The following is a 288358-nucleotide window of genomic DNA, read 5'->3' on the forward strand; positions in this document are numbered from 1 at the left end:
GACTCCACAGATGATAAATTATAAGCAAAAGAGGTTGGCTGATATGAATCCACTTGTAGGAAAAAAGCTGGCTGGGCCTAAAGAAATCCAGTCACATCACAATGAAGCTGGTTGTTAAGCATATGTCAGGCACCCACATCATAAAGGGGTGTATACACATACTATGACATGTGGCATTCAAAAGGAGGCTCCCATAGAGCATATTGGCATAAACATGCAGGTCCCAGAGTCTGAGATCAAGAGCATGTGGCAAGAAACTGGAACCGCCACAAACTGTTTCTGTACGCTGACATGGGTATGTGATTTCACAGTCCCCCAATCGCAGGGATGCAGAGCCTTAAGCAAAGGATGGAAGGAGCACAGTGTAACAAGCCAAAAAGCCCAATGAGGTAAATTGCCAGCAAGGATTCAGCAAGCGACAGATGACAGGCAAGCCATGCAAGGATTCATAGTTACCATCCCATGTGCGTAGATGGATCCAGATGCTAAAGCGTGGGTATGGAGTGGCTCACTGGATTATGCCCAGGGGAGATAGCTGCCAGTATGCCTTACATGTTTCGCCGCACTAGCGGCCTTTTCAAAGGCAGGCAGCAGAAGAAAGCATCACCTCTGAACGCCGGAATGGCGTTTTTGAAAGCCGCTGCGGCCGCGCACACCCCGCCCACTTCCGCCCACATTGAGCCAAAGCTCATGGGACATGTGGGCGGCGACCCGCTGGAGCGCAAATGCGCTCCTGCGCGTCCAAACAGGAAGCGACTCATCGCATCCCTGTGTGACTGAGAGCGGGACGCCTGGCACAGCCCAAAGGCGGGCGGAAGTTAGGGGAGGGGGGGCGACGGCCCCTGGCGACAATCTGGGGAAATGTATAACTTTATTTGTCAAAAAAGACAAACAAGCCAGTTACCCAAACAAACCAACACAAAAACAAAAAGGTAAATTGATATTACTTTTAGAAAAATGGACACATAGTGTGACCTCAAAAAACATATAGATACTAACATATAAATATGGGTACCATTCACGAGAGACACCAGGGGTGGCACGGCTGCGCCACTAAAGCACCCAAGGGCGCAAAAGGGATCGTAAGGTGGAATTGGAGCCAAAATCCACCCCAGGTGACTCACATGAAGCCAATCAGGCAATGGACCCACAATAAGATTAAATCAAATTAAATTCAAGTTGAGGAGTAATATCAATTTACCTTTTTGTTTTTGTGTTGGTTTGTTTGGGTAACTGGCTTGTTTGTCTTTTTTGACAAATAAAGTTATACATTTCCCCAGATTGTCGCCAGGGGCCGTCGCCCCCCCTCCCCTAACTTCCGCCCGCCTTTGGGCTGTGCCAGGCGTCCCGCTCTCAGTCACACAGGGATGCGATGAGTCGCTTCCTGTTTGGACGCGCAGGAGCGCATTTGCGCTCCAGCGGGTCGCCGCCCACATGTCCCATGAGCTTTGGCTCAATGTGGGCGGAAGTGGGCGGGGTGTGCGCGGCCGCAGCGGCTTTCAAAAACGCCATTCCGGCGTTCAGAGGTGATGCTTTCTTCTGCTGCCTGCCTTTGAAAAGGCCGCTAGTGCGGCGAAACATGTAAGGCATACTGGCAGCTATCTCCCCTGGGCATAATCCAGTGAGCCACTCCATACCCACGCTTCAGCATCTGGATCCATCTACGCACATGGGATGGTAACTATGAATCCTTGCATGGCTTGCCTGTCATCTGTCGCTTGCTGAATCCTTGCTGGCAATTTACCTCATTGGGCTTTTTGGCTTGTTACACTGTGCTCCTTCCATCCTTTGCTTAAGGCTCTGCATCCCTGCGATTGGGGGACTGTGAAATCACATACCCATGTCAGCGTACAGAAACAGTTTGTGGCGGTTCCAGTTTCTTGCCACATGCTCTTGATCTCAGACTCTGGGACCTGCATGTTTATGCCGATATGCTCTATGGGAGCCTCCTTTTGAATGCCACATGTCATAGTATGTGTATACACCCCTTTATGATGTGGGTGCCTGACATATGCTTAACAACCAGCTTCATTGTGATGTGACTGGATTTCTTTAGGCCCAGCCAGCTTTTTTCCTACAAGTGGATTCATATCAGCCAACCTCTTTTGCTTATAATTTATCATCTGTGGAGTCTTTGTGGAGTGGAACTCTTTTTTCTTGCGGGGTACTGTGAGGACTGCAGCCTGACTATACCAAATATTTTGCCCAGTGGGATTTTTTCACTGTTTTTAAAGGGGATTCTAGTTATATACATATTTATTCATTTTGTGTGTTATTATACATGTAAAAATAATAAAGACTGTTTTATAATTTCTTATGCACCCAAGAGCCAATTCTCTTTCTTTGTTAGTATATACCGTATTTCGCGCCGTATAAGACGCTCCGGAATATAAGACGCACCCAGGTTTAGAGGGCAAAAACCAGGGAAAAAAAAATACTAAACCTGGTGCGTCCATATTCCAGGAGCGTCTTGTACATGTCCTTCTGTGTGTCCTCATGTGTGCTCCTGTGCCCCCCATATCCCTATGTGTCCTTCTGTGTGTCCCCCTGTGCCCCCATGTGTCCTCCTGTGCCCCCATATGTCCTTCTGTGCCTCCCATGTGTCCTCCTGTGCCCCCCATGTGTTCTCCTGTGTGTCCTTCTGTGCCCCCCATGTGTCCTCCTGTGCCCCCCATGTGTTCTCCTGTGTGTCCTTCTGTGCCCCCCATGTGTCCTCATGTGCCCCCCATGGGTTCTCCTGTGTGTCCTCATCTGCCCCCATGTGTCCTGTGCCCCCCATGTGTCCTCCTGTGCCCCCCATGTGTTCTCCTGTGTGTCCTTCTGTGCCCCCCATGTGTCCTCCTGTGCCCCCCATGTGTCCTCCTGTGCCCCCCATGTGTTCTCCTGTGTGTCCTTCTGTGCCCCCCATGTGTCCTCCTGTGCCCCCATGTGTTCTCCTGTGTCCTCATGTGCCCTTATGTGCCCCCCATGGGTTCTCCTGTGTGTCCTCATCTGCCCCCATGTGTCCTGTGCCCCCCATGTGTCCTCCTGTGCCCCCATGTGTCCTCATGTGCCCCCCATGTGTGCTCCTGTGCCCCCCCATGTGTCCTCCTGTGCCCCCATGTGTTTTTCTGGTGCCTCCTCATGTGTGCTCCGGTGCCCCCATGTGCCCTCATTTGCCTGCCTGCCTTCCTCCCTCCCACCTGCCCGAGTCTCCTGGCCCCCCGGATGGAGAGTTAATAGCGGCAACAACTTACCTTTGCCAGGCTCCCGCGCTGATCCTAGATCATTGCGCTGCCCCCCGCTAGCCTCCTCTGCCTACCCCCTCTGTATCTGGCCCCCCCCCCCCCCCGGGTGAAGGAATAAGTATCGGCAGCTTACCTCCGCAGTGCGCCCGCGATGACTGCAGACGTCCGTGTTCCAGGCACTTCTCGCTCTAGTGGCCGGCTTGAACTGATGACGCGTAGTTCAAAGCCGGCCACTAGAGCGAGAAGTGCCTGGAAGACGGACGTCTGCAGTCATCGCGGGCGCACTGCGGAGGTAAGCTGCCGATACTTATTCCTTCACCCGGGGGGGCCAGATACAGAGGGGGGAGGCAGAGGAGGCTAGCGGGGGGCAGCGCAATGATCTAGGATCAGCGCGGGAGCCTGGCAAAGGTAAGTTGCCGCCACTATTAACACTCCATCCGGGGGCCAGGAGACGCAGGCGGGCACAGAAAGGCAGGCACAGAAAGGCAGGGAATCCTCAACGTGGCGGCGGGTCGGCGGTTCGGATCGGCGGGCGTTATTAAGTTGGGGATTCCCTGCCTTTGCCGTATAAGACGCAGGGACTTTTTCTCCCCATTTTTGGGGGAGAAAAAGTGCGTCTTATACGGCGACAAATACGGTATATTTCGTTGGCATGATGCATAAGAAAATAATTATTAAGATAATATTATTATAACAACCAATTGTTATCTCATTTGACCACCCTCCACATGAAATAGAGTCATTTTAGTTCATATGCTTTTTTTAATTGCACAGATATCTTGATGGAGAACATAGCTGTGGGTTGTTTTTTTCCAACTCGTGCAAAACATTCCCAGAACTGAAAAGGGTCAGAGATGCCAAATACAGGCATCCATTCTGCATAAGTATTATCAGGATTTGGATTCATGACAGATTCTGGATTTAGTTATGAACTCATTTAAAACTAATTATCCATTTTCAGATGGGAAGATTTTCCTTCAAAATTATATTACCTCCACAGCCCTGATCCAGCAAACGGAAGTTGCCTTACTAATTTTCAAAATACACAAAGAGAGCAAAAGGAGAGAGTAACAGTAATCACTGCTGTCTCCTCTGCTGTTATAATAATAATAATAATAATCCAAACATTTGTAAAGCGATTTACTATTGTACTTAAAGCACTCAAGAGCTGCAGCCACTGGGATGCGCTCAAGAGGCCACCCTGCAGCGATAGGAAGTCTTGCCTCTCATTACTGAATATGTTCTGACCCTAGCCAGGTTTTGAACCCTGGTTTCCCATGTCAAAGGCAGAGCCCTTAACCAGTACACTATCCAGCCACTGTTATGTGGATTAACCAGTTCAGCACCGCTGGACAGTGTTTATATGCCCCTGTGGACTTCACTTCAGCACCAGGGGCGTCGATACACGTATCCTGTGGTTTCTATCTGTACGTCCCCGTGCACCTTCCCCCCCACGCTCACAGTGCCAGTAGCAACACAGCTCTTCACTACTTCCTGTGTACTGTTCAGTACACAGGATAGTATTGGAACATCTAGCGGCCAAAAGTAAAAATACACCGACAAATGTTTAAATAAAATAAAAAAATCCCAAATGTTAACCCCTTATTTTCCTCTCCTAACTATATAACTATAGTTGCCTTGTTTAAAAAAAAAAAAAAAAAAAGTGACAGCATAAAACAAAAAATCATAAATAGTTACCTTAGGGGCTCAGCTTTTTTAATATGTATGTCATTATGGTATATAACTATTAATTTTGCAAATTAGGCTTGCATTTATTGATCTAGTATAAAGTGATGCAAATGGAAAAATACACTTTTAGGCCTCTTTCACAGTGCGACGTTAAAGTCGCACGTTAGAAAATGTTCCAATGCAGACTAACGCACAGCAATGCAAAGTCTGTGCGACATTCACAGTGCACACGTTGCATTATGTGTAACGTGTAGCAATATTTAGAAAGTGCTGCATGCTGTGCGTTTAGCAATACATTTGCTGCGTTATGTGTGTTGCACATGCTCAGTAATGTTTTCGTTTTTTTTAAATGTAACGTATGCTCCGTTTTCGTTCCATCAGTATGCAACGAAAATGGCGCACCAAGAGACACATAACGTAGTACAAAATAATGTCCAATTTTATAACCTACATTCGCTGCGTTAGGGGCACATTGTGCGACTTTAACATTGCATCAAACGCAACGTCCCACTGTGAAAGAGGCATTATTTCCAAAGAAAATATTGTTGTGATACATTGTACTATGGACACAATTTAAACGTTGTAATAAACAGGACAAATTGACCAATTAAACATGTGGGTTTTATTGATCTTAGCACATTTTATTTGAAAACTATAATGGCTGAAAACTGAGAAATAAAGATTTTTTTCCTTATTATTCCCTTCAAAATGCAGCTAAAATAAAATAATTCTTAGCAAAAAGCACAACCCAAAGAAAGCGTAATTTGTGGCGAAAAAAGATGTATAGATCATTTTTGTGTCATAAGTGGCGATAAAGTTACTGGCGTATGAATGGGAGGAGCGTGATGTGTGAAAATTGCTTTGTTTTTTAATGGGAAATAACCGGTGGTGGGGAAGTGGTTAAAGCTGGACAGCATACTGGTTAAACCGGTTGCCTTCTACGTAGGATTTGAACCTTTGACCAGGGTTTGAATCCTGGCTCATGCCAATATGTAAACCAGTAAAGAGTCTTTGGGCAAGGATCCCTAATAGTTCTGTTTGCACGTGGAGTGCGCCCTAAATGGCGACAGCCCTGAAATGCTTTGAGTCCACCAGGAGAAAAGCAGAATATAAATGTTATGTGTCTTGTCTAAAGTGCAACTAAATCCAGAACCGCACAAATTTAAATAGCGATTGGGTCGATAACTGAATATAAACAGTACATACAGTACAAGCAAAGAAATGGACAGAATACCCTTTCCATAACTATGCTTACCAAACTTCATTATTTTTCTAATCCACTGTGACGATGTGGTACACAAAGTAGTAAGAACAGTATATGCCGGACTACAATTCCCAGCGCCCCTGCATTACAGTAGAAGCTGGTGTCAGAGTGTATATGAGAGCAATGTCAGATATACTTACCGGGGGTGTAACTACATTGTGCTGAGCCTTCCCACAGAGATCTGTTGGCCACAACACTTCAGCTCAGATTTAAACAATAAAAGTCGTCTAAGCAAGCATGGCAAAAGTCATTGGGACTAGACTATTCAACGTTTGTGCACAATCTATCTATGCATTTGCAACAAAATGCAACCAAGGCCTTATAAACAGCATATGAAAAAGACAAGTAACAGGACAGAGAGGTTAGGGGATGCTGAAAGTGCAGAACTGAAGCACACCAGTGAATAAACACTGTAGTCTCCCCTGTCCAATAAGGAACTCGTTGCACATTGATGTTCCTCTCTTGGCCAGTCAAAATGGAGTTCTGCAGATGACTGGGGGATATTTAGGTACTTATACAACCAGTCCATATATAAAAGATACTGTATATTTAATGCTGTTTAATAAACTAATACATGTAATATTTACTTAATGTATGCCTGCAGCTCCACTTTGAATACTATGCCAAACTGATAATTTAGTTGAGAAGTAACTGAACAGAGAACTAGAGCAGTTCAGTAGCAGGCAGGCTGTACAGTAACTGAACATTTTCAGATGATACTCTTCGTTGTTTTCTGTAGGTGCTGTTTATACATCCTCATTGTAAATATGGCCTTGGCTGTATTCCATTGCCAATGGATAGACAACAACTTGAGTGCACAAGCTAGATAAAAGGTTATGTGTTTTACAGAGGGGAAATAAACCATTCTCAGAAATGGTTGTCTGGCTAAGAACACAGCTAATGAAACCTTGAATTACCAATTTTGTGTCATCTTCTCCTACATCATCTGGAACTATTCCATGGATGTGCGATCTTTCATGTAACTATTAGTTCACGATATTCCCACTTAGCCTGCCACCTTCTATCTTAAGAGCATGACCCTTTCTTCTAACACTTTTATTCCTTTTTTCATAGACTTCTATCTTGTACTCTTAGTCCTTTGATCTCTTTGAACATTTCTTACATATTTTTACTCTCCACTGACTCTTTTAAGTTAATAGAACTTAGGGAAGGGAGTTCACATTTGTGTTATCATAGACCTTTCTGTGTGCTGTACTGCAGGGCCATAGAGAATGCTCCTAGCCGGCTAACATCATTTCTTGCAATACTGCAAATGGCATACATTGTTTATCACAGATCATAAACAGTTGACAATATGTAGCAAGATTAGCACAACGTGATAGAATAACATTATGCTAATGAATTAAACATAAATCAGATTCGCATTGCCTTTCATGCTAATAGCGGAGAGAATTATGGTTACTGTGTCTGTTTCTGCTACCGTGGTCATAACATCTATATCAAGTATATTAAGAATCTGTTTCAAACAGGCACTCATATAAAATGAACTACTTACTGGAGAAAAGCTTGGGGATTTCTACAGACTTTAATCATGGCTGCTAGGAGTGATCCTTCAGCCACTAACTATAGGGATATAGGGCTGAATACAGAAAGAATCAGCAAATGCGGTACAGCAATAAACTATTGATTTTACCATTTTGTCAACAGTCAATTCACTGAGGAAGGGGACACGTTTGTCTTTCAGTTTTTTGTGCACATTTTTCTGCACACACTTTCTGCACTCCTAGAGGTCGATTCACTAAGAACAATAGCACGAGTAACCTCCTGTTACTTGCGCTATTCAATCTGTGCACCTTAATTTTGACTCTCTGCACGCTACACACGCTAATGGCAGCATAGCTTGCGTAATGAACTTTGGTTAGAGGAGAGGTCGCTATGCTGTGCACAGCAAGCGCTAGTAACTTAAACCTGCTACTTCCCAATAACGGGCACTCCACTCATCCTGCCCTGAGCCCCTTCAGGTCCAGTGACTTCAAAGGACGAGATCCCTGCAGGCAGCCTATTGGGCCGATCAAAGCGCAGGGATCTCGTTAACATTAAGGCATGCAGATTAAATAGCATGAGTAATGGGAGTTTACTTGCGCTATTGTTCTTAGTGAATCAACCCAAATGTGTGTTTTTATGCACACATTTGGCAGCTAATGTAATTAATAGAGACAGATTTTCAACCGATATAACCTAAAATGGCAATATGATCAAGTGACTGCTGTTTCCTTGGAAAATGTTATAGTGTCTTGAAGTTCACAATATTTTGCTTTAGAATGGTGGTACAGGGTTCTGAAATACACTTTTACTTATAACAAGGCTGCAGGAAAAAAAAAGTCATAGATGGAGTCAAAAGCTCAAGCCAGCAGTTGGTAGCTTGGTACATAATGTGCACCATTGCTGACATCAGGTTCTGCCACTGAGGTTCTCAGTATCTAGCAGACAAGCCACCACTTAGTTAGGTGTGTCAGCTAGATCTTCTACCACAATTAGTGAGTGAATTATTTTATTAATTATACAAACATGAAAAAAACTGAACGGGGAGAAATTGGAAGCAATCCTAATCAGGCTGCACCTGAAATGACTACCAACATAGGTGCAGCCTATCAATTTCTCCCTGTTTCCCCCCAAAATGTGTAAACTATTTTATTGCCAGCTGCCCCAGGTTCACAAAATGTTTTTTGTTAATTAGTGGTTAGGGTCTCTTCCATGAGGATACCTCACCTCGGTGGAAGAGTGTAGTACGGAACACTCTGCGTGCAAACTATTTTTGGAAGCCAACATCCTCCTTTTTGTTTAATTTGTTTTAAATGCAAGTTGTGTATCCTCCCTTAATTTAGGCTCTGCACATCCAGTTGGTCATTAAGATGCAGCCTGCCTTGTGAAGTGCAGCCACCTCCTCCTGCTATATGAAAAAAAACTGAGCCAAAAAAATCAGTAAATAACAATCAGTTAATTATCCAGGTTTAATTGGCTGGACTTAATCCCTTCCCTTGGTCAGCAGAGAAAGGCAGAATGTTTTGTCATCACATTTAGTTTGCCATTACGATAGCATGTTACTTTAGTGAACAGTCTGTCATGGTCTTGGAGTGCTCGGGCTTTTACCTGGCTTTCTAATACAACAGCTCTTGCTTAAATACAGGAGTTAACCTTCACAGAATTATGTTTTTTAAAAAATGTTTTCTGCCCGTCTTGTGATTTCCAGAATGGCATTGGCTTTTCTTTAGGTCGACCACCTAGTTTTCAGCTGAGAAAGGAAACCTGTGGGATGCATTTTTTGTTGTCTGAAGTCTGCAGCGTAAGACAGATTATTCTCTGTTTAGTATTGTGAACAGATGAGCTGGCATACATTTGCCTATTGGCATGTGATCATCGAGGCAGTCTGTCACATCGTCTTATTTAGGATGTTGGAACTGCCATGACATGTTAGTTGTACATGCCAAGGAACAGCTGGCACAAAAAATTAATAATCCTTGTTTATCCTTTCCTTAATGTAGTACTTTACAGCCTAATTAACCCGCCATAAGTAACACTCAGCAGATCTAAACTGCCAGATTCCACCTAAATCCTAAAGTTCAAGCACAATACTATATTTAAATCTTTATAACTACAGTATTCGTCGAACACTAACTGTGTGTCTCCATTTTGTTTGCAGTCTGGACAAAACTATATGTATTCCTAAAGCATTTGCTCCTCCGGTTATTGATTTACATTATTACGTAACCACGCAGGTTTCATTGTACTGGTTATCACAGGAAATAAAACAAAAGGTATTTAAAGGGAGATTTTGTCTTTGTTTATGTAGTCTTTATAATTAGAAAATACAACAATGCATGAAAAGTACCATGCAGCTATCACAATGGCCAACTCATCAGTCAAAAGTAGAATTTTAGTGTAACAATGAAACAGATGGTCTTGACGGGAATAGTCTTTTTACCTAAGCTTAAAAATATGCTTAGATACAGAAGACAAAAAAACAGCATTGTTATGCCACCATTCCCAAGTAACTACCGAGAATGGGGAATTGTAACCATGGTAACAGTGACTTGCTTAGATTACTGAATTTAGGCAAATGAAGTTTAGACTACTGGGTAGCAGTATGCCCTAGGATAGAAATAAAACAAAGACACTTGGATATTTTCCACAAGCTATTAAAAATAAAATCACTAAATCTCCAAGATATTTCTGGTTTGTGTGAATACATACATCTAATTTACCTTTTGCAAAGGAACAGAATTAACTTGAAATGTGTTTTCCAGAATTAGCTGGAAACGTGTGTTTACCTATTTTAAACCAATAAAGAGCAGAGCCATAATGAACGCGTGTGTGTATTTTTCAAAAGGGTGAATTATACTTTCACGCATAATTAAATTATAATTGCTCACCAACATTTTGATCGAACATACTGTGTGCACAGACTATCAGCACTAAAGTAAACATTGCTAGGAACAGAAAACAGGGTGATAATTACATGATGAATGGAATATGGTATGCAGGCAAATGTCCACAATGCGCATTTCACAGTTAGGTAAATGTGTAAAGCAGCATATGTAATTGTTACTGGGGACACAGTTCACATCCACAGCCAAAATAACTTGGAAAGCCATTCACATGTATGCTTTAGCTCACTGGGCTGAGAAAACGGATAGTTATCAAAGACATAACTGCACAATATTCACAGCAATCAGCGTACAGCAATATACTCTATGTATTCCATTGTGGATCGATGGAGAAATAATAGAATCTTTCCTTTCAAACCAGTATCCCAAGGGACCAGAGAATGTGGATTTAATTAAATGTGTGGTTATCATAGTGATGACGAGAACCATGCTTTCTAGGCTCTTTATGGTCAGTACTGTTAATGAGAGTCAATAAAAGGAAGCGCAAAAGTAGGAAAAAAAACAGCACATACAGGGCCTGAAGGAAACTAAATAGCAGCCTGATGTTAAGTAGATTTACCAGCTTATATTTCTGTACATTAATGATCATATAATAATTAATAACATGACTTAATTGTGTTGTAAATGACTATGTTCCATAGCAAATTATAGGGTGCACTGGCTTACCTCCCATTTGATTCCAAAACATGCTCAGCCTCATTTTTTTTCAGTAACCCCCACACAAAGACCTGTACCATTGGAAACTAGTAAGACATGTTAAATAATATTTTTGTCAGTCTGATTTGTCAATCTTTCTAAATTATATACTTTTTATCCAATTAAATCAAATGCTGTTAGGCCCTGTTAACGTTTTTTTTTTCTTCTCCATAGAAGTGCTTAGTGAAAAAGATTTCAGTTAAAACGCATTAAAGAGAAACTCCGATCTAGAATTGAACTTTATCCCAATCAGTAGCTGATACTCACTTTTACATGATAAATCTATTCCTTTTCACAAACAGACCATCAGGGGGAGCTATATGACTGATATTGTGGTGAAACCCCTCCCACAAGAAACTCTGAGTACCTACTCCTGGCAGTTTCCTGTCTGTCAACCTTGCTGCATTGTGGGAAATAGCTGTTTACAACTGCCCAAAAAACATGCAGCAGCTACATCACCTGCCAACAGTAAAAATGTCACCAGGTAATAAATGTCAGAATGTAAATCAGGGATTTAAAAGATTTTACAATGGACAAACACTGACTAAATCATTTATACATAATTATTGTAAAAATGAAGCACTTCTTTATTACATTATTTTCACTGGCGTTCCTCTTTAAAGGGAACCTGTACTGAGTAAAATTATTTAAAATAAACACATGAGGTAACTTCAAATGAACATTACATAGTTACCTTGCCATCAGTTCCTCTCAGAAGCTCACCATTTTCATCTGACAATGATCCATTCCAGTTTTGACAACATTTTGTCAGAATTGAAATATATCACTTGCTGTCAGTTACAGCTGAGAGGAGAACTGATGTGTCTATGTTTCCCTATGACTCAAGTGGGCGATGTTACAGTTTAACTGTGTGCTGACCAGAAAGCTGTTATGGTGTAATGGCCATTTTCAAAATGGAGGACAGAGAATTCCATTGATCACAGTGGACAAACAGGACGCATGAGAGGAAAAAGAGATTGAGGAGTAGACTACACAGGAGGTAAGTATGACTTGTGTATGTTTATTTTGAGTTTTAATTTTCAGTTTAAGTTTTCTTTAAGTGTGAACTGTGCCATAGGAAAACATGGGTATTACTTTGAAAATCAGTTGTTGTTTCAGTTATCATTGAGAGCAACTGATTAAGTGTAAACGGGGCCTAAGGGTCCTTTTGCACAGTTTCTGTCAGTGATAACTGAAAGGACAACTGATTTTCAAAGTAATGTCCATGTTTCCTTATGGCTCAGTTCCTGCTGCTATACGTGTTTTAACTGATAGCTTTTTCACAATGCACTGCTATGGAAAAAATGCATACCAATGCGTACTAATGCACACTAACACACACAAACGCATACCAGCACATTTAGTGTAAAAGGGCCCTAACTGCCTTAACAGAAGGCCTTGTAGCAATCTTGATGATTCCTTCTTTTAGGGGGGTAGGAAACCTCCCTGCTTGCAAGGAACAGTTAACTATTTAATGAAATGCAGGTCCAAACATGTCAAGTCATTTCAACTTAAAGGACTACTGTAGCGATAAGTATATAAAGGGGCCATATTTATAAAAGTATTAGAGACAGAGGATCAGCAGGATAGCCAGGCAACTGGTATTGCACAAAAGGAAAAAAAAACATGGCCTCCCAACAAGTTGTCCTTTAATTGCGTTGGACCAGGGTTCAGGTCACAGGAAGTGTAGCAGAGGTTATGGAAGATGTTTGAGACCTCTTCTTCACTAACTTTCTAAAAAGGCTGCAGCAACTGTCAGCTGTCCAGCATTGTTGAGCTGGCTTGTTGGTGGCCATTGTAATCTCCTGTGATAAAAAGAGGACTTTTTGGTAATCACTTCTTGGTAGTTTTTCAGATCCAAGATTAGGGTGTGTTTCTCTTTTGAGGATTGAAATTTGCACCATTGTCTTTCCAGCACGCATGATGTAGTGGTGTAAACAATTCAATGTATAATGGAGTAATGAAGTTAAAGCAGGCAGCGTACAGGCCTATATCCTATTTAATTTTTCACCTGAGTTTTCTCCAAGGAGATTTTTTTGATCCAATAAAATACCTTTAAAGCTCCAAGCATGCAAGAAAATATTCAAAATAAGTTAGATATTACTTTTTACCTACTTTTTAGTACTTTTTCAATTGCTAGGCATTGAAAAGTTATTTTTATATAGATGAGAAATTGAGAAAATTCAGGAGAAAATTGTATAAGGCCTGTAGTGGTTATATTTAAGAACCATGGAGATAAGGTCTAAGCCGTGATCAGTCGATTAAGACTGAGGATGTTCTGAATGTGTTGGGTTGATAGAGCTTTCAATGAACGCTATGTACGTAGAGTGGCTGGAGAGTGTACTGGTTAAGGGCACTGCCTTTGACATGGGAAACCAGATTCAAATCCAGGCAAGGATCATTACCTACTATTCAGTAAGGAGTTCAAGGCAAAGCTCCCTAACACTGCAGGGTGGCCTCTTGAGCGTGTCTCAGTGGCTGCAGCTCTTGAGCGCTTTGAGTCCGACAGGAGAAAAGCACTATACAAGTGATCAGATTATTATTATTATGTTATAAGTCATTTTACTTGTTTTACACCTGGTGCTATAAAGGAGAAGTGGGTGGCAGAATGGTCTGACCAAACCACTAGGTTAATTTTCATATTTGATATTAAAAGTCCTGATTGAAATATGAGATCCATAATGGGGCCTTTCATGTGGTTAGAATGTTCGACAGCTTGAGAGAAACCCAGTTCATTCATAATTATAATAATAATAAGTAGTTCTCTTCCTAACTGTAAAGTTTGGTCATCTATGCATTCACAATATAAAGAGCAAATCAGCGCCCTCAATACATCACTATAAATAAAGCTGCTGAGAATAGACTGGTCTAAAGTCCACATATTAAATGTTCAAAAGATCAGCACTTAAAACATATATATATATGTATATAGATCTTCTATGGCATATCACCCAGTGTCTGGAAGCCTTCAGTAACCAATCACCAACATTAATAAAAATTGAGGCTTACCAGCCCAAATCACAAGGCTGCAAATGGTTTCAAAGGAAATCCTCAGGAGCGATCTCACATCCATGGTATACTATACGGTCAGATTTCCAATAAGGCCCCACTAGACTCTCTGCCAGAAGTAGTCACACCAAATTTTGTCACTATGTGGTATGTAAAATAAATCAAAACAAAAAACAGTCTAAGTGTAGACATACTTTATATATAAAAACTTTTTTTTGTACTGCTGGTAAAATCGATAAAAGAAACAAAAAAATGTAACTTATGATACACCCGGGGCCCTATAAAATAGCGAACCCCAAGATCAAGATGCACTTTATGTAATACAACTCGGAAGGGAAGAGAAAATGCTGGAGATAAGCATTGGAAAGTGTTAAAACCAGGCAATTTCCCAACCACATAAAATTTTCACTTGGATGAATATCAGCTCACCCAGTGTGAGAAAGAACTCATTTGCACACTTATTTTCTTAATATACCGGTTAGTTCTTTCCCTCTGATTCAGTTACTTGTTTTAGTGTAGAGATGAGGTTTCATGGCAAAAATTAGAACAGATAAGTGAGAAACTTATCACCTGTTTTATCCAGGTGAAAAGTCATATAGCTCATCTCAGAATTGTGCTTTGTGCACTTTTTCTGTATTTTTACTTTTTTTTTTTTTTAATTACCTTTAATACAAGAAGAGTGGGAAGGTTTAAAACATATGGAGTAAATAAAGAGAGCAGAAAACATTTTAGCAGTTGTGGTAATACTTCACAGGAGAACAGTGAGCAAATCGTGTGAAACAGAAATGGATGACCATTCAAGATGTATCAGTATTGGTGCAACACAAGTCAAAATAAATTGTACTTAGAGAGATGTATATAGGCTTCTATACAAACGTTAAACAAATGGAGTCTGCTTTCTCATGCTTAACTTTCCTTTTTTTACCTTATACTTAACTCAGGAGTAACACAGCTGTCAGAAGTCTATATACAGTTCGGTCCATAAATATTTGGACAGAGACAACTAAGGGGCATTCAAAATTAGGCTGCAAGCACTCTTTGGCACTGAAATTGGCCTGAGAAAGTGAGCACAAAATCATAAAACAGTTGCCAGTGCATGATACAGTTCATGTTTTTTATGAATTTTGTCTTCATTGAGGTAAGGCACCTCAACCTTTTTCTCAATTAATTGATTTTAACACAGTTTTATCATATCCTCAGGCGCCTCTTCTCCTCCCTTTTAAGCTTGGTCACCCTCCTTTGGAGGGGTGCCCCATGGTCCTTTGGGGCTCTTCCATCATCAAGACCAGTGGTTGTTTTTATATGTGGAGTGCGACAGCATCCAGTTTTTCTTGAAGTGGAGTCGGGTTACACATCTCCACCTGATTCTAGTGGTTGGTTGCTACTCTTGCAAGCTCCCTTTGTGAGTGCCATTTTTCCTTACATTGCTAATTTAGACCCTTGTGTGACATATTGCACGACTGGGGCTCCTGTTGTCTCTGTGTTTTCTCTTTACATGGTGTCTACTCAACCTCCCTTTCTGCACTTCATTTCAGGGGCTCAAAAGTAATTGGACAATTTGGATAACTGGAAATAACATTTTTATTTCTAAATCTTTGTTGAAAACCCTTTGCTGGCAATGACAGCCTGAAGTCTTGAACATATGGACATCACCAGATGCTCGGTTTCCTCCTTTTTAATGCTCTTTCAGGACTTTACTGCAGTGGCTTTCAGTTGCTGTGTGTTTGTGGGCCTTTCTGTCCAAAGTTTAATCTTCAACAAGTGAAATGCATACTTAATTGGGTTGAATTTTCCACGTCTTTGCTTTAATAAACTTCTGGGTTGCGATGACTGTATGTTTTGGGTCATTGTCCATCTGTATCATGAAACGTCGCCCAACCAATTTGCATTTAGCTGGATTTGAGCAGACAGTATGTCTCTGAACACCTCAGAATAAATTTGGCTGCTTCTTTCCTGTGTCATACCATCAATAAACACTACCGTGTTTTACAGATAATGTGGTATGCTTTGGATAATGAGCTGTTCCATGCCTTCTCCATACTTTTTTCTTGCTGTCATTCTGGTAGAAGTTGATCTTGGTTTCTTCTGTTTTTCCAGAACTGAGCTGGCTTTTTTAGATGTTCTTTGGTGAAGTCTAATCTAGCCTTTCTATTCTTGAGGCCTATGAGTTGCTTGTGCCTTGCAGTATTTACCTTCATGCAGTCAGGGCCGTATCTATTAAGAGGCACCCGTGGGCCGGTGCCATGGGCGGGTCCTCGGGGGGGGGGCGGCCACTCATAGTTCATTTATTTATATTTTTTTCTTTAATTTTTTTTTTCTTTTAATTTTTTTTTTATTAAACAACTTTTATTTATTTTTTTTCGAAGGGGGGGAGGGGGGGGGGGGGTAAGCGCAGAGAGCGTATGCACACATGGAGGGGAACTCGCTCCCCCCTCTCCCTCCAGCAGAGTGGCAGCGGCCGGCAAGCCTGTGAGCCTTCTGCTTCTTCCTGTATTGGATGTGGGGCCCCGCCCCCTTCCTGTCCCGGCCATATAGCGGCAGTTTCAATGTGTCTCTGAGACACAACACAATCTGGTAACCAGATTCTGGTTACACTATGGATCTTACGAGTTCCCCCTGGCCAGAGGAGATCTGTGGTGGAGCAGAAGCAGAAGCAGCATGGCGAGTGAAGGGGCCAGAGATCCGTGCAGCAGCAGCATGGTGAGTGGAAGGAAATGATTTCTGGCTAGCAGGGAGAGGTAGCAGGCTGGTGTGCACAGTGCTTCACTCTCCAGTTTACATAAGTCAGCTGTCATTATTGCCTGTATCACTGGCTGCTGTGACACAGAGTGCCCTGCACTATTGATTCATTATTCTGATCAGAATAATGAATCAATAATGCAGGTCAGTCTGGATTTGCAGTGGCCAGTGATACAGGTAATAATGACAGCAGACTTCTGTAGTACCAGGAGCAGCACTGTGTAAGCTGGGGCAGTTTAGGATATGCCTCTGAACTCTCCTCTTCCAGTGTCTCTTCCCAGCCCCCCTCCCCCTCTGCATTTATCAGCATGTCCTGTCAAACGGGACAAGTGAAGGCTAAAGTCCTGGTGAGATCTCCCTGGCCCTGCTGTTCCTTTTACCCCAGACTTTTTGACTGTCTTTATCTCCTCTCTTATGCTTCCACCTCTTTCTTATATTTCTCTCTTCTCTTTCCCACATTCTCTTCCTTTTACCACAATCATTCATGTGTCCTCTTTCCCCCACACTCCCTACTCTGTATTCTCTTCCCTGTCTCTTTTACTTGCTCTCTTTCCTACCATCTCCTTCCTATTCTGTTTATTGCAGTTTTATACACCCTCCTTAAAGGGAAGGTTCAGCTCAGGGACTATGAAAAAAAAAATCCTTATCCACTTACCTGGGGCTTCCTCCAGCCCATGGCAGGCAGGAGGTGCCCTCGGCGCCGCTCCGCAGGCTCCCGGTTGTCTCCGGTGGCCGACCCGACCTGGCCAGGCCGGCGGCCAGGTCGGGCCTCTTCTGCGCGCCATTGTGCGTTCCACGCCGCTGCGCTGACGTCATCGGACGTCTTCCGGGCTGTACTGCGCAGGCTCAGTGATGACGTCAGCGTGCTGGCGTGGAACGCACAATGGAGCGCAGAAGAGGCCCGACCTGGCCAGGTCGGGTCGGCCACCGGAGACCACCGGGAGCCTGCGGAGCGGCGCCGAGGGCACCTTCTGCCTGCCACGGGCTGGAGGAAGCCCCAGGTAAGTGGATAAGGATTTTTTTTTCATAGTCCCTGAACCTTCCCTTTAACCTCCTTGCCGGTCTAAAAAATCCGGCAAGGAGGCAGCGCCGCACTTTTTTTAAATTCTTTTTTTTTTAAATCATGTAGCGAGCCCAGATCTCGCTACATGATAGCCGCTAAGCGGCGGCATCCCCCCACCCACTCCGATCGCCTTGAGAACGGGATTTCCTTCAGGGCTTCCCCGAACTCTGATCCGCCCCTTAGCGCTGCCTGGCACTGATTGGCCAGGCTGCGCAGGGGTCTGGGGCGGGGGCGGCGCGGCGGGTAGCGGCGAATCGGCGGCGATCGCGACCTACACGCAGCTAGCAAAGTGCTAGCTGCGTGTAGGGAAAAAAAAATTATGCAAATCGGCCCAGCGGGGCCTGAGAAATCCTCCTCCGCAGGTTACCCCGAGCTGAGCTCGGGATAACCGGCAAGGAGGTTAAAGGACTTCCGGAGCCAAGTGTAAAAAAAAAAAAAGTGAAATACTTGCATCACATGTGTAGGCACTGTGGATGCCGTCCGCGTCCTCCGTGCCGTTCCGCCGGGCTCACGCCGCTCAATAGCCCCCAGGGCTGGCTCCCGACCGCACGGCCTGGGTTGGGCTCTCCTGCTTCCACTAACATGGCCGCGGCTGCACAGGCTTTTTCCTGTAGCCTGGTTCGGGGGTTGGCCCTAGAGCTGCGCAGCCGCACTCGCGGCTATGTGGACTGCGCAGCCGCGCCCAGCTCATGTGGCCGTGTTAGTGGAGGCAGGAGAGCCCGGGCCGTGCGGTCGGGAGCCGGACCGGGGGGATATTAAGCGGCGGGGACCCGGCGGATCGGCACGGATGGCGTCCTCCATGCCTACACATGTGATGCAGGTATTTCACATTTTTTTACACTTGGCCTCGGAAGTCCTTTAAAGAGAGTCTGAAGCCTACAAAATTACATCTTTTTTTTTAGGCAGTCCTCTTTAGCATTAATGGCATAACTGAAACACCGCTATCCTGCATCAAAACGAGTCCTTAATCACCCCAACTACCGGGGCAAAAATCTGTGACTTTCTAGGATGTGGATATTGCTGCCCGGAGAGGCAGAGCTTAGCGCTGTAGCTCTGTCTCCAATCGCATCAATCTCCACGGATCACCACCTCTCCCCGCCTTCACGCTGCTGTGTGTGCCTGCTCCGCTCTATCTTCTCTGCTTAAATGATGCCCACTGTACGATTATCTTCTGGTGTTATGCTGCCCACATTGCGATTATTCTCTGCTGAAATATTGCATTCATTGCGATTATTCTCTGCTTAAATGCTGCCAACGTTGCGATTATTTTCTGGTGAAATGTTGCCTACATTGCGATTATTCTCTGCTGAAATGCTGCCAACATTGCGATTATTTTCTGGTGAAAATTGCTGCTTTACGATTATTTTATGGTGGAACGCTGCCCCATTACAATTATTTTATAGTGAAAAGCTGCCCCATTATGATTATTTGGCACCTATGGGGGGCCCCATCTAAATTTTTTGCAAGGGGACTCAGTGATTTCTAGTTACGCCCCTGACTACTACCTAAACTGGGGATACCTATAGACCTGGCTATCTATACTGGGAACACCTATAGTATGTCTGCATTGGGGAAACCTATAGACCTGGCTACTTTATACTGTACTTATTATTTATATAGCGCCAACATATTATGTAGCGCTGTACAGAGTATGTATTGTCTTGTCACTAACTGTCCCACAGAGGGGCTCACAATCTAATCCTTACCATAGTTATGTGTGTATGTATCGTAGTCTAGGGCCAATTTATAGGGGGAAGACAATTAACTTATCTGTATCGTATGCTATTGGGATGTGGGAGGAAACCAGAGTGTCTGAAGGAAACCCACACAGGGAGAACATACAAACTCCTTGCAGATGTTGACCTGGCTAGGATTCGAACCGGGAACCCAGCGCTGCAAGGCGAGAGCGCTAACCACTACGCCACCATACTACTGTACTATATTGTACTGCCATCTTCAGCAGTACTTCAGAGTACATAGTCATGTCACTGACTACGAGGAGCTTACAATCTAATCCTGCCATAGTCTAATGTCCTACCATATTATGTATTTATATAGCACTGGCATATTCTGCAGCACTTTCCAGAGAACAGTCATGTTACTGACTTTTCTCAGGGGAGCACACAATCTAATACCTACCACTATTTTGTGCGAGAGAACACTGGCTAATGTGTGTTGTTGGTTTTTTGTTTTTTTTTTGGGGGGGGGGGGGGGGGAATATTTCCTACTTGCTTTTTTAGGGTCACTTTACTCATACCCGGGGAGAAAACACGGCCCCACCGACTTTGGGCTGCACTCTTAGTAGGAGATTTTAATTGACCACACCTACTGTATGTTACGGACACGCCCACTGCATTATGTGGCCACGCCCATTTTTCGCCGCGCCAACGCCCACCTACCGGGGGGGGGGGGGGCGCCATAAGTTTGGAGTGCCTAGGGGAGCCCAAAACCTAAATACAGCCCTGCATGCAGTCTTCTCTTTATGTTAGACTAGGATATCGATATGCCTATCCTCTGGAGAGTTGCTATGCTAGCTGTTGCTATGCTAGCAATTGATCCATAGCTATAAATCCATTCCTCAAAACACTTTTTTTTGTAAGCCATCACCAATTGAAGTGCTGACTGACATATCAGCTGATCACCAAATAGAATTCATCACTTTCCCATTGGTGTCAGTGGAGCAGGATGGTGAACAATAGAGATGGCCCGAACGGTTTGCCGGCGAACGGTTCCTGGCGAACTTCCATGGTTCACGATCGCGGAGAACCGCAAACTTTTCTGGGAGTTCGGTTTGCCCCCATAGTGCATCATGAGGGTCAACTTTGACCCTCTACATCACAGTCAGCAGGCACATTGTAGCCAATCAGGCTACACTCCTTCCTGGAGCCCCCCCCCCCTTATAAAAGGCAGGCAGCATCAGGCTTTTCACTCACTCGTGTGCCTGCAGTAATTAGAGAAGGGAGAGCTGCTGCGCAGAGACCTATAGGGAAAGCTTAGTTAGGCTCTTGTAGGCTTGTTAGCTTGCTCCTTGCTGATTCTTATTGTTAAAAAAGCACCCCTCAACAGCTCTTTTGAGAGCTAATCTTGTTCTTGTGATCTACTTGTGTGTGTGTGTGTGTGTGTGTGTGTGTGTGTGTGTCCCACAGACACTAGTGTTGCATAGAAAACCTTGGTAATTCCTACTGTGTGTGCCACTGCCAGGCCCAGCACATTCAGTGACTACCTGTGTGTGTGTGACAGGTGCACATTGTAATACCCATCACTGCATATACCTACCTGTTGTTCACTTCAGTGCACCCACCTACCTACGTGAGCGCACGCAATGTCACTGTGCCTGTCCAGAACCTGTCTGTGTGTGACAGGTGCACATTGTAATACCCATCACTGCATATACCTACCTGTTGTTTACTTCAGTGCACCCACCTACCTACGTGAGCGCACACAGTGTGATATTCAATACCACCAGTCACTGTACCTGTTCACGGTACGTGTGTGTGACAGGTGCACATTTGTAATACCCATCACTGCATATACCTACCTGTTGTGTTCAGTGCACCCACCTACCTATGTGAGTGCACGCAGTGTGATATACCGCTCCGTGCATCCCTGTTAACTGCACCTGTGTGACTGCACATTGTATTAGTCTAGTCAGTGCATATCTTTCACTTCATCCCCCCCAATATGGACAAAACAAAAGGCAGAGGCAGGCCACCTGGCAGGTCTGTTTGAGGTTGCGCTGTCGTGATTTCGTGTGACCCTCGACCAAAGTATAGTGTTCAGAAGAAGGCACGTGCTATCAACCCCCAATATTGTCAGGACGTAGTTGACGATTTAACGCAGAACACCTCATGTTTCTCAGCTTCCACACGGAAGCGTGACATATCTTCCTCCTCCTGCTCTGATTCTGACACCCCACTTAACACTCAGTCCGCCTCCACCACCAAGGTGTAATCACCCCAGGGCTCAGCGGTGTGGAAATTTTTTTGTGTGTCTGCCTCAGATGAGAGCAATGCCATCTGTACTCTCTGCCACTGAAAATTGAGCCGTGGAAAGACCAAGACCTGTGTAGGAACAACTATCTTATGAAGGCACATGATTACAAAGCACAAACTGCAATGGAATGACCACCTGAGGAAAAGCAGCACACAAAAGCAAAGCCACACACCACAGTGGAAGATACCAGGCCGCAATTTTTTCTCACAAAAAGGTGATACCTAAACTGTACCATGATGTTGAAAGGCAAGTGGTGAAATCTCTGGCACGCAGCGTTAGGTCAAGGGTCCATCTGACCACGGATGCCTGGTCTGCAAAGCACGCTCAGGCCTGCCCGAAGACTAAGTCAGTCCCCACACACAGCATCTCTGCCTGCACGCTGTGTGACTGCCTGCCCCCAAGACTAAGTCGCTCCCCACACAGCATCTCTGCCCGCAGGCCGGTTGACTGCCTTCTCCGCCACCACCAACAGGGTCCAGGACTCCAGGTAGATTCCTGAATTTTTAGCTATACTAATTTTTCTGGTGCGTGTACCTGCCTGCCTAATTTTTCTGGCTTGTACATGTGCCAATTCCCCTTTGTGATCATTACCTTGCCGCGGTGAAGGGGCTTGTGTATCACAATGAAGCAATGACCGACGGCTATATGAGTGTCGGGGGGGGGGGGGGCACACCCAAGATAATAAGGTCGTTGCTTCATTGTGGACAGACCACATTTGATCAGCTGGACAGTCACTGTTGTTCTATCATTGAGCTACCACAGCCCGGCGGCCATATGGGCTTGAAAACCGCCACGGCCTGCACTCCATTGTGCGCGCCAGTCCAGCACGGCCGTCACTACACAAACAGCTGTTTGTGGTGCGTTACACAGTGAGTTTGGTGTGTCAGTGTGAAGCAGTACTCTAATTACACTCCCTGATTGATGTATACACATGCAAGATGTTTTAAAGCACTTTAGGCCTGCAATTTAGCATTCAGTGTGATTTCTGCCCTTAAAACGCTGCTTTGCGTCAAATCCAGATTTTTCCCCAGGACTTTTGTCATCTATCCCACTCATCCATGCAAAAACTCAGATGTTAGACCCCTTGAAACATCTTTTCCATCACTTTTCTGGCCACCATAAGTGTTTCTAGTTTTCAAAGTTCGCCTCCCCATTGAAGTCTATTGCAGTTCGCGCAAAACGAACTTTTGCGGAAGTTCGCGTTCTCGGTTCGCCAACTGAAAATCGGAGGTTCGGACATCTCTAGTGAACAAGACATTTTTGCTGCACCACTTTTACTTTATAAAGTGACAGTCCATGATTACCCGATGCCCGACACTATCCTGGACCTCAGGATAAGTTTCCCTAATTTGTGGCCTAGTTCTGTCCTTGAAGGGAAGACCGCACATTGTTTTGCTGCAACTACAATGAAGTTCAATGTCTGGCAGCCTAGACAGACTATTTAGCTGAGAGGTGGCCTCCCCAGTAAAAAAAAAACAGCTCTTAGATGCTCAGCAGAGAATTGTGCTGGAGACACTTTGTTTACGGGCTGCATGCTTCACAGATGTAACTAGACCAGGGATGAACAAACTACAGATTTAATCTGGCCAGCCAATGCAGGACCAGATGGCATGTGTCCCCCAGGAGGTGAACTGGCTTGCGGCATCTAATAGACGCTGTGCCAGTTCACTGGCCACAGCCCAAAGCTCACCTCCAGCCTGAGGAGGTTTGTGGGTTCCAGCAGGCAGAACTGGGCTATGTGAAAATGGCGTCCGAAGCCCTGCACTGGTGACTATTTGTGTCTTCAGTACAAGGCTGGACTTCGGGCACCATTTTCCTGTAGCCCTGCTCTGCCTTGTCAGTGTGGGAATTTGAATTTTGCTGCCAGTTGTGCTGCACAGAAGATGATCAGGGAGCTACATTGGAGGCCTGGAGAGGAGTCTTATGCCAGGTGAGTAAATGTTTTTTCTTTACAGGTGCACCACTAGCACCAGGGCTATTAGGGGCACTAATGGGGGGAGAAACATTACGTGTATTTTCTAGTAAAACGCTGCCCGCTTACATGTATTTTCTGGTGAAACGCTGCTGCATTACATGTCTTGCTGTTTGAGAGGGTCTGCCTGCTGTCCCTGGGCCTTTGTTGTTTGTGGGTTAGGGGAACGTTGTCTAATTACCTTTAGGGTTATTTGCCTGTGTTTTGGGAGAAGACTTGGGCCCACTGTCTATGCGTTACACTGTTACATTACAGTTAGCTCGCCCCACATCCTGTGTACTCATGTTCTGTTCCTGCTCACATCCTGTCATGGACACACCCATTTTTGTGCTGCACTGTGTGAAGTTCTAGTCCGGCCCCTGGTCAAACTTGAGAACCCAATGTGGCCCTCAAGTCAAAAAGTTTGCCAACCCCTAATCATGACCAAGTTGCAAATTTGATCTGAGGCTCTATTCAAGTGAAATATCTGAATAATCAAATCACACCATGAATACAACAATACAACTTAACTTAACACATACATTACCAGATTTTCCAATGACTGCTTAAGTGACCGGTCGATCTAAAGTCGATCAACTAGTAGCCCACACACATTGCAAGTGAGAGTCTATGCAATTTACCTTCACTAATCGAGCTGAACAATATTGTGCCTTCATGCTCTGAAACCAAAAATCAATTCTGTGTAGATCTAAATCATGTGAACAGAAGCAGTTTCCTTTACAATCGACCAATGTTTTCCATCCTGCCTGATCATGTAAATTTGTCAATTCGACCAGATATCGTCCAATTTCCATTGAACGAGCAGCATGAAACATAATCGATTCTTCCCTGATTCGATAAAATAATCAAATTTAATGGTTGATTGAACAGGAAAATTGAGCATCTTTACAGCGGAGACCTGACAGTATATATGTTACGGCCAGAACCCGAAGTTTGGCCAGAACTAGAAGTGGCCGGCCACTTCGGGTTCTGGCCGGCCAATGCGCGAACTGGCCGCTGCGCTGCGGCCAATGTGAGAAATGAAACAATTCCTGTAAGGTTTAATGTGATGTTGTGGCCGCAGCGCAGCGGGGGGCAAAAAATGTATCACACATCTTTACTTTATTCAATGGCATTAAGCCGCCCGGCTTTTTCCTCTGCCTCTCTCTCCTCCCCCCCCCCCGCCTCTCTCTCCCCCCTTCTCTTATGGGCACAGCCGGGCGGGGACACGCGTGTCCAGGAGAGTCGTTCCTCGCGGCAGGAGAGCAGAGCGGGGGAGGCTGCAGACATTGCTTCTGCCAGCACCCGCTCTGCAAGAACGGCAGGATTCCCCTGCCGCGACGAACGACTCCGGAGGGACACGCGTGTCCCCGCCCGGCTGTGCCCATAAAGAGAAGGAGAGAGAGAGGCGGGGGGGGGGGGGGGAGGAGAGAGAGGCAGAGGAAAAAGCCGGGCGGCTTAATGCCATTGAATAAAGTAAAGATGTGTGATACATTTTTTGCCCCCCGCTGCGCTGCGGCCACAACATCACATTAAACCTTACAGGAATTGTTTCATTTCTCACATTGGCCGCAGCGCAGCGGCCAGTTCGCGCATTGGCCGGCCAGAACCCGAAGTGGCCGGCCACTTCTAGTTCTGGCCAAACTTCGGGTTCTGGCCGTAACATATATAAGTAATAACTGTTTATGACATTGCTACTTATTTTTTCTTTCCTTAAATAAGCCCCCTATGGATTCAAAACGGTTTCATTTTAAAATGTAAGACATTGAACACTGTTACACTAGGATATTGCTGAACACAAGGCTGCTTTCTTAATTTTACTTTGGTTTTACTTTTAGAATTATAGTTCTGCTGTGACAGTCCTTTGCTGCCAAACTGCCATAAAATACTGTAAGTGCACTGCATTTATGTCTGGGTGGTAGAGAAACTCCCTTGTAGCAATAATACAATTCCATAAATCTACCCTATAATGCTTATGCCTCCCAATCACCCTCACTGCTAAAAATAGATATAACAATACAAGACTCTATAGTTCTGTAGCCTAGCATCCACTGCATACAAATAGAATTGCCTGCATCAGAAAGCTACCATAACATGAACACAAGCGTTTTCTCAGTGATGTATGTTTCAGATGAGTGCATACTAGACAACCTAGAGATATCATTACAGTTTCCTATGCTGGCTGTCTGTGTACTGTTTATCCATGCAACACTGAAAAAAATAAACATTAATGAAAAAAATGTTCCTACTGCTAAAAAGACAGATGGGTTTTATCAGCAATGCTCTCTATAAATAACATACGAAGCCGCAAACCACATTTCATTTTGTCTACATGAAACCAGAATTGAAAAGAATGAAGGTACTGGCATCATAAAGGGAGCCCAAGGTAAGGGACATATGGAGGCTGACAATTTCCTTTTTAAAAATGCACATTGCCTGGCTGTCTTGCTGATCTACTGCCTGTAACGCTTTTAGCCATAGACCCTGAACAAGCATGCAGATGACATGTTTCTGCCAAACATCTGACAAGAATAGTTGCATGTTTGTATCAGGTGTGTGATTCAGACACTACTGACCAAAAAGATCAGCAGGACTGCTAGGCAACTGGTATTGTTTAAAAAGTAATACATTTGGCAGCCTCCATATGTCTCTCACTTTGGGTTCCTTTTAACAGAGAGGGACAGATGACGTTTGAATGACACATAATATTAATAATATTAGCTGTTTGCACTTACATTTTTTCCTCAGTCTTGATAAAACCAACTGAGAACCCATCTAGGGGGCTGATGTATAAAATTAGAGCTAAATTAGAGGTCTCCCAATCTGTCGTACTCTCTCTTAATTCTACCCCTCCAACCATCCTTTACATTCTTTGCCCACCCATCTATTTTCCAATAGCCAGTATCTGCCTGCCCTACCCACCAGCATATATTTGCTAGTACAGACAAAAACAAACTCTGTGACTGGATGCCTACACTGGTACAATAAAATGTTTCCATATGGAGTGGATCTTTGAAGCAATTCTATCTATAGATATCAGTTTAGTAGGCACTCCACAAAGAGGTATATCTCCTCACTATGAAAGTTTATAATTATGGTGGAGAGAGAGATAGTATGAACATGAGACTTTGGCTTACACTATATCAGGAACAGGCAGGAGACAATGACTGGCCGGTACAATCAAAGCATGGCGATTGAGTTTTCTCCTAAAATTTGTCAAGTGAAAACACCTGACATGGCTACAGTGTTTCCATAGGCAGTGGTTTAACAACAGCCCTGCAATAGCCTGCTCCTCCTCCCACCCCCAGCCCTTGAGCAGAGTAACAACAGGGAGTGCTGTTATATTTACATAATACCTGCTGCAGCTGGTCTTCTCCTCCTCTGGGCATCTGCACACTCTATGCCAACATCATCTATTGGCTTCCAATGGGGTTGATTCACAAAGGTTTCTTACTTTTTACCTTAACCGTAAGGAGTGCTAATGCATGAGATAAACAAATAATGAGAGATAATTCATGAGATAAATAGATAAGGAGAGCTAAACCATGAGTTATGTCAAATACAGAGAGCTAAACCATGAGTTACGTCAAATATGGAGAGCTAATCCATGAGTTATGTCAAATAAGGAGAGCTAAATCATGAGTTATGTCAAATAAGGAGAGCTAAATCATGAGTTACGTTAGATAAGGAAAGCTAAACCATCAGTTAAGTTAGATAAGGAGAGGTAAATCATGAGTTAAGTAATTTAAAGAGAGATAAATTGTGAGTTAATAAATAAGGTGAGATAATTTAACACAAAACTTTTGTGAATCAGGCCCAATGTGTCATAAGGAGCCTCAGGGTGGCAGCATAGAGCGGGCAGATGCCCAGAGGAAGAGGAGACCCTATGCAGAGCCGTGGACTAAGTAAATATAACAGTGCTCTCTGCTTAAGAGGGGTGAGGGGGAGGAACATCTGTCCCTCCATGATGGAAGGGTGGGTCTGACCATGATGTAGAGAGGGGAGTGCTGCAATAATGTTGCTGGGAGGTCCGGGCTGCTGATATTACACCCCTGCCCATGGGACACAATGAATTAATCGTTTTTCAAGCAACAAAGGAATATTTCTGAGCAGCTTAGCTTTTTCAGAAATCCATTAATCAGCCAGTTGGGCATCTTTCCATTGGGTACAGAGGTATCAATAATATCCTGGCAGATGTTGTAAGCCTTTCCTGATCTATTCAGTGCTAAGAACACTTTGGCTGGAGTTCCACTTTAATACAGTTATTATGCAAATTACAGCTCAGCTCAAACTCACTAGGATTGGGAAGTGGGTTGTTATTCTTAAACTTGTCATTCCTTTCTGAGCACGGTGAGAAATTCCTTCTTGCTCAAAGTAGGGTTGTTGTTTTTTTTCCTGCAAATATGTTATCCAATGAAAAACAAACAAATATTTTTAGCGAAATAACTGCAGTAATGTATGAGAAATATGTTGACGTTTCGAGGTCTGCACCTCTTAGCCAGGACAAGCAATCAAATCTCTCCCTATCAGGAAGGTAACCAGCTCCCGTAATTGCTTCTTTTCGCTATTATTGAAATTTTAAACACACATTGATCATTTTGACATATTTTCTATTTGAGTGTGGTGAGGCTCATTTTGTTTTGGATGCAACTCAATTTGTAATATGTATTATATCATAATTTATGGATGGTTGGATATTTTGGATTTTAATAGTATTGCAGACTACGGTAATACCACTGGGAAAATATTCCAAGCCTGCAACTAGAGAAAGCCTGTGCAGAGTCTGTGTGCATTTCTGTTTGATAAGGGGAAATCATTTTTTTCAGCTTCAGTCTCTTGTCCTAATTAGTTCCTTAAAAATAATAATAAACCGTTCACTGGTTATTTATTGTTTCCATTTTGCTGAAACCTGTATTTAAAATAATATTTACCAATGCTTTAAACACGATGGAAGAAAATGCAGGGGTTTTTTGGGGGGACATAATAGGAATCTTTTATCAGTGTCTGAAGAAAAAATATTGTGTTGTCCACAGCGACCTATTATGTTCTTTTTCATTATTCCATTCTGTCAGGAAAGATCAAAAATACAATTTGGATCCAGTATCCACTACTGAATGTTTCGACATTAGTTGGCGGCACTTTGAAGCCAAAGAAATGGGTACCTTGAATTGTGTAGTACAGGGCTTTAAAGTCTATTTTAGCTACAACAAAAATCAGTCCACTGGAAGGCCATATGGTTCCGATGATTTGAAAAATAGGACTTACTTCCTGATTTGCCTGCTTTGCGTGGCAACAGCGTGTCTCAGGAGCATAACTACAAATCAAGGCCCACCTCCCTCAGCAAAGCTTTGATGCTTCCCGCCCCAATGATCACACACTTTCCCTTGCCTAACCTTGGTGACTCTCACAGTCAGGGGGCCCATCTTGCAAGGGTCATACAACAAGTGTGGATATCATAATCGTCACACACATAACAAGTGTAACCACAAAAATTCCTGATCTGAAGGATGGATCCCCTTTATTGGAGGGAGTGAAGTTGTAGTTGGGGCCCCATTACACCTCCTGCCCCCTTTCCCTTCCACACACACCCCGTCTCCAAATCAAGTGTCAGGCTCCTCCAGTAGGAAGTCTGAAGAGTGCTGCTGCAGCTCTCCGCCTCTTTCTCCGCCAGGAGAAAAGCGTAATATAAAAGTTCTGTGTCTTGTGTTTATGTCTGCCATATGTAGACCTAAGGCATGGCACCTGCATTGCTCTGGTACATTTCCTGTATTGCATGAGGTTTACTGCTCCACCCCCTGGAACTGTAATCTTGTGCTTGGATATCGTACACTGTCATTCTGATTAAGCTGGCCATACACTGGCCCGATTTGCGCCTGTTTCGACAGCAGATTCGATCACTGGGATCGAATCTGCTGCCAATCGTTCACGCTACACGCCGAATTTCGATCTATTTCGTCCGATCCCGTCGATCGCGCCGTGCGGAAAATAACCGTCGATCGCCCGTGGGTAAAGAGCGCATCGCTAGCGGCGTTCGAGTGCCCGACGACCGACGCAATAGAGCCCGCATACATTACCTGCTCCGCCGGCGCGACTCCAGTCCCCCGGTCACCGCTGCTCTGTCTGCGCTCTGGTCTCCAGGTCCGGCATGCCTCACTTCTTCTAGCCCGGCAGGAAGTTTAAACAGTAGAGCGCCCTCTACTGTTTAAACTTCCTGCCGGGCTAGAAGAAGTGAGGCATGCCGGACCTGGAGACCAGAGCGCAGACAGAGCAGCGGTGGCCGGGGGACTGGAGTCGCGCCGGCGGAGCAGGTAATGTATGCGGGAGCGCGGGGGCAGCAGCAGCAGCACCACCACAACAGATTGTGAACGGTTTCAGGCTGAAATCGGTTCACAATCTGTTTGCTGTAAAGGTAGCCATACGATCCCTCTCTGATCAGATTCGATCAGAGAGGGATCTATGTGTTGGTCGAATCTGATGGCAAATCGACCAGTGTATGGCCACCTTTACTTACTTCTTCCATGCATTCATTTCCGTACAACACCATGTTGTTTATCTACCACACCTCCCTCATTACATACACCTCCCTGCTGTCATAATGAGAGGACTGACACGCCTGCTGCATGACATGAGACATATTGCTCCACTACTTAACCGCTCAATACTACAGTACAAATCCATCTCCTTCCAAGACACAGCATCATTACATTCACATTATGTGCATTTTAATGTAATTGATAAGAAGCTTAAAGAGAACCCGAGGTGTGTTTAAAGAATGTTATCTGCATACAGAGGCTGGATCTGCCTATACAGCCCAGCCTCTGTTGCTATCCCAAACCCCACTAAGGTCCCCCTGCACTCTGCAATCCCTCATAAATCACAGCCGTGCTGTGAGGCTGTGTTTACATCTGTAGTGTCAGTCTCAGCTGCTCCCCCGCCTCCTGCATAGCTCCGGTCCCTGCCCCGTCCCTTCCCTCCAATCAGCAGGGAGGGAAGGGATGCAGGCGTGGACCGGAGTTCTGCAGGAGGCGGGGAGAGCAGCAGACTGACACTATAGAGATCAACACAGCCAGCTCTGACAAGCTGTTTGTCAGCAGCGTGGCTGTGATTTATGAGGGATTGCAGAGTGCAGGGGGACCTTAGGGGGGTTTGGGATAGCAACAGAGGATGGGCTGTATAGGCAGATCCAGCCTCTGTATGCAGATAATATTCTTCAAACCCACCTCGGGTTCTCTTTAAAACTGGAACAGTCAAATGCAATTGCAGTTGATTTTGAAATTCTAAGCTGGATACAAATTGCAATCAAAGTTGATCTCTGATGCTTTCTAAATGGAAACAATTAATTATAGTCCTTTTGCCTATGAGCTAGAATTCCAGGACAGAGCTCTTTTTACCTTTACCAAAGGCTCAAGGCATGTCCTTCAAAACTAACAAAATTGGGGATGCAATACAAACAAACAAACACTGTGTTACAGGACTAGGGCATTACCTATTTAAAAGTTACTAAACTGAAGAAAACATACATAAAGCCATACAGTGGTGCTACCATGCTCCTTAAACTACATGGCCTTTCAGGTTTGCTGGCATCCTCTCCATCTTGGTTTTGTGCCCCATGTTCAAACCTCCGACTGAACCCAGTTGGAGCAAAGGTAGGTGCATGCTCATGTCCTCATCATGGGATCTGTTTGATTATGCTCGCAAATGCCTGTGCACAGCAGCCATGGTCGAGTGTATTCTGGGCATGTGTAGTTAGGAAACATTTTTAACCATGAATGCCCAGGACATTCCCTGCCTAGGGTTCCTGCAAAGAGCTCTGCAAGTGGCCAAATATGCACCCTTCAGGGAAGAACAGGGGGGTGAGGGCAAAGCTGCAAGATTAAGAGAATGCTGGCAAAGCTCAGGGGCCACAGGGTTTATTACCGCATGGAAGAAGCTTCTTGTAAGACCACCTCATGTTTGTTTGTTTTTTCAGTTCAGGTGTTTTTTTTTTAACACATGGAGATTTTGAACCACTTATAATTTGGAGCAGGCTAAAAAAGAACTAAAAAGCTCCTGTACTGAAAAAAATATACCAAAAACAATTGTATCTTCTTAGAACACAAGCATTTTCAAAGAACTCTGATTTACATAAGCTGGAAAATAAGACGGAAGATACCTCCATAATACATTCCGGGTGAGCATGCAAATGATTGGCCCCTCTTCAAAAATAAAAATGGTTCTGGTTTTCTTTGACATCAGTGTGTACTCTGTAGCACCTCCCATTAGTAGCGGTCTTCACAATTAGAAGCAAAACAAATGTGAGTAATAGGGATGTCATGTGTGTACTGTACATACGCTGTCACATCATACAAATCTATTACTTCTCACATTCCACTGACCATTCAGTGCAAGTTTTGATTTCTAAATTTGGAATATATGGAATAGATGGATAGATGGATAGATAGATAGATAGATAGATAGATAGATAGATAGATAGATCCAACAGGCAAATTCAAGATCTTCATTTAAACTGGGACAAATATAGTACATGCTTTTAGTTAGTACATTCAATAAGATTAAAATTAGAGAATTTGGCTTCCCTGTGGCAAAGAAGAAAAATGGCTCACCCTGCTCCTGCAAAAGACCCAGCAGCGTTAATAACGATTCCCCCTCCAGGCTGCCGTGGACTCAAGGGTAAGATGCAATTCGGCTGTCAGTCACTGCTGGGGGCCGAATTATACTGTTTTTATAGTCATTTGGGCTCCATCTTTTGACAGCGCCCAAATTAATGTCGAAGCGTCGCTATGGCCGTAATTTACATTACAGTCTACGGCGGTTCATGGTGCATCCAAATTTCCCCAGAGTACCTATGTTATGTATATGATCAAGAACAAAAAAAAACCTCAATTCAACTACAAGGCGTATATAGACAAGGATTCACTGCACCCAGTCAAAGTATGTGCTAGGGCCTAAAGAACATATGCAAATTGCAAGGCAGATTGTAACGATTGTGGAACTTCCTCCGTGATCAGCGCACAAGTGTGCGCTGATACGGCGGAAATCCTCCACAAGCGTATGATTGCAGGAACCCAGCAAAAGGTGCTACGCACCCGTAGAGGGAAATTCCTGTCGGCAGATGGCGTTGTGGAGTGCAGAGGAACCAATCCTCTGTACCTCCACAAATGCCAGACAGGAATTGTACGAAGCGAAGAACGCAATCGCAAGAGAAGCGATTGCGAATGAGAACGAGCAAAGGGACAGGTTGTATGTGTGTGCACCAAACTAGTCGTCAACCCGCGACGGTGCACACACCACAGCAGATAAGAAGTAGGAACGCGATCGCGAGAGGTGCGATCGCCAGACGTGACACAAGGTTATAGCAAGGCAGAGCACGAGAGTAGCAAAGGCACAGCAAATCATACCATGAGGAGATACGGAAAATAACAAACGCTAGCTAAACGCGAACACTGCACTCATTCGCAACAGTGAAGGCGTTTAAGCGCGGTCTCCATGTGATAAGCACAATAGAGACAAGCACGCCTAACTAACCATCGACAGACAAACATGAAACGCAAACGCTTGCTTAACAGTTACCTCACCGAGCCTACAGCAAGCGTTCGTAGCAGACAAGACAGACACACGAAAACAGGGACAAGCGAGAGATAGGATCCACAGCACTAGCGAAAGTGGCTAACGCGATCCAGGAAGACAGAACAGAAGGATCCACAGCACTAGCGCAGGATGCCAGTGCGATCCAGGTAGACAGAACAGAAGGATCCACAGCACTAGCGCGAAGCGAGTGCGATCCAGGCAGACAGAACAGAGTAGCAGACCAGAAGGATCCACAGCACTAGCGCAAGGCGAGTGCGATCCAGGAAGGCAGAACAGAAGGATCCACAGCACTAGCACAAGGCGAGTGCGATCCAGGAAGACAGAACAGAAGGGATAGCTGGTAGCAACCGCTGCACCAGCTATACTCCAAGAACAGAGATCAGAACGATTTCCTGTCGACCACCGCTGGGACAGGACAATCGCAACAGAACAAACAAAACAGATAAGCAATCCTAACTGCACTAGAGAAACCTGCCTAGCGCAGTTTCAGGAATTACTCTAAGCTGATCTTCAAACAAAGAGTAAGGCTGACACTCCTCCAGGAGTGTTTCACAGGAAGGAATCCTTATGACCAGCCAAGCATTGTGGGAAACACATAGTACTTATAGTACACGCCTCCAATGAATGTGGCCAGGCAATTTGCATGACAACGTATGCAAATTCCTCAGCAAGCACAAGCTGCAAAACTGACAGAAGCTCTCCTTTCCAGAGTCCTGCAGCATGCAAACCTAAACAATGGTCAAAAAGCTGCCTGCCTGCACAGGCAGCTGAACAAATCATTACAGTACCCCCCACCCCTCCAGGGTCGAATTCCAGACGACCCTCAAAACTGCTATTAGCAAAAGACTCCAACCGAAGACTTATGAAGGTCGGGACAGCCCGACAAGGTCCAATTCCAGAGTCAGTCCACCCGAAACCGACCTAATCGGAAAGAGAAGCCACCGAAACATGCCCATCAGCACTATAAGTCTCAGCGTAACACCCATCAGGACTGTGGATACCAGAGAAGAAGCCATCGACACCCTCCAGACAATACCCACCACCTTCCAAGGAGCGTCCGAAAATACCAAATCTGCCACAAAACCTGTTCGAAGTGTCTCTTTCAAAACAAAAGCCGCTGTTGATCGTATTCAGGGTACCAAGCAAAACTTCTCTCGGAATCTCCCAGAACGCCTTGAAGCTCCGCAGAGATTCCAAGAAGCCAGAACGCTCACCAGGCTCACATGGAGAGCTACCAAGCACCCCCATGGAACCTATGACAGTTCCAGATTCAGAATTAGCAGGACACCCCTCAAGATCAGGACCTTCAGGGACCACTTCTGGGCATGCAAGCAGACAGACTAAATCAGAACAGGTCTCCACCGAGGAAGCATCTGAGTACGCTGGTAACCGAGGCACACTTGGGCTTTCTGGGTCACGGAGCACACTGGGGTACACCAGCACAGGAGAAGCCTCAGGACATGTCGGGGAACTGCCAACCTCAGAGTCCGGCACGACCAGACCAAAACCAGGACCGGGCAGAAAATCATCACGAGTAGAGGTCACAGGTACGGGTATTTCAAAAGAAGACTCAGCCTCAGGCTTAGAGATCTCAATGACTGTAATGGTATCTGACAGAAATTCATCATTGACTACCCATGACTGAAGCTCCACCAGAGCTGAAAAGGTAGCCAGCAAGGCAGCAATGCCCACGGCAGAGGGCAACACCTCAGAAGGACTTGGGGGGCAGGAGACATCTCCTACAAGTTCTGCACCCTTTGGGAGGAACTCAGAGACCTCCAGAACATCAAATAAGACCTCAGAAACATCATTTTCCAGGTTTTCTAAGAAGGATTCTGAACTATCCATGTTACAGGGCTGAACATTAAATACCTCCTGCAGGCAGGGCAGATGTCCCAGAAATGGTTCCACCATAACCTGAGACTGAACTTCATCATAATTAGCGGGATGTACAGGATTATTTACTGGAACACACACTGACTCCCTAACTTCATTCTCACTGTACCCAGAATTCTGTGTGGCAGTCAAACTAGCTTGTAACTCCAAAACTGCATAAAAACAGGTGAGTATAGTGGCAATACCTAGACGAGCCTCTAGGGACACTGCAGAGGATTCTAAGCAAGGCCACATTGACTCATCCAGAGTACAGGGTGCAGAATCCGCACTTCTTTCAGAGCAAGAAAGGGGCTCACAAACGTCAGCGTGAAAGGAAAACATGTTTTCATTCATGGTACAGGGCAGGTTCAGAGAAAGCGTCTCTGAACAAGGCAAAGAAGGTTCAGCATCAGATTCGCAAAACCGAAGCGCTGTCTCACTCTTAGATTCGGCTAACAATGTCGAATCCGAGGAATCAGAACGCAAAACCTGCGAATCGAAAATCACTTTAGGTTGTGAAACTGACGCTTCCATAGCGCAAACCTCCGCGATCTGCGGAGCAGACTGCAAGGCATCTAGGACCGAAACACTGGAGCAACTGTCATCAGGCAACGAGCCCCTACAGGTGTGAACAGGGTGAGACAGAGACTCATTTGCAGAAGAAATAGCGACATCAACAGGATAAACTTTATTAGGCATATTAATTTTACTTTTGACGTTGCATAGTCGAGAAATCTTCCCCAAAGCAGGGTCACAGACGGAAGATCTCAAAGATCTGTTTCTAAATGAAAAAGGATCCCACACATCCTTTAGGAAACCGGCAGACTCATGCCGATCACAATCTGCAGGAACATCCGAGGAACAGGCATCAGATCGCACAGATTCAAACTGCACACTGTCAGGAGAGAATCCTTCAGGATTCGCACACGAATCAACCACAGCGGCACACTCATTCATTTCAGATTGCACAAAGTCAAGACTCTCATGCTTTACCCCAGAAAGGTCGGAACAATCATCCGACAACGATGTCTCTTTATTGGAATCAATTGGTTGGTGTGTGTGCAACTCATCCAAAATCGTCTGCCACACATAAATCACCAGATCCACATCACCCTCGTCACATTCATCAGACTCCATCAAAAGGTACATAGAATCGAGACAATCATTCAAGACATCCTCGCTTTTTGCGATGTAAAAATCGCAAAAGGCTTTCCAATCAAAATCGAATTCCTCCAGCAAGGCCCCAACATCCCAGGAAGCAAATGGTAGTTCAAACAGGCCAGTATCCAGATAATCTCCATATGGGTCGAGTTCAGGAATAAGAACAGATTTTTTAACTGCTTTAATATAGTGTGCGATCCTACCTATAGTAGGATCCACATAAGCTTTGGATTGGGGCACAAAACCTGGAAACTGATCAGCAGATGCATACTCAACAAAATCGTACAAATCGGAAATTCCGTCTACACTGGGGTTTTGGGTTGGGCTGGTCATACTGTAACGATTGTGGAACTTCCTCCGTGATCAGCGCACAACGTGTGCGCTGATACAGCGGAAATCCTCCACAAGCGTATGATTGCAGGAACCCAGCAAAAGGTGCTACGCACCCGTAGAGGGAAATTCCTGTCGGCAGATGGCGTTGTGGAGTGCAGAGGAACCAATCCTCTGTACCTCCACAAATGCCAGACAGGAATTGTACGAAGCGAAGAACGCAATCGCAAGAGAAGCGATTGCGAATGAGAACGAGCAAAGGGACAGGTTGTATGTGTATGCACCAAACTAGTCGTCAACCCGCGACGGTGCACACACCACAGCAGATAAGAAGTAGGAACGCGATCGCGAGAGGTGCGATCGCCAGACGTGACACAAGGTTATAGCAAGGCAGAGCACGAGAGTAGCAAAGGCACAGCAAATCATACCATGAGGAGATACGGAAAAAATAACAAACACTAGCTAAACGCGAACACCGCACTCATTCGCAACAGTGCACACGTTTATGCGCGGTCTCCACGTGATAAGCACAATAGAGACAAGCACGCCTAACTAACCATCGACAGACAAACATGAAACAGAGGACGCGAACGCTTGCTTAACGGTTACCTCACCGAGCCTCCAGCAAGCGTTCGTAGCAGACAAGACAGACACACGAAAACTGGGACAAGCGAGAGATAGGATCCACAGCACTAGCGAAAGTGGCTAGCGCGATCCAGGAAGACAGAACAGAAGGATCCACAGCACTAGCGCAGGATGCCAGTGCGATCCAGGTAGACAGAACAGAAGGATCCACAGCACTAGCGCGAAGCGAGTGCGATCCAGGCAGACAGAACAGAGTAGCAGACCAGAAGGATCCACAGCACTAGCACAAGGCGAGTGCGATCCAGGAAGACAGAACAGAAGGGATAGCTGGTAGCAACCGCTGCACCAGCTATACTCCAAGAACAGAGATCAGAATGATTTCCTGTCGACCACCGCTGGGACAGGGCAGTCGCAACAGAACAAACAAAACAGATAAGCAATCCTAACTGCACTAAAGAAACCTGCCTAGTGCAGTTTCAGGAATTACTCTAAGCTGATCTTCAAACAAAGAGTAAGGCTGACACTCCTCCAGGAGTGTTTCACAGGAAGGAATCCTTATGACCAGCCAAGCATTGTGGGAAGCACATAGTACTTATAGTACACGCCTCCAATGAATGTGGCCAGGCAATTTGCATGACAACGTATGCAAATTCCTCAGCAAGCACAAGCTGCAAAACTGACAGAAGCTCTCCTTTCCAGAGTCCTGCAGCATGCAAACCTAAACAATGGTCAAAAAGCTGCCTGCCTGCACAGGCAGCTGAGCAAATCATTACACAGATACTGTATCATTCCACAGTCCAATACAAACAAACAGGTTTTTTTTTAAACAGAGTTCTCTTTATTTCTTCAATATAATCCTTCAGAAAGCAGGTGATAAGCGTAGATAAAACATCAGACCTTCACTTCAAAAAACAATGCCTGACACGTGTTTCACGGCCATAAGCCGCTTCCTCAGAGGCACATCATACAAACATCCAAGTCTAGGACGTAAAAACACCAGCGCAATCTGGAATAAGTAAAGAGAAACACCTTCCATGCCGATCCCAATAGGAGAGGGCTGGTTTCTTGCAGCCCTCTCCTATTGGGATCGGCGTGGAAGGTGTTTCTCTTTATTTATTCCAGATTGCGCTGGTGTTTTTACGTCCTAGACTTGGATGTTTGTATGATGTGCCTCTGAGGAAGCGGCTTATGGCCGTGAAACACGTGTCAGGCATTGTTTTTTGAAGTGAAAGTCTGATGTTTTATCTACGCTTATCACCTGCTTTCTGAAGGATTATATTGAAGAAATAAAGAGAACTCTGGTTAAAAAAAAACCTCGTTTGTTTGTATTGGACTGTGGAATTAAATATATAGGGGTGGAACCACACTACTATTTTTATCTTGACACAGATACTATATCAGCCCATAAAGCAGCACTATTCTTATTGATAAACAAAGTCATCACATTTTATTCCAATATAGATACACTATCAAAAGATCATAAAAACAATTAAAATCGGTATCTCCAAAACCAATAAATTCCACAATGCATCTTATCATGCACCAAATAACACATCTCCCATAAGCAGCTGCCTAATATACTGTATGTATATATGTATATATTCCCTCAGGGTGCTCATGAACTGAGCTACCATAGGGTATAGAACCCGGGTTCTCAATATTGATCAACATACATTATAGCACATAAATATAGAACCATCATCATCATAGTGAAGAAAAAGTGGCAAAGTGCTGTGCACATAGGCGACTATGATCCCAGGAATGAGAATGGTGTGCACAAAAAGAGCAATACTATACCCAGACAATATTCAAAATCATGCAGTCAGCCAAGGGAGGATGAATGTGGAGAGGAGGAGGAAGGAGATGCAGAGGAGACTCCTGTGTCTAATAGCGCTAGATGCCAGTTTAATAGTGAAAGGAGGAGACCACGTGAGCGCTTTGCTACTCTCGAGACTCATTCAGGATAGACGTCACCTGAGGGCAGTAGAGGGCTTCCTCTCCACCATAGCCATGGTTGTGGAGATACTGATTTTAATTGTTATGATCTTTTGATAGTGTATCTATATTGGAATAAAATTTGATTACTTTGTTTATCAATAAATGTAGTGCTGCTTTATGGGCTGATGTAGTCTCCGCTTTACAATTTTCAACTACAAAGCACAATTGCCAACATCAACTAATTACATATATTTTGAATAGATATTTTGCACCGCAACACTTCCATCCCCAAATGACTGAGGCAACTGTATCAAATTGATTCTGTTTAATAAATTCCGCCCAAGCTTGTTAGATGCCTGAATGTCCTCCAGCCTTAAAGTGAACCTCTGGACTAAAAATCTATTCAGCAGAACTGAAAAGGCTTGGTGTTTCTTTAACAGTTTCACAGCATCAGAACTTTGTTTTTCTTACCAAAGCATCATTTTTAGCTGCATTTTTAGCTAAGCTCCACCCATCAAAGAAAACTGCCCAGGCTTTTTTTCCCTGATGCTGTGCAACGCATGATGGAATTTCCTATGTTGTTATTCACGTTGTCTAGCAACTGGGAGAGGTGCTCAGGACACAGGACAGTTGGAACTGTGTCTCATGCTCCCTGTCATCTCCTTTCAACCAAAACATGACTGCCCTCATGAAATCAAACATTTGCCTGTTATTTTAAAACAGGGTGGTTAAGAGATTATATTACCTATCTATTTTAATTAACATAACTAATGTAACTTAATGACAGTATGTTTGTTTAGGCTGAAGTCCCTCTTTAAGCTAAGTACACAAATGCAATTATTGTTGCCTACCGGGGATCTGGAAATAATCTCCTAGGAAACAAAACGGGGGCAGGTGCATTGTTAGCCTGGAGCTATGGAGGGGGGGGGGGCGCAAAGGGTTGATGATTGGCAGAAGAAAGAGCAGGCATATGGAGTGAAAATAACATTGAGATCGGCCATAGTTAGGCATCGGGGGTCATTAAGGATCCAACAGGCCATTTGCGAATGATCCAGATTATAAGTGAAAGGAGAAGGTATGAAAAGTAAATCTGACAAAATATATATAAATATACACCTGGTGCTTCCTCCTGCCCCCTTCAGGCTGATCACTCCTTTGCTGTCCTCCTCAGCCACCTGAATCTTTCGCAATTGGCCCTGGAAAGTCCTCTGGTCTGGGGCGTTCTGCACATGCATGGCCTGGCCGTGTGTGCGCCCTTACAATCCCGGTGACAGGAGCGCGACAGGGTAGTACGTGCGGCTGAACTGGGCCGACTGGCCCATGACTGGAGGACTTTTCGGGGACAATTGTGGACAATCCAGGTGGCGGCGGAGGACGCCGAAGGAGAGTTCAGCCTGGAGGGGGCTGGAGGAAGCCCCAGGTACGTTTTTTTTTCCAATCTCAGGTACACTTTAAGAATTAATTGCAGTAATTCATACAACTTTGAGATACTTTTATTGAATGTATCATTGAACTCTCCTTTATTAAGGATTTTTTGGGAACAACTTTGGCAAGTCAGGGATCATTCATTGGAACTGGAAGAATAGGGCTATATTAATTCTATTAAGCTGATGTATGAATTTTTGTAAGTCTTATTTTAGTTGTTATTAGCAATAAATTGTGCATACACATTATAAACACTGGTTTCTTGCAGTTTTGCAAATGCTTTCCCCTGATTCAAATGTTATACAAAATGTCAGTATAGTGTGCTGCTTCTATCAGAACATAACTACGTGGGTAGATGCTTCTATTCCTGGATACTCTTGTGAGGGTCCCTGACCTCTAATTAGCAAGCATACCACCATCACCACAAATGAGTTCCACTTTGGCTGCTGAACAAAGGAACCTGGGAAGGAAGTGAAGTCAGAGATAGCATTTTCTTCAAAGGCACAAAGTCAATCAAATGCAAAATACTGAATGTTTGATTAATTGTGGGGAAAATACATAATGAAAAGCCATGTATATGGATTGCTGTCTGAGAAAAGACTTAAATAATTAGCAATTTCCACACAGCCAACTCATTTTAGGCCTAACTAAATGACATATGCTAGAGGACAGTGTCAGAAAACAGTAAAGCACTAAGTACTCTACTGTTAAATGTAAGACAAGCAAATTACTTAAAGGTGGCGAGGAGCACAGTGCTCTGCTGTCCATTCTATTCAAAAAAATGTCAGATTGTACTTGCTTTTCAAGAAAGACATATTTTAACCTGCTGGGCAGTCTGGACGAGCTCAGCTTGTCCAGTACCGCCGGAGCCTGCCGCTCAGGCCCTGCTGGGCCGATTTGGCTCAAATAAAAAGCAGCACACGCAGCCGGCACTTTGCCAGCTGCGTGTGCTGCCTGATCGCCGCCGCTCTGCGGCGATCCGCCGCGAGCAGCGGCAAAAGAGGGTCCCCCCAGCCGCCTGAGCCCAGCGTAGCTGGAACAAAAAGTTCCGGCCAGCGCTAAGGGCTGGATCGGAGGCGGCTGACGTCAGGACGTCGGCTGACGTCGATGACGTCACTCCGCTCGTCGCTATGGCGACGATGTAAGCAAAACAAGGAAGGCTGCTCATTGCGGCCTTCCTTGTTTATTCTGGGCGCCGGAGGCGATCGGAAGAACGCCTCCGGAGCGCCCTCTAGTGGGCTTTCATGCAGCCAACTTTCAGTTGGCTGCATGAAATAGTTTTTTTTTTTATTAAAAAAAAACCCTCCCGCAGCCTCCCTGGCGATCTTAATAGAACGCCAGGCAGGTTAAAATAGCTAATCAATTGCTGGTTAACAAAGAGGAGTGTTGAAGGAATGATTCTACCCATAAAACAGAAAACAGGCCGCACATGTCCATCAGTTGCTTTGTTGTAACAATATTTACTAGTGTCCTCATAAGCTGAATTCTCACATGATGACGCTGGAAGATGGAACCCATCGACGTCTCCAATGACAAGCATTCCCCGACCCATCTTCCTGCTGGCGGATACACACGACGGGGGCGAACAGGAGTTCAAACGATCGTGGCACTTTGCGCGGGAGACATTGGGTGTAGTTGGGGATTTGAAAGATCCCATCCGCCATAGCGGTTACAAGAAGAAGCCGGCACCATCCGATTGTAATATGCTCTTTTATTTACTTTAACATCGGACTGTCACAGTTATACAATGTTTCCGAGCATGGACTAGCTCCTTTCTCAAGTTGTGTCAGACTGTTGTAATCGGCGCACCTTGCCAAATGTTCTTCGGGTAATTGTGCACCTGTACCCACGTCGCAAGATCACTGAAACGATCGCTCATCCATCAAAGAAAAAACTCGCTGGTCAAAAGAAAAATGATTGTGAAAATCATGTAGTGGGTACAGGCCTTTAATGTGAACACACATACACACACACACGAGACAAGACAAGTGAAATAACATTTATATTGCGCTTTTCTCCTGGCGGACTCAAAGCACCAGAGCTGAATCCACTAGGATACGCTCTATAGGCAGTAGCAGTGTTAGGGAGTCTTGCCCAAGGTCTCCTCACTGAATAGGTGCAGGCTTACTGAACAGCTGAGATTCAAAACCTGGTCCCCTGTGTCAGAGGCAGAGCCTCAGGGTTCCATGAGGACTCTGCAGGGGTTCCTTGGCATTTCCCCCCATCGTGAGGTAAGTATAATAGAGCACATCCAAAATAGGGGGTACTGTAAAAAGAAGCCCTAAATTGGGGGTCAGAATAATTATGAACACAGTGTAATGAGGGGCAGTGTAATAGGAGTTAGTGAAATTAACAGCTTCATCTACTTTTAAAGACCATGCCTCCGGAAAAATAAATACAGGGGTTACTCAAGATCAAAAAATTGTTTGCAGGGGTTCCTTGAGATTCAGACGTTATTTGCAGGGTTCCTCCAGGGTAAAAAGGTTGAGAAAGGCTGCCTTAACCAGTACACTATCCAGCCGCTCACTGTGACAAAATAATAAAGAACCTTCTTATGCAAAATATATATTGAAGCCCAAAATGAAAAAAAAAAATCACAAAGTATTAGACCAACTGCTTTTATGAAGATTAGGAAATGCTGAAGTGATTTATGTCATTCAGTTCTACTTTACTGTAAAGTGTACTTTGTTCCTTCCAGTCAGAAATTAATTTAGACAAAGTGGCCCCAATATGCTCAGAGCTGTATTGTTGATAGAGAGCAATATCATAAATAAATGTGGTGCCATCTTAACCACTTAAATACCAAGCGTGATATATATCCAGTTTTCAAGGAACAGCACAACAATTGCCACCTTGAACTACTGTACATGTCATGTCTGCAGCATTCAAATTGTATGATTATAGATATAGAATTCTGACTTTGGCCTTGATTCATAAATCATGCGTTATCACCCAAGCAGTAAATTACTGCATGGTATGCTGTTGATAGTGGATTCATAAAATGTAACACATGTTTTACCGCATGCGGTAGTGCGATAACAGTGCGATAACAGTGCGGTAATGAAAACGTTGTTTGTGTTGGTAAACTGAATGAAGTGTATTCATAAAAAAAGAAGGGGGAGTAAGGAAGCGATAAATAACAGGTTGTTATCGCCAACAAAGACCTGGCGAGTTTGCTCTACACAGTAGCATTTAAGGTGACAAATGGAGCCCTTTGAACTTAATGTTATGGAATTTTTAACCACTTCACCCCCCCAGTGCTAAATTTCTCCGTCCCTCTGCGCACCGCTTCACCCCCAGGGACGGAGAAAGGCGCACTTGTTTGTTTACTGGCTGGGAGTGGGCGGGGACCTCGCGCGCACACTCCAGCCAGCCAGCACAGCAGGTGACTAATTGGATGTTAGGAACAAGCGTTCCTAAATCCAATTAGACGCGCCGATTGCGGACACAATGGAGACTGCTTCAAACAGAAGCAATCTCCATTGATAACAATAAAATGTAAACAAACGTGCAGCGTGCGATCGCGCGCCCCCGCGACCCGCGCGCGCACGCACACACCCCCGCTCTGCAGTGCAATGATTGGTTATGGGGACCCCAGTCCCCAATAACCAATCATATCACTGAAAAAAATCAATAGAAGCAGCGCTGCAAAGTACAAATCGCGCTGGTGCTTCAGGGGTGAAACCCCTCCGTTGTGAAGTGGTTAAGGATACAGAGGAGGAAGGTGGTTGTAATATCACCCAGGTTTTTAGAAATCGCACAGAGTTACAGTAGATAATTTATAAGAATTATATATATATATATATATATATATATATATATACACACACATATATATATATATATATATATATATATATATATGTGTGTGTGTGTGTGTGTGTGTGTGTATGTATATTCATAATAATATTATATATATATATATATATATATATATATATATATATATATATATATATATTCATAATAATGTTATATATATATATTAATTTATAATTTATAATAAATAAGTCACATGTGTCTAAAACTGCCCACTTCTACCCAGCATGCACCTTGTCATTAGGAATTCATCGGTAAACTACCGCACTCAGCAAATTATACCGACAGCTTTCCGCACCACACCGCACACTTATCGACTGCTATCGCAATCACCTTGCACTCTGGATTTTTATTAATGAATTCACTGCAAAAACCCTCATTTACTGCTAGCGGTAATTTCCCACCCTTCTCTGAACTACTGCACTCACTTTTATGAATCGAAGCCTTTGGCTGCAACTCAGCTGCACATACTGTATCTTGAGGATCCATTCTGCCTGCTTGCTCACCCTTGGAACTTATACCTATGGATATGACCTTGAATTGCAAAAGTTATGCCAGCATAAAGAGAGGAGACACTTTTTGGTATGGCCGTATCTTCATTTGACAATAGCTGATCAACGTAATCTTTCGGACATGTGTCAGTCATGTGAGCAAAAAGTAATTTGCTTATATCTAGCATAATATACAGTATATTCTGATTTCATTGTGGAGGAGGAGTTGGGGAGAAGGGCCAATGTGACTTCACATGGCAAGAACAAAGCTATTGGCCACCACTCGGCCGAATGATGGACCTGGCAGATTGCTGACCGTGCAGCGGAAGCGGTCGTTATCGGCCACCTAAGCCGATTTTAATCTAGAATGTGTATAGGCTTTTAGGGCTTGGCCGACCCTTGTTTGTTAGTTTTCTGTGCACGTTTTTCTGCATGTGTTTTATGCACACCATGTGTGGCTGGATAGTGTACTGGTTAAGGGTTACGCCTTTGACATGGGAGACCAGGGTTCGAATCCTGGCTAGGTCAAGTACCTATTCAGTAAGGAGTTCAAGGCAAGACTCCCTAACACTGCAGGGTGGCCTCCTGAGCGCGTCCCAGTGGCTGCAGCTCTTGAGCGCTTTGAGTCCGACAGGAGAAAAGCGCTATACAAATGTTCGGATTATTATTATTATTATGTGTGTCTGTATGAGCAAAAATGCACATATTATTTCACAGAAGCTAATGTAATTAGGTTAAATAGCAAAAATGTGCGCAGTTCTTCACTGCTTTCATTTTTTCTTCTGCATGGGGAAAAAAAAGCTTTCGAGTGTGTACTAGCCTGTTTTTTTAATGCTGGTACTCAGTTTTTCTGTGTGGTTAATGCACACAAAAACAGATAAGTGTGCTCCCAGCCTAATACTTGTCTTAGCATACAGCCAGTGCACTTCTCACAGCTCAGGCTGTGCTATGCTGGGTTGATTGGGATTTTATTTCTCCCCAGAACAATCCAGTCAGGAAAAAAAGAAGACAGATCCTGGTGTGGATCTCTTTGCTCATATGAGCACACATCTCTGGAATGATACAAAATATCAGAGAAGATCAAAATTGCTAAGCAGATGAGAGGAATCAGGGACATACGTGTGCACCGTCTAGTACTTTCCCACACTTCCTCCTACCTAACCCAATCCCCCACGGAGGCCAAAGCTTTCAGAAGCACCATCCTGAAGAAAAGTAGTCATATTTATCTGCATACCAGCAATATCACTAGAACCACAAGCTTCAGCTGAGTCTCCTAGTATTATAATTGCACAGTATAATGTTTCATGATTAAACCTTGCTTTGCTTATTAATCTGAATGAACTATTCTAGAAGTAACCAACAATGTCTTAAAGCCACACTTACAAACTTGGGTTACTGTCTACAGTAGTTAGCATTATCTAGCATTCATATCCTTTAAAAAAATGTTATTCTACTTTGTAAAATTAATTAGATTTATCCGCCAAGTAGAAATTAATTACATTTATCCACCATGCTCTTCATTTCATTTTCCCCCTCAGGGTCCTCCCAACCACATATAATAGAGCTGTCTGAATGTGCAGTCATGTGCCCTCTGTCTGCTCTCCCTCCCAAAGAGATACACAATTTTACAAAGCTAGCTCATAATTATTTTTTATAATTTTGTATTTATATAGCGTTGACATCTTCCACAGCACGTTACAGTCCTATCAACAACTATCCCTCAGAGGAACTCTTCATCTAATCCTTACCATAATCATAGTCTAATTTCCCTATCATAACCTAAAGGTAAATGTGGGGACCAATTAATTTCACAGTATGTTTTTGGGTAAGAGAGATGCCAAAGTGCCCAAAGGAAACTCATGGAAACATGGGGAGAGCACACAAACTCCAGATTGGCTTCAGTTCTTTAAACAGGAACAGTTGCAAAAAGGGGGGAGGGGGGATAAAGAAATATAATACATACAATATAATAGAAGGAAGATCAAGAAAAACGAAAGTATTCTGGAAAATAAGACAGTGAAGAAAAAAATTTTCCCCCAATTTCACAACATTATGTAGTAACTAGAAATGGTTAATAAGATACTAATGGTTTTGAGCGGACACACATTTTATGTTAATTGTATGCACTTCGAACTTGCATTTTACTGGTCAGTATATAAAAATGCTATCTACGTCACATCTTTTTGCAATTTTCCATGCACTGCAATAATCCATCAGATAGCAAATTAAATATTGGATGATTCCTTAACCACTTGAGGACCCACCCTTTACCCCCCCTTAAGGACCAGCGCTGTTTGTTGTGATCTGTGCTGGGTGGGCTCTGCAGCCCCCAGCACAGATCAGCGGGCACGCAGAGCGATCAGATCGCCCCCCTTTTTTCCCCCCTATGGGGATGATGTGCAGGGGGGGTCTGATCGCTCCTGCCTGCAGGCATGTTGCGGGGGGGGGCACCTCAAAGCCCCCCTCCGCGGCAAAATTCTCCCCTCCCTCTCCTACCTGTCATGCCCAGTGATCCGGGCTGCACAGGACGCTATCCGTCCTGTGCAGCCAGTGACAGGACGTCCCCTGTCACATGGCGGCGATCCCCGGCCGCTGATTGGCCGGGGATCGCCGATCTGCCTTAAGGCGCTGCTGCGCAGCAGCGCCGTACAATGTAAACAAAGCGGATTATTTCCGCTTGTGTTTACATTTAGCCTGCGAGCCGCCATCGGCGGCCCGCAGGCTATTCACGGAGCCCCCCGCCGTGAATTGACAGGAAGCAGCCGCTCGCGCGAGTGGCTGCTTCCTGATTAATCATCCTGCAGCTGGCGACGCAGTACTGCGTCGCTGGTCCTGCAGCTGCCACTTTGCCGACGCACGGTATAAGCGTGCGGTCGGCAAGTGGTTAAAATACCAAATTAAATACTTCATAAGGTAAAAATCTTAAAGAATGGTCATGCAGTTTTTCTGTAAATTACCAAACTAATTATCTTAGTGGATTTGGGGAAAAAAAGTCTAAAACACCATGGGCCATATGCAATTATTTTTATATTTCCCCTAGGAAAAAACCTTTACAATAAAATGCTTTTTGAAGTCACGAGCAAGCAAGAAAATACTCAGAATAATTTTCACAGAACTCTTTCAGCTACTTTAGGATCTTTTTCAAGAGTAGAGTTCTAAAAAGTTATTTTAAATAGAAGCTAAAAAAATATCTTCTAGGAGAAAACTTAGGAGAAAATGTGAATTGCATATGGCCCAAATGCAGTATTTTATGGACCTTTTTTTTTTTGCCTAAATGAATTGAAGCCCTAGTGTATTTCTAGTGTTACAGGCTATAGTGCATGTGACAAGTACTGCTATTTACAAAACAAGCATTATGTAGTTTGTATTAACACCCGGTAAAACCTAATGCTGGGATTACACTGTGCGTTTCCGCGGCTCGATTTTGCCACCAGATCGATTCCCCGCTCGACCCCGCAGGCGATTCTCTTATCTTCTGCTCATTTTCCTTATCTTTTTCCATTGTCCCCCATGAGGTATTGAGCGCGGAATCATTCGGACATGTCGGAAATTATTAATCGAGCCATCTAAATGGCTCAATCCCGTGGTACAAACGTACCGTGTATTCCCAGCATTATGATAAGTACACACCATACAATTTTCTGTTATATTTACCTGCCAGATAGATAATTTCCAACATGTTGATAATGATCTATGTAACTATCTACCTGCCTAGCAATTAGGCATTGTTCTACTCACAGTCTCTACAGAAAATAATCTAACAGAAAATCTAACAGAAAATTGTATGGTGAAATCTAACATAAATTGTATGGTGTGTACTAGGCATTAGGTATGCACATAAAATTTAGTGAATATACCCCAGTGTGCTTTGTAGCAAAAATAATGTGCCTGACCATTGTTAAGTACAGTAAAGGATTATACAGCAGACTGAGAGTGCAGTTGTTGAAGGTTTTGCTTGAAATTTTCAGGAAAAAAAAACCCATTCAAACACTTGCAGGGAATGTAAACTAAATCTTAATCAACTCATTATGTGTCACCTCGCAGCAAAAAACAAAAAACAAAACATGCATTATTGAATAATGGCTACTGCCTTTCCCTTTCTCAATACCTAGCATCTTCTCTTATAAATTGAGGGCAAAGCAATGGAAAAAACAAAACAAATACACTGCATTATATAGGGTGAAAGAAGACTAAGGCCCATACACACGTCGGACTTTTGCGAACGACGGGTCGTTTGAGCGTCCCGTCGTTCAGTCGTCCGCACGCGACATCGGGCGTGTGTACAGACTGTCGTTCGGGTGATAAAGGCCCATACACACGTCAGATTTTTGCGAACGACGGGTCATTTGAACGTCCCGTCGTTCAGTCGTCCGCACTCGACATCGGGCGTGTGTACAGACTGTCGTTCGGGTGATAAAGGCCCATACACACGTCAGATTTTTGCGAACGACGGGTCGTTTGAACGTCCCTTCGTTCAGTCGTCCGCACGCGAAATCGGGCGTGTGTACAGACTGTCGTTCGGGTGATAAGACCCCTCGTTCGCAAAAGTCCGTTGTGTGTATGGGCCTTAAGTAATTACTGACTGATAGAGTTATCAGTATATGATATCAACCTTTGCAATGAGACTTGGAAACACTCCATTGGTTAATTGAACTAATGCCAGGTGCAAACATCCAAAAACAGTTGCTTAGTTTATCCCTATTGCCCATATGCGATTTCATTGAATTGTGCCAAATCATTTTTTTTTTGCATGTTAATACACCTCATATTTGATCAAATGCATTTCAGCCCTCAAAAGAAAAAAACACATTTGCTTCACAATAAGCTGGATTCAATTAAAATTTTCTTACCTACTTTTCAGTAGTCTTTCACTTGCCAGGCACTAAAACTGTATCCAGTGAGAAAACTTAGGGGAAAAAAAAAATCAGAGCCCATTACTCCTATTACATTGACTTTTCTTCCACATTTTCTTACTGGGGATTTTTTTTTTTACACCTTATTAACCCTCTATGAGCCAATTTATTTAGAGGCTTGCAAGTGCTCCAGGCCAATTTATTTTAGCACATTTTTTAATTATTTTTTGTTACATATCCTTGCTACTAATCAGTACTGCTATAACGTGTATGTATGGCCACTTGTCACTAGGGGGCAGTGTGGAACAATAACAGAGGACTTCAGCTTTCAATTATTAATTTCCTCTGCTAGCAGAGAGACATCAATGCATTTTAAGAATTTACAGCACAATATTATCTGCTGGCTGAGGTCAAAAGCAGTGCACTTATCTCAAACAAGATAATTTCTTTGAAGCTGCTAATGAGTTAAACCCTCTTTTAAGAGTTCAGCAAGCAAATGAATACTCAAAATAAGTTTGAAATAATTTTTTAATTTACTTTTCTAATTGTTCAATTGTCAAGTGCTAGGAATAAAATTAAATAAGATGAAAAATTTGAAAAATTATCTCATGGGGAAAGGCTCAGGAGGAAAGCTTGAGTAGGGGGCTCATGTTTGTAATTTGATATATTTTAGAAATTACATCAAGTAGGAATTTTGCTGAGAGTTTAAATGAATTTGTGGCAATAAAGTTATTATCTGCAGTGGTTTTGTACATTTCTCAAACTCTCTAGCCAACACTGACTGCTGTCCAATTACTTAGTCCCACAGATAGTGAAAAGAAAGTTTCTATATTTGCCACACAGCAGCTATTGATTCTCTTGCAAATGGCTAGGGTTGCACTCATATTTTAATTGGCTTAATTTCGGCTTAGCTCCTCATCATACATTACAGTGAGATGAATGAAATAGCGCCTTCTTACTTAAAGCGTAATGTAATGATCCTCAGGTCAAGCTTGCTTTGAGTACGTGTTTGGCATTTCAGGATGGAAGGCTCTATATTCCACATATTTAGAAAATTGATATAAATTGTATTTAATTTGCTGTGAGCTCCAGTAAGTTGCAAAATATATTGCCCTACATATAAAACAATTGTTAATCTACAGCCACTACAGTGATTATGCAGTATTCATTAGTGTAACCCAGTGCACAAGATTATACAAGAAAACAGATGGTGCCTCCAAGGGGGAATTAGGAGAGTGTGCTCTCAATATGTTTTCTGCTCATTGGAATTACACCATTGGACAAAAAGTTTCTCTTCTCTGTTTTGCAGAAACCACATGTGCTGGTCAAAAAAAACTGCATTCATAAAAAAACATGACATATTGTATCACGGTCTTAAATAAGCCATTAAAAAGCTTTACCATGTAAATATACAGTAAAAAAAATAAAAATAAGACAAATCTTAAGAGGCTTTTTTTGCTCTCTATATATGAATTATTACTAGAGTGCGTGTGTGTGTGTGTGTGTGTGTGTGTGTGTGTGTGTGTGTGTGTGTGTGTGTGTGTGTGTGTGTGTGTGTGTGTGTGTGTGTGTGTGTGTGTATTGCTCCCTTGGACTGCCTGGTAAAATTAAAGAGAAAGAGAAGAACTGATTGCCACAAATGTCTACACTCACTATTTAGAGGTGTACCAGTGCTATAATTAGCATTAGATCCTTAACCACCTTGTCATTCTGACTAGTTCTGGATTTTGGGGTGTAAATGTGGTGCTATTTTTTTCTGCTTTTACACCCTAAATTTTAGAACTAATTACTAATTACATACCAGAGAACCCCCCTTCCCCCACTTCAGGCAGCCCCTGCACAGAACTCCCATCTCCCCATGATCCTTGCTGCACTTCTTCCTCCTGTCTTTCAGGGAGTGCTCTATCTCTATGGTATTGCCCTCTGTCGTCATGTGAGAGACAGTGATCTCACTTGAGGGATTGAGAGCCTCAGAGGACACAGAGAATAATGTCCAGATCCTTAAAGTGTTACATGCCACTCTGCTATACAGAATACCCTTCATGGGCCACGTATGCTTCCCAAACTCCAATACAGCTTTCTTCCTTTCCTGTCTGGAGGGCAAGGCACTCAGGACTGACAATGCAGTAATCAAGTAGCAAAAACATCAAAGTACATTTCTCAGCATCCTTGCTGTAATGTAGAAAATGCAGGCTCTATGAAAGCATACAGGCTTGCAGTTCAGAAGAAGAAAGTGTTCAGCAAATGTAATACTATTATTTGCATACAGGAACAAAGGTAGAAATAATCGAGAGCCTGTGATAGTGTAGTAAATTGGTACCAAACAATCTATGTAATAAAACAAAAGAGTATTACTTACAAAGGTGGGTTACTACTAAGTTGCTCTCTGTAGATAGGACAGGAAAGAATGGGGTAACACCCTTCCACCAACGGTGGAATAAAACATGTGATTAATCTTTGAACAGAGGCGCTAGAAATAGGGTCTTGAGAGGATGTTAGCTTATTTATAACAAACAGATAAGACCAATTGTTTACTCACTCCTCACATAACACCCAGGGCCATATGCAATTCATTTTTTCACCTGAGTTTTCTCCTAGGAGATAATTCTTCACCTTCTGTTTAAAACAACTTTTCAGCACTCTGTATTTGAAATAATACCAAAAGTAGACGAAAAAGTACTGCCAAAATTATTCTGAGTATTTTCTCACATGCTGGTGGCTTAAAAGGCATTTTATTAACAGGTTTAAAAATTTCACCTAGGAGAAAAAGTGAATTGCATATGGGCCCCAGACTTGTACAGAGGAATCATAAATTCTGAGTTCAAGAGTCAGCTACAAAAAGAATGGATGAAGTTTGTCTAAGTTGAAAAAGAATTATGACATTAAATACCATCAACCTCAGACCAATGTAAGAAAGTGGTATCTTTGTTCAATATTTTATCTACAGATTTAAACCAATGTATACATTTTGTTTCTGCTATAAGTCTCTCTTTCTGTGATGTAAAGCCACCTTCCAGGGCAGTAACCCGAAGATCAGTTAAGCTGTGTCCATGGGAACAAAAGTGTGTAAGGACTGGGAGATCAGGATGAGAATCATCAATTGTGTACCTGTGTCCGGTTATATATTTATGCAGTGTTTGTCCAGTTTCACCCACGTAAATTCCTTTGGGGCATTTTGCACACGTGATCAGATATACCAGAGTAATAGACTTACAGGAAAAGGAGCCTTGTACTCTGTATTCCTGTACGCCATTTAAATCACTTTTATTTTTTTTGCTTTTCTCTTTGATATAAGAACGGCAAAGAGATCAGCTGTTTTACAAGCCTGTCACACTTAGCCACTGGCAATAAAGGCTAATTATAGAATATTCCTATGCAATACTTCATATAGAGCTGTGTGGATTTAAACAAAATGGTAGTTTTGACTGAACTCCATAAGTATGAAAACTATAGTCAAATGATGTGCTCACTACTAAACAATATCACACATAATCCTCCCATTTATAGTATTTAATATGAATGATTTCTGTTGTAATATCCAATTATCCATACCGTAATGTCTTGAATGAATAATGTCACCAAGGACACTCCATAGGCAGTCTGTGTTCTCACAGTAAATCTGCTTTCTACGAATGAAATGTGTCAAGTATTTTAGCTGATACAGCAAAATGCTACGAAATATGAAATATTTATTAAAGGCCATCTTTGTTTTATATCCTGTCATTTAAGTTATTCAACATGTAATCTGTATACTGACAACCAGAATGAGAAACTGGAACACATTTATAATGTTTCCTGAAGCCAGCATACAGTGCCAAGAATACTGTGTAATACATACGTGTAATATAAGCTAATAAGGCTCTGGATGTCCTTGCTTCGCCCAGTTTGCATCCTCAACACTTTTGGTACTTCGCATGAGGAACTAAGGAAGGCATTGACTAACTGACATAACCGCTTCACAATCCAGCAACAGCCAGCCAACAGACGTGTGCCAAGGCAAGAATTTATTTGATGTGGACTCTCGATTGTTGGTAAATGAGGCTTGTCCATTATAGCTTAGCTATGCTGGTGTCTTGTGCTGATAAAGTAAAGAGTATTGTTTGTTTGGATTTTTTTTTTCATGATTCATTGTTGATATTGTTCTATTCGTTTCTAAACTGTACAACACTGACTGCAAAAGTTATAGTGTTCTTTGTTTAGGTAAAATATGTTCATACAAAGGTAAATGTAAAATAAAAGTATCTGTTTAATTTTGACACCGTTTTCTGTTCCACCTGGTTGATTTCAACCAGGGTGAAGTTATTTGCAGTGTCCTGGATGTACAGTATGTCCTTATAACCTGCCCTAACAAAGCCTCCCAACAAGTGACAGTGCTTGCTATGTTGCCTGCTCAGCCTAAGCTAGTGGGTTCAGAATTTTCTAGACCCAGTTTTGTGACTGCGTATTAAAATGCAATACCAGGTATGTGGCCAACTGGTTACTCTGCTATTCCAAAGGGACAATAGTACATCCTTCAGATGCTGGTTTTGCAAATTTACAGTTCATTCTTTCCTAACTCAAATGTTTCTTCATGTACTGACACCTGACAACATAACAGGGACGGTAAAGGTAGAATTGTGGTTGATGTTAGTCTGGCTAACAATGCTTGTTCTTACTTATATGGGTGTCCCAGGCAAAGTGAGTCTTTTTGGCAGGAGACACCCTTATGTGTTTGGCATAAAGATTACATGGTTATCAAAACTGGTAGCTACACAAGTGGTGACCCCAAATGCAGTAGGAAATAAAAGTCTAAGAACCATAAATGCAGGCCAAACGAACATTGTGTACAAATAAATTGCATCTCACCATGAAAATTACCACATACAGCACATTTTGCATGAGCGTCTGAAAAGTAGGGTCTTCCTACGTAAAGGGAACCAGAGGAAAGAGACATATGGAGACTAACATATTTATTTCCTTTTAAACAATGCACATCGCCTGACTGTCCTGCTGATCCACTGCTTCTAATACTTTTAGCCATAGACCCTGATCAAGCATGCCGATCAGATGTTTCTGACAAGATAAGCTGCATGCTTGTTTCAGGGGTGTGATTCAGACACTACCGACTAGAAAGATCAGCTGGACTGCCAGGCAACTGGTATTGCTTAAAAGGAAATAAATATGACAGCCTCCATATGGCTTTTACATCGGGTTCCTTTTAAACAAACTCTCCTGTGCCACTACAGTTTTCAATACTCCTAGCTGCAATTGGAAAGTAATGTAGTCTGCTAACAGTATGCTCTGAGATATCCAAAGACAAGTCCATTAGGGCGGCAACAGGAAATATCTAGATTAAGTACAGAATTGAGACGTGCAAGATTTAGATGAATTTGGATAAGAACAACAAAGCTGGCACTACAATGACAGACCATAAGAGATGAGCATGTAGTGTATTTCCACCATGGGAAGGGTAATTACCATGCTTTGGGTTGTAACTAATACACAGTTTGCCTTGAAACAATCCAAAAAGTGATCCCAGCTCTACTGACGAAATTGCTCTTTACTTTTTTTTTCTAGTGCTGAACATCCAACTTACGTGTCTTCATAGACAAGGATTAATCTGAAACATACCAGTGTGGCAAGCTGACAGAGGGTGGTAGGTGAGGGGTAGCATGACTTTCGTTTCACGCGGTCTTGCGCTTTTTCTGAAGGGTTTAGATGAATGGGACCTTTTTTTCCTCTAAGAAAAGGGGTGGTTCAAAGATTTGCTAAATTCAAAATATTCTGGCAGGGTTAGGCCTCGTTCACATTGCGTGCAATCAGAAACGTATTTAAAGGCATGATAATAAAACACATGCACTGACGCGCGTGTCATAATGCGCTTCAGTGCTGTGCGCTTTTTTTAAGCTGACCCATGGGTTTACATGCACTTAAATGATTTTTGTTCAGCATGTTTTGCTTATTTGAGGTTGAGGTTGTTGATAAATATTTGTTTTCATCTGAAAATGTTTTTTTTTAATTAGGGGTAAAAAAGGCATTTCCAATGTGCATTGCTATGCACTTCTATGCACTTAAAAAGCACACCCATTCACTTGCATTGCTGTGCGCTTTACAGCGCAGCGCACAGAAATGCATGCAACACTACGTTTCTTAAATGTGAACTTATTACACTAGAATCAATGGAAAAAGCTGTACCTAGCACAGCTATAGCACAATATGAAAAGGGTACAGCAACATCCCTAGTGTGAAAGAGGCCTAAAACATACTAAACAATGCATTTTCTGTAGCTAGAGCACAGCACTAGCAGAAGTACACTTGGGCCTGGTTCACATTATAAATCGCCAGCGCTATGGCAAGCTAATTAGTTTGTCTTCAGTTTTCATTTAATTCCACAATTTTGTTCACAAGTATAGCTAGCTCTAGCAATAAGTGTCTACACAAAGCTAGGAAAACATTAGTGCCTGTGGTGAGGCTTAACACAGTGTTGATAGCAATAAATTCACTTTTTTGTTTCCTTATGATTTTAAATTTGAAATGTAAATAGCTCTGAGCTAGAAAGCCTTACCATTTGCATCAATTAAAGTTTTCTTTCTGCTCTTTTGCTGTTAGCATTGTACAGATCAATTTGACAGCACTATTAGTAGTCCATGACACAATTCATGCAAGTCAATGCTGCGTCAGAATGTTTACACTTGGTTAAGTTGCTGCTTGGAAGAAAGGGAATGTCAAACTGTTTTGGCTACAGGTCCGTACACACGCCGGACTGGAGGCAACGACGGGTCCGTCGTCACCTCCCGCTGGGTGGGCGTTCCAACGACAGTCCGGCGTGTGTACGCACTGTCGGCGGACTGATACGGCTGTTTCTGAGCGATCCGCCCTTTGCCTCCAGTCCGGCGTGTGTACGGACCTTACTTGTGCCTGAGAATAGATTATAAAATGATGTGTGTGTGCTTGCCTGCCTATCTTTCCAAAACCAAAGATAGTGTTTATTTACGGTACCAAAAGGAGTATTTGAGGGTAATTTGAGACCATCTGTCATATCAGATGACTGAAGCTAAACATGACAAGAACCTCAATTCACTAAGGGGCTATTCAATAAACAATAGGCGTGCCTATGAATCCGCTGCCAAGAGATTTGGGCACAGGATAAAACAGATAAATGGCTTATCCTGCCCCTGCACGGTAAGTCCCAGCGGCGTTACTTACTATTCCCCCTTCAGGCCGCCATGGATAGTCGGTGAAAGATGTAGTTTGGCTTCCAGTTATTACTGGCGGACGAATTATAGTGTTTTGGTAGTAATTTGTACTCCGTCTTTTGACGGTGCCCCTTAAATTACTCACTAAGCGCCACTATAGCCGTAACTCCTATAAAGGCCAATGGAGGCGTCGGCTGCGCCCCAATCTCCTGTGTTGTTTTTACAGCACTCGAAAAATAGGTTGTTAAAATACTACTTTTGGCATTTTAGACTTTTTTTTTCAGAATTCACTAACTTTCCACAAATACGGTGCGATTTTAAATGTGAACAAAGCCTAAAAGTTATCCCTGGCATCCCTTTAGATGCACTTGCATGCCACTAGAGGGCCCTCTTCTTTATATCAGTCTATAGATCTGCACATCTAAAAGGATACAAGAAAGCCTCTGAATGTGCCCTGCTCTAGCAACTCATGTTATTTTTTTTAACCACTTCCCGACCGCCTTAAGCCGATGGCGGCGGGCGTGGTTATGCGGCGATCTCATCATTTGTGACGCGATCAGCCGCCGGCGACAGGCTCCGTACCCTCGCGCTGTAACCCGCCGGCCGTTCGGAAGCGCCGGCGGGTTACTAGCACCCGGATCGCCGCTGAAACAACGTATAATAGGCTTTGTAATGTATACAAAGCCTATTATGCAGGCTGCCTCCTGCCCTGGTGGTCCCAGTGTCCGAGGGACCACCAGGGCAGGCTGCAGCCACCCTATGTCGCACCCAAGTACACTGATTTCCCCCCCTGCCCCCTGATCGCCCACAGCACCCATCAGACCCCCCTCTGCCCACCCCCCTGTTTACACTCAACCACCCCCCTAATCACCCATCAATCACTCCCTGTCACTCTCTGTTAACGCTATTTTTTTTAACCCTAAACTGCCAGGGGGCACCCCCCACCCCTCAGATTCTCCCCAGACCCCCCCCCCCCCCCAGACCCCACTCCCCTGTGTACTGTATGCCTCTATCCCCCCTGTAATAACCCACTGATCACCTGTCAATCACCCATCAATCACCCCCTGTCACTGCCACCCATCAATCAGCCCCTAACCTGCCCCTTGCGGGCAATCTGATCACCCACCCACACCAATAGATCGCCCAAAGATCCGACATCAGATCACCTCCCAAGTGCAGTGTTTACATCTGTTCTCTCCTCTAAACACCCACTAATTACCCATTAATCACACCCTATCACCACCTGTCACTGTTACCCATCAGATCAGACCCTAATCTGCCCCTTGCGGGCACCCAATCACCCGCCCACACGCTCAGATTGCCCACAGCACCCCCCTTTATCAATTCACCAGTGCATTATTTACATCTGTTCTTCCCTGTAATAACCCACTGATCACCTGTCAATCACCTATCAATCACCCATCAATCACCCCCTGTCACTGCCACCCATCAATCACCCCCTGTCACTGCCACCCATCAATCAGTCCCTAACCTGCCCCTTGCGGGCAATCTGATCACCCACCCACACCAATAGATCGCCCGCAGATCCGACATCAGATCACCTCCCAAGTGCAGTGTTTACTGTACATCTGTTATCTCCTCTAAACACCCACTAATTACCCATCAATCACCCCCTATCACCACCTGTCACTGTTACCCATCAGATTAGACCCTAATCTGCCCCTTGCGGGCACCCAATCACCCGCCCACACGCTCAGATTGCCCTCAGACCCCCCCCCCTTATCAATTCGCCAGTGCATTATTTACACCTGTTCTTCCCTGTAATAACCCACTGATCACCTGTCAATCACCTATCAATCACCCATCAATCACCCACTGTCACTGCCACCCATCAATCACCCCCTGTCACTGCCACCCATCAATCAGCCCCTAACCTGCCCCTTGCGGGCAATCTGATCACCCACCCGCACCATCAGATTGCCCCAGACCTACCCTCAGATCACCTCCAAAGTGCATTGTTTACATCTGTTCTGCCATCTAATCACCCATCAATCAGCCCCTGTCACTGATACCCATCAGATTAGACCCCTGTCTGCCCCCAATCACCCGCCCACACCCTCAGAACGCCCTCAGACCCCAGCCCTGATCACCTCGCCAGTGCATTGCTTGCATCTATTTCCCCCCTCTAATCACACCTTGAGACACTCATCAATCACCTCCTGTCACCCCCCTAGCACTCCTATCCATCAGATCAGGCCCAATACAACCTGTCATCTAAGAGGCCACCCTGCTTATGACCGGTTCCACAAACTTTTCCCCCTCATAGACCACCTGTCATCAAAATTTGCAGATGCTTATACCCCTGAACAGTCATTTTGAGAAATTTGGTTTCCAGACTACACACGGTTTTGGGCCCGTAAAATGCCAGGGCAATATAGGAACCCCACAAGTGACCCCATTTAAGAAAAAAGACACCCCAAGGTATTCCGTTAGGTGTATGATGAGTACATAGAAGATTTTATTTTTTGTCAAAAGTTTGTGGAAAAAAATAATAAAAGTCAATTTCCGCTAAGTGTCATTTTCCACTAACTTGTGACAAAAAATTAAATCTTCTATGAACTCACCATACACCTAACGGAATACCTTGGGGTGTCTTCTTTCTAAAATGGGGTCACTTGTGGCGTTCCTATACTGCCCTGGCATTTTAGGGGCCCTAAACCGTGAGGAGTAGTCTAGAAAACAAATGCCTCAAAATGACCTGTGAATAGGACGATGGGCCCCTTAGCGCACCTAGGCTGCAAAAAAGTGTCACACGTGGTATCGCCGTACTCAGGATATTTCTCCCACCCAGCATGGTTATATGTAAAAATACACCACAAAACACATTATACTACTTCTCCTGAGTACGGCAATACCACATGTGTGACACTTTTTTGCAGCCTAACTGCGCTAAGGGGCCCAAAGTCCAATGAGTACCTTTAGGATTTCACAGGTCATTTTGAGACATTTGGGTTCAAGACTACTCCTCACGGTTTAGGGCCCCTAAAATGCCAGGGCAGTATAGGAACCCCACAAATCACCCAATTTTAGAAAGAAGACACCCCAAGGTATTCCGTTAGGAGTATAGTGAGTTCATAGAAGATTTTTTTTTTTTGTCACAAGTTAGGGGAAATTGATTTTAATTGTTTTTTTTTCACAAAGTGCCATTTTCCGCTAACTTGTGACAAAAAATAAAATCTTCTATGAACTCACCATACTCCTAACGGAATACCCAGCATGGGTATGTGTAAAAATACATCCCAAAACACATTATACTACTTCTCCTGAGTACGGCAATACCACGTGTTGCACTTTTTGCAGCCTAACTGCGCTAAGGGGCCCGAAGTCCAATGAGCATCATTAGGCTTTACAAGGGTGCTTACAAGTAGGCACCCCCCAAAATGCCAGGACAGTGAACACACCCCACAAATTACCCCATTTTGGAAAGTAGACACTTCAAGGTATTCAGAGAGGAGCATAGTGAGTCCGTGGCAGATTTCATTTTTTTTTTGTCGCAAGTTAGAAGAAATGGAAACTTTTTTTTTTGTCACAAAGTGTCATTTTCCGCTAACTTGTGACAAAAAATATCTTCTATGAACTCACCATGCCTCTCACTGAATACTTTGGGATGTCTTCTTTCCAAAATGGGGTCATTTGGGGGGTATTTATACTATCCTGGAATTTTAGCACCTCATGAAACATGACAGGTGGTCAGAAAAATCAGAGATGCTTCAAAATGGGAAAATTCACTTTTGGCACCATAGTTTGTAAACGCTATAACTTTCACCCAATCCAATAAATATACACTGGTTTTTTTTAATCAAAGACATGTAGCAGAATAACTTTCGCGCTCAAATGTATAGGAAATTTTACTTTATTTGAAAAATGTCAGCACAGAAATTTAAAAAAAATCATTTTTTTTTACAAAATTCATGTCTTTTTTGATGAATATAATAAAAACTAAAACTCGCAGCAGCAATCAAATAGCACCAAAAGAAAGCTGTATTAGTGACAAGAAAATTAGGTAAAATTCATTCAGGTGGTAGGTTGTATGACCGAGCAATAAACCGTGAAAGCTGCAGTGGTCTGAATGGAGAAAAAGGCTCTGGTCCTTAAGGGGCGAAAAGACTGTGGTCCTCAAGTGGTTAACTTTCTAATGTCCCACCCGGCAGTGCATTGGATCAAATGAAGTGAGTAGTAGGACAGAGTGGCTCTTCTTATTGGCAGTCTCCTTTGTTTGTCCATTTTCCTGAATGCTGATGGTTAGTTACCGACAGCTTCAGGCTGGTCTTAAAATACTGAACATCTCACTTGCTTTACCGAATGCTCTAATCTTTGTGAATTTACATTTATTGGGGTATTACCTAGCAAGTCATCAATTTACCTCACTGGTAGGTAATTTAACTTTTAACATGTGTTAACAGTGTTAGTGAATTGGCATTTAAAAGCTGCACAGTAAAATCAGGTGTTTTCTGCATCACTGAATGCAGTAATGCTTAGATAATTGAGCCCAATAACCCTTAAAGGGACTCCGAGCACCTCTCATGGGTATGCCTTTAAGCCAGACGACTTCCAACAAGGTTGTGCTATGACCCTTTGGAGGAGCCTCTTGCAATGGCCATGTGTGACACTTCCTCTTACTGCTTCATTCAGTGATGCACTTCTCTAACAGAGAAGACAGGGGTGACCCAGAAGATATAACATAGCAAAGATGGCAGCCGCAATTTTTTTTGAAATTGAACGAAAACTATTTGGTGTAAAATGGCGTCGGTGTGATTCAGGCATAAAATGAAAGAGAGCACAAGCTACAGAAAGGTATGCATTTAAAGAGAGTCTGAAGCGAGAATAAATCTCGCTTCAGACCTCATAGATAGCAGGGGCATGTGTGCCCCTGCTAAAACGCCGCGATCCCGCGGCTTAGCGGGGGTCCCTTCACCCCCAAATCCCCTCCGGGGAGCGCTTCCGCATTGGGGCAGGGCTAACCGCCGCAGCCCTGCCTCATGCGCGTCTATCAGACGCGTACCTCCGCCTCTCCCCCGCCCCTCTCAGTCTTCCTTCACTGAGAGGGGCGGGGGAAAGGCGGCGATGCGCGTCTGATAGACTTGCTGAGAGGCAGGGCTGCAGCCGTTAGCCCTGCCTCCAGGAAGAGAAAATGTTCCGACCAAGTTTACGACCAAGGTTTGCGGGGGTGGGTTTGGGGGTGAAGGGACCCCCATTTAGCCGCGGGATAGCAGCGTTTTAGCAGGGGCACACATGCCTATGCTAACTATGAGCTCTGAAGCGAGATTTATTCTCGTTTCAGACTCTCTTTAAGTACTTTGCAGCACTGGTCGGAGTCTTTTTAAATGCATACCCCCCATGAGAGGAGCTCAGAGTCCCTTTAACATTTCAGAAAATCCACCAAGGATTGGCAGTCACTTCAGTTTTCCACCACATCCAAAATAAATACAGCTAAGTTAACTGGCAGCCTCCAAAACTGGGCTTCAGCCTCATACACACGTGTGAGGAATGTCGCCCAGCAGGGATTGGGACTTGGTTCTTTGAGCAACATTGCAAGGCCAAGGCTGTCCAGATGCTGGCCAAGGCATCAGAAGGGAGGGTTTAATTGGGGGCTGCTTAGCACATGCTAGATTTTTGGCAGAGGCAGTTATCAGATGACTCGGCCAAGTTTCATCTAGCATGTATGCATGCAGCTTTATGGTAGATACACACCATACAATTTTCTGGCAGATTTACCTGCCAGATCGATTATTTACAACATGTCCAATCTGAAGTTCGATAAATTTTCCAACCGTTTTCTATGAAAAACGATCGAAAAAAACAATCGAAAAATCGATCGGAATTTAGATCAGACATGTTAGAAATAATTGATCTGGCAGGTAAATCTGCCAGAAAATTGTATGGTGTGTACTAAGCATTAGGGTTCATACACACATCTAATTTTGATTGGCCAATGGTTGGTCAATTTTACCAAATCCATGTAGTATGAGAGTTTGCTTACACATCTTTCCAGGATTCAAAATCTGTTGGTCTTTATACTATTCAAGGAAGTGGCATATACCAGTCATAATTAGATGTGTGTATGCATCATAAATATTTAGAAGGTTCAATTTTAACCACTTCAGCCTACAGTGTCGTCTCACCTTGTGCATCCGAGCAACTTTCACCTCCCATTCATTCGCCAATAACTTTATCACTACTTACCACAGTTAACTGATCTATATCTTGTTTTTTCCGCCACCAATTAGGCTTTCTTTGGGTGGTCCATTTCGCTAAGAATTATTTTTTTCTAAATGCATTTTAACGGGAATATAAAAAAAATGTTTTTTTCAGCCATTATAGCTTTAAAATAATACATGCTACCATAATTAAAACCCACGTATTCTATTTGCCCATTTGTCCCGGTTGTTACAGCATTTAAATTATGTCCCTGTAACAATGTATGGCATCAATATTTTATTTAGAAATAAAGGTGCATTTTTTCAATCCATCACTATTTACAAGCTTATAATCTAAAAAAAAATATAGTAATATACTCGCTTGACATGCTGTAACGATTGCAGAATTATTTCCGTGGTCAGCGCACAAGATGTGCGCTGACACTGCGGAAATCCTCCACAAGCGTATGAGACAACAGAACCCAGCTTAGGTGTAATGTTCTTGTAGAGGGAAATTCCCACCGGCAGATGGAGCTGAGGGGTGCAGAGGAACAACCCCTCTGCACTGCCACAGATGCCAGGTGGGAATTGTACGAATTGCAACAATGCAGGGCAAGATAGCCCTCAGAGAGAGAGAGTGAGCACAGAGACAGAATGTATGTGTGTCCACCAATCTAGTCACCACCCGGCGACGGTGAACACACAACAGCGGAAACCAAGTGGAAACGCAATCGCAAGAGTGGCGATTGCCAACAGTGGCACAAGACCGAGTAAGACAGAGCACAAGTGTAGCAAGAAAGACACAGCAAATAACAATGATCAGAACGCCAAAGGAAAACAACAAACGCACTCGCTAAGCACGATCGCTGCACGAAAAGCGCAACAGCGACAAAGCAGGCTAATGGCGCGGTCTCCGCATGAAAAGCACAACAGAGACAAAGCATGCCAACCCTAACTAACCAATGTAACACGAAAACGAATAGAGAACGCGAACGCTTGCTAAATGGTTACCTCACCGAGCCTACAGCAAGCGTTCGTTCCAGACAAGACAGACAGAAGGAGTAGCCAGTAGCAACCGCAGCTCTGGCCTACACTCCCAGACAGAGTACAGAAGGAACCACCGCCACTACCGCTAGGGCGGATGCGATCCAGACAGACAGAGCAACCAGTAGCAACCGCTGCTCTGGCTTGCACCCCTAAGACAGAGTACAGAAGGAACCACCGCCACTACTGCTAGGGCGAATGCGATCCAGACAGACAGACAGATGGAGCAACCAGTAGCAACCACTGCTCTGGCTTGCACCCCTAAGACGGAGTACAGAAGGAACCACCGCCACTACCGTTAGGGCGAATGCGATCCCAACAGACAGAACGATTTCCTGTCGACCACCGCTGACGACAAGACAATCACAACAGATAGATAGTACAAGGCAATACAGATAATACAACAACCTGACTACGCTAGAAGGAATGCCTAGTTCACTCCCAAGGAATTACTCTGAGATAATCTTAACAAACAATTAGCAAAGGCTGAGACTCTAGGTAAGTTAGCAGGAACAAACCATCATGACCAGCAAGGAATTCTGGGAAGAAATGGTTTTTATACGGCAAGCCATCAGAGGAAGCAGCTAAGCAATTTGCATGACAAGTGGATGCAAATTCCTCCCCAGAACAGCAACTCTGCAGCTTGCAGAGTAGAGACAGGTCTTTTTTCCAGGGACCTGCAGCACTCAGACCTAACAAATGGTCAAACAGCTGTCTGCCTGTGCAGACAGCAGAGCAGATCATTACACATGCATATTAAAAAAAGTGCAGACCCTTAGTTAACTATTTATGTTGTTTTTTTTATTGTAATTTTTTTATTTAAAAATTTTATTTGGGGTTTTTCAGAGTGGGGAGGTAAACCAATAATTTTAAATATATCGGTAATTGATTGTGTATATTTTTTAAAAATATGTATGTAGATGTAGTTTTACTATTTGGCCACGATGATTTTTTTATTTTTCATCCTGTAAGCGAGAGATCTCGCTTACAGGAACTGAAGGGGTGACGTGGGACATAGAAAAATCGCACTTTTCAGAGAAAGATGTCGGTTTTTCTTGGGGGGACATAGATCAATGAATGGGATCTGTATTCCCATTCATTAATCTCAGGGGCAGCAGAAGGCGGCGGGAGCACACGTGGCACCGCAGCAGCAGTGCAGGCTATCTGGGCGGATATAACCGTCCAGATCGACCTCAGTTGTTAAGTTTCCCATAGGGCCAGTTAGTGATATGCTCTGTAAAGCACTAAAGAAGATGTCAGTGGCTTATAAATACACAATAACAATGAAATGGGAAGAAAAAAAATTGACAGGGTGTACTTTTTATATAAAAATAAAAGGGAGACACAGAGAGCCCAGTAAAGTGTAGTATGTACTGGAAATATGGATGTGAAAATGTAAGCACAATTGAATACTCACAAACCAGGGTTACCATCCAGGCAACCATTGAAAGGACAGGTGTGGAGAATTAGACCTGTCCCCACTCAGGATTAAGAAGTCACTCTCTGTAGATCGGAAGAAAGGAGCCAAGTCCCCTCCACCAAGGGTGGACTCAATAGCTATGCAGTTGTATAGAGGCGCCAGAAGAGTAAAAGCAGTTGGTTGGTTAAAACGTTTAAAATGAAGTAGGCAGTGGTGGACCTACCCCTTCAGTGTAGACACAAAAAAAGTTGCTGGTTTTGACAACAAAAATAGTTTATTTACAAACTTCAGAGGGGTGCCACGTATTTTGTGGGTATATCCCACTTCCTCAGGCAATACACAGGAGCATATAACTTATGCAGTCTGTTTCCTAGCTTAGCGCCTCAGGGGCATTTTTTGCATATACAATAGTGATGACCTTTCTGTAAAAACAGTTTAACTGATTGCATTAAAGGACACCCGAGGTGAAAATACTGTAAACTAATCAATTTAACAATTGTATATATCCTCCTCCTCTTAAAAATGACTTTTTAAGATATCCCAGTTTTATTTTATACTTAAATCTGCTTTTTAAGTTTTTACTGGTCAGTTTTTGCTCAAAGACACATTCATTGAAGTATGCCAGAGCTAAAATCTATGAACTATTGACCCTTTTTATGTTTTTAAGTTGTATGAGCCTTTAGGCAGCAGCTATTGCCACACTAAGATCACTGCTGATGTTAAATACACTCTTGAGCGCTCCAGACCAGGAAACTGACAAAACTCCTGCTTTTATAGTGGTGGTCACATTTCCTGTTGATGAATTCAATGTATGCATTTGATGAATAGGAGGAACTAGTTACTACCTACCCTCTTAATTCCCATGCACTTTGTTTTTCATGCACTGCTTATGAATTTCAAGTTAATCTTTATTAAATAAATCATGATACATTGTCATATATCTTTGTGTTTACCTAATTTTAAGACATGTTATTGACCTGATATTTATATTATGCAAAACCTTAGAACTAAGGAAGGAAGCAAGAAAAATATTCAATCTGATCACTCTACCAAACCCAGTTGAACGTTTACCACATATAAAAGTCATATATTATATTATATATATATATATATATATATATATATATATATATATATATATATAATATACAATATTTTTTAACCCACTCATTAAAAACACTTTGCAATAAATTGAAATGGCATGACTTGTTTTACATAAAAGTTACACTCCTTAAACACTTGTGATAATGAAGATTAGTTGCTTATATTTGAACATACAATTACTAAACACAATACCTGCTTGTTTATCTTTAATCAAAGTACAAAACCGTACTAAATCTACATTAAAGCGTGAGAATCGTTTTTTCACCACAGCTGAAGTAAAAATTCAGTCCACTGTTAAAACCTGTTTGTGACAGACAGGTCTTTATTCCCTGATAGAGATGTAACTTCCTCCAAATTGTTAGACAGATTCCATCTTTTATAATGGCTGTGGAATTGTAAAGAAAGAAAACCTTTTCAGGGCTTCTGTTCCATTTTATTTAGCCTGTCAGTCACATGATTTTCCCAATTTAGACATCAAATTGTGAAATTGCAGAACCTTCTAAAGCAAATGGCACAACAACAAATATATAGTGCACAATGAAACTGGATAAGATCTGTCGCTCTGTACACAGCAGTAGAGCCTCTAAGGCGTATATTACAGTAAAATGGAGGAACCTTGATTTTTTTTTTTTTAAGCCCAGATGTTACATGACCAATTGTTAAAAGCAATTTAAGCTGGAAATGTTTTCTTTTTACCAAAATACACCAAAATTTAATATATTTTACTTCAACCAGAAGCATCATTCACAAAGCAATTTCTGACAGCTCACTAGTCAATGTTGGAAACCTAAGAATATAACTAGGTCGACGTAGTTTCAAAGTAGAATTATCAAGAATCTATAGCAGTGCCAAAGGCCTTGGGCACAAGGAAATTCAAATGTTCTGTGCATGCGTTTGAACTATAGAGCATGGCATATACCATGCGGAGAAGTACATTTGAATTTCTAGAGAAAGGGTTTCTTTCCATGAAGAAAGGCCTGAGCAAAAGAAAATAACACCACTGACACAGCTAACTTGGAGAAGTTAAAGCACATCTGAATTCAGAGGAATATGGAGGTTGGCATATTTATTTCCTTTTAAAGAGAGTCTGAAGGGAAATGTAAAACTAAAACCAGATACTTACCTAAGGAAAGGGAAGGCTTTGAGTCCAATAGAGCCATCCCCTTCTCCTCCCAACCCCCAAGTTCCCGTTAGCAGTCTATGATCCATGGGTCCTTGACAGCTCTCTTCCCGGTTGGGTTGGCTTCAGCAGTGTTCGAAAGCCCTCGGGCTTACGAAGACGGGCTGCTCCGTACTGCGCGAGCGCCCTCTCTCATGCGTATGCAGTACAGAGTTGCCCATCTTCAGTAGCCCAAGTGCTTTTGAAAACTGCTGAAGTCTCCTGCAAAGGGAGATTTAAGTTGAGAGACCGGGAGAACAGGCCGGCTCTATAGGACCCAGAGCCTTCCCTCTCCTCAGGCAAGTATCTGTTTTTTGGTTTACTCTTTTGATTCACTTTAAACAATACCAGTTGCCTGACTGTCCTGCTCATCCTCTTCCTCAAATACTCTTAGCCATAGACCCTGAACAAGCATGCAGATTAGATATGGCAGCCACCACATACCTTTCACTTCAGGTGTACTTCAATTTTACAACAAGTTGGGAAAAAAAAAAGTAAACAACTCATTTAACCTCCCTGGCGTTCTGATTCCCCAGGATTTCCGTGCAAAAAGTGGCTCAATTAATTTCCAATAATTTTCAACCTTTTTTTTTTTGCAATTTTTTTTAAAATATTGAATTCAATACAGGTTATTGTATTGAATTCAACTTAAAAAAAAAATGTTTGCAGTGAGATGTTTATGACGCTGTGTGAACCTGGTGTCAACGCCAATCGGCAGGGGACATGTCATCACTGAGGGAGAAGCAAAATCCGTACACGGACATGGAAGACGGCACCGGGGAAGCCATCAGAGGTACGCGACGAGGGATCAGCACGCCAATGGTGAGTATAAGACCCAGATGTGAAGGCAGGTGTATAGGGAACCACATGTAGCCAGATGTCAGGGTAGCCAGGAGTGTAGCCAGATGTCAGGGTAGCCAGGAGTGTAGCCAGATGTCAGAGTAGCCAGGAGTGTAGCCAGATGTCAGGGTAGCCAGGAGTGTAGCCAGATGTCAAGGTAGCCAGTTATGGGTAGCCAAGTATGTAGCCAGGTATATAGGGTGCCAGGAGTAGCCAGTTATAGGGAGGTAGGTGTAGCCAGTTATAGGGTGCCAGGTGTAGCCAGGTATATAGGGTGCCAGGTGTAGCCAGGTATAGGGAGGTAGGTGTAGCCAGGTATATAGGGGAGCCAGGTATATAGGGTGCCAGGTGTAGCCAGGAGTATAGGGTGCCAGATGTCCCCTCCCTCCCGATCTCCCCCCCCCCCTCGATTCTCACTTTTGGTATGGGGGATCCCCCTTCTGTGCGGCGGTATTTTGGGCTGGGGAATCCCCCTCTGCGGGTGGGGGGGATCCCCCTTCTGTGCGGCAGTATTTTGGGATGGGGGATCCCCCTCTGCGGGTGGGGGGATCCCCCTTCTGTGCGGCAGTATTTTGGGATGGGGGATCCCCCTCTGCGGGTGGGGGGATCCCCCTTCTGTGCGGCGTGCGGGTGGCCTCTACCCCTCCCCCCCATCCTCACTTCCCCCCCTTCCCTGTCTAAGCCCTTTGAGCAAATAGAACAACTCACCCAGGGGCCCTCTCCAGCGCAGCACTTCTTCCTCCATCGCAAAGTCCCGTCTCTTTACAGTTACATTACGAGACTTGGTGACGTCACCAAGTCTCGTAATGTAACTGTAAAGAGACGGGACTTTGCGATGGAGGAAGAAGTGCTGCGCTGGAGAGGGCCCCTGGGTGAGTTGTTCTATTTGCTCAAAGGGCTTAGACGGGGAAGGGGGGGGAAGCGAGGATGGGGGGGGAGGGATAGAGGCCACCCGCACGCCGCACAGAAGGGGGATCCCCCCACCCGCAGAGGGGGATCCCCCAGCCCAAAATACCGCCGCACAGAAGGGGGATCCCCCCACCCGCAGAGGGGGATCCCCCATCCCAAAATACCGCCGCACAGAAGGGGGATCCCCCCACCCGCAGAGGGGGATCCCCCAGCCCAAAATACAGCCGCACAGGAGGGGGATCCCCCAGCCCAAAATACCGCTGCACAGAAGGGGGATCCCCCCACCCGCAGAGGGGGATCCCCCAGCCCAAAATACCGCCGCACAGAAGGGGGATCCCCCGCTTGCCCTAGCACATTCTCTCCCTAGGGATTCCCTAGGGAGAAGCATGCAGCAGCCTGCAGAGGCTGCTGCAGTGCTGCTGATCACAGCGTGAGAGGGGAAAGTGCAGGACGAGCTGAGCTCGTCCAGAACATTTCCAGCAAGTTTTCTTTGGACGACCTCAGCTCGTCCAGAACGCTAGGCAGGTTAAAACAGCCAGTTTCTAAGGCATTGTAACATTCCCTATATTATTACAAATGACTAATGGCCTTTTAGCAGCTCACACAGGTTACATGCAAACTAGTCTGAGAAGGTCAGTTCATAAAACAAGTAAAGCTGTTATTTACAGTACTTCTAAAATAATAGCACATTGGGAGGTTTACTTTATAGCCCAAATACTGTGAAAACTTCTTTGATAGATTTGGGTTAGAAACCATACACCAGGGGTCTCAAACTCAATTTACCTGGGGGCCGCAGGAGGCAAAGTCAGGATGAGGCTGGGCCGCATAAGAAATTTCACAATCACGGCGCATCGCCGCCTCTGCCCGCCCCTCTCACTCTTCCTTCACAGAGAGGGGCGGTGATCTGTGCGGCGATTGACGTCAGGAGGGGCAGAGCTGAAAGCTCTGCCCCTTCCAGGAAATGGCGGCGGATTGCCCCCCGGGCGATTTGGGGGCTCTGCAGCCCTCGTTTAGCGGCGGGGATGCGGCGGATTACTTGGGAGCACTGAAGCTAACTATAAGGAATCTTTTGCTGGTGAGGGCCACAAAATATTGTATCGAGGGCCGCAAATGGCCCGCGGGCCGTGAGTTTGAGACCCCTGCCATACACCAATATGTCATTACTAGCTATGTACCTACTGTGGAAATGAACCATAACTTCCTTTAATTTGTGACACCCACAAAAGGGACAGGGATTGAGACCACTACAATTAACAGTAGCGATCTTAAGTGCTCCAGCAAACCTGGACTAAATGAATTGAAAATAGTCTATTATGTGGTAAAACATATGCAACGTCTACCTGAATCATATTAGAGCTCAGTGATAAATGCAAATAGTGGGTGTATGTTGCAGTCACTTGCACTGTAAACTTTTTCTAAAACCAGAACAAACTGCATATATGCATGTTCACATCCACAAGTACATGACTTGTGGATGCGAACATGTCATGTTCACATCCACAAAATAGCAAAAGGTTTTTGATGAACATATATAACTCTGTTGTATATTATTTAAGCTACAATATAATATGTCTGTTTAGTGGATTTTGTCAGAAAATAATTGTAAACCGCTAGTGAAGCAAGCAGTGTGTTAAAACCATATTTAGAAATGGTTAGTGCACATTTATTTCATGACCTTTAAAATACAGAAATATGTTCAATAATAAATGAGGTATGTGCAAAGTTTGGACATTTTAGTAAATCAATATTTGCTAGCACTCCTGTCGGCACAAATCAAAGCTTGTAAATTCGTTTTGCATCCAGCCGAGTCAGTCGATTCTTATTGCAAGAATCTTTGCCACATTTCCTTGCAGATCATTCCCAATGCTGAGCTTTCTTGTACACACTGTAGAGCAGGATTGAGATCTACCCAAAGATTTACAGAAAATATTTCAATCAAGGTAATGACAGGTCTATTCAAAAACCTTGAATTTGCTTTTCTTCAAGTAGCTCAAGGTGGATTTTGATATATATTTAATAGTGAATTGTAGAAACCATGCTTTTCAGCTTCTTGGTTGACTGTTTAAAGAGACTACACAACAGGGTAAAATTTACTAAACTACACCCAGTATCATGTAGCATTAGGACTGTATATACTTATAGACAATGCTATCTGTGTCCTCCTCCGCGTTATAGAGAATTATTTTCCAGTACCAAGTTCTGTGAAAGAATTCACCAATTTTGGCACAGTGCTTTGATACACTTTGATGCCGCAGCGCTTAGTGAGTAATTTGGCTGCCTGTGAGAGCCGGAGCTAAAGTTAAAAGGGGAGAAAAAAAAAAAAATTATACAGTGGCTGACCATCGGTCCCACTTTGACCACAACTGATGGTCACTATGTGTAAAAACCGGTCAGTAACATAGCAGTAACACACCCCTTAATCACTCTCAGTCCTCCAATAACCCACATGAGCATTACAAGAGAAACAAACAGCACTGTGAATAGTGACCCTAAGGGTGAATACACACATTTAAATTTGATTGACTTTACTGGCCAATTTTACCACCTCAATGTAATGAGGGCCAACAGATTTTGAATTCTATGAAAAGATTATGTAGGTACCCAGTGGCAAAATTGGTCAAACATTGGCCAATGAAAATTTGGATGTCTTTACACACCCACGGGCATCTTTCCTTCTCTTGGCTATTATGCTATCCCTTTTCCAATGTTTCAAAGCTGCAGTGATACCTACATGGATGATAAAACATATATAAGAAGGTTGGACACAGTCAGGGCCAGTTCTAGACTTTTTGCTACCCCCCACCCCCCTTCCCCCAAAATTGGAATGATCGCACGGCACTAGTTCGCACTGCATGTTAATTAGGAAGTCAGGGTAAAGGTACCCCCAGTATAGGTAGAAAAGTATAGGTGGCCCGAGTGTAGTCAGGTACAGGTGCCCCCAGTATAGGTTAGCCAGGTATAAGTGCCCCCAGTATAGTATAGCGGTGGCTCCCTCCTTCTGCAGCTTTGAGCCTCACCTATGAAAGGATGCTCACTCACCAGCTCCATGCATTCCAGAGCTGACGACACTCTTCAGAAGCGTCGCCAGCATCCTCTCCATGATTACAGTGCTCACATGCTGAGTGAAGCACTGTAACCATGGAGAGGACACTGGGGGTGCTGCTGAAGAGTGATGTCGGCGCTGGACAGCATGGAGCTGGTGAGCATCCTCTCATAGGTGCTGCTCATCGCTGCAGAAATGAATGGAGGGAGAGAAAGGGGCACTTTGGTCAGCCAGTGAGCTGTCTGCTGTCCGCAGCCTGAGGCACGCCCATCACCTTGCATCATCTTAGAACTGCCCCTGGACACAGCACATTCAAGAGGGAAATATGAAAGAAGGCCAAGTAATTCCTTGACGTGAAAAGATTGACCTTTCAATAACAATAGTAAAATTACCATTTGAGTGAGAAGATATATTAAAAATCTTGCCGATCTCCATGTCGTCTTTATTTGATGCTACATTTAGATTCATTTGAGTGGAGCATAAAATAAAAATGAATGTGCCAACAATTAGTACATGATTATCTGACTGCCTTGCAGGAAGATACTTGGTAAGCACAGCGCCGGGCTTGCAGCACCAACAGGGATGACAGTTATGTCAAAGGGACTAATGACCCTTTGACATTACTGAGGCACACATAACCAAGGCCAAGGAAATGGGAGAGAGGTTCAGGGAAAGTCATGCACAGAATAATGAGGACTTGGGCTTTTGCTGGAGCTGACTGACTAAGTTGTTTCTTGGTTCCAAGGGATTGGGGGTGGATTTCTGGTACCAACTGGCATGGTTTGTTGTTCTAGTAATTTATATTGTATACCAGTGTATCTCCACAAGATTTCCGCTCTACTCCAAGAGCAGCCACAGAGCAGGGGGCTGAGCCATGGAAAATATAACCCTGCCACCTGGCATTATTATGGATGGAGGCATTGACCTCTCTATGCCATATAAGGCAAAGGAGAGAGGGTGATTAACCCCCTTGGCGGTATGAAAAATACCGCCAGGGGGCAGCGCAGCAGTTTTTTTTAATTTTTTTTTTTAAATCATGTAGCGAGCCGAGGGCTCGCTACATGATAGCCGCTGCTCAGCGGCATCCCCCCCAGCTCCGGCGATAGGCGATCAGGAAATCCCGTTCAAAGAACGGGATTTCCTGGAGGGCTTCCCCCGTCGCCATGGCAACGGGGCGGAATGACGTCACCGACGTCATTGGGAGACCCGATCCACCCCTTGGCGCTGCCTGGCACTGATTGGCCAGGCAGTGCAGGGGTCTGGGGGGGGGGGGGGGCCCGCGCGCCGCACCGGATAGCGGCGATCGGGCGCGCGGCGGCGGTGATCGGGGTGCTGGCGCAGCTAGCAAAGTGCTAGCTGCGTCCAGCAAAAAAAAAATTATGTAAATCGGCCCAGCAGGGCCTGAGCGGCACCCTCCGGCGGCTTACCCCGTGTCACACACGGGGTTACCGCCAAAGAGGTTAAGCAATATCCTAATGCATTATAGCATATAAAGATAGTGTCCCTGCTACTGGTGTTACAATACACTTGAGGTCCACTTTAAAGTGGGATTACAATCAAAATTAAATGTTTGCCCTACTGTTTTAAAGAGAACCCGAGGTGTGTTTAAAGAATGTTATCTGCATACAGAGGCTGGATCTGCCTATACAGCCCAGCCTCTGTTGCTATCCCAAACACCACTAAGGTCCCCCTGCACTCTGCAATCCCTCATAAATCACAGCCATGCTGTGAGGCTGTGTTTACATCTGTAGTGTCAGTCTCAGCTGCTCCCCCGCCTCCTGCATAGCTCCGGTCCCTGCCCCCGTCCCTTCCCTCCAATCAGCAGGGAGGGAAGGGATGCAGGCGGGGACTGGAGTTCTGCAGGAGGCGGGGAGAGCAGCAGACTGACACTATAGAGATAAACACAGCCAGCTCTGACAAGCTGTTTGTCAGCAGCGTGGCTGTGATTTATGAGGGATTGCAGAGTGCAGGGGGACCTTAGGGGGGTTTGGGATAGCAACAGAGGCTGGGCTGTATAGGCAGATCCTGCCTCTGTATGCAGATAATATTCTTCAAACCCACCTCGGGTTCTCTTTAAAAGCAGTCAAAAAATAATATGGAACACTTCAAGACTGCTCTGATGTCATTTTAATGTAGATTTACACTTCACTGAAGATAACGGATTCATTACCAACCGCAGGACAGAGTAAGAGATTTAGGGTCAGTTCACACTTGTTTAAAAAACATATCCGTGGCTCCTCTTTTTGCCCCGAATCAAAACCAGAGCCACGGATACCAATGTTTAAATTGCGTCCGTCTTTACAAACTTTAAAAAATGGTTTTGAAAAACTGAACGGAGTCCGGATTTGCAGGTTTTTCACGGACCCCGGATACATGGAGGGGTAGTTAAAGGCTACACAAAAATGGATCTTCCTCTACACAGAGAACTTTTGCACACAAAGAGGCAAAAACAGATTGCCTACTGCCTGCTCCTTCTCTCAACATCATCTCTTATCCAACAGAAACACACATGAAGGAAGGACATACGTTTACATGAACTAGAAACGTATGCTACAAAAGGACAACATTTTGAAAAACTGATCCGTTTGAAACGGATCCGATCTGAAACTGGACAAGTGTGGACCAAGCCTGACTCCTAATTAATTAGTGAGCAAAGGAGAGAAGGTTATCTGCTTCCCCACTGGACACTGCAGGAACTTTTCTACCTTGTTTACACAGCGTATACACTTTTACAGCACAATCTGATAATGCTGGTCAGCATATCAATTAGCAGCTGAGGATTTATCCAGCTAAATGTTTTAAAGAGACTCTGTAACAAAAATTTCATCCCGTTTTCTACCATCCTACAAGTTCCTAAACCTATTCTAATGTGCTCTGGCTTGCTGCAGCACTTTCTACTATCACCATCTCTGTAATAAATCAGCGTATCTTTCCCTTCAGACTTGTCGCCCTGTGTCTGGAAGGCTTCCAAGTTCTTCAGTATTGTGTTTCTGTTATGGACACCCCTCTCCAGGCACCTCTATGCACACTGCCTGTGTTTTATTTAGATTAGGGCAGCTTCTCTCTGCTCTCTTATCTTTTACAAGCTGGATATATCCTCTTCTGTTGTGAAAGGAATTACAGACAAGGGGCAGAGCTGTCTGCAGGAAGAAACAGCCTGTAACTTTTCAGTGGCTAACTTAGAGATGGATAAACAGTGAGCTTTCGACTTATAAAAAGCCTTCGTCGGACTGGTTCCTGACCAAAACTGAAAAACACAGCTTATATACACTGACATACAGAGGAGAAACATTCTTTAGCAAACATAGATGTAATTAGATGCCTTAACTGTTACTGAGGAGGCTTTCCCAGGCATCCTATCTAAATTGATAAGATCAATAGAATCCTCAACATGACATAAAGCAGACTCTGGTGATGGGGAGACATCGAAAATTCCCAATTTAAATGGTAACTGGCCTGGTTACATGCACCATTAATTCCAAGCTTAATGGCCCATACTCACGGGCAGCAAAAGTGGCCTGTCGCCAGCACACGTGAGCATGTGGGCGACAGCTCCTCGCCAGGTCCCTCCGCGGACACACGCAAAAGAGGGCCCAGCGGCGCGACGGAAGCTGTCGCCGACGTTTCTCCTCCCCCCTGCCGGAAGCTCCGCATACCTCAATGGAGGTTGCTGTCGCTAGTCCGCGGACTAGCGACAGTTGCGGCGGAGGTGCGGCGGCGACTGTCGCCAGGCGATTGAAAGTTTCAATCGCCTGGCGACATCAGCGACGGGCGACAGTTCGGGGGGTGTTCGCCCGTGCGACGGCCCATACTCACGGGCGACCTATCTCCGCAACACGCGCGCGGCGCGTGTTGCGGCGACAATTGTAGCCCATGAGTATGGGCCATTAGAGAATTGTGGCATTTAAAGCCAGCACCTGAAAGCAAATAAAATGAATAGTGACAGTGAATTCCATCTTACACAGCATATGGCACAAAAATGAATGAAAAGATAGAAAAATTAAAAGAATTGTGGCATTTAAAACCCATCGTACCAGCACAAGAAGTTAGAGTCCTTGTTCAAACCATGTTCTACAGTTTTGAACCAATGTATAAACTTAGTTTCTTGTGTTAGTCTCATGTTTCCCGATTTGAAGCCACCCATTAATACAGTGACGCGAAAATCGCTTAAACTGTGTCCAGGTAAACAAAAGTGTGTTGGTATTGGGAGATCAGTATATTTTGTAATATCCTTTTTCCTGCTGTTAATAGTGGATCTGTGGTGTGTCATGCGATCACGCAGTGGTTGACTTGTTTCTCCCACATAAATTCCTTTGGGGCATTTTGCACACATGATCATGTATACCACATTAGATGAGTCGCAGGAAAAGGTGCCTTGTACTTTGTATTCCTGTTGTATACCTGGTATTAGTATCCTGTCAGTGGAATGGATATTACAAAATATACTGATCTCCCAATACCAACACACTTTTGTTTACCTGGACACAGTTTAAGCGATTTTCGCGTCACTGTATTAATGGGTGGCTTCAAATCGGGAAACATGAGACTAACACAAGAAACTAGGTTTATACATTGGTTCAAAACTGTAGAAGATGGTTTGAACAAGGACTCTAACTTCTTGTGCTGGTACGATGGGTTTTAAATGCCACAATTCTTTTAATTGTTCTATCTTTTCATTCATTTTTGTGCCATATGCTGTGTAAGATGGAATTCACTGTCACTATTCATTTTATTTGCTTTCAGGTGCTGGCTTTAAATGCCACAATTCTCTTAAGCTTAGAATTAATGGTGCATGTAACCAGGCCAGTTACCATTTAAATTCGGAATTTACGATGTCTCCCCATCACCAGAGTCTGCTTTATGTCATGTTGAGGATTCTATTGATCTTATCAATTTAGATAGGATGCCTGGGAAAGCCTCCTCAGTAACAGTTAAGGCATCTAATTACATTTATGTTTGCTAAAGAATGTTTCTCCTCTGTATGTCAGTGTATATAAGCTGTGTTTTTCAGTTTTGGTCAGGAACCAGTCCGACGAAGGCTTTTTTGAGTCGAAAGCTCACTGTTTATCCGGTTCAGCACCGCAGTCCAAAAATCTCATGCATCCGAGCAACGTTCACCTCCCATTCATTCGCCTATAACTTTATTGCTACTTATCACAATGAATTGATCTATATCTTGTTTTTTCCGCCACTAATTAGGCTTTCTTTGGGTAGTACATTTTGCTAAGAATTATTTTTTTCTAAATCTATTTTAACAGGAAGATTAAGAAAGAAATGAAAAAAATTCATTATTTCTCAGTTTTTGGCCATTATAGTTTGAAATTAATATACGCTACCGTAATTAAAACTCATGTATTTTATTTGTCCATCTGTCCCGGTTATTACACCGTTTAAACGATGTCCCTATCACAATTTATGGTGCAGACATTTCATTTAGAAATAAAGGTGCATTTTTTCAATTTGTGTCCATCACTATTTATAAGCTTATAATTTTAAATAATATAATAACAGATTCTCTTGACATGCATATTTAAAAAGTTCAGACCCTTGGGTAACTATTTATGTGGTTTTTGTTTTTTTTTTATTGTATTTTTTATTTTAATAAAAAAAAAAGTGTATGTGGGTAATTTTTGGTGTGGGAGGGAAACTGCTAATTTTAAATGTAAAATAATATTTTTTTTATTAAAATTGTATGTTGGTGCAGTTTACTATTTGGTCACAAGATGGCCACAGTGAAAAAAGTCCTGGATGCGAACGATCTCGCATCCAGGAACTAAAATGCTGGGGAGATGTTTCCTGGGGGCAGAAATATCACGCTCACTGGAGAGAAAGCGTCGGTATTTCTGCGGGGAAGGTAGATCGGTGAATGGGAATTCTATTCCCATTCACTGATCGGGGGGCTAGCGGCGGGCACGCGCCCGATCGCGCACACCAGCCGGCGGCAGCAGCAGTGCCTATAGGCCGAACTGGTTATCCATCTCTAAGTTAGCCAATAAATGGTATCATCCTGATTCAAAACTTCTTGCTTTTACTCATGGCTAACACGGTACAACACTTTACTGCTTCTACTTTTCAGTGGGTGAGAGCTGCAGGGGATAGAAGGTAAACACACAAATGATCTCTTGAGATTCAAAAGGAAGGCTGTATACAACCTGCTTGTGTATGGATGTATTTTCTATGTGTGGACATACTGTACATCAACCTACTTCCTGTTTTGGTGGCCATTTTGTTTGTTTAAACAAACGTTTTAAAACTGTTTTTGACTACTTTTAATGCGGCGGGGAGCGGCAAAATTGTGACAGAGGGGAATAGGAGATGTCCCCTAATGCACTGGTATGTTTACTTTTGTGCGATTTTAACAATACAGGTTCTTTTTAACCCTTCCAGTACCTTACAAACATAGATGGTTTTAGCTGTTAATTTTGTGCTGTGTTTAAATTTGAGTGTAATACCACTTTAGTGGACAGGAGTTTGTAGTTGTCGCTTCTATGGTGGATGGAAGACAAGATGTCAAGTAATGGTGCTTCATTCAGTGCAACAGAAACATCAGTTACCTTGCAAAAAAAGCTTTGTTTTTACTTTTACTTTGAACCATTTGTGAGCTTTATGATATTGAGAGATCTGCATTAAATTATTACAATACATATTAGAGGCATTATAGTCACTTTTCCAAGCACTATGTGGAAGCCAAGAAGGTAAGAGTGAATGCGGATCTAAAAGACAGTTTTTTTTGCTAAATATTTGTGCTTATCCGGCCTACAAATGTGTTCTTGTAAAAGTAATGATTCTGCACAATTTATTTTTACAATAGCTGTATTTTAGAACGGTTTTTAAAAGGCTGTGCAAAGGTCTTTTAATAGAGCTACAAGAGATGCATACAGCTTTCGAGAAAGTATGTGTTGGGACACAGTTCAGATGAATTTATTGAAGTGCTATTACTAACAACACAATGGATTGCAAACCCGCCCCCCCCCCCCAAATCTGGGACTCCACCTTGATTTTATAGGATACCCACAGTCTAAAGGGTTTTAACCCCATAAAACCTAAATGGAGCGTCAGATTTCTTGCGTTTTCATTTGATTTAGCCATTTATTTATTAGCCATAAGTGTCTTTTTTGCAGTGCTTCCAATTTGAATGAGCATCTAGCCAGTTATACTATCAAAAACAGTTATTGCATCAAACAAACTGTTTAAGTCTTGGCAAATGAAATACATGGTGCCAAAACAAATCATGTCCAGAAAAAGCATTGCAATTCGAAGATTTCTTTTAAGGGGCTGTGGTCATAAAAATGTAACAGATTCATGTTAAAGTGAACCAATATGCTCAGTGATTACAAAAGTAGCCATTCTTCAAAAGAGAGTAAATACTGTGAGTTACTGATGCAGTAAGATCTTAAGTTGGATGGTAAGATGGTTGGTTGGATTCCACTCTGCGTTAACTAGCTGAAGGCCTTAGCAGCAGAACTGCATGGAGAAATTCTTCCAGGAAGAATGATTTGCATATGCAACTGCCTCAGTCATCCGTCGTCATGGTCATCATGAAAGCCAGGCAATTTGCATCAGCCAAAATGTGTTTGTTGTTTAGTTATTACAGGTAGACTAGCATTGACAAAATAACAAAAATTAAGATATCCCATGTAGGTCTGTGGAATACCTGTTAGCCTTTACACATATTAGTACTTGGATCAACTAATTGAAAGAAAACCTCTGGACAGAAATATTTATTTCTCCACAAATTTAAAAGACCAGAATAGTTTTTACATACTAAAATATTTATTTCCATGAATCAAAAATAGCAGGAATGTTGACTTTTTGCATTGCTGAGTTGCATGGAAAACTAAACACATATTGAAATCATGATTATCTCTAAATATGATGAATTGTCAATACAGGCCAACGGATAGCTACCTTTTCTTAACACTTTTCATACAAAGTGAAAAAAAAACATTCAAATTCAGTCATGTACAGTACATTGAATTTCAATGACATTTTAAGTAGTTCTACAACTGTGCTACCTTATTGCATTCATTCTAACTAAAAGAAACAGTTATAGTTTCTTATTCTACAAAATCTATTGTGCAAATTACTTGAAAGTACAATTTGCTATGAGAGACTGACTTTGTTAAACAGTACCTCACTCAAATCGATTTTCTATGACAAAATTCCTTTTTTTGAAACAATTGTGTACTATGGTCAACATAGTCTCCTAAACATTTCTTATTGATCTTCTAGACCAAGATAAGACCGTAACGCAGGGTGGACTGCTTTTCTTTAAGCATATAAACATTATTTTCCAGTATACCTTAGACCAGATGCAAGGTTTATATTGAAGACTCAATGCATTATCCATAAGGATACTTGTCTACTTTAGGGGGTGCATAGGAATCCACTTCCTGTTAAAAGATGCAGGACCAAGACCAGGAGTAGTTTTTTTTTTTTCAAAGCAGTGATGGCAGTTCCACATTATGTCCTTCACTGCATGGAATAGGGAGCGCTTCAAAATTTAATTATGAAGCAATACAATGGCTCGGAGCCCATTCCTAAATAAGTGTTGGCATTGAAAGTTTTATTTCTTATACAGTGCACATATTAAGGAATAAGGAACATTTCTCAGAAATGGTTTAATAAATAAAGGACAGTTGATTCTTTTGACTGCAATGTCAACATATTAAGGAGTATGGTGGACAAAAAAAATTACAAATATCTTTTCCATTCTCTGAGCATGGTAAGCATGGTCTCCCATGCACACCTGTTTTGCTGTGGACAGGTCCAAATATGCCAGAGAAAAAAAACTCATGAAAAACAACTATTTCACATGGCAGTACAGTACATAAATTGCAACGTCAGCTTTGGTATGGGAAGAAAACAATAGTTTGCTGGTGAGGTCAGAGAGTCACATAAGACTCTCAAGGAGATGTGCAAAGCTGTACTGTAAAATATTTAGATTTTCATGAGAAGTCTTGCATTACCAACAGAAAAAAGTAATGCTTACAAATGAAAATGATCCTAATGCATATGTTTCAGATGCATGCTTTTTATGATTATTCACACATGACTATCTACAAAAACTAAGGTCCACACAGACAAATGGCAGTCACTGTTTGTAAACAGATTAGGCAAAATGTAACCTCTGCAGAGCAATCATCTACAGGCAACTCTGCTGTGCACAACAAATTTTCTCTCCCACATTCTCCTGCTGTGGGTAGTCTAAAAGTGAATACACATGTCTAATTTTGATTTGGCCAATCACTGACCAATTTTACCACAAAATTGTTGTAGGGTCAACAGATTGCAAATACTATGAACAGACTTACTCTGTTCATACTACATCAAAGTCGTAAAATTGGCCAATCAAAAGGACGTGTGTACTAGGCTTAAGCCTGTTTCCTACATTTCACACTCCCTACGAAGTATGAGCATGCTCAGCCAGGCTTGTGTGTCTGTACAGTAGTCACTAGTTAGCGTGAAAGATCATGCATGATATACAAATTTGATCTGTCTAATATGCGACAGGCTTGAGTCCACATCAGGAATAACATATGTAAAACAGACACGCATATCTTGAATGTTGGACTGACATCAAGAACTTTTCACATTTATTCTCTAGCTCATTTTTCCTTTACGTTTAAGTTGGCTTAACTCTTAAAAAGTGACTACATTTGGTATACCAGGTAACAAACTATATTACATAACCGGGTACAATGCCATGTATCAAATTCATTTGCTAGATATGAAAATTAAAAAGGTCAAAGTCTCATACCACTGAATTATTACACAATGCCTTACAGCCTATAATAAACAAAATGGATACTTTTATATGACTGTGTTCAACTTCAAAAGATTTACTGATATTTCTTAAAAGTAACCTGTTCTAGGCTGGTATGTAGTTTGCCAGATCTCTAAGGCCCGGTTCACATTAGCTTTTGCCAACAGAACCGGCCGTACGGATCCATGGTCCATTCCGCAGAACAAAAAAAAAATGCTGCAGGACCCAATTTTCCGGACCGTTTTGCTCAGCGGAATCGAACCAGAATGTTTTGCAGCATATAGGAACCAATGAAAATGGACGTTTTACAACACACTGGTTGTAAAATGGACCGTTTTCACCGGATCCAGCTGGCCTGATCCGTATGTCCGGTTCCGTAAAATAATGCTACTGTGAACCGGGCCTAAGCAACACAAAGAAAAGTAGTAACATTTGAATATTAAAACACTGCAAAGCCTAAAAGAACAAATACTAAGTTTACACAAATGTTTTCAAAGTCACAAGAATGAAATTCATCAATAAATCATGATAAATTACAGCAACAGTAAATTATTATTATTATTAATAGATATTTTTCTTCATAATGCAAAAATGCTTTAAATTGGATTACAGCTAACAAGTGAAATAAATAAAACAAGAAACACCACAAAGATTAAAAAAAAAAAAAAAAAAAAAAAAAAAGACAAGCATTAGCCAATTAAACCCTGCTTGGGTTTTCATCATCTTCTTCATGTGAATCCTCAATACCTCGTGCAAATATTCTAATCAGTTGTCCATGAACTCTGGAAACAAATAGAAAAAAGGGGGTTATCACAAAAAAGTATTTGCATGTAATTAAAAAAACAAACAAAAGTGCTTAGTCTTTCCAAAAGTTCTATCGGATTATAAAAACATGTAGCCCATCACCATGATGAGACAATTGTTTGCTTTAAAAAGCCTCTGTGGACTAACTTGTCAAATTGTGAATGGGCGAATAGGAATTTGAACAACATTTAATGAAAGGGTCCCAATTTTTTGAAAAACAAACAATAGCTAAGGCTTGGGGCAGCATCACTTAACGAGTTCAATCACTACTGCTCCTGGTCTCTGCTTTCATGTTTTTCCCTGGATGTATGCAAAAGAAAAATGACTTCTAACCCTCCTTATCACACTGTATCAATAGACCTTGGTCTCTCTTTGAAAGTTTCCAATACATAGCTCTAGCCAAGCCAGAAATAGGAAAATCTATTTTCCATATTTCGGCAAGGACATTCATAAATGTACTTAGGGTGAGGAAGCTTTATAATCCGCCCTCTTCAACTGTGAGTTTAAAATGGCAGGGCTCTTTCTGTCGGTGTGTCCCCGTGCTACTTTGTAGTGTGTGCATATCTTTCACCTCTATGCACAGTTTACAAGCTGAGCTGTTCATTTGTGTATTTTCTGTATTCTTATTTATCATGCAACTGTATGCACTGTGTGCTTCCTGCTGTACAGCACCATGATATTAGCACGACACTAATTTATAGAAATACAGTAACTAGTATTTACTGCTGTTTATACTGCCTATGTTCACATCTAGAAATTGGATGAGACCCATGTACAAGGCAGGACCTCCTGCGTGTATTCAGGAAGTGGTGTGGCAGGCCTATGCGGTAACAGGGACAAAGTTTTAGGAAAGTGACAGTGGCACCTGTCACCTTTGGATTAAAAACTGGCACCACATTTCTTTTTAAATTTTGCTTTGAGTTATGCACTACTACAAGCACCATGACAAATGTTTTTAAATGCAGGACAGTATGAATCCATTAGCTACGTGCTTGTACCTCATTTCAATGGCAGTCTGTTCAAGACTTTCCCCATCACAATTCCAGATGCTGTTCACTTGGCTGCACCCACAAGATGGGTGGTCTGTGCAGATCTGAGCAAAGTTCTTTTTGCCAACATTTCCCAAGTCAGTACTTTCAGTATCATCCTCTTCAAAATGTTTGGGTGTAAAGTGAAATGTTTTTACTCGATACACATCAACGAATGGAAAGTCAAACTAGAGAGACATATAAACAAGTTTACTTGGAGGATCCTTTTACTGTCTAATGCTGGATACACACCATGCGTTTCCGCGTTCGATGCGGCCGTCGATACGCGTCGATTCGATTATTTCCGACATGTCCGATTCAAGCTTTGATGGATCGTCAGGTCGATTTGCCATACTTTACATGGCAATCGACCTAAAAATCATCGAAATTCGTTCGGAAATGGTCGGAAATAATCGAATCGACGCGTATCGACGGACGCATTCGACGCGGAAACTCATGGTGTGTATCCAGCATTAATAAGATTAACAATCAGATGCAAATACAAAACAATACAATACACTTAGAATCAAATCTGCTCTTCGTGTAATGTGAACATCAAAGCACAGGAAAACATCTTACAGCAGACAATGAGGTTCAGTCAAAAAGCAGGATTATGCTGTAATGCATGGATTTATACATATTGTTTTACATGAGCAAAAGTTTCCATGCATAATGGCTTACAGCTCAATGCTTAACTCCATTTAACTATAAAATGAATGAAATACCAGGTGAGTAAGCAGATAACACATGCAATGGTTGTGCCGAAAAACTTTTACTTGTGTAAAATATAAAAACATACATCCATGTGTTACAATGCTTTGCTGCTTTGTGGGTCAACCCCACTGGTTTTCACAAGAAGCTTTAAAGTGACCCTAAAAAGCTTGTAAAATCTTATTTTATTTTTTAGTGTTTCTGCAAATTTTGAAGCAAGAATTACTGAATCAGGATCATACCATTTATTGGTTAACTTAGAGATTAATAAACAGTAAGCTTCTTGATTCAAAACTTGCTTTTACTGATGGCTAACACAGTACAACACGCTACTGCAAATTTTGAAATAAAACATGATCAGTTTTTCTTAAAAGAAACATCTGAGGTACAAAAAAAAATTAGATCTACTTACCTGGGGCTTCCCCCAGCCCCTGGAAGCCGATATGTCCCTCTCGCCGCAGCTCTGAAGTCCCTCAGATGCTTCCTTTAAGGCCTAGTTTCAGTGCTCAGTTACGTTGCAGAATAATTCTGCATGTCAACTCACTGCCATTATAACTCTATGGCCCTGTTCACATTTCTGCATTGTAACGTATAGTGTTATTCTAACTTGCTGCATGCAGGCTATGTATTTAAGTCTATGTCCAGTCTCAATTGCCGTTCACACACATTACAATGCATGCGTTATGCAACGGATCACTATGAACCCAGCCTAAACCTAAATAAAAACTAAAGAAATCTAATGCTTCCAGTGACTAATTATCTGCTACAGCATAATAAAAGTCCTGCAGACTACTTTGGAAGCATTTTAGCCCATGTCTCCTTACACAATAGGTGTACCTGAGGCATAATGGTGGGCTTCCATGCATTAGCTGCCTGCTTTGAATCTTCCCCTGTATCTATGCAATTAGGCCTTGTTCCTACTGCATGTGATCTGATTCAATTTGACAGTGCGTGCATTTTGCCAATCACAAAAAGACACCAATTTTGCAATGTAAACAAGAGTACCCAGTTCCCAGTAACCTGATGCGATTCTCTGGCACATCACAAATGCACTGAATGGTGTGATTATGGATGTCTCATTCAGTACAATTGAATTGAGCAGCAAAAGCTCATTAAAGAAGGCATAGTAAGTCCACATAAAACATGCCTGTGTTTTTCCTGCTCATTTTACGTTTTGCAGTACAAACAAGGTCTTGGGGTCAGGACTTTGTTTCAACCATTTTAAAACTACTAACTCAGCATCAACCATTCTTTTGGTAAACCAAGTATTATCTAGTTTCAGACAAACTGAAAGAATAACAAACAATTTATAGTGTTAAACGTTTACAGGCCATTTAAAGTGGAACTAAACTCAGAACTTCCTCTCTGCACTAAAAGATTAGCCACAGATGGTAAACCTTTTAGGAAAAATACATTTCTTCACTACAATTTATAGAAATCTAAAAAACAACTTATGTTTATTTATTGCATTTATAAAATGTTCTCACTTGGTTTCACATTCCTGGGAGCACAGAAAGGGTTAAGCTTTCATGTTTACATATGAGCAGAGAGCTGAAGCAGAGCTCACAGTTCTGATTCACAGCTGCTGCTAAGGTCTAATTTGACATTTTTATCTGGCTAACCAAACAGCAGCTATATGCGGAATAAGGACTTATTGTGTACTGTATAATAATTTGGGTCATCCTTAAACAGTATCTTGAGATAAGTAGCATGGATGTCACTGCAATCTCACACCAGGTCTCTTATGGTATTCTGCTAGAAAAATTGGGCCAGGCTATGATGTTTGAACATTGCACAAATGCTAAGTAGAGGGGTTCTGACATTGTTGGCTTCAGGATCAGTAATATGCTGAGTTGGATTCCAACTGCTACATAGCTTTCCTGCTACAGTGGTGTCCAACTCAGGAACCACACACAGTCGGCGCCAAAACCACCTGTTTTGCTCCCCTTCCCCAGAGCAGAACAACCATGTCTGCACAGTAATTAGTTATCTGTCTTCCAAAGCGATCACAATCACTTTGGGTGATAATAATCTAGTGTCTGTACATATCTTATAATATCAACAGCTTCAAAGATCACCCACTAAACTTAATTTCGAAGCCTATACCTGGTCACTGTTGCTGGTTGTATGTCTAATAAGGTGCATTAGGAAATTTAGCCTTGAGCATTTTCGGACTAAAATGAGATCTGCTGTCCCATCTGCCAAGTGAGCTGCTGGTGACAGGCCTTTAGGACTGCGTGGACAAGCACAACTCATGTTAGCTGCATTAATTGCCATGAATTTTCCTTTGATAGTTGTCCAGTCATCTTCATTCTCTAGAAAAGTAAACCAAATATTAAATCAAGATTTTTCACGTCATCGACAACACAGTAGTAGACTAATTTGTGTAATTTAAATAATAATATCTAAACACACAACCTAAAGCTGCCAGGATTTTATGCAGTGGAAACTAAAGGCAGCAAAAACAAACAAACAAAAAACAAAGCAGCACACTGGTTTTCTTAAAGAGACTCTGTAACAACAAAAACCTCCCCTGGGGGGTACTCACCTCGGGTGGGGGAAGCCTCCGGATCCTAATGAGGCTTCCCACGCCGTCCTCTGTCCCACGGGGGTCTCGCCGCAGCCCTCCGAACAGCCGGCGACTGTGCCGACTGTCAGTTCAATATTTACCTTTGCTGGCTCCAGCGGGGGCGCTGTGGCGACTTTCGGCACGGAAATAGACGGAAATACCCGATCTCCGTCGGGTCCGCTCTACTGCGCAGGCGCCGGAAACTTGCGCCTGCGCAGTAGAGCAGACCCGACGGCGATTGGGTATTTCCGCCTACTTCGGCGCCGAGAGGCATCAGAGCGCCTGCGCAGGAGCCAGGAAGGTAAATATTGCGTCACGGCTGTACGGAGGGCTACAGCGAGACCCCCGAGGGACGCAGGACGGCGTGGGAAGCCTCATTAGGATCCTGAGGCTTCCCCTACCCGAGGTGAGTACCCCCCAGGGGCCGTTTTGTCGTTACAGTTCCTCTTTAAACAGAAAGCTACTAGATGAGATTATTTAGCCTGGTCTGACTTGCAACACTCATAATGCTTCATCTGATCAAGCTTCTAGCTCTTGCATAACAAAACTCCCTTTAGTATGGCTCTTCTCCGTACACTTAACCATCCTGGCAGTATGGACGAGCTCAGCTCGTTCATTACCGCCGGAGGCTGCCGCTCAGGCCCTGCTGGGCCGATTTGTCTCAAATAAAAAGCAGCACACGCAGCCGGCACTTTGCCAGCCGCATGTGCTACCTGATCGCCGCCGCTCTGCGGCGATCCGCAGCGAGCAGTGGCGAAAGAGGGTCCCCCCAGCCGCCCGAGCCCTGCGCAGCCGGAACAAAAAGTTCCGGCCAGCGCTAAGGGCTGGATCGGAGGCGGCTGACGTCAGGACGTCGGCTGACGTCACTCCGCTCATCGCCATGGCGACGAGGTAAGCAAATCACGGAAGGCCGCTCATTGTGGCCTTCCGTGTTACTTCTGGCCGCCGGAGGCGATCAGATGAACGCATCCGGAGCGCCCTCTAGTGGGCTTTCATGCAGCCAACTTTCAGTTGGCTGCATGAAATAGTTTTTTCTTAATTAAAAAAAAAACCCTCCCGCAGCCGCCCTGGCGATTTTAATAGAACGCCAGGGTGGTTAAGCCATTTTTCAGATACCACCGAAAACGCCCTAACTAAAACCAATGATCTTTAATCATTCATACATTCATTGAAGTTACATCTTGCATTACAGGAGTTCTCACAAGCTGCTCTGCTCCTCTGGAATGAATCTCTGTTTGATACTTCCTAACCTTGGACACTGGACATAATTCACATCTTTTGGTCAGTGCCAGCATTTTCCTTGGATTGTAAGTTCATATGACAGTTTTTAGATATCGCTGTATATAATTTGCTGGGCACCAAAGCAAATTGAGCACAGCAATAATACAATAGAAATCCATGTTCGTGGACCAAATAAACACTAAAATAATAAACAGAAGTCCACAATGAACCGAAATATAGCTATATATATATATATATATATATATATATATATATATATATATATATATATATATATAAAAATCAAGGGTAAGAAGGGCAACCTCTCAATGCAGATATATAAATGGAAATGTATGTCACAACGATACAGCAAATGGCTAACAATCACGCAAGGTATCAAACTACTATGCAGACTTCCGTCAAAGGACGGAAGTCCGATACGCGTCAGATAGTTTGAGCCTCCCTGAGCGGACATCACTGATTCCAGGGTAAGTGGAGACCTTGCAGATATTACTGCATAGTAGTTTGATACCTTGCGTGATTGTTAGCCATTTGCTGTATCATTGTGACATACATCTCCATTTATATATGCAGCCCTTTCGGGTCTGCATTGAGAGGTTGTCCTTCTTACCCTTGATTTATATATATTTATATATGCATATGGAATATTTATATTAGTCACTTGTCCGCACGGTGTGGTGCTTAGTTCTGTAACAACTTTTTAATTGGTTTTATGTGGTTTTGTGTGTCATTCCTTAATAAAGTTAAGCATTATTTCAACATGGAGTTGGATGCATTTTTTGCTATATTCTGGTTCATTGTGGACTTCTGTTTATTATTTTAGTATATAATTTGCTGTGCTACCTTCCTGGCCAAATAAACTGTATATTATTTTGTTCTACAGGAGTACTAAAGCTGATGTTACTACAAGTAAAAACAGAAAGTTTCACAGAGATGGATTTTCAAACGAAATCAATCTCTTTCTTAGTATCTGAACAAATCTTCTGCTCCTAACATCTGGAAAATATTAGTGTTTAATACCTAAAGCATTGTGCAAACCAATGTGTAAGAAAAGTAGGCCGTTATAACATTGTATACTGTCTACTTTAAGTTATATCAGAGACACTGCAAGCACTTTAATGTAGGCTTCTACTGCACCAACATCTACACTGCCTGTACGGTAATTAACTTCCTTATTGAAGCACTGAATCAAAGTAATCACTACAGTGAAAAAATAGGTTCCTGGTTACTTTCTGCTTAGCTAAAACAAAAAGATAATGAGAGAAAAAAAAGTCAGTCAGGCAAAAGAATGACATTCACAGCTGATTGAATCCTTATTCACAGCTGATTTGGTGGGCTGAAAAGTAGAGATCCATGTCTATCTCGTGAAAAGGTACTACATTCATGTATACCCTCAGGTTAGTGAAAACGTGTTACTGTTCAAACATGTGTTTCCAGAATTTCTGTTATTGAGAACCAAAAGAAGGGTATAAGCCATTTGGTTGCCGATGTCCTTCGAGATAAAAAAAACATTCAACTTACGATCTATGGACTTCTTTTTACATTTAGAGAATGAAAACACTGGAAATCCTATAAAGCATGCACATTTTCTCAGATTCCAGAGTTATTGTAAAATGCTGTACTGACACAGAGCTCATAAGAGGCAGCTGTCAATAGCAGCTCTTGCATGCAGAGACCACAAGCAATAGATTCTAGGAGCACACATTAGGGTGGCAGCAAGAGAGCTGCCGGCACGTCGAAAACTCAGTTCCTTTTCAAGATGATAATTATTTCACAGTCAAGGCAATTACATTAGTTGTTCTTCAATGTGTTATTGCTCAACTTTTCATTTGTGTTACCCTCTAAATGGGATTTAGATATGAGCAGTCAATAGGAGTGGGACATGCAAGACATACCAGTTACATGGGTTTTCATACAGTTTGACTTAAAAAAAAAAAAAAAAGGTTCCTCCTGTACGATAGACATTAACCACTTCAGCTCCGAGCAATTTTCACATATCAGCGCTGCACCCATTAATTTGCCAATACTTCATTACTACTTCTCACACCTAAATGATCCATAGATTTTTTTCCAGGTCAAATTAGGCTAAACAGTGCTAATTATAAGTTAAATCAACAAATTTTATTTGCTTATCCTATCCTGGTTATAACGTTTAGATTATTTTCCCAGTACAATGTATGGTGACAATATTGTATTTTTGCTTTCTCATTGTAAACCATCAATGATTACAAGACCTTATTTGCAAAAATAGTAATACAGCCAAATGTTTAGTTTGTCTTTTGTAAGGTAATCCTAAAAAGAAAAGGTGTTCTGAATCTGGGTGCTGCTGCTGCTCCTTGCTGAATACTCCCATTCTCTCTTCTGCAGAGGAGCCATGCTCTGCAGGTACCAGTACACAGGTGGGTGTGGTGCAAGTATTACATCCAGTTACATGGTTATTGCTTATGAAATGCCAGTATATACCACAATAATGCAATTTAATATAGTTATTAAACTCAGGCACTTTAGCAGGACTGCCTCTTTCAATGCTTGTACTCAAATGAGCATGATCTTACCAACACAGAGAATGTACCTCAAAATAAACCTATAGGATGTGAAATTAGTAAGCAGCAGGACAAATGGTTTACCAGCTTTTATTTTATGTGTATAGAAAGCAGAGAAGCTCTCGCTAGAACTAAAAATGAGTAATAGAGCAAGAGAGAATGTGAGAAAGTGGGAAATAGGGAGCGAAAGAGGGTGAGAGGGGGGACAGAGAGAGGGATGAAGAGAGGTGGGGGAAGGTGAGGTAGAGAGGGACAGAGGGAGAGGGGGAAGAGTAATTTTCTCTAAATAACATCAGGCAAAATAATAGTAATGCTGCACATACAAAGAAGAATTTAATTAAAGGTAAAGCAAAGTAAGATTGATATGGAGGCTGCCCTATTTATTTACTTTTACACAATGCAAGTTGCCTGGCAGTTCTCCTTATCCTGTGTCTCAGCATGCAGTTCAGGTAGTCTGACTGGATTAGCCACATGCTTGTTTCAGGGTTGTGACTTAGATACTACTGATGCCAGAACAACAGGACTGCCAGGCAATTGGTATGGTGTAAAAGGAAATAAATGTGGCAGCCTCCATATAACTCTCACCTCAGGTTCACTTTAAAACAAACTAATGGTTGTCTCAGTTCACAACTAATTGATAAAGTTCTGAGTAAAGCTGATAAGGTGATGCTGCTTGTTCTGAACCCTTCAAAAAGAGCATTCCTCATCCTGATTAAGCTTTGCACATTTAATAGAGCTTCTCAGCTAAGTCAGCCTCTCTGCCAAAAACATGGTGTGTGTAAAGTGGTCCCCGATCCCCCTTGATGTGCTGGCGAGCGAATTTAAATGGCAGATAGTCTGAACAGAGTGCAGGCTGAGAGAATATTTCTTCTACACTCCCCGCCTACTCTGTGCCACTCTACCTTGCCCCACGCTGTCAGCTCTCTTCCGCCCCTCAATAACAGAACATTTCACTAGCCTACAAGCTAGTGATGCATTTGTACAGGTTGGTCCCCAAGCCCCAAAAACTGCCAGCACTAGTCTTTTAGATGAAATATATTAATCTATATTAAAAAAAAAAAAAAAACACTTGTTTATTCAAATGAGCATTATCTTATCAACACAGAGGATGTACCTCTAAGGCAGTCCGGCCACACAAACTCACCTGGCATATTCCCACGCCCGAAAACGGTCTACACAGGACGCTCCTGGCGACGGGGCATTTGTGCACAGCTAAGCCAAGCATGCGCACTACGCCCTGAGTTGCTGAATTACCGGGAGCCATAGTGGAGTATACAGGAGGTGGAAGAGGGTGGGGGGGGGGGACCGATCAGCCTGAAGGGGGCTGGAGGAAGCCCCACGTATGTATACATTTCTTGTTTTTATGCATCTCAGGTTCACTTTAACCACTTAAGGACTGCAGTCTTAAAACCCCTTAACCACTTAAACCCCTTAACCACTTAAGGATTCTGTGCTGCGTGGGCTCTCCGGCCCACAGCACAGATCGGGAACCACGCAGGGCGACCAGACTTCCCCCCCCCTTTTTTTCCCCACTAGAGGGATGACCTGCTGGGGGGGTCTGATCGCCGCCGCTGTGTGGCCGAGCGGGGGGGACACTCCTCAAAGACCCCCTACGCAGCGATTTTCTGCCTCGCTCCCTTACCCCCTCTCCCCTCCTTGCTGTGGGCGGCACAAGACAGCTATTCGTCATGCGCCGCCTCTGATAGGCTTCAGCCTATTAAACTGCGGCGTTCTCCGGCCAATCAGAGGCCGGGGATCGCCGATCTCCTTACGGCGCTACAGCGCCATATGATGTAAACAGCAGGGATTTCTTCCCCGCGTGTTTACAATTAGCCTGCGAGCCGCGATCGGAGGCTCGCAGGTTGTTCACAGAGAAACCCTCCGTGAACTGACATGGAGCGCCTGTTGCCATGTAAAACCACTAGCGACCTGCCGACGCCTATCGGCGTTAGGCGGTCGTTAAAGAGAATCTGTATTGTTAAAAATCGCACAAAAGTAAACATACCAGTGCGTTAGGGGACATCTCCTATTACCCTCTGACACAATTTCGCTGCTCCCCGCCACATTAAAAGTGGTTAAAAACAGTTTTAAAAAGTTTGTTTATAAACAAACAAAATGGCCACCAAAACAGGAAGTAGGTTGATGTACAGTATGTCCACACATAGAAAATACATCCATACACAAGCAGGCTGTATACAGCCTTCCTTTTTAATCTCAAGAGATCATTTGTGTATTTCTTTCCCCCTTCAGCTCTCATCCACTGAAGTGTCAGGCTGTTTCTTCCTGCAGAGTGCAGACAGCTCTGCCTGTATGTAATTCCTCAGTATGTGCAAGAAGTTTTAAATCAGGATGATACCATTTATTGGCTAACTACAAATGAATAAGAATGAACAAGCTTTCGGCCTTGCAGCCTCCGTCAGGTTTACATCCTGTTAGTTTGCAAGCTGGTGGTACAGACAGCTTATATACATGCAACATCAAAAGGGAAAACAGATATTTTTTTTCAAGCATAAATACATCATGAAGATGCCTTAATACAAACAGACCATCTAAATGGGGTAAGATAAGGATCCTTGTTTACTTTATTGCTCACAGACCTGGTATTAGGATTGACCCAGAGGTATCGTAAATTCTTAGTTCACAAGTTCAGCTAGGGTGGCTGAGACAGTTCATATATCATCAATCTCATACCAATATAGAAAGTTGTTCTTATTCAAACCCTTCTGCACAGCTTTGAAACAATTTATAAATTTTGTTTCTGCTATTAATCGGTCATTTGACGTTTTGAAGCCGCCCTTCAGGGCAGTGACACGAAGATCATCCATGCTGTGTCCGTTGGACCGAAAGTGTGTAGCAACTGGGAGTCCAGATTTGGTATCATTAATAGTGTGCCTGTGTCCATTCATACGTTTGCGCAGAGTTTGTCCAGTTTCTCCCACGTACATAACATTGGGGCATTTAGCACACATGATCAGATATACCAGATTGGTGGACCCACAAGAAAATTTACCTTGTACTCTGTACTCCTGTTGTGAACCTGGTATCGTTACCCTGTCAGTGGAGCAAATGTGTCTGCAGGTCCCACATATTTTTTGTCGGCAGGGTGATGTTCCGTTTTGTTGAGGCCTATTCAAAGAGCTCCTGACAATCATCTGTTTTAGATTGTGTGGTTGCCGATATGACAAGAGTGGAGGTTTAGGGAATATCGTTTTCAGTCTGTGATCCTTGTGTAAAATGGGATAAAGTTCCTTAGCAATCCTCAAGATTTCCAGGTGTGGGTTGTAGGTGACAACCAAAGGGACACGTTCCTCTTTCTGGTTTTGCTTATATTTCAGGAGTTCAGTCCTGGGGATGTTGCTGGCTTTCCTGATTTGGGCCTCAGCCATGGGAGGACTGTAACCTTGTTTAATGAAAGTGTTCTTAAGGTGATCCAGGTGCTGGTCTCTGTCCATCCTGTCAGAACAAATCCGGTTGTACCTTATAGCTTGGCTGTAAATTATAGAGTTCTTAATGTGCTTGGGATGAAAACTGTCATATCTTAGGTATGTGGGACGGTCTGTAGGTTTGCGATACACAGAGGTTTGTATGTTGTTACCCCTGATGTATATGGTGGTGTCCAGAAAGTTAATCTCTGTGTGAGAGTAGGTAAGTTTCAATTTGATTGTAGGATGGCAGGCATTGAAGTTCCTGTGGAACTGGAGAAGATCATCCTCACTTGCGGACCAGATGATTAAAATATCATCAATGAAGCGGAAGTAGGCCAAGGGTTTTATGCCACATGCATTGAGGTATTCCTCTTCGATTTTGGCCATGAATAGATTTGCATACTGTGGAGCGAATCGCGAACCCATTGCCACGCCCATCTGCTGTAAATAGAGGTCCTGTCCAAAAGTGAAATAATTATGAGCGAGAATGAATTTGATCAGTCCAGTAATAGGCTTTACAGGTATGCCCTGACCCTGAAGATATTTACGGCAGGCCGCAATACCATCATCATGGGGAATGTTCGTGTACAGGGACTCCACGTCCATCGTGGCCAGTATGGTTCCCTCAGGTACTGGGCCGATGGCTGACAGTTTGTTCAGGAGGTGGGTGGTATCCTGTAAGTAGCTGGGTCTTTTACAGACAAGAGGTTTCAAGATGTTTTCCAGCCACCCTGAGATGTTCTCTGTAAGAGTTCCGCTCCCTGAGATTATGGGCCTGCCTGGGTTTCCCTCTTTGTGGATCTTGGGAAGCATGTAAAAGCAGGCTGTTCTAGGCTCTTCAGGGATAAGGGTCCTTACATGTATTTTGATGTTTGCAGGCAATCTGTTAACCATCCTATTAAGTGCCATCCTGTAGCCTTTTGTGGGGTCCCCCTGTAATTTGGCATAGTGAGCGGTATTGGATAATTGTCTTTGTGCCTCCTGGATGTAGTCACTGGTGTTCATTATGACTATGGCACCACCTTTATCCGCTGGTTTAATAATAATGTCCTTATTCTCCTTAAGGGATCTGATGGCCTGTCGCTCCTGTGGTGTTACGTTCTGGGCCAGTGTCTTTCTTTTACTCAGGATCCTGTCAGAGATTCTGCGTCTGAATTTGTTGATGTATTTATACAGGGCCGGGTTTTTTCCTTCTTTGGGGGTCCATCTTTTTTTCTTTTTTTTCTTTTTAGATCTGGTGCGTTTTGGTCCATTATCCATTGTATCACAGGCTTCCTTATCATGGTAGTGTTCCTTGAGTCGCAGCTTTCTGAAAAATTCCTCCATATCTCCACAGAGTGCAATCCTGTCTATGGGTCTCGCAGGGCAGAATGACAGGCCTGGAGAGTACTGACATTTCAGCTTCAGTAGCCTGATAAGAGGAAAGATTCATTACACCTGTGGGTTGCTCTTTTTCTGCTGCTTGTGCATCCAGGCGTCCACTCTTAATTCTAAGTCTCTGAAGTTTTTTCTTTTTGTTGTTAATTAGGAATCTCTGTAGTTTCCCATAGAAGGTCTGTAGTTGATCCCATGTATATCCAGTGTGGTCATCATTCAGAGACAGTTTCAGGCTCTGTATCTCATCCTTTGTAATCCTCTTACGGTTATAGCAGACTCTTAAAAGGTTATTCCGTATTCTCTCCGAGCTCCTCCTGCAGATTTCTTCTGCAAACCTGCTATTGTATGTATGCAGGGTGGGATTCTGTATCCTTAGTCCTTGAGGTATAAGTTTTTCCTTTTTGCATGTAGTCAAGAAAAAGATGTCGCTGTCCAGTTGTGCAAGTTTCTTCAGGTCTTTCTTTAGTTCCAGGAAAGTGCGGTACATTGCGGTATCTTCAAGCATAGTAGTAGCAGTAGGGTATTGTACCGTGTTAGCCATCAGTAAAAGCAAGAAGTTTTAAATCAGGATCCTCAGTATGTGAAAGCCCAGCCAGCTCAGAGGAGGATGTATCCAGCTTGTAAAAGATAGAGCAGAGAGAAGCTGCACTAATCTAAATAACACACAGGCAGTGTGCAGAGAGGGGCCTGGAGGGGGGAGATGCATCACAGAACCACAACACTGAAGAACTTGGCAGCCTTCCAGACACAGGCCGACAAGTCTGACAGGAGAGAGATAAGTTGATTTATTACAGAGATGGTGATAGTAGAACGTGCTGCAGTAAGCCAAAACACATTAGAATAGATTTTGGAACGTGTAGGATGGAAGAAAACCGGATGAAATTTTTGTTACGGAGTCTGTTTAAGTGGTTAAGGACCAGACACTGTTTTCCATTCAGACCACTGCAGCTTTAACAGTTTATTGCTCGGTCTTAAAACCTACCACCTAAATGAATTTTACCTCCTTTTCTTGTCACTAATTTCTTTTGGTGCCATTTGATTGCTGCTGTGATTTTTAGTTGTTATATTCATCAAAAAAGACATTAATTTTGTCAAAAAAAAATCATTTTTTTAACTTTGTGATAAGATTTTTCAAATAAAGTAAAATTTCTATATACATTGTTGTCCGAATTTATTGTGCTACATGTCTGATAAAAAAAAATCCAATAAGTGTATATTTATTGGTTTGGGTAAAAGTTATAGCGTTTACAAACTATGGTGCAAAAAGTGAATTTTCCCAGTTTGAAGCATCTCTGACTTTTCTGAGCACCTGTCATGTTTCATGAGGTGCTAGAATTCCAGGATAGTATAAATACCCCCCAAACGACCCCATTTTGGAAAGAAGACATCCCAAAGTATTCACTAAGAGGCATGGTGAGTTCATAGAAGATTTTTTTTTTTTGTCACAAGTTAGCGGAAAATGACACTTTGTGACAAAAAAAAATAAAAATAAAAAAAGTTTCCATTTCTGCTAACTTGTGACAAAAAAAATGAAATCTGCCACGGACTCACCATGCCCCTCTCTGAATACTTTGGGGTGTCTACTTTCCAAAATGGGGTCATTTGTGGGGTGTGTTTACGGTCCTGGCATTTTGGGGGGTGCTAAATTGTAAGCACCCCTGTAAAGCCTAAAGGTGCTCATAGGACTTTGGGCCCCTTAGCGCACCTAGGCTGCAAAAAAGTGTCACACGTGGTATTCGCCATACTGGGTGGAAGAATTATCTCTGTAAATTAGATTTTTTTGATTTTTTTTTTTACACACAATTGTCCATTTACAGCGATATTTCTCCCACCCAGCATGGGTATGTGTAAAAATACACCCCAAAATACATTACACTACTTCTCCAATGTTGGGTACCCGGAGTCGGAGTCGTGGTTTCAGAAACTGAGGAGTCGGAATCGGAGTTGGAAGATTTTTGTACAGACTCCACAGCCCTGATAGGAACCCCACAAGTAACCCCCATTTTAGAAAGAAGACACCCCAAGGTATTCCGTTAGGCGTATGGTGAGTTCATAGATTTTATTTTTTGTCACAAGTTAGCGGAAATTGACTTATTGTTTTTTGTCACAAAGTGTCATTTCCACTAACTTGTGACAAAAAATAAAATCTTCTATGAACTCATCATACTCCTAACAGAATACCTTGGGGTGTCTTCTTTCTAAAATGGGGGTCACTTGTGGGCTTCCTATACTGCCCTGGCATTTTAGGGGGCCAAAACCATGAGGAGTAGTCTGGAAACCAAATGCCTCAAAACGACTGTTCAGGGGTATAAGCATCTGCAAATTTTGATGACAGGTGGTCTATCAGGGGCCAAATTTTGTGGAACCGGTCACAAGCAGGATGGCCTTTTAGATGACAGGTTGTATTGGCACTGAAGTGCAGGAAGCTCAAAATGTTTTCAAATCGTGACCTGGACATGGCAGCAGAGAACATGGGCATGTGATGTATTGGGTGCGTAGACCAATAAGACCGCAATACATTCTTTTTGAGTAGACCGATGTTAAGGAGAAGGCCCCCAAAAAAATTACATTCGGAAACTTGGAGTGGTTTCCACCGAAAAATCTGGACATGGTAGCTTCTTGGATTGGCAGTTGCGTATTGTGTGGCATAACGGTTGGTCTCAGCCACAATTAAGTTGTAGAGACGGTCATGATATAGTAGATTGTTATGATGTTGGGATAATAAAGAAACAATATTTTTACATTTTCTGTCTGCTGTGTATTAGGTCAGATGTGTATGTATGTTAGAGCACAGAGTATGGAATCACACACCACAATCGAGGTGCTGAACCAGTATTGTAATCACAACAAATTTCCAGTGGGTCCGCACACTCTTAACCTCCCTGGCGGTTAATTTTTTTTTGTTTTTGTTTTTGTTTCATGTAAAGCTACCAGAGTGGTAGCTACATGAAACACCACTAGAGGGCGCATGTGTCCCGCTAGTGCGATCGTCGCCGGCATCAATAGCAAACAGGGGAACGCGTATATAACGCTCCCCTGTTTGGCTTCTCCTGTCGCCATGGCGACGATCGGAATGACGTCATGGACGTCCTGACGTCAGACACCTCCGATCCAGCCCATAGCGCTGCCCGGAACTCATTGGTCCGGGCAGCGCAGGGCTCTGGCGGGGGGGGGCCCTCTTGCGCCGCTGCGTGCGGGCGATCGCCGCAGAGCATAGCATAGTGCTAGCTGCACGTACAGCATTTTAAACTGAGCAAATCGCCCCGTCAGGGGCTGAGATATCTTCCTGCGCGGCATAGCCCGAGCTCAGCTCGGGCTTACCGCCAGGAAGGTTAAATACCAAGTCCTGTTTATTTAAATACGTGACACAACCATTCCAAGAACCAACAAATCGTTTCGGGGCCCCTAGGGGTCCCCTTTGTCAAGGCAACAGTACATAATGGTCTCAGAGGGACTGTCCACTGAAGTTCCAGGCCAGCAGTGTCTGCTTCGGAACCTGTCACTGAGGGCCTAGGAGCCTTTTAGTTTGCAGCCTCCCTGGCATGTGTGACGGGCAGCACTGAGCTCTCTGGGGCTGTTCGATTTGACAGCAGCCTGGAAGAGCTCAGGGGTCTGGCCAGCAGGTCACCAGCTGGGAAAGGCAGGCTGAGAGGGTTCTGGGAAGTTATTCCCTCGGAGCCGTCCAAAGTGGAGGAGGCAGACCGGCAGATCATCGTTCCCCAAAGGGACAGAGAGATAGCTCGTTTCACTATAGAGAAAGTGTGTGTAGTGTCTGTCGGAACCCCTCCCCAGCTGCAGCACTGTCTCTATGGTCGCGAATTCGCGGGCGTCCCTGCCCTCATCCCCCTGGTTGGGTACGTCAAGTTGCCGGGGGCAACGACACATTGCAGCAACCTGGCCTAGCTTCCAGTCATGTAGCTTGGAGCTAACTGCCAGGTGGGGAACCGTCATGAGAATGCTAAGGAGTTACCCCACCAGGCCTTCAGTGTAGGAATCGTCTGCCATACGCCATCTTCAAGAGGGGAGGTGTCATGATATAGCAGATAGTTATGATGTTGGGATAATACAGAGCCATATTTTCACATTTTCTGTCTGCTGTGTATTAGGTCGGATGTGTATGCATTCCATTCTGGCAGCTGGCTTCATGGAAGCTGCGAATGTGATTGTATGTATGGCAGTGTGAAGTACATTAGCATTCAGTTCCTCTGGAAGCAGGGAGCTGCTAATTAGCAGCCAGGATAGTCTGTGTGTGTATGGCTTTTGAACTCTGTGTATATGCAGACAGCCCCATTGTCCCAATATACAAATCAGGACTGATTGAGTCTGGGAACTTCAAAGGCTAACAGGACACTCTGGAATTTGCATATCATAGCCAACAAGGATGTGCTGTCACACCTGAGGAAACTGGATTATTCCTGGATCTGGACATTTTAGTGGCCCCGGGCCACAAATTTTGCTATAAAACATTAGCTAGGAGGATTTATAGTTGTAGTTCCCTGGAGATAGCAACGATGCTAGAACTGCCCTGACTACTGGTCAGACTGCGTTCTCCCGCAAACAGCGTTCAACCGTCATGCTGGTAACATTCCCATTTTATTTTTATGCAAACTGTCTTGTGTGTATCTTGGTTTCTTGTACTTTATAATTTTTACTTTGTTTTTGTAAATCCTTTTGTATATATTCTTGTCTGCACTGTTCCACTTTTTGGAATATTGAATATTTATTTAACCTGCCTAGCGTTCTGGACGAGCTGAGGTCGTCCAAAGAAAACTTGCTAGAAATGTTCTGGACGAGCTCAGCTCGTCCTGCACTTTCCCCTCACGCTGTGATCTGCAGCACTGCAGCAGCCTCTGCAGGCTGCTGCATGCTTCTCCCTAGGGAATCCCCAGGGAGAGAGAGAGAATGTGCTAGGGCGGGCAGGTGGGGGTATCCCCCTTCTGTGCAGCTGTATTTTGGGCTGGGGGATCCCCCTCTGCGGGTGGGGGTATCCCCCTTCTGTGCGGAGATATCTCGGGCTGGGGGATCCCCCTCTGCCAGCGGGGGGATCCCCCTTCTGTGCGGAGGTAGCTCGGGCTGGAGGATCCCCCTCTGCCAGCGGGGGGATTCCCCTTCTGTGCGGAGGTATCTCGGGCTGGGGGATCCCCCTCTGCCAGCGGGGGGATCCCCCTTCTGTGCGGAGGCATTTCTGGCCGGGGGATCCCCCTCTGTGAGCGGGGGATCCCCCTTCTGTGCAGCGTGCAGGTGGCCTCTACCCCTCACCCCATCCTCGCTTCCCCCCATCCCCCCCTTCCCTGTCTAAGCCCTTGAGCAAATCGAAGTACTCACCCAGGGGCCCTCTCCAGCGCAGCACTTCTTTCTCCATCGCAAAGTCCCGTCTCTTTACAGTTACATTACGAGACTTGGTGACGTCACCAAGTCTCGTAATGTAACTGTAAAGAGACGGGACTTTGCGATGGAGGAAGAAGGGCTGCGCTGGAGAGGGCCCCTGGGTGAGTAGTTCGATTTGCTCAAGGGCTTAGACAGGGAAAGGGGGGGGGGGGGGCGGGGATGGGGGGGAAGCGAGGATGGGGGGAGGGGTAGAGGCCACCCGCACGCCGCACAGAAGGGGGATCCCCCGCTCACAGAGGGGGATCCCCCAGCCAGAAATACCTCCGCACAGAAGGAGGAACCCCCCGCTGGCAGAGGGCAATCCCCCAGCCCGAGATACCTCCGCACAGAAGGGGGATCCCCCCGCTCACAGAGGGGGATCCCCCCGCCCTAAATACCTCCGCACAGAATGGGGATACCCCCACCCGCAGAGGGGGATCCCCCAGCCCAAAAGTGAGGGGGGGGGGATCGGGAGGGAGGGGACACCTGGCACCCTATACTCCTGGCTACACCTGGCACCCTATACTCCTGGCTACACACTTGGCTACCCATAACTGGCTACACTCCTGGCTACCCTGACATCTGGCTACCCTGACATCTGGCTACACTCCTGGCTACCCTGACATCTGGCTACACTCCTGGCTACTCTGACATCTGGCTACACTCCTGGCTACCCTGACATCTGGCTACCCTGACATCTGGCTACCCTGACATCTGGCTACACTCCTGGCTACCCTGACATCTGGCTACACTCCTGGCTACCCTGACATCTGGCTACACTCCTGGCTACCCTGACATCTGGCTACACTCCTGGCTACCCTGACATCTGGCTACACTCCTGGCTACACTCCTGGCTACACTCCTGGCTACTCTGACATCTGGCTACACTCCTGGCTACCCTGACATCTGGCTACACTCCTGGCTACCCTGACATCTGGCTACACTCCTGGCTACCCTGACATCTGGCTACACTCCTGGCTACCCTGACATCTGGCTACACTCCTGGCTACCCTGACATCTGGCTACACTCCTGGCTACCCTGACATCTGGCTACATGTGGCTCCCTATACACCTGGCTTCACATCTGGGTCTTATACTTACCATTGGCGTGCTGATCCCTCGTCGCGTACCTCTGATTGCTTCCCCAGTGCCGTCTTCCATGTCCATGTACGGATTTTTCTTCTCCCTCAGCGATGACATGTCCCCCACCGATCGACGTTGATGACACCAGGGTCACACAGTGTCATCAACATCTCACTGCAAACATTTTTTTTCCAGTTGAATTCAGTACAATAACCTGTATTGAATTCAATATTTAAAAAAAAAATTATTGCAAAAAAAAAAAAAAAAAAAGGTTGCAAATTATTGGAAATTAATTGAACCACTTTTTGCACGGAAATCCTGGGGAATCAGAACGCCAGGGAGGTTAATAAGTTTGACTTCTGCTGTCATAGCCTAGAGAGAGTCTGCAGTGTAACTTGCGTTACAAGTTCAGTGCCTGATTGTGCCTTGCTACTGTGTGTGTGCGTGGCGTTCCCGTATTTGGCCTAAAGCGCAAAGCTGACCAAAATACGAAAACGCGGACTGCGTGCAGGTCACTCGAAAGCAGAGTGAGAATTGTTGAAGTGTCTAGCAGCAGCTAGTGGTGGCAGTGAGAGGCGTTTTGAGGGGTTACAGCCTTGTGGTAACTCGAATAAGGCTGCTTCCCCTCTCGATCTGGTCAAATCCGCAGTCGGGAACTGTATCTGCAGGTGTGCCGCGGGGCCAGTTCCTGACAGAGACCAGCAGTGATCAGAAAAAAAATTCTGTCACTGCGGTGGGGCGGTTGAGGGTTTGGCCGGGTGATCAGAAGCCCGCAGGGGGCAGATTAGGGCCTGATCTGATGGGTAGGTGTGCTAGGGGTGACAGGTGGTGACTGGAGGTGATTGATGGGTGTCTCAGGGTGTGATTAGAGGGGGGGGGGGGGGGGAATAGATGCAAACAATGCACTGGGTAGGTGATTAGGGGGGGGGGGGGGGGGGGTCTGAGGGTGATCTGAGGGTGTGGGCGGGTAATTGGGTACCTGCAAGGGGCAGATTAGGGTCTGATCTGATGGGTAGCAGTGACAGGTGGTGACGGGGTGATTGATAGGTGATCAGGGTGTGATTAGAGGGGAGAATAGATGCAAGCAATTCACTGGCGAGGTGATCGGGGCGGGTGGGGGGGTGGGGTGGGGTCTGAGGGCGAACTGATGGTGTAGGTGGGTAATTGGGTGCACGCAAGAGGCAGATTAGGGTCTGATCTGATGGGTAGCAGTAACAGGGGGCGATTGATGGGTGATCAATCGGTGCGGGCAGCACGGTGGCGTAGTGGTTAGCTCTCTTGCCTTGCAGCGCTAGGTCCCTGGTTCGAATCCCAGCCAGGGCACTATCTGCAAAGAGTTTGTATGTTCTCTCCGTGTCTGCGTGGGTTTCCTCCGGGCACTCTGGTTTCCTCCCACATTCCAAAAACAAACGGATAAGTTAATTGGCTCCCCCTAAAAAAAAAAAAAATTGGCTACAGTACTTACACTACATAATATAGACATATGGCAATGGTAGGGATTAGATTGTGAGCTCCTTTGAGGGACAGTTAGTGACAAGATATATATATACACTGTACAGCGCTGCGTAATATGTCGGCGCTATATAAATACTTGATTAGAGGGGAGAACAGATGTAAACAATGCACTTGGGAAGTGATCTGTGGGCGGTCTGTGGGCGATCTGTGGGTGTGGGCAGGTGATTAGGTGCCCGCAAGGGGCAGGTTAGGGTCTGATCTGATGGGTGGCAGTGACAGGTGGTGATTAATAGGTGCTCAGTGGGTGATTACAGGGGAGAATAGATGTATACAGTACCTGGGGGGGGGGGGGGTCATCAGGAGCCCCCAGAGGACAGTTTAGGACCTAAAATCTAAAATACAGAGTTGACAGATAGTGACAGGGGTGATTGTTGGGTGATTGTGTGCAAATAGTGGTCTGAGCGGGTGATCGGGGGGGTCTGAGGGGTGCTGTGGGTGATCAGGGGGGCAGGATCAGTGTGTGTATGCTTTCACATACACAGCTGCCTCCTACCCTGGTGGTCCCTCTATCACTGGGACCACCAGGGTAGGAGGCAGCCTGTATAATACACTTTGTATACATTACAAAGTGTATTATACAGATCGAGGGTTAACAACACGCCGGCGCTGCTAATTGGCCGGCGGGTTGATGTCGCGGGTGGGGGGAGCCTAATGCCAGCGGATGCGCGCGATCCCCGGCTAATCAGTCACCCAGGTGCCGCCGCCGATCGGCGTTAGGCGGTCCCACTTTGCCGACGCCCATAGGTAGTGGGCAGTCGGCAAGTGGTTAAAGTGAAACTTAAGTTAAAACAAAGTGATGAGATAAACAATTGTATTTATGCTCCTACTTTTAAAAATCACTTTTAAATATCCTACTGTTTAATGTTATGTTTAAGAACTTGAAAACGCATATTTATTGTTTTGTCTCAGCTCAATGAAACCCTGTGTCTCAGAGTGCTCAAATATATGAACTAGTGAACTTGTTTTTATCTATCTTCTCCTGACAGAGAACTGGGCTTCTGAGAGCAAAGCGTTTTATGGCTGTCATTCCCTATCAGGGATGGACTCTATAGTCCTCTGGGTTCCAACTGAAGAAAAAACCACCAGTTGCATAGCGGAATATTAACTCTCATGAAGAGAAAGAAGAAAAGCAACCCAGCATATTGATTTGCATGCTTGGCACTGTACATACACAAGTCAATATCATCATGTCACATGCCACTTAGGCTTCTCTTTAATTTGTATTTTCTCATGTACTTCTCCTAGTACCTTCCAGAATGTGATTACATGACTATCTTTGAATATTGTTTTGTTTAAGAATAAATGTAGATTGTTGTTCATGGTAAAATAAGACATCCCCTGTATATTCGCCCTAACATATCTTTTAGGGCAAAAGTGAATATAAGAACCGGTCTTATTTTCAAGGAAGCATGGTAGATTACAAACTCCAGCATGTGTAGGTTTTTTACTGTACAGTATACAGAAATACTGCCTGCTGAAGACTGAAAAAGCTGCAACTAAAAATGAGTCAACAATAGATATATAGCTTCCCAGTTCAAACAGAACACTTCTGCTTGCTTTCAAACTATATCCCTATTAGTAGTTGTATTACTTTTAGGTTACTGCTGGCACAGCTTTCCTATATTTAAAGAGACACTTTAGCGGAAAAAAAATATATATGATATAATGAATTGGTTGTGTACTATGAATAATTACTAGAAGATTAGCAGCAAAGAAAATATTCTCATATTTTTATTTTCAGGTATATAGTGTGTTTTCTAACATTGCATCATTCTCTAATATGTGCAGATTACACAACACTCTGCATTCAAAATGATTCTTTCAGAGCAGTCTGGCAGATAAAAAGAAAACTGTTCACTTACAGTTGAGATAATAAAAGTCAGAAGACAGCCCTCTCCACGACTTTGAAAGTCGTAGAGATGAATGGCTTTTTTGCATAGAGATAACAACTGGAGTTTCTTAACTCTTCCTGTACTGGAAACAATTACACTGATGTATCTGATCTTAATGTTTAATTTCTTAGCTGTGCTACACATACAAATCATAATAATCATAATTTTTTTTTCGCTTCAGTGTCTCTTTAAGAGGAACAAAGTGCATGCATACACTTCCATGTAAACATACATTTTTAATTCACAGCTTACCACTTAATACATTTCCCTACGACTGAATAATTATTAATATCTGTGAACAACAGCCTTAAAGCCCACAATTGATTTAACTCCTCTATAAGAGAAGTATGCATTTTGATTTCATTAGTAAAACTTGTTTTCGCCTCGATAAACTTATCTAAAGAGGTTATATTTTAAAGAGACCCTGTAACAAAATGTTCAGCCTTATTTCTTCTATCCTATAAGTTCCTATACCTGTTCTAATGTGGTCTGTCTTATTGCAGCCTTTCCTAGTTGCACAGTGGCTGTATTATCTTGTTATATAATCTAATCTTTCCTTTGTCAGCTCAGGCAGGAATGTGCTGCTCTGCTGTGATAGGTAGAAGTTATACACACCCTCTCCACGCCCCCTCCAGGCTCTGTATGAGTCACAGACTGAGCTTCTCTCAGCCTATCACATGCTGGTTAGCAGCTATGTTTTTTGTTTGTAAACACTGCCTAAAACTGGCAATTACAAGCCAGGATTGCAGCAGGGAGTGACAGAAACAGCAAAGAGGGGCCCAGAAGAACATAATGAATAGAATGGCTTGCTTTTTATTGTAAGATTTTTAGAGTACAGATTCTCTTTAAAGAGACACTGAAGTGGAAAAAAAAAGTATGATATAATGAATTGGTTGTGTAGTACAGCTAAGAAATAAAGCATTAGGAGCAGAGACATAAGTCTAATATTTGTTTCCAGTACAGGAAGAGCTAAAGGTAGCCATACGCTGGTCGATTTGCCATCAGATCCAAACAACAGATAGATCCCTCTCTGATCGAATCTGATCAGAGAGGGATCGTATGGCTGCCTTTACTGCAAAGAAATTGTGAATCGATTTCAGCATGAAAAAGATCCGTGAAGCTGCTTAAGCCGCCCCCCCCCGGCATACATTACCTGCTCCGGCCGCCACGTGTCCCCCGGTCTCTGCTGTCTACTTCTCCGTGATTGGCTCCTCCAGCTTCCTGTTGCAGAAAACAGTTCAGGACAGTTCAAAAATGTACTGCCTGTTCTGCAGAATGCTGATTAATGTGTAAACTGCAAGTATTAGAGAATGATGCAATGTTATATATAAAAAAAAATAATAATAAAAAAAAAAATAATCATAAAAAAAAGCTGTAAAACTGAAAAAAAATATGAGAATATTTTTTTTTTGCTACCAATGTTCTAGTAATTACCCCTACTAAACAACCAATTCATGATATTTTTTTTTTTGCTTCAGTGTCTCTTTAAAGACAGAGATCACGTTGCAAAGTACTAGATAAACTAAAAATAAATGCTAGCATTATAACTAACAAAAAAGTTACACCTCATTCAGTTGATTGCTGACTCTGCTTGAGAGTACACCTCTCATTTGTTATTTTTCTCAACTATGTCTTTGTAATTAGCTGTGCGGTTTCTCTATAATGCACCTTGCACCCTAGCACTTTATTTATTTATGCCCTGACGACGGCTCTATTGTTTATGAGCCGAAACATGTTGGTTTAGGTGGAGGGTTTCTTATATCTCAGTAGAATCCAATCAGCATTTGTATATATTTTTGCCTTGCGGTGGGCAGAAACCTCAGCTGACCAATTATAGTATATTGGCCCAGTTTGAGGGGCAAATACAGTTAGACTGCCCAGCAAAGTATTAGAAAGTAATTAAAAGAGGAAAAAGAATAAAATTAAGCAAATGTAATAAAGAATTCAGTATCAAACTGATGTTTTATAAGAGATGAATTAAAAGTTATATTTTACTGTATTATAGTCTCAGACAGGATCATAAATTTGTGTTCATAGTAAAAATCAGATGTGTGTGTTTTTTAAAAAAGTTACACCAGCAGTTTTAATCTATGCTTATAACACAAATGTGATTATTTAATGTGGCAAAGCTATAAAAAATGGCTAGGATGGTGCTGGTAAATATGGGTACTGTACTATGAAAATATGCAGGGTCCAAAACTTTCTAGAAGTAAACCAAGCAAATCCAGGTTTAAAAGGAGTGCAGACACACACTCACACTAAATACAAAGTCAAACAGTGTTGATTTTGGTTGATTTTGGTTGATATTCATATTGGCCTTATTATCGGCAAACAGCCCTAACACTATCTGCGCCAAAAACTAGCAGTCTATCTGCCAATATCATAATTGTCTTTTTGTTTCCTCAGACATCTGGATAAATCACTCTGGGCACATTTGCCAAACACTATAAATCCATTAGTCTTTGTTCATATTAACCTTGTCACGGACAGCAGAAGATGGGGTTAATAAGCAGTCCTCCATGTTCAAGGAACTAGCTAGAAGCCTGCAACAACAGCTGATAACATGACATCACAAAGGTGAATAAACAAGCTGAAGACCAGTATTTTGTCCTTGCCACCAGATGAGCCAATTATGCGACTTCCACCTGTGCAGTAATAAGAGATTTCAAACAATAATACAAGTCATTTACTGCCCATCTGTTACTGCAAAAGGCTACAACTTTTCATGTTACCACGAACATGGCAAGGTTTAAAACTCACAGCTCACATGTAAACAGATGTCATCTTTTGGCTTTGGAAGTAAAAACAGCCTATAATAAAAACTAAAACTATAGTACAGCTGGGTCTTTAGTGACAAGACAAACCGTTTTAAAAGTATAGTGTTCTTTTCACATACCTGCTCACTAAAAACTGTCTTCAAAGACAACCAAGGGTAAAAAAAAAAATTGGGGGGGAATGGATATTACAAATAAGTAACATTTTTGGGGTATGTTTAGGAATGGAAACTGAGGTTGGAACTTCTCTTGCTGAGCAAAAAATAACGGAGGCCAAATGGTTACTGTAAGCCTTATGACTTTTAATCATATTAATTCGTATTTTACATAGTTTAGTGGAGTCACACAACACTGTGGATTTGCTGCTAATGTGAGCAAGTCTTTGCCATGTATTGGAAACCTACAGTGCTGCCCATAATTATTCATACTCCTGGCAAATTTTGACTTAAAGTGGTATAAAACCCTGACATAATATTCAATAAAAACATGTTTTCCTACTTTTTATATGCCATACGGTTAGCATATTTGCTTTTGTGCATAAGTATTATTATTCATTTAGAAATTATACATTCCTAAAGTACACTTATTTTACTCTGAGAGCTGACTTTGCATTTTATTTATAACTGCTTTATTCATCCTCTAACTTAATCAGAAAGCATCAGAAAGCATTTATGCTTGTCTGCCTTTGTTCAGAGGACCAGGCAGTGTGAGAAAAGGCTTTGTTTACATTTCTTACTTGATACAATTAAACACAAGATAACATTATGTAAAGCTCAGAAAGGGCCAGGTCTGCAGGCAGGGAAGCTTCTAAAGCCTGTGTTAACCCTTTGAATGCAGTTCTAGTAAAAAAAAAATGCTGGTTGTATATAATATGCTGTAAATAATCTATTAGAGCAAAGTAGAAATGCTTGTTTTCATTCCGCTTTAAAGTTACTTTTATTCAAACAGCAAGTCATTTTTTGACGGGAAATAACATAGGTGTCTCCCAAAAGATAAGTTAATGCACAAGAGGCATTATTGTGGGGAAAGAACATTTTACAGCTTTTATTTATATTGGAGTAAAAAGTGTCGGCGTAAAAGTGGGTGGAGCCAAGGACACGCACACCAAGCTGACAGCGAGGAAAGGTGCTGCGGGATGCTGCAATCCACCAGACTCAGAGGTGGTGATATAAACGCTGTTATGTTTTTTTCCATGTAAGAGCATTACTGGTTTTAATAGGTTTTAATTAAATTGTGGTTTTACACATGCTTTGCCTTGTCTCAGTTCCCTAGATCAGTCCTAAATAGTGACTCTGGTGATAATGCTGAATGGAGTATAAGGGCCCGTTCTTACTTGAGCGGGAATCGTGCGATTCCCGCTCAAGGCAAACCGCCAGCAGTTTTTTCAAAACCGCTACAACATGTAACACTATGGCAGTGTTCTCACTGCCGCGTTTGCGGTTAGCGTTAACCACAAACGTGTTACATGCAGCGGTTTGCCGGCGATTTGCGACCGCTATAAGCATGCATAGCACCGCTTATCGTGATTGCTCCAAAACTGCTGCAGTGTCCAGTGATTTTTCTGAGTTAATCGCAGAAAAATCACTCCCGCAGTTTTGCGGTTTTAGATGTGAACGGACCCTAATCAGTGAAGCTGCTAGGCTGCTGAGAAGCTGCATTAACTTTTGCTTTCTGGTGAGCAGGAAGTATGGGGTGGGGGAGGAGGAAGAGTTCCTGAGCTAGGAGGTGGTGGGCCTAACCTCCTCTTGTCTTGTACACTGCTCTGAAGGTGAATGAGGTTACACTAAGGGTGCTAATACTTTAATATTGGAAGCAGTATTGCACTATATGTTATTTTGTCTATTGAGGTGTATCTCTGGATGACAGGAGGGATCTGATTGGAGGTTTTAAGATTACCATTCAAAGATATTCTTCCTCCAATAAAGGCCGTAAAACCAGGAAAATATCCAATAGCAACATATAAAGAACTTTTTTTGAAACTACTCCAGCACTGCGTTATAAATACAATAAATAATACTCAAAATGCTCATTTAAGAACATAGTTAAAATAAATAACCAGGTAGAGTGTCCCTGATTCTGCTGTGACTAGGAAAAGGCCAAGTGGAATGTAGAGCAGTGTGTGATGTCAGTTGACCAATTGAAAGAAGTCCCACCCAGGATGCGTTTCCCACCCTCTATGGGCAGGTTTACCCAGAGTGTGGGAAATGAATCATGGGCAGGGCTCTATAGTGAACAGAGAAAACTCACAAAGCACTATGCGGATTATAATCTCAGGATAAAATAAACTACTAATAAAAACTACTGTACCACTCCTGTGACTGGAATTACACTTAAATATAGTACAAAAGTATCAGCTAAGATTGATTCAAGGAAACTGACTGGTTTTACACAAGCACCAAAATTATTTAAAAAAGAAACTACTACTCTATGCCTGTCTGTAGGGCCATAAAAGGTGTTAAAATAGACATTTCCAAATGTTCATGTACTCCTTAGCATGTCCCACAGAACTGACTGCAATCTACCTGGACACATTTTTTCAATGTATCACATGTAGAAACACCAACTAAGTTTTCTGGGAGAGAAGCAAGAGGTCAAATGTAATATTGAGGGCTGGTTCAGACGGCTGCCCAACATCTCGCTTCAGATGCTTTTCTGCAAGTGAGCAGAAAAGCATTTTTCAACTTCTGGTAGCGCTTGCCATTGTTTGATTTTTACGTTGTGTTTTGACCTTCGCAGAGGGACACTGAAGCGCTGCAGCTACCTGACCCTGGACATTACATGTGGCGTCCAGCTAAACAAGAGGCAATGTGGAACAGTGCAATTCATCACAGCGTTTGCACAAACAATGGTTAACAATTGTGCCAGCAGCCCGTTTCTAACTTCACTCAATTATTAAAATAATTCTGGCCACAGTGAGATAGCTATTATGTTTTCATTAAAATGGCCTCACCATTAGGTTCTAACCCACAGACCAATGCTTTTTGATGCTCCTCCAGCTTCTTGCTACTTTGCCTGCAAATGTAGCACCTGCAACAATAAAATAAACAAAAAAGTCTCAAGACAAAAATTAGCAATAATCTTCACATTGTGAAAATCGACAGTTCATCAGTGAAATCATATGGATGTTCTTCCTGTGCTGGAGTGGGCTTCCTTTTAGGAGCATCAGTTTCCTCATAGAAACTCAAATCATATGCCCTTTTATGTGGTACTTATTATGACCTTGACTACGGGACAGCCATGTGAATTGTGTTCACTGTAAACTACTGCAAATAGTTGTGATAAGTCCATTTCTCAGTAACGCAACATACCCTGATGTGCAGGAAAGGTTATCTCTTGGAGATCCCACTGCCCATTCCGCTAGCTGGAAAGACACAGTTCCTTCGTAATAACGATGAGAGAGAAATGTCTTGAAGCCTAATAATTATAATATAAAAACAAATTATATTCTGAACAATGGCCTTAAAAATCTTACTTGTGCTTATGGGTAAATGTATAAAAATGTGGCACCAATCAATATTTCAATATACTTTCAGCTGTCATGGCTACTATTATATAATTGTCTCCTGACTAGTCTAGTAATCAGGATTAGAGTACGTGATGAAATCTGGATAAGCATGAGAGGTTCACAGTTAAGAAGTTGTGCACATTGCAAACAGGGACCAGCATGCTAGATCAGTATAGGCAAACAGTGACATCTTTGACTGAGCATACTGTGAGGGACATGCCTGTTACTTAAAGCAGAGTTCCCCAACCCTATCCTCAAGGCCCACCAACAGTGCAGGCTTTGCAGAAAACCACAAACATACACATGTGAAGTAATTAGTGCCTCTGTAGAACTGATTAACTCTGTGGATTTCCACAAAACACACACTGTTGGTGGGCCTGGAAGACAGGGTTGGGGAACACTGCCTTTAAAGAATACCTTAGCACTAATTTAAATCTAAAAATGACGCCACGCGTGTGTGTGTGGGGAGGTGCGCATAGACTTACCATAGCTCTCGTGGCCTACGCCGTTCTATGGTTTGCCCGCTGTGCCTCCGTTCCTTATTTCCTGGTCGGCATAGTCGGTGCCCTTTGACACGGACATAATGCACTGCACATGCGCAGTATGCACTTTTGGGCTGCCTGTGACCGTGCTCACCGGGAACTAGTATACTGTACGTGTGCACGCCAGCACGAGGACGTAACCAGCATGTGCGCACTCCACTGGCGAGCTCAGTCACAGGCAGCCCAATGGGACATGCTGTACATGCGCAGCATGTCCAGCGCAGTATGTCTGGGTCAAAGGGCACCAACAAGGATATATATATATATATATATATATATATATATATATATATATATATATATATATATATATATATATATATATATATATATATATATATATATATATATATATATATATATATATATATATATATATATATATATACACAGAGCGGGAGGCACAACAGGCGAACCATAACAAAACTCTGGGTCACGGTAGGTGCAGTAAGCCTATGTGCATGGCTCTATTTTAAGTCATTTTAAGCAATGTATAATTACACTAATGCTGAGGATACAAAAGTATCACATCCAAACTATGTAGCTATGATCCAGACAAATGTCTGGAGTAGAAAAAAAAATGAATACCTGCTTCAAGCAAAGCTGGGTGGGAATGCACAGCTAATTCTCTGCATTAAAACTAAAAGGAGACAAAAGGCTATGACCGGAAAATGGGGCATGGAAACATTGGAAAACTAGACACTATCATTTTTGCAGCTCAAAGCTCCACAGTGCTGAGATGAAACTTGTTTTTTATTGTAGTTTGTTCACATTGGCACAGGGCATATAAAAGTATACAACACAACTTAGTCAGTAGAGTGTAGATATAATAATAGTTTTAAGTGGACCTCACCTATTGCATTGGACAGAAGGAAAACAGAGAAATGCACCCTGTATGCACTTAGAGTTTAGCCTGTTTAATTCCTCCTAATTTGTTTACTCCCTTGTGTCACATGACTGCCATGTCAGATAAGATCATTTGAAAGTACAGGAGGTTAAAGAGACACTAACATCAAAAATATTCTCTGGGGGGTACTCACCTCGGGTGGGGGAAGCCTCGGGATCCTAATGAGGCTTCCCATGCCGTCCTCTGTTCCACGGGGGTCTTGCTGCGGCCCTCCGTACAGCCGCCGACAGACCCGACTGTCAATTCAATATTTACCTTTGCAGGCTCCAGCGGGGGCGCTGTGGCTGCTTTCAGCTCCGAAGTAGACGGAAATACCCGATCTCAGTCGGGTCCGCTCTACTGCGCAGGCGCCGGAGACTTGCGCCTGCGCAGTAGAGCGGACCCGACGGCGATCGGGTATTTCCGCCTACTTCGGAGCCGACAGCCGTCAGAGCACCTGCACAGGAGGCGGGACGGTAAATATTGACGTCACCGCTGTACGGAGGGGTGCAGCGAGACCCCTGAGGGACAGAGGACGGCGTGGGAAGCCTCATTAGGATCCTGAGGCTTCCCCCACCCGAGGTGAGTACCCCAGGGGACGTTTTGACGTTACAGATTCTCTTTAACAATATGCCTGCTTCCATGAACCAGGAAGTAGAAACAGTGCAGATGCATTTTAGGATTTGAATCAGCTGTAACAAAGACAGGTTTTTTGTTTAAAGAGACTCTGTAACAAAATGTTCAGCCTTATTTCTTCTATCCTATAAGTTCCTATACCTGTTCTAATGTGGTCTGTCTGACTGCAGCCTTTCCTAGTTGCACAGTGGCTGTTTTATCTCTGTTAACAAATCTAATCTTCTTTCCTTTGCCGGCTTTGTCGGCTCAGGCAGGAATGTGTTGCTCTGCTGTGATAGAAGTTATGCACACCCTCTCCACGCCCCCTGCAGGCTCTGAGTCACAGACTGAGCTTCTCTGAGCCTGTCACATGCTGGTTAGCAGCCATGTTTTTTGTTTGTAAACACTGCCTAAAACTGGCAATTACAAGCCAGGATCTCAGCAGGGAGTGGCAGAAACAGCAAAGAGGGGCCCAGGAGAAAATAATGAAAAGAATGGTATGCTTTTTATTGTATGAATTTTAGAGTACAGATTCTCTTTAAAGGTTATTATGCCGTTGCGTATCTTTTAGAGCAGAGAGGACATTCTTGAGTTCAGGTCCGCTTTAAAGTCTATATGGCATCAGTACACAAGAAAGGGAATATTCATCACTGCACCTATATCACAAGGTGCAATCTTTTCTGCTTCGCATTGACTTTTATTTTTATTCCCGAGAACAAGAACAATAGTATATTTCCTTTATTTTTTCCAGGGTTATACAGTGCATGATAGTTTAGAAGATACTCTATCTTTTAAGTCATAACACACTGGCTTTACAAGTTCTAAAGGCATGACAATCTATCCCTGTAATGCCACTTCTACCAAGAGAAAGGGAGAAGCACAACACATACCAGACAAAAAGACCATGAAAACAGAGTGAATGTCTCCTAATGAGGTCATGATCAATCTATGGAGCGTTGATTGATAGTACTGACCCTATAACACAACTATGTAATCATTGTCAGAGGAAACACAGCCTCTCATCAACTATATCAATGACCGATGAAATCCTAAGTTTGATGATGAAGAGATAGCATAATTACATAAACCAAAAATAGCATTCAGAAGGGAAAGCTGAAATTTGGGTTTCAATTCATTTTTGATGCAAGATTAAATATAACTTTACAGAAGAAAATTGCTGTGATTTATATTATCGTCAAGTACACATACACAAAACCTAGAGAAAAACCATAAATACGATTTCCATAATTACATTTATGAATGTTGTAGCATCAAAGAGATTTAGTACTGTGAAATGATGGATCACTGTTGCACAGCTAAAGAAACCCTAAACCCACAAATTACATTTAAATTTTTAATTGCTATTCACAGCTTAGATGACTTTATTGTAAATTTATTTTTAATTTTCCTACTGGGACATCACTTTCAAAACAACACTTTATAAAGAGGAAGATGTGATAAATGGTAAGTGGATACAGATCGCAATTACTTCCAATGATAAATGATTAAAATTTTATCAGCAGAAATGACACATTCTTTACCCAGATTAAGGAACATAAAATGCTAAATCAGAATTGCATTCATCCTTTGGCAATCATTTTCAGTTTCTATTATATATGTACAGTGTTATAAGTCTGCAGTGTCCAATCTCTGCCCAATGACTGTAGGGACAGAAGCTGTAAAACGGAGAAATATACTTTTCAACTAGGATTTCTTCCCTGAAGCAAACGGTTCATATAATGTAAAATAAAAAGCATAACAGAACAACTCAAAATGACAAAACACAGTAATGGGAATAATTTAAGATCTTGTGTTACTTTACCTGAAAAGTCATATCTGGCAGGGCCCAACCAACGATTCTTTTCACTGCCTTTTAAGACATCACCATAGAAACCATACCCCAATAACGAAACAGAGTACTTTAGAAATGTTTTTTTGTGGTGAACTGAACTGACATCCAAAGGCTGAGAATCACCTATACAGAAAACAAAACAGTAAAGCGAGGAAAAGATGTGGCCATCCATGTAATAATTACAGAATTTCTTATGTCAAGCATGCTCCACAGTCGTGACATATTGAGCAGCTGTGTCATTGTTTAATTATATTTCCCTGAAACCTTGCAGCTATAGGTATACACTGTCTGTATGTTCCAAATGTTGTGACATATATGACGAAATCTGGTGCTGAGTAACTGAATACTGGTACCAGCCAAATGTATCTTCTGTTCTGTGATCTATGCTTTGGAACTAGCAGTCACATGATAAAGTACAGACAAAAAGTATAGAAAAAGTTTTTCTTTATTAACTTAAGAGTACATGAATACTGGAGATAAAAATAATAAACACGTAAAAAGGACTCTGCAAACGTTAATTTAAAAGGACCACTAATGTGAAAAATGTAAAACCGTGCACACGCGCTTTTGTAAAGAATAAAGGGGATACTGAGAATCGTCTATGGGGAAAAGAACCAGTCGAAAACCTGTCATTTTTACTGCCAATTGTAAGTGACAGCAACACAAGAGAAAGTATACGTGCATTTTAATCTGGGAGAAATACACTTCTTATATGTATGTGTAAAGATGTATTTTAAATTGAAAAAAAAAATAAAATAAAAATTGTGATGTGGTCCTTCAACGGATGAGTAAGAAAAATAGTTCTGCTGTTGATATATGCAGAATGCATAACTACATACTGCGCATGCACAGAGTGCCCCCAGCTGGGGGCGCGCAATCAAGGACGTGCATTGCCAGGCAGCGCTGGCACTCCCGACCAAGACATGGCTTCTAAGGGTCGGTACACAGTAACTGTATCCTCTAACCTTAGCGGTAACCACAAGCTAGACTTGGGGTGGAAAACTGCAGCTCAAAGCAGTAACCCCGAGCTACACTCGTGGTAGCCTCCAGGAGGACCATGCAGAGCATTGCGTGCAGTTGCAATATAGTGTGGCAAATACTCTAATCCTCACAAAGCACCATGTCCAATGCTGATGGGTGAGGGAGCCCTGACAGATATATATTTGGCTTAGTAAGGATGCCTGTATACTTAATTCACTATCAAATCACTCTAATCAGAGCAAGGAGTCAATCCAAGAGCCAAAAACTTGTGCAGGCGATCACTGCATTGTCAACACAGGTGAAAACGACAGATAGGCAACCAAACACAGATTACCAAATGACGTTAAACACTCAATCTTTTAAATAACTTCATTTACAGGTAGTCCCCGGTTAACGAACGAGATAGGAACTGTGGGTTCGTTCTTAAAATGAATCTGTTCTTAAAGAGAACCCGAGGTGGGTTTGAAGATTATTATCTGCATACAGAGGCTGGATCTGCCTATACAGCCCAGCCTCTGTTGCTATCCCAAACCCCCCTAAGGTCCCCCTGCACTCTGCAATCCCTCATAAATCACAGCCACGCTGCTGACAAACAGCTTGTCAGAGCTGGCTGTGTTTATCTCTATAGTGTCAGTCTGCTGCTCTCCCCGCCTCCTGCAGAACTCCAGTCCCCGCCTGCATCCCTTCCCTCCCTGCTGATTGGAGGGAAGGGACGGGGGCAGGGACCGGAGCTATGCAGGAGGCGGGGGAGCAGCTGAGACTGACACTACAGATGTAAACACAGCCTCACAGCACGGCTGTGATTTATGAGGGATTGCAGAGTCCAGGGGGACCTTAGTGGGGTTTGGGATAGCAACAGAGTCTGGGCTGTATAGGCAGATCCAGCCTCTGTATGCAGATAACATTCTTTAAACACACCTCGGGTTCTCTTTAAGTCGGAACCTTGTGCCATCTCTGTCCCCTGTACCTCCTCTGTGCCTCCAGTGTCCCCCTCTGTGTCACCTCTGACCTCTGTACCTGCTTATAAAAGTTTAAAAGCCATTTTTATTTTGAATTTTTCTAAATCTTTAAAAAAAAAAATTCGACTTGTTCCCATGGAAACACAGAATCCATGTAGTTCATATCGGTGGGTCGTTCGTAAGTCGGAGATTACCTGTATAGAACAAAAGTCACTAACAGTTTTCATTTTTGCGTAAACAAAATAAAAAAATATAAAACAAACAAACATTAATAGAGGAATAGTTGACTATGAATGATGTTTTTCAAATTGTGTGCTCTCATTTTTCATTAAATATGATCATTTTACAAAACCTGGCAATGGCAACTACAGTGTCAGAGGTGCAAGAAGGGGATTGGGAACAGTTTGGGAACAATGATAACCACTATTCAAAGTATCTATAGAAGTAATTATGAGCACAGGACTAATAGACAGCTAATACTGCAGTTGAGTGAGTATTGCTACGTCCCTGTCAAAAATAATATGAAGCACAAACTGATACTGTCAAAGTAGCTGGACTACAAGAAAACATGAATAGATATTTTACAATGAATTGGCTGTGGCATCACCACCATCGGAAAAACCGATGCAGCCAGCAGAATGCTGAGAGGAAGGTTGTTTGTAACCTGCGATGGCCTGCGTGCAAGAGCACTTGAAATTAACAATGGGTGGTGGGCAAGGCAATAGATGTTCGCAGGACATGTGGTACATGAAAGAGCAAGGGAGAGAACAATGCCTTTGGCTAGCACTCAGCCAAGTCAACACAGGATCAGGGGACGTTGTACAGTTGCTCAATTCTTAGCGGAGGTGAACAGTGCACAAAGTTAGAAGAACACTATGCCTGGGGCACTGTTGAAACAGGAAGAAACTTATATGAGTCAGGAAAAGGGCAGGGGCATCTTAAAATACATAACAATTGGAGGATCTATTTCTCTTCGAGATTTGAAATCCCTTTGGGTTTGCTTTAAAAGCACAAACTGCAAAGAGAACTCTGTATTACATACCTAATACAATGTGCAAAGCAGAAGTTACTGGATCACTGATGCCCACAGTAGCAAAGCACACACAGTCTGTAGATCCTAAAAACAAAGAAGAAAAAATAACACACATATGTGCAATGTTATCTCTATACAAGCTAAAATAAATGTAAAGTTGTCCAAACACACAAGGAGACTGTCACCATGCAGGCAGGGTTTGACTGCCCTAAGGGAATAAGCTCTCCAGAGTGCTTAATGAACATACAAATCATGACTAAAATTAGAAATCTACCCTGTCTGCTCCCCCCCCCCCCATTCTCTTCTACCACCCTTCCCCCTAGCACATAAAAAGAAACAGAATGTTTGCGCTGCAGCATCTACTTGTACTCTCACCCATGAGACTGTCTTTGAATAGCTTAAGCATCTATCTCTAGTATACTAAGGAACCATCTCTTCTATACTTGAGTATTTACAATTTTATACCTGACTGGAACAGCACAAACGAATGAAATGCTTTGCTCCAACTTCTGTCCTTGTGTGTTGAAGTAGGAGGATAAATTGAAGCATGTACAGGTAGTTCTCCAGTTAACGAACGAGATAGGGACTGTAGGCTTGTTCTTAACCTGAATCCGTTTTTAAGTCGGGACGCAGTGCTATCTCTGTCCCTTGTGCTTCCAGTGTCCCCCTCTGTCTCTTGTGCCCCCTAATGCAGAGTATGTGCAGCGGAAGGCGAAACAAGTCTCACCTGCTTCCAGGGCGGCTCCGGGCCAATCAGCGGCGTCCTCTCACCCCTCAATGTTCCTCCCGGCGGATTCACTAGCGTCGCGTAATGACGCAATCAGAAGGAGACCCCGCGGCTCCTTCTGATTGCGTCATTACGCAACGCTAGTGAAGCCAGGAGGAACATTGAGGGGTGAGAGGATGCCGCTGATTGGCCCGGAGCCGCCCTGGAAGCAGGTGAGACTTGTTGTGCCTTCCGCTGCGCATACTCTGCATTAGGAAAGTTGGTACAAGAGGTAGTCCCCGGGCTGTGTGACGTCATCGTGGTGGGTTGGCGGGCGTTCGTATCGGTGGGTCGTTCGTAAGTTGGGCGTTCGTAACCTGGGGACTACCGTAAATTCAAATTACCTTGACACTTCCTCTTTATTTATGGAACACCAGTCCATACAGCAAGTCAAGAACTCACGTGCAAGTGGACTTATCTTGGTGTACAAATAGATGAGGGGGACTGGGAAAATGGTTTTCTGAATGTAGAAGGGGTATCTCCCTCTCTCAGAGAGAGGCTGATTCAACTCTACACTCTATTCCAAAGTTACCTAAGCCCCTCACAGCTAGCCAAATTCTCCTCTACCGCATCCTCTTGCTGTCTTGAGTTACAACTACTTAGCCCCTCATTTTTGCATTTAATCTGGAAGTGCCCATCTGTGGAAGACTTCTGGAAGCAAGTGGTTGCCTTCTTGCATGATAATATGTGCTTGTATAAGGGAGAGACAGACTGGCACCAGATGTGGGTGGGTGGGCACTGGATTCACCGGATTGCGTACTCCATAATCAACGTGCTCTCCAGAGCATACACTTGAGCAATTGACAATGAAGAAAAAATGGAGACACAGTTGAAAAAAATAGAAATACCTTTTAATCCACGGTGTACTGACACGCGGGGTACAGTGGGGGTGAGGGGATGCCATTTTTTCTTCATTGTCAAATGATAATATGTGCCTTACCACTGTTCTAGACATGAAGTTGTGCATTTTTAAAGTTACATAGAAAGGCTTATTGAAGTTTGATAAGGCCTTTCTTATCGAATCCCTCTTTTCAGCCAAGCAGTGTATTGCCTACAGATGGCTATCCCCATATGTCCCTCCTTGGCAGATTGGAAAACTAAAGTAAAGGCCTCTTTGCCATATGAAACATTTTTTTTTAAAACACTGGACACTTTTTTAACCAGGAAGGAAAGTGGTGGGGCTGTTTTCATCCTTAAGAGACATGCTGGCCGGTCAGACCACCTGCTACCTATGTGATGTGCCTGTTCTCACCATCAGTAATGTAAGCATATTACTGCTTGTTTTAGTAATTTTATTAAAGGTATTTACACTATTGGAAGCAGTATATTGAGTCTTAGATCCTATTGCTGCCTTGATGCCCAGGGTTTGGAGGGCTGATACGCATTTGAGAAAGAAGTTATCTGGTGAGTGTGACCCATGAGGGGATGGGATTAGCTTCCCCTAAGTGGAGTGGACACACTGATGTTACATTATTTAACAGTGTCGGGCACCATGTGTGTTCTTTCTCCAATTACTTCATAGGGTGATGTGATACACGTGACATGTATGGATTTAGATTACTGTTCACATCCCACCTGATCTATAAAGTTACACTTGAGCCCTGGAGTTAACTTCGAGCCTCTGGAATTACTCTGGAGTTAACTTTAGGTAAGCATAACATGTTTGTTCCATTGCAGTTCCACCTTTATATTGTTCTAACTGATTTTATCTGTTTTTTGCACAGAATGTTTTCATATTTCATGAAGTCCGAAAAACATACTGGCCATTGCCTGTGCACGAGGTGCCCACGCTCAGCTGTGCTGTATTGCTCAGAAGCGGATATCATAGGTATGTACTGTGATCACGTGCCTACGACAGTGACCGTATATGCGCTTGCGTGCGTTATTGTTTAGGGGGTGTAAGTGGGTTGGGAAAACACCTGGACTCTGGGACTGTTCTGCTGAGACCAGCAGACATGTTTGATTGTGTCCCCAGGTATTTCCCCTACAGAGGATTGACAGAGTCCCCCACCTTTCTCGGGTGGTGCTACAACAACTAGTGAGAACTTTGATGCTTACTCATAAATAGTAACCCTTAAACTACGATTATGCAAATACCTTCTTGAAGATACATTTATAAAAGAATTATAGAACAAATACTATTATAGTTTGAATTATTCAGTTTTGCCTATATTTCTTTTTATCCTACTACAAGTAGTGTGCGCTTTGTAGCAGGGTTTAAAAACCCTATGTTTTGGGGCAAAACAGGTGACTTTACAGTATATAGTATCTGGAACAGGGAGTAGAAGGCCTCGGTTTCAAGAAACTGCCTGTTGAGAGTGCTGCTTGCCACTGCGTAAAGAAACTATGCTGAAATGAAGCAAAGGGCAGTTTACAGTCAGCGTCGTGCCCACACTTATCGCCCTTTTGCAATAGAGGTCTCCCTTATTTCAAGAGTATTACTACATTGTGTGAGAGAAAGGAAGCAAACCAGATTTCTTGCCAGCCTGTAAGAACGTTCACAATTAGTGAAGCATATGTGCTTAAAGTTTTAGCAGCCCTGTCCGCGTTTTCATGTGAGATAACCAGAAGGAGGTGTTGGCATTACAGCAGTCACGCAGAAGAAGAGGAGAGTCAGTGGAAGAAGAGGGGAGCTGATCCAACATCCGGGAAGAGGTAAATATGCAAGGGCACCCTGCCACTCTGCATGGTCTGCCAGGCTGGGGGGGGGGGGGAGGTGGGGGAACAGCAGAAAAAAAAATGTACCCCTGCAGCCCACCTATGGTTTATGCACCTATACACTGTAGCTTATTCACTAGAACAAGATCCTTAAAACGGACTCAGACGAGTAAAGACAAAAAAAAAAAAATAGGTATACATATCTGGGACTTCCTCCAGCCCCCTCCGGCCTGATCGCTCCCACGCCGCCGTCTTTGGCCTTCTGCATCTTCGGTAACGGGTCCCGTCATTTCCGCCAGCCAGTGCATGTGCAGTGCGCTGTTCCGGTGGCTGGTGGGCAGAACGTTACAAGGAAGCTCCAGGTATGTATACATTTTTTGTTTTTACTCGTCTCTGGTACACTTTAACGCTTAAGCTGGTGTACACCATACAATTTTAACCTCAGATCAATGGAATATTGCCCATCATTTCATAATTTTTAGCATGTCCTATCTTCTTTTGTTAAAGAAAAGGATTTTGAGTGCACAAAGTAGCTGGAAATTCCGAAGGGAAAATTGCATGGTGTGTACTTGGTACGGAGTGTGCTGGAGTGACTTGTATAGGTGACTGGCAGCAATGTGGGAGTGAGGAAAAATCCCCCTATGGCGCGATTAGGCAATCCTGGAGTCAGGCAGCTCTAAAGATATCCCAGGCAACACTGTTAAATAAAAGAATAGAGCGCTCTGAGTGTTAACAATAAAAGCTGGCAGCCACCCTCCTAGCCAGGACAGGTCTCACCTGATGTATGGGGGCCATCTAGAAGGATCAGCCAAAAAGGACTTTGTCCCTCTTACGCCGGGGACTAGCCTTGCGATCGATCCATCCGCATCCGGGTCATCAGCACGTGGAAGCAGTCAGCTGACAGTGGTGATAGGTGACTGGGGTCAGCGTAAATCATCAAAGGCAGTGTGCGCGTGACACTGCTCTCTCACTCCGTACTATGCAAGGGAGGAGGGGTGGCTATGCTGTGGTCACTGAAAGAGGTCATCGCACAAAGTGCTGGAGCGTAGCGCTGCTGCAATATGGGTAGTAATATATTACAGGAACAATAGGGTACATTACAAAAGCACTTTATTGTGCATAAAGGAGATATAAAATGATAATCATTTTATTATGCGGCTGGAACAATCACAAGCCTAGTCCCCAGTGTAAGAGGGACAAAGTCCTCTTTGGGTGATCCTTCTAGACAGCCATTATTCATCAGGTGAGGCCTGTCCTGGCTAGGAGGGCAGGTGCCAGCTTTTATTGTTGACACTCAGAGGGCTCAATTCTTTAATTTAACATTGTATAAGTGACGGAGCTGTGACTGTCATTTTCCCCTGCTGTGCACTCTTCCCGTGCGTTCTGCATGAAGAGCAAGGATGATCTCTCCTCCCTGGTGTAACAGCTGCGGCTGCTACTGGCTGTTGTGAGGGGCCGGGAGTGGTGAGGAGAGCACTCGGCTGCCTCTGTTTATACTGGTTGGAGGGAGGCACCAATGGGTAAACATGCTGACTAGCTGATTGGAGAGAAAGCAAAAGAGAGCCTTCAGCTACCCAGGACCTAACAGCAGTGCACGCACACGTATATTAAAACGTCTCGGGTGGCTGGATGACTGGCTAATTATGCCACCCAAATTTTACGCAGATTGACGGCCACTTTTACCCAGGTGGTGCGCCTGGCTAATATGTGTTGGGGAGAACACTGCCCACATTGCACATCCCTGCACTGTACACATTCCTACACCCCATACTTACCCTAGACTTTTACTGTGCCCAACATACACCAATCTGCTAGCAGATTTTGCTACAGTCTAGGGTCTTCCGATGTTCACCCTGCCTAATGGGCACCAATCTGCTAGTTACTATAAAAGTATAAAATATATTTTACAGGTCACATTTTACCTCCCAACCACTATACAAAAAGGATTACAAAGAAATGATTTCAAGTGAAAACAAAACTATACATAAAAATTACTCAGAGCAATAGTCAATATCGTCATGGCAAAAGTAAATGTAAGTTTAGGTTTTACGGTTTTAAAACAGACAGTGATTTTGTTAAGGGGGGGTCAGAAAATTGGTGACTCATTTATTCCCCCTTTTTTGCAAAGATGAACTGGAAGACTGCCCAGCTCAAGCTACTGTATGTTAAATCCACTTTTACTAAGCTTGTAGTAAAAGCTGCAATGGATCAAAACTTTGTGCAGCAGCAGCCCTATTTCTATCACTGCCCACATAAAAAAGTTTAATGTAATTCCAAGGGCATATGCGTCTCAAGAAAGGATTAGTCTTTGCAGCTCTTAGGCAAAAAAATGGGGCTTCAATAGAACTATACGCTCAAGTCAACACATCAGATAAATCTCAGTCTTTGACATATTACTAATAAAACCTCTGCCTTACAGAGAAGTAGGATTTCAGAGGTATTTATTATATTTTGAGTTTGTTGCAATAAGTCAAGTCCTCGGGAAAGAAATTGTGCTGTGTTGGAAAGGGTGGGGGCCTGACTAATAAGGGATAGCTATGTTACTGCTTCAAAGAACACTGATAAGAATAAAGCAATGCACAAAAGAGAACATTTCATCATTCAAGGATGAGCAGTCCAACTTAAAGGGGAACTGAAGAGAGAGGTATATGGAGGCTGCCATGTTTATTTCCTTTTAGACAATACCAGTTGCCTGGCAGCCCTGCTGATCCTCTGCCTCTAATACTATTAGCCATAGCCCCTGAACAAGCATGCAGCAGATCAGGTGTTTCAGTGGTTCAGACTTAAGTATAATAATAATAAGTCTGATCTGACAAGACTAGCTCCATGCTTGTTTCTGGTTTTAATCAGATACTACTGCAGAGAAATAGACCAGCAGGGCTGCCAGGCAACTGGTATTGATTAAAAGGAAATAAAAACATGACAGCCTCCATATACCTCTCTCTTCAGTTCCCCTTTAAAGCAGAACTATACCCACTTTCATGGTTTTAGACATATATATGAATAAAAGCCCATACACACTTGCAACTTAGGCCACCTAAAGTGGTCATCCAATATAATTTTGGGTGGCTTTTTTCATACAGTCCCTAGATATCTTCTGAGTAATCATTTATGGTTAAACGTGCTGGAAGTGCACACCATATCGTCATTATCAACCACCGCAGGTGCTAGCAGCTCCTTCTCACTCATTCTACTCTCTCCCTGCTCCACAGTGCAATGCTGCCCAACTGGGAGCCAAACAGTGTGTTTGCAAGGCAATCAGTGTAATTGGTCATCCAAAATGATCTTACAGATTGTTTCATGTGTAAAAAAAATGTTTAACCAGCTTGGGACCACTATCCGCTGTAAGGCGGTCACTGTGCTGGGTTTAATTGCTAGCAGAGGAGCTGTATGAATGGGGCTACTGGAGAAAGCCAACAGCTGTATCCTATGCTGAAGAACAGAGTGGTGGAGGCGCACACACTACAGCACTTTTGGCAGTTTCAGCAGTCAAAAAAGCTGCATCAGCTGTGTATGAAAGCTCCCTCCCCACAATCTCAGGGCAGAGCGAGTACCTCCTCCACCAACGGCGATTGCTCCCTCCAAAGCACACTACAAAGTCACGCCAATTACCGCACCAGAACCCTCATGCAGGTGGTCCGTGGACCCCAATTAAAGCCCCTGCTTCTATACCATAAGTAGGCCGCAACCTGAGGTTGATGCTGTGGTGTAGTTGCCGTGACTTTACAGAGCATTTTTAATTTAAATCCCTCAACCTGCCTGCCCTTGATTCACACCTATTGCAGTGGATCTATATATGCAATGTTAAAGCATGTATATAAGCGTACCTGGTCTTTTTAAAAAAAAAAAAAAATATCCTATATCATAATCCCCGTCGTTCCATCCTCCTATGTCCATTTGAGCTGCCTGGAGCGCATGCATGGCACGCAGGTGTGCTTCGGGAGCAGTCATGGACACGCATGTGTGGACGGGCGTGTGCTGGGAGTCACGTCTGTGCATGGGGTTAAAGGGACTCCGAGCAGTGCAGAAACTATGGAAAGATGCATATCATTTTAAAGCTCTCTTTCTCCTCTTTCCAATTATATATAAACCGCTGCCCTACGCCTTTTAGTTTTCGCTATTTTCGCGATTGAAATTGAGGCGGCCGCGATTTCAATCGCGAAAATAGAGAAAACGAAAAGGCGTAGGGTGACGATTTAGGTGTCACCAGAAAGAGAGCTTTAAAATGATATCCATCTTTCCATAGTTACATTGTATTACACAGGGCGACTTTTTCCTAAAGTCAGCAGGTCTATTCTGCTGAATGGAGCTGCTGACACTGGGGAAAGTGTCGTCCTGTGTAATAAAACTAACTATGGAAAGATGGATATCATTTTAAAGCTCTCTTTCTCCTCTTTCTGGCGACACCTAAATCGTCACCCTACGCCTTTTAGTTTTCTCTATTTTTGCGATTGAAATCGCGGCCATGGCAATTTCATACGCGAAAATAGCGAAAACTAAAAGGCGTAGGGTGGCGGTTTATATATCCTTGGAAAGAGGAGAAAGAGAGCTTTAAAATGATATGCATCTTTTCACAGTTTCTGCACTGCTCGGAGTCCCTTTAAGGGCGTGGCGCATCTGTGAACGGTGTGTGCCAGTCCCCTAGTGTTCATTATGAAAACGGCTAGTGTATAATATACTGGTTGGTGGAAGTAAACATGAAAGTGAAAACCGCAGAGAATGCTCCCATATGAAGGCTGTATGCATCCCAAAACAATTATACAAGATGAATACATGAAGTCGCTCATGTGAAACAGATGCTGGGCTGCATGTAAATAGGAGTCCACAGCATAACTTCTGCCAGCTTACTGCTAGAACTCTTGCGAATGTAAATACTCATTATGCAAAAGAACGTGGATTGGAAAGAATGCACTAGCAGGAGGGCAGACTGATACATAGCAGCTCAGCCTTACAAGGACAGTTGTGGGACATGGTAATAATACATACAGTGCTTACATGGGAGTGCTCTCTGCCTTTTCCATTTGTCTTTTAGTAACCCCTTTTCTAAAGTGGAGCAAAATAACATGCATGTTCCATCCTGTACTTGTTCCAAACTTTAGCTGCCATTGGGACTGCTGCAAATGGTTTTGTGCACGTCTGTTTAGTTGATAAAAAGGAAGTTTCTCAATAAGCCTGCTTACGTTTCACTTTCTTTCATAACATCTCAGAAATACTTAAAGTTACATAGTTTGGTTGAAAAAAGACATCCGTCCATCAAGTCCTAGCAGGAAATAAAAATAAGAAAAAAAAAACAAACAAATAAAAAAACACCACCCTGAACCTGCATACATCTCAGCCGATCCAGGGAACGTGAAAAACCTTACAAGGCCTTGGCCATTTAGCCTTAAATTGAACCTAAACCGAACCGGGAGGGGTATGGCCACTGAGCCTGCATTGCCCTGGACGCTCGCATCCTCAATCATGCACCTACCTGTCGCCGGGAGTGTCCTGCACAGGCACAGTACTCGGAAATCTCGTACTGAGCAGGCCACTCCCAGCGACGGGAGTTTGATTGAGGACGCGTGCGGCCAGTGCAATCAACTGGCCAGTCGGTTGAAAACGAAACTTAGCTTAGCTTGGGAGACCAGAGGATTGTCAAGTGACGGCGCGGGCAGTAAGAGAAACTTTTTTTTCCCCCGTTCGATTTAGGTTTACTTTAAAAGGGAAAAATTCCTTCCTGACTTCAGATGTCAGATAAATTCCTGGATCAACTCTCCCAGGAATTACCTAATAATTATAGCCGTGGGTGCCCTTCAATACAAGTAAAGCATCCAAGCTCTCATTAAATGTAGAAATAGAGTTTGCCTTAACTACTTCCTGAGGTAAGATGTTCCATATTTTAACCACTCTCACTGTGAAGGACACCTTTGTAAATAGATGGCAAAAACTTTTTTCCTCCATATGCAGATCATGTACCCCTGTCCATTGTACAACTCTAGAGACAAAAAGCTCATCTGCCAAGCATTTGTATTGCCCTCTGATGTATTTAAACATGGTTATCAGGTCACCTCTCAGGTCGCCTTTTTTCCCCCAAGCTAAATAAGCCTAGTTTGTCCAACCTTTCTTGGTAAGTTAGCTCTCCCCTCCTTCTGATTAATTCAGTTGCCCATCTTTGTACCTGTTCTAGAAGGTCAATGTCCTTTCTATAGTGTGGTGCTCAAAACTGTATCCCATACTCCAGATGTGGCCTCACAAGTGATTTATAAAGAGGGTGTAGTATACTAGCATCTCAATATATTTCACACTTTCTGCATCCCAGAAATGTATTTGCTTTAGCTAGCACTGATTGGCATTGTGTACAATTACCTAACTTGTTATCTACCAGTATTCCTAAGTCCTTCTCCAAGTCTGATGTTCCCAACTGTATGCCATTTATTTTATATGGTAATTTACCATTAGTATGTTCAAGGTGCAAGGCTTTACATTTATCAACATTAACCACTTAAAGACAACTGGACAGATATTTGTCCAGTGTAGTTGTGGAGAGTGCACCACCAGTTTTGTTACTAAATGGGGCACATGCAGTATCATTTTACCAGAGTTGTAAAATACATTTTGGTGTGTCTTAAAGCTTGGACCCGCGTCACATAAAAAATAGGTAGGTACATTTGTACATTTTGAGCCCTTTATTAATTTAACACACTATCTTGCCAAGTGCCAGAGAAGGTTGCATTACTAAAGCTTAGCTTTCCACACACCATAAAAAAAAAATATTGTTGAGATTTCAAAGCAACCTAGAAAGTAAAGAGGCTCGGCACACTTGTAATTAGGACCAATAAGGTTATTGTTCCATGCTGCACATATACATACAATTTCCCTCAACAGATGATCGTCTCAGGGCCTCGTAGGGTCCCTCTTTATAAAGTTATCACAGACCGAAGTAATGCTCAAGGTGTGCGATCATTCATGAGCCCGAGGTGGGGTCATGAATGAAAAAAGAAAAAAAAAAAACTAGGCTACCTGATCCGGGGGCTGAGCGGATCAGGTAGCCTCCAAAACCGCCGCTTCTGTGGGCCGCAATGGCCCACTTTTACTTAAGCGTTTCTCTGGGTCACAACGCTGGAATGAGAGATTCATTCTGTGTGCATGGAAGCGGGGGAGCGGCAGGGGGCGCGGCCAGGGAGAGAGAGCTGCCCTAAGAATGCTCTGGAAACCCTGCAGCAACACCCCTGGTGTGCATTTTGAACAGGGAATCCCTCTCTCATGTTTACCTTCGAGATAGCGACACATTTTGTTGCTAATCTCGGGGAGCTATAGCCTGGCGCGGGGGGGCGAGAGCAGAGGTGTGGGGACACAGAGGCATGCCGTGAGGCAGAGAACATGCCCCTGTGTCCCATCTGCCACCCCCCCCCCCCCCCCCCAAAAAAAAATACGAACACCTTGGGTTTTCTTTAAAGGACTCCTGAAGTGAGAGGGAGGCTGCCATATGTATTTGCTTTTAAGCGATACCGGTTGCCTGGCTGTCCTGCTGATCCTCTACCTCTAATACTTTTAGCCACAGACCCTGAACAAGCATGCAGCAGATCAGGCGTTTCTGACATTGTCAGATCTGACAGGGTAAGCTGCATGCTTTGTTCTGGTGTTATTCAGACACTACTGCAGCCAAGTAGATCAGCAGAGCTGCCAGGCAACTGGTATTGTTTAAAAGGAAATAAATACAGCAGCCTCCATATACGTCTCACTTCAGTTGTCCTTTAACTACCCGATTTTAAAGGGGAACTGAAGTAAGAGGTGTACGGAGGCTGCCATGTTTATTTCCTTTTAATCAATACCAGTTGCCTGGCAGCCCTGCTGGTCTATTTCTCTGCAGTAGTATCTGAATAACACCAGAAACAAGCATGCAGCTAGTCTTGTCAGATCTGACTTTAAAGTCTGAAACACCTGATCTGCTGCATGCTTGTTCAGGGGCTATGGCTAATAATATTAGAGGCAGAGGATCAGCAGGGCTGCCAGGCAACTGGTATTGCTTAAAAGGAAATAAATATGGCAGCCTCCATATACCTCTCTCTTTAGTTCCCCTTTAAAGGGAAGCCGAGGTGGGTTCTAAGAATCCAATTAGCATACAGAGGCTGAGTCTGCATATAATACCCAGCCTTTGTTGCTATACCGTCTCCCCCCTGTGCTCTGCTAAGCCCCAGAAATCAATCACCGTGCTGGCAACTGCTGTTTACATGTGAAGTGCCAGTCTGCTGCTCCCCCGCCTCCTTCATAGCACCGGTCCCCGCCCGCATCCCTTCCCTCCCCGCTGATTGGAGGGAAGGGACGCGGGCAGAGACTGGCGCTATGGAGGAGGCGGGGGAGCGGCAGACTGAAACTTCACATGTAATCAGCCGGCTGGCGACACTCTGCGTGTCGCCAGCACAGCGATTGATTTATGGGGGACAGCAGAGCGCAGAGGGGGGCTAGGGGGAAACCGTATAGCAACAAAGGCTGGTCATTGTATGCAGACCCAGCCTCTGTGTGCTAATTGGATTCTTAGAACCCACCTTGGGTTCTCTTTAAATAAATCAACCCTGATTTTCTGGGGGGTTGAGACATTGGCCTCGATTCATAAAGCATTACCTCATGCGGTAATGCTGAAAACAGCAGACTTTCCTGACCACTTAGAAATGTGTCAATTCATAAAGGCTGTTACCGCATGAAAAGCTGACATTACCGACCAGGGACATAAATTACCGACTTGGCTGTAGTTACCGCCAACACATGTCAGTAAATTGTCAGCAAATGTCAATTCATAAAGCCTTCAACAAGCGGTAAGACTGATGATAGTTACCGACATCTCTGGTGAGGCGTTAACAAGTTACCGACACCTCTGATGAATGCAAAGTGCAGAGAGCCGAAGTCTGTTTGAGTCATCTGTGGAGAGAGCCAGAGAGCCATCTGTGTGAGTCATTTGAGCAGGCAGGGAAAGTCTGTGCGAGTCATCTGAGTCATTTGTGGAGTCATTTGTGCAGGACAAAAGAGTGAATCGCCACACTGCTCTACTCTACCGCTCAATGGGCTGTGGTAATTTACCGACCTTCAAAGGCAGCTGAGGAAATCTTTATGAATGAGCACACAGATCGGGAGAATACCGAGTGCGGTATTTTCGCGACAAGATTTTTATCGCACTGCTTTTTATGAATCGAGGCCATTGAGACAAAGAAAGTACATGCCTATCCTGCTGCCTAATCATCAATAAAAGCCTTTTAAAATTGTGTTTGTAGCACTAAATGTAGTTTGTTCTGTAATTCATCATAAGCAAATGCAGAGAAATAACCGTATGAGGGTTTATGCAGTAAAAACACTTTTCTTCTACAAATTGAAATCTGTATGACCTGTTTGAATAACTTAAACACCTATAATTAAGAGGCAAGCAGTATCAAGTCACTTAACACTGTATAGAATTTTATTTGGGTCACTGTTTTGCATAATACCATCTGAGTAAACATTAGAAAACTATTACCAATTGATAATATAAATGCTTTTAAGCATTAACAGCTGTAATGAATACAGAGAAAGCTTGACTTAAATATGTAAGAGATATGACACATGACCCTGTTTGCAAGCAGAAACCTAATAGAGTGTGTATGCACGCGGTTTAATCCTCACTGATATTAGCATGCTCCAGAATACCTAATTATTTAGATAGGGTTATGCGAAGCTGCAGTTAAAATAGCTTTTTGCACTGCAGGGTCATGTATGGAGTATTAAAACAAGCTGCATCACTGAGCAGAAAAGTCTATGCTACAAAACTGCAAGCGAAGCAGAAGAATATGAGGTCAGAATGAGCATAATTAACTAACTTACCAGCAGGAATAATGCCAATCCTCATATTGCATCGAGATAATGGAACTTTAGGATTGTTATGATCAACATCAGAATCTTTCTGCACTCTGCCTATAAGGCCATGAAGCACTTCACTGAACATTCCATCGCCACCAACACAAACAACGCTGCAGTGATAAAAAGATCAGATATAATAAGAGTTTTACAGCTGTTATATTGTGAAGAAAAAAAATTGCATCGGCCATTAACCACATACTTGGCATCACTCCAAACAGGAGACAAAGGATTTTACATTTTGAACACAGCAACTTTCTATTAAAGAGTAACTGTTAGCCCCAAAAATGAAATTTAAATCTCTATTGCAATATTTTATTTACTATTTAAGTGAGCCAAAAAGGCAATGCAGAAGTTAAAAATCAATCTATTTTTTTTTTTACTATGTAGCCTTTTCCCCAAGCTCCAGACACAAAGCCGCATATCAGATACTGATGAGCATGCAGAGCATGCCTATGTCTGCCCGACCCCCCTCTCCCCCCCAGGACCAGGTGCCGATATATTCTCCCCCCAAACAGCTGACCGCTCTGACACGGAGAGAGAGCGGGAGCACTTCCAGCGCCGCCACCGCAGAGCAGCCGCCGCACATCTCTCTCACATGTGACTCGGCGGCGGCTGCTCTGCGGTGGCGGTGCTGGAAGTGCTCCTGCTCTCTCTCCGTGTCAGAGCGGTCAGCTGTTTGGGGTGAGAATATATCGGCACCTGGTCCTGGGGGGGAGAGGGGGGTCGGGCAGACATAGGCATGCTCTGCATGCTCATCAGTATCTGATATGCGGCTTTGCGTCCGGAGCTTGGAGAAAAGGCTACATAGTAAAAAAATAGATTGATTTTTAACTTCTGCATTGCCTTTTTGGCTCACTTAAATAGTAAATAAAATATTGCAATAGAGATTTAAATTTCATTTTTGGGGCTAACAGTTACTCTTTAAGGATCACTTCATGGATATGAATTTAGAGGCTTTACTTTTTACTAGGGAGACAACATACCCGTATTTCGCGCCGTATAAGACGCTCCGGAATATAAGACGCACCCAGGTTTAGAGGGCAGAAACCAGGGAAAAAAGAAAATACTAAACCTGGTGCGTCCATATTCCAGGAGCGTCTTGTACATGTCCTTCTGTGTGTCATGTGCCCCATGTGTGTCCTCCTGTGTGTCCTCCTGTGCCCCCCATGTGTCCTCATGTGTCCTCCTGTGCCCCCATGTGTCCTCCTGTGCCCCCCATGTGTCCTCCTGTGTCTTCATGTGCCCCCCATGTGTCCTTCTGTGCTCCCCATGTGTGCTCCTGTGCCCCCCCCATGTGTCCTGATGTGCCCCCATGTTTTTTTCTGTGCCCCCTCATGTGTGCTCCAGTGCCCCCATTTGCCCCCCTGCCTTCCTCCCACCTGCCCGAGTCTCCTGCCCTCCAGATTGGAGTGTTAATAGCAGCAGCAACTTACCTTTGGCAGGCTCCCGCGCTGATCCTAGATCATTGCGCCGCCCCCCGCTAGCCTCCTCTGCCTCCCCCCTGTGTATCTGCCCCCCCCCCCCGGGTGAAGGAATAAAGTATCGGCAGCTTATCTCCGCAGTGCGCCCGCGATGACTGCAGACATCCGTTTTCCAGGCACTTCTCGCTCTAGAGACCCGCTTGAACTGATGACGCGCAGTTCAAAGCCGGTCACTAGAGCAAGAAGTGCCTGGAAGACGGATGTCTGCAGTTATCGCGGGGGCTCTGCGGAGGTAAGCTGCCGATACTTATTCCTACACCTGGGGGGGATAATACACAGGGGGGAGGCAGAGGAGCTTAGCAGGGGGCAGCGCAATGATCTAGGATCAGCGCGGGAGCCTGCCAAAGGTAAGTTGCCGCCGCTATTAACACTCCATCCGGGGGGGCCAGGAGACTCGAGAGGGAGGAAGGCAGGCAGGCACAGAAAGGCAGGGAATCCCCCAACATGGCGGTGGGTCGCGGTTCGTATCGGCGGGCGTTATTAAGTTGGGGATTCCCTGCCTTTGCCGTATAAGACGCAGGGACTTTTTCTCCCTATTTTTGGGGGAGAAAAAGTGCGTCTTATACGGCGACAAATACGGTACATAATACATCACATGTGAATAGCTTCCCCCCCCCCCCCCCCATAACAAAATGAATACTGTAGTACTGGAAAAGTAATCCTTCTCTTGAAGCTAAAAAGCCTTACTTTCACATGATTACATCTAGCGGAAGCCTCATAATGCATTGTAAGAGAAAGATTCTGTATGGAAAGTTCTTTCCCAGCATGCATCTTTTTGACAGCAAACACCTGCAGATTTTAAAGAGCAACTCCAGTGAAAATAATGTAATAAAAAAAGTGCTCAACTTTTACAATAATTATGTATAAATGATTTGGTCAGTGTTTGAGCATTGTAAAAATCTTTCCTCTCCCTGATTTACATTCTGACATTTATCACATGGTGACATTTTTACTGTTGGCAGGTGATGTCAGTGGAAGTAGCTGCTGCTTGCTTCTTTGGCAGTTGGAAAAAGCTGTAAACAGCTATTTCCTACAATGCAACGAGGTTCACAGACAGGAAACTGCCAAGACCATGGTCCTCAGTTTCCTGTCGGAGGGGTTTCACCACAATATCAGCCATACAGAGCCCCCTGATGATCAGTTTGTGAAAAGGAATAGATTTCTCATTTAAAAGGGGGCATCAGCTACTAATTGGGATGAAGTTCAATTCTTGGTCCCGGTTTTTCTTTAACTTCTAAACAGGAACACAGGAAACTGCATCTCCTCCTCAAATAAGCTTTAGCCAATCACTCCTCTGTAAAGAATGTACCACCAACACTTGGTACTCGCTTTCCTGTATCCACCCATATTTAGTTCAAATCCGGTCCACCCCACCTCTATAAAAAAGTACCCAATATCTGTCCCCTTCCTTCTCCCATCCTCATGCTGCACACACTTTCCTCCTTCATGCCCGTGGCACTCTACCTTCCCGGTGCCTCCTCAATATGAGCTGCTCTGTCAACAGTCTATAAAGTCTGCGTTTAGCAATATGTCACTTGTGACACACGTGACTTCTAGGGGCTGGAAGAAGCCCCAGGTAAGTAAAGATAAATTTATTTTGTTGTCTCGCGTGTCCTTTAATATTATTGATTTAAGGCCTGAATGCAAATTTATCACCCATGTATCTATTCCTATCTATACAAGTTGCACAAATTGCTAAATGGGCCAAATAACTATTGTATCTTAAACAAACAAGATATTGCGGTCTTCTCATTCAGTTTGCTTTAATTAGGGTGTTTTAACAGCACTTGTACCAGTTTTAAAGTTCTGAGTGTTTAAATAGTTTCTGAAATGGTCTACTCCAAGCTCATGTACAATGGTTTCTACAGTCACAACAGGGGCCATTTTTCACATTTCATCATACTCCGGGTCACCCAGGCCTCGAGTGTGGAACGATTACACCAGAATGTAAAGTAGCAGACAAATGTGGAAGCAGACAGGAAGATTCAAGGACACAGGCAGTGGATGAAGATAGAAAGGAAGCAAGCACAACAAAGTCCAAAAAAGATCACACACCAAGTAAATAATTCTTTCATGTAGTAAGTAACAAAATGTTTGCTCCCATTGACATGCTTATACTAAGCGTTCCCCCTGCTCCCGAATCTGTACATCTATCTATGCACATTGAATCTATTGTTTTTATTGCAGTAGTGACCAGTTTATTTTAAAGTGTATTATTATGTACAGCGCTACGGAAGATGCTGGCGCTATATAAATAAAAAAATAAATAAATAAATAATAATAATAATAATAATAATAATAATAAAGTGTCAGCTGGTGTTATCTGACACATGCCATGTAGTGTTCTGGCCAAGTCTTTTTTGGATCTATTTAATTTTTAGATATACACAAGCTAAAAAGCACCTATTCTTATATTATAAATTCTAGATTGTTTATATATACTTTTTTATGTCTTTTATATACTTTTACATAGATATATATTTTTATATTCCGTCATACAAGTCTCCTCTAACAATATATGTTTCCCCAAGCCTCCATGGCAGCACTACGGGTATTGTCCCGCCCCTCAATACCCCACAGGACCAATATGTATAAATGTCTGGCCCTCCCCATTCCATGTGTCTTTTTTCCTGTCCTCACCTCATAGGACCAGCAGGTTTATTCCTGCGCAACTTTTTCGAAAACCTCCCTCCTGGCTGCATAAATTGTGGTCTCCTTTTTTATGTACAGGTAGCCTTAACTGTACTGCACCTGAACTCTAAATGAGTCATATAGGTGGACCCCCCTTCTGCTGTCTCTGAGGGGGTCAGGGTACGGCTCACCGTCTGGTGAGCTTGTCTGCCTTTGGCCATAAATTGCGCTGGGCATATAAAAGTACCTTGGATTAATCAGGCTAATAGCCTGAATGTGGGGCGGCATCCTTCCTTTCCTTCCTTCCTCCTTTTTGGGTTTTTTCCGTCCCCCCTCCTTGCTGGGGTGCCTGGCCAGCGTGCGTGTCATTGCCGGCATACTTCGGGTGTTAGGCCCGCCCCTTCCGGCCGTGGTGACACGCATGACGCGTTGCAACTTCCGCCCAGTGCTGCTCGGCGATTGGAGTATCCGAGCTGGGCGGAAGGGCAGTTTGGCCGGCCCAATCTCCGCCTCCTTCTCCGGGCAGCAGTTTTAAATAGCCTCCACGCTCACAGGCAAAATGTCTGTTGCGGATGGCGTGGAGGTCAAAGCAGGCGACAGCTCCTTATGGAGGTAGGTGTCGCATGGTATAGCCCATATGCGTTAGGCAGGGCGAGGAGGGGACTTGCGCTTCCAGTTTCTACTACATACTTTCTGTATACTTCCTTACAGCTTTGGCTTCTGTAAAGCGGGGGCCAACTTGGGATGCCAGGATGCCCCGTTCAGAGCAGCGACATGGAGAGAGGTAAGGAGGGGGGTCAGGTAGGTCCCTCTCTTTTAGTTTTCACTTTTTAAAGGCGTATGCTGCATAGATGTTTTTTTCTGTCTTATTGTTGCAGTAGCCACCGTGGAAAGCAGGGAAGGAAGTCCCAATCTCCTAAAAGGCGTTCCTCAAGAGACAGATCTCAGGAGAGGTCCAGGAGAAAAAAGTCTAAGCATCACAAAAGAAAGTCGAGATCTAGATCTCCAAGGAATCGTGCAGAGGGCTCACACCAGAATTACTGTTGGAGTTGCGGTCAGGAGGCCGCCCCCGGAAAGACTGTCTGTATGGACTGTTTTCAGGAGCTTGGGAGACAGGAGATGTCAGACCCAGTAGATGTCTCTGAAATGATTCACAAGGCAGTACAAAATTCCATCAAACAATGTATGTCTGCGTTGCCTCCGCGGGAAAATCAGCCGTCTACCTCCACGGCTTCACTGGGGGCTGCGGCGATGGAGGAAGATGTGGAAATTGGCTTTGACTTCTCTCTGGTGGAACCTTTCGTAAGGTCTGTTCGAGAGGCCATTGAGTGGGAAGACTCGGAAGAAGAATTGGAAGAAACAAAAAAGAAAACAAAAAAGAGTTATTACAAACATCTAAAAAAAGAAAAGTCGACCTTTCCAGTGATGGATGAGATCCAGGAGATAATTTTGGAAGAATGGTCAAGACTGGATAAAAAACTGCCACTAGCGAACAGGTTTGCTAAGTTGTATCCTATTCCGAGTGAGAATGCGAAGCCTCTGGACACAGCACCCCCAGTGGACGAGTCTGTCATAAGACTCGCTAAGCATGTCACACTTCCTCAAGATGATGCAATCTCATTTAAAGATACACTTGAGAAAAAAGTGGACTTTGATCTGAAAAAGATTTATACTATTTCTGGAGGATCCTGCAAGCCGGCAATAGCCCTTACCTCGGTAGGTAGAGCTATCCGAAGTTGGTCGGAAACCTTGGAACAGGCCATTGAAGTAGACGACAAACAGACCATTTCTTATGCCCTATCTAACCTCAAAATATCGGGAGATTTTGTAGGGGAATCGGCCATTGATGTTCTTAAAGCCTCATCCAGGTCAATGCTATATTCAGTGACGGCAAAGAGAGCCTTATGGCTTAGAGCGTGGGCAGCGGATCCAGCCTCGAAACTATTGTGGTGCAAGATTCCATATGATGGAAAGTCCTTGTTCGGGGAGAAGATGAACTCGGCATCAGTAAAGTTACCGGAGGCAAGTCAGGCTTGATTCCTCAGGACAAACGGCCAGTGAGACAGTCTGCATTCAATCAATTGCAATCCCAGACATTCAAATACCGTAATGCCAGATCCTACAAACCAGGGAAAAACTACAGAAGAAGCTGGCCATCTGGGCAGTCATCATTTAATAGATCCCAGAAACAAAAATCAACACCAGCCGCAATGTCAGCCAAAAAATCCTTTTGACGGTTGCACTGTCCAAGCTTGTCCAGTGGGGTCAAGGTTACAAACGTTTGCCCAGGTGTGGCAGGACAATTTTCAATCAACCTGGGTAAAAAGAACGATCACCACGGGGCACTCTTGGACGTTTACAAAGCAACCACCTCGAGCTCATTTCATTTGAACAAAAGTGCCACTGCTACCAGAGAAAAAGCTAATGTTGCAAGAATATCTAACAGGTCTATTGGACAAGAGGGCTATTGTACCAGTGCCTTCACAAGAGCAGGGAACAGGGTTTTATTCAACCCTATTCTTTGTGCAGAAAAAAAACGGAGACTGGAGGCCGGTCCTCAATCTGAAACGTCTGAACTCTTTTATCCTTCTGGAAAAGTTCAAAATGGAATCAATCAACACAATCATCTCTATTGTACGTCCACAGGATTATTTACTGTCGATAGATCTGGAGGATGCGTACTTGCACGTTCCCATAAAGCCCAGCTTCCAAAAGTATCTGCGTTTCGCGATCCAAGATAAGCATTTCCAGTTTGTGTGCCTCCCGTTTGGCATCTGTACGGCCCACAGGACGTTCTCCAAAATACTGGTAGAGGTCATAGCGCTACTCAGAGTGCAAAACATAAGAGTCTTCCATTACCTGGACGATGTACTTCTCCTAGCGGACTCACGGGAACAGAGTATCACACACAGAAAGATTCTGATAGACACGTTGGAGAAATTTGGATGGCTGATAAACCTGAAAAAGAGCCAGTTAGAACCTTCAAAAGATCTAGTCTACTTGGGAGCAAGATTTCTAACCGAAAAAAACTTAGTTTGCATCCCGGACCAGAAAGTTCCAGTTATAAAGGAGAGAGTTTTAAGAATTCTGTTATCACATCGCCTACAAGCAGGCATTTGTATGCAGACCCTGGGTACCATGTCAGCAGCTATACCCATGGTGCCATGGGCACAATGGCATCAGAGATTTCTCCAACAAGGGTTTCTAAGACAATGGAACGGCATAGATCTTCATCAACCGATTCTGATAACACGGCTAATGAAGAAAGACCTAAGTTGGTGGCTCTCAGACGTAAATCTTCTGAAAGGACTGCCACTACTTCCAACCCATCCAATAGAGATCTCGACAGATGCGAGCATGTGGGGATGGGGGGCAATATGCCAGAAACAGACAGCTCAGGGTCGATGGCCTCTATACATGGCACATTGGCCAGCAAACAGATTAGAACTACGAGCCGCCTACTGCGCTCTCTCTCATTTTCGACATCTAGTGAAGGACAAGGCAGTGCTAATGAAAATGGACAATATGACGGCGGTGTCGTATATTCGTCACCAAGGAGGAACGCGAAGCTATACACTTCTAATAGAGGCAGAGAAAATATTCAGATTCGCTGTACGCAATCTCCTCTCTCTGACGGCCATTCATATCCCGGGGACTCTAAATATAGTACCAGACCATCTCAGCCGCCATCAGGTTTCCAATGCAGAGTGGTCTCTTTCCCAGAAGGCATTCAATATGATATGTGCTCGTTGGGGAGTTCCAAGTGTGGATCTGATGGCGACCAGGTTCAACAGAAAGACAGCGAGGTTCTTCAGCAGATATCCGGATTCGGAAGCGGAGGACGTAGATGCCTTGACAGCCCCTTGGCACTTTCAGCTGGGTTATGTTTTCCCCCCAGTGCCAGTAATTCTCCGCCTACTCCTGAGGCAAGAGCATGTGACGATATTAGCAGTGTTACCAGACTGGCCAAGACGCCCTTGGTATCCTATAGCTCAACAGATGACGAAGGGCAAACCATTCCTGTTACCGATCAGCGAGGACCTTTTGAGCCAGGGCCCAGTCTTCCATCCGGAGCCGGCACGTCTCAAGCTAATGGCTTGGCGATTGAAAGGAGGAAGCTAAGAAGTTTTGGTTGTGATGAAGCAGTAATTTCTACACTTCTACAATCTAGGAAAACCACTACAAATGTATCCTATGAAAGAATATGGAAGGTTTACCTGACTTTTGCTTCAACTGGTAGCTTCGATCCTTTACAGCCAGAAATCAGTAATATTCTGTCCTTTCTGCAATCGGGAGTCGATAAAGGGCTGAGTTATCACTCTATTAAGGTGCAAATCTCAGCGATTTCGGCCCTAACCTCAGTAAGGTGGGCCATCCATCCACTTGTGAAGAGATTTATGGCGGCAGTGATGAGGCTGCGGCCTCCTATCAAACCAGTCTTTGCCCAGTGGGACCTTCCCCTAGTCCTGAACTTCTTGTCGAGCGATATATTCCATCCACTGGAACGCTGCTCTCTAGAAAATATAACGCTAAAGACAGTTTTCCTGGTCGCAATAACCTCGGCCAGAAGAGCCTCCGAGATTCAGGCCCTTAGCCACCAGGAGCCTCACCTAACTTTTCTTCCAGACAGAGTGGTTTTAAGACCAGTACAAGGATACCTACCCAAAGTGGTTTCATCCTATCATCTAAACCAGGAGTGGTCTTAGCCTACACTAACTTTGCCTGATTCAGACAGTCTGCACCCGCTGGATGTAGCCTCTACGTTAAAAACGTATATTCACATGACCGAGGGCTTTAGGAAGTCTAATAGACTATTCGTGGTCCACTCTGGTTACAGAAAAGGTGCAGCTGCTTCATCAAGAACTATTGCGGCTTGGTTGGTCCGTCTAATCCAAAGAGCCTATAGAGCAGCAGACCTAGAGCCCCCTAAAGAAATTTGGGCTCACTCAACCAGATATATTGCAACCTCCTGGGCGGCACAGGCAAAAGTGGCTCCGGAAAAAGTATGTCAGGCGGCCAATTGGTCAACCTTAAATACATGTATTAGCCACTACAGAGTAGATACCTCAACTAATACTTCAGTTAACTTTGGAAGAGCAGTGTTATTTTCCGCATCCAATTTGGCTGATGTTTAATTTCTGTAATAAAGTTGCTTATTTTTTGTGCACCTGCAATGGTCTCCCTCCCTGTTTATTTGACTAGTTAAGTCCCGTAGTGCTGCCATGGAGGCTTGGGGAAAGCAGAAAATTGTATACTTACCTATCGGTAATGTTCCTTTCCCCATGCGTCCATGGCAGCATAGGGTACCCACCCATATTCGGTGAGGTCTAGTTAATGAGACACATGGAATGGGGAGGGCCAGACATTTATACATATTGGTCCTGTGGGGTATTGAGGGGCGGGACAATACCCGTAGTGCTGCCATGGACGCATGGGGAAAGGAAAATTACCGATAGGTAAGTATACAATTTTCTGCTATATAGAACTTTTAAGTATATGGAATATGGATTCCTATTGATACCCTTTTAGTTTTGGATTTTCTTATTTATCATTATCATTCCAAGTACTGCCACACATTTGTAGAAATACTATTGCCAATCAGATGTAGCAATATACAGTTTTCTATGAGATAAAAGTCCAGATCCTTAATCAAATCTCCCTTTATAGCAGAGATTGATTTATTGATTGATTGGTTAATTGACTTACTCACTGAACATCTGAATCGAAATACAACCACAAAGGCGGATGTATTGTCACGATTTGATAGGTTGTGTTGTGTACAAATGTTTATTGTATTATTTTGTAGTGTGTTTATGTGGTTATACTGAGGAGCTCTTCTGCTATTGTAAGCACTGCTATTGGCCTGATGAAGCGGGCTTAGACCTGCGAAACGCATTGCCTGTGCCAAATAAAAAATCTTTTGTTATATACAAGGATTTCGTCATTGAGGTAAGCCACCTCATACTACTTTTCGTTCTTAAGCTGTTTTTAGACGCTTTTATCCAACCAGGGCGCCTCTTTCTCCCTATTGTGATATGTATGGAGCAAAGGAGGTTTTACCACCGGTTTACGAAGCAACTATTTGGAATAAGAGTAGTTATGATGTGGGATATCTTGCCACATGAAGTAGTGATGGCATATTCTATTCTTCCATTTAACGGGGCTTGGATGCTAAATTATTTTAAAGAACATCTACAGCCACGATTGCTCAACGTAGGAAGGAGATACTTTGATCCAGTCAAGGACCTCTGGCCTGGAGGTCGTTTTCTTCTCTGGACTGAGGTGAAGTGAGGCTCAATATGTTGAACCTGAGTGACAAATGTTTTTCTTGAACTTAGACAATTATGTATGCCCCACGCATTTCCCTCTCCCATTCGTGCCTGCAGGACTTCTCAAGAGCCCCCCCCCCCCCCCCCCCCCCCCACTGTGGAACTCCCTTCCATCGCCCATCAGACTTGCTCCCTCCTTCAACACATTCAAACAAGCCCTTGAAAAAAAAAAACCCCAGCTCTTTAAGATGGTCTACCCATCCCCTACAACACAGTAACTTTCTATTGAATATTTATTCCACAGCTCTACCTAGTGTCCACTTCAGACTAAGCCTTTAGCAGGGTCCTCCCTTCCCTGGTGTATTCTACATGATTGTGTGCTCCTTTCCTATGACAGCTTTTATTACTGGGCCTACCTAACCAGTCCAAAATGGCATGATCATGTATCTTGTACCCAGTTTGCCTTGTATAGCATTGTCTTATGTTTTACAACCTTGTTATGTCTGTCATCCTTTGCATCATTGTATGTATTTATTGTCCGACACTGCGTAATATGTTGGCGCTTTATAAATACAATAAATAATAATGAAAATAATAAGTAACTAAAAATAGTTGTTAAACAAGAATTAGGAAAAATGACTAGGGAAAAAAACAAACAAACAAAAAAAAAAACAGGGCGGATGTGGTAAACCTCTATTATTAAAATGGTAAAAAAAAAAAAAAAAAAAAAAAAAAAAAAGCAAGAAAACATGTATGTCATTTTATGATCTAAAATGATTTTAGTATGTATACAAAAAACAAAAAGGATTTACTTTACTCTAAAATACTCACCCATCATATTTATCGAGATTGACTTCAAAAAGATTATCTCTAGCATGGTTTGCATATTCTGTCACTGTAAAGAAAATAAAAGGTTACACCATAGAACAGCCTTTCTCAACCTTTCTACCCTGGAGGAACCCTGCAAATAACTTTTTGATCCCAAGGAACCCCTGCAAACAATGTTTTGATCTCAAGGAACCCCTGCATTTATTTTGCAGGAGGCATGGTCTTTAAAAGTATGTGTAGCTGTTTATTTCACTACCCCCTATTACACTGCCACTCATTATACTGTCTCCTGACCCCCCCCCCCCCCCCAAATTAGTGCTTCTTGTTACAGTACCACCTATTATAGTGTGCTCTATATACTTCCACCACGATGGGGGAAAATGCCAAAGAACCCCTGCAGAGTACTCAAGAAACCCTGGGGTTCCAGGGAACCCTGGTTGAGAAAGCCTGCCATAGAATGATCGATTTAGTGGCAATTTATATTTAACACCTGACATTGAGGGATGGAACTATTAAAGTGTGAAACTCAGCCACATAGAGACCTAAAAATTATAATGAATGCCTGATTAAGTGGAGAAAAAAAAAAACGGAAATACTAGAATTACCTGAAAGTCTTAAGCATTCATATGTAGACATTGGTGGCATAAATGTAATGTAAGACAAAACAAACTTCAAAATGTAATGCAAACTACTATGACATAGGATTGTAAGATTTTAAACCTTTCGGAACCAACAGGTTCCAGCCTTTTTTGTTTTGTAGTCTGTGATCACTGTGATTGGCTCACAGTGACAGCTGAGTGTAGCAGGGGCAATAACGACGAGAGCACATGGCAACAGGACATTGAAATCTAAGTCTGTCAGGAAGAAGCTTCAAGCAGGGCATACATTTCACTTACCTGTGTCTAGAAGAGGTTAAAGCTAAGAATTTTTATTTCTTAAAGGTTTGTGTCACGTTATGCACATTAATGTGGTATGCCAGCCAGCTACAGCAATATACAACTCAAAAACAATGAGAGACTATTGAAAATATGATCAGTTTCTCAGGTCTTATCGGTCATAGGTGTAAGTATTGAACTGAACAGCTGTTTGCTTGTTTGTTTTTTATTGTGCATGAACTGAGGAAAAAAAAAATAAGATGCTTACCTTAGTAGAGCCCCTGGATAATGCAGAGGCTTCGCGGATCTTCTCACAACCCTCCGTTGCTGCGCCCATTTGACACTATTCTCGAGTATGTTGCTCGTAGCCACATTTTCCTCCATGTATGAGCGGGGCTGCACTGTGCAGGCACAAGTATGGTCCGTGGCTGCACATATAGCATGAAGCCACTCATCACAACTTTTCCCTCTTTGTATGAGCAGCTTTGTGCTACTGCGTAGGCGTGGACCGCTATGGCCGCCTTCATACACAGGCGGGAGGATGGCAGCAAAGAAGAGGGCCTCGGCCTGCAGTGGAGGGGTGGAGGAGGATCAGGGAAGCTTCTGGAACATCCAGACACTTCCCTCTATTGAGGAAAGCATTTAGATTTTTTTTTACAGTACTTCATATTTGCTTTAAAGAGCAAAAAAAGCTAATTTAAATCTCTATTCTCCTGTGTTAAACAGTTTGGAAGGAAGCCAAAAAGACAATACTGAAGTTAAAAATCTATCTTACTTTTTTGTGGCTGAATAGCAATCATCTTTTCCCCAGGCTGCTAAGGAGGCCGCACATAAGAAGTTGCAGAGCATGCTGGGAGGGTTTTTCTCCCTACTGCCCTCCCTGTTTCTCCCCTTCATTTCCCTATCCCTGCCAAATTCATTGCTGCAGCCCGATTGGCTGCTTCCTCTCTCCTTCCTGGTTTCCCTTCCCACCCTTCTGAATGACAGACCGACCCCTCCCCCAGAGTGACATCGCAGGATGCCCACCCCCGGCAGAGTGACATCGCAGCATGGACGCACCCCCCCCCCCAGAGTGACATAGCGACATGCCCTCCACCCCCCCCCCCCCCCCGCAGAGTGACAGAGCTGGAGACATTGGGGCACATAACTCTCTCCCCCCCCCCCACCCCCGTGGACAGTGAAATGCATATGTAATATAAGTACAGCCAATATTTAGCTACTGATATATGTGTTGTTTTTCTGAGACCTTATACCTAACAGCTCCTCTTTAAGAACTGCTGTCAATTTATTGCTCTCTAGACCATAATTTCAAAGGAAATAATACATGAAAATAAAATATACAATTTATGTGAACTTGAAAAATACAAAGTAAACAAACAGCCTGTTCACTCAAACAAAATGGCAGTAATGCTTTAAGAGAAAAATGTTCAGAAAGCAGTATTTAGTAAAATTATCTGCAATCACAGCTTTCATTCATGCATTTTGGCATGAAATCAAACAACTCAGATCCACTTGATGGTTTTTAAGCATCCATCTTCCACATGAAGTCATTCCAGTGGTTTTCAATAGTGTTTATCTCTGGAGATTGAGCTGGCCATGACCAGTGTATGAAATGCCATTGTTTGTTTTTTGACAAATGCGTGTCCTGGTCACAGTGTGATAACATTCTTTGCCTCATTGTTCCCCAAGTCCGGGTTTTGTCTGGGAACCATTTCATGTTCAAACGCAAGTTTAACCATGATGATCTTTGTAGATAGCAAAAGGTTTCCACTGGACACAAACTCCACAAAACAATAAATCTAATTGGGTAGCATTTTTCTGGTAGACTCGTGCACATTATCATCAATAAGGACCAGAGCTACATGTAAATCATATAATGAAATTCTTGAGCTATTAGAAACTAATTTGGTATTCTGCTGTGGGTTCTTCAGGTTTTCAAGATTTCTCACAAAGTATATGATCAAGAAGTTTTGAATCAGGATGATACCATTTACTGGCGAACTTAGAAAATCCAAGTTAGCCCGTAAATGGTATCATCCTGATTCAAAACATCTTGCTTTTACTGGTGGCTAACACGGTACAACACTCTACTGCTCCACAAAGAATATCAAATTCTCTATCAATTTTTTTAAATCCTTTTCAAATATTTTGATCTAGACATTGTGATATTACAACAATCCAACAACGGATAGCAAATCAAACTAAATATCTAAGGTTTAACAAAATACTCTAAAATGTTCTAATCATTTGCACCTAATCTGGGCCACTCCATTTTAATTTGGGGTATTTCAGATAGACATTTATTTTTTTCCACATAAAATATTTTTGTTTATTTAAATGTAAAATCTAGAAACATAAAATGTAAATAATGTTTGATATTCGCTATAATTAATCGCCTTTGTTAATATTTTGGAATAAATGCTAAAATATTTTTTTTTAAAGGAATGCACTTTGTTTTTCATAAGAATTTATATTAACCACTTCGGGACCACAGTCTTTTCGCCCCTTAAGGACCAGAGCCTTTTTCTCCATTCAGACCACTGCAGCTTTCACGGTTTATTGCTCGGTCATACAACCTACCACCTAAATGAATTTTACCTCCTTTTCTTGTCACTAATACAGCTTTCTTTTGATGCTATTTGATTGCTGCTGCGAGTTTTACTTTTTATTATATTCATCAAAAAAGACATGAATTTTGTCAAAAAAATGACTTTTTTAACTTTCTGTGCTGACATTTTTCAAATAAAGTAAAATTTCCTATACATTTGAGCGCGAAAGTTATTCTGCTACATGTCTTTGATAAAAAAAAAAAACATTCAGTGTATATTTATTGGATTGGGTAAAAGTTATAGCGTTTACAAACTATGGTGCCAAAAGTGAATTTTCCCATTTTCAAGCATCTCTGACTTTTCTGCGCACCTGTCATGTTTCATGAGGGGCTAAAATTCCAGGATAGTACAAATACCCCCCAAATGACCCCATTTTGGAAAGAAGACATCCCAAAGTATTCAGTGAGAGGCATGGTGAGTTCATAGAAGATTTTATTTTTTGTCACAAGTTAGCGGAAAATGACGGTTTGTGACAAAAAAAAAAAAAAAAAAAAAGTTTCCATTTCTTCTAACTTGCGACAAAAAAAAATGAAATCTGCCACGGACTCACTATGCTCCTCTCTGAATACCTTGAAGTGTCTACTTTCCAGAATGGGGTCATTTGTGGGGTGTGTTTACTGTCCTGGCATTTGGGGGGTGCCTAATTGTAAGCACCCCTGTAAAGCCTAAAGATGCTCATTGGACTTTGGGCCCCTTAGCGCAGTTAGGCCGCAAAAAAGTGCCACACATGTGGTATTGCCGTACTCAGGAAAAGTAGTATAATGTGTTTTGGGGTGTATTTTTACACATACACATGCTGGGTGGGAGAAATATCTCCGTAAATGACAATTTTTTTATTTTTTTTACACACAATTGTCTATTTATAGAGATATTTCTCCCACTCAGCATGGGTATGTGGAAAAATACACCCCAAAACACATTATACTACTTCTCCTGAGTACGGCGATACCACATGTGTGGCACTTTTTTGCACCCTAACTGCGCTAAGGGGCCCAAAGTCCAATGAGTACCTTTAGGATTTCACAGGTCATTTTGAGAAATTTCGTTTCAAGACTACTCCTCACGGTTTAGGGCCCCTAAAATGCCAGGACAGTATAGGAACCCCACAAATTACCCCATTTTAGAAAGAAGACACCCCAAGGTATTCCGTTAGATGTATGGTGAGTTCATAGAAGATTTTTTTTTTTTGTCACAAGTTAGCGGAAATTGATTGTAATTGTTTTTTTTCACAAAGTGTCATTTTCCGCTAACTTGTGACAAAAAATAAAATCTTCTATGAACTCGCCATTCTCCTAACGGAATACCTTGGGGTGTCTTCTTTCTAAAATGGAGTCATTTGTGGGGTTCCTATACTGCCCTGGCATTTTAGGGGCCCTAAACCGTGAGGAGTAGTCTTGAAACCAAATGTGGCAAAATGACCTGTGAAATCCTAAAGGTACTCATTGGACTTTGGGCCCCTTAGCGCACTTAGGGTGCAAAAAAGTGCCACACATGTGGTACCGCCGTACTCAGGAGAAGTAGTATAATGTGTTTTGGGGTGTATTTTTACATATAACCATGCTGGGTGGGAGAAATATCTCTGTAAATGACACATTTTTTTATTTGTTTTACACACAATTGTCCATTTACAGAGAGATTTCTCCCACCCAGCATGGGTATGTGTAAAAATACACCACAAAACACATTATACTACTTCTCCTGAGTATGGCGATACCACATGTGTGACACTTTTTTGCAGCCTAGGTGCGCTAAGGGGCCCAACGTCCTATTCACAGGTCATTTTGAGGCATTTGTTTTCTAGACTACTCCTCACGGTTTAGGGCCCCTAAAATGCCAGGGCAGTATAGGAACCCCACAAGTGACCCCATTTTAGAAAGAAGACACCCCAAGGTATTCCGTTAGGGGTATGGTGAGTTCATAGAAGATTTTATTTTTTCTCACAAGTTAGTGAAAAATGACACTTTGTGAAAAAAACAATAACAATCCAATTTCCGCTAACTTTTGACAAAAAATAAAATATTCTATGAACTCATCATACACCTAACAGAATACCTTGGGGTGTCTTCTTTCTAAAATGGGGTCACTTGTGGGGTTCCTATACTGCCCTGGCATTTTACGGGCCCAAAACTGTGAGTAGTCTGGAAACCAAATTTCTCAAAATGACTGTTCAGGGGTATAAGCATCTGCAAATTTTGATGACAGGTGGTCTATGAGGGGGCAAATTTTGTGGAATCGGTCATAAGCAGGGTGGCCTCTTAGATGACAGGATGTATTGGGCCTGATCTGATGGATAGGAGTGCTAGGGGGGTGACAGGAGGTGATTGATGGGTGTCTCAGGGGGCGGTTAGAGGGGAAAATAGATGCAATCAATGCACTGGGGAGGTGATCGGAAGGGGGTCTGAGGGGGATCTGAGGGTTTGGCCGAGTGATCAGGAGCCCACACGGGGCAAATTAGGGCCTGATCTGATGGGTAGGTGTGCTAGGGGGTGACAGGAGGTGATTGATGGGTGTCTCAAGGTGTGATTAGAGGGGGGAAATAGATGCAAGCAATGCACTGGCGAGGTGATCAGGGCTGGGGTCTGAGGGCGTTCTGAGGTGTGGGCGGGTGATTGGGTGCCCGCAAGGGGCAGATTAGGGTCTAATCTGATGGGTAACAGTGACAGGTGGTGATAGGGGGTGATTGATAGGTAATTAGTGGGTGTTTAGAGGAGAGAATAGATGTAAACAATGGATTTGGGAGGTGATCTGATGTCGGATCTGCGGGCGATCTATTGGTGTGGGTGGGTGATCAGATTGCCCGCAAGGGGCAGGTTAGGGGCTGATTGATGGGTGGCAGTGACAGGGGGTGATTGATGGGTGGCAGTGACAGGGGGTGATTGATGGGTGATTGACAGGTAATCAGTGGGTTATTACAGGGGAGAACAGATGTAAATATTGCACGGGCGAATTGATAAGGGGGGGGGGTCTGAGGGCAATCTGAGCGTGTGGGCAGGTGATTGGGTGCCCGCAAGGGGCAGATTAGGGTCTAATCTGATGGGTAACAGTGACAGGTGGTGATAGGGGGTGATTGATGGGTAATTAGTGGGTGTTTAGAGGAGAGAATAGATGTAAACAATGGATTTGGGAGGTGATCTGATGTCGGATCTGCGGGCGATCTATTGGTGTGGGGGGGTGATCAGATTGCCCGCAAGGGGCAGATCAGGGGCTGATTGATGGGTGGCAGTGACAGGGGGTGATTGACGGGTGATTGACGGGTGATTGACAGGTGATTGACAGGTGATTGACAGGTGATCAGGGGGGATAGATGCATACAGTACACGGGGCGGGGGGTCTGGGGGGGGGTCTGGGGAGAATCTGAGGGGTGGGGGGGTGATCAGGAGGGAGTAGGGGGCAGATTAGGGACTTAAAAAAAAAATAGCGTTGACAGATAGTGACAGGGAGTGATTGATGGGTGATTAGGGGGGTGACTGGGTGCAAACAGTGGTCTGGGGGGTGGGCAATCAGGGGGCAGGGGGGGGGAAATCAGTGTGCTTGGGTGCAGACTAGGGTGGCTGCAGCCTGCCCTGGTGGTCCCTCGGACACTGGGACCACCAGGGCAGGAGGCAGCCAGTATAATAGGCTTTGTATACATTACAAAGCCTATTATACACTGTTGCAGCGGCGATCCGGATGCCAGTAACCCGCCGGCGCTTCCGAACGGCCGGCGGGTTACGGCGAACGGGGGGCGGAGCCAGTCCCCGGCGGCTGATCGCGTCACGAATGACGCGATCGCCGCATAGCCACTCCCGCAGCCGCCCCCGCCGATGGGCGTATTGCGGTCGTTTGGGACCGGTCTTTGCCGCCGCCCATCGGCTGGGGGCGGTCGTTAAGTGGTTAATACCAAGTGGACACTATGGCAGATTTCTTGCTTCTCATCACATTATAGTTTCAACCTATATAGAGCCCTCTCTTTTCGCCCAGCAATTCCACTATCTCTTTACCATCATGGCACACCTTATAAAATGACGATTTATGCAAAACAAAAGTGGTAGAAAAAAAATAGAAATAGGGAGTATTGGCATACTGATTAAACAATATGCAAAAGCATTTGTATATTGAGGTGAAAATTGTTCTTGGTATGAAATTGCTTCATGAGAGAGCCGAACACATCAGTTAGCCAACTCAGCATTCCATCATCCTGGAAATGACAGCGGATGAACAACATGCACGTAAAGAGCTGAGGTGTGTCACAAACCCTATCCTCTGTCTGCACAACTATCTTACCCTATTAACAGTTTCCAACTCAGTCTAAACATTCACCTCTACCAGTGTTTCAATCAACACAGGTCTGGCAGTAGTATAGAAATGTGTGTGTGTAAAGCCTGGAAGAAGAAAACTGATATGAAACAAAGTGAGCAAGACATTTGTGAATAAGCAAAAGACATAACATTTATGTTCTACTTGGAATTACTGTACTCTATATATTGCAAAGTTTTCTTGAGAAACAAAAATACGAGGTCATAGTTTACAAGCCTCTGCCACTGTATTTAAAAATACATTACAGTATATAATTATGTAAAGAAACTCTTCTAGAAAGGTGTCATTTACATGACAAGACTTCTTATTTTATATAAAAGTATCTTGTCACTTGGCATTCTTTTTTTCCAATCGTGCAAACTGCTGATTGTTCAATGCAATTATCCTTTCTCTATGGTCAGCTCTAGGGAATGCATATCTTGGCTGGTAAAAAAAACATCCAAATTGTCTCTCAAAAGACTGCGTTTAATTCAGAATGGATTTCATGGAGGGCATTACTTTGTATTTACTTTTGCTTGTACAAGGAGCAACACACAGAAGTTCATGACAAAAGCAGCACTGTATGGTTTTGTGGAATTTTTTTTTTTTTTGCATAAAGAACAAATTTTGCCCTTAAACAATTTCCTTCTGGCTGCGTTTAACTTGCTTCCAAGTCAGATACTTCTTAATAGTTAGTTACGTATGGTCCGATGTTAGTCAAGAAGCAGAAAAGAGACATCAAACCAACAAGCTTTGATTCCGGTGATACCTCTAATGACTATCTGTACAACCATACACTATACAAGCGCCCCCCCCCCTTTTCTACTTTTGTGCATGGCTTAACATGACTCCCCAAAGGGATAAGCATGCCACTGGATCGAAGCATTCATCATGCTTGCATACTGATCTTTCAAGATTTTTCCACCACACAAAGTGAGAAAGCAGATATTTATGTAGGTACAGGGAAACCTCTGGAAAGTCTGAAGAGGACCATGCCTGCAGACTACAAGAGGATCTTGGCAAGCAGAGGTGGTGATGGGGAGGACACAGGTAGCTTCTGGAGTTAGAGGCCTCCCTCTTCTTAGGCAAGCATCTGTTTTTTCACCAATATGTTGACTCAGGTTTGCTTTAACCCTTACTGCTATCTACAATCAGGTCTAAAATGTTCAGAAAAAAACAAAAGCCCTTACCTATGACATCTGTACTGATGGAGGCAAGACTGAACAGTGGAGCCACTTTGCTCTCATATATCTGCTTTCCTTTTTTCTTTCCACCGTATGGATTTATATAAACTAATAAGTGCTTTGGTCTCCAAGCTGAAAGGAAAAGTAAAACAGCCTCAAACAGGATCCTGAACTATTTCTTTCTGGGTCTAGTTACAGGACATCTATTGTGATTTTTTCAGTAGTATTGTGTAATATTACCACCACGGTCAAAATCACAAAGGTCACTTTGCTTTCTGCTTTATTCCCTAACATTTTAAGGTCAGTTTCTCTATGGAAAAAAAGATATTGGCAATAAGGGGTAACTTCAGCTGATTGTTGTTTTTTTTTCACATTTGAAAGTTGCAGAGCCATTTAGAAAGATATGCCATTACAGGACAGGCATTAAAGGGGTTCTTCCGCGAATGAGGAAAAAAATAAAAAGTGGTTCATGAATAAACTATTAAACCTCCTTCTAAAATAGTGTAAAAAGTTTTTTTTTAATTAATGGTTTCATCAATACAACATGTAAACAGTGACCTATCAAGGACTGGGAGGCTAATCCATTTGTTAGGGGTGTTTTTTTTTTTTATTTCTTTTTACAGCCATAACTCCTGCATAAGTAGTTTTCAGTGGTATAACCCACTTCTAGCAGGAATCGTGGTTATAGCCCTAACGGCTGAGCTCCGCTGAGCTACTGAATATGTGTTTACATTGTTGCTAGGCAACCAGAGGCCGTGCAGAAACTAGTTTGTGAAAAAGAGTCATAAGCTGCTGGGAGAATGAAGCAGTCCCATCTACACCATATGTTTCTTTGTCAGATTCGATTCAATTTGATTGGATTCAACCTGCCATGTCCGATTCATGATTCGATTCAATTAGATTCAAATTGAATCAAATCATGAATCGGACATGTCAGATTGAATCAAATCAAATCAATGAATCAAATCAAATTGAATAGAATCTGACAAAGAATCATGTGGTGTAGATGGGACTGATTCATTCTCGCAGCAGCTTATGACTCTTTCACAAACGAGTCTCTGCACAGCCTCTGGTTGCCTAGCAACAATGTAAACACATATTGAGCAGCTCAGCAGTTAGGGCTATAATGGAGATTCCTGCTAGAAGTGGGTTATACCACTGAAAACTACTTGGGCAGGAGCTATGTTTGTGAAAAGAAAGTAAAAATAAAACACCACCCCTAACAAATGGATTAGCCTCCCAGCCGTCATCCGTCACTATTTACATTACATGTTGTATTGATGAAACCATTAATTTAAAAAAAAACAAAAAACTTTACACTATTTTAGACGGATGTTTAATAGTTTATGCATAAACCACTTTTTATTTTTTCCTCATTCGCGAAAGTACCCCTTTAACGCTGTTGTGATTACACACCTTTAATTGTTTAACCATTTAAGCCTTCTGGACGTAGAGGCTACGTCCAGAAGGCCATGTGCGTTCCCGTGGCTGATCGCAAGCTCCCGGCCGCGGATCGTTAGCCCAGGAATTAATGAATCGGGACATGGTGCCCAATCATGGATTCCTTTCCCCGGCAGAAAAAGCGACCACTTCTCTCGGAAGCCTCACTTTTTCTGCCTCTTACGTCCCCGTTACGCTTAGAGTGATGTCATGTAAACAAACTATCTTGTGGCCAAAAAGTAAGACTACATCCACATGTAAAAAAAATAAAAACAAACACATATTTACATAAAAAATTACTATTTACATACCACCCTCCCAAAAATATCCAAATAAAATGTTTAATAAAAATTAAAAAAAAACAATACAATAAAAAAAAAAAATTACCCAAGGGTCTAAACTTTTTAAATATTAATGTAAAGATGAAATATTTCTATTTTTTATTATTATTATAAGCTTGTAAATAGTGATGGATGCAAAACGGAAAAAATGCACTTTCATTTCCAAATAAAATATTGTTGCCATATATTGTGATAGAGACATAATTTAAACGGTGTAATACCCGGGACTATTAGGCAAATACAATACTTGGGTTTTAACTATGGAGGCATGTATTATTTTAAAACTATAATGGCCGAAAACTGAGAAATAATGATTTGTTTCAGTTTTTTTTCTTATTCTTCCTGTTAAAATGCATTTGCAAGTAAAGTAACTCTTAGCAAAACGTACCTGCAAAATAAAGCCTAATTGGTGGCGGAAAAAAACAAGATATAAATCAGTTCATTGTGATAAGTAGTTATAAAGTTATAGGCTAATGAATGGGAGGTGAACATTGCTCGGATGCATAAAGTGAAAACGACTGAAGACTGAAGTGGTTAAAGTGGTACAATTAGCTGAAGTCACCCCTACTGTTAATGGCAATGCCCCACCTCAAAGGCATGGTTGCATAAGACGAAGATTTTAGGGAGTGAAAGCAAATATTTACAAAGCCAAGTGTCCTCTGTGATTAAGACAAAGATATTGGTATATAGTACAAACAAAATATAACATTTTGCACATAGATAGTGCTTTAATGATGTCTGTATGTTTTACCATAAAAATATGAAGTGCAGTACTATGAACATAACAGGTATACCACCACACACAAACACACCTATACTCAGCTACATCCTTAAAAAGAGACACTGAAGTGAAAAAAAAATGATGATATTATGATTTGTATGTGTAGCACAGCTAAGAAATAAAACAACCTCCCTGGCGGTAAGCCCGAACTGAGTTCGGGCTATGCCGCCGGGAGGCACCGCTCAGGCCCCGCTGGGCCGATTTGCATAATTTTTTTTTGTTACACGCAGCTAGCACTTTGCTAGCTGCGTGTAACCTCCGATCGCCGCCGCTACCCGCCGATCCGCCGCTATACGCGTCGCCGCAGCCGCCCCCCCCCCAGACCCCGTGCGCTGCCTGGCCAATCAGTGCCAGGCAGCGCCGTGGGGTGGATCGGATTCCCCTTTGACGTCACGACGTCGGTGACGTCATCCCGCCCCGTCGCCATGGCGACGGGGGAAGCCCTCCAAGAGATCCTGTTCCCCCCGAAGGCGATCGCAGGGGCTGGGGGGATGCCGCTCAGCAGCGGCTATCATGTAGCGAGACATTGTCTCGCTACATGAAAAAGAAAAAAAAACGAAAAAAAAACGTATTTGCTGCCCCCTGGCGGATTTTAATAAACCGCCAGGGAGGTTAAGATCAGATACATCAGTGTAATTGTTTCCAGTACAGGAAGAGTTAGAAACTCCAGTTGTTATCTCTATGCAAACAAGCCATTAAGCTCTCCGACTAAAGCTGAGTACACACGTACGATAACGATCGTTCAAAAACGAACGATAACGACAATCGGAACGATAATCGTGCGTTCAAAAAGTGTGAACGATCGTTTTTGTGAACGATAACGATCGTTATCGTTCAATCGGACCGATCCAACCCGGCGGATTTTTTCGAAAGATAATCGTTCAATCGTTGCAGTGTGTACAAAGATCGTCCGATAACGCATGTTCTTATTGCCTGTCATAACGTCACTTCCGTTTGCGCACGCATTTTTTTATCGTTCGTCGTTCAGTACTTTATACTTATATCGTTCACGTGTGTACACAATCGTTCATTACGAACGATCTTTTCAGTCTAATTTGAATATCGTGTAAACGTCACGAATCGTTCGTAACGAACGATCTTTATCGGACGTGTATACGAACCTTAAGTTAGTCCAGGAGAGGGCTGTTATCTCAACTGTTCCTGGACTATTTACTTTTCCTCTGCTAGAGGAGAGGTCATTACTTCACAGACTGCTCTGAAAGACTCATTTTGAATGCTGAGTGTTGTGTAATCTGCACATATTATAGAATGATGCAATGTTAGAAAAAACACTATATACCTGAAAATAAAAGTATGAGAATATTTTCTTTGCTGCTAATCTTCTAGTAATTATTCATAGTACACAACCAATTCACTAGATTATATTTTTTTTTCCGCTTCAGTGTCTCTTTAATGCTCCATGCAGTCATTATCTTTATAGTTGACCAATCTTTTTGACATTTCCAAACAAAATAGCATTTGTTCTACTTTAATAGGTGAAGCTAAACTTACTCAGTTGATCAAGCAGGCCATTTAGTGCTTGCAACCAGTGGCAACACAAAACTTCATCACTGCACCAAAATGTGACCGCCTTGCATCGCCAGCGATGCTTCTTCATTCTCTGTACATAATGAACTAGATGAAAAAAAGAAATATATATATATATATATATATAAATAAAAAAAAAAGGTTGGGGGGGGGTGTTTAATGGTTTAGGCAAAGCAGCCATCTGCTAAAGTACATTTTATTTCTCCCATTTCAACAGTAACAACACTTCCTAAAAATGAAATTAAGATGAGTACACATTATCCTCTGCCCCCTCAAAATGAGTGCTCTAAAAAAGCTTGAAGAATCACGCTTCAGGAATAAAGCTAACTCTCTTAACCAAATTAATTATCAGAGCCACGGCGCTATAGAAATATTATTGTTCTTATTGTTATAAATCGGGCCCAAGGCAACCTAACTGTGGGTACATCTAAGAGTGATGTGCAGGTACTCTGCAGGAAAATGATGGGGATATTTCTTCTTTGCACATTGCAAGATCTGAACCATAAGCAAATGGAGTGCATTTTTTTTTCTTACAAATTTTGCATACACCTGCATCAACGTAGAATTATTTGTATCTAATTAACAAATACAAATAATTTGTGTTAATGCAGGTTTATGCAAAATTTATAAGCAAATACAAATGCACTCCCTTTGTTCATGACATTAATTAATCTGATGTATTGTTAAATGTGAGGTAGTAGTGATACAACTACACATCAGGTTTTATTCTTACAGCAAAGATGTATGTATATATATATATATATATATATATATATATATATATATATATATATATATATATATATATATATATATATATATATATATATATATATATATATTGCATATAAGTTATGTTCTCTTTTTAATTACAGTTTAAATTAATTAGGAGTTGGAGTCTGTGTATATTTACCCGACTCCAGTCACCCAAAAATTGCTCCGACTCCTCGACTACAACTCCACAGCCCTGCTTTGCCTGATACAACTCTACAACTCTATTGTTACAGGCTCACTCCAATGCTCTTGTCAATGGTATGCAGTGAAAAGAGATGTGCAAATCCCAGAAACCAAGTAGGCAATGCTCATTAACCAGTTTACATCCTAACTACAGTATATTCACGTCATTGCAAATGGATCCTGAAAGCCACCTGATGTGAATATAAGTCACTTTGATTTAATGAGCACGGCAGGCGTGCTAGCACACTCCTGGGCTCATTAACCCCCCTCTCCCTAACTACACTATACCGGCATCCCTGCCATGGGGTCCGATCTCCCCACCACCTGCCTGATCCCCTTTAATTACACCCCCCCCCCCCTCCATGCTGCGATTGGGCAGGATTACAATGTAACAATCTTTACCTGACCTTGTTCCTGCGGCGACTGCGATCCTCTCCCTGCAGTATCGCTGTTAGCCTCACTATGCTGAATGAATCAGGTCTGCGATCCGTTCAGCATAGTGAGGCTGGCAGCGGTACCGCAGGGAGAAGATTACGATCTCCAGTGGAACAAGGTCAGGTGAGAGATTGTGACTTGTAACGCTTCCCTGCGCCTATATCTGCGGGAGGGGGGGGGGGGGGGGGGGGAGAGACACCTAGCATGTGGGTGGTATTTTAATGGGCCACACACCTGGTTATCCCCATAGTGGGGGTACTACATAGCACACAGTTCGCAATCCATGGGGGGGAGGGATACAGGGGCATACACCAGGCTATCCATGGGGGGGGGGGGGGGGATTAAAAACCACACCTGGCCAACTATAGGGGGGAGGGGATTAATGGCCACGTCAGGCTAACTCAGGTGGGGGGGTATACAGAGGCACATCTGGCTACCTGGGGCTCGGGAGGGGTACATCTAGCCAACTATGGGGGGGGGGGTATATACAGGAACACATCTGGCTAACTAGGGGTGGTGGGGGGATACTAAAGAGCCACATAATTGCAGGTAAAGCCAGGGATACAAAATGGAAAAAAGCACCTTTATTTTCAAATAATATATTGTCGCCATACATTGTACTAGGATTATAATTTAAATGTAATAACCAGGACAAACTGGCAAATCAAATGTGGGTTTAATCTACAGAAGCTCTTATTTTAAAGAGACTCCGTAACAAAAATTGCATCCTGTTTTTTATCATCCTACAAGTTCCAAAAGCTATTCTAATGTGTTCTGGCTAACTGCAGCACTTTATACTATCTCTGTCTCTGTAATAAATCAATGTATCTTTCCCCTGTCAGACTTGTCGGCCTGTGTCTGGAAGGCTGCCAAGTTCTTCAGTGTTGTGGTTCTGCTATGAACTCACCCTTCCAGGCCCCTCTCTGCACACTGCCTGTGTGTTATTTAGATTAGAGCAGCTTCTCTCTTCTCTTATCTTTTACAAGCTGGATAAATCGTCCTCTGAGCTGGCTGGGCTTTCACATACTGAGGAATTACAACAAGGGCAAAGCTGTTTGCAGGAAGAAAAGAGCAGCCTGAAACTTCAGTGCATGGGGGAAAGAAACACACAAATGATCTCTTGAGATTCAAAAGGAATGCTGTATACAGCCTGCTTGTGTATGGATGTATTTTTCTATGTGTGGACATACTGTACATCAACCTACTTCCTGTTTTGGTGGCCATTTTGTTTGTTTACAAACAAACTTTTTAAAACTGTTTTTAATCACTTTTAATGCGGCGAGGAGCGGCGAAATTGTGACAGAGGGTAATAGGAGATGTCCCCTAACGCACTGATATGTTTACTTTTGAGCAATTTTAACAATACAGATTCTCTTTAAAGGGAACCTTAACTGAACGGGGGGTAAAGAGTTTTACTTAACTGGGGCTATTACCAGCCCCCTGCAGCAGTCCTGTGCCCTCGGCGCCGCTCTGGAATCCTCTGGTCCCCCGCTGTCACTTAGTTTCGTTTTTGACGACTCACCAGTCGCCGGCCGCCATGCGTATTATTGGACGCATTCACCAATGCAATTAGCGCTATTGCGGACCGCAACGTGTACAAAAATACGCGTTGCCGCATAGCTACGCGTGCGGAATGTGGCAACACGTATTTTTGTATGCGTTGCGGTTCGCAATAGCGCAAATTGCATTGGTGAATGTGTCCAATAATACGCATGGCGGCCGGCGACTGGTGAGTAGTCAAAAACGAAACTAAGTGACAGCGGGGGACCAGAGGATTCCAGAGCGGCGCCGAGGGCACAGGACTGCTGCAGGGGGCTGGTAATAGCCCCCGGTAAATAAAACTCTTTACCCCCCGTTCAGTTAAGGTTCCCTTTAAAATATAATGGCTTAAAACTGAGAAATAATAACTTTTTTACATTTTTCTCCTGTTATTCCCTTTAAAATGCTTATAAAGTAAAATAATTCTTAGCAAAAAGTATCACCCAAGGAAAGCCTAATTGGTGGCAAAAAAAACAAAAAAAAACAATGTATAGATCATTTACGTGTGATAAGTATTGATAAAGTTATTGGCTAATGAATGTGTGGAGTGTGAAATGCAGAAAATTGCTCTGGTTTTTAATTTATGTTGTAGGATAGAATAATAAGTTGGTACATCCATATTATGAACTTACATTAGCATTTAAAAAACAAACAAACAATCAAAACAACAGATATTTGCATATGCTATCCGTTACACGTATACTATCCATTATACAATAACAGACAATGCACACTAAAAGAGAAATAGTGGTCAGGTGGTTACCAGTAAATGCATGGGGTTTACACATGTGCTTCCACTGCATGCCATGATAGTACTTCTCATCAATCTCTGCGTCTCCAACGGATACAATCTCTGCTACAGGGACAACATGACCACCTGCAAAAAAGAAAAGAAATGCAACAGACCCAGATGTTACAAGTCACTAACTTCTGATACAGTAAACTATTTTTTCCGGTTCCTTGGAGTTTGCTATAAAAGGATTCTACTGCAAAAAGAAAAACACTGGGCACAAACGTCCTGCTGTAATGTGTCTCTATTAGAGACTGAATACATGAATTAGAAAATCTAGATACTACAAATAAGAAAACAGATAGCAGGCAAATCCTTATTATCATCACCCATTATATATAGACATGCATTTAAATTCTATTGAAAAAAAAACAAAAAGCAGCAACAACAACAAAAGTCCTTTGCCCTCCCTCTCTCACAGACCCCATGTTATACTTGGAGATTCGAGAACTTCCAGTGATAGCCTGAAGTTTCTTCGGTCTGTGTCCCTTTCAGTCTTGGAGGTTGCCAGGCCTCACTGTAACTTCTGGAAGGAGATGAGGTACTCACATTCACTCTGTCCCTTCCACACTGACTGAAATGAGGAATAGCCATCAGCACCACAGTCCACTCCATGTCATCAAGGCAGGGGTGTGGTTTTTGGTGGGTGATTTGCTCGGGAAGGAAGGGCATGGTTGATTTTGGGACAATCAGGGTGGGAATTAGGACTTCATGACTGACTGTTGGAGCCATGTGATACTGTAGTTGAATACCCTCAGAGGACAATATAGGATGCAAAGTTTAGGGTTCCGTGCCAGTTAAGAGGGATGGTATAAGGAAATAAATTCTGGAAACGAGCCTTAAAGTGTACCCAAGGTAATGTGTGTCCTGATGAGATAGATATATGTATAGATGTATAGTGCCAAGCATACATATACCCAGGCTATGTTCATGTTCTTCTTTTCCTGCCCGAGTTAGCTATTTAGCTATGCAAGTAACATTTTCTCTGCAATCAGGACCTAGTCCGACTGTGGCGTAACCCTTACCGAAAATGGTCAACAGTTCACACACTTTAGCTCTGGCACATTTACACTGTGTGAATGACTATTTTTCCTGCAACACAATACAAAATTTAACTTAGTTTAGCTTTTAAAAAAAATAAATAAAAAAAAAAACTGTGGGATTCTTAAAATAAAAAAACAAACAATTATATTATCAGCTTGTTTTTACCTCAGGTTTCCTTTAAAATTATGGATAACTCATAACCACATTAGGACTGCAAACAGAAAAAAAAACACAATGAAGTCCTTTTAAACTGCAAGCAATCAAACGAGTACTTTATAGGCCCAACTACCAACATTATGATGCCATATTTACATTGCAATATAATCAAATTCATATACCACACTTCAAATTATTACGGAAATTCCTGTTGACAATTAAACTAATAATATTCTGAAGACAATTTGCTTTTAGTAAAACAGGGGGTTAAGCATTACTACTCTATTCATTTCAATTATCCTTACTGTGGTGGAGAACATTCCACCTACTGTGAAGACTAAAATTAAATAAGCAACCATAATTGAATCATACAATGTGATTAGGCTGGCTAAGTAAATCTAGATTTGCCAACACCAGATAGACAAAGTCCTACCGGCTACATTTAAATACAAAGAACGTGTAAGGTAAAAAAAGGAGTATCAAACCTTCAAACACGCATTCACTATAGACTATTTAAACTACATACAAACATTTTTTTAATTGAAACTGAGCAATGGCATCTACTTTAGGCAAACCTGAAATCGAGGAAGCCCTTCTATAAACCAACATGGGAACAGAAGCTTACTCTACAAGGTCAAGAAATGTGCTACATATAGTTCACAAGCCTCTGAAAAGTGTGGAATACTAATTAAAAGCAAAGAGTTTTGAAACACAATGATACCATTTATTGGCTAAAGCTGAGTACACACGTACGATAACGATCGTTCGAAAACAACCGGACCGATAATCGTGCGTTCCAAATTTTCCAACGATAGTTTTTTTGGACAATAAAGACCGTTATCGTTCAATCGGACCGAACCAAGCCCGCGGATTTTTTCGAAAGAATCATTCAATCGTTGCAGTGTGTACAAAGATCGTCCGATAATGATTATCTGTGGAGTAGTACGCATGTTCTTATTGCCTGTCATAAAGTCACTTCCGTTTGCGCACGCATTTTTTTTTCCGTTCGTCGTTCAGTACTTTATACTTATATCGTTCACGTGTGTACACAATCGTTCATTACGAACGATCTTTTCGGTCTAATTTGAATATCGTGTAAACGTCACGAATCGTTCGTGACGAACGATCTTTATCGGACGTGTATATGAACCTTAACTTAGAGATAATTAAAGAGTAAGCTTTTGGTTAATAATATGCCTTCGTCGAACTTGGTTCCTGACAAAATGTGAAAAACGCAGCTTATGTATACTGGCATACAGAGGAGAAACATTCTTTAGCAAACATAAATAAATGTAATTAGATGCCTTAACTGTTACTTCAGGAGGCTTTCCCAGGCATCCTGTCTCAACCTCCCTAGCGTTCTGGACGAGCTAGGCTCGTCCAGAGACGCCGGAGGCCACTGCTCAGGCCCTGCTGGGCCAATTTTAATACTTTTTTTTTTAAAACACGCAGCAAGCACTTTGCTTGCTACGTGTCCTACCCGATCGCCGCCGCTCACCGCCGATCTGCCGCGAAACAGGGCCCCCCCCGCAGACCCCGTGGGCAGCCTGGCCAATCGCCGACATGCTGCGCTTTGGGGTGGATCGGGAGTCCCTGTGACGTGACTATGTCGATGACGTCACTCCGCTCGTCGCCATGGCGACGGGAGAAACCCTCAAGGAAATCCCGTTCAGAACGGGATTTCCTGACGGGCATAGGCGCCAGCGGCGATCAGAGGGGTGGGAGGGATACGGCAGGGAGGGGGGTATTATGTAGCTAGCGCTAGGCTAGCTACATGATTTTAAAAAAAAATATTAGGTATTAAAAACTATGCGCAGCCGTGTGGCTGCGCATAATCGAAATGCCCAGCAGGTTAATTTATCAGATCCACAGTTTCCTACAACATAAAGCAGACTCTAGTGATGGGGAGACATTGTAAACCCCGCGTTCAAACATGAATGGGCTGACTACATGCACCATTAGTTCATTAGAACTGTGGCATTTAAAACCATCTTACCAGCATATGAAATAAAATAAAATGAATGGCGACAGTAAACATCTTACCAGCATATGAAACAAAAAAATTAAAAGATAGAAAAAAAATTGTGGCATTTAAAGAGAATCTGTACTCTAAAATTTTTACAGCAAAAAGCATACCATTCTATTCATTATGTTCTCCTGGGCCCCTCTGTGCTGTTTCTGCCACTCTCTGCTGCAATCCTGGCTTGTAATTAACAGTTTTAGGCCTGGAACCCACTGAAAACCGCAAACGCAAAACGCAACCGCTAGCGTTTTGTCTGAGCGGTTTGCAAGCGGATTCATGCGCGTTTTGGGTCGTGTTTTGCAACATTGTATTTTTTTCCCCAGCGGGTGCCTAGCGTTTTGCGTTTTGCGTTTTTATCCTGATTGGTCCTGTGAATTATTTTTCATTTTGTTACAGTGTGCTGAACCGCAAAACGCTAGCAAAACCGCTCAGTTTAGGTTTTGCTGAGCGTTTCCGCTAGCGGTTCAATACTTTACATTGAAGCGCTAACGCTCCCAAAATGCTGCAGGTCCTGCGTTTGCGTTTCTGGGAAACGCAAACGCTCCTGTGGAAGTTGCCCCATCCATTAACATTAGCCCAGCGTTTTGGCAAACTGCTAGCGTATCGCAGTGCTGCCAAAACGCTGCCAAAAGCGCTCCTGTGGGTTCCAGCCCTTAGGCAGTGTTTACAAACAAACTAACCAGCTTGTGATAGGCTCACATAAGCAGAGTGTGTGAGTCATACAGAGCCTGCAGGGGGGCCTGCAGAGGGTGCGTATCGCTTCTATCCAATCACAAGCAGCCCTGCACATTCCACACATTCCGGCCTTAAACCGACAGAGCCGACAGATGAAAACAGATTGGATCATATAACAGAGAAAACACAGCCGTGTGCAATTAGGAAAGGCTGCAGAAAGCCAGAGCACATTAGAACAGGCAAAATAACTTATAGGATAGAAGAACTAAGGCTGAAAATTTTGTTACAGAGTCTCTTTAAAACTCATCGTACCAGCACAAGAAGTTAGAATCCTTGTTTAAACCATCTTCTACAATTTTTAACCAATGTATAAATGTGGTTTCTTGTGTTACTCACTTTTTACGATTTAAAGCCAACCATTGATACAGTGACGAGACAATCACTTAAAAATGTGTCCAGGTAAACAAATGTGTGGGTATTGGGAGATCAGTACCCTTTTTCTGCAGTTAATAGTGAACCTGCGGTGTGGTGTTTCATGCGATCACGTAGAAGTTGTCTGGTTTCTCACACATAAATTCCTTTGGGGCATTTTGCACACATGATCAGGTATACCAGACTAGATGAATATCAGGAAAAGATTCCTTCTACTTTGTATTCCTATTGTGTACCTGGTATTAGTATCCTTACGGTGGAATGCATGTGTTTACAGGTCCCACACCTTTTCCCTCGGCAGGGGAATGCTCCCTTCTGTTCTGGCCTATTTAAGGCACTCCTGAAAATCTGTGTAAGATTGGGTGGGTGTCAGAATGCTAAGGGGGGGGGGGGGGGGGGGGGTTTCAAGGAATATCTTTCTCAGTCTCTGATCTTTGTGAAGAACAGGATGAAGTTCTTTTGCAATCTTTCTTAAAGGGAAGGTTCAAGCAAGATAAACAAAATGAGTTTCACTTACCTGGGGCTTCTACCAGCCCCATGCAGCCATCCTGTGACCTCGTAGTCACTCACTGCTGCTCTAGTCCCCCGCTGGCAGCTTGTCGACCTTGGAGGTCAGCGGGCCGCATTGCGTAATTTTTTACGCATTCCCGCTAGTGCAGGAACATTAACACATACATTTTTACGCATTGGACTAGTAATGCGAAAAAATGTATGTGTTGAAGGGAAGGTTCAGGGAGGGAGGTAAAAAAATAAAAATCAATATCCACTTACCTGGGGCTTCCTCCAGCCCGTGACAGGCAGGAGGTGCCCTCGCCGCCGCTCCGCAGGCTCCCGGTGGCCGACCCGACCTGGCCAGGCCGGCTGCCAGGTTGGGCTCTTCTGCGCTCCAAGGCCTGGCACTTCTGCGTCCCACGCAGCCGCGCTGATGTCATCGGACGTCCGCCGGGCTCTACTGCGCAGGCGCTGAACTACTGCGCCTGCGCAGTACAGCCCGGCGGACGTCCGATGACCTCAGCGCGGCTGCGTGGGACGCAGAAGTGCCAGGCCTTGGAGCGCAGAAGAGCCCGACTTGGCAGCCGGCCTGGCCAGGTCGGGTCGGCCACCGGGAGCCTGCGGAGCGGCGGCGAGGGCACCTCCTGCCTGTCACGGGCTGGAGGAAGCCCCAGGTAAGTGGATATTGATTTTTATTTTTTTACCTCCCTCCCTGAACCTTCCCTTTAATGTTCCTGCACTAGTGGGAATGCGTAAAAATGTACGCAATGCGTCCCGCCAACCTCCGAGGTCGGCAAGCTGCTAGCGTGGGACTGGAGCTGCAGTGAGTGACTATGAGGGCACAGGATGGCTGCATGGGGCTGGTAGAAGCCCCAGGTAAGTGAAACTCATTTTTTTATTTTGCTTGGACATTCCCTTTAAGATTTCCAGGTGTGGGTTGTAGGTGAACACCAGTGGGACACGGATGAAGGCTTATTCTTAGCCGAAAGCTGTTTGTTTATCTCTTAGTTAGCCAATAAATGGTATAATCCTGATTCAAAAACTCCCTGCATTTACTGATGGCTAACATGGTACGGTACAACGTATTCCATGGACAGCAAGGATGACGAACAAAGAAATATTGGAACGTATAAGATGAGACATGTCACTGGAAGGCAAGATCACCAGACTCAGACTCGCATATTTTGGCCACGTGATGTGATCAAATTCCTAATGCTAGGACTGATCAGTGGCAAAAGGTGACAAGGCCGCCAGAGAAGGCGTTGGCTTGACACCATCAAAGCTGACACAGGATTGAGCTGAAGGCAACTGGCAGAAGTGGTACAAGATCGGACAGCATGGAGAGAGCTAACTCATAGGATCACCAAGAGTCGGATATGACTGAATGGATAATATCATCATCAACACGGTACAACACTCTACTGCTTCTAATATACTAATTAAAACATACTGTAAACTATCTGAATTACCTCTCACAACCACTGTGGATGAACAATTGCATTTTCCAGTAAAAATTAATAAATAACATTAACACTTTTTTTGTCCCGAACTTCTAAAGCTATCTCCTATTGTGACTGAGGTTTAAGGTGTATAAAACAATTATCTCTGTATTAATTTGGCACCAACAAACACAATCAACAGTATATAGTACCTAGAAATGACAAGTACTCTCACCTTGCAGAGTTAGAGTTCAAAGTTTTTTCAATGTATATGCTTTGTCTGCGTTTGCATTTTTCCTTTAGGCACTCTGGTTTTCCTACCACATTTCAAAAACATACTGATATGTTAACTGGTCCTCTCTAAAACGGTAATTAAAAGTTAAGCCTCATACACATGAGAAAGGCATCCCCCCCGGAAGGGATCAGCACCCAATCCCTCGTCTGACATTGAAGGGCTGTACAGACACGTTGCTTGCAACGTGTTTTGTTCCTATGCGAGTGTAGAAGGGGAGGGAGAAGCCAACAGAGAAGCACAGGAGTGACATCACGTGGGGTAAGTGGAGAGACCAATGCTCTGGGCTGTAATGATCTGCAAGGCAGATCACTGGCTGAGAGGAGTCGAGGGCTGTTGTAAACACACTGGATTCTTGGCAGAGGTGGTCATTATCGGCTGCCTCGGCTGAGTTTCATCTAGTGTGTGTACGAAGCTCTACTCTTCGGAGCAGATCAGGTAAAACAAATCATCTCTATGCAGACAGTGCCCTTTGCTGAATGAATAATACCTTATTTCACAAAAGTAAGTACAACTCTTACATTTATGTAAATATTTTATATCAAAAGCAACCAGCCACAGGGCCGGTGGGGAGTACAAGCCAACCACCATTTTGTGCTACTGCACAGGAGCAAGCTGTCCTGCGCCTGCGCTCGTTCACATACGGGAGCATGTCTGCAGGCTTTATGGGTCCCAGCACTGCAACTGCAAGGTGGAGGTGGACAGCGGGAGCCGTGGAGGATCTAGACATTTCACACAGGTTTGTTTTAAGGGGACAGGGAATACCAATCCTTCCACCAAAGTCGGAAGGACAACTAATAGTTCATATTAGAGTAGCCAAGTGATCATATAAATTAACTGATGCATAATAAATTGAGGAGTTAGACTTCTATAATAACTACACCACTCTGGAGGAAAACGAGTGCCAGAAGATTTATTGCTGGTACATTGCTTCCCACAGTGTCAGAGGACTAACCAGAAATCTGTAAATGGTTTGTTAACAAATGCATGCACAGGTCTGCTTCAAGAAAAAAATATGCATTTTAAAACATTGCATGCAATGTGCCGTAAATGTGCTTCTTTGTAGATGGACTTCACAGAGTCTGATCTGTAATAGGTCTGGGCAATGTACTTTCTCTGCATGTAAAATGTGAAGCACACAGATTGTAGAGCTAAACAAGCATCACTGTGTGATTATCTATGACCTTTAAAGCTGTTAAAAACAGAAAGCTTTTAAAGCTTTTGCTTGAAGAACAGTCATAAGAAACATTTTCATGCACAATTAAATAGCAGTAAAAAGAGATATGTGTAAATGTGATTGGTAATCAGGAACTCCATTCATTTCTGGCTCTTTCGGATTTTGAAGCCTCAACATGGCTAACTCCCTCTCACAGATTTGCCTGCTGCGCTCACATATAAAGGTCAACAATGCAGCTATGGATGGTACTTTTTCAAAATACTGTTCTAATAATTCAAAATGTGAGTTCCTTCCCTGTTTATTTTTTAGTTCATTTTCATGTCATTCCTTTCCTACCAACATCTAAACTATTTATTGCGGAAAAAAAAAAAACAACCCATGGTGAAGCTAAATCATTTCCTCTTACTCTGGATACATATAATGTAGTTGTCCTTAGTCCTGGCTCAAAATGATTGTCGCATAGGAGACCATCTTTATTTGCCTCTATCCCCATTTATCCCCTTTATCCAGCCTTCTGATATTTACCCTTATCTCCTTTGCTGCTACAAAATTGTTAAGTAATGAAATCAGCGACATCTATAACTTTTATAATGCTGGGAATACTCATTGAGTTTTTTGGCACATTCACTTTCTGATCAATTTTCTAATCGATTTTTCTGAGCGATTTCCATTCACTTCTATGAGGAAATCTAAATCAGACCTGTCAGAAACTATCGAGCCATCTATCTGCCAAAAAACGAATGGTGTATTCCCCTGCAACAACGAGGCCAAGTTAACTTTAGGACATACCGTATATACTCGCATACAAGCCGAATTTTTGACCCCCAAAAAGGGGGTCAAAAGTTGGGGGGTCGGCTTGTATGCGGGTCTCTATTGTGGTGGTGGTGGTCCGCGGCGCCCCCCGCCCGCTCCCTCCCTCCCGCTGCCTCCCTCCGTGGCCGCCGCTGCTATTACCAGGGGAACCGCTCTCTCCTGCCTCGTCACAGCAGCAGCGCCGGGCGCGCTGCTGTGATACACGGCGAGCAGAGCAGAGCGAGAGGGGCACCCGCAGTAGAGGAAGCGGCCGCCGGCTGAAGAGGTAATAGCAGCGGCGGCCGCGGAGGGAGCTGCGGGCGGAAGGGGATCACTAAACTGGGCACTATACTGGCTAAACTAGGCACTATACTGGCTAAACTGGGCACTATACTTGCTATACTGGACACTTTACTGACTATACTGGGCAGTTTACTAGCTATACTGGGCATTATACTGGCTAAACTGGGCACTATACTTGCTATACTGGACACTTTACTGGCTATACTGGGCAGTTTACTAGCTATACTGGGCATTATACTGGCTATACTGGGCACTATACTGGCTAAACTGGGCACTATACTGGCTAAACTGGGCACTATACTAGCTATACTGGGCACTATACTGGCTATACTGGGCACTATACTGGCTATACTGGGCACTATACTGGCTATACTGGGCACTATACTGGCTAAACTGGGCACTATACTGGCTAAACTGGGCACTATACTGGCTAAACTGGGCACTATACTGGCTAAACTGGGCACTATACTGGCTAAACTGGGAACTTTACTAGCTATACTGGGCACTATACTAGCTATACTGGGGCACTATACTAGCTATACTGGGGCACTATACTAGCTATACTGGGGCACTACACTAGCTATACTGGGGCACTACACTAGCTATACTGGGGCACTACACTAGCTATACTGGGGCACTACACTAGCTATACTGGGGCACTACCTACCCATACTGGGCACTATATTAGCTATACTGAGGCACTACCTACCCATACTGGGCACTATACTAGCTATACTGGGACACACTGGGGGGATCACGCGGCCTGCACCAATCCAGCATTTCCTACCCCCGGCTTATATGAGGGTCAATCATTTTTCCCTGTTTTTTTAGTAAAAGTTGGGGGGTCGGCTTATATGCGAGTATATACATTTAAGTAGCTGTATCTAACGGCAGTCATAGCCCACCCAAAACACAAAGCAAAATAAAAGCCTCCTCCTTAGCACATCTATAATGTCCAACACTCTCCTTCAACCAACCACACAAAAAAAATTAATTAAACCATTTGGTTTTGGGAATAGTAACCAGATTCTTCCACTAGTATTTTTAATACATAAAATAGGGAACATCAGCAGCTAAAGGCATCAGAGAATGTTAATCCACTATATTTTCTGTTTTCAACAATGGATTCTATAAAGTGTTTCATGCACTGTGCATAACTACTTATCAGTGATAATTCACAAACTGAAACATGGCCTGCTTTTTCATACCCATGCTCCAAGAGAAGACAAAGTAGTGCTTCATGACCACAGCCATGCAAGATAAAAGAGTAATGTGGACATACCTGAAGGTAGCTGGTGAGTTATACTGCCTGTGAGACCTCTTGCTCTATGGAGTGCTCGTGCAAAGCACATTCCTTGGAGAGAACAAAAAATGATAAACATAAAGACTGCACTCAAATAGATTTTCAAGCACTGCAAAATGCCACAAGATTTGTCCAACAAGAGGAAGAAAAGCTAAAGCAGATGTTAATAGATCCTGTTTCTGCAGTACCTCTAAAATTGTTTGTAGATGGGAGGACAGTGCCTGCCATCTACAGATTAAAGTTTACGGTTACTTTTATAATCTTCAGTAGTTCCCCATCTGTATCTTCCTTTTTGCTCTAAAAATACTATGCTAAAATCTGCCTACTACTCATGGATCACACAGTCAGTGCAAACACCGGTGCCATTTTCTAGTCAAATGGCCATGTTGCTGGGAAAGGAATTGAAATTGAAAGTTTGATATGAAGTGATATGAAAGTTTGACTGGTTCAATCAAAAGTAAGAAAAGCTAATACATATTGTACATACTTGCAATAAAGTCTAAAGGTTCTTTTTTAACCTTTTACACCACTTAAGCACAGGTATCCCCTCCCTGCCTGCATTATTATTATCATCATCATCTTATATACTTATAGGCAGTTATATGTAACACACAGCATTGATAGAGCTTTGTGCGCAGCAGATGAGTACATGCCGTGCAAAGCACAAGCCACAGCAAGTCGCTGCCCACCCGTGGGGGTGAAGAAGAGGGGGCATGAGCGGCACAGACTCTATGATGGGTGTGGGGGGGAGCATATTTTTAAAAAGGATCGCAGGATTACAGGTTATTTATATAGCACCATCATCTTATGTGGCGCAGTACGGAGTAAGGGTACATCGCCATAACTCTTGTTTAGACTTCAGTCTGTTCCCCCAGGGCTGTGGAGTCCGTACAAAAATCATCCAATTCAGACTCTTCAGTTTATGATAAGCCACCGACTCCTCTAATTTACATATGACAATCTTGTTGGTCAAGTATGTGACATAAAAAGCATTTTATCACAGCCAAAGCTTAAGAATTTTAAGATATCTTGGGGAACAAAACAAAGCTCCTAACCAGAAAGCTGACACTTTACCCTGTTGGCTATTCCAGCCTGTTATTACTAACGTAAATACACCAACACATGGTCTGTATAAGAAGATTCCCTGGAGCCCCATATCAGCAGGTGTGTTTATAGCCCCATCACCTTGCAGAGAAAGGCACCTATTGCTGGCTACACCTATTCCTGCCTACCTATACTGTGGCCACCTATTGCTGGCTACACCTATTCCTGCCTACCTATACTGTGGCCACCTATTGCTGGCTACACCTATTCCTGCAAACCTATACTGCGGCCACCTATTGCTGGCTACACCTATTCCTGCAAACCTATACTGCGGCCACCTATTGCTGGCTACACCTATTCCTGCCTACCTATACTCCGGTCACCTATTACTGGTTGCACCTATCCTGGCTACCTATACTCCAGCCACCTACTACTGGCTGCACCTATCCTGGCTACCTATACTCCGGCCACCTTTAGCTGGCTACACCTATTCCTGCCTACTTATACTGCAGCCACCTATTACTGGCTGCACCTATCCTGGCTACCTATACTGTGGCCACCTATTACGGACTACCTATACAGTGGCCATCTATTAGTGGCTATACCTATTCCCGGTTATCTATATTTGCGGGCACCTATTACTGACTGCACCTATCCTGGCTACCTATTCTTCTGCCATCTATTACTGGCTTCACCTATTCCTGGCTACCTATACTCTGGCCCCCTATTACTGGCTGCACCTATCCTGGCTACCTTTTTTCCGGCCACCTATTCCTGCCTACTTATACTGCAGCCACCTAACACTGGCTACACCTATTCCTGCCTACTTATACTGCGGCCACCTATTACTGGCTGCACCTATCCTGGCTACCTATTACTAGCTGCACCTCTCCTGGCTACCTATACTGCAGCCACCTATTACTGGGCACCTTTTTTGGCTACCTATACTGCGGACATTCATTACACACTACCTATACTACGGCCACCTATTACTGGCTACCTATACTGCGGCCACCTATTGCTGGCTGCACCTGTCCTGGCTATCTATACTGCGGCCACCAATTCCTGGCTACCTATACTGCGGCCACCTATTGCTGGTTGCATCTATCCTGGCTACCTATACTGCAGCCACCTATTACTGGGCACCTTTTTTGGCTACCTATACTGCGGACATTCATTACACACTACCTATACTACGGCCACCTATTACTGGCTACCTATACTGCGGCCACCTATTGCTGGCTGCACCTGTCCTGGCTATCTATACTGCGGCCACCTATTCCTGGCTACCTATACTGCGGCCACCTATTGCTGGTTGCATCTATCCTGGCTACCTATGCTGAGGCCACCTACTACTGGCCGCATCTATTCCTGGCTACTTATACTGGGGGGCACCTATACCTAACTAGCTATACTGGAGGCACCAATACCTGACTACAATACGGGGGGGGCGTGAGAGTGGAGTTCTGTAAAACCGTCACAGATTTGAGCACAGCTGGTGCCACCATAGGACGTAATAGGAATGTGGGTGCCGTCAAAACACAGAGCACAAATTACTATAAAAAAACAATGTAATTTGGCTGCCAGCAATAGCTGGAAACCAAATTGCATATTTCATCCACCACCCATGGCGACCTAGAGTGGGAATAGTTAACGCCACCAGGACATTTGCAGGAGCAGGGTGAGCAGTTTTACAGCTTTACCCAGCACCCAAATCTCCGGCGGCTTAATCATATGTATGCTGAGGGAGTGGGGCACATTTGCATATGCTGGGGGGGGGCACATTATTTAATGTAAGGTGGAGGCCTGTGTCCAAATTGTGTAATACTGTATACCATGATATCGCCATACCGTGATTTTTGTTTTTTGAGTTATAACGTGGATATTTATACCGTTGCAACCCTAGTCATAATCAGATGTGTATATCTGATTTTAAAGAGAACCCGAGGTGGGTTTGAAGAATTTTATCTGCATACAGAGGCTGGATCTGCCTATACAGCCCAGCCTCTGTTGCTATCCCAAACCCCCCTAAGGTCCCCCTGCACTCTGCAATCCCTCATAAATCACAGCCACGCTGCTGACAAACAGCTTGTCAGAGCTGGCTGTGTTTATCTCTATAGTGTCAGTCTGCTGCTCTCCCCGCCTCCTGCAGAACTCCAGTCCCCGCCTGCATCCTTTCCCTCCCTGCTGATTGGAGGGAAGGGACAGGGGCAGGGACCGGAGCTATGCAGGAGGCGGGGGAGCAGCTGAGACTGACACTACAGATGTAAACATAGCCTCACAGCATGGCTGTGATTTATGAGGGATTGCAGTGTGCAGGGGGACCTTAGTGGGGTTTGGGATAGCAACAGAGGCTGGGCTGTATAGGCAGATCCAGCCTCTGTATGCAGATAACATTCTTTAAACACACCTCGGGTTCTCTTTAAAGATAGTGAGACCACTTTATTGCAGCAGCACAAGTAACTGTTTTTTGGATTATTATTTCATTTTTTGGACAAAGCACTGCCATTACTGTATATATTTAAGATGACCCTTTTCTGAGAAATAAAACATTGTCATATTTTTTCTTTTAATTACGGTTTTTAATTTAAGAGTCAGAGTTTGAGTCAGTACATTTTTTTTCCAGAACTTCGCCTTCAGGTACCCAAAAATTGCCACAGCCCTGGTTCCGCCAGGTCTCCAGCTTTGGTTTTCTCTCTCTTTACACACACACTGCTGCTGGCCTGCAATCTCCCTGCTTCCAGGGCTGGCCCATGTGTAAAGACCCTGCAGATTTATTTCCACTCATTGGCTGCGGTATCTAATGCGAACATTTTATTTGTGCTACACTTCTGTACAAACTGATTTAGTGCACAAGAATTACAGGTGAACTTAATACATAAAATATATATGTACTGAATAATACAAATACCGAATACCCTTTAAGAAGCCTTGCAAAGTTGTAATTCAGCAGTGTGATTATGTATGGAAAAGGTTTTTCTTTCCTGCAGAGCAGAAAACTATACTGTACACTATAAAACCAGAAGTGCATACAATTCCTTGTTGAATGGGTCTTTGTATAGTTAAAAGTTGAAGTCCCTCTTCCAAGAGAACCCTGAAAGCAAACATGTAACACAACAAACCACGTCAGCAGAGTTCAGCAGTTCGCCCTGCTTGTTCCAGGATACAGAGATGTCCTGCGTCCCTCTCACGCAAACAACCCCTACAGATATTAAAAGCTTGAGCAAACTCCACACAGCCATCAGTAAGGCTTGTCAAATTTGCAGCAAACTATGGAGTATATAACATCTTCTATTTTAGGGTCACAAACCAAAAAGGTAGAGTGTCACAAACACAACCCCACGGAATGCTCACATTCAAAGAAAATTAAGATTAGGATAGCTCATAATTTTATTGTAAAAAAACAATTCAACCAAGAATGTCATTTAACACAGAAGACAAAGTCACCCATTGGGTTTAGGGACATGGTAATGTGAGTAGAACAAGTGCCACATAAATTAAACAAGGATTCTTCCTTTTGGGAACTAATAATGTCACCCTGAGCAATGCACATTTATACTACACTATTCAATTACTGCTTATTATTGGGCTCAGACTAATTACCAGGCTGTCAAATTAATATATGAAACACTAATTACGATTTTCCAAGCATACTCTCTGCACAAAGGTATACCGTTATGTGCAGTTATGTGTTTTGTTAGGGCCCGTTTCCACTACACCCGGATTCTGGATGCAGAAAAACTGACTCCAATGAATGTCTATGGGCCTATTTCCTCTAAACGTGATTTTTCTGATGCAGATTCTCCATTGTGCTACCGTAGCTGGGAGTGTTCTGTGCAAGTGCAGTTACAGTGTTACCGAACTAAACACAGGCTAGATGCTCCCAGCCATGGAAACACATGAAAAGCAGACACACAGGCCTCAATTCACGGAGCATTATCAAACGTTTATCAAACATTTTATCAAATGTTTGATAATTTACCTCATGGGTAAAATCTCACTAAGGTGTTATATATATGTTGAACGTTTTATCGGTAAAACATTCGATAAATATATAACACCTTGGTGAATCTAAAATAAGATTTTACCCATTAGGTAAATTATCAAACGTTTGATAAAGTATTTGATAAACGTTTGATAATGCTCCGTGAATTGAGGCCACAGAAGTTAATTTGTTCAGGCCTTCAAAGATTGTGATTTGCCATGTGGGGGCAGAGAGGAGTTAAGAGTGCTCAGTAGGTTTGCCCAGTATGGGGCACAAGAATTTCTGATGAAGGCCCTGGGTCACTATCCAAGCGGACATAGAGTTAGAATAAAGAGATGTTCGAGCAAAGCAAGGACCAAACCCACGGCACAGTGAGCAAAGTGAGCAGGAAAGGGGGCAAAAGGATTTCAGTAAAGCAGGATTATTATTTTAAAAAGAAGTAGACACCTCTCATTAAACACCCCCTAACTCCAGAACAATGCATATCACCAATGCAGAGCAAAGTGCAGATGTAAGCCAAGACTCTCTCCTTTCCAACGATTTGTACATTTCCAAAGGGGAGTGAATATCTTTTAAACAGGGGGGAGTCAGATTCCGTAGATGGTATAATTCTTTATTTATTGTATTTATAAAGCACCAACATATTACGCAGCGCTGAACATTAATTTAGGTTACAGACAATATTTAGGGGTGACATATAGCAATATGACAATACAGGAATACAAGAAAACCAGATCACACACCATAGTATGAGTACCAGGTAATGCTTAGTCACTGGATGGAGCATGGAGATTAGGCAAGTTAGGTTCACTCAGATGCATAGCATGGGTGCACAGTAATGGAGGTGCATGATCAGGTAGGACACAAAAGGAGGACCCTGCCCAAAGGCTTACAATCTAGAGGGAGAGGTAAGGACACGAACGGTAGGGGATAATACGCAACTATGTAATTTCCTTTTAAACAATGCAAATTGCCCGGCTGTCCTGCTGATCTGCCTCCAATACTTTTAGCCAAAGACCCTGAACAACCATGCAGATCAGGTGTTTCTGACTGAAGTCTGGTTTGATTACCTGCATGCTTGTTTCAGGTTGGACTAGTCCAAAACCTGTCAGATTTTTACAATCTACAGTAAGTGTCAGCGACATAGCATGACATTTTTCTCTGGGAAAAATATATATCCACATGTATATCTTTTTATATAAATTTTACAATTTTTCACTAAAGTGATCTTTTATATGATACATGAAAAAGATCACTCAAAAAATAAAATAGTAAAATTAAACCGATTACTTCTCACACCCGAAGAACTTAAGTTACTAGTGCTATGCGACACAAAAAACAGAAGGTTTAATTACTGTGCCATATAAGATTTATCACTGTTTCTGCTGTAAATAAGCCATTAATCATTACCATAATGTATGAATACTGCATAACAACACAAACCTCTGGAGATAGATCTTGATAATAAGTCTGTTATTCCCTCCTCCAACCAGTTTCACATATGGGCGGTTAAAAACAGACCAAAATTAACTATAGTTCAAAAACTAAACATATACATGGAGGATGGTACAGAAAAATATTTCGTCTGTATTTTTGCTTCTTAACATTGACATTTCAGGTTGGTTCAGGGAGTGGGGGTTAAATCCAGCCAATTATAGCTGCTAGCTGCTGATTAATTATCCAGCCACCAGACACTCGGTTTAACTGGCTCAGTTTCAAGTCAGTGTAAATCTGTATTGTGCGTATTATTTGGTCATGACTACAAATTACAATTATGGTTACCATTTCTTTATGAAGGGGGGTGAGGGTGGGAAACTTATTTTTACCTCGAGGACACAATTTACCATACTTGTGCTTCGAATTTTCCGACTTAAGGTGGCCACTAAGGATCCAATTTCTAGCAAAAATAAAAAAATAAAAAAAAGAAATAAAAATCGCTTGATCGATCAGAAATCGTTCACTACACCAACAAACCAATCTTTGCTTCCTATCACAACCAACAAGAAAATCCAAATTTTGGTTCGATGATCGGACGACTATTTTTATAATCGTTTGTAATTGATTGTGTCCATTAATGGGGATTATTTACAACCAATCTGATCAGAATTTCTGATCGCTCCAACGATTTTTCGCTAGAAATTGGACTGTTAGTGGCCACCTTAAAGAGGAACTCCAGTGAAAATAATGTAATAAAAAAAGGACTTCATTTTTACAATAATTATGTATAAATGATTTAGTCAGTGTTTGCCCATTGTAAAATCTTTTAAATCCCTGATTTACATTTTGACATTACATGATGAAATTTTTACTGTTGGCAGGTGATGTAGCTGCTGCATGGTTTTTTGGCAGTTGGAAACAGCTGTAAACAGCTATTTCCCACAATGCAGCAAGGTTCACAGACAGGAAACTGCCAAGAGTACGTACTCAGAATTTGTTTGCGGGAGGGGTTTCACCACAATATCAGCCATACAGCGCCCCCTGATGGTCTGTTTGTGAAAAGGAATAGATTTCTCATGTAAAAGGGGGTATCAGCTACTGATTGGGATAAAGTTCAATTCTTGGTCGGAATTTCTCTTTAAAGCAGTAGGATTAGCCATGCTATGCCAGGGGAAAAAAACATATATAAGTAGATAGATACTTGATCTACGTACATAACATGTACTGCACTGTGCACATTCTGATTTCAGTAAATGTTATAAAGTAAATGAAGAAATTCTGTTCCTGGTGGGGGCCATGTCTTTTGCCCATAGTAAAGGCTAACTAGTGATGCCATTTCTGCCCTTTTCTTTTTTTTCTTTTATCCTCCAAACGCTAAGTCACCTCAGCCTTGCTTGTAAACACAAGTGAGCAGGAGATCAGGTTTCAGATAAGCAGCTGGCAGGGAAATAAAGGGAAGAGGAGAAATATATTTTAGATAAAAAGAACCCCCAGAATGAAACGGTTTGGCACTAAGGAGCACTAAAGGGCCAGTGCTCCTTAAGTATGTGATAACTTCAAATCATAACAGCAGAAAACGTTTTTAAAGTTTTGAATGCAGGCTTAGCATCTTTATCACTTAATACACTCAGACCAGTTGCTGTTGAATTTTGATTTTTATGGTGACACTCCCGCTTTAACCACCCTGGCGTTCTGATTAAATCGCCAGGGTGGCTGCGGGAGGGTTTTTTTTAAATAAAAAAAAAACTATTTCATGCAGCCAACTGAAAGTTGGCTGCATGAAAGCCCACTAGAGGGCGCTCCGGAGGCGATCTTCCGATCGCCTCCGGCGCCCAGAATAAACAAGGAAGGCCGCAATGAGCGGCCTTCCTTGTTTCGCTTATATCGTCGCCATAGCGACGAGCGGAGTGACGTCATCGACGTCAGCCGACGTCCTGACGTCAGCCGCCTCCGATCCAGCCCTTAGCGCTGGCCGGAACTTTTTGTTCCGGCTACGCTGGGCTCAGGCGGCTAGGGGGGCCCTCTTTCGCCGCTGCTCGCGGCGAATCGCCGCAGAGCGGCGGCGATCAGGCAGCACACGCGGCTGGCAAAGTGCCGGCTGCGTGTGCTGCTTTTTATTTCATCAAAATCGGCCCAGCAGGGCCTGAGCGGCAGCCGCTGGCGGTGTTGGACGAGCTGAGCTCGTCCAGACCGCTCAGCTGGTTAAGAAACCCCAAGAGAAGGTTGCCAATACAGTACGGATGCATTCACACTGTGTACGTTGCATTGCATAATTCAGCAAACTCACTGGCCATACGACCAAATTAACAATATCATGAGAATTCAGGACATTTTTGGCTAGGAGTGTTCTCCTACTTCTCTCACTCCACTTCTGCGTAAAGGCCTTATCACATAAAGAGCAGAAAGAAGACAGAAAAAAACTTGTTAAGAACAAGATGTGAAATACATCTGATCTTTGCAAAGGTGCAAAATTAATACGGATGTCAGGTAGAAATGGGATGGGGAACTAGTACTACAGTCCTGGTGAAAAGTTTTGAAATATTGGAAATTAGAAAAGTTTGTGCATAATAGCAATTTGCATATACTCCAGAATGGTATGAATAGTGTTCAGTTGACTTGCATAGTCTGAATCCACCCAAAAAAAAACCTTTCCACTGCATTTCATTACTGTCATTAACCTTCTTGGCGGTAACCCCGCCGGAGGGTGCCGCTCAGGCCCTGCTGGGCCGATTTGTTTAATTTTTTTTTTTGCTGGACGCAGCTAGCACTTTGCTAGCTGCGCCAGCACCCTGATCGCCGCCGCCGCGCGCCCGATCGCCGCTATACGGTGCGGCGCGCGCCCCCCCCCCCCCCCCCCAGACCCCGTGCGCTGCCTGGCCAATCAGTGCCAGGCAGCGCCGAGGGGTGGCCCGGGACTCCCAATGACGACCCGACGTCAGTGACGTCATTCCGCCCCGTCGCCATGGCGACGGGGGAAGCCCTCCAGGAAATCCCGTTCTTTGAACGGGATTTCCTGATCGGAGATCGCCGAAGGCGATCGAAGAGGGCGGGGGGATGCTGCTGAGCAGCGGCTATCATGTAGCGAGCCCTGGGCTCGCTACATGATATAGAAAAAAAAAAATTTAAAAAAAAAACTGCTGCGCTGCCTCCTGGCGTATTTTTTTATACCGCCAGGAGGGTTAAAGCACCTGCTGAGATAATTTCAGTAATCGTCTTGTTAACTCAGGTGAGAATGTTGACGAATGAAAAGCACAAGGTTGGAGATCATTATATAAGAAACGCATGCAGCCATCATTGCGTTGCATAAAAATATAAAAATAGCTTCACAGGCAAGGATATTGTGGCTACTAAGATTGCACATTAATCAACAATTTATAGGATCATCAAGAACTTCAAGGAAAGAGGCTCAATTCTTGTTAAGAAGGCTTCAGGGCGTCCAAGTCCAGCAAGCGCCAGGATCGTCTCCTAAAAAGAGGATTCAGCTGCGGGATCGGAGTGCAACCAGTGCAGAGGTTGCTCAGGAATGGCAGCAGGCAGGTGTGAGCACATCTGCACGCACAGTGAGGCGAAGACTTTTGGAAGATGGCCTGGTGTCAAAAAACATCAGGGACAGATTGATCTTCTGCATAAAGTATGGTGAATGGACTGCTGAGGACTGGGGCAAAGTCATATTCTCAGATGAAGCACCTTTCCGATTGTTTGGGGCATCGGGAAAAAGGCTCGTCAGGAGAAGAAAAGGTGAACGCTACCATCAGTCCTGTGTCATGCCAACAGTAAAGCATCCTGAGACCATTTATGTGTGGGGTTGCTTCTCATCCAAGGGAGTGGGCTCACTCACAATTTTGCCAAAAAACACAGCCATGAATACAGAATGGTACCAAAACACCCTCCAACAGCAACTTCTTCCAATAATCCAACAACAGTTTGGTGAAGAACAATGCATTTTCCAGCAAGATGGAACACCGTGTCATAAGGCAAAAATGATAGCTAAGTGGCTCGGGGAACAAAATGTTGAAATTTTGGGTCTATGGCCTGGAAACTCCCCAGATCTTAATCCCATTGAGAACTTGTCATTCCTCAAGAGGCGGGTGGACAAACAAAAAACAACTTAGGGCTGGAACCACCTAGAGCGATTTTCTGAGCGTTTAGGGAGAGACTCAAACCGCTAGCGATTTCCCTAAATGCTAAGCTAATGTTAATGGATGGGCCAAATTCCACTGGAGCGATTGGGATTACTAAATCGCAAAACTCAGGACATGCAGCATTTTTTGAGCGTTAGCGTTTCTGCAATGTAAAGTATATAAACGCTGGCATAATCACTTGTCAAAGCCTACACAGAGCGATTTTGCTAGTGTTTTTACATTACTGCACACTAACAAAATGAAAATTAATTGAAAGGACCAATCAGAATTAAAACCGCTAATCGCTACACAACCACTGGCAAAATAATTACACTTTTTAAAATCGCTCCTGAAAACACTCATGAAATTGCTTACAAACCACTCATACAAAACCCTAGCGATTGCGATTAGCGATAGCGTTTTGTACTGGGTTCCAGGCCTAATTCTTAGAAACTCAAAGAAGTGATTATGAAAGCCAAGCTTACCTCGGGTAATGTCTTTTCCAGTAGTCCGAGTGACAGCACCCCTCCTATGAGACTTGTCTCCCTCCCAAACTTTGGACAGGAAGCTAGAAGATACAAATTTGCATAACAGGCAGGCAGGAGTAGTATATAAAGATGTTACTCACAAAAGGTATTCAGTTATAAAAAAAGACACGGACACCAAATGCTGCTGAAACGATTAATTTAATTATGCCCTTTATTAGGGTGGGCCGGAGGGGTGCTGTCACTCGGACTACTGGAAAAGACATTACCCGAGGTAAGCTTGGCTTTCCCAGAACGTCCTCCTGACAGCACCCCTCCTATGAGACGATAAACAAGAACATTATAAGTTAGGGAGGGACTACTGCCTGCAACACCTTTCTTCCGAATGCTAGATCAGTATTGGCTAATAAGTTTAGTCTATAATGTTTGACAAACGTATTTTGGCTGGACCAGGTGGCCGCTCTGCAAATCTGCTCTATCGAGGCGCCTGCCCTCTCTGCCCAAGATGTTGATACACTTCTTGTGGAGTGAGCTTTAATTGAGGTCGGTAAAGGCCTCCCTTGAGTCTGATAAGCCGCGGTGATAGTTTGTCTGATCCATCTTGCAATTGATGTCTTAGAGGCTTGCCTCCCCTTGAATTTCCCCGCAAACAGCACCAACAAGGCATCTGATCTTCTCCAAGATGCAGTCCTTTCAAGATAATGAAGGATACACCTTCTAACATCCAAACAATGAAGCTTCCTCTCCTTTTCATTAGTTGGTTTATCACAGAATGATGGCAGAAAGATCTCCTGAGATCGATGAAACTTTGAAGTCACTTTAGGAAGGAATGCAAAGTCTGGACGTAGAGTAATCCTATCCTCCGAGATGGTACAATAAGGTGGCTTAATGGATAAGGCCTGAAGTTCGCTGACTCTCCTGGCTGTGGTGATTGCCAGAAGAAAGGCCGTTTTCAACGTCAGAAATGTATCTGGAATCTGATCCAGAGGCTCAAAGGGATGTTCACAAAGACTCTGTAACACCACATTCAAGTCCCAAGGGGGCACCTTAGATATCACCACAGGCCTGAGACGTTTAATTCCCTGAAAAAAACGAAGAAAAAACTCCTCCTGAGCTAATCTTCTCTCTAAATATACACTCAAAGCTGCTGTCTGAACTTTAAGAGTGCTGGAACTTAACCCCATCTGAAATCCATCCTGAAGAAATTCCAGAGCTGAGGCGGAAAGTCTAGAATCCTTCTCTTTCCTTGTACACCATTCACAGTAAATTTTCCATGTCTTCTGATAAATCTGCCTCGTCACCTTCTTGCGGGATTGTATTAACGTTTCAGAAAGTTTATCCGAAAACCCCTTTGATTTCAGGATTCCCCACTCAATCTCCATGCTGAAAGGTGAAGACGCTTGAAGTCCGGGTGAAGAACTGGGCCCTGCGACAACAAATCTGTTCTGACTGGTAACATTATTGGTTGACACATCGCTAAATTCTGTAACAGAGCAAACCACGGTCTTTTCGGCCAAAAAGGTACTATGAGAATTACTTGTGCTCTGTCCTGCATAATCTTGTTCAGAACCCTTGATATCAGAGGTATTGGGGGAAATGCATACATCAGGTTCAACCGCCACTCTATCGAGAAAGCGTCTATTTCCCACGGATTGTCCTTTGGATACAGGGAGCAAAACTTTAGACACTTTGAATTTTGTCTCCTTGCGAATAAGTCTACTGCAGGGGTGCCCCATGCCTGGCTGATCTGAACAAATACTTCTGGATTCAGAGACCATTCGTCTTGTAATATCGCTGACCTGCTGAGATAGTCTGCCACAACATTGCAAGTCCCCTTCAAATGAACTGCTCTGACGGATGTTAAGTTGCTCTCTGCCCAATGCAGAATCCTTGCTGTCTGAGACCACAACCGACGACTTCTTGTTCCTCCCTGATGATTCAGGTAAGCCACTACACTGCTGTTGTCGGACCTGATCAGGACATGACACTGATTGATTTGATCCTTGAAGAATTGAAGGCTTCTCCATACTGCTTCCAGTTCTCTGCTGTTGGAGGATCTTATTGCCATAGCCCTGGACCACTGCCCTTGTGCTGGTAGAGAGTCCATGTGAGCGCCCCACCCCCACCTACTGGCATCCGTCGTTATGATTCTTTGTACTGGAAAAAACCACATGCGGCCTTCCGATAGGTGAGACAGTTCCTGCCACCAGTTTAACGACACTTTCACACCGTATGGGATCAGAATCTTCCTTTCTAGTGCTGAAATGTTCCTGTTCCAGCTCCTTAGTATCCACAACTGCAGGTTCCTGGCATGGAATTGACCCCATTGTACTGCAGGGAAGACTGAGCTTAACAGACCGAGAAGTGCCATGGCTTTTCTTATACTGATGGACCTTGATTTCTGAAAAGAAAGAACAGAATTAAGTACTGCCGAAACTTTTCTTTCCGGGAGAAATACTCTTTGCTGGCGGGAGGAAAAAATAAACCCCAGATATTCCATAGATTGGCTGGGTATTAGCGCCGATTTTGACCAGTTAATTAACCAGCCTAAAGACTCTAGACTATCAATGCATATCTTAACCTGATCACTTACAGACTGTAAAGAATTACCCCAAATCAATAAATCATCTAGGTAAGCAATGATGTTAATGGACCTACACCTCAAGACTGCCAAAACTTCTGCCATCACCTTTGTGAACAGCCAAGGTGATGAAGCTAGCCCAAAAGGTAACACATTAAATTGGAAATGTCTTACCTCTTCTTGTAGGTGAATTGCAAATCTTAGGAATTGCTGGGACTCTAGATGAACTGGTACATGCAGGTAGGCATCTTTGAGGTCCAGAGAAGCTAGAAAACAGTCTTTTTGCAACAGGGTTATTACAGACTTCACATTGTCCATTCGAAACTTCCTGTATTTTACGGCCCTGTTCAACCCCTTTAAATTTAGAATAAATCTGAAGGCTCCCTGAGGCTTTTTTATCAGAAAAACTGGTGAGTAGAACCCTTGGCCTCTCTGGCAGGATGGTACCTCTCGGATCACTCTTTTTTCCAGAAGGGAAGCAACCTCCTCCTGTAATGCCTTCCTTTGGTCTGGTGATTTTGGCTGTGGAGTTACCACATACTGCAGGGGTGGGGGATACTCGAATTCTATCTTGTAACCTTCCAACACTATTTTCAAGAGCCACTGACTTGTGAACCGCTGGCACCATGTTTCGTAGTAGTGGGAAAGCCTTCCCCCTACTGGAATACTGGCGTCATTGCTTATTGGGTTGGTTGGACCGGGGAAAAAGAGCCTTCCCTTTTTGGTTTCTATTTGGAATCCACTTCTTTTTAGGTGGGATCTTTGCCTCAGGTTCCTTGTTGCCGCTGCGAGCTGGGCCCCTGCCTGCCACCAGTACTGAAAAGCTCTCTTTTTGGTCGGAAAATTTTTCTTATAATCTGAGGTTCTCTCTAGCGTCTGGTCTAGCTTTGAACCAAATAACAGTTCACCTTCACAGGGCAAACCACACAACTTGGAGCGAGACGAATTGTCCCCCTGCCATGTTTTTACCCATATACCTCTCCTTGCCGAGTTGACAAGGGCAGTTGTTCTGGCCGTTAATTTAACCGTATCATCCGCTGCATCAGTTAAGTAATTAGTAGCGTTAAATCTGGAAAGTCCTCTAAAATTTCTTCTCTGGGCACCCCCGAAGCTATCTTAGACTGAGTCTGCGTGAGCCAAGCTTTAAGGGATCGTCCCACTGCCGTGGATGCCACTGCTGGTTTAAATGTTAAAGATGCTGACTCCCAAGCTCTACGCAACAGATTGTCCATCTTTTTATCAATGGGGTCTTTTAAATTCCCAAAGTTCTCAAACTGCAAATCGGATTTTCTCGACACCCTTGAAAACGACGGGTCCAGTTTGGGAACCGGACCCCAGAATTTTTGATCTTCCGGACTGAAAGGATAACGACGAGAAAGACTTGGGCCAAAATGCCCTCCTTTCAGGGTCATCCCACTCCTTCCCAATCATTGACTTTAGAGAGGAATGGACTGGGATGAAACAATTCTGGGGTTCCGCCAAACTCACGTACATCTGATCCAAGGGGGTCAAAGATTCCCGCTCCACTGTTATCCCCATAGTATTTTGCATTGCCGACAACAAGTCTTTCATTAAGTTGGGTGCGAAAGCAAACTTCTGAGTAACCTCTGGGTTTTCCTCCTCCTCCCCAGAAATCTCCTCCAAAGATGAAATCTCTCCTTCCTCTCCAGATAAATCTGAATCCCCTGATTCATTATCCTTTCTTTTACGTTTAGCTGCAACTTGATGAGGTGAAGCCTCTAACTGACTGTGCCCCTCAATCATCGGGGCTGGTAAGGGAGCAGGCACAGTATCAGCAGCAGAAGTAGAAGGAACTGTAGATTCCGCCATTGCTGAATCCTTTATCTCTTTAATGGCCGAGGCCATCTCAGACCGCATCCATCCCATCAAGTCCTTAAATACCACTGGGGATTCCTCCTTTACCACCTTCTCTCTACAAGACTGGCACAGTTTCTTCGTAGAGGAAGAATAGAAGCGAGAGTTGCACATAACACAGCGTTTCTCAGTTCTACCAGAAGATTGTCCCCCTTGACCTTGCTGAGACACAGCCTTGTCTTTGTCTTTATCACCTTTTGGGGCTTTAGGCTAAAAAGAAATAAAGACAGACTGTCAGCCTTACAAGGTGGACCTATGATTACAAATCAACTCCCTCAAAGTCTGAAAAATTACAGCTCACCAGAGAGGGGATAGCGCCAGACTCCGCAGAAGTCAGAGGAGAAGGGCCTACAGCGTCCTCCATGATCACCGACAGCAATGGTGATCGTGGCTAACATTCACATATATATACCCCTGTTAATTACCTGCAGCTGAAGTCAATCTTAACACCGCCGCGGCCCCTGCCGCTATGCCGTCAGCTGACTCGTCATGCGGGACGCATGCGCATGACGTCACTTCCACCCGGAACTTCCGGTTTCGCGCTCCTGCCGCCATAAAGCTTCCGCATCTCTAGGAGAAGCCTCCTCCACGCTGTGCGCTGGACCAGCTGAGTCCCCTGCTCAGCCTTACTATGCCCGCGCTGCACGCTGCACTCGCCGCCTGACGTAGTAGCACCTGGAGACCTCTCAAAGCGTCCCGTCCGGGACAGGAAAAACAACTGAATACCTTTTGTGAGTAACATCTTTATATACTACTCCTGCCTGCCTGTTATGCAAATTTGTATCTTCTAGCTTCCTGTCCAAAGTTTGGGAGGGAGACAAGTCTCATAGGAGGGGTGCTGTCAGGAGGACGTTCTGGGAAAGAATGGGTTGCTATCAGTTGGGATTTGGCCCAGAAGTTGATTGAGAGCATGCCCAGTCAAATTGCAGAGGTCCTGAAAAAGAAGGGCCAACACTGCAGATACTGACTCTTTACATAAATCTCATGTAATTGTCAATAAAAGCCTTTGAAACATATGAAGTGCTTATAATTATATTTCGGTACATCACAAACATCTGAAGCAAAGATCTAAAATCAGTTTAGCAGCAAACTTTGTGAAAACTAATATTTTTTACAGACTGAAAACTTTTGGCCAGAACTGTACAATATAAATCTAAATATGCACACTACTAAACTCTGCCAAGAATAAAGCACTAGTATAGTTGTCCCCTGAGCTCGTTTTAAGATCCACCATGGATCTTTAAATGAAAGTGAGCTCCCAAGTGCATTGTGAAAAGACAGGGGGAAAAAAAAACAACAACACAACACCTTTATAAATTAATAAAAAGAAAAGTGACATTGCAGCAGGAATCAAATGCCACCAACAGAAAGCTCTGTTGGTAGCAAGAAAAAAAGGCAAGATTCATTTGCGTGCCAAGTTGTACGGCCGTGCAGCGAACTGTTAAAGCTGCAGTGTGCTGAATTGTAAAAAAAAAAAAAAATGGCCTGGTGACTAGGGGGGTGTAAGGCTTTGGTCCATATCCTCTTTTGTTTCCAGCATCAGCTCTAGGCTGATGACACGCAAATATCTCTATCAGCTCCCTGACTATTCTACATTATTATCATGAGTCCCTGACTGTCTATCTGCTGTTTCTGCATTCATTTCATCCAGTTTCCTCACACTTATGCTGAATACACACGATGCGTTTTTGCGGTCGATTCGCATCGATTCGATTATTTCCAACATGCTCCATTCGGATTCCGATCGTTTTTGCCGTCGATTTGCATGTTAATGATGCCAAATCAACGGCAAAAACGATCGAAATCCAAATCGAGCATGTTGGAAATAATCAAATTGACGCAAATCGACCGCAAAAACGCATTGTGTGTATTCAGCATTAGAGTAAGGCCTGGAACTCACTAGCAGCACTTTTCTAAGCACTTATGATTTGAAAAGCTCTTGCTAATGCAGTGCTATGGGGGAATTTTAGAAACTCACATCCCAAGTGGGATCACACCCATAGCATTACATTAGCAAGAGCTTTTCAAATCACAAGCAGTCAGAAAAGCACTGCTATTGGGTCCCAGGCCTAAAATAGACAGTTATATTTTTTCTCTCTTTCTCTGCTCCCGTACACTATATTTACAGGTAATGTAAAAATGTATCCCTACTCCTAAAGATTGCTGTCTGGGGGAAACTCTGGATTCTGAGCTCTCATTTCAAAACACAGATCAACACATTAACCACTACCTGTTACCTCCATGTCAAAAATATCTCCTGATTTCATCCCTTCCTTATACAAGAAGTTACGAAAATGCTTGTAAATGCTCTAATAATTTCCCTTCCTGACTACTGTAACACTCAACTTCATGTATCTACGCTCCCAATTACCGTATAGTTTTATACTATGTACAGTGCTACAGAAGTTGTTGGCGCTATATATATATATATATATATATATATATATATATATATAAAAAAAAAAATTAATAATAATTATAATAATAGTTGTGCACCTGTACATCACTCATCTCCCACAAAGCTGCATGCAGGATTAAAAACTCGATCCGGACATGTGACACCAATGGTATGTACCGTATGTTCCGCCATATAAGACGCACTTTTTCTCCCCCAAAAATAGGGAGAAAAAGTCCCTGCGTCTTATACGGCAAAGGCAGGGAATCCCCAACTTGCGAACGCCCGCCGATATGAACCGCCGACCCACCGCCATTGGGGATTCCCTGCCTGTGTGTGCGCTCACTGTGCCTGGCTCCCCTTGCGTGCTTAAGGTGTCCCCTTCTAATTTCCTCCTGCCCCCTCCATGTGTGCATCTCCCCGATCCCCTCGCCTCCGATATCTCCGATGTAAAGCCTTCCTCCCTCCGGGTCTGCAGCTGCAGCGGCTTACCTCATACATCCCGCCGCGAAGACTGCAGACACCCGGCTACTACGTTTCCTCTACTGCGCGGCTTGTACTGATTGCGTCATCAGTACAAGCCGCGCAGTAGAGGGAACACATGGAGTAGCCGGGTGTCTGCAGTCTTCGCTGCGGCATGTATCAGGTAAGCTGCTGCAGCTGCAGACCCGGAGGGAGGAAGGCTTTACATCGGAGATATCGGTGACACGCGCGGGGGGGGGGGGGGGGGGGACCGGGGAGATGCACACATGGAGGGGGCAGGAGGAAATTAGAGGGGGACACCTTAAGCACGCAGGGGAGCCAGGCACATGCCACATGGGAGAAACAGGACACATGGGGAGACTGGACACAGGAGGACACACGGGGAGACTGGACACAGGAGGACACACGGGGAGACTGGACACAGGAGGACACACGGGGAGACTGGACACAGGAGGACACACGGGGAGACTGGACACAGGAGGACACACGGGGAGACTGGACACAGGAGGACACACGGGGAGACTGGACACAGGAGGACACACGGGGAGACTGGACACAGGAGGACACACGGGGAGACTGGACACAGGAGGACACACGGGGAGACTGGACACAGGAGGACACACGGGGAGACTGGACACAGGAGGACACACGGGGAGACTGGACACAGGAGGACACACGGGGAGACTGGACACAGGAGGACACACGGGGAGACTGGACACAGGAGGACACACGGGGAGACTGGACACAGGAGGACATACGGGGAGACTGGACACAGGAGGACACACGGGGAGACTGGACACAGGAGGACACACGGGGAGACTGGACACAGGAGGACACACGGGGAGACTGGACACAGGAGGACACACGGGGAGACTGGACACAGGAGGACACATGGGGAGACTGGACACAGGAGGACACATGGGGAGACTGGACACAGGAGGACACATGGGGAGACTGGACACAGGAGGACACATGGGGAGACTGGACACAGGAGGACACATGGGGAGACTGGACACAGGAGGACACATGGGGAGACTGGACACAGGAGGACACATGGGGAGACTGGACACAGGAGGACACATGGGGAGACTGGACACAGGAGGACACATGGGGAGACTGGACACAGGAGGACACAGGAGGACACATGGGGAGACTGGACACAGGAGGACACATGGGGAGACTGGACACAGGAGGACACATGGGGAGACTGGACACAGGAGGACACATGGGGAGACTGACACAGGAGGACACATGGGGAGAAGGGGCAGTCCGGACACGTGGGGGAAACAGGAAACAGAGGGAGGTAGACAGGGTACACGTAGGGGAGACAGGCTGACAGGTACTCATGGGGAGAAGGGGCACACTGGACACATAGAAAAACACATGGGGCATACAGCAGGACAGATGGGGCACACAGGAAGAGACATGAGGTACACAGGAACACACAACATGTACAAGACGCTCCTGGAACATGGACGCACCAGGTTTAGTATTTTTTTCCTGGTTTTTGCCCTCTAAATTTGGGTGCGTCTTATATATTCCGGAGCGTCTTATACGGTGGAAAATACGGTATGTACGTGTACCTCACAGGCACAAAGTTCAGGAATGATTGAAAACAATTCCAAAAATAGGCTATTGGATATCAGCTTGGCACTATGGAAAGCATTATTGTCCTATATCTGTAACTGGATATAAACTAAGATCAGCCATAGCCACACGATCAATAAGGCCCATTTAATCAGTTGGTATGCGTTAGCACGCGTTTTTTTCCAGAGCAGTGCCTTGGGAAGAAGATTTCAGTTAAAACGGATTAAAGAGGAACTCCAGCCTAAACAAACATACTGTCATTAAGTTACATTAGTTATGTTAATTAAAATACATAGGTAATATAATCTCTTACCCACACTGTTTTAAAAGAACAGGCAAATGTTTGATTTCATGATGGCAGCCATCTTTTTGGTTGAAAGGAGGTGACAGGGAGCATGAGACACAGTTCCAACTGTTCTGTGTTCTGAGTACCTCTCCCAGTTGCTAGGCAACGTGAATAATATGTTGGCGCTTTATAAATACAATAAATAAATAGGAAATCCCATCATGCTCTGCACAGCATCAGGGAAAAAAAGCCCGGGCTTTTTTCTTTGATGGGTGGAGCTTTGAAAATCAGTTTTCTTTCAGTTATTACTGAGATCAACTGATTAAGTGTAAAAGGGCCCTCAGTGTTATACAAGCAGGATACACAAGGGCACTGTTGAGGATGTGGAGATTTAACTCACATTCTAACCTAATCTTAAAAATATTTTAAGAGTTTGTGTACCACGTTTTAATAGCATAACTACAGTTAAAAAAAAAAAAAAAAAAAAAAGCAGAGACATATGGAGGCTGACAGATTTATTTTTAAACAATGAAAATTCATGGCTGTCCTGGTAGATCCTACCCCGAACAAGCATGCACGTCAATCTCTGACTCAAGTCTAACTGAATTAGCTGCATGCTTGTTTCAGGTGCGTGATTAAGACACTACTAACCAGTAGGGATGGTCTGCTCTGCGTAATACATTGGCACTTTATAAATACAATAAATAAATAATTAATAATAATAATAATAATAATAATAATAAGTAAATAATTTTCAGTTGATGCAGTATTATGCAAATTTTGTATGCAAATATATGCAGCTTGAACATGAGCCAATCAAATCCTGCTGAGGTAAAATTTGATTGGTCCAGTTTTAAGCTGCATACACGTGCAAGCAAAATTTGCATAATCTTGCTTCAACTTTAAATTAGAAACCAGAAGCCAACAGTGCAACACCTTACAGAATGGGGGTTCAGTGTTGTACTTGGAGTAGGTACACACAGACTTTTAAACAGGGGTAGAAACTAAAAAAAATACAACCCTAAGGTGTCATTTGTAATATCTATGGGGAGGAGGCGCCCATTGCAATAAAAAATACATAAAAAGAAGATTAAAATAGAGGGGAACAGGTCCACCTCTCTAGATGAATAAGCCAGTTTTCTTAAGGTTTTTTTTATTGCACAAAAGGGAGACAATATGGGCCATATGCAATTAACTTTTTCACCTGAGTTATCTCCTAGGAAATAATTTTCATCTTCTCTTTAAATAAACATTTCAGCATTTTACAATTGAAAAAGTACCTAAATGTTGGCAAAAAGGTACTATTAAATTTATTTCGAGTATTTTCTTGCCTGCTGGTCGCTTAAAAGGCATTTTATGACAAGTTGTGAAAACCCCACCTAGGAAAAAACTCAGGTGAAAAAAGGAATTGCATGTGGGCCCATGTGTTTCAACACGCAAAACAGTCTCCCTTTTGTACAATAATAAACCCCCCCCCCCCCCCCCCCCCAAAAAAAAAAAAAAAAAAAAAAAAAAAACCTTTTACCAGCAGCAATTTTACGACTGGCAACCTATTCATCACCATTTTAATCTTTTAATGAATTTTATTGCTCTGGGTGCCTCCTCCCCATAAACATGGTGATCAATGATCGTGAAAATAACATAGAAATGTATAACTGCCTGCTCTTTTAGATCAATAATGTCATTAACTACTTTAGGACCGCCTCACGCCAACGGGCGTGACCGCAGCGGCAGCCCCAGGACCGCCTAACACCAATTAGTGTCAAGTCCTGGGGCTGCACTTTGCAGGAGATCCCGCGCAGGCTGCGCGCACATCTCCTGCTCGGGGGGCGGAGCTCCACCCCGCCTTCAGTCTCCGAGGGGTAATCACGCCGTCTATTTACATGTACAGCGCTGCGATCGGCAGCAGCGCTGTACTGGGGACAGCCGGCTGATTGGCTGGCGGGGGGAGGGAGGGAGCAGGGGAAAATAAAAAATAAAAAAAGCTAAATTTATTAAAAAATAAAATATTTATAAAAAAATAAAAACAACTGTGGAGCGATCAGACCCCACCAACAGAAAGCTCTGTTGGTGGGGAAAGGGGGCGGGGGAAAAATCACTTGTGTGCTGAGTTGTGCGGCCCTGCAGCTTGGCCTTAAAGCTGCAGTGGCCAATTTAGCAATAATTAGCCTGGTCTTTAGGGGGGAGTTTAACACTGCAGTCCTCAAGTGGTTAAACAGTGATACTGGTCTACGGAGCAGCACAAAAAAGTAGCAGGGACAGTAGTTATAATAAGCACTCAAGCACTATGAAGTTTTTCACTTCCCCAATAGACGCAGAGATGGCATCCACCTGCCTCCAAGCCTGGTCTTTGTGTAGAGTGGGGAAGTAGATAGCAGAGGGTGTTGCCCTCCTGCAGGGTGGGGGCATTGCCAATCTTTCATTAAGCCTGGCCTGCAGGCAAGCAACATGTCTTCAGCCTGTAAGGTCTAGTCCTGATCCTTCCCAGGCGATAGTCCTCGTATGTGTGTTCTAGGCTTTACTCCCTTCTGTCTGCTGTGACATACCAAGAGGAAGCATAGCAATAGGAGAAGGTTGTGCGATGTGGATGTATAAGAGAACTTATCCATCAGAGGAATCACAGATTAAATATAGTGTGCAAAAAAAGCAATACAGGTAACTACTTTTTAAGCCTCATACACAAGCACGACTAAGGGCTGGTTCACACGGACGCTTGGCAGCGTTTACCCGACGAGTCCCAAACGCTTGGCGGTAAACACTCCCATTCCAATGGGAGAGTTTAGCATCGCGCGTTTACCGGTGAATACCGTTGATTGCGCAAACGTGACTTACCGATCCCGATTAAACGCGTCGCTTCGGTCGGCCCTAGAAGCAGCTTGCGGCGTCCAGGGCCGGCTAGCCGCCGCGGCTTCATGTCCCCCTGCGGGGACGAGAAACGCTGATCACTGTACTACCACCCCCGAACGCGACGTCACAGGACCCCCGCATAACAACCCCCCCCCCCCGCATAACAACAGAACGAGTTGACAGATACACAGCTGACAGGCCAGCCCAGCAATGTCGCCCATGGGGATAGGGTCCTGATCGACAAACGGGCCTCATGGGGCAAAGGTGTGCATGCACCTTTATAGAAGGCGATGATCATCTATGCATCAGTATTGTCTGAATCACACACTCTGAAAACACGCATGCAGCAAATTCAGTAAGCCTTCAGTCAAATATATGATTTGCATGCTTGATTAGGATCTATGGCTTACAAGTATTAGAGGCAGCAAGACAGCTAGTAAACTTGTACTGTTTTAAAGGAAAAAAAAATATGGCAGACTCCATGCCTTTCACTTCAGAGTTTTTAAATCAAGAGACAAAAGATAAAAAAAAAAAAAAAAAAATCTCCAAAATGGGTACACAGATGTCAGTAAAACAAATTGTTTTCCATTTTAATCAAAACTAAAATGTCATTTTCCTTGAGTTAGGTATTTAAGTTAAGATTGAGGAGAGTGATAAAAGAGAAAAGAAATGCTAATATGTTTGTCATTAATTGAGCTCTGTTGATCCTCAGGGATATTGATTTTGTGGGACCTCCAAGACCCTTTATTCACATCTGACATGGGACATTTTAGTTAGATTTTTCTAGGCATCTGGTTGATTTAACTGAATATTTGTAAAGGAATTATACCTCTGACCTGCTATCAATCAGGCTAATCAATACGGGTTCAGGGGAAGTTCAGAGATTACAGAAAAAGAAATCAGACATACACATCTCTGGACCTTAAACATGTGTAAAAAGTTGGCTAATACGATGGAAACATTCAGTACCTGTCATTCCAAGCAAAAGAAATGTATACTGTTAAAATAAAAAGGAGTCGTTCACCAATGAAAAAAACACTGTCGACAAGCTACTTCTGATGATCAGTATCACACCATACATGTACTGTAGTTTTCAGTGTCCGACAACTTGAAATGCAGCACAGCTAAACTGACACCAGCAGTAGATGCTGGCTTTACCCGAGAGAGTGGTGGAGTAAGGTTAGGGATAAAGATGGCACAGTTGTCAGTGACTGCATTTACACAGGCATTCCTGCTCAGAGCCAAATCAGCATAGAATCTGGCAAACACCACATGAAGTGTCTCCAACTTTTTGGAAGGTCTCAATGGCAAGCATGATAATGTCTCAGAAGTGGAAAATATGCAAAACAAAGTGGAGTCAAACACACATCAAGAGTGTACTTTACCCCACCACCACTCTGTACCCCAACCCTAATGCTGGGAATACACGGCTTGATTCTAAGCTGATAAGATGGCTAGATAGATAATTTCCGACATGTTCGATCATTTTGCAGCTCGATTTCTCATTGAAGTGAATTGAAAAGAGATCAGAAAAACAAGCGGAAGAGAATCGAGCAGGCAAAACGATCCGGCGCAGAACCGATCGCCAGAATCGACCTGTGTATTCCCAGCATCCCTCAACAACCTTGGAAAAAAATCTCTACTGCAGAATAAATTCCATGTTCCATCACAAGTGGAGCAATTTCAGCTTAAAGACTGCTTTTTAGACAGCTATAGCGAGTTGCAAATTGCAATGGGAAGGCAAGTTTTAATAACACTGCATTACAAACCGATTTTTGCAGCAATGACACAGGTTTATAGCATTTTTGTGAAAGTTCCAATAAAGATCTGTAAAAATGAATACAGTAAAAAGGCATCGATTCTGGCTTTTTATCACTAGCCTGTAAATCCGCTTCATAAATTAGACTTTTGCTTTGCTCATCTCCCATCATCCAAGTTTAGACAATGATTAATAATTAGCTGTCTAATCAAATAATCTGTACAAGCTAGATTATTACTGTTCACACTGAAGTATCCGCCTCCCTCTTCTGCAAGACATTGCCAAGATGCACTGCGTACTTGTTTACCAGAGTCATTCTTGACTGCAACAGATGTTTTGTGACATGTAACAGAATTTGCTGCTACCAGCAAACTGAGTAACCAAGCAGCTCAGGGTGACCCAAACCACTAAAGACTTATTTAGCACACCACTTAGGTCCCGTGTGACAGGGATACTCCTTTTGGCTAGATTTACCCTCATTAACCATTTAAGGACCAGCAGTCTCTGGGTACTTAAAGACCAGAGACCACTCGTCCAATCCCGACGAATCGCCGCACATACCCGCCACCATCGCCGCTCGCCGAGACCCCCAGGACATAGACTGTGCCGTCTCTATGACGGCAGAGTCATGTGAGCCGGTTAGGAGCCGCTTTCATTGGCTCCTGACCCTGTTTTTCAATGTAAGCCAATGGGAACGGCTTACATTGAAAGACAGGGCCAGGAGCCAATGAAATCGGCTCCTGACCCGCTCACATAACTCTGCCGTCATAGAGACAGGCAGAGCCTGTGAGATGCGGCGAGAATCGTCGGGTTTGAGCGGCGCGATCGGTGTGGAGCAGCGGAAACAGCGGATGCGCGCTGCAGACAGCGATCGAGATCTACGCCCTGCCAGCCAGGAGCCCACCAATACAGGGCGTAGATCTCAAACACTGCGGTCCTTAAATGGTTAAACATTATGTGAGATTGTCTGTAGATTAGATATTAGATTCAATATAAACCTCAAATATAAAGAAAATCTATAAAAAAAAAAAAAAAAAAAAAAAAGCAGGGCTGTTGAGTCGGTACAAAAATCCTCCGATTCCAAAGTTTAGGATTCCATCGTCTCCGACTCCTCTAATTTGCATATAATCTTGTTGATTGAAAGTATGTAACATAAAAGGCATTTCATCACTACCAAAACTTAAGAATTTTAAAGCATCTGCTTTTAGGAACAAAAAGCTCCTGGCCAGGAATCTGACACTCTACCCTGCTGGTATCCTGGCCTGTCATTGCCAACATCAATCCCCCGGTACGTCATTTATCTATTAAGATTCAATGGAGCCTAATATCAGTTGGATTACAGCGTGTAGCCCTGCCACCTTGCAGAAAAAGGCCTCTGCCTTTTCTCTATCTGATAAAGAAAAGGCCAGGGCCATTTTCTACAAGGGGAGAGCTTTATGCACTGGAACTCAGCCGACATAGGGTTCCAGTGAATCTTATTAGACAATGTATTGGGACACTAACTTTTAAGCAATAGGGCCCATTCACACCTGAGCGGGAATCGCGCAATTCCCGCTCATGGCAAACCGCTAGCGGTTTTGTAAAAACCGCTACACATTGTAGCAAGTGGCAGTGTTCTCACTGCCGCGTTTGCGGTTAGCGATAACCGCAAACGCGCTGCATGCAGCAGTTTGCCGCGATTTGCGATCCGCAATTAGCGATTGTGATTAGCGTGCAAAGCACGCTAATCGCGATTGCTCCAAAACCGCCACAGTGTCCAGTGATTTTTCCACGTTGATCGTGGAGAAATCACTACGCCGGCGATAATCACCAGCGTTTTGCGATTCAAGGTGTGAACGGGCCCTTAGCATAACTCCGTGTTTATGTACACCAGAGATGCATATTAACTAAACTTAGGATACTGCTGTAGAGTAGCTGTTAAAGGAAACCTGAAGAAGTGAGAGGTATATGGAGGCTTTTTTCTTTTAAAAAACACCAGTTACCTGGCAGCCTTGCTGATCCTCTGCCTCTAATACTTTTAGCCATAGACCCTGAACAAGCATGCAGCAGATCATATAATATAATAATATTTTTGCTCTTTGCTCTTTGGAAGCTTAAAAATGTAACATAGATAAGGTAAAAACAGAGGGATGGAAGGCTATGGAAGTAGCCGCACAGCATCGGAAAAGATGAGTGAATCAGGCAGGGGGTGCTGCCTCAGACCGCCAATCATAGCCCTCCCACCTCTCTTCTTAATAGGCCACACTGGCCTCAATGGCGGGAACAGAGCGCTGCCATTGCGGCAAACCATTGCACTCCCTCAGTAGCAGGGAGTACAGCGATTAGCCCAATGACTACCCCCTGGTCCCACTGTCAAGACCATCGGGGCCTATTAGGAAGCAAGAAGGGAGGAGGAAGGGGCTGTGATTGGCGGTCTGGGGCAGCACCCCCCCCCCCCCCCCCGCCTGATTCACTGATCTTTCATGATGCTGTGCACTACTTCCGTAGCCCGATGCCCGAAAACGTAGCCTGTATGTAACATGCCCGGCGCAACATGTAATAATCCAAAGGGAGGGACAATTTCTCACTGGCAATTGGCTCCAATCGTGAGTCTGAATGAATAAAGAACTAATTAGCATAAGTCTTGCAGCCAACTAACCGCAGTAAGGTACTGCATTTTTCTCACATCATTCCGCCGCCGCTGCAGAGTGAATGTCATTACATTCAAACAGCTTGTCACTGTATTTATCAGTGCGCCAGCCTTTTAGTTGGCTGCAAAGCTTATGCTAATTAGTTATTCATTCATTCGAACCCACGATTGGAGCCAGTCTCATTGGAGAAATGTCTCTCCCTTTGGAATATTACATCGTGCGCTGGGGCTACACCCTACCATTTCCTGCTTTTCACTTAGGTTCCCTGGACCAACACCTGCCCCTGCCTATTGTGCTGCTCTCCATCACTTTACTATTCATTCTGTATGTTACAAGCAAAGGACACTGGAGGCGATGGAGGGGACGGGGATAGCGACATTGGAGGGGACAGGCACACCAGGCAGACAACACTGGAGGATAGAGGATGCAGGGAAACAGGCAGACAGAAGACACAGGGGGACAGAGGACAAAGGAGGAAGGGGACACAGGAGGTACAAGGAAGCCAGAAGGGGGACACTAATTGGGGGGGGGGGTCGTCATAAGAGGCCCCTGCACCATGAACACACCAGGTTTAGTATATTTTTTCCCCTGGATTTTATCCTCTTAGGCTACTTACACACTAAGACGTTGCGTTTTAGGGGACGTTATGGTCACATAACGTGCCCCTAGCGCAACGCATGGTGGTGTTGAAGTTGGACGTCAGATTGAGCTGCGTTATGCGGCTCTCAAAGCAGCCGCTCCAGGTTAGTGATAGGAAGTCCGGATCTTTTTAAGGATTCGGATCATTTGAATCGGATCATTGAAAAGATCCGGATCTTTGAACCGAATCATTTGAATCATTTTACTAGGGAAGCAGACTGGGTGAAATGACTAGCAGGACAGGACTTCCCCTGCACTGTACATTCTGTATGTTCCTGTTTCATCCAAACAGACATCCACTGTGAACCGAATCTTTCATTGTGATGATCCAGATGATTCGACTCACAAAAAAGATCCGGATCAAATGAACGATTCGTTCATGATCCGGTCAACACTACAGTCCTACCACGAGTCTTTGCAGTGCAGTGAATATTAATTAGCCATGTGGCTGGCCGTGGAGGAGGAGGGGAGGCCTCCTCCTCCAACATTATGAGCATGTGCAAGCAGTCTAACGCTGCTTAGCCAAGTAGAACGTACAGCATGCAGCACTTTGTTTAATCGTGCTGCGTTACTATGTAACGCAATGTGTGCACTGTGAACAGCACAATTGATTTTACAGTGCTGTGAGTTAGGCTGCGTTACTGGCTGCTGTAACGTGGGACTTTAACGTCCCACTGTGAAACCAACCTAAACCTATGCGCGTCTTATGGTCTGAAGCGTCTTATGGTCCAAAAAATACGGTAAGTGATTTCATGAGCAAAGGGAGTGCATAAACTTGCATACAAAATTTGCATAAACCTGCAACAATGCAGAATTAGTTGCATTTCATTGACCATCCCTTTTAGTGATACAATTACACATCAGACTTTATTCTTACAGCAAAGATGCTATTATATATAAAATCAGGGCTGTGGAGTTCGAGTCGAAGCAATTTTGGGTACCCGGAGTTGGAGATTTCATAAACTGAGGAGTCAGATGAATTTTGTACAAAATCCACAGCCCTGGTAAGTATTAGACTAAGGAGTTGGGAGTCGAGGAGTCTGAGCAATTTTGGGTACCCGGAGACGGTGGTTTCATAAACTGAAGAGTCGGAAGATTTTTGTACCGACTCCAAAGCTGTAACGTTCTGAGCGGGTGCTGTTGACCGTCACCAGTGGTTGGCGTGGGCTTTCCCAAGGCGTGGTGTCTATGTGGCTACGGGTCTTCACCAGAGTACCCAGCAAGGGATGATGGGCCGCTACCCCTAGTGGGCAACGGACTACTTTGCTGCCTGGTAGCCACAGGTCACGACCCTCAGGATTGCCCCACCGGAGACGAGAAAGAATAGCTGATGCTGCATTGTGGAGATAGTAGATAGACGTACAGAATCAGTAGGCAGAAGAATAGTCAGACAATCCGGGTTCAGGGCAGGCAGAGTTCAATCTTAAACGGTAAATCAGGCATAGGTTGAGGCAGGCGGAGTACAATCAGGAACGAGATAACAGGCAATAGGTCAGGGCAGGCAGCAGTCAGGCGGAAACGGGAACAGGCTAAGGTTGGCAACGAGAAGGCAATCAAAGGTATAGCTGACAGAGCACAAGGTACACTGCTGGCAAGCTGTACGAACAGACAGCACTAACATGCAGGGCAGACAGGCTTATATAGGGCCTTTGGCGCCAATTGATGACGCTGCGCATGCGCACAAACATCTGCATTAACCCCCTGCGCATGTGTACTCGTCAGCAATAATCCACTGCGCATGTGTACTTTTTCCAATCACCTGTCGCGCATAGACGTCTCACTCTAAAGCCACAGCCACACTACATACTGCCAGGAAAATAAACATCCACATACAAAGGTTTGCAAGTATAACAAAATACCGTTACAGGTTTTCCAAACAACCTTATAATTTTGTTTGCACAAGTATAAAGTAAAAACTGTTGTTGTATTTGACAAACTATTTTTGTGTCTGCTTGGAGGAGGTGAGTCCGCCACTGCCTCCACTGTGAAAGTAGCCTTTTTTGAATTGGTATGAGGAGGTTTTATTATTAAAGGCACTGCAAAAACAAAACAAAACAAAAAAAACACTAATCCCAATAGCTACATAAGACCATGACTTCACACTGAGATCTCTAAGAAGTTGGAGAACAATCTGATCAAACATTACTTGGCAATGCCAGTAGGTGCATAAAATCTCATTCATCTCATACTGAGACATGTAAGGGGAAAAAAAAATTCTATTAAATATAAAGTTCTACAAAAACTGCTATGTAGCTGCTTAAAGGGTGTGAGAATTTAAGCATATCCAACATACAGTTACACAAGTTCATCATTTATGTGTACTATTGCTAAGCCTGATAAGTCAGGGTCCTCTTCATCCTCCCTGCCATGTATTTTCTAATCTATACTCCTTAGGGCTAATACACATGGCCAGCTGCTGGCAGCAACACATTTTGCCATAGCCAAACACTTTTCTTCTAACGCGCAGAAAAGTGTTTGGCATGATTTGCCACTGATTCATCTTCGCATTTGAACCCCAGGGAGATTATACTTTAACCGCGAACACCGCCAAGAAACATTCATGAAGTCTAGATCAGGGAATCCTTAGTGGTAAATGCCAGGGATGTGACCATCTGAACAATTCCTTAACATTTACTTTAGGGGGCCCAGCAGGAAACCTCATAGGGAAATTAGGAGGTGGACGGCACCCTGTGAAACTGCTAGGTTTTCAATACCTTGTAGTAAGCTACTTTCACACTATTTAGCCAATCACAACATTCTGTGCTTTAAGAAGGTGCAGTTGATTGCAGAAATGTTCGCTATGAGGTTTCCTGCTGGGTCCCCTAAATTAGACTAGTAGCACAGCGCTGTCAACTAAGTTAATCAAATGATAACCAATGCTAAAACATAGGAAACAGCAAATCTGCCAACAGTCACTCATGGTGCCACATGGTATATTAAACAGCTAATCATGCTACAGGAAAATGCAGATCACACATCAACTGAGCTAACTAAATGCACTTATTGCTTGTATGATGTTCTGCATATAGCAGGTCAGTGCAGAATCAGGAAGAGAGTATCCCTATGGCAAGTGTCAGGGCCACTGCTCGGTTATTCCCTATTTATGACGGAAACAGTAAATTCGGGCGCCTGAGGCTAGTGGACAAATCGGGCGCCGCCATTCACTTCTATAATAAATATCGTTTAATGGGCGCCCGGTAGGAAAAAAGGGCGCCGGAGAAAACTAACGTTTTAAAAGCGGCGCCCGGAGACTTAATGTTTTATTACTGTTTCTCATGATTACACATTATTTAATGATTTATACATGTTTAAATATTATTTTTAAACGAAAACCAGTACAATATTTTTCCCAAACATTATTTTTAAACGAAAAACATTACTTTTTTTTTTTTTTTATACATTATTTTTAAACGAAAACAATTACAGGGGGGTCTTAGGTTTAGGCACCAACAGGGGGGTCTTAGGTTTAGGCACCAACAGGGGGTCTTAGGTTTAGGCACCAACAGGGGGGTCTTAGGTTTAGGCACTAACAGGGGGGTCTTAGGTTTAGGCACCAACAGGGGGGTCTTAGGTTTAGGCACCAACAGGGGGGTCTTAGGTTTAGGCACCAACAGGGGGGTCTTAGGTTTAGGCACCAACAGGGGGGTCTTAGGTTTAGGCACTAACAGGGGGGTCTAGGGGTTAGGGGTAGGTACAGGGAGGGTTACTTAGGCACCAACAGGGGGGGTCTTAGGTTTAGGCATCAACAGGGGGGTCTAGGGGTTAGGGGTAGGTACAGGGAGGGTTACTTAGTAATTTTTTTTTTTAAACGTTATTATGCGTTTCATTATTTAAACGAAAGATTAACGTTTTTTACAATTGCCGATTTAATACACATTATTTAATGATTTATAACGTTTAAAACCATTACTTTTAAACGAAATACATTTTTAAACGTAATCCATGTTTATCGTTAAAAACCCGGCGCCCTTTTTTCCCATCGCCCCTTTTTAACGTACGCATTTATGACAGTGTAGAAGATATATACACACACAGGTAAGCAGCAGCGTGGGCCCTTGCACTGGCCTCTGCCATAGGAAGCACGATCCTGCCTCTCTCCATAACACACTGGCCTTGCATACAGTGCGAAGATGCGCATGTTATGTCTCTCACCAGCTCTGCTGCGGCCCCCTCCCCGCCGGGATGAGACTTCTCTCCAGGATAGCAGCGCCCGCCCGGGGTCCAGGGTCACCTCACAGCTGTGACTTCTCACGGACAACACCGAGCACAGCAAGGTGATGGAGTGCGGCTGGTCCGGCTCCATTGTGTCACGTCATACCCGGTTGGCCAGCACTCGGCCCCCCAAAACCATCTGTCACATGGAGCCTCTGTCTGCTCAACTAGCGGTCCAGCACTTCCATTGTCTGCCGGAGGAGATACCGAGGCTCCGCCCCCCGCGTCATCACGCATGGAAAAGAGCAGTAGAGAAGAGGGAAACAGCTCTGACTCTAGCAGCTGACGAAGGGGGCGGGGCAGGCAAACGTGTGGGCACAACTGGGGAGAGGGGGCGGCTTGTTCCAGCAGGTTGCTAGTTGTTGTGCTGTGGTCACTTCTTGTTGTCGAGACTGGTAAAGGGTATCTTCGGTCACAGGAATTGTCAGCACATATTGCTTCCCGTCTGGCCAGGCCGACATCCAATAGCATGTAATCAGTAGAGACCTTTCAATAGAGCCAGAAGTTAATTTTGATGTTTGCATAAGCTTCCTCCCTCCTTATGCGTCATTCACATTCATCTTCTAGCCTGCTTTTTGGCTGAAGTCGCTTTCCTATTGTCCTGTGAGAGAGCCAGCAGCATCCCCCAGGAGGTGACAGCAGAGCAGCGCCTTGCGTTAACATCCCATTCATAACAACAAATAACATTTGTAGAGCGCTTTTCTCCCATAGGACTCAAAGCGCATAAGCATGGCTCCGACCATCGTGGTACAGAGGAAGAATTTTATAAGTCCGGAAATGCCAGGCTAAACAGGTGGCTTTTCAGTCTGGATTTGAATAGCTCCAGGGATGGTGCTGTCTTTACTGGGTGTGGCAGGGAGTTCCAAAGAGTAGGGGCAGCATGACAGAAGGCTCTATCTCCAGATTTTTTGAGGTGCACTCTGGGAGTGACCAAGTTCATAGAACTTGCTGATCTGAGGTTGTGAGAGGTGTGGTGCAGCTTCAGCAAGTCCTTCATGTATCCAGGGCCCAGATTGTGCAGGGATTTGAATGTCAGCAGTTCAATCTTGAAGAGTATTCTCCATTCTACTGGTAGCCAGTGCAGTGAGCGAAGGATCGGTGTAATGTGACAGTGGCGAGGCTGGTTTGTTAGCAATCTGGCAGCAGCATTCTGCACTAATTGCAGGCGACGCAGGTCCTTTTTGGGGAGGCCAGCATAAAGGGCATTGCAGTAATCCAGCCGTGATGTGATGAAGGTGTGAACTAGGGTTGGAAGATCCTCTGGGGGAATCAGATGTTTAATCTTTGCAATGTTCTTCAGATGAAAGTAGGAAGATTTAACTACAGATGAAATTTGGTTTCTGAAACTTAAATCCCCATCGATTAGTACGCCAAGGCTGCGCACAAGGTTGGAGCTGTTTATGTCTGAATTCCCAATCCTGATTGGTGTTGCTTTAGGATAGAGCTGTTTTGATGGCGAGCACTGGCTTTGGACAAAGAGGACCTCAGTTTTGTCAGCATTAAGTTTCAACCAGTTATCATTCATCCATGCCTGTAGCTCAGCTAAGCAAGAGTTTATTTTTGGAGTAGGGTCTGTTCCACCAGGTTTGAAGGACAGGTATAGCTGTGTGTCATCGGCGTAGCAGTGGTACGTCAGGCCATGTCGTTGGATAAGTGTACCGAGTGGCAATATGTAGATTGCAAACAGCAGAGGGGATAGGATTGATCCTTGTGGCACTCCGAATTGTAGAGGTGCAGGTTTGGACATTATAGGTCCTAGGGATACTCTCTGTGTTCTGTCAGTCAGGAATGATCTGAACCACTGGAGGACTGATCCACTGATGCCACAGTACTCCTGCAGTCTGTTAAGCAGGATTTCATGGTCAACTGTATCATTCATAAGACAGGCTCCATCCATTTACACACCCGCCGAGGCTGAGCCCTCCCTCCCCATCTGGCAGCACGCAGGGTGATCTCTGGCGAGGCTCCTGCTTCAAAGAGCACCGACCTCTCTCCACTCAACTTCCACAGAGCTGCTGCTTCTCCTCACACCCGCCCGCCTTTTTTATAGAGGGCACAATTATCTGCGTGATTCACCGGAATGTCAGGTGTGTAACACAAATCTCCCCCCCCCCCCCTTCTTTCTCCCACCCCACTTTCAGGAAGCAGCAGCGTTATAGAATAGCATGAGGTAAAAGCAGGGTAGATTTATTTCTACAGAATACACCAGTAGCTCTGATGGGGACCCAGAACCATTAGGGAAGTATGCGGGGCTAATACAGACTGAAAAGCCATTTTACTAGAAAGTAACGCTGACTATTCTGTTTGAAGAGGAACTCCAGTGAAAATAATGTAATAAAAAAAAAGTGCTTAATTTTTACAATAATTATCCTACCTATAAAACCTAACTGTCCCTGCGTACGCCTGTCCTTAGGTCTGTGCTTTTTGCTACTGCGCATGTGGACAGCCATTGGGACAGGAGGACAGGGCCAGTTAGCCGTGCGGGCGGACATGTGCGCACGGTCGCGTCGGGCTGGTGTGCATGCATGCGCACTAACGTGACGGCGGAGAGAGACAGACCTAGAGCCCGTTTTTAAACAGGGTTAGGTCTACTAGTGTATAAATGATTTAGTCAATGTTTATTTCCTCTCCTTGATTTACATTCTGACATTTATCACATGGTGACATTTTTACTGCTGGCAGGTGATGTCATTGGAAGGAGAAGCTGCTTTTTTTGGGCAGTTGTAAACAGCTGTTATTTCCCACAATGCAACAAGACTTCCACAGTGTGATGTTAGAACCATGGTCCTGACATCACACAGTGGGAAGGGTTTCATCACAATATCAGCCATACAGAGCCCCCTGATGATTTGTAAAAAGGAAAATATTTCTCATAGGAAAGGGAGTATCAGCTACTGATTGGGATGAAGTTCAATTATTGGTTACAGTTCTCTTTAAAGGGAACTTGAACTGATATAAATAATGCATTTCTGAACTAACCTGGGGCTTCCCCCAAGCCCCCCCCCATAGTCCATGAGTATCCTCTGGGTCCCCTCCGTTTTCGCTGGCGGCTCCGTCACCTACGCAACCCAGCCAGGAGTTGTGCTCAACTGCACATGCATGGCCCGTCCGCGTGTCCACCTCAGTCATGCATGACTCCCAGCCGGGTCGTGCAGGTAACAGCAGAGGACGCCAAGGGACCTCATGGACTACGGGGGCTGGAGGACGCCTCAGGTACGTACAGAAATGCATTTTTTTGTGTCAGCTCAGGTTTCCTTTAACCTTCCTGGCGGTAAGCCCGAGCTGAGCTCGGACTATGCCGCCGGAAGGCACCGCTCAGGCCCCGCTGGGCCGATTTGCATAATTTTTTTTTTGCTGCACGCAGCTAGCACTTTGCTAGCTGCGTGCAGTGCCCGATCGCCGCCGCTACCCGCCGATCCGCCGCTATCCGTCGCGCCGCAGCCGCCCCCCCCCCCCCCAGACCCCGTGCGCTGCCTGGCCAATCAGTGCCAGGCAGCTCTATGGGGTGGATAGGAATCCCCTTTGACGTCACGACATCGATGACGTCGGTGACGTCATCCCGCCCCGTCGCCATGGCAACGGGGGAAGCCCTCCAGGGGATCCCGTTCTTTGAACGGGATCTCCTGATCGCCGATCGCCGGAGGCGATCGGAGGGGCTGGGGGGATGCCGCTGAGCAGCGGCTATCATGTAGCGAGACTTTGTCTCGCTACATGAAAAAAAAATTTTTTAAAAAAAAAAGATTTGCTGCCCCCTGGCGATTTTTTAGCAAACCGCCAGGAGGGTTAAAGGACAACCAGGGCAGCCATCAGGGGGGACAACTGACACTGCAATGAGGGGCCCAGGGCTTCTGGGTGCCCTGCTCCCCCCCCCACCCCAAAGTGCTGGAAGGGCCGCATGTGCTGGGTGCGGGCCTGTGGCTCATAACCAGCACACCACGTTCCAGCACTGAGAGAAGAGTGACATCAGCACTTGAACGTGGGGAGCAGATGAGTGAGCCTGCTACAGCGGACTTTCTATAGTGGGGCACCACCTATACCTCACTACCTATACTGGGGCACCACCTATATCTGGCTAGGGCAGGGGAACGAGCTGAGACAGAAGGGGACAAGAGGTAACACAGGGGGATAAAAGAGGCACAGGAAGAAAAGAGGGGGACAAAAGAGAATGAATAAAGAATAAGAACTGACCTACAAGTCCCTATCTCATTTGTTAACTGGGGAGTGGAACTAACTGTATTTTGCTAGTATTTGGCTCCACCCACAACATGCCATGGTCATGCCCACTTTTTTCCACATCACGCACTTTGCGCATGGACACAGGGATGGGGTGGCTAGTGGGCGGGCACAGCAACCAGTGGGTGTGCCCAGTGAGGGGGGCCCAGGTCTGATGATGTGTGAGGGGCCCCAAAATTTCTGATGGCATCCCTGAGGACAACTGTAAGGAGAAGTATATGGAGGTTGCCACATTTACTTCCTTTTAAAGGAGTTCTGTTAAGGGGTTTCTAAGGAGGAAAACAGACACTTACCTTGGGCGTCTATCAGCCCCCTGCAGCGGTAATGTCCCACGGCGGCGTCCTCCCATCTGCCGTTCTCCGCCGCCGGCCCCGGTCTAGCGCGGCATGGGATCCGACTGCGGCTGCGCTACAGTGGCCGCGCACCCGCTCGCTTCCGCCTGCGTCATCGGAAGCTTACTGCGCAAGTGCAGTACAAGGCTCCGTTGTACTGTGCCTGCGCAGTAAGCCTCAGATGACGCGAGCGGAGGCGCGGCAACACGCTTTATTCGTCTGTGTGACAGACGAATAATAGCCCGGTGCCGGCTGCGGGGAACTGCGGATGGGAGCAGGACGGCGTGGGACATTACCGCTGCAGGGGGCTGATAGAAGCCCCAGGTAAGTGGCAGTTTTTCTCCTCAGGAACCCCCTCAGAACCCCTTTAAAGGAAATCTGTAAGGGAAAAAAAACATCTGGGGGATACTGACTTCGGAAGGGGGAAGCCTCTGGATCCTAATGAGGCTTCCCCTGTCCTCCTCCATCCCGGCGATTCAGCACTGGAAGCCCCGAACGTCGGGGAGCTAAATATTTATCTGCTGTCATCCAGCGCAATAGCGGCTCACGGACCCAATCAGGCTCAGCTATTTCCGCTGGAGCCCATTGGATTAAATATTGCCACACGCTTCTGCACAGCAGGGGCGCCTATACCAATAGGCAGTACAGGCAGCTGCTTGGGGCAGAAGTTCGCCAGAAGGCGCCGTTCACTGCTACTGTAACTTTTTTTCCCCACTGTATATTGATTTTACAGCGACAGAATGCAGGCTCAATTAGCACGAGTGAGGGGGTAGGAAGGTGACATCACAGGAAGTGCCGAGGCCAGGTAGAGAAGTGATTAAAAGTCCGGAGAATGAGAGTGTCTGGTTGATAGACTGTGGGGAGAAGCAGCTAGAAGAGCGTAGCTGGCACTGGCAGGGGCGTTGACATGCAGGAAGATTTACACACAGACCAGTAAGTGATACAACTTGTCATGCTGGGGATTCATCACCACTGGATCTTCACTGCACCCAGTCCTGTTGATGCAGAGCAAACTTCAAAGAAAAACTTCTTTATGGCAAAGTGTGAAAATTAACAAAGAAAAGGAATGCTCAGACTCTGCTTTGGGATCCTATGTAGTGCAGTGCACATTATGTGACAGATAAGGCTGGTATAAGCAAACAATGCCCTCTATGCTAAAATGGACTTGTGATGCTAAATAGAGTTCCCTGATATATTCTGTTTGAAAATACAGTAGTTGGGCTGCTTGTAGTGCAGACAAGCACACATACCTTTCTGTGTTTTTAATACTTTATTTTGCATCTTTCACATCTATTTTCCAAACTTTTCTGGGTCTTGTGGTACACTGAGGGTTACTAGACAGCTCCCAGTGTGAAATAGTGGTGGGGGATGTGAGTAGGGCTGTGGAGTCGGAGTTGAGGAGTCGGAGCAGTTTTGGGCACTTGGAGTTGGAGTCTGAGTCGTGGTTTCAGAAACTGAGGAGTCGGGGTCGCATGATTTTTGTACAAAATCCACAGCCCTGTTAAGTATTAGACGTCGGAGTCGGAGTCTGAGCAATTTTGGGCACCCGGAGTCGTGGTTTCAGAAACTGAGGAGTCGGAGTTGGAGTCGGAAGATTTTTGTACCAACTCCACAGCCCTGGATGTGAGACATATAGTGCCTGGTACACACCATTCAATTTTCCATCAGATAGACTGGTCGAAATCGATAATTTTCGAAAGGTCTGATCTGATTTCCAATCATTTTTCTGATCAATTTTCCAATCACTTCTATAGAAAATTGATCAGAAAATCCATTGGAAATCAGATCAGACCTGTCGGAAATAATCAAATCAACCTGTCTTATCTGATGGGAAATTGCATGCTGTGTACCAGGCATTATGTGTAGCCTTTTTAAACTAACATAAGAATAAAATACATTTTGTACAAACCAAGCGATCCTTTAATCAAAGTTTTCATCTCCCTGTGTTTTGCATTTCAATTCTCACAAAAAACAGACATGATGTTGCAGCTCTGCTCACTGGCTCCTACCAGTGTTTCCATCCCCACCACGGTGCCGCCTTTGAGATGCATCCCCTCCACACCCCAGCCAATAGAGACAGAGCACACATGCTCTGCCAACCTCTAAGGCCACCCCTTCCTAAGCAGCCACAAGCGCAGTGTAATGTTTACTGCACATGGCTCTGGCCCTGCCTCTAACTCAGGCATGGGCAAACTTGGCCCTCCAGCTGTTAAGGAACTACAAATCCCACAATGCATTTGCCTTTATGAGTCATGACTGTGGCTGTCAGACTCCTGCAATGCATTGTGGGACTTGTAGTTCCTCAACAGTTGGAGGGCCAAGTTTGCCCATGCCTGCTCTAACTCCACCCAGTCAGACAGAAATGGGGGGGGTGCTGCACCAGTCTTTTCCTGCCACTTGCCCTATACCCTGCGACTGATCAGGGCCATGCTCCTCTTCAAGCATGAATGCAGCCGCACCATGCCTGCGCAAGTACAGCCATTCCTGTGCAGTAAGCCAGATCCGCCTGTGCATGAGCGGCTCTGAGATACTACACAGATGCGGCCATGCTCACATGGGTATGGCAAGGCTCTGCTCATGCTTGAAGAAGAGCACAGCCCCTATCAGCTAGAGGGTTCCGGGGAGGGGGGGGCACCACAGGGTTTTTTTGCCTGGAGTGACAAAAAGGCTAGAGGCGCCCCTGCTGCACAGTGCTTGTTGGGGGAATTTTCGGGAGAGCAAGCGCTGGATCCCCGACGCTGCAGAGGACAGGGGAATTCTCAATAGGATCCTGAGGCTTCCCCTTCCTGAGGTAAGTACCCCATGGGGCTGATTTATTTTGTTACAGGTGTACTTTAAAGGAATACTGTAGGAGGGTCGGGGGAAAATGAGTTAAACTTACCCGGGGCTTCTAATGGTCCCCCGCAGACATCCTGTGCCCACGCAGCCACTTACCGATGCTCCGGCCCCGCCTCCGGTTCACTTCTGGAATTTCTGAAAACCACTGCGCCTGCGTTGCCATGTCCTTGCTCCCGCTGATGTCAGTAAGAGCGTACTGCGCAGGCACAGACCATACTGGGCCTTCAATACACTTAGCCATAGCCCCTGAACAAGCATCGCTGAAAAATCTACTCCTCGGCTTTGAAAATAACAGAGTTGGCAGCTCAACCAGGTGATTTCTTAGGTAATGAACACTTTTAAAATGCTTGACATTTTCAATAAGGGTCCGATTCCACTAGTGCAGTGCGATTCCGTGAAAGCAAATTTGCATGCGGATGCAAATGCCAATGCGTATTTTATTAATTAAGTTTCATTATACTTTAAAAAAGGACAACTGAAGCGAGAACGATATGGAGGCTGCCATATGTATTTCCTTTTAAAGGATACATCCGACAAAAAAAAAAAGTTTCACTCACCTTGGGCTTCTTCCAGCCACTAGAAGTTTGTTAGATCCCACACCGTAGTCCTGCACTGAGCCAGGCCTCCGCTCTCCTTCTGTAAGATCGCAGCCTGCGGCTGGGCCAGGATCTATTGCATGGGCGGGACACATGCCTCTCCTGATCGCGCCCACTTGTGCAGTTCAGAGAGAACTGAACTGCGTGAAGAGCGTGATCACGATAAGTGTCGGTACCGCGATCACGAGAGCCGCGCAGAACGCCCACGCGTACCCAGAAGATTGCAACCCAGCAGAGAGTCACGATCTTCCAGAGGGGAGAGCGGAGGCCTGGCTCAGAGCGGAACTACGCCGTGAGACCTAACAGACTTCTAGGGGCTGGAAGACGCCCCAGGTGAGTGAAACTTTTTTTTTTTTCTTTGCCGGATGTATCTTTTAAGCAATACCAGTTAGCTGGCAGTCCTGCTGGTCCTTTTCCTCTAATGCTTTTAGTCATAGACCCTGAACAAGCATGCAGCAGATCAGGTGTTTCTAACAGTATTGATAGATCTTATAAGATATGCTGCATGCTTGTTTCTGGTGTTATTAAAACACTGAAAAAACAGAAGGTCCGCACCAGTCCAAGGTTCCAAACTTTATTCGGACATATACATCAGCAAGACATTAGGACAAGCATCAGAGAGCTCTCTGATGCTTGTCCTAATGTCTTGCTGATGTATATGTCCGAATAAAGTTTGGAACCTTGGACTGGTGCGGACCTTCCGTTTTTTCTGTATTCCTGTGGGCCTGCTGACCTGGTCGTGCACAGCCTTGGCTCCTGTGGGTGATAGCGGTGTTCACAGACTTTGTTGCAGTTATTAAAACACTACTGCAGCCAAATAGATCGGCAGGGCTGCCAGGCAACTGGTATTATCTAAAGGGAAATAAATAAGTCAGCCTCCATATTCTTCTCACTTCAGTTGTCCTTAAAGACTATTTCTAATTAAATCCACCTTGCAGGCTAGCAGGGCCGGTGATGGGTAGTCTAGTGCTGTGGACTTGCTTAAAAATGTTCTCACCCATTTCCTGGTATATATCGATCCGGCCGCTTGCCGTCTTCTCTTTTTACAAGACATGAAATATAACTCTGTTTCAAGGCTGCAGATATGTTTATATGTCAGTCAGCCCCTCCCCCATCCCTCTCAATCACTGGCAGTAGCTAACGCAGGGATCACTGATCATAAACAACAAGACAGAGGGAAATGCTTTGGAAAAAAATATTTGTTTTTATTTTGCAAAGGTGAGAAGTGGGAGAAAATGAAAACCACTTTACAAGGATTTAAAAGGATTCCGTTTGTTACATAGTTACATAGTTATTTGGGTTGAAAAAAGACATACGTCCATCGAGTTCAACCAGAGAACAAAGTGCAACATCAGCCCGCCCCCTCACATATCACTGTTGATCCAGAGGAAGGCGAAAAACCTTTACAAGGAATCAGAATCAGAATCATTTTATTTATCACCAAGCACGACTTGGTCGTGCTCGGAATTGGGCTTGGCACAAGCAGGTACAGAAAAGGAAAGGCAACAGAGGTAACAGGTAGCATACATCAAACATAATGTAGTACAGTGGTGATACACAACAGAGAAAAACCTTGTTCGCAGTAAATATGTAGATCTGCCGTGCAGACATGCTTAAGGGACGGTTCTGGTTAGTTGAGGGAGAACGGTTCTGGCTAGTTGAAGAGCAGGCTGATGGGAGGACGGTGCGGTGGTGGAGGGGGATGGGAGTGAGTCTAGAGAGTTCAGTGATTTGACCGCTAAGGGGAAGAAACTGTTCCTGTGTCTTGAGGTCCTGGTGTAGATGGACCGATACCTCTGGCCCGAACGGAGCCGACTGAAGAAGCGAGAGCCTGGGTGTGAGGGATCGTTAGCGATCCGCAAAGCTCTGGAGCACAGTCTGGTGTTGTAGAGGAGGTCCAGCGGGGGGAGAAGTTTTCCAATTATTCTTTCCGCTGATTTGATGACCCTCTGTAGCTTGTGTCTATCACTGGCAGAGGAGCCAGCGTACCAGACCAATATAGAAGAGCACAGGACAGATTCAATTGTGGAGTAGAAGCTTGTCAGAAGTTTCTGGTCCATACCGAACTTCCTCAGTTGGCAGAGGAAGAATAGTCTCTGCTGGGCTTTCCTCTGGATGGAGGTGGTGTTGGCCTTCCACCTCAGGTCGTTGGAGATGGTTGTGCCCAGGAGACGAGCGCAGGGGAGTTGAGCGACTTCCGTGCCTTCAATATGGATTGGGGGTGGGGTGGGGGCGCGCTTCCTAAAGTCTATGATCAGCTCAACAGTTTTTGTGGTGTTGAGGACCAACCCATTCACCCTACACCAGTTGCAGATACTTTCGACCTGGTGACGGTAAGCCTCCTCATCGTTGTTGGAGATGAGTCCAACAATGGTGGTGTCATCCGCAAATTTGATAACTTTGACGGAGCTTTCAGTGGATTTGCAGTTGTTTGTATACAGAGATAACAGGATCGGTGACAGGACGCAGCCTTGTAGGGCCCCTGTGTTGGTGGTCCTTGGCTGAGAAAGGATGGCACCCAGCTTGACGACCTGGGATCTGTTTGTGAGCAAGTCAGTGATCCACAGGCGCAGGGAGGGGTGGACATTGAGCGCAGCAAGGTTCTCTTGAAGTATTTTAGGGCTGATGGTGTTAAAACCCGAGCTAAAGTCAAGGAGGAGGATCCTGGCATATGAGTTCGCTCTGTCCAGGTGCTCGTAGACTGACTCCAGGCAGATGTTGATGGCGTCGTTGGTGGACCTGTTCGCTCTGTGTGCAAACTGGTGTGGGTCTAGCAGGGGCTCTGTTGAGACTTTTAGAAGGGGCATGACCATGCTCTCAAAAGTTTTCATAATGACGGATGTGAGAGCCACAGGTCTGAAGTTGTTGAGGTTGGTGACTCCCTGCTTCTTGGGTACAGGAATGATGGTCGACCTCTTGAAGCAAGCAGGAACATTGCCTTCCTGGAGGGATCTGGTAAAGATGGCCGCGAGAATAGGAGCTAGCTGTTGTGCACCGGTTTTCAGGCATTCTGGTGACACACCGTCTGGGCCTGAGGCTTTCCTAGTGTTTAGCCTTGACAGGTGCCTCAGGATGTCTCCCTCGTTCGCAGTCAGAGAGGGTGAGTCTGGGCATGGAGCAGGCGGGGTGGAGGAAGGAGCAGGTGGCTCCGGGAGCCCTGCACATGCTGCTTGGTTCTCGAATCTGCAGTAGAATTCACTGAGGTTCTCAACAAGGCATGGTCCAATTAGCCCCAAAAGGGAAAAAAATTCCTTCCCGACTCCAGATGGCAATCAGATAAAATCCCTGGATCAACTTCATTAGGCATTACCTAGTAATTGTAGCCATGGATGTCTTTCAACGCAAGGAAAGCACCTAAGCCCCCTTTTAATGCAGGTATAGAGTTTGCCATAACTACTTCCTGTGGCAATGCATTCCACATCTTAATCACTCTTACTGTAAAGAACCCTTTCCTAAATAAATAGCTAAAACGTTTTTACTCCATGCGCAGATCATGTCCTCTAGTCCTTTGAGAAGGCCTAGGGACAAAAAGCTCATCCGCCAAGCTTTTATATTGCCCTCTGATGTATTTATACATGTTAATTAGATCCCCTCTAAGGCGTCTTTTCTCTAGACTAAATAAACCCAGTTTATCTAACCTTTCTTGGTAAGTGAGACCTTCCATCCCACGTATCAATTTTGTTGCTCGTCTCTGCACCTGCTCTAAAACTGCAATATCTTTTTTGTAATGTGGTGCCCAGAACTGAATTCCATAGATCCATGAATCCAGTGGCGTACCTAGGGCATTTGGCACCCGGTGCTGGGTATTAAAAGACACACACACCCCTAAAAATGGGCGTGGCCACAACCTGCGACGTGCTTCACGGCAAAAATGGGCGTGGTCATGACCAGATGAGGGCGGAGCTAACTGTAATTTAAAGTATTAGCTAGTATAGTTGCCCCAGTATAGCTAGTAGTTTCCCCCAGTATAGCTGCCCCCAGTGAAGCTAATTGCCCCCAATGAAGTTAGTATAGTTGCCCCCAGTATAGTTGCACCAGTATAGTTGCCCCCAGTATAGCTGGTATAGTTGCCCCCAGTAAAGCTGCCCCCCAGTATAGCTAGTTTACTTGCCCCAGTATAGCTAGTTTAGTTGCCCCCAGTATAGCTAGTATAACTGCCCCCAGTATAGCTAGTTTAGTTGCCCCAGCGTAGGTAGTTTAGTTGCCTCCAGTACAGCTAGTATAGTTGCCCCAGTATAGCTAGTTTAGTTGCCCCCAGTATAGCTAGTATAGTTGCCCCCAGTATAGCTGGTATAGTTGCCCCCAGTATAGCTGCCCCCCAGTATAGCTAGTTTAGTTTCCCCAGTATAGCTAGTTTAGTTGCCCCCAGTATAGCTAGTATAGCTGCCCCCAGTATAGCTAGTTTAGTTGCCCCCAGCGTAGGTAGTTTAGTTGCCCCCAGTATAGCTAGTATAGTTGCCCCCAGTATAGCTAGTTTAGTTGCCCCCAGTATAGCTAGTATAGTTGACCCCAGTATAGCTAGTATAGCTGCCCCCAGTATAGCTAGTTTAGTTGCCCCCAGCGTAGGTAGTTTAGTTGCCCCCAGTATAGCTAGTATAGTTGCCCCCAGTATAGCTAGTTTAGTTGCCCCCAGTATAGCTAGTATAGTTGCCCCCAGTATAGCTAGTATAGCTGCCCCCAGTATAGCTAGTTTAGTTGCCCCCAGCGTAGGTAGTTTAGTTGCCCCAGTATAGCTAGTTTAGTTGCCCCCAGTATAGACGTCCCAGGAGGGGGGAAGCAGCGCTAGAAGGAGGGGCAATGGGGGCAGCGGTGGGGAGGGGGGAAATATCCCCCCCCCCCTCACCTGGGACCCCTCCTTCTGCCTCTCTCCCCCTCCATTTAGCGGTGGCAAGTGCAGGCTCGGAGGCAGGGAGACCGAATTACTCACCACTTCCACGTTCCAAGCGCTGGCAGCGTCATGTCGTCACAGATCTCCACCTTCAATGCCGCCCACTGTGCTTCCGCTTATCAGGAAGCACAGTGGGCGGCTTTGAAGACGGAGATCTGTGACGACATGACGCTGCCATCGCTTGGAACGCGGAAGTGGTGAGTAATTCTCCGCTTGTCTCCCCGCCGCCGAGCCCGCACTTGCCACCGCTAAATGGAGGGGGAGAGAGGCAGAAGGAGGGGTCCCAGGTGAAGGAGAGGGGATATTTTCCCCCTCCCCACCGCTGCCCCCACTACTCCTCCTTCTAGCGCTGCTTCCCCCCTCCTGCTCTGCTGCTGTGGGGGGTCGTGGCGACACCCCCCCGGCTGTCTGTCACCCGGTGCGCCACGCCCCCCTGCGCACTACAGTAGGAACGCCACTGACTCCGCACCAATCAGGGCCCCAGCTCTTGATGAGTCACTGTTGTGACAAAACTAGTAGGGTGGGACCCAGAAAGTGGCGTGGAGTGTACGAGCTGTGGGAGACGCCGAGACGGACGGACGGCTGAGCGCGCGGCGGCCGAACCGGAGTAGTGAGATGTCGTCAGAGAGCCCACCAGAGGCCACCGATACGGGGGAGAGCCCGTAAAAACTCATGCTGGATGTTTTTATGAAGAAATTGTAAGTGCAATCAATTTTAGAAGTGAATATTTTAAAACAGTATTTTGCTATGAGCAGTTTTTATTTGGAGGTATACACAACCCCTATGACAACAAGGAGACAAGGTCGGCAGTGAGAGTTAGAGGTCGTAGAGGTCGGGGGTGCCCCAGGAATAACCCCAAGGCGATAATTAGACCTGTAGTGGTCTTAACAAAGGGTGAGTCGTTTTCCATCAGTTGGTGTGGTGGTGGTGAACTACAAGTAAAATCATCTAAAGATAGGCGGACATTTGGGAACAGCTGCAGTGCAGCAAGAAGCTGTATAGGACTGGGTTGCGCTAATATATATGTTGAATTAGTTTAAATCATAAAACAACATTTTTCTTATGAAATCTTTATGGTATGCGTGACTATGGGTGTGCCAGGGTCGTGATTAGGGGTGTGGCAGGGGCGTGGCTTAAAGAGAACCAGAGATGAAGCACCCTCTTGTATTTTACCTTATAAATCAGTGGGAACATGATAGTAAACACCTAATCTGCTCTTTGTTTCATTGTTCTCTGTTTAATCTGACTGTTATCACCTCTGATAAGAATCCCCGACTGAGCACTCAGTCTAGCTTTGCTACGGAAAGATTATAGCTGAGTCTGTCTTCTCTGGTGTCTTTTCAAGCCCAAGACTGCCCCCTTGTGCCTCTGCTATAATGACTCAACTATAATGATTCCCTGCAAAGCCAGACTGAATGCTCAGTCCGGGATTCTTATCACAGCTGATAACAGACACTTTTAGCAGTGAGGATGAAACAGAGAGCATGGTAAGTGTTTTCTCTAATGTTCTTACTGATATATATGGTAAAATACACAAGGGTGCTTCGTCTCTGGTTCCCTCTAAGTGTCCCTCTTTCTCATCTCAAAAAGTTTGGAGGTATGTACTTATAATGGTGCTGGGCCAGGACCTGGACGGTTACTATATCATAGTTTATTATAGTGAGATTACACTTTATAAGAAATATGCACTGAACACCATCAGTCATTCTTGGATAGAGGAAGCAATCCCCAGACAGTTACGTTACTGGGCACTGACTTTGCAGCACTAGGGGCATTTGTATTTCCTCACCACACCCGATCACCTAAATGTGATGGCTTCCAGACTGATAAGGTGTTGTGTGAATAGCAGGACAACTAGCTAAATGAAAAGCTTTAGTCACTGATTGAGCACACAAAAGGTTAAATTCTGGCTGCAGCTCAGGGAGGGAGAAGCACAGCAGGAGACCAGGTCATCAGACATCAGGATGTGAATAGAGTGGCTTGCTGTATAAGGTGCTGCTCAGGCTGCCTATTCTTTGACCAAATCATAGATTGCAGTGCACACTGGGGAACTACAGGTACCAGCATGTCCTACTGTGATTATGTATGTGTCATGTATGGAATTATAGTTCATCTTCACAAAGAAATGCTGGTAATTGTAGATCTCCCAATAGTTTATAAGGTTCTTACAAAGGTACAATAATGGATAATTGTTCATATACAAGTGATAATTAAGTTTTTTTTTATAGCACTGACATCTCCTGCAGCACTTTACAGAGTACATAGTCATGTCACTGACTGTCCTCAGAGGAACTCACAATCTAATCCTACCATAGTCATAGTCTAATGTCCTACCATATTATTATTATTATTATGTATTTATATAGAAGTGACATATTCTGCAGCACATTACAGAGTACATAGTCGTGTCACTGACTGTCCTCAGAGGAGCTCACACTCTAATCCTATCATAGGAGGAGGACGTGTGTTGGGAGAGCTCCTGGACTTCCAGGGGAGGTCTTTTGTCTGCAAAGCCGGGTCCAGCCTTGGAGTGCTTTTTCTGGACACATTTTTCACCTGAAGTCCCTGCTCCGGGCCTTGCCGGGCAGGGGCTTGTCCTAAGCTAACTGGCCGCTCCAGCCATGGAGCGGCCAGCTCATTCCCCCCCTAGTGCTTCACCAACTTACCTGGGGGATGACGAAGGCTCCTCGGGAGGAGGCATCGCAAATAATGCCATCGCCTGGGTCAAAGCTGCGAAGGCCTGTGAGGAGACCCTGGAGCGACTGAGGTACAGTTTTGCGAAAGCCCGATTCCGCTATGGCATTAAATGGAGGCCTGAGATGCTATGGCAGGACAAGGAGATGCTGGACCTAAGGAGGCGGATTATAAAACAAAAAGCAAAATTAGCTGAACTAGAGAAGATTGGCGGTCCCTTCGCTGAACAGCTGGGGTACAGGAAAAGGTTTAAGAAAATGCTCATGCCGGAACAGTACGTGGATGACAGTGACACGGATGATGATTGTGTAATCCTTGATGACGAGTGCACCCCCCCGGAAAGGCCGCCGTGGATGAAAGTGGAGGTGTCCCAGTCTCCCATCCCACCCGGGCAGAGGGTACGTGCTGAAGACCCCATGGAGGGAAAGAGTGAAAGTGAGGTACAGGGGATGCCGGTACCGGGCCCTGTGGCGAGTGTCCAGGTGAGTGATGATAGTGTTGGTGTCGCTGCCCCTGCTACTGGGGGTCCTAGTGGCGTGAGTGCTATTGGGGTCCTCAGTGAGGCAGTGGGTGGCGGTGCTGGTGCTGTCCCCGCTGTGGCTGTGGCTGGCATGCCCCCCTCTAACTTACCTGGAGGTGGTGGTGTGGCTGCGGCTGCAGCGGCCTCCCTGGACGCTCGCATGGCCTCTGCTCCTGGTGGGCTCCTGGGCCTTGCATCAAGGTCACCTATGGTGGCTGGTGTGGGGTCTGGGGCGAAGCTGGGAGCGGGGCTGTGCGCCCAGGGTCAATGGGAAAGCTCCCCTCCCTGCAAAACATCCCAGCAAGATGGCGCCGGCTTGCCGTGCGGTGCCTCGTCCACGCCAAGCCAGCTTCCGGTCGGCGGGGCAGAAGTGACGTTGACAGCCACCATTCCGCCTGAAGGCGGAAACGTCATTGAAATTAATGAGGGAAAAGGCGGAATTGCAGTCTCCATTGATACAGCAGTAATTCCGCGGCAAGGCGGAGGTTTCAATGTGGTCAGCGCAGCCAAGAGTTCGCATGAAGGCGGAATTGTCAGCAATCCTAGTGCGGGTGAACGCGGAATCTGCTCTGAGGGGGCTGATGGTGGAAATCTCATAGAAATGAGTGGAGAAGGTGGATCACAGCATGGTGATGCAGGGGATGCATCTCCACTGCTGGTGGAGGCCGGGGATGCAGAAAATCAGCTGCCAAATGGAAAACCACAGGGTAAGATGGTTGCTGAAGGCAGCAATTATGCAGATGAGGAGAAGGATGGGATCAGGGTCCAAAGAAGACTTTCTGGAGCTACACAAACTGTAGTAGCAACCACGTCTGCTATGCTGCAGGAAGACCTGGACGGAAGTGGGGCAGCTTTCCTGGGGCTTGTGGACTCATCCCTTAAAGGGGAACTGAAGAGAGAGGTATATGGAGGCTGTCATGTTTATTTCCTTTTAGACAATACCAGTTGCCTGGCAGATCTGCTGATCCTCTGCCTCTAATACTATTAGTCATAGCCCCTGAACAAGCATGCAGCAGATCCAGTGTTTCAGTGGTTCAGACTTATAAGTCTGATCTGACAAGACTAGCTGCATGCTTGTTTCTGGTTTTAATCAGATACTACTGCAGAGAAATAGACCAGCAGGGCTGCCAGGCAACTGGTATTGATTAAAAGGAAATAAACATGACAGCCTCCATATACCTCTCTCTTCAGTTCCCCTTTAATAAGGAACAAAGCAAAAAAATATTGTGTTTGGCCATGCAGCCGAGCCTGGATATGGACTTGTCCATTGAGGAATTCATGGATGAGAATGTTTCCCAGGATAATGGATCGGAGCAGTCCGAGCCTGCTGAAGCCATCGAAAGTGACATTGATCAACTGGCTCAGGAGTTCTTTCCAGACTCTGCTGAGGAGGGGAATTTCAGTTCCCCTGGGGATCAAAGTGGGAACGAGGATGCTGAGCACCTGAAGGGTGAGATGAAACTTTCATTACCTAATAAATTGCCTAAGAAAAGAATTAAAAAAAAAGGGAAAAATAGAATAAGCAAACTAAGAAAATTAAATATTGCTGTTGGTGGGAGGAAAGGGAAGAGTGGGAAAATGTCTGTGGTAGAGGAGACTGACGTATCCTCTCAGGGTACCCAAGGTGGGGAGGGTGTCCAGGGTAAAGAGGGTCCCCCTGCCTTTGTGCAGGAATGTGAGGGTGGGGAGATCTTGATGGTGCAGAAAGGGGGGGGAGGTGCCCCTGAGGAAAAAAGCAAAGGGTATAGAGATCTTGACCCTCTTTTCGGGAGAAATCTTCTCTCAGACTTTATATCTGAGGATAAAGAGGGGAGTAAAAAATGGGGGAAGAAAAAGAAGAAAAAAGATAAGCACCCAGAACCACCCCCCTTGGTGATTGACGATATCGTCACGGAGTTTAAGACAGTTGATTTGACATACAGGTTAGAAAAGACCCAATTAGTGGTCATTGACGAGCACTCTGGTGAGGCTGTGGTTTTGGCGGTGGAGCCGGGGGGATATTACGGAGGCCTACACCTGGTAGGCTCGGGCGACCCTAAATGTGGCCTTCAGCTCGAGTTTCGAGCGGATGGCAAGAAATTTACAGTACGCAATTATACCATTACGAGGTTTTCCTTTTCAGGAGAGACGGAGTGGATGGAGGCCATATTCGGGCTCGGGCCGAATGCCCCCAGGTATGGGCCTCCCCCTCCCCCCGCCTCCACTGCAGTCAGTCTCGACCAGTCAAGTGTTGTGACCCCTGCGGCCGAAACTAGTGCTGCCAGGGGAAGTGTGGGTACAGATGTGAACACTAACACTGGTGGTAGTGTTGTGGTGGGAGGCGGTAGGGGTGCTGTGATTGAGCCGGGGCTGCCAGAATTGGAAAGTGTGATGAGAGTCGGGTTCCCTGAACTTGGTCCTGCCCAGAATCCCGGGGCGCTTGTTCCTCTGGCAGCCTCGGCCCAAGGTACTTCATCGGCTCACCCGATATCTTATTCAAGGGTGGTTAGAGGTGCTGCTCCTGGTAGGAGGGTTGTGGCTCCCCTGGAGACAGGATTGGAAGACGGCACCCCAGGTCGGAGGAATGTCGTCCGTCTTAAATGGGATCATGCCCTCACTCCCATCCCGAACAAGAAACATTTTGTCGGATACCTCCTTGACATGGGAATAAGGCCGGCAGACCTCTTTGCGATCCTGGCTCCAGGGGACCCTCCGCCATACTACGATGTGTCCTTTCTCTCCCAGCATGGCATGGAAGCTTTTTTAGAGGAAAGATTAAGGCATTCAGACAATAATGAATGGCATGGCTTCAAGGTTATTCCTCTGTCCAGGCAGACGCTGGAGAGAAAGGCGCACATTGTGGTACAGAATGAAAGCATTCCGGTGCGGGACCTGATGACTTGGGTCCAACATTACTCGGACATAATGTCTCCGCCGCACAGGGTCCTGGACGAGCTCGGGATCTGATGGGGGGAGTATGAGGTGACGATCCGGCTCCGTACAAAGGAGGGGGTCGTCACCCATATTCCCCGTTCCGCCCTCATAGGACGGGACAAAGTCATCACCTATTACCCGGGCCAACCCAGGACCTGCAATAGGTGCGGCAAGAGGGGACATTTGGCCAGTGGCTGCCCGGATCCGAGGTGCAGTCGCTGCCAGGAGTTCGGGCACTCCGCGTCATCTTGCAAGAGGATCAAGTGCAACTTTTGCTTTGAATTTGGTCATCCTTATACGGAGTGCCCGATCTCCTGGGCGACGATGCCCTTGGATCTGAAAGTCGCCATGTTGGCAACTATGGGAGAGAGCCAGGATGTCTCTGTGGCTGACCCCAGTGTGAGTGTCGAGTCTGTCCCAGCTCCTAATGTGTCAACGTCCAGCGTGAACCCGTCATCCGTAGTTCCTTCTTCTGGTTCTCTCTCAGTCGACATGGCCTCTGATAGGCAGCTTGGGCCTGAGTCATCGGCTCCTGCCCGGGGTGCTGTTCAGGGCGGAGGTAACCCTCCTCCCAAGGAGCAGCGACTCAAACCTACTAGGAGTAGGAGAGATGGTGGCCTTCGGCCCCTCACTACCGCTCCTATAAATCACTCTGTAACACCCAAGCCTCTTCCTAGGAAGACAAAGGCTTCCCTCGCCACCATTCCTTCTGCAGGTGGCCCTACCCTACCCCCTCCTATCCCTGCCCCCTCAGTTCCTGCAGTGTCCCCTCCCTCTCCTGCCACCCCGTTTCCTGCAGTGTCCCCCCCTCCTCCTGCCCCCCCCCAGTTCCTGTAGTGTCCCCTTCCCCTCCTAGCCCTGTCATTTCAACTGTTCCTAGCCCCCCCCTGCCCCTCCTGTCACCATCCCACCCCCTCTCCTCCCCTCCGCCTGCCCCTCCGTGGCAGCCGTTGGCAGTGGGTTTACTTTGTCTAGCCCTGTCCCTTCTGGTTATGCCTTCTCGGCCCCCTGCCCCACGGACGCAGCCCTTGCCCCTTGGAAAAGGGAGCATCTCTCGCAGGAGGATAAGTCCTACCTGGAGGAACGCTTTAAGAAAAAAAAGAAAAAGGGTGTTAAACCCCTGTGTAGAGGTCTTCCTGAGGACCCGAGGGAAGCAAGCAGAATAGCTGCTTACCAGAGGAGACAGAGGGAGAAGGAGATAAACCTGACCAACAGGTTTGAGGTATTGGCCACTTCTCCTCTTGCCTCTGAAGAGGAGGAGATGGTGGTGGAAAGTCCCGCTTCCATAGGGGAGGCATTGTGATTTGTGTTTGTGTTGTTTAATTTTGTAGATGTTGTCTTTTGCTTTATTTTTTTAGTCTTTGTCTGAAGAAGGATAAAGGGAAACCTTGATCACTCTGATGGCGGTTCCCCCACCACTTATATTGGCAACGATCAACGTTGCCAGTATCAAAATGACCAGAGCTCGAAAATTGGCTTTTTCGATTTTGGCTGCCCATGAGGCTGATATTTTTTTCCTGCAGGAGACCAGGCTCACCTCTGCGGCTGACCTTTGGTTGGCTGAGAGGGACTGGGTGTCCGGTCCGAGTTTTTGGTCTCTTGCAGGAGAGCCTGGTAGTGGTGTGGCGGTCCTCTTTAGGGCCGACATGGTAACTTGCCGGCGGGTTATTGAGGTAGAGATGGGTAGGTGTCTGGTCCTAGACGTCTGTGTGAGGGGGCAGGATCTCAGGCTTATTAACATCTATGCCAGCCCCAGGTTTAAAGGGGAGAGAAAACGCCTTCTTACACGGATCAGGCCATACCTTTTTTCAGCCTATCCAGTGATCCTGGGCGGTGATTTTAACACCATCACTAGGGCCATGGACAGGGCAAGTGCCCAGGTCCGGATAGGTGTAGATAGCAGGTTTCTAGTTAGATTAGTTAATGAGTCCGACCTGGTAGATGTGCACGTTCGTCACTCCCCAGGTCTCACGGGTTTCACTTTTCAGAGAGGTAATAGTAGGTCCAGGATAGATAGATTTTTTGTTTCAGAGAGCCTCATCACTTCAACTCCTAAGTTGTTGGCGGTGGAGTTCTCGGAACACCTTATTCTGTCGGTGGGCTTAAATGCTTCGGATGCTCCTCCCAGAGGTCGGGGTATCTGGAGAATGAATTCGTCCTTGCTGCTGGAAGATGAGGTGAGACAATCCTTTGAGGAGTTTTTTCAAGCACAGGTCTCCATTCTGGACTGCTTTGACAATAGGTCTGAGTGGTGGGAGGAGGTCAAAAAACGTGTCGTTAGATTTTTCAAGGGTCTAGCTACCCGTAGAGGTGTTGATAGAAACTTGGCTTACCAGACTCTAAGGGAGAGATTGACTGTCCTTGTCTCTGAGGGCGGGGACCCGGGGGAGATCTCTGAGGTCAAACTTCGCCTTAAGCAGCAGCAATACGACCGGCTGGCTTCTTTGGCTCTGGAAAGGGATCATGGTAAGTACCACTCGCCTGACCCTTACCAGAGTTTCAAACAAAGCTCAGCGCTTAAAGGGACACTTAAGTCAAACAAAAAAAAATGAGTTATACTCACCTGGGGCTTCCAATAGCCCACTGCAGCTGTCCGGTGCCCCCGCCATCTCCCTCCGATCCTCCTGGCCCCGCCGGCAGCCACTTCCTGTTTCGGTGACAGGAGCTGACAGACTGGGGACGCGAGTGATTCTTCGTGTTCCTGGCCACAATAGCGCCATCTATGCTGCTATAGCATATATCATATACCATATAGCAGCATAGAGGGTGCTAATGTGTCTGGGAACGTGAAGAATCACTCGCGTCCCCAGCCTGTCAGCTCCTGTCACCGAAACAGGAAGTGGCTGCCGGCGGGGCCAGGAGGATCGGAGGGAGACGGCGGGGCACCGGACAGCTGCAGGGGGCTATTGGAAGCCCCAGGTGAGTAAAACTCATTTTTTTTGTTTGACTTAAGTGTCCCTTTAAGACGGTCATCGGTCTCAGGGATGGCTCGGGATCTCTGGCAAAGTCCAGGTCGGAGATCCTAGCCATCGCTAGAGAGTTTTACGCTGATCAGCTTGGGGAGAAGCCACTTGACCAGACAAGGATGGAAGATTTCTTGGATTCCACGCCAGGTCTGGGAGATGTGGACATTTCTGCCATAGACTTGACAACGGAAATTACTGCGGACGAAGTAGTGAGAGCCATTGGTGGCCTTGCGCCTAAAAAGACCCCGGGTCCAGATGGACTGACGGCCGAGTTCTACAAGGCCTTCGTGTCCATTCTGGCCCCTCAATTGGCTGGAGCTTTTAATGATTGCCTTGCTGAGGGTCAGTTACCACCCTCCATGAGGCAATCTGCGGTAATCCTGTTGTCAAAAGGTCGTGATCCTGAGATGATTGAGAATTGGCGTCCCATCAGCCTTCTCAACGTCGACAGGAAGATCTTGGCGAAAATTTTGTTTTGGCGGTTGTCCCAGGTGACAGATGTGCTTTCCTGCCATCAGCACTGCTCTGTTGTGGGAAGGAGCACGCTCTCAGCACTGTTAGCTGTCCGGGAGGTCCTGGAGCGGTGCAGGGCTGAGGGTTGGGGAAAGTACCTACTGACGTTGGATCAGTCCAAGGCTTTTGATCGGGTCAATCACAAGTACCTGTGGCGGCTACTTACTGTATACGGTTTGCAGGGGAGGTTTGTAGATTGGCTGCGAACTTTATACAAAGAGGCTAAGAGTTTTATGCTGATCAATGGATGGATAGGCCAGCCTTTTGAGGTGAGCTTGGGGGTCCGCCAGGGTTGTCCGCTGAGTTCTCTACTGTACGTGTTCACCATCGACCCCTTCGTGAGAAGGCTAGATGGCGGCATGCTTGGTGGGGTTCCGGTGGGCATCTCTGGGAGCTCATCTCTGAAGGTGGTGGCATATGCCGACGATGTTACCGTGGTGGTCTCGGATGCAGAAGAGGCGTTGGTGGTTGCTGAAGAGATCACCCGGTACTCGTTGGCATCTGGTTCCAAGATCAATCCAGATAAGTGCGAAACTCTCTGGATGGGCAAAGATGGAGAGTCCTTTAGACTTCCCGGATCCTTTCCCGTGCCTCAAGATGAAATCAAAATTCTCGGCATCAAATTTGGCCCAGGCGATTATGGCCTGCGAAATTGGGTTAGCAAACTATCAGATGTCGACAGGAAAGTGGTCCACTGGAAAGGTTGGAGTTTGACCTATAGGGAAAGGATTGACCTGATCAAGACCTATCTGATACCAATATTGTTGTATGTCAGTTATGTCACGATTTTGCCAGCATCCCTGTATGCTAGGGTCAATGGCTTGTTTTTCCAAATGTTATGGGGAAACAAGCTAAACCATGTGCGTAGAAATATTACCTATAAAACTAGGCGGGAGGGTGGCCTAGGTATGGTCAACCCGATTGTTTTCTTCTCCTTGATTTTTATTAAGTACAATATTGGTAGCATGTTGATGGAGAACCCGCCTAGTTGGGTAGGGATCTTTCAGACTTGGTGTGAGCCTTTCCTTGGAGAATGGAAGAGCGGTGGCCCAGTGAAAAATCTGAGGAGACGTCATGGCTACCTTCCGACCTATGTCTTGCCTTGCTTGAAGAAACTAGTGCAGTGGGGATTGACGGTGGAGGACATCAGATCAGTCGACAGGAAAGCTCTGTCGGCTTGGGTGGTGGACTCTTACTTTCCTGACTCACTGGCCTTGAGGGATTGCCCAGGCAATATTTTGGAGGAGGGATTGCGTCTTTTGAATTCATCGCGGATTCCGAACAAATTGTGGGACATCGCCTGGCTTACCTTCCAGGGCAAACTTTACGTTAGAGGGCTCATGAAGTGTCGGGATGTGGAGGAACGTGGTTGTCCTCGGCAGGTGTGCGCTGTTGAGGAGACCATGGACCACTTCCTGATGTCATGTCCTTTTAATGTAGAAGTGTACAAACAGGTGGGGGGGGGCTCTGAATATCCCGTTTCTGGCGCATCTTGGTTATGCCGAGTGGGCCTATGGAGCGTTTAATCAGCGCCAGGGTTATGATTTGTGCACTTTATATATAGTTAGTCTAGTGGTTAGGAGACACTTGTGGTTGGCACGGTGTGACTTAGCTATTAGAAAGAAAGACTTGCCCGTCCAGGTGGTGGTGAACACTATTCTTGGTGAGGTGGGGACCATTCGGTACTTGGAGAGGAAGAAGCTGGGGAGAGGAGCTTGGATTCTGGCTTGGCAGAATATCAGGCCTCCTTGACGTGGTGGAAGCCTCTCCTGGGTGCAGCTTACTATTTCTCTTCTTTTCACCCTAGATTTGATTTTTTTTCTTGATATTTTTGAAGTATTGGCCGCAGGCACACAGGGAACATCCCTTTGTGCTTCTGTTTTATGTGTAGGTGAAGTGTCGTCCTGTCTTTGGGTATTATTTTTAGTTTTGTCTTGTCTTATGGTATGTCCTCAGTCTTGTGTTATTGGTACTTTCGGGCGTAAAAGTCCCGTGGTATGTGTGAGGTGTGCATGGTGTTATGTTGGTGCTGTCTTTCACTTTTTGGGAGTGGGTTATGTTATATATATTTTTTTTTTTTTCCTGTCCTATCAGTGTGAATGATGTGTTGTAGGTGCTGTCTTGTCTTTACCGGTGGTGGTTCATGTTGTATGTATTTTAGTTTTTCTTTTTTGTCTGGTTGTCTCGTTTTGGTATAAATGGTGGTGAATGGTGTCTCCCCAAAACACGGTGCATTGCGGTTTCTTGATATAATAGATTGATTTGTTGTTTATGGCGCAGTACGGGCGTTATTTTCTTTTCCCTTTTTGTATATATGCATATATGGGATAAAGCCTATGTTTGATTTTTGTGTGTTATTGCATACCTTGTGTTTCTGATATTGTATGCATTGAAGATACCTTTCAGCCTTATGATGGCATACTTTTTAACTTTATTTATTATTTATGTATGCTATTATTCTGATTTACTTTAATAAAAAATCCACACTCTAATCCTACCATAGGCATAGTCTAATGTCCTACCATATTATTATTATGTATTTATATAGCACTGACATCTTCTGCAGCACATTACAGAGTACATAGTCATGTTACTGACTGTCCTCAAAGGAGCTCACAATCTGGAGCTCACAATCTAATCCCACCATAGTCCTAGCCTAATGTCCTACCATATTATTATTATGTATTTATATAGCACTGACATCTTCTGCAGCAGCACATTACAGAGTACATAGTCATGTCACTGACTGTCCTCAGAGTAGCTCACAATCTAACCCTACCGTAGTTATAGTATAATGTCCTACCATATTATTATTATGTATTTATATAGCACTGACATCTTCTGCAGCACATTACAGAGTACATAGTCATGTCACTGACTGTCCTCAGAGGAACTCACAATCTAATCCTACCATAGTCATAGTCTAATGTCCTACCATATTATTATTATGTATTTATATAGCACTGCCATCCTCTGCAGCACATTACAGAGTACATAGTCATGTCACTGACTGTCCTCAGAGGAGCTCACACTCTAATCCTACCATAGGCATAGTCTAATGTCTTACCATATTATTATTATGTATTTATATAGCAGTGACATCTTCTGCAGCACATTACACAGTACATAGTCATGTTACTGACTGTCCTCAGAGGAGCTCACAATCTAATCCCACCATAATTAAAGTCTAATATTTTCAATATTGTTTTGGGGGAAACCAGTTGACTTGTTAGTGTGTTTTAGGGATGTTGGGGAATATGAAGTGCCTAAATGAATTCCTGGGGAAGATAGTAACTCCATGCAGATTTTGCCCTAACCAATGTTCAAACCTAGGACTCAGCCCGTGGGGTCTGTGGCATGCAGAGCAGGGTGGCAGCTGAATTACGATTATTTTCCAGTGAAACGCAGCCGCATCACGATTATTTTCATAGGGAGGAACCACAAGGAGGAGGATGGGGGAGCGTGTCAGGGCACCATGGGGGGGGGGGGGGGGGGTGGGGGCACCACAGGTTTTCTCGCCTGGAGTGCCAAGATGGCTAGAAGCGCCCCTGATCTTGATCCTTTTCTGGCCAATGGAGGATGCGGAGTGTATCTGACTGACATGCTATGCATGACTACCAGGCACTGCGTTTCCTCTCTCTCATGGCCCGCATGCAGAGGCGGCCTTAGAGTATGCGGGGCCTGGGGCGACTGTCATACGCGGGGCCTAGAGCCATAAGTGTAGGTCATGTACCGTACCACCACGCTCACGGGCTTGTCCACCTCTAATGCAGTATGCCTTATTATTGTTTAAAAACAATTACGTTTGTTAAAGGCCACTAAGCCAACCAATATACTAGGGATGGGTACTAAGCTGGGTGGGGAGCTAAGGATAGGTAAAGGCTGGCTGGGGAACTTGGGATAGGTACAGGCTGGGGAGCTAGGGGTGTGTACCTGACTGGCTGGGGATGGGTGCTAGGTTGACTGGAGAGTGTGTCTGGATAGAGATACAAGGTTTGGAGACCAAAGTTTGTATCTCTAGCCAGACCTTCTCCACAGCCAGCCTAGTACTCATCCCCAGCTCCTCAGTCAGCCTAGTACTCATCCCCAGCTCCCCAGCCAGTCTAGTACTCATCCCCAGCTCCTCAGTCAGCCTAGAAACCATCCCCAGCTCTCCAAGGTAGCCTAGCATCCATCTCCAGCTCAACCAGAAGAATGGGGTTCTCAGTGCGAGCACAGCAAGGCATGACTGCGAGCAGGGGTGCCTGCCTGAAAATAATTGTAATGCAGATATTTTGCCCCTCACAGGTAAAATGCAGATATCATGTCCCCTACATATCAAATGCAGATATCATGCCCCTCACAGGTCAAATGCAGATATCATGCCCCTCACAGGTCAAATGCAGATATCATGCCCCTCACAGGTCAAATGCAGATATCATGCCCCTCACAGGTCAAATGCAGATATCATGTCCTCACAGATCAAATGCAGATATCATGTCCTCACAGATCAAATGCAGATTTCATGCCCCCCACAGAACCAAATGCAGCTATCATGCCCTACACAGATCAAATGCAGATTTCATGCCCCCACAGAACCAAATGCAGATATCATGCCCCACAGATCAAATGCAGATATCATGCCCCCCACAGAACCAAATGCAGATACCATGTCCCCACAGATCAAATTCAGATATCATGCTACTCACAGATCAAATGCAGATATCATGCCTCACACAGAACCAAATGCAGATATCATGTCCACACAGATCAAATTCAGATATCATGCCCCCCACAGAACCAAATGCAGATATGTCCACACAGATCAAAATTCAGATATCATGCCCCTCACAGATCAAATTCAGATATCATGCCCCCCACAGAACCAAATGCAGATATGTCCACACAGATCAAAATTCAGATATCATGCCCCTCACAGATCAAATTCAGATATCATGCCCCCCACAGAACCAAATGCAGATATCATGTCCCCACAGATCAAATTCAGATATCATGCCCCCCACAGAACCAAATGCAGATATCATGTCCCCACAGATCAAATACAGATAACGTTATACAGAATATGCTTTTCCACATAACAAGCCTAGAGTGAAAACATCACACTATGGCTAGGATAGTCATTGGACTAATAGCTTCTTTAAAGGGAAGGTTCAGGGATGCCTTGAAAAAAATAAAAATCCATATCCACTTACCTGGGGCTTCCTCCAGCCCGTGGCAGGCAGGAGGTGCCCTCGCCGCCGCTCCAGAGGCTCCCGGTCGTCTTCGGTGGCCGACCCGACGTGGCCAGGCCGGCTGACATTTCGGGCTCTTCTGCGCTCCAAGGACGGGCTCTTCTGCATCCCACGCGGGCGCGCTGACGTCATCGGACGTCCTCCGGGCTGTAGTGCGCAGGCGCAGTAGTTCTGCGCATGCGCAGTACAGCCCGGCGGACGTCCGATGACGTCAGCGCGCCTGCATGGGACGCAAAAGAGCCCGTCCTTGGAGCGCAGAAGAGCCCGACCTGGCAGCCGGCCTGGCCAGGTTGGGTCGGCCACCGAAGACGACCGGGAGCCTCTGGAGCGGCGGCGAGGGCACCTCCTGCCTGCCATGGGCTGGAGGAAGCCCCAGGTAAGTGGATATGGATTTTTATTTTTTTCAAGGCGTCCCTGAACCTTCCCTTTAAGGACAGTCAATTACTGACATCTCTATGCACTCTGTGCAGTGCTTCTATGATAATATGGTAGGACATTAGACTATGACTATGGTAGGATTAGATTGTGAGCTCCTCTGAGGACAGTCAGTGACATGAATATATACTCTGTAAATTGCTGCAGAAGATGTCAGTGCTATATAAATACATCATAATAATATGGTAGGACATTAGACTATGACTATGGTAGGATTAGATTGTGAGCTCCTCTAAGCACAGTCAGTGACATGACTATGTACTCTGTATAGTGCTGCAGAAGATGTCAGTGCTGTATAAATACATAATATTGTGGTAGGACATTAGACTATGGAAGGATTAGATTGTGAGTTCCTCAGTGGACAGTCAGTGACATGACTATGTACTCTGTAAAGTGCTGCAGAAGATGTCAGTGCTATATAAATGCATAATAATAATATGGTAGGACATTTGACTGTAAAGGGATTAGATTGTGAGTTCCACAGGCTAAGTACAGATGTGTGAAGAGAAGCGGGGCCTGCTCAGATTTCCGACAAGCCCTTGTCGGAAATCTCTGGGTCGGAAATCTTTGGGTGTCCACAGCGACAGGGGACCAGAGGACGCCATGGGAAGCCTCTATAGAAGGCTTCCGTCTTGTTAGGCAAGTACTGTAAATCTTCCACATTCCAATGAGCTGGCTTGAAACTGAAACTAGCAGATTCTCTCAGTGTGCGTTTCCTATATACATGAGTGGTCTCAGTGGGGAAGAGGTGATTTCTGGGGCCATAGCATGATACTGATATGCAGGCAGCTTATCAATATCATGCTATCAGTCATGTTTAGCCCCAGAAATCTCCTCTTTTCCAACACCACACATGTACATAAGAGAAAATAACTCAGAAAACCACTAACTTTATTTTAAAATCATAAAAAAAGAGCACTCAGAAGCAATGCAGCAGCATCAGCATGATTGTTACATGCTCATTTATTCCTACTGCTGCAGCTGCTGCATCACACACACAGTGTCAGTGTGTGTGTCTCTCTGACTCATGTGTTGTCACCTTATCTGTGGCCACCACGGATCCCTGATAATTCTGCAGAGCTCAGAGTGTCCTCAGAGCTAGTCAGTGCCTGTGTCTCTCACACACACTCTGGTGTGTGCCTTCCTGCATGTGTCCACTCACTGCCTGCAGCTCCTGCTCCACTCTCTCTGTGTCTGGGGGAGTCAGGGGGACACAGCCACGCAGAGGAACAGTCTCTCTGTCACTCTTAGGCCTGGAATAACGAGTGGGGGGGCGGAGTTAGAGGCGGGACCTCACCAAGATGGCAAACACTACTCTGGAGGCTGTTGGCTGCTTCTATGGGGACAGGGCGGGTTTAAAGGAGGAGGCAGATGCAGAGAGCAGTGTATTGGCCGGGAGCAGAGGGGGGCGTGTATGGAGGCAGCGTTGGGCTCTCCTGGAGAGGCAGCGTGTATGGAGGCAGCGTTGGGCTCTAAACAAACGCACAGAAGGTAATATCAGCGGGCGGTAGTATTCCCTATGCTGTCGGACCGCGGGGCCTCCTTCAGATGCGGGGCCTGGGGCGACCGCCCCAGTGGCCCCCCCCAAAGGCCGCCTCTGCCCGCATGATAACAGACTGTATAATGGACAATTACTGGCCTCTGATGCACTCAGCATCACTGATCAGATGCTCTGGTTTTCCTGTTTGAAATTTCTTTCCTTCCAACTATTTGAAAAAAAGGGTCATTTTTTGATACCAAGAAGAAAAAGCAAATGAACATAGGCCTCTAATTGGCTGCCAGTTGTGACTCCCAGCCCTGACAGGAAAATAAAAAGGAAGAAAGCGCTTGCTCTGGCTTGAAATCCTGTAGTAAAGAAAAAAAATACAATTATTAGGCATCTTTCACACCTGACACAAGTTCTGTGCAAATTGCGTTTTTGCGAATTTGCATTTGCCGCATACCTAATGCAAGTCAGTGGCATCACATTGGACATGCGTTGTGTGAATTTTCGCACTCCGATTTTCTGTATAAAAAACTGCCTACATGCTTGCTTCTTCTACACAATGGACATGCACATCGTATATAATTCCAAATGTGAAAATGTAAAAGCGAATTTTAGTTGATTATATATAATAACATTTACATTAACTTTCTTGGTGTGCATGGGAACATCGGAATGCGAAAATTTGCATAAAACACAGCTTAGGAGTCTTTTAGTTAATCAATTGGCCAAAAAATGATACTGTATAAATAGAGGTGGCCCTGTTATTCACTGGTGTAACAATAGGGGATGCGACCCGCCTCACCTCGGGCTCTCCTCTCAGCGCTCCCCCTCCTGCAATCATTGGTGGTGTTCGTGGCAGCAGCGGCGGTGGCGGCAGGATGAATACATTACCTCCTTTTCGCCGGAGCTCTTCCGTTCTCTAAGTGCTTTATTCAACTTCCTGTGTAAACAGGAAGTTGCACTTAGAGAACGGAAGAGCTCCGGCGAGAAAGAGGTAATGAGTCATCCTGCCGCCACCGCCGCAGCTTCCACGAACACCACCAATGATTGCAGGAGGGGGAGCGCTGATTGGAGAGCCCTGCTGCCCCCCAAAAGTCCCTGAGTGGGCCCTGGGGGGGGGGGGATAATTTTTTTTCCTTTTTATGTTGTCACCCTTCATAGGCTAAATTAGGCCTGCAGTGTCCATTAAGGGTATTGCTGGCAGGAAGCCACTTGTGTGCACTAAAATGCCTCCCTTCAGGACCAGCACAAACGGGATACAGCCCCAGGGGAACACATTTTAGATGGACGGGTCCGTCGGTCATGCTGAAACCTAGCATTGCGCACTGGGTTGCTCCCTTTCTGTCTGCAGAAATCGATAGCATGGATTGATTTCATCTGGAAAACGTTTCAAATTATGATCGGACAGCCATATTGTGGCATCGATCTCTAGCAGATTTAATCATAATGATCGAATCTGCCAGGTAACATTGATAAGTGTATGGGCACCTTATTCCCTGCAGATAACATGAACATCTTTGGCCAAAAGATTGTAAGCCTGCCCACCAACGCCAAGGTAGACTCCTCTCGGACAGGTCCTACACTACACTACGCTACCCTACTCTAATAGATGCTAGTCATCTTTTACCTCTTGTGGTTTTCTTTTGTTTTTTAGTAAAAAGTATTTGTATATTCTATTCTGGGGCATGATTAGCTGTGTGCCTTTACTGTGTCTCTGTGATGTTCCATTTCTGAAATATTCCCTCTTCCTCTGTGAAGATCAGATTACTAAAGAAAGGGACTTCACAGAGACAAATGTAAATAGCTAATTATGATTCATAGGAAAATAGCATGTTTACTTTGTTTGATGTCCCATTTCTCAGGCATTCCCACTTCCCCCTGCAGGCTAGCAGAAAATGGGAATATCTGCAGAATGGGACTTCACAGACACTAAACAAAGGTAACCATGCTTCAGACGAGAACATACAAATACTGTTATCTAACGCTACATCTCCCAACCTGTATGCCCTACCCTATCACTACAATCACTGTCAGTCTGTCTAACCCTTCATCTCCTAACCTGTATGCCCTACCCTATCACTACAGTCACTGTGAGTCTGTCTAACCCTACATCTCCTAACCTGCATGCCCTACCCTATCACTACAGTCACTGTAAGTCTGTCTAACCCTACATCTCCTAACCTGTATGCCCCATACCCTATCAGTACAGTCACTGTCAGTCTGTCTAACCCTTCATCTCCTAACCAGTATGCCCTACCCTATCACTACAGTCACTGTGAGTCTGTCTATCCCTACATCTAACCAGTATGCCCTACCCTATCACTACAGTCCCGGGGAGTCTGTCTAACCCTTTATCTCCTAACCTCTATGCTCTGCCCTATCACTGCAGTTAGTCAGTGAGTGTGTGTCTGTGTGCGTCACTCTACTTCAGTCAGGGTATGTCATTCAGTCGGTGTAAGTCTGTATGCCTGGCTGTGTGAAGGTGGGCAATCACCATTAGACATTTGTAATAATTTAGACATTTGTTTGTATGAAAAAATTGATCAAAACAAAAATCTATTAAAAATTAGGTCATTCTCACATATTTTTGTATCAATATATCAATCAGACATTAGTTAAGAAAGTTATTTATTTTCTTGATTACCCAGGGGGCGCAGGGGTCACCCGCCAGTTTGTGCAGGGTGGTACTCAGATAAAGGATCAATATTAGGGGGATATCGATCGTTTATCTGATCTCCAAAAATATCTAATAGTGTATGCCCAGCTTCATTGTGAACCCTGATTTGTCATTTGGTCAGTCTGTCAGTACAAACATAATACACATTATTTATAAAAAACAAACAAAAGAATGTTCAGGGTCAGGGAGAGAAGAGGAAATATTTTTTTTTTTTGCATTTTTGTTTACTTTGGGGAGGGGGGGGGAGCTACAACAACAACAAAACAGTAAAAATAAAGAAGAAGGTTATTGCCCTAAGGCCCTGTTCACAGTGGTCAGTTGCGTTGCAGAATAATTGCTAGATACGATACAATAACATTTCTATAGCGTTCTAAGTTATTTATTTTCTTGATTACCCAGGGGGCGCAGGGGTCACCCGCCAGTTAGTGCAGGGTGGTACTCAGATAAAGGAATATAGGGGGATATCGATCGTTTATCTGATCTCCAATTCTGCATGTCAGCTCACTGCCCATACAATTCTATGGGGCTGTTCACAGTACTGCGCTGTAACAGATCACTTTATTCCAACTCTTTATTCCAACTCTATGCATGCAAGCTTTGTATTAAAGTCTATGGCCAGTCTCCATTGCAGTTCACAGTAATCATAACACATTATAACACATGCATTATGCAACTGACCACTGTGAACCTAGCCTGAGTGACGGATAATACTCACCTAGCATGTTTATTAGATATTCACCTAGTTTTGTTTTTTTAAATACTTACCCAGACTGTTTTATAGATACTCACCTAGTTTTGTTTTTTTAGATACTTACCCAGACTGTTTTATAGATACTCACCTAGTTGTTTTTTTTAGATACTTACCCAGACTGTTTTATAGATACTTACCTAGCTTTGTTTTTTTTAGATACTTACCCAGACTGTTCTATAGATACTTACCTAGCTTTGTTTTTTTTAGATACTTACCCAGACTGTTCTATAGATACTTACCTAGCTTTGTTTTTTGTAGATACTTACCCAGACTGTTTCATAGATACTTACCTAGTTTTTCGTTTTTTTGTAGATACTTACCCAGACTGTTTCATAGATACTTACCTAGTTTTTTTTTTTTTTTAGATACTTACCCAGACTGTGTTATAAATACTCACCTAGTTTTGTTTTTTTAGATACTTACCCAGACTGTTTTATAGATACTCACCTAGTTTTGTTTTTTTAGATACTTACCCAGACTGTTTAATAGATACTCACCTAGTTTTTTTTTTTTTTAGATACTTACCCAGACTGTTTTATAGATACTCACCTAGTTTTTTTTTTAGATACTTACCCAGACTGTTTTATAGATACTCACCTAGCTTCTTTTTTTTTTTTTTAGATACTTACCCAGACTCTTATAGATACTCACCTAGCTTTGTTTTTAGGTACTTACCCAGCCTGTTTATTAGGCTGCTTGTGGAGGGGTGTTTAAGCTGAGCTGGATGTTTCAGCGTGGAGACAGAGGCGATTAGGATGTTGGAGTGGAGCGGATAGATGTTTGCAGCATGGAAGCAGAAGGTATGGCTTGGGTCGGGTGGACAATCCTTCTTACATGTAAATCATCAGTAACCCAGGATGATGCCATTATAAACTATTTTCATTTATACATTTGATGGTATAGAAAACAAATTTGAACCCCCCCCCCCCCCCCCCAAAAAAAAAATTATTAAAAATTTGGGCATTAGCAAATGAAGCCCACCTGCCAGTTAATTATTAAGCAGCCAGTTCATTAATAAGCAGCTAGCAGCTAGTGGCTTTCATTTGCTAGCATGGCATCTCATTCCTGAGTTAGTAAAGATTAACATGTTAGGAGAATAGTCAGCTACTACTTACGTGACCGGTGGCTGTGTCATTGCAGAGATGCTGGTGTTGCAGGTGATCAGAGGCAAGCAATGCAATGGAGAATCCACTCTAGCTTCAGGGCTTCCATTTAAAAGGTTTCACTGAAGGTTGTCCTGCTGGTTTGTAATCCTTGGGAAATTCAGTTATCTTCCTGTTGGTGAAGCACTGCAGCAGATGCGGTCTCAAAAGTTGCTTGTTGTACACACACTCCGGGTTACCGTCTGCTGCCAGCAGCTCGTAGGCATTTGCAATGCAATGGATGGCGCAGTCTTTGTTGGTGCTTGATTGTTGGTCCACCGCCAGATACTCCATGTTTTTTTTTGGGTCCTTCATGTAGTTTTTGTAGCTGTCTTCTATCTGCCTGATGGCCATACTTCCAAAAGCCATGGCCTTGTAGCTGTCTGAAACCACCACCTTTGTACCTTCACATGCGGTAACAAATCCATGCTGATGTTGGCAATCCACGTGGAACTGAACAGTGGGCACTGTTCTGGGTCTGACTGGAAAGCACACTGCTCTGATGCAAGGAAGACCAGTCGCATCCTGGAACTGTTGTCTCAAGAGTTTCACAGCTGCCTCTAACACTGCGCAGCGGAGCATCCCGGTGCCTTGGAGATCCATCTTGGGCGCTAGTCTACTTTAGGGGACCCACCGCAAATCCCCATAGAGGATTTGAGCTGTGCTGAAAACGGAAAGAATTGCCGCTTTCAGCTCGTTGAAAACACCACAAGTCATATATCTTTGTTAAGCTTAGACTCTGCTCTAACGAATGATGTCACTTTCGGTGAGCAAAAGTTGAAACTGACCGCGTACGAGATGCCGATCCGCCGCGATCGAAGCTCCGTCGGCCATCTTAGTTTTGTGCTTCTGATATTTTTCTCCCTCCTCATTGGAAGGATTGTTAGCTGGGGGCGTGGCAGAATTTTTTTTTTTTTTTTTTTTTTTAAGCCGGAGAATTGGTGAGTCACGTATGATAGTTCCCCGGGCATACCCAGCCAACGACAGAATCATCATCATCAGCCGTGACCCTTCCCTGGGCCAGGACACCACGGGATCCGGCAGTCCAGGAGGGCACCCCTGCCATCCAGCAACATGGTGTCATGGATCATCTCAAAGTCCGTGGTGTAAGTTGTCCTCACTGATAGCTGCCAGCTGCTGGGGTGGTGAAGGATTAACCCCACCGGTGTTTACACACAACCCGTACGGCGCCTCCTACGCGGTGAGCTTCAGCGTTTGCTCACCGACTGTGGCATCATTCGTTAGAGCAGAGTCTAAGCTTTACAAAGATATATGACTTGTGGTGTTTTCAACAAGCTGAAAGCAGCAATTCTTTCCGTTTTCAGCACAGCTCAAATCCTCTATGGGGATTTGCGGTGGGTCCCCTAAAGTAGACTAGCACCCCATCTTGTCCTCCATGGTCAGCCGCAGGTCTGGCAGCCAGGGCTTTGGACCCCTCCGTCTTCTTTTCTTCGCCCTCTGCTTCCCTGTTGTGGCCTGGCTGCTGACAGCCGGCCCTCCTCTGCTCCTCTTCTTCCCCTTCCTCCTCGGTGATCCCTGCCCATGGCTTGGGCCTGGTCCAGTCATCATGATGTCCTATTCAGTCCTCTTGTCAAGTTTTTCTTCTTCCAAAAGCCTTTTTTTTCTTCTAAAATATAAATTCAGCTCGCAAACTGCTGCAGTTTCCAATGGCATTTAACTGACTAATGACTTCCAACTGCCATCTCCGGCAGTTGAGCTCATGCCATCTCCGGCAGTTGAGCTCATGCCAGTGGTCTCATGCAGGCATTTTTTGAATCCTGGTCAGTTGGGAGCCATGAGGATGATCTCATGCAGGCATTTTTTTTTAAGCCTAGTCAGTTGGGAGATGGCTCATATGTCTAAATACTACTAATTCCTTGCGTTTTCTCTACTGTTTACAAATTATGAACATCTTTTTATCCACTTTTGTTAATAACTATATTATAATTTTGGATATAATTGTAATAAATGTATATTGGAAAACATTAGCTGTTATCTTGATTTATGGCAGGTGCACACTTAGCAGAAATGCTAGTGTTGCAGAAAATGCTGTGTTTTGCTGCTAATGGAAGTCTATGGGCAGCAGGAAAAAACGCATATAAAAAAATGCATTTGCATTTTCTAACAACGCCTTTTTAAAAATGCATGTTTTGTTGCATAATATTAAAAAACGCATCAAAAATGCACATAATGAAAGTCAATGGAAACCCAATGGTATGCATTTTTCATGCGTTTTTATATGCTTTTTTTATTATTGTTTTGTGATGTATTTCCGCTTCCTGTTGTCTTCCTAGTTATTTGCTTAAAACGCAATTGGAAAAAGCATGAAAAATGCATACAAAACGCATATGTGTTTTGTATATGCAAAACGCAAACGCATTGAAACGCACGCAAAACGCTTGAAAAACGCATCTGCGTTAAAAAAAACGCTAATTCAAACGCACCAAAAATGCAGTAATAACTCAGCAAAAACGCACACAAAAACCCCCCGAATGTGATATAAAATGCGACCTTTCACGTTATGTGTGCATCCAGCCTATATCAGTTTTCAGTAGAGTAGCAATAGAGGATGCAGAGGTTGTGACCACACCGGGCTGCAGTATTAGCTCTCTATTGGTCCTGTGCTGGTAATATTCACTTCTATAGATGCTTCAAACAGTAGTAATTAATTAATTAGTAGATGCTTTCATTAAAGTGGACCTGAACTCAGAACTCCTCTCTGCATAATAACCTTTAAAGAAAAACATTTCTTTGTTACAGCTGATACAAATCCTAAAATAAATCAGCACAGTTTCTACTTCCTGATTCATGGAAGCAGACATATTGTTTACAGCCTCTACTTTTAAATGGGCTTATCTGCTTAACTGCCATAGGCAGTCATGTGACACAGGGAAGGATCAAATAACAACTTGCGATTAGACACAAATGAGGGGGAATTAAACTGGCTAAACTCTTTAAATACATACAGGGTGCATTTCTGTTATGTTATCCTTGTGTCCTTTGCAAGAGTTCAAGTCCACTTTCACAAACTGTTCCCCATCCCCTTCTTTAGAGTGACCAGACGTCCCGGATTGCCCGGGACGCGTCCCGGATTCGGGGTCCGCTGTCCCAGGCTGCATGAGGTCCCGGGAAACGTCCCGCTTTCAGCAGCGGGACGTCCCGGCCTCGGGACTCTGGCCACTCTCTCCTCATGAACTGGCAGCGGTGTCTATAGACGCCGTGCCAGTTTATTGCCTGCAGCCCCGCTCCAGCTTCCTCTTCCGGTGTCTGTTCCGACACCGGCAGGCGAGCAGGGCTACGGCAAGATGGCTGCCGAAGCCCTGTACTGGAGACTATTTGTGTCTCCAGTACATGTCAGCGCAGGAGATATGCAGGGGGAAGGTGGTCCCGGGAGGAGCGCGCCAGAGGTCGGAGACTTCTGCCAGGTGAGTAAATGCTTTTTTTTCCAGGTGAACTTTGCCCGCATTACGTTTCTTTTCTGGTGAAATGTTTCCCCGCAGTGCGTTTCTTTCCTGGTGAAATGTTTGCCCGCATTGCGTTTCTTTTCTGGTGAAATGTTTGCCCGCATTGCGTTTCTTTTCTGGTGAAATGTTTGGCCGCATTGCGTTTCTTTTCTGGTGAAATGTTTGCCCGCATTGCGTTTCTTTTCTGATGAAATGTTTGCCCGCATTGCGTTTCTTTTCTGGTGATATGTTTGGCCGCATTGCGTTTCTTTTCTGGTGAAATGTTTGCCCGCATTGCGTTTCTTTTCTGGTGAAATGGTTGCCCGCATTGCGTTTCTTTTCTGGTGAAATGTTTGGCCGCATTGCGTTTATTTTCTGGTGAAATGTTTGCCTGCATTGCGTTTCTTTTCTGGTGAAATGTTTGCCCGCATTGCGTTTCTTTTCTGGTAAAATGTTTGCCCGCATTGCGTTTCTTTTCTGGTGAAATGTTTGCCCGCATTGCGTTTCTTTTCTGGTGAAATGTTTGCCCGCATTGCGTTTCTCTTCTGGTGAAATGTTTGCCCGCATTGCGTTTCTTCTCTGGTGAAATATTTGCCCGCATTGCGTTTATTTTGTACTGACATGTTGCCCGCATTGCATTTATTTTGTACTGACATGTTGCTCGCATTGCGTTTATTTTGTACTGACATGTTTGCCCGCATTGCGTTTCTTTTCTGATGAAATGTTTGCCCGCATTGCGTTTCTTTTCTGGTGATATGTTTGGCCGCATTGCGTTTCTTTTCTGGTGAAATGTTTGCCCGCATTGCGTTTCTTTTCTGGTGAAATGTTTGCCCGCATTGCGTTTCTCTTCTGGTGAAATGTTTGCCCGCATTGCGTTTCTTCTCTGGTGAAATATTTGCCCGCATTGCGTTTATTTTGTACTGACATGTTGCCCGCATTGCATTTATTTTGTACTGACATGTTGCTCGCATTGCGTTTATTTTGTACTGACATGTTTGCCCGCATTGCGTTTATTTTCTGGTGAAATGTTTGCCCGCATTGCGTTTATTTTCTGGTGAAATGTTTGCCCGCATTGCGTTTATTTTGTAGTGACATGTTTGCCCACATTGCGTTTATTTTGTACTGACATGTTTGCCCGCATTGCGTTTATTTTGTACTGACATGTTTGCCCGCATTGCGTTTATTTTGTACTGACATGTTTGCCTGCATTGCGTTTATTTTGTACTGACATGTTTGCCTGCATTGCGTTTATTTTCTGGTGAAATATTTGCCCGCATTGCGTTTATTTTGTACTGACATGTTGCCCGCATTGCGTTTATTTTGTACTGACATGTTGCCCGCATTGCGTTTATTTTGTACTGACATGTTTGCCCGCATTGCATTTATTTTGTACTGACATGTTGCCCGCATTGTGTTTATTTTGTACTGACATGTTGCCCGCATTGCGTTTATTTTGTACTGACATGTTGCCCGCATTGCGTTTATTTTGTACTGACATGTTTGCCCGCATTGCATTTATTTTATACTGACATGTTTGCCCGCATTGCATTTATTTTATACTGACATGTTGCCCGCATTGCGGTTATTTTGTGCTGACATGTTGCCTATTGCGTTTATTTTCTGGTGTCCGTGGTAACTGTTACTGCATTTATTATTTAATGGTCATAGATGGCTATGTTTGCTGCTTTGTGGTTACGGTATACTATTAGCATCACACAGTTTCTGCACACCCATGATGCAAAGTCTCGTTTGTCCACATCATGGCGTAAACACTGCTTTCTTATGCCTCGCTGTTACATCATTACGTTAGCTCCGCCCATACAATATCATGACCACGCCCATTTTTGCCGCGGCCTCCCCCCAGTATTCGTCGCTGCGCGCTCCTCAGTACACTCCACTTTTCGCCACGGCGCGCTGCGCGTAAAGCGGGACGTATGGTCACCGTACCTTTGACCAATTAGTGCTGCATCAGATAGTGCAGGAAGTGTGCACAAAAGCAAGCCCAATCCTGCACAAAACTGCTTCTGCTATAAGACGTATATCTACGTACTTGTGGCTTAGATTAAGTCACAGAGGACGTAGCTATACTGTAGTGGTGGATAAAGTGGTTCCACTGCTCTCCCAAAGTAAATGTACTCTAAATGTTTTTAACGTTTAATACAGAGTTCATGGTATGTACATAGAGTGGGGTATATAGTACTGCGTTAGCTAGGCCTATTTTCAACATTGAGTCTCAAGCATCCAGAAAGCACATTTATCCGGCATAAACCAATCCCAGTCGGTGCCGGATAACTGAGAATCTGTTGTATATACACTTATGTATTTAAAAACTGCTAGTTATAAATTTGTGGTATCCGAATTGCCGGTTTCCTCTAGCCAGCATGCACCTTGTAGAACACACGCCGGCACTTCAAATGATGTGAGCACTGAGCACACATCCAGATCGCTTAGCCCAGTGGTTCTCAACCTCTTCAGCACATGTACCCCTTTGTGGTTCATCCCTAAGCAAATGTACACCCTACCAAAGGGCAAAAAAGGTACAGGATGTGTGTGGAGCCAAATACTAGCGAAATACAGGTAGTCCCCAATTAACAAATGAGATAGGGACTGTGTCCATTCTTAACTTGAATCCATTCTCTTTTGTCCCCCTCTGTTCTCCCTATGCCTCTTTTGTCCCCCTTTGTGTCACCTCAGTTTGTGCCTCAGTTGTCCCCCTCTGTGTCACCTCATCTCCCTGTATTATCTCTGTTCTCCCTGTGCCTCTTTTGTCCCCCTCTGTGTCACCTATGTTCCTCCGTGCCTCTTTTCTACCTCTCTGTTCCCCCTGTGCCTCTTTTGTCCCCCTGTGTCACCTCTTGTCCCCCTGTCCTAGCTAGGTATAGGTGCCCCCATATAGGTATCCAGGCATAGGTCCCCCTGTATAGGTAGCAAGGCATAGGTGCCCCCAGTATAGGTTAGTAAGGTACAGGTGCCAGAGTGTAGGTAGCGAGCTATAGGTGCTCCAGATTAGATAGCCAGGTAGAGATGGTGCCCCAGTATAATCTTACATATTCCCACGCGGACTCCTCTCACTGGGCTCCCCTCTTCTCTTTGCGATCTACTCTTTTCACCGCCTGGCCGTGTCCTACGCTATGGCTACTATGGCGAGTGCATCCTGCACAGACACAGTAAGAGAAAACATCACACTGTGCCTGTGCAGGACACTCACACCGCTGGGAACATGCACAAGGATGCGCGCGGCCAGGGCCGTGCAGGCGCAGTGGACCGCTTTCTGATCAATCGGCATAACCAAAACTAAGCCGCGGAGGGGGAACGGAGGATCTTTGAGGACCGGCGTGGGACAGGACAGAAGTAAGCTTTAGGTTTCCTTGAAAAAATGACTACTGTCTTAAAGGGAACCTGAACTGAGTAAAATGATTTAAAATAAACACATGAGGTAACTTCAAATGAACATTACATAGTTAACTTGCCATCGGTTCCTTTCAGAAGCTCACCATTTTCTTCTGACAATGATCCCTTCCAGTTCTGCCAACATTTTGTCAGAACTGAAATATATCAGTTGCTGTCAGTTATACAGTATATTAGTTGCTGTCAGTTATAGCTGAGAGGACAACGGATGTGCCAGGTAATGTCCATGTTTCCCTATGGCTCAAGTGGGCGATGTTACAATTTAATAGTGTGCTGACCAGAAAGCTGTTATGGGGTAATGGCAATTTTCAAAATGGAGGATGGAGAATTCCATTGATCACAGTGGACAAACAGGACGCAGTAGAGGAGAAAGAGATTGATGAGTAGACTTCACGGGAGGTGAGTATGACTTGTGTATGTTTATTTTGACTTTTCAGTTCAGGTGTTCTTTAAGGCTACTTACACACTAAGACGTTGCGTTTTAGGGGACGTTATGGTCGCATAACGTGCCTCTAACACAACGCATTGGTGGTGCGGGAGAGGACGTTAGAGTGAGCCGCGTTAGGCGGCTCTATCCGCATAAGGTCTCCCAGAGTGGCGCTGATTGGCCGGCGGGACCACGTGATGCGGAGCGAGACACTCCGCATCACGTGGTCCCGCCAGCCAATCAGCGGCCGCCAGTGCAGTGCATATTAAGTAGCCATGTGCGCGGCTAGTGTAACGGCATCTCCCCGCCTTCTCTCCGCCCCCCACTGAGCATGTGCAAACAGAACGCACAGCATGCTGCACTTTCACTACAACGTGCAGCGTTACATGTAACGCAACGTGGGCACTGTGAACAGCCCACTTGTGTTACTTTGCTGTGCGTTGGGGGAGCGTTACAGGCTGCACTAACGTGCACTTGTAACGTCCCACTGTGAAAGCAGCCTTAATTCACTTACTGCCTTTAAAATCTATCTGTCTATGGATGGATTCTTTGCTTGAAGATTTTTGTACTCGTACCTCTTTGCACTTTTTGGAATATTAAAATATTAAGCTCATCTTAAATATTGGTTTTCTGAGACATTTTTTTTACCTAGTGGAAACGGGCCCTAAGACTTAACTCACCTCTGCCTAATGCTAACTTCCCCCTCTCCTCTGCTTAACACTAACCTCTCCCATCCCCTGTGCCTAACACTAACCGCCTCTCACTTGTGCCTAACACTAACCTCTACCCTCTTCTCTGCTTAACACTAATCTCCCCTCACTCATGCTTAATACTAACCTCCCCTCTTTCATGCTTAACACTAACCTCCCCATTCCGTTGCCTAACATTAACCTTTCCTCTCCTGTGCTTAACCATTTGGGGACCGGCCGCCTAACCCCGCTTAAAAGAGTCATCAGGGCAAATATAGTAAAATGAGTGGTACTTACCGGGGGCTTCCTCCAGCCCCAAGCTCCCAGGACCTCCCTCGCCGCAGCTCTGCCCACAGCCGTTCGCCGGAGCTCCGACCCGGTCCCCGCCGATGACGTCAAAGGGAACTGGAGGCCGCTCTGTACTGCGCCTGCGCGATCGGCACTGTCATTCACCGCCACATGGTCCGGAGCGGACTGTGCAGGCGCAGAACTACTGCACCTGCGCAGTCCGCTCCGGCCCACATGGCGGTGATTGACAGCGCCGATCGCGCAGGCGCAGTACAGAGCGACCTCCAGTTCGCTCTGACGCCATCGCCGGGGACCGCGTCGGAGCTCCGACGAACGGCTGTGGGCAGAGCTGCGGCGAGGGAGGTCCTGGGAGCTTGGGGCTGGAGGAAGCCCCCGGTAAGAACCACTCATTTTACTATGTTTGCCCTGATGACTCCTTTAAGGAGCCGGCATTTTTGCATGGGGGGGGGCGCGTTTGGGGGGTCAGGCAGCCAGATTCCCAGTTCTGTGTGCTGGGTATGGTGTCCCCATGGTGTGCGCAGCAGCCTTCACTCACCTTCCAGGCTCCGGCGATGAGCCGCAGTGGACGCGTCTGCTCCGGCCGGCATCTCTGCTCCTACTGCCGCTCAGTTCCGGGTCGCTGCTTGATGACGTCATCAAGCCGGGACCCGGCGCTGACATCAGAGGGAGCAGAAATGCCGGCAAGAGCGGTGGGGATCGCCGATCGTCGCGGGAACAGCAGGGAGGTGAGTGGTTCCTCTTCTTTCCCCCCTACCGCCGCAGCTGTCAAAGTGATCACTATGATCCGCCGGCGATCGTAGTGATCACGTGATCAGCAACCATACACAATAGCTGCTGATCACTGAGGGGAGATGCCAGCTATCATATGACAGCTTAATCCCCTCTCGGGTGCGCATTATAGCGTCGGGAGCGGAAATGGCGGGCGGCGTAGATCCTACGCCGCATCAGGCCAGAACAGCCACGTGCGGCATAGGATCTAATAGTGGCGATCCCCAAAAGGTTAATAATAACCTTCCCCTCTCCTCGGCCTAACTATAACCTTTACTCTCCTCGGCCTAACACTAATCTTTCCTCTCCTCTGCCTATTACTATCCTTCCCTCTCCTCTGCCTATTACTATCCTTCCCTCTCCTCTGCTTCACACTAGCCTCCACTCTCTTGTGCCTATCACTAACTTTCCTCTGTCTGGCTTTACAAACTGATTACCATAACAGGAATTTAGCATTATCGTGGATTTATGATAGGAATTCAGAAATGTATCATATAGGTACCACAAGGGGTTAAGAGTATTTTGATGTTTTTCTCCCCCTGAGTTGCTACAACTTGGAGGGGGAACAGTATTTAACGCCACCGAGAATTTGAGTGGCAGCAGGGTGAGCTGTCATTCCTTATTAACAATCTGAGATTTGCAGAGGAAACAACTCTGATGGCTGAGGTAGAATTAACCCTTTCAGATGATACCACTCTGATGGCTGAGCTAGAATTAAACCTTTCACTGCCAAACACGTACTAAGTAGGTTGTGTTGTGGCAGGTAAGTGCTTTAACTGCCAGCTCCGTACCTAGGGCCTGATTCACAAAGTGTAACGATTGGTGTCAGCAACACAGATTTTTCTGATTATTGGTGATCTGCAGTATCACCAATAATACAGATGCTATACTTGATTATGTGGTGATCTGCAGAATCACCAACAATACTAGTATAGCTAGACACAGGACACCCAATGTGGTATAGTGTTTGGTGCAACAGTAATCAGAGAGGTTATCTCCCGAGAAGCGGGAGATACAGACACTACTGCAGCCAAGGATTCCCTGAGGAGCAGGGAACCAGACTGCACTGCAGCCAGTGGACCTCTGAGGGGCAGAGTCCCACTGACTGTGCTGCCAGGTAATGATATGTAATGGAATGAGTGATTCAGATAGACCTGCAGCCAAGGATTTCCTGAGGAGCAGGAAATCAGATTGTACTGCAGCCAGTGGACACCTGAGGAGCAGGCATCACTGACTGGAGTAATGTGAAGAAGATTGGTCTGCAGCTAGGGATTCCCTGAGGAGCAGGGAATCAGACTGTACTGCAGCCAAGGATTCCCTGAGAGGCAGGGAATCAGACTGTACTGCAGCCAGTAGACCTTAGAAAGGTAGAGACCCACTGACTGTGCTGCAAGATGGTCTCCAGAGGAGCCGGAGACCATAGGCCTGATCTTGCAGCTGGTAACCACCTGAAGAGCAAGTGTCACAGATGTATAGTAAGGCTGATCACCCAAGGGCTAGGTGACAGCCAGAAAGGTCAGACAAGCCAGGTCGGCAACACACAGACAGATAAAGTACAGAGGCGGAAGACTGATTCGGTATCCAGGAACAGGCAATGTTGGCAACAGATAATCAGATAGGCGGAAGCACCGAATCAGAGAACAGGAGAGTAGTCAGGAAAGCCAAAGGTCATAACAGGTAACAGTAACGTATCACAGTCCTAGTCTTAGGTGTGAGGTCCTTGGTCTCAACACCTGGGATCTAGTCTAAGGCCCGGTTCACATTAGCGTTCCAGGTCCGGCCTCCCCGGACCCGGAACGCTCCGTACACAGCGGATGGTGAATGGATACATTGTTAATCAATGTATCCATTCACACTCGTGCGACCGTCCAGATCTGATCTGGGAACGCAGCTCCGGGACGATACGGCTTTTTTCCAACTTGCTCCATTTTTGCCGTCCTTCCCCGTGTGGCTGCGGACCCGGGCCGGATCCTGACCCGAACATGCGGCCATGCTGTGCAATGATGTTTCTCATTAGAGATGTCGCGAACCTCCGATTTTCCGTTTGCGAACCTTCGCGGAAGGTTCGGTTCGCCGAAAAGTTCGCGAACCGCAATAGACTTCAATGGGGATGCGACCTTTGAAAAATAGAAAAAATTATGCTGGCCACAAAAGTGATGGAAAAGATGTTTCAAGGGGTCTAACACCTGGAGGGGGGCATGGCAGAGTGGGATACATGCCCAAAGTCCCGGAGAAAAATCTGGATTTGACGCAAAGCAGCGTTTTAAGGGCAGAAATCACATTGAATGCTAAATTGCAGGCCTAAAGTGCTTTCAAACATCTTGCATGGGTATACATCAATCAGGGAGTGTAATTAGAGTTCTGCTTCACACTGACACACCAAACTCACTGTGTAACGCACCGCAAACAGCTGTTTGCGTAGTGATGGCTGTGCTGGACTGGTGCGCACCGTGGCCAGAGTGTAGGCCGTGGCGGTTTTCAAGCCCATATGGTCGCCGGGCTGTGGTAGCTCAATGATAGAACAACAGTGACTGTCCAGCTGATCACATTTGGTCTGTCCACAATGAAGCAACGACCTTATTATCTTCTTGTATGTAGGTAGGCATAGGTAGGTGTCCCAGTAGTTAGCTAGGCATAGGTAGGAGTCCCAGTATAGGTAGGTAGGCATAGGTAGGTGTCCCAGTAGTTAGCTAGGCATAGGTAGGAGACCCAGTATAGGTAGGTAGGCATAGGTAGGTGTCCTAGTAGTTAGCTAGGCATAGATAGGAGACCCAGTATAGGTAGGTAGGCATAGGTAGGTGTCCCAGTAGTTAGCTAGGCATAGGTAGGAGACCCAGTATAGGTAGGTAGGCATAGGAAGGTGTCCCAGTAGTTAGCTAGGCATAGGTAGGTGTCCCAGTAGTTAGCTAGGAATAGGTAGGAGTCCCAGTATAGGTAGAAGTCCCAGTATAGGTAGGTAGGCATAGGTAGGTGCCTCAGTAGTTAGCTAGACATAGGTAGGAGACCCAGTAGTTAGCTAGGCATAGGTAGGAGACCCAGTATAGGTAGGTAGGCAAAGGTAGGTCCCCTAGTATAGGTAGGTAGGTGTCCCCGTATAGGTAAGTAGGTGCCCCAGTAGTTAGGTAGGCATAGGTAGGTGTCCCAGTATAGATAGTTAGGCAGGGCCTGGCTGGCACAGTAATAACAATTACCAAGGTCCAGCTGCAACAGATAGGGCTGTATAATTCAGTGAGCAACACACACAAAAAAAAACACATCAGGAAAACATTAGAGCTCTCAAAAGAGCTGTTGAGGGGTGCTATTTTAGCAATAACAATCAGCCAGGAGCAAGCCAAAAGCCTAACTAATCTTTCCCTAGGAGAACAAGTCTGCAGCAGCTGTCCCTATTCTGTCTCTAGCAGGCACACGAGTGAGTGTAATGGCCGGCAAACCTGCCTTATATAAGGGGGGGGGGGGGGGCTCCAGGGCTTAGTGTAGCCTAAATGGCTACAATGTGCCTGCTGACTGTGATGCAGAGGGTCAAAGTTGACCCTCATAGTGCATTATGGGGCGAATCGAACTTCCGCAAAAGTTCGCTTGGTCCAGGCGAACTCGAACACCCAAAGTTCGCATGGAACCGTTCGCCGGTGAACCGTTCGCTACATCTCTATTTCTCATCTCACTGGCAATAGGACCGGATGCTTCCAGCACCGGTCCTATGCCACTTGGGGGGCCCGGACTACACGCCGGTATCCCCCATGCTTGCGGTGCCTTTCTGGCACTGCAATGTATCTAGTTCCGGCTACTTTATTGTAGCCGGAACTGATATATTCCGGATCCGCAACTTGTGGCAACTTGTGGCCACTGCAGAGACCCGTACGGTCTCTTTGCGGCCCCCGGACCCTGACCCCCGGTCACTTGCGGACTCGAACCGCAAGTGTGAACGGGGCCTAACACATAAACAGTTACAATGTAGCAATCTCCTAGTCTTAGGTGTGAGGTCCTTGGTCTCAACACCTGGGAACTAGTCTAACACATAAACAGTAGCAAGCAATAGTACTTTAAAGCTATCAACAGAATCTGACTCAGTGTTAATTCCCAGCTCCGGCTGGTTCTAACACACTGTGGGATCTGATTCAACTAGCAACTGACAGGCAAATCCTATATATACCAAAAGCGCTCCACAGCGCCGCCCCAGTCACTCAGCCAATCCGGAGCATAGCTGGAGTCAGCTGATCGGCATGATCAGCTGACTCCCCTTCTGCTAGCATAAAGGTCCTGTCGCCTGGCGTGCGCGCGCGTAGCTCTCACCCTGTGTGCACTAGAAGGACCAGGCGAACCAGCGGCAGAAGCCGCCGGCTGGAACGCGGAGATGGCCGCCCTGACGCTTGCCCATGCGGCAGCATCTCCGCTATTTATTACAGTACCCCCCCCTACCTGAGGAGTGGACTCCGGACACTTCCCACCCGGTTTCCCAGGGTGTAAGTCATGAAACTCTTTTTTAAATTCCTCAGCGTGCATGCGACAATCCGGCACCCAAGTTCTCTCCTCCAGACCACACCCCCTCCAGTGGACCAGATACTGTACAGAATTTTGCACCAATCGAGAATCCAAAATCTTCTCGATCTCATACTCGGGTTGGTCACTAATCATCACAGGGGGGGAGGGAGAGAAAGCCACGTGCACTGCAGGTCCCAACAGAGAAACATGGCAGGATCTCACACGTCTCATGCCGGCTGGGAGATCAATCACATAAGTGACCGCATTAATCTTTCTGAACATCGGGTATGGGCCTACAAATCTGGGTTCTAACTTTGGTGACAGTTGTTATAACGCCCAATGCCGCGTAGATACCCACACCATGTCCCCTGGAGAAAACTTCCACTCTACCGATCGTCTCTTATCTGCCTGTTTCTTCTGAGTCTGGAAAGTTTTTCCCAAATTTCCTTTAACCAAGAGCATTTTGTCCTCACAGGTTTCGGTAGCTGCCAACACCACCTTTTGAGGTAGGATGGTCTCAGGGGTTGAAGGCTGAACTGTCCCTGGCTCAAAACACCCAGATAAAGCGTCCGCTTTGACATTCTTACTACCTGGTGTATACGTTACAGGTAACCGGGAAGGAGAGATGAAGCCTACCTAAGTTTTCTTTAATGTATTCCTGCATTACCAGTCCCCCAGATTCTGACAGGTTATGAAGGTGGCCACTAGGAGGTATACAACTGGGTCCCAACTTCATGGAATAATCGAAACTCCGGGGAGGTGAGAATTTATCTGCAGAATCTGGACAGAACTCGTCAGCAAATTCTGTACACTGCCTTGACACCCCTTTGAGCTGTATCTTGGTAGCGCAAATGGCAACTCTCTCCAAACAATGACGATGACAATGGTTTGACCAACTCCGTAGCTGACCTGAAGCCCAGTCAATCTAAGGGGAGTGGAGTTGCAACCAGGGCATACCAAGAATAATGGTAGAGGTTGCCATTGGCAGAACAAGGAACTGTAAACCCTCTTTATGTAACACCCCTATATTACACACTAACAAGGGGGTCTGGAAAAGAGGTTGTCTACTCTGCAATGGAGAGTCATCAACTGCAGTGACCAGAATCTGTCGGTCTAACGGGAGTAAGGGAATTCCCAATCTTTTTACAAAATCATAATCTATGAAGTTGGCCGCAGAACCAGAGTCTACAAAGGCTTCTGTGGGAACCTGACCTTCCCACGTGATAGAGCAGTGAAGGAGCAGATAATTATTGCATATAGATAAGGACTGTTCGCCTATGGTATGACCTCTGACTACCCCTAGGCGGCAGTGGTTTCCCGATTCTTTAGGACAATTGTGGACAACGTGACCCTCCTCAGTACCATTTAGACCGAGTCTTTCTGATCTCCTGCGATTCTTTTTCACTTGCATCAATCTAGAGTACCCGATTTGCATCGGCTCGTCTGGAGGCAACGAGGGTGGAGAGGAGTCGTATGAGATAGATCTTATAGCATTCCTACCACGAATCTGTTTCTGGTAGCGCAAGCGGCGATCTATCCGTACGGCCAATGAAATCGCTTCGTCTACCGATTTGGGCTCAGGATGTCCTAACATCAGATCATAAAGTGCATCAGACAATCCTGCCAGAAAACAGGCTAATAATGCATATGCTCCCCATCTAGCTGACACAGCCCACTTCCTGAACTCAGCGGCGTAAACCTCAACCGATTTACTACCCTGCCTGAGCATCTTGAGTTTCCTTTCAGCAGTGGAAGCAATATCTGGATCATCATATATAATGGCCATGGCCCAAAAAAATTCCTGCACTGAGGACAACGCCTCATGTTCTGCATGAAGGCTATATGCCCAAGTTTCAGAATCACCTGACAAAAGGGTCTTTATAAATGTTACCCTCTGAGACTCAGTTCCTCACAAGGTAGGCCTCAACTCAAAATAAGACAACACCCGATTCCTGAAATTCTGAAAGTCAGATCTATGGCCAAAAAATTTTTCAGGTACGGACATGCGAAGGTCCGTGACTGGAGGGGATTGCACTGTATTTATAGTCAATTGAAGTTCCTGAACAGCCCCAGACAATTGTGTAATCTGGGTTTGTTGGTTAATAATCACCCCTGAAAGACTGTTGACCGCGGTGGTCAGGACTTCAACATGACTACGCAGTGCGTCCATATTGTTTGGTCTGCTGTTCTGTAACGATTGGTGTCAGCAACACAGATTTTTCTGATTATTGGTGATCTGCAGTATCACCAATAATACAGATGCTATACTTGATTATGTGGTGATCTGCAGAATCACCAACAATACTAGTATAGCTAGACACAGGACACCCAATGTGGTATAGTGTTTGGTGCAACAGTAATCAGAGAGGTTATCTTCCGAGAAGCGGGAGATACAGACACTACTGCAGCCAAGGATTCCCTGAGGAGCAGGGAACCAGACTGCACTGCAGCCAGTGGACCTCTGAGGGGCAGAGTCCCACTGACTGTGCTGCCAGGTAATGATATGTAATGGAATGAGTGATTCAGATAGACCTGCAGCCGAGGATTTCCTGAGGAGCAGGAAATCAGATTGTACTGCAGCCAGTGGACACCTGAGGAGCAGGCATCACTGACTGGAGTAATGTGAAGAAGATTGGTCTGCAGCTAGGGATTCCCTGAGGATCAGGGAATCAGACTGTACTGCAGCCAAGGATTCCCTGAGAGGCAGGGAATCAGACTGTACTGCAGCCAGTGGACCTTAGAAAGGTAGAGACCCACTGACTGTGCTGCAAGATGGTCTCCAGAGGAGCCGGAGACCATAGGCCTGATCTTGCAGCTGGTAACCACCTGAAGAGCAAGTGTCACAGATGTATAGTAAGGCTGATCACCCAAGGGCTAGGTGACAGCCAGAAAGGTCAGACAAGCCAGGTCGGCAACACACGCACAGATAAAGTACAGAGGCGGAAGACTGATTCAGTATCCAGGAACAGGCAACGTTGGCAACAGATAATCAGATGGGCGGAAGTTCCGAATCAGAGAACAGGAGAGTAGCCAGGAAAGCCAAAGGTCATAACAGGTAACAGTAACTTATCACAGTCCTAGTCTTAGGTGTGAGGTCCTTGGTCTCAACACCTGGGAACTAGTCTAATACATAAACAGTAACAATGTAGCAATCTCCTAGTCTTAGGTGTGAGGTCCTTGGTCTCAACACCTGGGAACTAGTCTAACACATAAACAGTAGCAAGCAATAGCACTTTAAAGCTATCAACGGAATCTGACTCAGTGTTAATTCCCAGCTCCGGCAGGTTCTAACACACTGTGGGATCTGACTCAGGTCTGAGCGCTCACACGTAAATGTTCGCAACAGCAGACAACTAGCAACTGACAGGCAAATCCTATATATACCAAAAGCGCTCCAAAGCGCCGCCCCAGTCACTCAGCCAATCCGGAGTATAGCTGCAGTCAGCTGATCGGCATGATCAGCTGACTCCCCTTCTGCTAGCATAAAGGTCCTGTCGCCTGGCGCGCACGCGTAGCTCTCACCCTGTGTGCACTAGAAGGACCAGGCGAACCAGCAGCATGTAGCCATGCGGCAGAAGCCGTCGGCTGGAACGCGGAGTTGGCCGCCCTGCCGCTTGCCCATGCGGCAGCATCTCCGCTATTCATTACACAAAGCTTTTCTGTTAAATTATCTCACCTTATTTATTAACTCACAATTTATCTCTCCCTAAATTACTTAACTCATGATTTACCTCTCCTTATCTAACTTAACTCATGGTTTAGCTCTCCCTATTTGACACAACTCATGGTTTAGCTCTCCTTATCAATTTATCTCATGAATTATCTCTCATTTGTTTATCTCATGCATTAGCACACCTTACAGTTAAGGTGAAGAATAAGTAACCTTTGTGAATCAACCTGCTAGTACATTATTTGGCAGTTTTTGCCGCAGGAAGCAGCAGGGAGGGGAGCCAACATCATTCCTCCCTCCCTCTACGTGGGCCCCCCTCCTCTGCCTCCCTGAACAGCTAGAGCAGCGGTTGGTGTTTAATTACTCCCCTGATCGCTTTCTTCATGCCCATGTCCCACGCCAGCAATCATCTCCTCTCCTCTCTACTTCCTGTATGACGTGTGATTATTACACGTCATACAGAGATTGGGAGAGGAGCCTGCTCTGCAAGGGACACTGCATGGAGCCAGCGATCGGGTGAATATTTACACACCGCACCGCAGCTTCAGCTATTCAGGGGAACAACAGGAGGATGAATAACATACCGCATACCCTTAAATATAAGTCTACCTTGTGTATACGTTTACTCCAAAGTTTGACCATTATAAGCTAGATTTTTATAATGACTCAAGCATAAGTCCACACTGCAAAGTTAATGGCTGCACTTGGAAACCAGGATGTAACGATCGGTGTAATACAGAGAGGATCTGATTACCGGTGATCTGCAGTATCACCGAGAATGCAGATATATACCCGATTATTGATGATCTGCAGTATCACCGATAATCAGATATATCTCTAACCTCTGGACACCTGAGTAATATGAGTGTTTGGTGCAACCGTATACTTTGAGGAGAGCACCCGCGTAGAGGGTGCTGGGCAGTACGAGATACTGCTTAGAGAACAGGTTCCTTCCACTGGTCTGATGCTCCCCAAGGGGCGGAGCCAGGCTGAGAGTGGGAAGGATCAGAGAGTGAGTGACACCAAAGGTGAAGTGTCACTGACAGGGCTGGGAACTATCTCCCAACAGGGAAGATAGTTCTCGAGGTCGGACAGGCCAGGTCGTTAACACACAGACAGATAAAGTACAGAGACAGGAGACAGATGCGAAATCCTAAGACTAGCAGAGTTTGGCAACAGAGTATCAGATATAGCAAAGTACCTAATCAGAGATCAGAAGAGTGGTCAGGAAAGCAGAAGGTCATAACAAATAATCAACAATGCCTAGACTTGGGTGTGAGCTCCAAGATCATCAACACCCCGGAACTGGTCTAGATAATAATACAGATGGTAACAGGATTCCTAGACTAAGGTGTGAGCTCCTTGGTCATCAACACCTTGGAAACTGGTCTAGATGATAACACAGATAATAACACAGATAATAACAGGGTTCCTAGACTAAGGTGTGAGCTCCTTGGTCATCAACACCTTGGAAACTGATCTAGATAATAACACAGATACTGACAGAAGGTCTGAGTGCTACCACGCAGCGATCGCAATGCCAGACACCAGAGAAATGACCAGCACCCAGTATATATACCCCAGCGCTATCCAGCGCCACCCCTAAGTGCTGGACCAATGAAAACTGCTGGAATTGTCAGCTGACCGGCTTGGTCAGCTGATGCCCTTCTGACTGTCATAAAGGCTCTGCCTCTCCGCGCACGCGCGCGTCCTCCTTAACCTGTGTGGACTATCAGTCTTAGCCACACCAGACATGTGTTGTAATGTTTCTGCTGTGTTGGATGCGGAACCAGCCGCACCGCTGTCCAAGCATGCGGCGGTTCCTCCGCGTTCAGCAATACTGTCAGAATTATGCCTATGCGTGCCAACATCCGCGTCTGACGCGGAATCCGCCGCCTTGTTCATAAGGCATGCGGCGGTTTCATCGCGCTCCGTCATGCCAGTGGATGCAGACCCACGCGCGCAACCTGCCGCGTTGGACGCGGAATCAGCCGCCTTGCTCTGAGTACTCGCGGCGGCTTTTCCGCGTTTTCTCACACAGGAGGAGTTAATGGCAGCACTGCATAAAGTATTGCTGTCTTTAACCTCTTCTGGTCCCCAAGTGCAATCAATAATTTTTTCTTTAGGTCCCCATATGCAGCCATTAACCCTCTTGGTCTCAAAGTGCAGCAATTATCCACTTCCCCTCAAGTAAGAAGAGCGGCCAGTATCTCCCCCCAGGTAATAAACCAGTATAGTTATTATCTATTGTATTTATAAAGCTGCAACATATTACGCAGCACTGGACAATAAATACATACATTGGTACAAAGGATGGCAGACGTAACATAACAAGGTTATACAAAGTTATACCTTACACCAGGGGTCCCCAACCTGGGGGCCGCGGCCCCCTTGGTGGTCCCTGGGCAGTTTTTCTGAGGGGCCGAGTGTATATACTACACTCACAATCGGGGGAAAAAAGGCAGGAGGGGGACTGCCGCCGCCACTAACCACGACCCCCAAATCCCTGCCCCCCTCCCCCGGGCCCCAGAGAAAAGTTTGGTCGGTATAGGGGGCCCCGGGCTCAAAAAGGTTGGGGACCCCTGCCTTACACTATTCTTTAGCAAGTCAGACTTACATTTTTCATCTTATATCTAAGGATATACAGTAGTTCTACTCAGATGATTCTATTGTTTATAGTGATAGTGATGCAATGCAATATGGCAGTTTGTAAATCTCAATCTATCTGATTTACACCATAATAATATGACCTACAAGCTGTTAACCACTCATTACCAGTATCCTTTTGGTTTAGGTATTTGATAGTTGAATAATATATGATAAGAACCTGGCACAATAAAAAAAAAATACTTGAAAGAAATTACGATACAGTATGTTCCAACAGCGAAGCAGACAAGAGCAGCAGCAAACAAAGACTTGTTCATTTTTTATTAATATTGTGTAAATGAAAAACTGATGGATGTGCTTTGGTGAAGAAAAATTCTATTTGCATAGAAATTTTTAGTACATCAAGTAAATGTTACCTTTTTCTAAAACATTTCATGTAAGAGCCACCTAGGTGTCATTCCAAAATGTTTACCTTTCAGATAAGTCAAAGCTTTTCATCCTGGGCAGAAAATCTACTTGAACAAAACACATGCTTGAGCTGTATTTTTATAAGAAAGCTGTAGTTTCCAACTTATGAAATTTTCACAGAATACATTTATTGTCCAAGGACAGGAAGAGTGTAGTGCATTGCAAAAAAAATTGTCCTTCTAAAAGTTTACTTTCATCCCAAAATGTTGGTATACACAGTGCTTTCAACTGCCTTTATATTTACATCACAGTAAATACAAAAGTCGTATCTTGCAAACCCAGTGTTCTAGCTATTCTACTTAGTTCTCAGAAGGGTGACTGGCTTGGCCGATTTTTATCGCCCAGTGAGTTCTTTACACCCTATCCTATTCCCCCTTTCATGCTGCTAAGAAGCAATGATTCCCATCAGATATAATGGGAAACCATCAGACTTGAGTGTTAGCTTAGACCTGCTAAGGAGCAGGTCTCATGTCCCTAATGCACATCTTCCGCCACAGTAACCAAGCATCTGGGATCCTCCTTTACTAAGGAGACCCCCAGAGGTCCCTGCCAGACTACCGCTTCTGCTCGTTGCTGCCCGACGATCTTTTACTGGTATCACTGACCTTGTTAGTACCTGCCCCCACAGCTTAGGCAGGCACCCCTGGCCCTGCCACTACTCACCCCTCTGCTCAGGCACTGTCCCAAAGATTTGTCACTCCTCGCTGGGAGTGGGACTCCAGCATTGGATACTGCAAATCTGGATACATACTGTATCTTTTAATTGGCTGACAGGCTGTGCTCTGTAGACCAGATTAAAGCGGATCTGAAATCAGAACTTCACCTCAGCTCTAAAAGATAAGCAACAGCATAACAACCTAAAGCCCAATCTACACGATACGATTCTTTGTACGATTCAATTACGATTCTATTTAGGTTTTGATTAAATCCGACATGTCCGATCGGGATTCGATTCGATTCAGTTCGATTTGCTATTGCAAAACAATGGCAAATCGGACATGTCGGATTTAATCGAATCGTAAATCGAATCGTAATAGAATCATACAAATACAAAAAAGAGAACTTGGAGGAAAGATACGGAGCACGTATACCCCAGGAAATACAAATACAAACTGGTTCAATAAAATATCATAATCTTTATTAAATGTATCAAAAATAAGATAAAAGAGATATTCTCCTAAAAGACTGGCGGTGGTTGATCAGACCACCCCGCACTCACACACCATGCTCCATCCACACAGCGGACCCCAGCTCCCCCCGAAAAAACACCTTTAAATGAAGTGTGACAGTTCTAATGGGGGTGTCACTAAGACAGGACAGCACTCTCCTGTTCCACAGAAAACCTTGAAAATATCCATAGAACAACAGCCAGGTGGCCTCTTTAACAAAGTTCAGCCATAGCACATAGACAGCAGATGATAGCAGCCTATATAGCACAGCTAGATGTAACCAACAGTTCATGCGCTTAGTGCTAGCATAGCAGATATCCGTAGAGCAACAGCCGAGTGGTTTCTTGAGCAGAGTTCAGCCTTAACACACAAACAGCAGGTGAAAGCAACTCATGCAGCACAGCTAGTGTGATTATCAGTTCATGCGCTTGGTGTTAGCATAGCAGATGAATTGCTGACATTGTCAGTACAAGCACAGTCATTTGGACACATATGCCACCAGATGGATGTGAAGTGAGTAGGTGACAGGAAGCCAACACTGTATGCATATAAGCAGGCAAAACAGACGGATGCGTATATATAGGAAGTTGATGCTATACAGTACCGAGTCCACGGTGTCCAGCCTCCAGGTTTAAAACCACTGTGACCATGAAATGTGCGTTCCCAGGTTTACTCCATGTAAAAGCGGGCTTGTAGCAGCAGAGTGCCATCAGATGAAACCCAAGTTGTGCCAGGGGGGATACGAAGCTGAACGAGTCAGCTAGTGCAAAGAGAGCGGGCGGGAGCAGCAGGGCAGCGTCCATCCACACGCCATGCAAACCACATGTATCCACGACATGTTTCACCGGAGAATCATACAAAGAATCATATCGTGTAGATTGGGCTTTAAAGCCCAATCTACATAATACGATTCTTTGCACGAAAGGGTGCTCAGTTCCCTTTATTAACACACAGCCATCACACAAGTGAAGCCCGCAATTGGATTTGCTGGAAATACTTGTGCAATGTAGTTCCAAGAAAAGCAGCACTTATATCTAAACGTCCTCTGATCAATACCAATTTGTATCAGTTGGGACCCAGAGAGATCACCCAATAAAGAAAATGTGCTGCACATAGGGCATGAATCCACCATCTTTTTGGTTGAAAGGAGGTGACAGGGAGCATGAGACACAGTTCCAACTGTCCTGTGTCCTGATCACCCCTCCCAGCTGCGCGCACTAGGCTTCAAATCTCAAATTCGGCGATACCACATGTGACACTTTTTTTTGCAGCCTAGGTGCGCTAAGGGGCCCAAAGTCCTAAGTCCTATGAGTACCTTTAGGATTTCACAGGTCATTTTGAGGCATTTGGTTTCCAGACTACTCCTCACGGTTTAGGGCCCCTAAAATGCCAGGGCAGTTTAGGAACCCCACAAGTGACCCCATTTTAGAAAGACGGCACCCCAAGGGATTCCGTTCGGTGTATGGTGAGTTCATAGAAGATTTTATTTTTTGTCACAAGTTAGCGGAAATTGATTTTTATTGTTTTTTTTCACAAAGTGTCATTTTCCACTAACTTGTGACAAAAAATTAAATCTATGAACTCATACACCTAGCCACTGCTGTTCACCAGTTCGTATTCTGACCCGGATGATTCGTCGGATGAGGCTTCCCAATCGCACTCACTCCACTGGGCCAGAATCTCGGCGGCCTCTTCAGCGGAATACCCCTTTTTTGCCATGGTGGACTGCTAAATTTAGGGGGTATTCCTCTGAGACTACCCAGGAAAAAGAGCACCTACCTAGTAAAAGGGAGTACTTGTGAAGTAAAAAGCTGTAGTCACTGAATTTTGATTAAAAAAAAATCAAAACTGATCTTCACAGCGCCACAGCTATTGTACAGTGTTTTTTGCAGTGATCAGAATAAAAAATTCTGTCACTGTGGTGGGGCAGGCTGAACGCAAGTGCAGGCGAACGATCAGGCCTGATCGGTCAAACGCTGCGTTTTTAGTGTATCCTAGTGACCTTAATATAGATCTGACTGCGATCAGTAATGATCACTTACAGATACTATATAGTAGCAATGCTGATTAGCGACAGTGATGATGCTAATCAGCAACTAATTAGTGACTGCGGTGTGGTGGGCTGGGTGCTAACTGATGCTAACAACCCAACAAAGGGCCCTAGCTGAATAACTGGCCTAACTGTTAACACTAGTGATACTAAAAAAGTGACAGTTTTCACTGATTACTGTTTTTAGATCACTAGGATAGTGACAGGGGTGTGATTGGGGGGGGTTATGAGGGGGATCTCAGGGTGTGGGCGGGTGATCAGAAGCCCACAGGGGGCAGATTAGGGCCTGATCTGATGGGTAGGAGTGCTAGGGGGTGACATGTGGTGACAGGAGGCGATTGATGGGTGTCTCAGGGGGTGATTAGAGGGGAGGATAGATGCAATCAATGCACTGGGGAGGTGATCAGGGGGTCTGAGGGGTCTCTGAGGTTGTGGGCGGGTGTTTGGGTGCCCACAAGGGGCAGATTAGGGTCTGATCTGATGGGTAGCAGTGACAGGGGGTGATTGATAGGTGATCAGTAGGTGATTACAGGGGAGAATATATGCAAGCAATGCACTGGTGAGTTGATCAGAGGGGGTCTGAGGGCGATATGAGGGCATGGGCGGGTGATTGGGTGCCCGCAAGGGGCGGATTAGGACCTTATCTAAAATATAGCGTTGACAGATAGTGACATGGGGTGATTGATGGGTGATTAGGGGGGTGATTGGGTGCAAACAGTGGTCTGAGGGGGTGATCAGGGCGTGTCTGAGGGGTGCTGTGGGCGATCAGAGGGCAGGAGGGGGCAGATCAGTGTGTGTGTGTGTGTGTGTGACTACAACAAGGGCTGCCTCCTCTCCTGGTGGTCGCTCGATCACTGGGACCACAAGGGGAGGAGGCAGCCTGTATAATACACTTTGTATACATAACAAAAGTGTATTATACACTTTTGTATGGGGAGATCGGAGGGTTAACAACCCGCCGGCGCTGTTAATTGGCCGGTGGGTTGACGTCGCGGGTGGGTGGAGCCTAATGCCGGCGGATGCGCGCGATCCCCGGCTAATCAGTCCCCCTGGTGCTGCCGCTGATCGGCGTTACGCGTTCCTGGGGGAGCCACCTTGCCGACGCCCATAGGTAGTGGGCGGTCAGCAAGTGGTTAGATCAACTTATAAGATTGACAGATGAAGACTTTAGTAGACCTGAGAGGGATCATAACTACTGGGATGGAAACAGGAAAATTGGGCCCTTGTGAGCCGCAAAAGTTTGGGCGCCGCCATAGGCACCCATATAAATAGCGGCTATGGGAGCAAATTTGGATGCCTGTGGTGCTCAATAAATAGTGGGCGGCCCTGTCATTTTATCCATTAAAGGATTAAGTTGGTTTGTTTTTCATTTGAACTCTTTGCTCAGATGGACAAAATATACTAATGTGTTCCTGTAATCATTCCCCAAGTGAAATGGATATCTGTGGGTTCCCTATATACTTCCAGTTTCACGCTAAGACCTGTCAATTTCATTACCCCATCTCCTAGGATCACAGGAAAGTGGGGAAAACCCACTTATCTTAAACATTGAGACAAGGATGCTGTGAGAGCGCGGAGGAGCCGCCGCCATGAGCGAGCGGCGGGCGGCTCCTTCCGCACACGGCAGCTACTCGCACGGAGAGGCAGCCGCCTCCTCACATCATGAGGTGGCTACCTCCGTGCATCAGCCGGCAGAGAGCGGCGAAACCGCCGCGCTGGATGCGGCGGTTAGCCGGCAGGTCCCCGCTGCGGAGACACCGCAGAGCGGGGCTGTGCTGGCTGGGACTCATAGTCCCTTAAGATTCAGAGTGACGCGCGCGCGCGCGCACTCAGACAAAACTTATGACACCAGGGGAGAGTCAGCTGACCAGGCAGGTCAGCTGACCATAGCTCCACTTCCCATTGGTCCAGCAATCAGGGAGGTGCTGGGGGACACCTAATGTATATATACTGCTGGCTGTTCATTCATCTGGTGTCTGGCGTTGCGATCACATATGTGGGAGCACCCAGATCCGTAGTCAGATCCTTAAGTGTGCCGGGACCAGCTGGAGCTGTAATCCTACACTTAGATAGATTTTGATAGCTAAAGTACTAGTTTGATTGTGATTATTTGTTATGACTTTTGCCTGCCTCGACTATCCGCCTGAACTCTGACCTTGTACCTCGATATTTCTGATACTCTGTTGCCGAACCTCGGCTCGTTCCTAGACTCTGTTTCTGCCTCCCGATTTTGTACCCCGATATATCTGATACCCCGTTGCCGAATCCTGCCTGTACTTTGACTCCGCCTTTGCCTACCGTATTTGTACTTTGTCTGTCCGTGTGTTACGATCTGGCTTGTCCGACCTCGAGAACCGACCTCACGATTGGAGGCGGTTCCCAGTCCTCATAGTGATACTTCCTTCTGAGGGTCACTCGTGGACTTTCCTTCCTACTGTCAGTCTGACTCCTCCCGTCTTGGAGAGCTCAGGTCTGCGGAAGGAATCCGTGCAGTTCTCCTTGCTGCACCAAGGCCTCGGCCTCTTAGTGTTACTGTTACACCAAACACTACACTCTACTCAGGTGAACAGAGGTTAGCCAGTATATTGGATTATCGGTGATACTGCAGATCACATATAATCTGGTATACGTCTGTATTCCCCGTGACGCTGCAGGTCACCGGTAATCAGACCTCTCTGTACTTCACCGATCGTTACAGATGCAGAGCTAAAGAAGGTCGCGACAATTTTCCACCTTGCCCCTTATCATGGGGGGTCTGTATAGACAAGGGGTGAGGGGTATGGGAGGAAAGAGAGGAGAGAGCACTCAGAAAGGTATCAGTTGTCCCTGGCAAGCCTGCTGGGGAATTATCTCACCTTTATGACTGACTGTTTAGCCCATATGGGCCTGTCAGCATTCTAGCATTGTCCCTCTCTATGCCGGGGACACAGGCAGCGGTGGTGCTCTCAAGCAGAATCGGTCACATCAGCTGATCTCCATAGATGGCCACTCGCTGGGTCTTGCTGAATGTAGTGCCTGGAGGCAGTGTGTGCAAGTTTGTTAGCCCTCACTCTGAACTTCCACTGTGTGTGGAAACAGAACGTGCAGCTGAAGATTCCTGGAAGGTGCGGTGCGTGTGTAAAGGATACACATGGCAAAGTCCGTGTTTGGTTGAAAAAACAACAAAATGTTTATTACGCAACACGATTCTGGAGAGAAGCTTTCTCCTTTCTTCAGGCGAAAAACCATGCTTGTGGCCTCAATGGCTACCCGACTTGCATTGCTAATAAAGTATGTCAAAGTGCACGCCACAATGATGAACAGAAGAGAGAGGTTATTCCTGCTTGAAAACGGATCTTGTTACAGTTGCAGAATCCCAAACACTGTAAGGACCCATTTCCATCAGCGGTGGGATGCGATCATCGCACCACATCCCACCACGGGTACTTCCGGGCACGGTCCAGACTTCAGGATGCGGCTGCTGATTGGCGCTAATGGGATCCGGATGCATGCCGCAAGAATCTGCAGCACACTGCAGATTCTCGGATCGCACCGGACCGCACACACAGCACGCAATGGAAACTGCTTCTTTGCCGTGAATTAGTTTCAGTTCGGGTGGGGTGTAGTGCAGTAATTGCACCGCACCAATATAAACAGGCCCTTAGTTGGAACCGGGAAGCAATAATGTATCAATTTTTGCCTGCAGTTCCACTTTAACCACACATGCATTGTGCACCAGATATGAGTTGTGTTTATCACTCATGCAATATCTCAAGTAACAGCAAAGAGGAAACATCTTTATGAAAATGATTAGATGGGTAAAGAAACAGTTTTTTAGAAGCTTCAGGTTCTCTGGGCTGGTGCACACCGAGCGGCTTTTTGGGCGTTTTCAGATCCGCTTGCGGCTGCGGATCTGCTTGATCAATGTATCTCAATGGGGTGGTGCACACCAGAGCGGGAGGCGTTTTGCAGAAACGAAAAATGCTGGGGTGAGGCATTTTTTGGATTTGGGATGCGTTTCTGCCTCAATGTTAAGTATAGGAAAAACGCAAACCGCTCTGAAAAACGCCTGTTCAGAGCGGTTTTGCCGGCGTTTTTGTTACAGAAGCTGTTCAGTAACAGCTTTACTGTAACAATATATGAAATGTACTATACTGAAATCCGCTGCAGCAATCCGCAAAACGCTAGCAAAACGCCATAGAAAAATAAGAAAAAGCGTTTCAAAATCTGCTAGCATTTTGCGGATCTGCTAGCGGGTTTTGGTGTGCACCAGCCCTCTGTTTGATAATTCAAAGAATGTCAGAATTGCTATCTGCAGGTCATTTTTTTCAACTCTGTACTAGATTATTTGTTACAAGAGTTGAAATCATGTCAAATGACATTATTTTTCAACTAAAATAGACTTGTATGCCTGCTGTTATTTTCCCATTCAGTGTGATGAGTCTGTCGGGCAACTGGTCATTTACAATTAGCTATATTTGTTAGAAGAATTTTCAAAGAATTTGCAGAGAGAAATTGTTTCCCTGAAGGGCCCTGCCAGGGGTGAAAACTTCTATTCAAAGTGAAAGATTATATGATTTTTGAAAGTATTCAAATACAGAAACTTGTCAACATTACAACAGATAAAGATCATGCTGACAATTGATTTTTAGATCTGTGTCAAAGATGCTAGGGAGTATAAAAAGCTACTTCTTCATACTGTGCAAAGATGCACTGGATAATCGAACTAAAAAAAACCACAGCTACCATTCATAAAAATATTTAGAAAAACTATGAAGCAAGGATGAGTCTAATCTTATACCATCAAGCAATTACATCAATTGCTAACAGGCCCCACCATGCTATTAGGAAATAATTCAGTATTGCAAATAGAATCATTCTTAACCCCCCTGGCGGTATTCCCGAGCATAGCTCGGGCTAGGAATTATAAGCTGGGAGCGGTAAACCCGAGCTACGATTGGGCTAGCTAAAATACCAGCTCCTGCTGCTTACCAGGGTACCGCGTGCGATCAGCGCTGCTGTGCGAGACTCCAGGCTCCTATTGCTAGCCACCGGGATCCCCATGTCCTCTCTGCTTCTTGGATCCAGGTGGCCAATAAGCGGCAGTACAAAGCGGCGTGACGTCATCGGAGGCGGCGACTAATGTTAAAGTGGATCCGATCTCTTGCACAGACAGGAGGGAAACAGAGTCTGCGCTCTGTATGTATGCGGAGAGCTTCGCCTGTCTAATCCCCCCTCTGGACCCCAATCTCTGGCAGCACAGAAGGTAAACAGAGAGAAATGTGCTCTGTATGTATGTAGAAAGTTTTGTCTGTCTAATTCCTCCTCATTTGTCTCTAATCACAAGTTGTAATTTGATCTCTCCCCTGTGTCATATGACTGCCATGGCAGAGATGGCAGATAAGCTCATTTGAAGGAACAGGATTTTAACAATATAGCCATTTCGGTTCCTGTTCTTCTGAGCTAAGTGCGTTTGCTGATCTGCCTTAGGGGCCGTTCACATCACAAACGCGGACGGCCATGCATGCGTAACACAACGCATGTGAACGCACGCCATCCGCGTTTGTGTGCGTTGCGTGGCTGATCCCATCACTGAAAAGTGAATGGGACAGCCGCGCGTTTTAGCAAAATCTGCGTGCAGCATGCGTTCCCAGACCGCACAGGTCCGGAACGCATGCAGTGTGAACATCAGACAGTGCACTCTATGCACTGTCTGATGTCGTGCGTGTCGGCCTCCTGCACGCGATTCCAAAACGCGGCTGGAAACGCGTGCAGTCTGAACTTACTGTTACCGATTTTTGCCCCGATTTTGACTACTCTATGCCTAGCGCCTGCACCGACCTCTGCCTGGATTTTGACTACTCTCTGCCTGCCGCCTAAGACTGATAGCAAAGGGAAAAAAGGCTGAAAGGAATCACACTTCTACTGCCCTGATTGTGATGTCGCCTTCTGTGCCATTACCTGTTTCAAAATATAACACACACGGGAAGTGTATCAGGTATACATGTACGTACTGTATAGTCTGGTGCCTTATTTGTAGTTTCACTATTTTTTAAGTTTATTCATAAATGTAATCATTTCAACAATTTTGTGTTCTAGTCTTTTATTATACGCGGGATGTCTACAAGACCTTTATTCTGACATATTGAGTTATGACTTAAGAATTGGAGGCCTAATATTCTTGAAAAAAAATGTACCGCTTTTAGACCCATAAATCTAGAATGAAATGAGCCGCCAGGGAGGTTAAAGGGGACCTGAAGTGAGAGGTATATGGAGGCTGCCATACTTATTTCCTTTTAAAGGGGAACTGAAGTAAGAGGTATACGGAGGCTGCCATATTTATTTCCTTTTAATCAATACCAGTTGCCTGGCAGCCCTGCTGGTCTATTTCTCTGAAGTAGTATCTGAATAACACCAGAAACAAGCATGCAGCTAGTCTTGTCAGATCTGACTTTAAAGTTTGAAACACCTGATCTGCTACATGCTTGTTCAGGGGCTATGGCTAATAGTATTAGCGGCAGAGGATCAGCAGGGCTGCCAGGCAACTGGTATTGCTTAAAAGGAAATAAATATGGCAGCCTCCGTATACCTCTTACTTCAGTTCCCCTTTAAACAATACCAGCTGCCTGGCAGTCCTGCTGATCCTCTGCCTCTAACACTTTTAGCCATAGACCCTGAACAAGCATGCAGATCAGATTTTACTGTTAAAAATCTGACTAGGTTTGCTGCATGTTTATTTCAGGTGTGCAATTCAGACTGGTGCAGGAATGATCACCAGCACTGGCAGGCAACTGGTATTGTTTATCAGCAAATGACTATGGCAGCCTTCGTATCCCTTTCACTTCAGGTTCCTTTTAACTAGGAATTAGTTGATGGCTACATCCTCCTTTTCTTAATATCAATAAGCAGTTTGCCTGGATGATTCTGAAATACTGAGAAATTGAAATAAGTAGCTGCTGGGCAAATGTAAGATTTTTTTCCCCACTTTCCTAAAGGAAAACAATTTTCAGATGTTAAACTGTGGGAAAATGATCTGAGAAACAGACCGCTGAAGCACTTAGCATGGCTAAAAGCTCCACAGTTATCAGGTGCAGAGCCGTTTTATGAATGGAGAGACATCTGAAAATAATTTCAATCCTAAAGGAAGAAATTCAAAAGCATTTCACTGCTTTCCAAAAACATTAAACTCATTTCAAACAGAAGTGCTGAAGAGTTATCAGCTGCAATGGTAAAGGCATTCCATAAGGATGGACACTTCTTTTGATATTTAGCTCATTTCCTGAATGACTTGGCTTTGAAATGTCCTGCTGTTCCAAAGAATGTCTAGTCTCTGGTTCTCAGATAGCAGTGTTGCTGTTTTGTAAGTGTGGATCAGTGTATGTTTCTGGGTTATTATTTTCAAATAGGAGTTCCATGATAAACAAGTAGAGAGAGACTCTGCTGCATGACTCATCCACCTCTCCTCCTGCTTCCCCAGCCCTATCCCCCTCTGTCAGTCCCTTCACTGGCTGCCAGTTACACAAAGGATACAATTTAAAATCTTACTCTTGCCTACAAAGCTCTCCACAACCTAGTTCCTTCCTATCTAAATAAACTTATTTCCAAATACCATCCTACATGCAATCTCTGCTCTACTAACAAAATTATCCTGTCTCCTTCTCTGGTCACCTGTTCACACTACTGCTTACAAGACTTCTTTTGATTCTCGCCCCTCCTCTGGAACACTCTCCCTCAACACATCCCCCACTCAACCACACTTACTCTTTTTAGTCACAATCTGAAAACTCACCTCTTTAAGCAAGTATACTCTCCTACCTAGGGCACTGCCCACTGACAACCATTTCTCCCACTTCATACACAACTTCCCTTTACCTACTGTCCTATCCCTTAAACCTATAGACTGTAGGTCTTTTGGCCAAGGTCTTCTTCCCCTTTTGTCTCACAATGCTGTGTAATGTGTGTACATACCTCACATCCCTGTGTAAAAAAATGTAGTTGATTTATTCAGTGCATGAGCTGTAATCCACCCTTGTCTTGTATTAACTGTTGTATTGTTTGTTTTGTATTTTTATACCTTGTATGCTGTATACCTTGTATGCACCACAGAAGATGCTGGCACTATAAAAATCAAAAATAATAATAGAGAGTCTGAGATTTATATATCATTGACTGGGGAGGTCTTTAACCTCCTTGGCGGTAAGCCGCGCAGGAGGTTTTCTCAGGCCCTGCTGGGCCGATTTGCGTAATTTTTTTTTGCTGGACGCAGCTAGCACTTTGCTAGCTGCGCCACCACACCGATCGCCGCTGCCCCACGCTCGATTGCCGCTATCCGCACCGCCGCAGAGCCCCCCCCCCCCCAGACCCCTGCGCTGTCTGGCCTATCAGCGCCAGGCAGCGCTAAGGGGTGGATCGGGACTCCCTTAGACGTCACGATGTCCATGGGGAGGAGCCCTCCAGGAAATCCCGTTCTTTGAACGGGATTTCCTGATCGCCTATCGCCGGAGGCGATCGGAGGGGCTGGGGGGATGCCGCTGAGCAGCAGCGGCTATCATGTAGCGAGCCCTAGGCTCTCTACATGATTTAAAACAAGAAATAGCAAAAAAACGGCAGCGCTGCCCCCTGGCGGTTACCGCCAGGGAGGTTAAATACTCACTAAGTAGGTGAGGTGTCCTGCTGATTAATCATGCATCCGTAGTATCTGAATCACACACATGGAACAAGCATGCTTGTTTAGGGCCTATGGCTAAAAGTATTAGCAGAGCCGGTTCTAGACAGGCAGAAATGTGAAGGGAACCTCATGTTCGAGCACATCTTTATTTAGTAACAGTAGTGCAAAAAAATGGGTGTGGCCATGAGGTCATGTGGGTAAGGCTAACTAATGTAATGCGTACCAGTGAGGCTGCAATGCAAGAACCATTACTTCCGACACATGAAATACAAGACCCATTACCTCAAACACATAAAATGCAACAACCATTGTCTCCGACACATGAAATGCAAGAATTATTACCTCCGACACATGAAATGCAAGCAGTGCAGCAGCCTGTAAAGCCACAGAATATTAACCCACAGTATTACAGACACATAATACTAACCTACATATGACAGACTCACCTAATATACCAGTATAACTGTATACCAGTGATGCTGCAGAATACTAACCTCTTGAAGCCCACTGAAATAACAAAACACTGTCCTCCTGTACCCCAATGATGTCACCATATACAGACCCCCGGTACCCTTGAGATTTCACAGAGTATTAATCCACTATATCCTAGTGATGTCACAGATTAACCCCCTGTATCCCAGCAATGTTGCAAAACATTAATCCCACATCTCTCAATGTTACAGAAGGGGAGAGGGAGAGGCCAGGCACAGGAGAAGGTGAGATAAAATACTGGGGGGGGGGGGGGGGGGGGGAGTATGAGACATCTACAGTAATGTATAGGGAGTGTAAAAAAGCAGGTAATCCAAGGATCACCAAACAGATATGTTAAATTAATAGGACTAGTGCATGATGAATGAGTGAAAACAACTGCATACATAGGGAACATGATATCACAAGCTGGGGTTACAATACATGCTTGATAACCTTATAGTGCAAATAATATATCATAAACTAGGAAAATACAAAAATAGGAATGTAGGATAAATAGTGTGTGAGACAGGGAAGAGTGGAGAGGAGATAGTGAGATGGATGAAAGAGAAGACCTGTGACAGCTCGTGCACGCTCAGACTAGTACTGGGAAACGAGAGTGTGTGCAAGGAGGAGAGGGGGAGAGATAGCAGACTACCTGCACAAAACAGTAGTTCGGTGGAGGAGATGGAGCTTCAGCAGAAACATGCCTGCAAATAACAGTAGTTCGGTGGAGGAGGTGGAGCTGGAGCAGAAACATGGCTCTGCTCTGCAGACTTCAAATAATGCGCGCTGGAGCAGCTCTCGCTTCACTGCTATGCAAGTGGGGGGCGGCCACGCGACCTTCTCCAGCCAATAGCCAGCTAGTAAGTGGCAGGACTAGGGAAGTGCCTCCACTGGACGGACAGTATGGGCAGCCTGATTTTAACACTTGGCAACCCTGCGCTCTGCCTGATTAAGGGGGCAAGACCATTATTGCCCCACGCTAGAGCCGGCTCTGAGTATTAGAAACAGAGGCTTAGCAGGACAGCTAGGCAATTTGCATTGTTTAGTAGAAAATATGGCAGCCTCCATATCCGTCTCACTTTAGGTGACCTTTAAAGAGGAACTTTAACCAAAGATTGAACTTCATCCAAATTAGTTGCAGATTGTAACGATCGGTGGGCGCAGAGAGTATCTGATTACCGTGATCTGCAGTATCGCCGGAAATACAGATATATACCAGATTATAAGTGATCTGCAGTCTCACCGATAATCCGATATACAAACTAACCTCTGTTCGCCTGAGTAGAGTGTAGTGTTTTGGTGTAACAGTAACACTAGGAGGCCTAGGCCTCAGTGCAGCAAGGAGAACTGCACGGATTCCTTCCGCAGACCTGAGCTCTCCAAGACGGGAGGAGTCAGACTGACAGTAGGAAGGAAAGTCCGAGAGTGACACTCAGGAAGAAGTGTCACTAACAGGACTGGGAACCGCCTCCAATCGTGAGGTCGGTTCTCGAGGTCAGACAAGCCAGGTCGTACACACACGGACAGATAAAGTACAAATACAGTAGGCAAAGGCGGAGTCAAAGTACAGGCAGGGTTCGGCAACGGGGTATCAGATATATCGGGGTACAAAATCAGGAGGCAGAAACAGAGTCTAGGAACGAGCCGAGGTTCGGCAACAGAGTATCAGAAATATCGAGGTACAAGGTCAGAGTTCAGGAGGATAGTCGAGGCAGGCAAAAGTCATAACATATAATCACAATCAAACTAGTACTTTAGCTATCAAATATCTAGCTAAGTGTAGGATTACAGCTCCAGCTGGTCCCGGCACACTTCAGGATCTGACTACGGATCTGGGTGCTCCCACGTATGTGATCGCACGCCAGACAAAGAGCAAGTGAACAACCAGCAGTATATATACTCTAGGACCTTTCCAGGACCTCCCTAATTGCTGGTCCAATGAGAGCAGTGGAATTTGTCAGCTGACCCAGCTGGTCAGCCGACACCCTTTTAACTGCTATTTAAACTCTGCCTCTCTGCTCGCGCGCGTGTAAGTCTGAATCTTGGTGGACTATCAGTCCCAGCCACACCAGTACTGTCATGCAATGTATCTAGTGCGGGGGCCGCCTCTGATGCGGATTCCGCCGCACTGCCTATGCGGCATGCGGCGTTTTTCCCGCGTTGTGACGCCATGCTGGACGCGGACACAGCCGCCTCACCTCGAGAGATGGCGGCTTTTCCGCGTTTCCTTACAGTACCCCCCCCCCCCCGAGGAGTGGACTCCGGACAACTCCCACTAGGTTTCTCGGGGTGTAAGGCATGAAACTCCCTTTTTAATTCGTCTGCATGCATGCGTGTCCCCGGTACCCATTGCCTCTCCTCAATGCCATACCCTTTCCAGTGCACGAGGTATTGTACCGAGTTTTGTACAGAGCGTGAATCTAGAATCTTCTCCACCTCATATTCGTGTTGGGCATCTACCAAGACAGGAGGAGGAGGAGTGGGACCCACCTGGACTGCTGGCTTAAGAAGGGACACGTGGAAAGACCTCACCCCCCGCATGTTAGAGGGAAGATCAACGGTGTAAGTAACATCATTGACTTTCCTGACAACCGGGAATGGACCCACAAACCTGGGACCAAGCTTATTCGAAGGTTGTCTTAGGGTCAAGTGACGTGTGGACACCCAGACCAAGTCTCCTGGTCGGAACTTCCACTCCAGCGACCGTCTTTTGTCAGCTTGACCCTTCTGACTCAAAAAGGCCTTCTCCAGGTTACTTCTAACCGTCCCCCAAAGGTCCTTCAATGACTTTTGCCAGGCCTCCAGGGCTGGGAAAGGAGTGGAGGCTATAGGTAATGGGGAAAATTTGGGTGATCTCCCCGTCACCACCTGAAAGGGAGAGAATCCGGAGGACGAGTTTTTTAAATTATTCTGGGCAAATTCTGCGAAGGGCAGAAATCTGACCCAATCGTCCTGCGCCTCTGCCACATAACACCTTAAAAATTGCTCTAAAGACTGATTTATTCTCTCAGTCTGGCCGTTGGTCTGTGGGTGATAGCCCGATGAAAAAGATAGCTTTATGCCCATGAGGTGGCAAAAAGCTTTCCAAAACCGTGAGACGAATTGGACTCCCCTGTCTGAAACTATGTCTTCGGGAATGCCATGTAAACGGAAGACATGAGTGATAAACAACTCGGCCAATTCCTGAGCCGAGGGGAGTCCTTTCAAAGGCACAAAGTGGGCCATCTTACTAAAACGGTCGACTATCACCCAAATGACCGCCATACCTTCAGACCTGGGAAGCTCGCCCACAAAATCCATGGACAGGTGGGTCCACGGCTCATTCGGGGTGGGCAAAGGCTGCAACGTACCGACAGGTGCCAGCCGGGAGGGTTTACTCTTGGCACATATCAAACACTCTTTTACGTATTCCTTACAATCCGCTGCCAAGGAAGGCCACCAGGCGCATCTGGCTATCAAATCCTGTGTCCTGGATGCCCCAGGATGCCCTGCGTTCTTATGTGCATGAAACATCTCAAGAACCTGCAGGCGAAAAGGCAGAGGAACAAACAGGACCCCTGCGGGCTTCCCTTCCGGAATGTCTTGCTGAAAGGGAGCCAATGTCTCCCTCCAATCCTCCCAAGTTTCAGTGGCTGCCAGTATTAATTTCTGGGGAATAATGGTCTCTGGAATGGAGGGCTGTGCTGTCTCTGACTCAAAACACCTGGATAGAGCATCCGCCTTAACATTCTTGCTCCCTGGGGTGTACGTAATAATGAAAGTAAACCTGGAGAAGAACAACGACCATCGAGCCTGGCGAGGGCTCAACCTCTTAGCCCCCTCGATGTACTCTAGGTTTTTGTGATCGGTGTAAACCGTGATGGTATGTTCAGCTCCCTCTAACCAGTGTCGCCATTCCTCGAAAGCCAATTTGATGGCCAAGAGCTCCCTGTTTCCAATATCGTAATTCCTCTCTGCAGGGGAGAACCTGCGAGAGAAATACGCACATGGGTGCATTCTACCCTGCAAGCCTGACCGCTGTGACAGCACAGCCCCCACCCCAACCTCCGAGGCATCTACCTCCACAATGAATGGGAAAGAGGCATCCACATGTCTGAGGATGGGTGCTGAACAGAATAGGCCCTTCAGGGTGGCAAAAGCATGTAAAGCCTCAGGAGACCAGTGAGTGGTATCTGCCCCTTTCTTAGTGAGGCAGGTAAGGGGAGCAATGACAGTGGAGTACCCCTTTATAAACCGTCTATAGTAGTTGGCGAAGCCAAGAAAGCGCTGAAGGGATTTCAACCCAACCGGCTGTGGCCACTCCAGAACAGCGGAGACCTTGGCAGGATCCATAGACAGGCCTGTGGTGGAAATTATGTACCCCAAGAACGCAACAGATGTTACTTCGAAGATGCACTTCTCAAGCTTTGCGTATAACGAGTTCTGCCTTAACTGATTTAACACAAACCTCACATGGTTTCTATGTTCAGTGAGGTTGTTGGAGAAGATAAGAATATCATCAAGATAAACTAGTACAAATTTCCCCAACACCTCCCGGAATACCTCGTTAATGAGTTCCTGAAAAACGGCCGGAGCATTACATAACCCGAAGGGCATCACCAGGTACTCATAATGCCCGTCTGGTGTATTAAAGGCCGTCTTCCACTCATCGCCCCTTCTTATACGTATCAGATTGTACGCGCCCCGCAAATCTAGCTTAGAAAAAATCTTGGCGTCAGTAACCTGAGTGAACAAATCATCTATCAGTGGCAACGGATAACGATTCTTTATAGTAATCTTGTTGAGGCCGCGATAATCGATGCAGGGTCGCAAGCCTCCGTCTTTCTTTTTGACAAAAAAGAACCCTGCTCCAGCAGGTGACCGGGACGGGCGAATGAAACCCTTGGCCAAATTTTCACGGATGTACTCCTGCATGGCCAATTTTTCGGGCCCTGACAGATTGTACAAGTGACCCCGGGGGGGAACACAACCTGAACGGAGATCAATGGGACAATCGAAAGGACGATGTGGGGGCAATTTATCAGCTGCCTTGGGACAGAACACATCGGAAAATTCAGAATACTGATCTGGTACCCCTTCCACCTGAAATCTGGTTTGCCCCAAGGTCAACTTCCCCAAACACCGCTGAAAACAACGAGGTGACCAAGTGGTTAACTGACCCGTGGCCCAGTCTATTTGAGGTGAATGAAGTTGCAACCACGGCATGCCTAGGATAATAGTTGAGGTAGACATGTGCAATACAAAAAACGATAATTGTTCCCCATGCAGTGCCCCTATGGTGACCTTCACCTCCGGGGTCTGTGACAGAGCACGATTCCGTTGTAGAGGGGAATCGTCTACTGCCGTGACCTGAATGGGTGGTGTCACAGGAGTGAGCGGAATACCCAACTCCTGAGCAAACTTAAAGTTCATAAAATTGGCCGCTGAGCCTGAGTCAATAAAAGCCTCAGTGGCCACAGATTTCTTCTCCCATGTAACTGTACAAGGGAGAAGCAATTTCTTTTCTTTAAGGGGTGCAAGTGGCGTGCCTAGGGTGTCACCCCCCACTACTCCTAGGCAAATTCGTTCCCCGACTTGTTCGGGCAGTTGATCCATCATTCTCCGCCTTCGCTCCACCTGGGTCAATTTCGAACAACCAATCTGCATTGGTTCGGGTGGAGGCAAGGCCGGAGGAGATGAGACAGACGGAGGTGGCGTTACTAAGGGTGCAGCGGAGGGTGCCACATATGATGTTACCCTGGCACGGTGACTGCCCCGAATCTGCCTCTGATGGCGTAATCGACGGTCGACTCGAATGGCCGATGTGATGGCCTCATCGACTGTCCTGGGCTCGGGCAAGGTTAGCATTAAATCGGAGACCTCCTCCGACAACCCAGACAAGAAGTAATCCATGAGGGCAAAATTATCAAATCTGTCCGTGACTGACCATCTGCGAAATTCAGCCGCGTAATCCTCGACTGAACCCCTGTCTTGCCGCAAAAGTTTGAGCTTCCGCTCAGAGGTTGCCGCAAGATCAGGGTCGTCGTAAATTACGGCCATGGCCTTAAAGAATTCCTCTACCGAGGTCAGAGCAGTATCGGTAGGAGACAGGTTGTATGCCCATGACTGGGAGTCACCAGTCAGTAAAGTTTTAATAAAGGTGACCCGTTGGGTCTCAGTCCCCGAGGATCGGGGTCTCAACTCGAAGTACGATAACACTCTACTCTGAAAATTCCGGAAGTCAGACTTGTGGCCGGAAAATTTATCTGGTACGGGCATACGTATGTCAGCACTAGGAGGGGATCGCACTGAATCAACTGACGTCTGGAGGGTTCGCACAGAGCCTGATAGGACATCAATCAAAGTCTTGTGGCTACCCAGCACTTGGTTGATGTTTTCCACCGAAGTGGCAAGTGCGCCCAGACGGTCAGTGTGTGCGTCCATTTGCATTTTTTGGTCTGGCGTTCTGTAACGATCGGTGGGCGCAGAGAGTATCTGATTACCGGTGATCTGCAGTATCGCCGGAAATACAGATATATACCAGATTATAAGTGATCTGCAGTCTCACCGATAATCCGATATACAAACTAACCTCTGTTCGCCTGAGTAGAGTGTAGTGTTTTGGTGTAACAGTAACACTAGGAGGCCTAGGCCTCAGTGCAGCAAGGAGAACTGCACGGATTCCTTCCGCAGACCTGAGCTCTCCAAGACGGGAGGAGTCAGACTGACAGTAGGAAGGAAAGTCCGAGAGTGACACTCAGGAAGAAGTGTCACTAACAGGACTGGGAACCGCCTCCAATCGTGAGGTCGGTTCTCGAGGTCAGACAAGCCAGGTCGTACACACACGGACAGATAAAGTACAAATACAGTAGGCAAAGGCGGAGTCAAAGTACAGGCAGGGTTCGGCAACGGGGTATCAGATATATCGGGGTACAAAATCAGGAGGCAGAAACAGAGTCTAGGAACGAGCCGAGGTTCGGCAACAGAGTATCAGAAATATCGAGGTACAAGGTCAGAGTTCAGGAGGATAGTCGAGGCAGGCAAAAGTCATAACATATAATCACAATCAAACTAGTACTTTAGCTATCAAATATCTAGCTAAGTGTAGGATTACAGCTCCAGCTGGTCCCGGCACACTTCAGGATCTGACTACGGATCTGGGTGCTCCCACGTATGTGATCGCACGCCAGACAAAGAGCAAGTGAACAACCAGCAGTATATATACTCTAGGACCTTTCCAGGACCTCCCTAATTGCTGGTCCAATGAGAGCAGTGGAATTTGTCAGCTGACCCAGCTGGTCAGCCGACACCCTTTTAACTGCTATTTAAACTCTGCCTCTCTGCTCGCGCGCGTGTAAGTCTGAATCTTGGTGGACTATCAGTCCCAGCCACACCAGTACTGTCATGCAATGTATCTAGTGCGGGGGCCGCCTCTGATGCGGATTCCGCCGCACTGCCTATGCGGCATGCGGCGTTTTTCCCGCGTTGTGACGCCATGCTGGACGCGGAAACAGCCGCCTCACCTCGAGAGATGGCGGCTTTTCCGCGTTTCCTTACACAGATACCCCCTTTCTTATGATAAATCTTTACCTTTTCTCGACTAGCTCATCAGGGTCTGTGTGGCTGATAATGTGGTGAAACCCCTCCCACAGTGTATTGTCATGACCATGGTCATGACAGAGACACACACACACAGACACACACACAGGGGCGGCGCCAGGGGGGTGCTTTTGGGTGCTCAAGCACCCTGTAGGATTGTCCAAGCACCCTTAAAGCACCCCCTGGCGTGAACTGACTTCAGGCGTCTAAGAGACGCCGAGTCAGTTCACAGCGGCAAAATATAGGTAAAAGGCTGCGCATCCATCCATCCATCATATGCACCGCTTAAATAGCTCAAATACACACTCAGCAATCAGACAGATGCAAAACATATGCAAAACTAAACTAAATACTTACCATGCAAAACAGGATAGCACAATGGGTGCTGCTAGCCTGGTAGTTACAGAACTGTGGATACAAAATATAGGTAAAAGGCTGCGCATCCCTGACCCAATACTGTACAATTGAATGGTTAATCGCTGTGGCGCACACCGCCCCCCCTGGACTAAAATGTACGCCCGCATCCAAACAATGCAATACTGGTCTATGGAGAAATGTTAGCTTCCATCATAGTTTTGCATGCAAAAATATAGATATACTGGACATCTGCACCAACGTTGAGGTAAATCTCCAGAGCAGATGTCCTAACACTAAAACTGACCTAAGTTAAAAGCAAATGTCTTTACCCTGGCAGCTGCTATGCTAAAATGTGTAACTTACATTAAATACAGACAGCAGGAAACAAAGCAAGCGCTCACCAATATGGGCCGCATCTGAATGACTCACCACCTCATATGCACCGCTTAAATAGCTCAAATACACACTCAGCAATCAGACAGATGCAAAACATATGCAAAACTAAACTAAATACTTACCATGCAAAACAGGATAGCACAATAGGTGCTGCTAGCCTGGTAGTTACAGAACTGTGGATACAAAATATAGGTAAAAGGCTGCGCATCCCTGACCCAATACTGTACAATTGAATGGTTAATCGCTGTGGCGCACACCGCCCCCCCTGGACTAAAATGTACGCCCGCATCCAAACAATGCAATACTGGTCTATGGAGAAATTTTAGCTTCCATCATAGTTTTGCATGCAAAAATATAGATATACTGGACATCTGCACCAACGTTGAGGTAAATCTCCAGAGCAGATGTCCTAACACTAAACTGACCTAAGTTAAAAGCAAATGTCTTTACCCTGGCAGCTGCTATGCTAAAATGTGTAACTTACATTAAATACAGACAGCAGGAAACAAAGCAAGCGCTCACCAATATGGGCCGCATCTGAATGACTCACCACCTCATATGCACCGCTTAAATAGCTCAAATACACACTCAGCAATCAGACAGATGCAAAACATATGCAAAACTAAACTAAATACTTACCATGCAAAACAGGATAGCACAATAGGTGCTGCTAGCCTGGTAGTTACAGAACTGTGGATACAAAATATAGGTAAAAGGCTGCGCATCCCTGACCCAATACTGTACAATTGAATGGTTAATCGCTGTGGCGCACACCGCCCCCCCTGGACTAAAATGTGCGCCCGCATCCAAACAATGCAATACTGGTCTATGGAGAAATTTTAGCTTCCATCATAGTTTTGCATGCAAAAATATAGATATACTGGACATCTGCACCAACGTTGAGGTAAATCTCCAGAGCAGATGTTCTAACACTAAACTGACCTAAGTTAAAAGCAAATGTCTTTACCCTGGCAGCTGCTATGCTAAAATGTGTAACTTACATTAAATACAGACAGCAGGAAACAAAGCAAGCGCTCACCAATATGGGCCGCATCTGAATGACTCACCACCTCATATGCACCGCTTAAATAGCTCAAATACACACTCAGCAATCAGACAGATGCAAAACATATGCAAAACTAAACTAAATACTTACCATGCAAAACAGGATAGCACAATGGGTGCTGCTAGCCTGGTAGTTACAGAACTGTGGATACAAAATATAGGTAAAAGCATCTGTCTGATTGCTGAGTGTGTATTTGAGCTATTTAAGCGGTGCATATGAGGTGGTGAGTCATTCAGATGCGGCCCATATTGGTGAGCGCTTGCTTTGTTTCCTGCTGTCTGTATTTAATGTAAGTTCACAGCGGCAGCCCGAAGCAGCAGAGCAGGGCTACGGTAAGATGGCTTCCAAAAGAGTCTGCAGTGCAGGGCTTCGGACGGCCATTTTCCCATAGCCCTGCTCTCAGCGTGGGGTAATGCAGGCAGGAAGTCACGTGACGTCGGGAAGGAAGGGGATCGTGGGAGCTGCACGCCACAAGGAGGTCGGGACAGGAGGAGGTCGGGACAGGAGGAGGTCTTCTGACTGTAGGTGAGTAAATGGGGTTTTCTTTTTCAGGTGGTGCTGATTGTGGTCCGAAGTGCTGAGGATTGCGCATATTGTGGTCAGAAGTGCTGAGGATTGTGCATATTGTGGTCAGAACTGCTGAGGATTGTGCATATTGTGGTCAGAACTGCTGAGGATTGTGCATATTGTGTTCATATTGTGGTCAGAACTGCTGAGGATTGTGCATATTGTGGTCAGAACTGCTGAGGATTGTGCATATTGTGGTCAGAACTGCTGAGGATTGCGCATATTGTGGTCAGATCTGCTGAGGATTGTGCATATTGTAGTCAGATCTGCTGAGGATTGTGCATATTGGGGTCATATCTGCTGAGGATTGTGCATATTGGGGTCATATCTACTAACAATTGTGCATATTGGGGTCATATCTGCTAACGATTGTGCATATTGGGGTCATATCTGCTAACGATTGTGCATATTGGGGTCATGTCTGCTAACGATTGTGCATATTGGGGTCATATCTGCTACCAATTGTGCATATTGGGGTCATATCTGCTACCATTTGTGCATATTGGGGTCAAATCTGCCACCGATTGTGCATATTGGGGTCAGTATCTGCCATCTTTTGTGCATATTGGGATCATATCTGCCACCGATTGTGCATATTGGGGTCAGATCTGCCAATGATTGTCCATATTGGGGTCAGATCTGCCAAATTATTGAACGTGTTTTTTGTTCAAATCTGCTCACATTACATGTATTTTCTTGAGAAAACCTGCATAATTTTGTGAATTTTCTCGGGAAAGGGTCACCAAAACTTCGGCCCTCTGTCTTTGCGTTGCACTTTTAAAGGGAACCCGAGGTGAGAATAATATTGAGGCTGCCATATTTATCTCCTTTTAAGCAATACCAGCTGCCTGGCTACCGTGCTGGTCCTCTGCCTCTAATTCTTTCAACCATAGACCCTGAACAAGCATGCAGCAGGTCAGGGGTTTCTGACAATATTGTCAGAGCTGACAAGATTAGCTGCATGCTTGTTTCTGGTGTAATTCAGTTCACTACTGCAGCCAAATAGATCAGCAGGGCTGCCAGGCAACTAGCATTGTTTAAAAGGAAATAAATATGGCAGCCTCCATATCACTCTCACCCTGGGTTCACTTTAAATTACAGTTAGCTCCGCCCTCATTCGGTCATGACCACGCCCATTTTTTTCTGCAGCGCGTTTTGTGGCCACACCCATTTTTTGCTGCGCGCCGCAGGTCATCAGCTCCCCCGGAGATTGGTCCAGCACCTGCATATCACCCCTTAAAAAAAATTCCTGGAGCCGCCACTGCACACACACACACACACACACACACACACACACACACACACACACACACACACACACACACACTACTACACACACACACACACACACACACACACACACACACACACACACACACACACACACACACACACACACACACACACACACTACTAGTTTTCGATAAAGTTCCTCTTTAAGCAGGTTTCCTTGTATGAGGTTGCCTATCACTTATTGTATTATTGTAAGCAAATAATCATACAAGTGGCATGGTAAAGTCATAATCCATCAAATGGACAAAGCTGGATTTACTTAGTTGCAATGAAATATATGCATGTAAATAGCACATTGAATGGACAAGGGCAATAATTTATAAACAGGTTGTAAAAACCTTAAAATTTGTCTCTGTGTAAACATGTACCGCTTTACTTTTCACCTCATTAGCAACAGGCTTTTAGGTAAATCTGCATCTGGGGGAGCACTAATGGTGGAATCTGGGAAACTCTTTCAATAATAAGGGAACTCCCAGATGTCTCTCTCCTTCCATAGGTGATGAGGTCATTTATAAACCCTACCTCCTTATAATAAAGGGTTAAAGGATTTCCGAGGTGAAAAAAGAAATGCATCTTTACTTACCTGGGGCTTCTTCCAGGCTCTAGAAGTCATTTGTGTCCCCCACCGCAGCTCCGGTCTTCCGGGTTCCGCTGGCATAAGCTGAAGGATCAGCGTCTTTTGCGCATGCGCGGGTGTGCACCACGTGTGCGAATGCACCAACATCAGGAGCGTACTGCCAAGAAGATATATTTCTTTTTTCACCTCGGTATTCCTTTAAATACAAAATGTATTTGAAGCAAAAAAAAAAAAACAATCCAACAATTTTGCTTTTTTAATGTATATCCTGCTATTATGTATCTTTCTTTTTCTTCTGCATACTTATTTTTTCTTCTGTTTACATCCATCCAGTGGCGGACATACGGCCGTGCAGGCCGTGCCGCCGCACGAGGGCCCCTGAAGTTCCGCTGCTTCAGGGGCCCATTAAGTATTGCAGGTTTTTTTTTATTTAATTTTTTTTTTTTTTATGTATTATTTTTTTAACCTGGGGGGCCCAACTCCTGTCCTCCCCCCTCACCTCGCCCCCCCCCCCCCCCCTCATGCGGCGGGAGAGCGGAAAATACAAGAAGTCTCCGGCCGGGGCGGCAGCTGCCGCTTGGTCTCCAACTTGGAGACATATCGGAAACTAAGCAGCAGCTGCCTCTAGCGTCTGCTGCAGCCCCGGCCGAAGACTTCCTGTATTTTCTGCTCTCCCGCCGGCTGCAGCGCATACCGGGAGGGGGGCCCCGAGGTGAGTGAGGGAGGATAGGAGTCGGGCCCCCCACCCGGATAGCTACCCACCCGGCTACCTTACCCACCCACCCGGCTACCTACCCCGCTACCTAACCATCCACCCGGCTACCTAACCAGGCTACCTACCCACCCACCCGGCTACCTAGCTACCCACCCGGCTACCTAACCACCCTGCCGGCTATCTACCTGGCTACCTACCCACCCGGCTACCTAACCACCCTGCCGGCTATCTACCTGGCTACCTACCCACCCGGCTACCTACCCACCCACCCGGCTACCTAACCACCCTGCCGGCTACCTACCTGGCTACCTACCCACCCGGCTACCTAGCTACCCACCCGGCTACCTAACCACCCTGCCGGCTACCTACCTACCTGGCTACCTACCCACCCACCTGGCTACCTACACACCCACCCGGCTACCTTACCCACCCACCCGGCTACCTACCCCGCTACCTAACCATCCACCCGGCTACCTACCCGGCTACCTAACCAGGCTACCTACCCACCCACCCGGCTACCTAGCTACCCACCCGGCTACCTAACCACCCTGCCGGCTATCTACCTGGCTACCTACCCACCCGGCTACCTACCCACCCGGCTACCTAGCTACCCACCCGGCTACCTAACCACCCTGCCGGCTATCTACCTGGCTACCTACCCACCCGGCTACCTACCCACCCGGCTACCTAGCTACCCACCCGGCTACCTAACCACCCTGCCGGCTGGCTACCTACCCACCCACCCGGCTACCTAACCACCCACCCGGCTACCTAACCACCCACCCGGCTACCTACCCACCCGGATACCTACCTACCCACCCGGCTGCCTAACCACCCAGCTACCTACCCACCCACCCACCCGGCTACCTACCCACCCACCCACCCGGCTACCTACCCACCCGGATACCTAACCACCCACCCGGCTACCTACACACCCACCCGGCTACCTACCTACCCACCAGGCTACCTACCTACCTACCCACCCGGCTACCTACCAACCCACCAGGCTACCTACCCACCCACCCAGCTACCTAACCACCCACCTACCCACCCACCAGGCTACCTACCCACCCGCCTACCCAGCCACCCACCAGGCTACCCACCCGGCTACCCAGCCACCCACCAGGCTACTTACCCACCCGGCTAAGGGCTACCTACCTACCCACCCGGCTGCCTACCTACCCACCAGGCTACCTATCCACCCAACCACCCATGGGAGCTGCGCGCCGGATGGAGGCTGGGACAGGAGGTCTGCTGCTGCAGGTGAGTAAATGTTTTTTTTTTATTATTTATTTTAGCAGGTGTATGTTCTGGGCAGGTCTGCCACATGATTGCGTGTATGTTCTGGGCAGGTCTGCCACATGATTACGTGTATGTTCTGGGCAGGTCTGCCACATGATTGCATGTATGTTTTGGGCAAATTTGCTACATGATTGCATGTGTTTTCTGGGCAAATCTGCCGACATGATTGCACGTATTTTCTTGGCATATCTGCCGACATGATTGCAGGTATTTTCTGGGCATATCTGCCGACATGATTGCAGGTATTTTCTGGGCATATCTGCCGACATGATTGCACGTATTTTCTGGGCATATCTGCCGACATGATTGCACGTATTTTCTGGGCATATCTGCCGACATCATTGCACGTATTTTCTGGGCATATCTGCCGACATCATTGCACGTATTTTCTGGGCATATCTGCCGACATCATTGCACGTATTTTCTGGGCATATCTGCCGACATCATTGCACGTATTTTCTGGGCATATCTGCCGACATCATTGCACGTATTTTCTGGGCATATCTGCCGACATCATTGCACGTATTTTCTGGGCAAATCTGCCGACATGATTGAATGTATTTTTTGGGCAAATCTGCTCACATTATGTGTATTTTCTTGAGAAAACCTGCACAATTATGTGAATTTTCTGGGGAAAGGGTCACCAAAACTTGGGCCCACTGTCTTTGCGTTGCACTTTTCAAGGGAACCTGAGGTGAGAATAATATTGAGGCTGCCATATTTCTCTCCTTTTAAGCAATACCAGTTGCCTGGTTGCCGTTCTGGTCCTCTGCCTCTTATTCTTTCAACCATAGACCCTGAACAAGCATGCAGCAGGTCAGGGGTTTCTGACAATATTGTCAGAACTGAGAAGATTAAGCTGCATGCTTGTTGCTGGTGTAATTCAGTTTATTACTGCAGCCAAATAGATCAGCAGGGCCGCCAGGCAACTAGTATTGTTTAAAAGGAAATAAATATGGCAGCCATATGAAATAAGGAAATAAATATGGCAGCAAATATCACTCTCACTCCGGGATCACTTTAAATTACAGTTAGCTCCGCCCTTATCCGGTCATTGCCACGCCCATTTTTTGCCGCGGCGCTACGCGCCGCAGGTTCTATCCACGCCCGTTTTTAGCGCGCCGCAGGTTATAGCCGCACCCATTTTTTGCCGCGGCGCGTGAGGGGCCCACAATTCATATTTTGCACAGGGGCCCACTGCTGCCTGTGTCCGCCACTGCATCCATCTTCTGACACAATTTTGTGTACACAGCAGCTAGACTCATCCATTCTTCCCAGCGCTCTGTGCTTCCATTTCTCCCCTCTGCAAAGCCTTTCACTGGCTCCCTATCTGCTTCAGGATCAGTTGATTCTGTGCCGGGCCTACAAATCTGTGCAGAAGACCTGCCCAACCTACATCTCTGAGCTCGTCCACAGATATATACCTGCCCGCCGCCTCCAGTCCTCCAATGATCTTCACGTGACTGCTCCACGCATTTTTCACTCCCAGGACTCTACAGGACTTCTCAAGAGCTGCCCCCACCCAATGGAACTACCTCCCACCCGCCCTACGACTCGCACATTACATCAAAACCTTCAAGTAAGCCCTCAAAACACATTTCTTTAAAATGGCCTACTCCCCATCTACCACACTTTAACTCTCTCAGCTGAGCATCTTTTCCACAGCCCTTCCTTATGTGTCCCTCCCCATCATTTACATTGTAAGCCTTTGGCAGGGCCTCCCCCCTCCTTATGTTGTCCTTCCTCATATTGCAACCCCAGCTATGACACCCTTCTCATGGACTAACTAGGACTTTAATTGCTGGGTCACTGTAAAAACACGATCATGCATCTTGTACCGTTTGCATGGATAACCTCGTGCTATGTTGTATAACTGTTTGCTACTTCTGTCTGTCACCCCTTGTTACATTGTATGCATCTCTATTTATTGTCCAGCGCAGCGTAATATGGCGCTTTATAAATGCAATAAATAATACTAGTAATATAATAATAATACATTTCTGCATATTTCTGTCTAATTCAGTGTTCTTCAGGTTTCTTATATTGTTTCATCTCCTGTTCTTCCAGGCCTCTTTTACTCTCTATTTCTATTCTTCCATTTACTCAATAAGGAGCCAACAGCTGAAGGTCCCATAATTATTAGAGTTGGCTCCCAGATTCCATTATAAACCCTCCAAAACCTACCTCTGTTGCTACACTTTTGCAGGATTTCCCCCAATATTATAGACCAAGTGAGCTGATGTTTCTCAGGGTGGGACTGAGCCCAACACTGATAGGCTACACGTTTCCTGGTTTAAACCGGTCTGCATGGTGGTCAGTGAGTTAACGGCTCTGATGAAGAGGGCCTCTTCACTCTGGACGGGGAAACATTTTTCGGTTTCCATGAAAATTGTGGTGAACATCTTTAGTAAAGATGTTATGGTGGAATTTCAATCCAAGCTTTTTTCAGTTGTCTACAGAAGACTGGGGAATAATGAAACCTGATTTAGGTTTTGTTGACCTCCCTCGATGATATTCAAATCTAAGTGAAAAATCTTGGTTGAGTTTCTTTTTAAAAGAGAACTGAAGTGTTGGTAAAAAGTAGTAGAAAACCTGCTAATATCAGGTTATTTGTTGTTTGGATTGTGGGCTGCAGCAGAACATCCACAGAACGTATAATTTTCCATAAGTGCAGAGGCCAAAACATTATGGAAAATATCATGAAAACAAATTCTCCTGAAACCTGCTTTGGGAAAAGGTTACAAATGAGCATCCATTCACTTTGCAGATGTATTATTGAATTGTGTGTTTTGCCTGGTGTTTCCCATTACCGAACCAAAGAACAAAATTATAATGTGACTCGTGCATATTCCCATTTCTTTTTAGCTTGTGTTATCAGAGAAGCTCCTTATTTGGAATTACTACTAAGTGAACAGTGACAAATAAACCTCCTGAGCATTAAATCATGAAAGCGGTGCTATATGTGGAAAGGTCACACATGGTTTTCAGGGGAATTTTTAATCTGCATAAACCGCAGACATTCCGCTTGAGTCTTCTATATTAAAAGGCAAGTGTAAGCTAAATTTCCACCTAAATGTGTGCGTTTAGCTGCTAGACACCTTTTTTTGTAAGTTGATAAATAGCCCCCAAAGTGTCATAATATTCAGCATTATGAATTCACAAGAAGCCTGAGCTCAGCTGCTGTGTGTGAGTCGGAGTCAGGTGGCAGGCAGGCAGTCTCTGGGCTGCACTGGGGACTTCCTGCTGAATACTAAACAACAAGCTCTCTCTAAAACCTGCACAGCCTCACAGGAACTAGACGGCACTCAATGATTTTTCCTCAGCTTCTTTTCAAATTTCTCTTTTCTCTGAAGAATTTAGCATTAGGCTGTCTTGAATATTTGCGAGTAACAATGTGCCATAAATTTGTCTCTTCTGGCAAACTTCAGCATTTATATTGCATGCTGTGATAATATTACATTTTCTCTGTTTGTCACTAGAGAAATTAGAGAATTTAAGAATCTGTAACTATTTAAATGTTTTTAAATCCACCTTGCAAAGCCTCCTGTGGCTCTATATCCATATTCCAAAATACTGCTCTCGCTTAACATGAATTTACGGCCTAAAGCAAATGTCATCTTCTAACAAGTGAAAAATCTAATTAGCAATGTATAAACAGAGAGCTACCAAGAAGCTGATGAAGAACTGACACGGAGAACTGAAGGAGTGTGAGTGAAAGTTCACTGCAGCCTAGGCATATTTGACCTCCGAGTGACTCCTTTTTACATTGTGTAGGCTTCGCATCACTGTTCTTCTGTTGTGCATACAGTAGAATAGCTGACTGCAAGTTTTAAAGTGAAACATTACTACTGCTGAAAGAAACGTAATCCTTTCAGTTCATCTCTGTACATTTTATGCAACCTTACTGTGGTGCAGCTGCAGAGCCACAGGGAAAGCAATTGTTTGTTAAAGGACAACTAAAGTGAGAGGGATATGGAGGCTGCCATATTTATTTCCTTTTGAGCAATACCAGTTGCCTGGTTGTCCTGCTGATCCTCTACTTCTAAAACTTTTAGGCATAGGCCCCGAACAAGCTTATGCAGATCAGATGGTTCTGACATTATTGTCAGATCTGACAAGATTAGCTGCATGCTTGTTTCAGGAGTGTGCTTCAGACACTACTGCAGCCTAATAGATCACCAGGGCTGCTAGGCAACTGGTATTGTTTAAACAGAAGTAAATATGGCAGCCTCCATATTCTTCTCACTTCAGTTGTCCTTCAATGATCATCACTATTCAAAGCACATGTAAAGGTGGTCATAACCACCACAGTACCAGTAAACAGCTAATGCAGCAACTGGATGTGAGCCCCCACAGGGCTCCTCTGGTCCAGAGGTCCTGCACCTCTGCATTCCCTATTGCTAAGTATAGAACACAGTTAGGCCTTGTTCACACCGAATACAGCATGCATTTCTGCAAACACTGTATGCGTTGCCCCATAGGAAACCCGTATTAAT

General features: G+C 44.8%; 2 protein-coding genes and 1 long non-coding RNA gene across 6 annotated transcripts; 1 reads left to right on the forward strand and 2 right to left on the reverse strand.

Annotated features, from left to right (window-relative positions):
- Nucleotides 1–53995: 53995 nt before the first annotated feature.
- LOC137563629 (uncharacterized) lies at nucleotides 53996–105444 on the forward strand. Its single transcript, XR_011030393.1, has 3 exons — nucleotides 53996–54133; nucleotides 91346–91473; nucleotides 105371–105444. It is a non-coding gene; the product is annotated as an uncharacterized lncRNA (long non-coding RNA).
- Nucleotides 80739–203410, reverse strand: LOC137563628 (ceramide kinase-like). 4 transcript variants are annotated; one of them, XM_068276320.1, is made up of 14 exons: nucleotides 203129–203410; nucleotides 170802–170873; nucleotides 160668–160781; nucleotides 156938–157060; nucleotides 152870–152995; nucleotides 143924–143987; nucleotides 132676–132821; nucleotides 119433–119507; nucleotides 116421–116573; nucleotides 112359–112464; nucleotides 112001–112077; nucleotides 87370–87578; nucleotides 84523–84740; nucleotides 80739–83502 (listed from the first exon to the last, which is right to left on the reverse strand). In XM_068276320.1, exons 1-14 carry the CDS (start codon nucleotides 203277–203279, stop codon nucleotides 83418–83420), a joined length of 1719 nt encoding a protein of 572 aa, XP_068132421.1. In that variant the 5' UTR covers nucleotides 203280–203410; the 3' UTR covers nucleotides 80739–83417. The 4 variants fall into 4 exon arrangements, with proteins under 4 accessions (XP_068132421.1, XP_068132423.1, XP_068132424.1 ...); XM_068276322.1 differs by lacking the exon at nucleotides 203129–203410 and adding an exon at nucleotides 203008–203027; XM_068276323.1 differs by lacking the exon at nucleotides 203129–203410 and adding an exon at nucleotides 177295–177340.
- LOC137560756 (uncharacterized) lies at nucleotides 182876–186714 on the reverse strand. The gene is made up of 4 exons (XM_068271906.1): nucleotides 186652–186714; nucleotides 185964–186560; nucleotides 184650–185360; nucleotides 182876–184295 (listed from the first exon to the last, which is right to left on the reverse strand). The coding sequence occupies exons 1-4, from the start codon at nucleotides 186712–186714 to the stop codon at nucleotides 183252–183254; spliced, it is 2415 nt and encodes an 804-aa protein (XP_068128007.1). The 3' UTR covers nucleotides 182876–183251.
- Nucleotides 203411–288358: the final 84948 nt, after the last annotated feature.

The sequence above is a fragment of the Hyperolius riggenbachi genome, chromosome 3 (genome assembly GCF_040937935.1).
Source record: "Hyperolius riggenbachi isolate aHypRig1 chromosome 3, aHypRig1.pri, whole genome shotgun sequence".
Taxonomy (NCBI): Eukaryota; Metazoa; Chordata; class Amphibia; order Anura; family Hyperoliidae; genus Hyperolius; species Hyperolius riggenbachi.

Excerpts from the sequence above, each read along its gene's own strand:
- LOC137560756 (XM_068271906.1), bottom strand. The coding sequence starts at position 186,714 with ATGGAGGACGCTGTAGGCCCTTCTCCTCTGACTTCTGCGGAGTCTGGC. Across the intron at positions 186,561-186,651 it reads CTGGCGCTATCCCCTCTCTG|CCTAAAGCCCCAAAAGGTGA; the intron begins GTGAGCTGTAAT and ends ATTTCTTTTTAG. Across the intron at positions 184,296-184,649 it reads CAATTCACCTACAAGAAGAG|AAATCAAGGTCCATCAGTAT; the intron begins GTAAGACATTTC and ends CTTTCTTTTCAG.
- LOC137563628 (XM_068276320.1), bottom strand. The coding sequence starts at position 203,279 with ATGGAGCCGGACCAGCCGCACTCCATCACCTTGCTGTGCTCGGTGTTG. Across the intron at positions 160,782-170,801 it reads AACTCACCAGCTACCTTCAG|GTGGTCATGTTGTCCCTGTA; the intron begins GTATGTCCACAT and ends TCTTTTTTGCAG. Across the intron at positions 119,508-132,675 it reads GATTGGCATTATTCCTGCTG|GATCTACAGACTGTGTGTGC; the intron begins GTAAGTTAGTTA and ends CTTTGTTTTTAG.